The 267,404-nt window shown below is 43.6% G+C and overlaps 1 protein-coding gene across 1 annotated transcript; it reads right to left on the bottom strand.

The window, feature by feature from the left end:
• Positions 1-26,448: 26,448 nt before the first annotated feature.
• LOC137348069 (sodium channel protein type 4 subunit alpha-like) lies at positions 26,449-204,606 on the bottom strand. Its single transcript, XM_068013220.1, has 26 exons — positions 204,346-204,606; positions 192,846-192,964; positions 192,377-192,466; positions 184,689-184,817; positions 166,910-167,001; positions 165,154-165,423; positions 164,264-164,327; positions 156,054-156,195; positions 131,984-132,196; positions 128,999-129,274; positions 126,129-126,255; positions 118,143-118,381; positions 117,097-117,270; positions 114,963-115,319; positions 100,509-100,922; positions 98,788-98,829; positions 93,925-94,048; positions 84,218-84,372; positions 83,194-83,367; positions 79,090-79,212; positions 69,844-70,128; positions 53,773-53,826; positions 36,243-36,380; positions 35,150-35,254; positions 32,039-32,309; positions 26,449-27,839 (listed from the first exon to the last, which is right to left on the bottom strand). Exons 1-26 carry the CDS (start codon positions 204,604-204,606, stop codon positions 26,449-26,451), a joined length of 5,829 nt encoding a protein of 1,942 aa, XP_067869321.1.
• Positions 204,607-267,404: the final 62,798 nt, after the last annotated feature.

The raw sequence follows: 267,404 nt of genomic DNA, 5'->3' as shown, positions 1-267,404 counted from the left end.
GCGGGACTTCCACCGCCGGGGTCCTTGATCCGGCGGGCCTTACCCAGAGCAGGCGACGCGGGGCTCTTGCCAGCGCTTTTGCCAGTGGTCAAGACCCCCGCCACCCAGATAAAATCCCAGCCTAAGTGTGAGGTCGGAGGTGCAGGGCAACGTAAAATCGCAGTGGACCGGGTTTGGCCGGTAGTCTGACATCGTGGGCTGGATTTTATATAGGCTTTTATGTTGAGATCTGTGGCCGGGTTGCATGAAGATTGCCCTAGATGAGGCCCGCTATGAATCTCGACACTGGCAGGGCCCAGTCCAATTTCCATGGAGGTGGAGAGGCCTTGTGGTGGCCTCCCCGCCGCTTGGCGACGGCCCGTGCATTTAAATAAATCTACATACCTGATTTAATTGCAAGCCCACTTCTGCCTCCGATCCCGTTGCGATCTTTGTGCCTCTGGCCTATACTCCCACGTCTTCCAATCCCCATCCAGGGAATCGCGGCACCATATTGGTCGGGCGGGCGGGCGGGCAGCAGGTCAGTTTTTCTGTGTGGGGGAGATGGGGAGAGAGCAGCGGTAAAGTCTTCTCATTGATGGAGGGGATGGTGGAAAGGAAAGTGTTTTGGGCTGGAGAGGGCAAGTATTTAATATTGTGGTTATTCAGGGGTGCGGGGGCTGGGAGAGCTGCAAAAAACCGGTTTTAATTTTTTTTACTATATGTTTACTGCTTTCTTAAAAAATCCCGGAACCTTTACCAATGGCACAGGCACATACGCACAGGCAGCTGACGCCATTGCCAGTGACAGACAGGCCGCCCCCTCCATGTGGTCGGGGGGCAGCGCGGGGCGGCCCGCCCCGGCTATTTTAATGAGCCGCCGTGCTTGGAATCGCAGCGGCTCTTTGGCGAGCAACTTGAGTGTGTGGGCCACCATTTCTTTCGCCCGCCGCCAATTTCGGCAGCGGGCCTATAGAATTCAGCCCCATGAGTTTGCTTCTGGATTTTACCAATGGTGGGAACCATGGAGGGAAGACTGCTGAGGCAGCGTCAACACCAAAGGCCAATCAACTGCAATTTTACAGGGTGATTTCAATTTTATCAGTGGCACATGAGGCTAAATGGAGCCTCTTGGTGAAACAAGGTGGCAGTGAGGCAGGGAACGGCAAGGAATTCGGGGATAGGTGCTGGCTCTCCGGACAGCTAGTGTGCGGTGGCAGGAAGAGTGGTACACAAAGGACAGTAGCAGACATTGGCAGAAGCAGGAAGAAACTGCCAGAAGTGTGGCCAGGGTCACGTAGGACCTATTACTGAGATTCAGAAGTCTTTTGCTTTGTTCGGAGTCTGTGACTTACACAGAAAACACAAGGACAAATATATCAACAGAGTAGGATTTTATTGAGCCATATCCAATAAGTGAACTCAACTGCACTTATTCCAATATTAAGTTTGGCTACGACATACAATTACTCCTGGGATGGTTACGCCGAGATGGTTGCAGGTCACAGCGGTCTGATCTGACTGGATTGTTCCTCTTCTTAGTCACTCAGGGCTGGCCAGTAGGTTTATTCTTTTTTCTCTTCCTTGCTTCGTCACCACTGTGCTCTGGGAGAGTCCCTTCTTATATCCTTTCACCATGCATGCTTCTCTCATGCATGAACTGTTGTCACTCAGTGACTGACCAGTGGGTGTGGGATCAGTCCTTCATTGGTTAACTTTAACTTTTGCTATGCCAGCAGAGGTTTCTGTTTCCAACCGATACTACTTGCTGTCGAAACTGTCACACCAGGTTTCAGGTTCCTCTAGTAGACTATTAGTCACTCCAAACAATGAGGCAGTTCCTGTATTAATTACATTAGTCAAACCGTGGGGTTGGCATCCTTCCATCTACGAAAGAATATGGACATGCAGCAAACAATCCATTTAGGTGGGGTGTCTTCTGTTGGTGCAACTTTGTTGATGACTGTGAGGGCCAGTCCTTGAGAGCCAAGTTCTGCCGCAAATGCTGCACGTGAAGCTGCCATGTGACGCTATGAGTTGGTGTTTTTGATGTTGGCACTCATTGCCAAGCTGCTATAGCAACTGGTCATCATAGTAGTGCACACCAGTCCATAGGATGCATCCCCATTTCCTTCTTTCGCCAGCTAGTGACTCCTAAGTGTGATAATCAACATTTTGGACCTTCATGTCACGCTTGCAAGCATCCTTGAAGCAGAGCTTTGAGCGCCCCACTGGTCGTCTGGCCCTGGCTACCTCACCATACAGAAGGTCCTTGGGTATGCGACTGACTTCCATTCTGCGGACATATTTGATCCACTGAAGCCGCCTCTGTTTGATTAGTGCCAACACGCTTGGGAGCTCTGCCTTTGAGAGGACAGCCACATTTGTGATTTTTTTTCCCAGGATATACACATAATGCGCTGCAGGCAGTGAAGATGGAAATTATTGAGCTACTTTTTCCTGGTAGCTGTAAGTCACCCATGTTTCACAGCCATACAACAAGGTGCTGAGAACACAGGCCTTATAAACCATCAGCTTGGTCCTAAGGGTCAACTTGGTGTTATCCCATGCGCTTTTCACAAGTCTGCTAAAGGTGGTAACTGCTTTCCCTATGCATATATTGAGCTTTGCATCAAGGGACAGATTTCCCTTCACCGTTGACCCAAGAATTGGCTAACCACTTCCAGTGGGATGTTACTTAGTGTGATCAGAGGTGGAGACGCAACACGTTATCCCATGATCACAGTTTTCTTGATGCTTATAGTCAAGGAAATCAAGTTACAGGCACAGGAGATACAGTCCATGAGTCTTTGTAGCCGAGTTTCCGTGTGAGTGACTATACAGCATCATCAGCACAAAGGAGTTTTCTGATCAGGATGTGATTTGTTTTTGACAAACTGTGCAAGTCATTTGATTTACTCACAACCAATTTTATAAGATTCACGTACACACTTCTTGGAGCGATTTTACAAGTTTTACTACTTTATGGTCCTTACAGTCATATAGGAGCATTGGCACTTGCCCTGAAGAGAGGATTCAGGGGAACATTTGGGAGGGAGGGCGTGGGGTGAGGGGGTCAGCTTGTTGGTAGGCCTAGGATTGAGATGGAGGTCACCTGCCATAGGTCTCATTCAGCCAGGGCTCGTGACACTCATTGAGGAGCAGGGGCAGCTCAGAGAAAGGCAGGTGCAGGTTCTGGGGGTGAGGGTAGGGGCGGTGGGGATGGGGCACATAACCAACCTCACAACTATCAAGAGGGCTAGCCTCAGGGTGGGCCCAGTGCAGAAGGATGCAGCGGGGCACACCAGAAGCCATGTGTGTGCAGAAGAGCCTATCCCTGGGAAAGAGTATACTACCCAAAGCTGAGCTTTCTGCAGATGCCTGAGTGGCAGTGTCTCTGAAGACTGCGACTCTCCAGGGAGGCCATTACTGATCTCTGTGCCATGCTGCAGGATGAAATGAGACCTATGGGGATTGGTGGACACCCAATGTCAGTGGCCCTGAAGCTCACTGTGACTGTCAATTTCTACACCTCCATCTCCTTCCAGGGATCCACTCGGCACATGTGGGATGTCCCAGTCTGCAGCCCATCAGTGCATCAAAGAGGTGACTGAAGTCCTGTTCAAGAGGGCTGGTGATTATATGCGATACCACACCGATCTGGAGAGTCAGGCGAAAAGGACTATTGGATTCGGGTCCATCACTGGATTTTCCCAGGTGCAGGGTGTCATCAATTGCATGCATATGGCCATCAAGGCAGTCCCAGGACCAGCCAGCAGCCTTCATCAACAGAAAGGGTTTCCACTCACTCAATGTTCAACAAGTCTGTGACCACTGAAAGAGGATCCTGCATGTGTGTGCAAGGTTCCTGGGAAGCATACTTCACCAGTCCCAGGTGCCTCAGCCTTTCTGACCTCCACAAGACTTGAAGGAGGGATTCTGGGAGACAAGGGCTACCCACTACAGACATGGCTACTCAAGCCTTTGAGGAATCCAGGCATGGATGCAGAAGAGAGGTACAACACCTGCCACGGATTGACTCAAGTGACCATCGAGCAGACCATTGGATTTCTGAAGATGTGATTCAGGTGCTTTGATCAATCCGGTGGAGCCCTTCAGTATGCCCCAGCAGGAATCTCGTGTATCACGGTAGTCTGCTACACACTGCATAGCCTTGCACTACAGAGGGAGGACATGTTGAACAAGGAAGACATTGGTGATCACTATGCCTCCTCTGATGATGAGGATGTGGAGGAGTCAGCTGAACAGGCGATGCAAAATGAAGGGCCACAGGCATGGCCCAATGAAATCCGCACAAGAAAGGATCGGGACGCCCTCATACAGAGCCATTTCCTGTGACCTTAATGCCCTTTCAGAAAGATTGGAATAAAGTTTTACCTTGAATCAGCCCTGCTGTCACCTTCTTCATTTGACTGTCCATCGCCCAGATGCACATAGCATCATGTCAGGGCTGTGGATTTCAGTGGATGCGCTTAGTCCACTGCTTCCAGCTTCTTGAGGGAGAAAGGGTGTAGATGTGATCTTACAGGGCACATAGAGTTAAAGTGAGAAACAGGAAGATTGACTGAAAGATTTATTGAGGTGACACCAGAAAGGAAATGTAACATCTAGATATGTAAATCACCCATGACCCCAAGGTGCAGCTAAGTGCTCTTCTTAACTCTCTTACTCGTGCTTTTACATGGTGTTCCCCCTGCACTTTCAGCTGAGGTGGAGACAGGCTGCTGATCGTGCTGCACCAGGCTTGGGATGACCTTGGCTGTCGTCCTCTGGCTGCCTGAGGCCTGGAGAGCCCTGGCATGCTGAGGGGCTCCTACACAGGTGCAGAAGCCTCCTCCATAGTCATGGCTACTGGAGCTGGGGTCACTGGCAGAGGGGCTGAGGAGCCACTGTCCACTCCAGGACCACCCTGAGAGAAGCGACCAAAAGCAGAAAGCAGCCACTCCTCCTCCCTTGCAAGACACACTTGTACCTCCCTGATGACCTGAGAAGGATGAGGACCTGGTGGAGATTCCAGGCGCCTTGCTAGTTCTCCGTGGAGAGCCAACATGGATTTTTTAAATTCTTTCATGGGATGTGGGCATCTCTGGCAAGGCCAGCATTTGTTGCCCATTCCTAATTGCCCTTGAACTGAGTTCCTTGCTGGGCCATTTCAGAGGGCAGTTAAGAGTCAACCATATTGCTGTGGGTCTGATGTCACATGTAGGCCAGACCAGATAAGGATGGCAGATTTCCTTCCCTAAAAGACATTAATGAACCAGATGGGTTTTTACAATAATCAATGATAGTTTCATGGCACCATTACTGAGACTAGCTTTCAATTCCAGATGTTCTTTTTATGAATCAAGTGAATTGAAATTCAACCAGTTGCCATGGTGAGATTTTAACCTGTGTCCCCAGGGCATTAGCCTGGACCTCTGGATTGCTAGTCCAGTGACAATACTACTGCGCCACCATCTCCCTCTTGATGGGCCAAATGGACTCCTTCTGTGCCCTAATTGACTCTGATTCTATGCTGCATTGAGCTCTTGGCCAGAGTGACGCCACGCAGGTCTGCACTCATCTCCAGCATCCACTGACTGGTTTTGCTGGATTTGGCTCTCCATGAGGGTCATCAATCTCTCGATGGAGGAAGCCAAGCACGGCACCCATCACAGACACAGCAGCACTCATGGCCTGGACAGACTCCTCCATCGTCTGCTCATGGGTGCACATAGCCTCTGGAAGCTCCGCCAGATGTTCCATCACCTCTTGCTGCAGCTGCAGCAGTTGCCATGTTGCAGCCAACACCAAAAGTACGTCATCAGTCTGAGGGCTCAGCATGGGCCTGGCCTCCCACAGTACTTTGTCAGTGGCCTCAGCTATCTGAGCCTCCGTCAGCTGCTCAGGCACGTCTGTGCTGTGCTCACCAGTTTGTGACCCTAAATCAATGGCGAATGCATGACCCACTGACGTGAGAGTATCTGCTCTTGTGGAGGGTGCAGGGGAAGGATATGCCATTGCACACTCTGAGGAACCCTCCCTCTCCTCAAGGTGGCTGGCTGTGTCCCGGTCTCTCGACATCTTCTGGCCTCAGCTTGCCCCTGACCTGCAGAAGATAACATACACAGGGGTTAAGTGCCTTGCATTTCCTCATCCCATCCATTCTTGCTGTGGAGCTCCATGTGTCCAGCGTTGGTCAAATGGGGATTATGCCTCCTGTGTGCCAGATGCACCTTTGTGCAGCTACACTTGTTGACTCACCCTCTTGGGTTGGCACTCCTGTCTCGCCATCAGCAATAGCACAGCCACCCTGGTGGACTGCCAACTCCAAGGCCTCCTCCTCCATCGGGGTGAGGACCTAGAGTTATGGCATCCTCTGCCAGTCTTGGCCCTCTATTTAATGGCGTGTGCCATCTTTTCCTGGAGGCATAGAAAGGAAGACTGTTCATTTCCCAAGGAGACAAGCACAAGGCCTATTCTGCTAGAGGCTGAGCAGCACATGGTGGGTGCACACGGATGCCAACTGCATATGGCCACTCTCGAAGGACCTTGTGGAAGTCAGGGGACACAGAAGGGTGCCTCTCACTGAAAGGCAGCTATGCCTTAGACAGGATATGCTGCTGCTGGAACACCTTGCCACCAACTGGGTGGTCACTCCCTCGGCACCAAGCCAACTCACTTGTGATACCACCGGCAAGCCCCGAAGGGAAATGAGGTATGGAGTACTCACCCTGGCGGACTAAATTAGGTTATTGAAGCGCTTCCAACACTGGATCCAGGATCTTGGAGTGATCCCACAGCTGATGACCTCCTCTGCAATCTCCTCCAGCCTTGCTTCATCATGTGAGGCCCTCTCCTCCTCCCGTCCCTTGGGAAGAAGACCTCCTGGCTTGTCTTTGCTGCTGGAGGAGAGCCTGCAGGAAGGCATCGCTGAACCATAGGGCCACTGGGGGTCTTCCTTCTGCCATTGTGCGTGTGGCTCCTTGGTACCTTGGAGTCTTGAATGAGGGGAGCAGAAGCTGAAGTAGCAGGAGGATGATGATTGAAAGCAACAGCAGCCGAGTGTTGCCAGGGAGCAGTGGCAGTTCAAACCAGCAGCAGGAAGGAGTGCTTTGTTCATGCATGAATGAATACAGGGCTGGCTACCCTTTAAATATGGTGCTAGCGCCTACTGTGGCGTCAGCTGATGCCGACCTCGCCGCCTCCATTCCCAACTGGCGCTCATTAATTGGCTGGCCCTCGCACAGTGCCCTCCTTAATTGGCTGACTGCCATGAGTTCACGCACGGTTGGCCAGCTATCCCACCTCTGGTGCTATCGCTGTGACCCATGCCATCACCATAAAATTCAGCTCTTTGAGCATCGACTGCAAAGTCAAGATCAACCTTTCTGTAAATATCATAAACCTCATACGTTTAAGATGCAAATCATTTTAAAATTTGCAGTCATCTTTTTAATAGATACCTTTTTAACCATCAGTGATGGCATGCAATTGTACAAATCACCACTAGATTGCATCAATGTACCATCGAAGCTTACTGCAAGGCTAATTGTCTGAATTGCAGCATTCAATTGTTTGGATCTTGCTCGAAAAATAACGGTGTATTAACGATGCACGCTGTTATTAATGTATTAATCGACCAGCAAATTCAGGGGATTAAGAGATATACTGTGATTTGCAATTCTCGAAAACTTACTGATCAATTTATGATGCTCTACTTCACACAAACGGCATCTCACCTTTAGCCTCCCTGTTATTTTTAATAACTTACTGGACTTGCACAATTAATTATCTATGAAACTCACCACATGAAGTTATGTCTGGCAATTTCCTGGTAAGTTTCTTTTTATCGATGTGATAATTGATAATGCATTGCCAATCAGCCTCTCTGGCCCAGAAATTAAGCAATTATAAACTGTGGAGTTTCATCCCTGCAGGTGGTAAATTGTTGTTAGAGATTTAAAAATGTCAAATTTTACACTTAACATATTTTCATACATTTCCTTTATGCCTCTTTTCCTCTCTCTCTCTTAATGCCTCTCTTTAGTTCTCTTTCTGTACCTGATTTGACTCTAATTCAACATCCTTCTCCATCACTCTTCTGTTTCTTTCTCAATCCTTAAGTTTCAATGGTTTAAGAGATACATTGTTGGTCCTATTGTTTTAACTTCTGTTACCTAGTCCTTCCCAATTTATTAAACTGGAATAATTTATCAATATGATTAATTTATGTACTATTATGTTTATGCTGCTCTACAGTAAATAATGAAAGTCCTTGAGCTTATCTGAATAGTTAAGATTCTTTAAGCGAGGAATCATGTTTGTAGCTCTCCTCTGGACCTTTTTCAAAGCCACTATATCATCCAGCATGTGGTGGGAAGCAAAATTGGGCTCTAGATGTGGTCTGACCAGGGCCTGTATAGTGACAAAATGGCTCCCTTTGATTTGGATTGAATGGTTCTATTAATACAACTCAATACCCTGTTAGCTTTATCTACCACATGGGCGGCACAGTGGTGCAGTGGTTAGCACCACAGCCTCACAGCTCCAGCGACCCGGGTTCAATTCTGGGTACTGCCTGTGTGGAGTTTGCAAGTTCTCCCTGTGTCTGCGTGGGTTTCCTCCGGGTGCTCCGGTTTCCTCCCACATGCCAAAGACTTGCAGGTTGATAGGTTAATTGGCCATTATAAATTGCCCCTGGTATAGGTAGGTGGTAGGGAAATATAGGGACAGGTGGGGATGTGGTAGGAATATGGGATTAGTGTAGGATTAGTATAAATGGGTGGTTGATGGTCGGCACAGACTCGGTGGGCCGAAGAGCCTGTTTCAGTGCTGTATCTCTAAACTAAAAAACCATTGCTCTACATTAGTCATGGATCTTCAGTGCATAATAGCAACCAAGGGCAGAATTTTCCCTCTGACAGCATGTCACTCATTGCGACTTTCAAAGGGGCACCCTCCTAATTGGCGTGGGGACAGTCTTTCAGTCTAATTAAAGACAGCGGGCGGGCTCTCGAAGCTGGAGGGCCAATCATAGGCCTTGCAGCTTGAAAGAAGCAGCAGGCTGCGATGGTAGGTAAGTAAAAGAGAGAGCGCTTCAAGATGGAGGTGCCCTCTCTTGAACTTTCTCAAGTCTTAAATTAAAAAATGGCTTTTGCAGCCAATCCATCACTGTGGGAGGAGGGGAAAATCACTCAGTGGTGGCCTTTGTCTTCTCCTGCATCAAGGCAGACAGGGAATGCCTCTAGGCCTGCTTGGAGCGCTGCCCCCCGTCTGCCACAAGGAGGCCACCTCCAGGGACATAAACCGGCCCCCGCTACCTACGGAAACATGAAAGCCGACTGGAAAATCCAGTCAGGTAGACCTGTCGTGACCCCCCCCCCACCCCCCCACGATCCTGCCTCTGCAAAATTTGGCCCGGAGATTGGATGGAGCCAGAAAACCTGCACACCGGCTGGTGGGGCTACTTTCTAGCTCCTGCCCACCTCCACTCCTGGCTCCAGTGAAGGCTGAAAATCCAGCCCCAAGTCTTTTTCTCTCTCAACCTCTTTCGATTTTATTTTCTGCAGTGGCGTACTGGTATTGTCACTGGACTAGCAACCCAGAGCCCCAGGTATTGCTCTGGGGACATGGGTTCGAATCCCACCACAGCAGAAGGTGGAATTTGAATTCAATTAATAAAAAAATCTGGAATTTAAAGCTAGTCTAATGATGGCCATGAAACCATTGTCGATTGTTGTAAAAACTCATCTGGTTCACTAATGCCCTTTAGGGAAGGAAATCTGCTGTCCTTACCTGGTCTGGCCTACATGTGACTCCAGACCCACAGCAATGTGGTTAACTCTTACATGCCCTCGAAATGGCCCAGCAAGCCACTCAGTTCAAGGGCAATTAGGGATGGTCAATAAATGCTGGCCTGGCCTGCGACGCCCACATCCCATGAAAGAATAAAAAAAACAATGATACTTGTATTATATATTGACCTGACCAACATGCATGGTGCTACACTTATCTAAATTAAACATCATTTGCTAATCTGTGACCCACTCTCCTAGCATATCTAATCTTTTTGGATTTGCTTGCACTACTCTACTGTCTTAACACTTGCACAGATCTTGATGTCATCTGCAAACTTACTTACTATGCTCGAGACATTACTGTTCAGGTCATTAATAAAGATAGTGAAAAATAATGAGCCTAAGAGTGATCTCTGGGGGAAACGATTGTTTCCACTTTAACATGGCTCCAATCTCAACCACATCCATTAACTACAACTTTTTGATTGCGGAATTGAGAATCAATTTCCCAATCCAGGATTTCCAGAGCTAAATATTTGCCTGTACAATTAACTGAGTATGGGGGTTGCAATTTGTGACCTCGCTGCACCAGTTCCATTGGAGGTGACCAGCCCACTAATTTGATGCTGCCACCTAATTTTCTTGATTATTGTGTAGGGCCGAGCATCTGCTGCACTGTTGGCTGCCTCTGCACTCCACAGGGGGTCAAACAATATTGTGCTGATAGCATGTGGTGCCGTCAGCCTGCCATTCTTAAAGGCAGTCTGTCCTTCTTAAAGTGAAGCTGCACAGAAAGACTGGAGGCTGCTGCTGAGTACTATTGCTGCAATTCTACACAAGAAAAATGGAACAGCAGGGCAGGGAAGGGAATCCAGAGTCACAGATGTGGCGCTGGAGGCTTTAGTGGTGGAAGTGCACAGGAGGAGAGATGCTATGGTTCTGTGGGGGCCAAGAGGCCCCCAAGGATAACTCTCAGAAGGAATTGGGAGCAGGCAGCCTGGTGTGTCAACTCCCAGTTCCAAGGACCTGGCAGCAGTGCTACAAGAAGTCATATGACCTCTGGCGTGTGGCCAAGGTCAGTGAATGCATCTTCACATGATGTCTCCTACCCATCACATCAGCAACTTCTCATGCTGCGTAATGCACCATAACTCCATCACTCACCTATCACCAGCCCCTGGAACTCAGGACTCACGTCTAACATCCAAATACTCCACCTCACACCAACCTCTCACTGCCACCACATGCCTCCAGCTATTCAGCTCTGACAGACACATCACCCAAACACAATCCAACACAATCACTGAGATTCTTCCCTCTCTCTTAAGGGTGCAGTGGCATACAATAGAAGGGAGCAGTGCAGAGCCAGCAGGGGACAAGGATGCCTGTATCTCCTGAGCCCAACAGAGGAGATGGTTCTCAGCACCGTGGGGGTGGCTACAACAATGTTCGTGATATCTGGTGTCACTGAGAACATTCAGGATGTATGCCCCTTCGCAGCTCCTAGCTCACGCTCATCCTGACATCTGGCATGATGAGCAAGCTGCAGATGGTGTCACCATGGACCACTTGCTTTCCACCTCACCCGCCTTCCCCTTCCAATCAGCTGCTTTCTGACACCCAAGAGCTGCCATCTGCTCAGCCACAGAAGCACCAGAAGGACAAGAGAGAGAGCAACATCACACCAATAATGAAGAAGCACCATCACTTGATCTGATACCCGTGGCCACCAGCTCAGATATTGGCACTGCATGTATCTTAAAGGCTAATATAGAGTTCCAATCAGCACATGATAAGTCAACAGGCAGAAGTGGGCCGAACTAGACCAGGCTTAAAGGATTATTTGTGTGCCGGTTCATCGGAGCGTGAGAGGCAGACAAGTTCTGCTGCAAAGGACTCAAATGAAAACATGCAGGAATACGCTGATAGGCATGCACACCCAGACACTCGGTACATTAGCTGGTTACCCGACAGCCTCTTCTTCCTGTCAAGAAGCATGGAGGAGTTCGGCTCCAAGCTGGCAGAGGACATTGCTCATAGCTTGCCCTCTCTGCAGCCTCTGCTCCATCTCCCTATCATGCTGCAGATCCAGAGGCAATACAGTTGCAGCCCCCATAGCCTTTGCAGCCTTTATGTGAACAGGTCACCTATTCATCTGCCATTCCCATGAAGATGTAGAAAAATTCCCTGCCAAGTCCAGAAACTTACCACAAGACCTCCAGAAACACTCCACAGTACTTCCAGATGCTTTGCAAAACAGAAATTCTTCAAAATCACCTTATCTGCAAGTTGAGTGCCTGGCCCTTTAAATAGCACTGTTGCAGGGCCCATTTGCAGCTCAATGTTTGATCTTTGTAGAGTGACACATGAATTCATTCAATGGGCCTGCGTGGTCCAAAGTAGGAAGACTGGCATCACATCAGCAGTTAGAGCTGTGTGACATCAGGATAGCACTGCATCAGATGCTTCCAGAGCAAACAGCGGACGCCAGCTCAGGGTCTTTTTCAAGAGGGCGCACCACATGGGCCACAGCGCAGCACGCACCCCTGGAGGGCCCAAGACTTATGTAGCATTGCCTTCAGTGGCGCTATGGAAACCAAATTTTCACCCCCAATTCCTACTGATACCACAAAATTCTGTCTTGTGAAGTAACCTAGCATGACATACCTTATCAAAGGCTTTCTGAAAGTCCAGGTAGATAATGTCTATCAGAATTTCTTCATCCACTACCCTGGTAACTTCCATAAAGAACTCCATCAAATTTGTAAGCCACAATCTATTTTTGCAGGAACTGTGTTGTAAATTTCTAATCTGTGAAACAGCTTGGGATGTTTTGCTACCTTAAAGCTGTTGTTGTTTTTGTGAAGTGGTTTGCGAGTTCCTGAGGACATGATCAGATGTGATATAAAGGGAAGCTGAAGGATTGGTTCATTTAACAGGGGAATAACTATCCTCCAGACTGATAGTTCGATTTAAGCTTACAGCTTTACAGAAAGAGATAGGGAACAGCGTTAAATCTCAACTTTGGCAACATCCAACAGTAAGGTAATCATATCAAAGCCCAGAGACCCATGATGGACTAGTGGAGTAGTGGTAGTGTAAGTGACGACTATTGGTATAATCTCTCTAGTTCTCTGGGAAAGCTGTGCAGATACTCCATATCAACTATTGGAAAATCAGTCTCCAACAGCTGATAGGCCTTGGGAATCTATGCAACTCACATACATTGGAAAGAAAAAGCACAGCTCAACCTATTTGACAGCTAGAGAAATATGCCTTTCAATGTAGGCCTTTTATGAAAATGGTTTTCTTTGTATTGCAGTCCAACCAAGAGCTTCTTCCTCCCTTTGCTTCATTCAATCCTTCCATTCAGTTTGGAAAACAAAAACTGTTTTTTATTACCAAATATCCTGCAATGTATGCAATGTTACAGGTGAAACTTGTTATTACATGGAGTAGTTGAGGTGAGTAGCATTGGTGCATTTAAGGGAACATTACATAAGGGAGAAAGGAATAGAAGGTTATGCTTATAGGGTGAGATGAAGTAGGGTGGGTGGAGGCTTGTGTGGAGCATAAACACCAGCATAGAGCAGTTTGGCCGAATGGCCTGTTTCTGGGTTGTATGTTCTATGTAAATGTTTTATGCAAAAATAAAACAGAACACAACGTGCACCTGATTTACCTTAAAAATCTTAAAGTTTGCTGAACATGTTTTAAAAGGAAAATGACGCACAGCTCACTAGGAAAAGATGGAAAGATCTGTGATTACATTAACAGATGCCTCTGCATATCAAGTTATAGTCTCCATGTGAGGAACAAGACTAGTATATCAGTGACTTGGCAGAGAAATGGCCACAGAACAATATCAGACTTTAAAAATAGAAATGATGACTGCTGCTACACCACAAGATGACTGCTTAGCACTTGGAGAAAAATATCCAATGCAACGTTTAGAAATTTAAAATGTTGTTGTGATTTGTCATTTTCTACAGTTCCGAAACCACTATTTGTAAAATAGTGACTATATTGAACCAAGAGTGAAATGTAATTAAAGCAATTAACAGCCCTGCATAAATTAAAGCCTAGAAAGGAATATTTCCAATATTAGCAGGCAGCACATAATGGCCTAGAAATTAATTTGCGCAGCGCCTGCTTTTCAGGCACTCCTTGGACCACTAAGGCTCCAATATGGCAAGCAGGAAGCCTGCGAACTTCTCCACCATATTGGGTAAGGGCAAAAAATATGCACCCGTTACCCATGCCTGAAGCAGGCATTAGGTACATTGCATATTCAGATAGCGGGCCTAAAGCCTGCTTGAGATGCCCTTTCCAACACTGATTTGTCTTGAGCCACCAGCACAGGCTGAACTGATAGGAACCCAGGCCTAGGATTCTACTGCTAGGCCAAACAATGAATCAAAGCTACCTGAATATGGAGCTGTCAGGAATGGATTGGCCCTCAGGACTCCTAATTAAAGGAAGTGATTGTGATCACTCACCCCCTCCCCACACACAACTCAGCCACCACTCATCTAACCAACCTCCCCCCAGTCACCACACCACCCACCATCATCACTCACCTCCCCCATCGCCACCACTTACTCCCCATTGCCACACATTAGCCCCCGTTGCCGCTCACTGCCTCCATCACCACCACTCACTCCCCATCGCCATATACTTGCCCCCATTGCCACTCTCAGCACCCATTACCACCACTCTCTCCCCATCGCCATATACTAGCCCCCATTGCCACTCTCAGCACTCATCACCACCACTCACTCCCCATTGCCATCAGTCACCCCATCTCCATCCCCATCACTCACCCCATCTCCATCCCCATCACACACCCCATCTCCATCCCCACCACTCATCCCCAATTACCACACACTCCCATCGTCAAACATCCCTCCATCATTCCATGCCATTCATCTGATCCCCTGCACCCCTCCACCCCCCTTGCCACACTCCTGGCCCCGACCTCTGAATTCCCTCCCTAGATCTCACCCCACCAAGATTCCCAGACCCATGATTCCTGGACGTGACCCCAACCCAGGCTCCAGCCTTGATCTGGATATTGGATCCAACACCCAGCCCTGTCCCTGATTATGGAACCAACTCATGACCTCATCAGCAGGTCTGGCAGCATCTGTGGAAAGAGAAGCAAAGTTAACATTTTGGGTCAGTGACCCTTCTTCGGAACCCAACAATGGGCGCACCTGAATTTCTGAGGCAATGAATCCATAAGATATAGCACTGTCTGCTATGGGCCAACACCTCTGTAAAAATAGCCAACAAATTAATGTTGTATGATCATATTAAGTATTTGTTTGCTAATATCACAAACAGTAATTTCTAAGCTGAAGCTTATTAGCAAAGCTGTATCAGGACTTAAATATCTAGAAGCCGGGCAACTGTTACCGGAGATCGTTTTGTGGCTACAGTCTGTTTCTTTATTCAAGGGCTTAAATCATTGCAATATATAAAATATGAAATGTTTACTTCCTTTCCAGATCTGGAATTTGCAGAGGAACTCTTGGATTACCGACGTCTAAATTTGTATTCAAAATTGAACAAACCGGAAGGCAATTTGTACCAAAATAATCCTGTAATGTGAGTATCCTGTACATCAGGTTTCATTTACTGAGCAGATCAGTAAACAGAATACATGAATAAGTTCATCTGACTGCTTATAACATTCAAACAAAACATTTGATCCCTCTGTCATCCTGTGTCCGATACAAGCAAGGGAGTGCTCCACATACTCCACTTAATGGACAGCTGCAGCTAGAATTTCCTTCTTACTAAGCTGATATATCAAATGGGTGCTTTCCAAGTATTACAAGAATTGTACACCCACTGACAAAAGCAAATTGTCCTGAGGGACAACAGCCTTGGTTAATGTGTGTGAATAGAATGGCTAAGGTTTGGTTGCTCTTTTGTTGGTTAACCACTCAGGTAGTTAAGGCAGGGAGTGAAATCCAGAGTCTAGAATCTTGGATTCCAAAACCCGCAGAAATATTCAAGGTTCACTGCGCCTGGTGTCTCAGTTGGTACGCTCACTGTTCACTGTGGAACGGAGTCATTCAAAGCTAGTCTCAGCTGAGGTGGCAATAGGGGTGCTAGAACTGGACAAGGCAGCAGAAGGAAATCGGCCGGGTTTGCTATTTCTCTTTGCTGTCCTATGACACCCATTAGGAATTGCTAGGTGGGGACTGGCTCAGGCTCAGCTATGAGTTGCTTCCTGGTAAAACGCCTTGCCAGTTTTCAAATGTTAGGATCGCACATGGAAAGAAAATAACTTATATTTATATATGTGCCTTTCATGTCTTCAGGATTTCCCAAAGTGCTTTACAGCTAATGAAGTATTTTTGAAGTGTTACCACTGCTGTAATGCAGGAATGGCGAATGAACAGGTTATGGGAGGGACTGGAGATCGACTGACTGAGTATGATTGAGTGCCTTCAGGATGCAAAAGGAGAAAATTGGAGACCAAATTTTTCGATTGATGTTCAATCATGTCACCATTTTGGTGAAACTATGACTTTGTATTGGTTCATATGAATAAACACATGGTTTTCTTATGTAGAATTTTAACATAAAATCAATAGAAATTAATATTACTAAAACAATTTAAAAAGTTATATATCAAGTAGAACAATTAAGTACTCTATCAACATATTACACTGTTTACTGCAGGCAATGTAGAGGGTCAGAGCCTACATCAAATGACCTGCTCACATCTACTAATCCTGGTCTGAGTGTGTTAATGATCTGGATCATGCTCACCTCAATCTTCCTTTAACCAATTTCACCTCTGTCAGTTTCTCCTTAGAAGTTACAGCATGTAGTCACAATTGAAGCTCTTTCCTGAACGCTTCTATAAGAATTAGGATGCATCAATGTCTTTTGATACTCCAAATCTGGCCACACTAATGATGTATACAAGGTTAGAGTAACTACACTTATTGCTAAAAGCCCTTGAAAAAGTTCCTAATGCCACATAGAAAGAAGAAAGAATTGGCTTGCATTTGTATAACTACCTTTCATGTCCTCAGGATGTCCAAAAGTGCTTCACAGAAGTGCTTTGAAGTGTAGTTACTGTTGTAATGTTAGGAAACATGGTCCAAACAAATCTTAGGGATGATAAATTGTTAACCTTGTCTGATTTCTATAGGCAGTTCCCCAAAGGAAGGGAGGGAGAGAGGGATTAGCAGATGAGGTACCACTGTTTGCAATTATGTAGCTGGCCTGAGGGTGGGTTAACAGCCCACTTGAATTGTGAGCAATGATACGAAGGGAAAATTATTTAATTCACCAAGAATTACACCAGGAGTTACTGCAGGATAACTTGATGTCCATTTTCTTTTCTTCTTCTTTTCATTGAATTTAAGAGGAGATTTTTCACTTTGGTGTTCCTGGAAAGTGCTGGGAGCCCTGATGAGGGAAATCTGCCCTTTTGTCATTGTCTGAAATGTATTCCTTAATCAAGTTTTAGAATTTATCTTGATGAAAATAACAGAGGATTTGAGCAATAAGGTGGAGTTTGGTAAAGCCCAGCAGTCAAGCTCTGGATGAAGAAAATGAAAGATAAAATATTCTAATAGTTATAAGTCATGCTAAATACCAACATCAATCACTGATGAGTAAGTTTTATTCATTCATGGGATGTGGGCGTTGCTGGCTAGGCCAGCATTTATTGCCCCTTCCTAATTGCCCTTGAGAAGGTGGTGGTGAGCTGCCTTCTTGAACTACTGCAGTCCATGTGGGGTAGGTACACCCACAGTGCTGTTAGAAAGGGAGTTCCAGGATTTTGACCCAGCAACAGTGAAGGAACGGCGATATAGTTCCAAGACAGGATAGTGTGAGACTTGGAGGGGAACTTGCAGGTGGTGGGGTTTTAAATGAATTTGCTTCCCTTGTCCTTCTAGTTGGTAGAGGTTGCAGATTTGGAAGGTGCTGTCTAAGGAGCCTTGATGCGTTGCTGCAGTGCATCTTGTAGATGGTACACACTGCTGCCACTGTGCGGTGGTGGTGGCGGGAGTGAATGTTTGTGGATGGGGTGGCAATCAAGCGGGCTGCTTTGTCCTGGATGGTGTCGAGCTTCTTGAGTGTTGTTGGAGCTGCACCGATCCAGGCATATGGAGAGTATTCCATCACACTCCTGACTTGTGCCTTGTAGATGGTGGACAGTGTGTGAGTTATGAAAATTTTGAAGAGCTAAAGTTATAGTGAGGCAAATGAACATGTGTATTGTAATATACTGTTGGCATGGTGCATTTAGTAGCAATGTGTGTGGCTCTTTGTGGTGTCCAGCATATGCTACTAATAGTCACCTAGCAACAAACATGAAAAACAAGTTTAATTTATTTATGTATAGTTTATTACAATTTTACAGGAAAAATTTTCATTTTTCCCCTAAAATAAACTTTTCCTTCATTATTGATACATTTTACATCTCCAAATTTAGCAAAGTATATTACAGAGAAGCAGCCTTATTACAGAACTGTGTAGGCCATGGGGTTTAATCTGCAGGTGCAGTGTTCACAAATCCAGCTCCTGGGTTGAAATGTTGCAAAGCAATCAGGTAGCCAAGGATTAAAAGCATGGCAGAAAAAAATTGGGGAAGGACAGAGGAACAAACGTACTATTCATTTATCAATCCAGCTTTTTTGGTGGAAATGTAATATTTGTAACCCATAGCAGTAAAACAACTATTTTCATTGAGGGATTACAGATGATTGTGCAAGTCGAAGGCTTAATGTATTTATATATAATTCCATTCTCTCCTATTTTAACAGTGGTACTAATGTTTAAAATAAAACTAGTTAATAGCTGTGGTAATAGAAAGTAAGAAAGAAATTCTTCCATCCACATAGTGCCGATCACGTAGATAACATGTCGCAAAGCACTTTATATAGTAAATTATTTATTGGAGTGCAGTGTTGTTGCTGTAGAAACAAATGAAGAATTGCATACAAACATATTAACTGCAATTTTCTGTATTGTAACTCGCTCAATAAATGATCCCGAGTCAGAAGGTTGTGGGCTTAGGCTTCATTCCAGAAATCCCGTGCCGTACTAAAAGAGTGTTACACTGTCAGAGTTACCATTTTTTGGATGAAATGTTAAACTGATGCCACATCTGCCTTCTCGGGTAGATATGAAAGATCACGTGGCACAATTCAAAGACGTGCAGGAGAGTTCTCCCCAGTGTCCTGGACTATATTTATCCTTCAACTAACATCATTGAAGTAGATTATCAGATCACTCATATCATTGTTTCTTTTTAATGTATTCATCTATTGGAGGTGGGTGTTGCTGGCAAGACCAGCATTTATTGGCCATCTCTAGTTGCCCTTAAGAAGGAGGCTGTGAGCTTCCTTCTTGAACTGCTGCAGTCCATGTGGTGCAGGTGCTCCCCCAGTGCTATTAGGTAGGGAGTTCTGGGATTTTGACCCAGGGAATGGCGATATATGTCCAAGTTGGAACAGTGTGAGAATTGTGGAGGAAACCTGGAGGTGGTGGTATCCCCGTACACTTGTTTGTGGGACTTTGCTCTATGCAAATTGGCTGCTTTGTTTCCAAACATTACAACAGTAACTACATTTAAAAGTATTGGGCTTTAGTTCACAGTAAGGTGTAGTTGATAAAAGGGTACTGAGCCAAACATAGGAGAGGTCAATAATTTCAGAGCATGACAGCCCCCCATTTTACTTTTGTTTTTAGTTATTTTTTCTTCCTTTTTTTAACATTCTTTTTTTACATTTTTTACAATCTTTTTTTTGCATTTATTTCATTTCATCTTTGTTTGTTCAGTTTGCTTACCTACTGTTTTTTTTCAGGTTTGCACTTGCTGCTGTTCAATATTCAGTGTATTTACACCTAATCTGTACTAATGCTTTGTCTTTCAACACACCATTAACATATTGTTTGCCTTTGCTCCGTGACCTTTTGGTCAGCTATGTGGCCTGGTCCAATCTGCACCTTCTCCTTTGTTATCTCTTGCCCCACCCCCACCTCACTTGCTTATAACCTGTGACTTTTCTAATATTTGTCAGCTCCGATGAAGGGTCACTGACCCGAAACGTTAACTCTGCTTCTCTTTCCACAGATGCTGCCAGACCTGCTGAGTGATTCCAGCATTTCTTGTTTTTATTATAGGAGAGATTAAGGGTGTTCTCAAACAAGTGGGTTTTAAATTGGGTCTTAAAAGGATGAGGGGTAAAGATGTGGATATGTTTCGAGAGGGATTTATAGATCATGGGGCCTATGTAGCGAAAGACAAAACTGCTAGTGGTTAGGGCCAAGGAATGCAGGATCCATTTTTTGACCCTGAGCTGATTATCTTTGAGAATGAGGAGAAATGCTGTGGAAGGAAGAAGTAAATTTATCCTGTCCTACAGGCTTTACAGCAGGTTGGTACTGATGTGACAAGATCAGTGCATGACAATAATTAAACCGGTAACATTTTATTTGTCCCCATGGGTATCAATGTTAACTTTTGACGGGCTTCGGGGGGGCAGAGGGCAGAGGGATCGCATTGCCTGACCACCTGCCCACTGTCCTCAGCGAGAGGCCCGACCCAGTTTAATGGACGGACCTCATTAACATAGAATTGGTGAGCTGCGACCATTGAACGAGAATTCAGAGAGCACACGAAATCACCTATCGGGGGGAGGGGGCAGAGGGGGGAGGAGTTGGGGTCGGTAATGGGAAGGGGAAATCTAGCAGTCCCATTGAGGGCCCGAGCTGGAAGTTAGAGATTGGTGGAGTTAAGCCTTAAGGAATCACAGCCTGAAATAAGCTACCAATTGCCACGACCAGCTGAAAATGGTAGCAAGCATAACAGGAGCAAGAATGGGACAGCTAAGTTCAGCGTGGCATATTTGGAGTGCTACCACCCAGTTCCCACCTGGTGGGGATAGTGAAAATTGACCTCCATAAATCCAAGCACAGCCTTGTCTACAATTTATCCTGAGATGCTTGCTACAAATTTCTAAACATGATTCAACATTAAAGAAACATGTACTCCAACAAAAAATGTTTGCTGTTTTAAAAGAAATTGGGCTACCGGTATCCTTCATTTGACTGATGAGCAAGTTTAAGAAGTAACAATTTAAAACTACTGTTGGGTATTTTAAGTACACTTACAGATGGGTTAGCCTGAGTCAGACCTTCATAAAATCATAGAATCTTACAGCACAGAAGGAGGCCATTCAGCCCATCATGCCTATACTAGCTATTCAGTTATTCCCCACTCTCTTGCATTTTCCTCATTGTCCTGTCTTTTTTTCCTTTTCAAGTATTTATACAATTCTGCTTTGAAAGTTACTATTGAATCTGCTTCCACCATCCATGCAGGCAGTGCATTCCAGATGATACCAACCATCATGCCAACCTGCCTCCCTGTTTCTTTTGCCAATGATCTTAAATCTGTGTTGTTTTGCTACTGACCCACCCACCAGTGGAAACAGATTCTCCTTAATCTTCTTGATTATTTTCCAAGCCCCTGTTGAATTTCTTTATTCAGAAGAACTAACTCACCAGCATCCTCAATAAGTATAAAACATAACTGGTAAAATATTTGTGACAGAAAGATTTCATTCATTCTTTAATTTTAAACTGCACATTGAAATGGTGGGGTGGTGGTGTCAGGTTTCTGAGCATGACAGTGCATGGGATCTGAAAAAAAGTCATACTGAGCAGTAATGACATCTTTTGTGAAGCACCTCAGGTTAATGGCTGTTCCTTATAAAAATATAACCAAGCATGGAATTAGAAAAGGCCATTGAGCCTATGACTTCCACAGACAATGTACAGTCCATGAACACCACCCTATCTATTTAATCTCCTGAGAGAAAGTAAATTAGAAAGTATAGCACTGCAACTGCTTTAAAAAAGGTAAAGGGAAAAAGTTTAGTGTTTCTTAAAAGAAGGTAGGAAACTAATATGCAGTAGCATTGCATAGAATGACACAGAATTTACAGCACAAAAACAGGCCATTTGGCCCAACTGGTCTATGGTGATGTTTATGCGCCACGTGAGCCTATTAATGGTCCACACGAGCCTTTCTAAACTCTGAAGAGAGTGGCTTTGATGAACTGAATGAAGTGGCCTTGATGGACCAGATTGAATGGTCTTTCCTTATTTCAGGCTCCCTGAAATTTTGATAAGGTGGCCTCACTATATTCATTCTCAACCACCTCATCTCTGCCTGCCCAGCAGGCTGCACATTGTACAGTGATTGCAGACTTTATCTGACCACCGGTGAGTAATTTGGGACTTTGACCTTGCACACAAAAAAAATGTATTTTCTTTTTTCCTAAAGTTGATTCATGATTCACAACTTTCAGTGAACAAAACAATGAGGGATGATCAGAATACAGATCAATGCATTGTACTTAGGTGGTTGAAAGAAATCCTTCACATCCACTACCCTGCCATAGTATGCTTATGTACTGCTGTGCATCATTATTAGTGACCTGTTGCACTACCTGCCAACAAACTTACTCAGGTTTTTTGGGCTCAGTTATAAATGAAAAATAAAGCTGTGCCTATGCTGTCAATGAACAAGAATTCAACAATATTTACAAACTAAAGCTCGCCTGATACAATTATATATATATATAAAGAACATCATTTTGCTGTGTGCACAGGAATCATTTCCTAACTTTGAGAACATTTCAAGCAGTATCATTTTATCAGTAACTGGAATTATCAAGATGCAGGCTAAACTTCTGCAAATATAAGACTATGAGCTTCAGATACAATTCCTATCTTATATTGAGAAACTTAAATAACAGTAGAGCAATTAAGAAGAAAAATAAATAGAAACATGTTGAAAACCAAATGATTTTACATTTGCCTCATTGAACATATCACCTGAACAATTGCTCTTCCTTTTCATCATTTGGTACTTCTTCCTGTACAAGTCTAATCACTAGAACACATATATATGTAAGTGTTCTTTTATTATATTTATTCATATATGCACAACATAATTAGGGAAAGCAACAGTAATAAGACCATAACAAACAGGATTACTGTTATGTTATTCTGTCTCAATCTGAATGGGCTTTGTGTCAACTGAGGCAAGGGGCAGGCCCTCAATGTGGAAATACTGGATTACTTAGGGTTTCCTCCTTTTGCCAGATTCAGAACTAAATGGGATGGGGCAAGGGGGCAGAATCATGGTTTACAGTTCTGATGTATACTCTGCTACAGAAGAAAATTCATCGATAACTTTAATAAATCAATAAATATCATTTTAACTCTGTAAGATACTATAAAATGGGTGGTAGTGAGTCAGTTGCCCATTTTACATCTCTCCACATTTTTATTTTCACTGAAGTCAGGAAGGGATGTAAAATGGCCTGCTAACTCACTATCACCTGTTTCGTACTGTTGCACAAAGTCAAAATTACCCCTAATGAATCCTGCCTCCGCAATCACAAAACACTTTTGTAAAAATTGAACTTCTGTTGATTGTTTTCTCCCTTCAGAAATTTCTGGGTAGTCTGTTTGAAAGCAAACTTCAGATGGCAACCCCAGTCTTAGTCTTAACTTGGCGTTCATAATTGATGACGGAACCCTGTTGGTTTCACCTGATCTGAAAACTCTGCATTAAATCCAGCAAGTTGGTTTTCCTGGGCAAGTTCACATGAAACAGAACATTTTATCAGGTGTGATGTGAACCTTTCCTATACTTGCATTTTGTTCAAAGTTAATTTTAAAAATGTATTGCTTTAGATGTGACCAGTGAGGTGATGAAGTCATTGCTCCACAATCACACAGCTATGCTGATAATATTTATGCCCTGATAAAAGAGCCCAAGCAATAAACTAGTAAAAGATCAGAGGCTCTCAGGTGTAGCACAGATTTATCAGAATGATATTGAAGCTTAGAGAGTTAAATTGTGAGGACAGGTTGCATAAAATTAGCTTGTATTCCTTTGTGTATAGAGGGTTGAGAGGTGTTTTACAATGTTAAAAGGATTTGATAGGGTAGATATGGAGAAATAATTTACGCTAGTGGGGGAATCAAGAACAAACGGACATAATGCCAAAACTAAAGCTAGGCCATTTAGGAGTGAAATTAGCAACCACTTTGTCACACAAAAGGTAGTGGAAATCTGGAACACTCTCTCCAAACGGCTGTGGATGCTAGGACAATTGGAGCTTTCAAGTTTGAGATTGATAGATTTTTGCTAGGTACAGGTATCAAGAATATGGACCAAAGGTAGGACAAAAATGTATTGAGGTACAGATCAACTATGGTCTAATCGAATGATGGAGCAGCCTTGAAGGGCTGAATGGCCTATTCCTGTTCCTATATGTAAATCCAGATATTTATGCTTTTTCAGATTGTAGACATGATGCAAGGTGATGGGGTGAACTAGAACTAGGTGTTCCATGCAAACTGAGGAAGTAGGGCTTGAGGTTCAATGTTTATTTTTTCCCAGAAGTTGAGTAAATTGTGGAACAAGATTCCAGTGGCAGTAGTGTAGACTAGATTCCTTAGTCCTTCAAGAAAGATGGATTTCTGAAGAATGAGGTGATCATGGTATATGGAAGGTAAGAGTAAAATAATCTGGAAAACTGTGTAGATCTGGGAGTGCCTGGGCTTGCTTGATTACCCATGAGAGGACGGAGAGGAATTTTTAACAGAGGATTCCTGAATTAGCTACAGGTGTCTAGTTTATTACCTACCCAAGAAGATGGGGAAAGAGATGGTTGGAGCATGGGTCTGAAATCAGCCAAACGTGGGAGGGGAGTAAATAAGAGCCTGCGGGTCTTTTCCTATCCTTAGCAACATAAACATATAAACATTTTCTCTTGGGCTGGGAGTGCTACATGCCCCTCAGCTGTCCCAGTTTTGCTGGGATATCCTGACGTTTAAACAGCACTACCAAGAAAAGCAGGAAGACTCCCAAAACTGCTCGATTCACCAAATCTGTGTTCGAGCATTCTCCAGTGCCAACCTTCAAGCCAAAGTCTCAAAGCACTGCATGTTGAAAGTGCAAAGGTCTGCGATGCTGTCCAGGATCCACATCTAACACCGCTGTGCAAATCTGCTTTACTATGTTCACTTATAGAGTATTCAAGGTTGTTCTGAACGATCCAATGATTGAAAATGAAGTGTTAATGAATCAACATATGCAAATTCATCAATCACAATAATCAATCTGGTTATAAATCAATGTTTTATGACAGTTGAAGAGAAGGATTGCATTGTTATTGGTTCAGAGTAGATTTTAGATTAGAGATACAGCACTGAAACAGGCCCTTCGGCCCACCGAGTCTGTGCCGAACATCAACCACCCATTTATACTAATCCTACACTAATCCCATATTCCTACCAAACATCCCCACCTGTCCCTATATTTCCCTACCACCTACCTATACTAGTGACAATTTATAATGGCCAATTTACCTATCAACCTGCAAGTCTTTTGGCTTGTGGGAGGAAACCGGAGCACCCGGAGAAAACCCACGCAGACACATGGAGAACTTGCAAACTCCACACAGGCAGTACCCGGAATCGAACCCGGGTCCCTGGAGCTGTGAGGCTGCGGTGCTAACCACTGCGCCACTGTGCCGCCCTGCGCAGTAGCAACAGAATTTGTTACTTCACCTTGCGTGATCGATCCCACTATTGGGGCACTTTGGGGAGGGAAGGAAGGACTCAAGATTTTGCAAATATGCATGGTGATGCCAGAAATCACTACAGCCGTAACTATATCTACCCCGAAACACTCACTCACCATATTGGGCCACACAGACTATAAACAGCAATTGAAAGTCTCACTGTCTACTGCATTTACACCAGAGGAATAACAGTAATTGGGACACTCATTGAATGCCATTCTACTTTGGTGCCTTACAGCACATGAAAAGTATTATATTTAAAATAGTATCTGAACAGCTGGATTTCAAAAAGATTACAACACAATAATTAAGTAGGTGGCTTTTATTTTTAAATTGTATTGTACAAAATAAGTATTGTAATGAAAGTTCATCTCCAGCGATAATTTGAATGCTGCATACATTTTAGACAAGTGTCATTTATTAGATTAGTAAAAGCACAGTATTGAAAGAGCTAAAAGCATTTTTACGTTGTACAGATTTGAAGTGAAACTGAACTAACCTACCGTGTGATACTGTTTTTGTTTCTGTAACTATCAAAAGACAACCCTGGATGTCCTTCAGCATTAATTAAATGCAGCATATCTGATATAAATCCCTTCACTGTACAAGGATCAACCACATTTTCCTGAAGAAAAGTATATGGTTCAAAAACTTCTCTAACAGACAGCAACAGTCAATGTTACTCTCATATACACAAAACAAGTCGTGACACTGGAGAGATGCATATTTGAGTTGCAGCTAAGCACTTTTGTCATAGTGTCGATTACAGTCAAGAATTTTGGAGAGATTCTTTTTAAAAGATATTATTTTTCTCTGGCTCAAGGATTGTAACCGTACTGTGGGTCCTCCCAGCTTATACTGCAAAGATCAGTTGCACAATGCACTTCCCACTTGTAGACTGGAATCTCAGTGCTAAAAAACTAGACACAAAGTAACATTCTTGAAGGCACTAGTGCTGTACACTTTGGCACCTTGTGCTCTGTTTCATAAGCTTGGCTCCTGACAAGCATTTTCAACCCCAATTATACAATTGACTCTCTAATACCCTTTGTTTCAGAAATCCAGTCTACTGGTTCGGCTGCAGTTACTGCTGCTTCTAGAGGGGTTACTGCTGCTTCTAGAGGGGTTACTGCCGCTTCTAGAGGGGTTACTGCCGCTTCTAGAGGGGTTACTGCCGCTTCCAGATGAGTTGTTACTGCGTTTGTGGGACTTGCTGGTGCTTCTACGGGAGATGCTGCTTCTTCTATAGGAGTTGTTGCTTCTTCTATAGGAGTTGTTGCTTCTTCTAAAGGAGTTGTTGCTTCTTCAAGAGCTAAGGGTGGTGCACTTTCTTTGTCAGGTTGATATTTACCATAGTTTTGACTCATTCGAGTAGCAAGTAATCCTTCTTTCTCTGGAACCTCTTCGTCAGGTAGAATTGCATCTGTTACACTATGGCGGTACAAGTAGGATGCATGTTTGATGGAGCGTTTCAGCAGGTGACGCCGGAAAGCTCGTTGAATTTTGATTGCACAAACCTCCTCTTGCCTTCGTCGAAGAGTGGTGGTTATGGGTTCATGCGAGACCTTGGAAGGATTGGCAGCCATGAACTTCTCCTCCATTGACTCTTTGAGAGCATCCATCTCTCCAGATTCACCCAACACCTCCTTAGTCAATGCAAAGAGTATATCCAGACAGTGGATTTTGTCACCCGACACCATTGGTAGGTCCATGGTAATCAGCTTGATTTTATTTGGTTTAGCAATCCGCAATGGCTCTTGCAACGTATCGACAAAGTCAGACATTCTAGAGTACTCAACAAACTGTGTGGCTTCTGGATCGAACTTCTCCCAGACTTCATAGAACATTTCAAAGTCATCCTCGCAAAGTGGTTCAGCGCTTTCCTCAGTAGCCACATTGAAGTTCTCCAATATGATGGCGATGTACATGTTCACCACAATCAGAAAGGAAATGATGATGTAGCTGACAAAAAAGACTACTCCCACTAGTGGATTCCCACAATTCCCCTTTACATCGGTACCTGGATTAGCTATGTCGGGATCACAATCAGGAGGGCCGCTGTTCATAATTGGCAAGAGGAGACCATCCCAGCCAGCTGAGGTGGTGATCTGAAACAGGCAAATCATGCTGTTGCCAAACGTTTCAAAATTGAATATGTCATCAATACCTGCTTCTTTTTTCACATACGCAAAATTGGACATTCCAAATATGGAATAGATGAACATAACTAGAAAGAGTAAAAGGCCAATGTTGAATAAGGCAGGAAGTGACATCATCAAGGCAAACAAGAGAGTTCGAATCCCTTTAGCTCCTCTGATAAGTCGAAGGACACGGCCAATCCTGGCTAATCTAATAACTCTGAACAGGGTAGGTGATACAAAGTAATTCTCTATTATATCCGCCAACATAATACCTGAAAGAAATAAAAAGGAGTGAAATGAATACTTATTTGAGCTGCAAAGATTAATTGCAAATAGCAGCAACCTGAAATAAAAATGAAAAGTACAGTGGACTGGTCAACATGAAAGAGAAAGACGCATTAATTTGTCAGCTCTCACTGAAATATTAGGTCGCTCTCTTTCAGATGCTGACTGACTCTATGCATTTCCAATATTTTCAGTTTCTATTTACCATTTATTTTTTACATTGATCTGTCAAAATAAATGTTTAGGTAGATTTCAACTGTGCAATAAGGTAAATTGGGAGGTATAACGACTTGGCAGCCCAGTTTTAATTCCATTGAAGTCAGTATCGCACAAAGACGATAACTACCCGATTGCTTCTAGATGCACTGCACAATATAAAATGCAGAAAATGGTCGCACTGTGTTCTGACAATGGGTCTACACCTGAAACATTAACTTGTCTTCCTATTTCCCATTTCCTTTTGGTCTCACCTCTTCTCAGATGCAGACTGACCTGCTTTATATTCTCAGCATTTTATAGCCGGAATTTTTCATTGGGTGACAGGTCCCATCCACCGGCTGGAAAGTCGGTGGCAAGCCTGTTTGCGCTGGGCCTGAGGAGCCAGACCGGGATTATTCACTCCCCAGGCTTTTAATTGGTCTTAGGCGGGACTTCCACTTCCTTGAGGCAGGAAATTCCACCTAATGGAGCCGCTGGCCAATTAGCGGGCCGGTAGCTCTTAGTCCCAGCAGCATCCTGGGTTTCCTCCGGGTGCTCCGGTTTCCTCCCACATGCCAAAAGACTTACAGGTTGATAGGTTAATTGGCCATTATAAATTGCCCCTAGTATAGGTAGGTGGTAGGGAAATATAGGGACAGGTGGGGATGCGGTAGGAATATGGGATTAGTGTAGGATTAGTATAAATGGGTGGTTGATGGTCGGCACAGACTCGGTGGGCCGAAGGGCCTGTTTCAGTGCTGTATCTCTAAACTAAACTAAACTAAACTGAACATGACCGGGAGTGGTGGTCACTGCTGGGTCTACACCCAGTCATCGGAAGCAAGATGAAGGATGGCCCCGGAACTAAGGTAAGTTTTTAGGGCCTCGCCAAGGACAATTGGTCAGGACCCAGCAAGGCAAGGAGGATTTGTTAAGGGGGCAGGGGGAATTTTGTACATTGGGGGTGGTTGGGACTTCAAGGTCCCCCATCAACCCACAAGAATGCTGTCTGGTTTCACCAAGCAGGGTTTTTGAGGCCTCAACCGCCCACCAGCCAAGGGTAAAATACCTGCAGTGGGTGGAGGTCCTTAAGGCCACTTAAGGGCCTTGGTTGGCCTGGGGCAGGCGGGGCGTTTCCTGCCGCCGCCCAATGTAAAATTGCAGCGGAGGCGGGAGGGGATTGGAAATGGCCCCCCTGCCTCCCACTCAATTTTACAGCCCCCCCCACCCCACCCACCACCAGCCTGTTCATTTGGGGGGCGTAGAATTCCAGCCTCTGTCTTTTATATGTGTGATAATCCAAGCCACTCCTCCCCTGTTTAACAGTTGGTGAACTGGTACAGAATGAGATGGCAACAAGGACTGTGTTCCTCCTTTTCACTCCAGGGAACCTCCCTATAGGTTAGAACTGCAACATACCTCGAAGGAGGCAGTGAAAGAGAATGTGAGGCAGACCGTTGCAGCCATTGGAATTGCCATATCCATGTTGCATGTTTGCTACAGGTGGCCTTGCAGCAGATGGCACATCTCTATACTTGGCTGCCTGCTGACCTGGAGCCTTGGACAGCCAGTTCTGCATGGTCATTGCGAGGAAGGTTCACCTCTGAGGTGCATGAGAGGATATAATCAGTGGACAAAGTTGATCTCTGGTGCAGTCTGACCACTTGACATCCCTCAATTTCTCTTCATCTATGAAGAGGGGATTCCTATTGGGCTTTGATGGATATACCAAAGAAAACAGCAGGGCCAGAACATTTGCTACAAAGTCTCCTGATTAACTAAATGGAAGCAAAAAAAAAAAACAGGATAACGGCTCAGAAATAGCTCAAGGAGGTGGAAGTCCCACCCAAGACCAATTAAAAGCCTGGGGAGCGAATAATCCCAGTCTGGCTCCTCAGGCCCAGCGCAGACGGACTTGCCACCGACTTTCCGGCCGATGAATGGGGCTTCTCGCCTAACACATCTTACTATGGCACATACTCTAGCAGCCTGGGTGTCCATTTTATATGGACAAATACATGAAGGAGAAGTATTCTGATTTGCCAGGAAATTACATAAACATTAATGTAATTGGTTGGATTAAGCGTAAAATATGGCGGCCCGCATGTGCGGGTTTTACTCTGCAGAGCCGCCGCAATATTATACGTGGCAGCTCATTTACATGGCCATGGGACTGCACCCCCGATGACATGGAGGGGCAGGTGCTTCATCCCCGGAAATGGCGCTCACGCCACTGCACAGGTGCTGGCAACATTTGTAAAGGGCTTCAAGCCCTTCCATTGAATTAGAATTTTTAGAAACATAGAAAATAGAAGCAGGAGTAGACCATTCGGCCCTTCGAGCCTGCTCCGCCATTCATTATGATCATGGCTGATCATCCAACTCAGTAACCTGTTCCCGCTTTCACCCCATATCCTTTGATCCCTTTAGACCCAAGAGCTCTATCTAACTCCTTCTTGAAAACATAGTGTTTTGGCCTCAACTGCTTTCTGTGGTAGCGAATTCCACAGGTTCACCATTCTCTGGGTGAAGAAACTTCTCCTCATCTCCGTCCTGAAAGGTTTACCCCGTATCCTTAGACTATGACCCCTGGTTCAGGTCTCCCCCACCATCGGGAACATCCTTCCTGCATTTACCATAATTTTTTAAATTATGTACATTATAAATGTGAAGTAAAAAATGTAACAAAAGTTTCAAGCCCCTCTCCCACATGCCCCGCCCCCTTGACTGAACAATTTATTACTTTCCCTCTCCCCAAAAAGAACTTACCTTGCGATCCAGACTTTCCCCCCCCAAAGTTAATAAACTATGACCTTTACCTCATCCCACCACCTCCTAGCTCAATCAAAAAGGTTTCACCCCGCTCCCTCCCACCAGCCCTGGAAACCTACCTCGTCCCCCCTCCCCATCTGTGCTCCGCATCGTATCTCCAGATAGGAGCGCAGGCAACTGACTGGAACATCATAGCGGACGGCCAGTGGGTGCAGGTAAGTCATTAATTCAGTAATTCTAATTAACATAATTAAATCCTGCTCCTGCCACCGAGTGGTGGGGGGGCGGGGGGCATGAGGTCTTGCTGCCACCGGCAATATGGGGCCAGGCCTTTCCAGCATTGAGGCCCATGGTGGGCCTCTCCTGGAGGCATTTTCCTGGCCCCCCTGACGTCGGGGGACCAGGTAAAATTCGCCCCATAATTTGCTGCACACTGACAGGAACTTCTAGAGTAAAGACAAGTCTGCAAAATTGGAGGGACACTAAGTGGATGCAAGTCTCACAGCAGATGTCTCCATCCATCTTTTCTGATTAGTTACAGAATTCACACCCATTAATATAATAAGCTGCTACCCAGGCAGAATCAGTTGGAAAATCTATCCTACAACGTTGGGTTACAAGTAGTAAAATTAACCTTTCAAATCTAACATAAAGCTGATTTTTGACTATTACTAGCTGTGATACCTCAGTGTGGTGGGAATTATTGATGAACAGTCATATTCCACCACTCCAACTACCGTATGGAACTCCAGTGTGGCACTGGACCACCACATCATCACAAACACTGATGATATCACAAACATTAAGAACTAAAAACAGCCTCAGAATTGTGTATAGTCCTCATAAAGTATCTAGAAAGTCAAGTTATAAGAGGTATTGGAGGGTGCAGTGAGTTAGATTCTGACCTTTCATGTCTAGAATCTAAATGAAAGGCTTCTGTTGACTGTCTATGGATTTAGTTTGAACTGTTCCAATTTAGTTGCTGGCGCCATGCTGGAAACATGTCACACTGATACAGTTTGTGTTGCTCTTTGGAGGTTGGGGTTATTGGGGCAGAGTAAGGGAGCATCATTGTACCTGATCTAGGAGTGCTTGACGCAAACACTGGGGGCCTTAATTTAAAATCATTCCATTTCCACGTCATTTGATAGCAATTACTTGAGGGAAAAACTCATAAAAACAATTTTTTAAAAATGAATCTCAGCTTCTGACTTACCCACAACAGATAGAATCACCACAACAAAATCAAAAATGTTCCAGCCAATGGTGAAGTAATAGTATCTTAGAGCGATGATCTTGAGCACACATTCACCGGTAAATACAATAATAAACACCATGTTGATCCAGTAAAGAATGTTATTTTTTTCTTCACTTTGGTCGTCTGTTTCTACCATCATAGTCACCATGTTGAGGCAGATGAGAATCATGATGAAGATATCAAAGGCTTGCTTAGTGACAAAATCAAAGAACACTCCTTGGAATTTATTCTGGGGGAGGGTAGGAAAGAAAAGGAAATGAGTTGCCATGGTATAAATACTTGACATTGGTTATATTTTTCCTATTAGGTCTGACCAACATTTATGCATGGCAGGAGAAGAGATAGATTGTTTTGAACAATTCTATAGAATTCATTGGCTCAATACATGAAGAGCCTGACCAATCAAAGTTTAATGTCTAAACTATCAGAATAGAATATTTGACCCATCAAACATGCTCCATATCTCATTAGTATTGCCACTGATTCTCTGAACTGTCCTCTCTTCATTGCTCGTAAACTGCAAATACAGTCTCTGCTACATCCTTGCTTCCTCTTCAATATATTAAAATCAAACTCATTGCACACTCTCGTACTCTTACTCATTGAGTGGAATTTTAACATAGGTGAGCACATGGGTTTGGGTGTGGGTGGGTGGTTAAGTCCTGAAAAATGCAACTACTTCAGGACGCCGGTTTTGACTTGCCAACTTCCGCACATAATTCAGCACATTAGGCTCCATGCACGCAACCCACTCGGGAGAGGATGGCTGTCAATTTCAACATGTTAATCGTTCAATTACAGCAATATTACCATGACTTCTGCAAATTAACTGTGGGCCCATGTGTTTCCTGAGCATCCTGGAACTGGCCAGGGAAAGGAAGGTGAGAACAAAATGGCATTTGAAGGGATTGAAGACATGACAGGGAAAAATGGCAATAAGTACTGACACCTGCATGGACTCAATGGGCTGAATCACCCCCTTCTGTGCCACATCAACTCTATGACCTCACAGCTGCTTTCTTCCCTGCTTGTGTGAAAGGCTTTGTTCACAGTACTTTTGCTGAGAGGTTACATTGACAACTTAGGAGGTTATTTTTGCAATTTTGAAGATGTCATCTAAGCTTTGAAGGTTTGTACATCCAATCTACAGTTTGGAGTTCTGATCTATCAGATCAGCATTGGTATCGCTAACACTGTGTTCATTTCAACTTCAGATCAGGACCAAGGTGACTAGCAGCAGCAACAGCAACAGACCTGCAGCTCCACAGGAGACGCTGGGGACCTCAGGAGGAGACCAAGTTGGATCATCCACTCGACACTTCTGGCTGAAGATGGTTGAAAACACTACAGCATGTTTGTGGAGCCTCCTCCTCCCTTTAATTGTTTAATTGTGGCATTACCATTCACGACTGGATGTGGCAGGACTGCAGAGCTTAGATCTGAGCCGTTGGTTGCGGGATTGCATTGCTCTGCCTAAAGCATGCTGCTTCCACTGTTTAGCATGTATGTTGTCATGTGTTGTAACTTCACCAGGTTGGCACCTTCCACTGTTTAGCATGTATGTTGTTATGTGTTGTAACTTCACCAGGTTGGCACCTTATTTTTAGGTATGCCTGGTGCTGCTCCTGGCATGCTCTCCAGCACTTCTCATTGAACCAGGGCTGGTCCCTTGGCTTAATGGTAATGGTAGAGTGAGGGATATGCTGGGCCATGAGATTACAGATTGTGGTTGAATACAGTTCTGCTGCTAATGATGACCCACAGTGCCTCATGGATGCCCAGATTTGAACTACTAGATCTATTCTGAATCTATCCCATTTAGCACAGTGCTAGTGCCACACGCCATGATGGAGGGTATCCTTACTGTGACAATGGGACTTGGTGAGCATCTGTAACAGGTAGATTGGTAAGGGCAAGGCCAAGTAGGTTTCTCCCTCTTGTTGGTTCCTTCACCGCCTGCCACAGGCCCAGTCTGGCAGATATGTCCATGGGAAACCTCCAGCCACACTTTCTTTGCTTCACCGACATGCCTCTTCCACTCATCAGTCAGGAGAGTATCTCGCTGAGGGCCCCTACAGTCCCTAGCACCACATCACTAAAATAAGGCGCAGCCTTTGAATGCCTGGACTCCATTCTGCCAATTTCTTCTGCCACACTCCCAACCACAAACTCCATTAAATTGCATATTTACAGCATACTATTAAATACTTAAGTTGAAATTGTCTCATGTCGGTCATCATCACACCTGCTCACACTAATTGATCGGGAAACCTGGAAATTATATGGTAATACAGCGGCTGGGTTAAAAATCCACTGACAGACAGACTGCACTTACTTCTGGGTTTCTTGTCTACTAATGGAACCCCACCCTGGCTCCCAGTGCCTTGTGACATTAAAATCTAGCCTATTCTTTCTGAGGACCTCTAAACTGTCCAACTCTTTATCTCCTTCAGTCTTCTTGTTGTCTTAGAACAACCATGACAAACTGAGGGAATACTGCACTCTAATAGGTTCCACACATGGCTAAGACTAAGCGGACGTCCCATCTGTCTGCTCAGGTGATACTATTTGAAGAAGAGCAGAGTTCTCCTGGTGTCTTAGCCAATCCTTCAATCAATGCCACTAAAAACAAATTATATGGTCATTTATCTTGTTACTTTGTGTGGGATCTTGTGTGCAAATTGGCTGCCTTGCTTGCTGACATGACTACAGTGATTACACTTCAAAAATAATTCATTGGCTGTAAAGCACTTTGCAATGTCATGAGTTTATGAAAGAGGTTGCACATGTGCAAATCACTTTTTTGTTTTCTTGGTGGCATTTTCCCAGACTGGGCAGCAGAACGTACACACATCACTCCTCCTATCAATAACGTCACCAGAGCAGCACTGGAGGGAACATTACCCAAAATGGCAGGCAGGAGATTGAAAGTCTGTTTAAATTTGATCCACATATTTCCTTGGGTATTTTTTTCCCAAGCGATACTGGCACAGTACTGTGAACAGTTTACACTCCTCATAGACTCTCCATTCCCTTCCAAGGTGCATTGATATCTGACTTAACACTTACACTCGGTCTTGGGATGGGTTTTTGTGGCTTCTTTGAGCCAAGCTTCTTCATAGCATTGTAGTATTTCTTCTGTTCTTCTGTCATGAAGATATCTTTTCCTCCAAAGTAAAGATGAGAATTACAATTATTTCAGGAAGCTTCACCATTATTAAGTAAATTCAATGAAAGACAAAGGAATGTGCTGTTGAAATCATCAATATTTCTAGGGGGTTGCTTCCAAGCTATTCTAGATTATTTATTAGTCCCTACATTGCCTATCTACTTATTTATCTTTTTAAAAAAATATATTTGTTCTCAGGATGTGGGCACTGATGGCAAGGCCACATTTATTGCCCATCCTTAGTTGCCCTGGGGTGTTAAGAGTCAGCCATACTGTGTGGGCCTGGAGTTATATGTAAACCAGACTAGGTGAAGATGGCAGATTCCATTCACTGAAGAATATTAGTGAACCAGTTGGGTTTTTATGACAATCCAGCAGCTTTCATCTTATCTGGTGCCAACCCACAAATTTACTGAATTTAATTTCCCAACTCGCCATGGTGGGATTTATGACACAACATTAATGCTTTTTTTTTGCCGCAAATCTTTTGCTCCTGCTGGTCATGTATGCTAGTTTCCTTTAGTCATCAGGCAACCCCAGGTCAGGGACAGCACAGTTAAATGGCAAGTTAAGTTATGCTCTGCTCCAACAATGTACATCAACACCAACTCAGGACAGCACATCCTTATTTTTCCTATTCCCACGTCTGCAGCTTGTTGGCAATTTGAATTTGGTGCATAATTATAGCGGCATTTTTGTGCTGCACCTTGTACCCACCAGGGACTTGATTGAGCTGCATTTCACATAGGACTAATAGATGAGACTGTCATCCCATCATTTTGGGCCAGATTTGAATATAGGAACCATGGGTGAAAGGCATAACTGTATCATTAATCCTAAAATGTAACCACCCATCCCATTCATATGTGAACACAAAATGGTAAACTGACAGCTTATGAAATGTGTTTAAATGTTCTCTATATCTATGCGTATGCTTTGATATTCCACCCTGGTTACTGGAAAATGTACATGATGCAAAGAATAGATACTTATCTTTTTCTTCTGTTGGTTAAAATTGTCAATAATTACACCAATAAAGAGATTCAGGGTGAAGAATGCTCCAAAGATGATGAAGATGACAAAGTATATGTACATGTAAAGATTAATTTCATAGGATGGCTGTTGTTCCATCTATGGAGGAAAAGAATCATTTGTTAATGCTTCACAGAAACAAGGTCACTTCTGAACTTGTGGAATTAAAGACTTATTATCACAGAATTCCATTCAAAAAGACCATCTTTGACCTTGAAGGTGGAAAGGGGTGGGGGAAAGGGTAGGAAATATTCCTGAGAAACAGAGCCACTTCTGGTACTTGGCCTCCAATTCTGCCCAGGTTACAGGAAAATATTGACTTCTCTCTCTGAGTGCTCAGCATTCCCGTCCTCAAACACAACCAAAGAATTGATTAACTGGGCATAGTTCTCACAGCTGTTAGCAGGACCTTGCTGCATGAAAAATGGCCCCCGTGTTTGCTTACATAGTAGCAGTGACCACACTTTGCAGTAATTCATTGTATGGGAAGTGCTGAAAGGGGTAGATGTAATTTCAGCAATCCTAGTTAAAGATTACAGAAATATGCAGTACATGAAATCTCAGCGGCTACAACTTGGATTGAGAGAATGTTTAATCCTCAAATGAACAAGTGTGTGTCAAGAATATCATGATATTTCAACCAGATATCAAGCAACGTATTTCCTATCAGGTGGAATCTGGGTTTCTGTCTGTCTTATCACCCCACAAGAGCACTTCCTGTTACCTGAACTGTCTCAGGAGCCGAGAAATTCTAAAGACAAGATACCATGCCGTTCTGAGAGGGGCAGAGATGGTGGGGTCTAGTCACGTGGGAGTGGATTTTATCATGGGCGCCAGGGTCAAATGGGGGTCCCAAGCCCACACTTGCCGGCAGCGAAACCGGTTCAGCAATCTTCCTGGAGGCAGCCCCCTAATTGGTAGCCTCTGCACTCACCATCCTATTAAGGACCATGGGCAGGCTCCTGATGCTGCTGGCCAATCAGAGGGCCAGCAGTTCTGAAGCCTCGGCAGCCCCACCAGGAGAGGTGGGCGATACAAAGGCAGGTTGAGGGCCGCAAGTGTACGTCAACATGGAGGCATGGATCAAAAATTAAAATTATGAGAGGCAAAGCCATTAGGCCCCTCAGAGCGAAGGGGAAACCCCTCCAGGTGAATCATTTGGGCTGCGAGTGTGGCCTTTCCTGCCTGTGGCCTCCTCTTTGGGGCATGGAGCCTCTAGCTCAGATGGACCCCCCCCCCCCACTCTATTGTGTTGGTGGCCTCCACACATGGGGTTTGGTCCCCTAGTGGCAAAATGCCAGCGAGGCTGCAAAATCACCCCTAATTGGGCCCATTATCATATTAATTGGCTGCCCACCTCCATGGAGCAGGCAACTGATCCTACCCCTAGCTTGCCCGGGAAAGTTCCCTGATGGCGGGAATGCATTGGGCAGCTGTCCGGAAGTGGCTCCCCCTATTTTCCTAGCCCCTCCTGCCTCCAAGCCTGGAAGCATGGGACCAGGAAAATTCAGCACTTCTTCAGCCGGCAGGCAGACACCTCACTTGCAACTTTGGTCCCCAACATTCAGATCCAAGTTGAGGGACCTCCCTCTGATCCCGCACATTTCAGCGAGATCAATAGCTGAGTTCCCAAACAGGCCCATCCTGGGATAGGGCCAGTGTGGATTTTTGAGAGCAGTTTATTTTAGTAGTACAAGATTATTACAATAGTATGGCACAATTTTATTTTCATTGAGTTAAGGTCAATTTATCTGCGACTCCCTCACGTGTGTGGCTGGGAGGAAAGGTGTGCAGTTGAACAACCAGCCTCTTCAGATGATTGGTAACTGGCAGCAAGATCCAAGACAGAAACTGAAGCAATGGATTCTGACACCATCCTACACCATGAGAGTGAAGCTCAAGTGGTTTTCAATTCCCTGAATCCTAAGAATCATTGACTGACTTGTCTCTCTACTAATCACATCTAAGCACCACTGATATAAATTACATAGTATGATGAGCGAGGGAAAGGGAAAAAGGAAAGAACTTGCATTTATATAGCGCCTTTCATAACCTCAGGATGTCCCAAAGCATCTTACAGCCAATGAAATACTTTTGAAGTGAAGCCACTGTTATAATGTAGGAAACACAATTTTAAGGAAGCACAAGCCTGGAATTCCACAACAATAAGAACAGCACTCCAGCCATAACAGCTTTCAGTGCTTGGAACCGTGCTAAGGTCTGCTTTCTGCTGGCCTTTAGTTCAACTCAGGAACAAACTCCAGGAAGTCACCAGTGATTGCTTTCTTCTCTGTCTTTTAACATAAAATAGACAAGGTAGTGTTAAGCTCTAAACTAGCACTAACTAGCAGAAAGACTGGGTGCTACTGGAGACTGATGGGTCAACGTGCTCATTTTCACCAGAAGGAAGGCCCTGTATTGTTTGTAAACTGGATTACAGATCCATGGGATGGACCCAGGATGGTTATTTTCTTGTTAAATTTTAACTGTGGCAAACCCTCAAGGTATAGGTGGTATCTGAAGAAACAATTTAATGGGCACTTTATAAGGTAAAAGGCTTTTATGTTTTACTAGTATTTAAATATTTTATATTATAGATAAAATCTATTAGACATGATGAAGGGTTTAAGTGGCAGCGTAAAATATCAAAGAGTTTTATAACTACATTCATTGCATTCATGTTACTGTCTGACACATTCAAATTACTAACAGCAGGATTATTAATAGGCCACCATGTACTGGTGGCACTGGGCCAAAGTGAGATGGTAGCAGCTCTTGCATAGAGATATCTGTGGAAGCAGCCTAATGGTAGAACAAACACTGTGGATGGAAAGTAACAGGAAATTGAAACCCATCTCTGGCAATGCCTTTCAGCGCCTAGGCCATGTGACATTCATGTTGCCATACTGTTTTTATTAGTAATCATTTAAAATATTATCTTCTTCTGGCCTGAGTTTGTACCAGTATGGATTTCATAATTGAAGAAAGTAAATTGGCCTTCAGAATGCTGCTCCTTTGGATGTCAGCTGATTATTTCAATGGACCCTTGGGGTCAACTTAAGACTTTGAATTCCACTTCCTGATTTGATCTCATTGTTCCACTGATGCAACCAGGCCAAATTATAAGATCCACGAAACCTCAGCCATATCATTGAAAGCCTCAAGAAGGCCTTGGGAGCTGAATTTCGATTATCAATGGCAAATTGGAATTTATGTAGCTCCTGGCCAGATTTAAAATAGAGGTAGGAGAAGGCATAAACATAGATGATAAATTTACTTATGTGTAGAATAAGTAAAAACAAGTTAAGATAATGCATTCAGTAATTAATAGCATAAAATCAAAGTTAAAAAGAAGATTATTGAGGAAGACAGACAGAAGTAAAAACATTTTACAGATACATTTTTGTACCAAATTTTGAAAATAAATGCACCAAAAATCTGCGCCATGCTGGCACATTTCTGTTGTAACTCTAGCAGGAGTGTGTCGGGAGGTCCATAAATTACGTTGTCCCAGGTTACACCAGATCCTGGCCTCATGTTGGGGATTGCATTTGAATGGGCGAAGCCACTGCCTGCCATGAGGCCAGTGGCACAAGAAGGTGTGGGACTGGTGAGGGGCTTCCTAACACTGGGAGTTCCCATATTCGCTCACAACAGTCCTCGGCATCCTTGGTGGGCAGTAAGCCAGTGAAAGCAGGCTTATTAGCCATTTCCCTGGCGGCAGTGGGGCCCACCTGTCGGTCCAAGTTGCTAGATTTAAGTAACAACCTAATCCCCAAAGAATTTTCCTATTTTTATTATCTATCCCCTTACATAGGGCCCAAGGAGGCCCGAAAATCATCTTTCTGGGTTTGAGGGAGACCTGGCACCCCTTTTACCCTACACTCAGGAAGTAATTCCACAGTATGCAGCTTCCTCAATGAATGTTTCTGATATACCCTATCTGTAATCATAGGACCTTCTTCTTATCTGTGACCTTCAGGGGGTCAGCGCTGGAAATACTAGGTAGGCACTTACGCTTGGATGCAGCTATCGCAGATTTTTGTGGCAGGTGAATGTTAGTGGTATAAGATTATTACAGTAGTACAGTTCTTCCTGAATACAGAGTAGCATTTACTGGTGTAATCTTAACATTTTCAAACAGTCAATTAAAACCTTAAAAAAAGAAACATGGGTGACCTACAGCTACTAGAAAAGAAGATCAACAATTTCCATCTTCGCTGTCTGCAACGCATTATGAGTATTGGGCGGCACAGTGGCGCAGTGGTTAGCACTGCAGCCTCACAGCTCCAGGGACCCGGGTTCGATTCTGGGTACTGCCTGTGTGGAGTTTGCAAGTTCTCCCTGTGACTGCGTGGGTTTTCTCCGGGTGCTCCGGTTTCCTCCCACAAGCCAAAAGACTTGCAGGTTGGTAGGTAAATTGGCCATTATAAAAAAAAATTGTCACTAGTATAGGTAGGTGGTAGGGAAATATAGGGACAGCTGGGGATGTTTGGTAGGAATATGGGATTAGTGTAGGATTAGTATAAATGGGTGGTTGATGGTCGGCACAGACTCGATGGGCCGAAGGGCCTGTTTCAGTGCTGTATCTCTAATCTAATCTAATCTAATCTAATCTATATCCCGGCAGGACAAAATCACAAATGCGCAGTCCTCTCAAAGGCAGAGCTCCCTAGTGTGTTGGCACTAATCAAACAGAGGTGGCTTCAGTGGAGCAGACACGTCCGCAGGATGAAAGACAGTTGCATACCCAAGGACCTTCTGTATGGTGAGGGGTCAGACTACTAGTGGGGCGCCCAAAGCTCCGCTTCAAGGATCCTTGCAAGTGTGACTTGAAGGGCCTAAATGTTGACTATCGCACCTGGGGTCACTAGCTGGTGAAAGAGAGAAATGGCGACACATCCTGTGGACTGGTGTGCACTACCACGATGACCAGTTGCTCCAGCAACCTGGCAACAGGCACTAATGTCAAAAACAACAACTCACAGCGTCACTTGGCAGCTTCACGTGCAGCACTTGTGACAGAACCTGTCTCTCAAGAATTGGCCTTCACAGCCATCAACAAAGGTGCGCCAAGAGAAATGCCCCACCTAAATGGATTGTTTGCTGCATGTCCATCATCTTTCATAGATGGAAGGATGCAGACCAACCAGTGAGTGTGCTGATGCTAAACAAGGAGTCTCACTATGAATGCTCCCTCTAAAAATCAAACTTTTACCAAGAATTATTTTTTAATGTTAATGTTAAAGAGTGCTTTTATGATGACAACATCAGATGTCATAACAAGGAGGAACCAATGAGCACAGCTGTATATGGTAGCTGAGCTCAGATACTCAGTTAAAGTTCCAAGAACGATCCTGGTTGAGTTTATTAGGTGACATAGTGAGAGCCAAAAGCAACCGTAACTGAGTCAAATCTCTCACAATTTTAGTCCCAATAGTACAGGAAGAATTGAAGACATTCTTTTCGGGAAATCTTAGATATCTCATTGTTTAATGTACTTCTACATCCCTATATGACAACAGTGACTACACTTCAAAAATGCTTCATTGGTTCCAAAGCATTTTGGAATGTCCTGAGGTTGTGAAAGAGGTATAAATGCAAATACTTTCCCTACCCATAACACTTCCATCAGTTCAAGGACAGTTGACGATGAGACTGCCCTTAGTGAAGTCAGTGTCAGACCAGCTGCGTTCAGCAAAACCAGACCTACATGTGGGCTAACCATTAGGGACCACTGGAAACCACCACCAGAAATTTTGGAAAAATACTTGCCTGAATCAGAAGAACTGCTCCTCCAGGCTCCACTCCAGCACTGAAGACCATTGCTGGCCCCCACTTGGACTTCTCTGGATTACCCCATCCCTTTCTCAACCTTTGAACCTGTCCCTCTCGCAACTGCTTTCCTCCCCAGCCGGTTAACCCCTGCCCTACCAATTGGTTCCTCCTGGTTGCCAGCACCCCCACCCCCACCACCGACAATTCTTTCCCCCTCCGCTCCAAGGACCTACTGAGGGATGCAACGGCCAAAGATTGAAATTCTATTCACCACGAGCTGCCTGGGGACACCATGGGGGGAATTTTATCATGGCAGTGGGGGTCTTGATGCCTGGAGAAACCGACGCCAAGATCCCCGTGTCGCCTCTTCTCTGGAAGGCGTGCCAAATTAAGTGCCAATCAGGCACGTAAGTGTACAGCGGCGGGCCTTCCACAGGATCAAGGACCCTGTCGCTGAAAGTCCCACCCTTCCAGAGCTGCCGGCTGCAGCAGCAGCAGGTACATCTACTGGTGGCCAAAGAATGTCGCTGGTACCAGGCCTCAGGTAGGTCAGGGTGGGGGTCGCAGGGGGGAGGGGGTTCGTCAGGAAGGGCAGGGGATGGTCCTCAGTGGCCACACCCCTTCCCGATGCCAGGTCCCTTGTTCAGGCACTAAGTGCCTTTTAACGAGCTGGAAAGCAGCCTGCATGGTTTTTCATGCCATGCTTCCCGTGTGGTGACAGAGCTGCCCGCCCACGGCTAATTGCGGCGGCAGTAGGATGAGGCCCTTAATTGGGGATTAATTGCCCAGTTAAGGGCTTCAACTAGTGGCAGGGCAGGAAGGCTGTTCACAGGCCTTCCCGCCCCAGACTGAATTTTGGCAGAGGTGGGATGGTGACGGGAACTCTCCCTCCACCGCCCCACTCTCCTATCACCATTCCTTGCAATTTTATGCTCTCCCCCCCTCCAAACGCACTGTGGGGGAGATCATAAACTTTCCCTCATAGGGTCTTTCTTTCTTAATGGAATATATCTTTGTTGAGAGATATAAAATATCTCCTTAAATGTCTGCCACTGCTTCTCTACTGTCTTACCTTTTAACTTATTTTCCCAGTCCACTTTAGCCAACTCTGTCTTCATACCCTTGTAATTGCCTTTATTTAAGTTTAAGACACCAGTTTCTGACCCAAATTTATCACTTTCAAACTGAATGTGAAATTCTATCCTGTTATGATCACTGTTGTCGGGAAGATCTTTTACTCTGTCACTTATTAATCTTGTCTCATTATATATTACTGGGTCTAAAATAACCTGCTCCTGGGTTGGTTCCAGAATGTTTTGTTCTAAGAAATTGTCCCTAATACACTTTAGGAACTTATCCTCCAGGCTACCTTTGCCAATTTGATTAGTCCAATCTATATGAAGATTAAAATCACCCATGATTATTGTAGTACCTTTTATACAAGCCCCATTATTTCTTGATTTATACCCTGTCCTACAGTGTAGCTACTGTTAGGGGACCTATAAATTACTTTCACCAGTGATTTCTTTGCTTTACTATTTCTTATCTCCACCCAAACTGATTCTACACCTTGATCTTCTGAGCCAAGATTGTTTCTTACTACTGTACTGCTCTTCAGGACCTCATCCACATAGTCGTTTTTCACGTGTGAGACAGTGCAAAATGTTAGCAGGCTATTTGACTATGGAGGCTGCAACTCCTGAGTCCAATACCATTCTCACATCATGCCCACAGACATGCATGTTCCAATAAGTCTCACTGGAAAATGATCAGGAGTGGGAAGACTAGCTGATTTTTCCACTTCTTTAGTCAAAGACTTCTGAGCCCAAGTACTGCACCCCTGCATGAGATCGGCTAACAACGCATAGGTGGAATCAAACCTGGGTTCTGATGATCATTTCTACTTATCTACTTTACAGAGGTATCCCTTCCCTATACTATAGGCTGATGGTGTAGTTATATGGTTCAGTTCCTCATGCTTTAGCCTGACATTAGTTATACGTAAGTTGCTAGAAGGGATCATTAGAGATACACTGTATAACCACCTCAATAGACAACAGGTTAGTGGAGACTCGCAATATGATAACTGATTTTTTTTTAAAGAAAGTTATTGGATTAATAGGTGTAGGTTGTCCAGTTGACATTGTATACCTGGATTAGCAAAAAAGTGCCATAAAATACATTACTTAACAAGATAGAATCCTGTGAGATTGGTGAGCAGATATTGGGTAAGTAATTGCATTCTCATAGGTAGATGGATGTTATTAAGGGCCATGGTTCTGTCTGGTTTCTAGCGGAGTCCTGCAAGAACTAGTGCTAAGGCCGTCGCTCTACACTGGCTGCGAAATTGGGTTTGGCAGTGCTCATCATTTGGGCGCTATGGGTGCCATTCAGAGATCAAAATGGCATCTGCTGCGCGTGTGCACACTTCTGCCATGAATCAAGTCAGACGCCATTTTGGTGAAAGAGCTAGCGTACGTACAGCTAACATTCACCAGAAGTATGCAGAACTGGTAGATCATGAGGCCAATCAGCATGCAATGCTGATTTGATGCCATCATTGCCATCGCACAGCTGAACAAGTGGGTGAAGTACCTCCCCCAAGTGCTATTTAAAGGAATCATCAACTACTTGCAGAATAGTTGATGGTTGATTTCTTCTGTCTGTTGGTATAATTCTACAATTGTTTGGTGCTTTCTATAGTTGTTTCAAGTTGTAAAAGTTTACAGGGAGTGGTGTGACATGTTCTGAAGGAATTTTGCTGACTTCAAGGTTTCTGCACAAACTAGATGCTCCCAGACATGGGTGCAGTAGTAGACATTTCTCTTGGAATGGAACATGACTGGCAGAGGAGTAAAGGGCCCTCAGAGCAGAACAAGCTGCAATAAGAGGGAAGAGGAGAAGGAGGAAGGGGAAAAAGGCTTCCAGCAGGAGGCCATATCTGCCCAGGATGTTCCAGAAGCAATTCATCTCCCCAAACCTCAGCGAGGAACAATGAGCGAGATGTCAGTGCTTCAATAAGGGGGTCCTCACAGAAAACTGCCAACTGCTGCAGCCACAACTCCAACCTCAGAGCAAGGCACCAATTGCATTACCAGTGGCCACGAAGGTGACCATGGCAATGAACGTTTCTGTCTGGCTCCTTCCAGGCTGGATGTGAAGATATTAGCACCATCTCGCATCTTCCCATCCACTGTTGTCTAAGGGAGACCATTGAGATTCTCTAGAGAGCCAACCATACATTTCATTCTCTCTTTCAAGAGAGAAGGTGGAGCAAGCCTGAGCATTTGCCGAGATTGCAGGCTTCTGATTGTGTAGTGTGCCATTGACTGTACGCACATGGCTTTGCAGGTATCACGTCAACTCTGTCACTCTCTCAATGTCCAGCTAGTGTGTGATCATAGGTCATCATCATGCTGGTCAATGTCCAGTTTCCTGGCAGCAGTCATTGATGCCTTCATTCTGCAGCAGTCCATCATACCAGCTGCATTTACACCACCATGGCAAATGGAAGGTGGCTACAGGGCGACAAAGGCTATACACTGACAGCATGACTATGGTTCACAACACACACACACATGTACAGCATGTAAACAGTGAGAGCTGTATACAATGCTGCCACACGAAATGTGATAGAGCGGACGATTCCAGTGCTCAAAGAATGCTTTTGCTGTTTGGATGGCTCTGGATATTCAGATAAGAGGGTCTCAAGATTTGTGGTGGTCTGCTGCATGCTGCACAACATTGCCATCATGAAGGGCCAGCCCTTGCCAGCTATTAGGTAATCAGCTGAGGAGAATGAAGACAAGGAAGAGGAAGAGGCACCTACCTAGAAAGTCTCTTTCTGGCAGGGTTGTCCATGAAGAACTAATTTGTGTGTAATTCCAGTAAGCAAAACCCAATTCTCCATTCACCAACAGTCCCACACCCCTCACCTTCCCTCTTGACCACAATATAAAAATAAAAACCACCACAGAATAAAATGCAAACAAAATTTATAAATGAAATCATGTTATATTTCATACACAATTAAAACAATCACCCTTGTGCATTCCCTTATTGCCTGTCCTCCATGCACCTTTGTCCATCCTATTGCTCCTACGCAGTTCTACCCACTGGCTGCGGCATGACTGATGATTTTCAGTGGAGGAGCCTGTGGATGACCTGGGCAGGATGGCCCTGGAGCTGCTCTGGGCCCAAAAGGCCTGGCTTCAAACAGCAGGGGTGGCAATGGTCTGGGTTGCCTGGCTGACAGGCACCATACGAACATATGAATTAGGAGCAGGAGTAGGCCATTCGACCCCTCAGGCCTGGTCCACCATTCAAAAAGATCATGGCTGATCTGTTTGTGTCTCGAATTCTACACTCCCATCTATCCCGATAACCTTTTACTCCCTTGCCTAACAAGAATCTATCTACCTCTGCCTTAAAAATATTCATTGACCCCGCCTCCACCACCTTCGGAGGTAGAGAGTTCCAAAGTTGCATAACCCTCAGAGAAAATATTTCTCCTTATCGCTATCCTAAAAGGGTGACTCTTAATTTTAAAACAGTGCCCCCTAGTTCTGGACTTCCCCACAAGAGGAAACATCCTTTCCACATTCACCTTGTCAAGACTGTTCAGGATCTTACACACTTCAATTAAGTCTCCCCTCACCTTTCTAAACTCCAGTGAATACAAGCCCAGTCTGTCCAACCTTTCCTCATAAGACAACCCACTCATTCCAGGTATCAATCTAGTAAACCTCCTCTGAACCACCTCCAACTCATTCACATCCTTCCTTAAATAAGGAGACCAAAAACTGCACACAGGTGTGTGCCTGTCACCAGTGCCCAGTATAACTGAAGCATAACATCCTTAACTTTATTTTCAATTCCTCTCGTAATAAAGGATAGCATTCCTATAGCCTTCTTTATTACTTGCTGTACCAGTATACTAACTTTGTGTGACTCATGCACTAGAACACCTAAATCCTTCTGCACCTCGGAGTTCTGCAGTCGTTCTCCGTTTAAGTAATACTCTGCTTTTTTATTCTTCCTGCCAAAGTGAAGAATTTCACATTTTCCCACATTATACTCCATCTACTACGCAAGGACACTGGCAGAGTGACAGGGGTGGCAGCACGAAATCTGACATCCTGAGAGAGGACAGCAGGCTCGTGCTCCATGGAGCTATTGTCACTCCCTTGGTGTGGTGCCCGAGCTATCCTAGTAATCTTGTGGAGGACAGATTGCTGGACTGCTGTGAGCCTCTGCAAGCCCCTTTGAAAATTGGTATCCTCAGCCATGATGGCAGCAGTCTGAGCTTGCATGAGAGCAGTCTGAGCTAGCATAGTCACAAGCTGACCTTGTATGACTTCAGTCTGACCTTCCAATGCAGCATTCAGAAATTAAGTGGAAACTGTGTTGCAATGGAAGCTGAGGCATTCCTCATGAAATGCTGTATCATAGTTGGGTCCACAAGTGTGTTCCTGGAGTTGGCCACCACTTCCATGCAGGAAAGAATGGGCGCCAAGCTCTGCGCAAGTTAGTGTCAGATTTCTCCTTGCTCCCCGACATTGAAGGCAGACTTTCTGGCAGGTTTCCCGCTGCACCAATCTTTTTTTGTGTATGCCTACTGGCCTCCTTCTGTAGCATGCTTCATCAAAGTCCTCATCTGAGTCCTCTGTAGCAGAGCCCATGTGTGACCTCTGGAGAGCTGGCATGTACACCATCCTTGCCCCGTGCCTTGATTACAGTGCACTCATTCCCAGTGTCTCACCATGTGCAGATCTCATCTCGAATTTATCCTCTAAGATACGTGCAGTGTCTGTATCTGAACTGGAAGACATGAGGGTGAAATCAAGTGACGGTGTGCCTTCATTATCACTCTCTTCTTGGTATTCCTCCTCTATCTGACCAGGTTGCACTTTTTAGATATCTGAAAGGCAATATGTACAAGGGTACAAGGTTCTGATGAAGGGTCACTGACCTGAAACGTTAACTCTGCTTCTCTCTCCACAGATGCTGCCAGACCTGCTGAGTATTTCCAGTATTACTTGTTTTTATTTCAGATTTCCAGCATCTGCTGTATTTTGTTTTTATTATTATATACAAGGGTAGGGCTGTGGTAATGGAAAAGTGGGGGAAATAAGAGATGGACGCTTACACCATCTGCAGTTTGTAAATTAGAAGAGAGTGTGGGATATGGGGCTGGTGGGATGTGAGAAGGACTCATCTGATGATGAAGGATTAAGGATGAAGATACTGTCATCTTCGATGGTTTCACTCCCACTGCTGGACACGACCTCAGCAATGGGTATCCCAATAATGGTCAGTGCAAGTGTGTCTGTCTCCTTTCAATGTGCATCTCCTTTTCCCGCAAGCGAAAAGAGAAAGACTTGCATTTATATAGTGCTTTTCATGACCATGACGCCTGAAAGCACTTTATTACCAATGAAGTACTTTTCAAAGTGTAGTCACTGTTGTAATGCAATGTAAGAGAGAGGGAAATATATCAGTGAGTGTTGTACAATCCGTTTGGCTGATTGTTTGTCCTGGTTGAAACCCTAGCAGTGCGTGCAAGCTGTGAGATGTATGTGTGAAGCTTGCAACAGTGCTAACTGTGTGAGGGTGCAGTGGAGCATATGAATGTAAGGTATGAGTGCTGATTGGTAGAAGAATGATGGAGTGCGCTGAACTGAGCAGTCACTGAGAGTAATGGTGCAGTTGGTAGGATATGGCATTTGGAGATGCATTCACTGACCTAGACCACTCATATGAGGTCATTGAACTTCTTGCGGCACTGCATTCAGGTACTCGGGGCTTGACTCCTGGCATTGACCTCCACAGCTAATTGCTCCCACTGCTTTTTGACCACGTGTATGGCTGGTATCCTGGCCCTTTGCAACTACACATCATCTCTCCTCCCTTCCATGTCCTCCACCAAGACTTCCAGTGTAGTGTTGCAAAACCCTGGAGCCCACTCTCCCATGTTGTGTCATTTTCCTGTTTCCCAGGTCAGATTCACTTCCTGCAAGACTCCAAGACCTGCTCCTTCCACAATGCACCTCCTCTTTAAGAGGAACAGGCCAGCTTTAAGCAGTGGAGGCTAGCTTTAAGAACTGCTAGGAAATTACAGTTTTGGTCCCCTACTGATGCGTGTCTCTAATGAATAACAACGTTAGTGCTGGCTGCACGCAGAAATCACGCCAATGGACAGGTAGTAAGAAGATGGTCTGCGGCCTGCATTTCAAACAATGGATTAATCGCGCAGTGTGATCCCCACACCAGGTTTCGGGGGCTATCCATTTTAGTTCCCATTATCTTTATCAGTGCTTTGGATAAAGGCATTGGAAGAACGGTTCACTAGTTTATAGATGATATAAAGATTTGAGTATGTGTAAGGGCCTTAGATGAGAAAAATAGATTTCAAGATGTGATCCGGTTGACATTATATCCCTAGATTATGAGAAAGCTTTTGATAATCAGCATTCCGCAGCTCTGCAGTGGTACAGATACAACAATTTACAAATGGGCTCATGTCTACTGGATGTCACTTAATATAATTAAACATATACTACATGCCTGAGTAAGGTTAACACCAAGGGTGGAATTTTCAGAGTCCCCCAAAGTCAGGAACGGAGGCAGAAGGGTCCTGAAAATACAGGCACTGGGAGGCTTGCCAATTTCAAGGCCTGGCAATACTCTACAGGACATGGGGAGGGTGGGACAGGAATCCTACTCTCCTCCCAACTGAGTCCAATTAAACTTGTTAAAAAGCTCATTTAGAGCTTGTCAGCAGCTGAGGTTCTAGTTTTTAAAGGGGCGGACAGCTTACCCACGTCTACAGAGACTGACCATCTGAAGGCAGGTGGCTAAAGCTTGAGGAGCCAGTCCTGACTGCCCCAGGGCATCATCCCGGCCCCATAAAAGGGTCAGTGGGGCAAAGGGAGACTGAGAAGTTGGTAAGAGGATGCCCTTGGCACTGCACAGGTGGCTGGGAGAGTGGGCTTTGAATGGGATCAGCACTCCCCTGGCATCATGGGCCAGAAGAGCAGGGGGCAAGGCTGCCAAGCACAATTGGGCAGCCACCTGCCCAGAAGGAAGGCTCCAGCTGGAAATGGGGGCATGACTGTCCCGCAGATTTGGGGCAACCCTCACCACAGGAAGGGCAGAACCCTGAGCATCAGGGGGGCACAGGAGAGGAAAAAAGGGCAGGAAAGCAATGGAGGCCAAACTCTCAACATAGGATCAACCACCGAAGACAGAGTTACTTGGAGATGAATGAGACCCAGTGCCATGGAAGACTGTGACTCTCCAGGCAGATGGTCACAGACATCTGTGACCTTGTTGCGGAAGACTTCACACCTCGCAGCACTGGTCACTATGTCCTGCCAGTAGCCATCAAAGCTCCTGTGGCTTTGAATTTCTTTGCTTCTGGCTCCTTCCAGGGATCAGCTGCAGACCTTGGTGGCATCTACCTCTGGCAAAGAAGTTATCAGTGACCACTGCACCTCACTGATCACTGATGTCCTCTTTGCCACTGCTGGCTAGCGCATTCATTTAACGACAGACACAGCCTCGCGTGGACAGAGGACATTGGGTTTTGCCTCCATTGCTGGATTCCACTAGGTGCAGGGCATCATCAATTGTACCCATGTGGCCATCAAGGCATCCAGTGACCAGCCACTGAGATCCATCAACAGGAAGGGCTTCCACTCCCTCAGTGCGATCACAAGAAGAGCTTCCTCCATGTGCATGTTTGCTTTCCTGGCAGTTGGAAGGACTCCTTTATCCCTGCCTGTCCAGGCTGCCTCAGATCTTCACTCCAACCCCTAAAGTGCATGGATGGATCCTCGGGGCACAAGGGAAATCCCTTGAAGAGGCGAATACTGACACCTCTATGGGAGTCCCAGGATGAGGCACAGAGACGATACAACCAATGCCACTTGCTCAGCAGGCCAACCATTGAGCAGGCCATCATGCTTCTGAAGATGCGATTCCGGTGCCTGGATGGTTGGGTGGTGCCCTCCAATATCCTCCTGCAAGGGTCTCAGCCATTGTGGTAGTCTGCTGTGCTCTCCATAGCATGGCCCTCCAGAGAGGCATGAACCTTAAGGATGGTGAGGCCCTGGAAGGAGATAGCTATTTGGGGAGGCGCAGGAGGTAAGAGAGGAGGAGGAGGAATTGGAGGCAGTGGGAGATGACACTGAACAGAGAGGTGCCCCTGCTGCACAATGAACTGGCCTCCTCTTGCTAGTCTCCGGGAAGAGGATCTCCTTCATGGCCTCCAGTATTAGATCCAGGTCGGCATCGGTGAAGAGAGGGCCTGCCTTACCCCGGGTGCCAGGTTTCCAGCTCCACAGTGACATCTTGCTTCTCTCTGGTGCGGTGGAAGGCTTAAGCACAAACTGCAGATCTCTCTCTCTCTCTCTCTCAGGATAACCAGCAGCTGCAGTGATGACTGCTGTGGAGTGTATAAATGAGTCCGACGCTGCATTTGACCTGCCTGCATTCTCGCCTCCACGGGCTTCAAATGGACAGAAAACCCGTCTCTATGTCAATTAAAATCTCACCCCCATGAAAATCTGAACTTTAATCCGTTTCCCACTGGAAGTGGGTTTCTGACCCAAAAACAGCTCCTGTTTCCCGCCTCTACGGTGAAAATTCAGCCCCTAGTATGTATATACCAGACGGGGTTGCATATTTAAGGCTGGTTATAACCCACATTTCTGCAAAACAACCTTCAACAAAGTTCAATACATTTTGAAGATTACTGTTTATTTGAAGATCAATTAGTTGCCGTGCAAAGTTGTTCATTTTTATGCATTGACACTTCTGTTCTAAATCATTCTTGCATAAATCAATTTTGCAGTTTTAATATATTAACTGTCATAGATTTCTGGATTATTAGTGCATCTATATAGTGGTAAAATGTTTGTAATCTGTATCATTGCAGAATGCTGATTTTCAAGAACAATTGTGTTGAACTGTGGAACTTCATGAACATTACTGATTGGCCCACATGTCCACAGTTAGCATGACCAATCACATTCCAACAATCAATCCTAAAGCATACACAAGGCATCCTTTTACTTTTAAATCCTCTGTGCCCATACTTTCCATTATTTTTATTTTACTTCTTCACATTCAATGAATTACCTAATTCTTGATTTTATGTTTCCTACTTTAAAATTATTTTTAGCAATCTTTTCTTTAAAAACAATTGCCCTGCGCAATAAGCTCACAATCTACTCAAAATATCTGTTCCTCTGAACCTCAATCTCCCTCTTTGTGTGGTCCCAGCCCACTCACAATCTGTGTTTTCCCTCCTTTCTGAGCTCTGCTTAATGCAGAGGTCCATTCACTCAGCCTCTCTGACCTGTAGGACTCGACCGCCCCTCCTTTCCAAAAACAGGCATAGAGCTTGTTTGGGAAATTAAATAAGTAGAGTGAACTTGAAAAGCAAATGAGAAAAGGAATTAGAAGAAAATACAGAGTGAATCAATCAAAAAAAAAGGATAGAGAACAAGCAAATAAAATAAATTGGAGGGAGGAATGAGAAAGCATGTGACATGTTAATTGTATTTTGTGTTTAATTGCATGCAGGTGGTGGGCATTAACTGGGGATTTACTTGAGCCGCTATAAATAGACACAGACTAAAACTCTGGTTGTTGGGTTAGGAGGTGTATGCTTGTAATATAAAACAATGTAAAGATTGGTTCCAGTTCTATCCTTCACCAACTGGCTTTCTGGACTAGAACATGACTGGCCAACAGACTGGTAGCCATAGAGTCTGACAGCACAGAAGGAAGCCATTCAGTGCATCATGCCTGTGCCAACTCTTTGAAAGAACTATCCAATTAGTCCCACTCCCCTGCTTTTGTCCCATAGCTCTTCAAATTTTTCCCTTTCAAGTGTACGTTCAATGCTCTACAGAAAGAAAGGGACGGAGTAAAAAAAAAATACATATCAGGACAAGATAGCTACCATAACAGACATAGATAATGGCAGACATACAGAAGAGAGAGGAGACAGAAGGAAGCACAGATTTATGGAGAGACGGCTAGAAATCTACTCATTCAAATATCTAATCTGAAGGGACAGTTCTCAGTCTCCTCAAACTGCCATCAACCATAAACCTGAAAAATATAATAATCGTGAGCAATTACATCACTCTACAAATTGCTTGTCTGATAAACCAAGATAATCCAACACTGGTTATTGATTTTGTATTTGATAGAATCATTTATTGAGTAGATTCTATTTTAGACCTTGTGTGGAAAACATTTTAACGAGAAAGCTACAGACCAGTGGGAGTTTGACCAAAGAAGAAACTTCTAAAATTCTGTTCTTTATAAAAATCGGTCACAGAATTTAATGACACTTGGGAATTATACATGTAGAGTTGCTGATCACAATTGTCCTCAGCACGTTATTGTGAAAGTACCATAGAAATTTTACATTGGTGAGATGATGTTCCAGCATTTACAGGTGCAGGAATGAGATATATGGATTGCTGTAAGCAGACACACTTTTCAACTGGAAGCCAAGATACTTGTAGAGAGTGCGAGCAAGAGAGAAGGAGAAAAAGCCATGACATTTACACTCACTGCTGTTAATGGTGTGAGCTCTAAAAACACTGAAAGCATTCAATCACAATCAAAACCTAATTTGTACAGGCTTATGAATGTTTTAAATGAATGCTTTTAACTCAGAGAAACTACTCACCTCACGGGAGTCAACAGCCGCATACATTATATCCATCCAGCCTTTAAAGGTTGCCTATTGGGAACAAAATTAAGAAGGCAGTGTACTACATTTTCAGTCAGAAGCTATTTTCTTTCACATAGTTAATCAATATTAATGTTAATTCCAAACAGTCAGTTTAAAATATAATAGACCTCATGCTTCAATATATAAGAATGTCCTGAATGGTTAATATCAAATTCTGTGGCATAACTGATTTTATATATTGCTAAGCTTTACACAGTATTTCTAAATTATTTGCAACATGGATCAAGTAGAAATACTGTATTAGGAAACTAACAAAATCAATAGAATTTTGTAACAAGATGGAAGATCACAGATAAAAAGTATTGATTTCTGAGATTCGATGATGCAGCACTTACAGCTTGTGCTGCTTCCAGGCCTTCAGCTGGAGCTCTCTATTCTAATGCCATTTCCTTAACCTTTTGCAGTCTTCCTTTTCAAATACTTATCCAATTCCCTTTCACGTATACTGCTGGTCCTGAATCTACGCCTCCTTGTTAGCAGGCGTTAGTGGGCTGACTTTATAACATTTTATTTTACTATCCATTGGCTCGGTTTGGATTAGTTAATTTATTTCTAACTTAATTTGAAGCCAATAACTTTGTTCTTGTCATTGGAAAGTGTCAAGAACAGTGAAACAGTGTTATTAATAAATATTTTTTTAAAATTCTTTTTGCCTCTTTTATTATGGTGATATATAACTTGCTTTGATGTAGTTTTTGAACAATATTCTTTGCCAAAACTTTATTGAGAAATGAGAAGAGAACAGTCCTGCAGAAGAGTACACCCAAGACAACTAACCTGCATTTCTCTTTCGAAGCAAATCACTCTGCTGTGTGTTGTCAGCACTTTCTGGGCAGGATCTTGTTCCCTTTAAAATAATCGTGGGGCGGGACATTTCCTGCACCCAGCCCCGTACTTGCCCATTAAGGATGGCGGATGGGTTCCTGAGCCTGCAGGCCCAATTAGAGGGCCTGCAGCCTTGGAAGGATGGCAGCCCCACTGGCAGAGGTGCCACTGTAGCAGGCACCCTCTGAAGAGGTTTGAACTTTTATAAAATAAACGGTGGCCACAAGTGCCATGCCACCATTGATGGCATGTGGCCACAGATGTAGCCCTCTGATGCCTATGGCTTCATTGGGGGTGGGGGTGGGGGTGAGGTGGGAGGGGGGGATGGTGGAACCTAAAAAAAAAGGTCTCGCAGGCCCCTTGGCCAGCCGGCAGCAACCGCTCCGGACACCTGCTGGGCTTTGGCCTTAGCGGGAGGCCTGTCTACCATGGGGAAGATCCTCACGGCATCCCCAGTCTGTCCACAAATGGGCACTTAATTTTTCAAATTGGATATCCGCCAGTGCCGGGCAGGTAGCTTTTGGTGGTTTCATCCCACCTCCAGCAAGATTGGCCAGAGGCGGGAGTGTGTTGGTCACTGGCCCAATGCCATCCTTTCCAACTTTCCTCTTGGTCCTGCCTTCAAGCCTGCCTTGGCAGGATCAGGAAGATTCCGACCTTTGTTTCTATAATTGCAACATTCTGGCAGTTAACATCAGCCATGACACCTGATACTGGAAAAATGCTTTCTGCATAGCAACAATTCAGAACCAACATCGCTTGAATTAACAAATAGTGATATAATATCTATTATTTACAATGTATTACGAGTTTTGCATACAAATGCACTTCCTGCAAGTGTGACAATTGTTTTAACACTTTAGTGTCATGTCTTTTTGTACCAAGCCTGGCTCTCACACTTTTTTTGCCATAATTAAATTTATCTACTCATTTTACGTACTTTTGATTGTGTCCTCCCATCTAGACCTCCAAGGTGGGTGGCGCTTTTGCTTACTTACTATTGAGATTTCCCAGTGAATCTTCAAGATAGATGGCATTGTGTTCTTTGCAGTGCCACACACTTTGGAGATACAAAATTAAGACTGCAGCCCAATATTGCCTGCCCCCTCCCCACTGCCACTTGTGGCTGCCACTCCACTACGACCAAATGCTCTTCCTCTGCTGAGACCACCAACCCAAGCATAAATTCCCACCATTGTTGCCTCCCAATCCATGACAGGACTACTCTCTACTGTAACATGTAACCTGACCTCCTGCCCTTGTGTCATCAACACCCCCTCTGCAACTGGACCTCCACCTGCACTGCAAATCCATAACTAATCTTTAGCTTCAAATCCACCTCCCCCACAGCACCACATGCCAACTATACTTTAAAATACATTGATTTTTAAAACACTGGAAGCACTTTGTGCACTTGAAGAGATTCCAAGAATGATCGGTAATGCGGCTTTTAGCATTGTAGCGAGGGTGGCTTCAGTGAGACTTGGGGCGGAAGGGAGTTATTGAGTTTTACCCAGAATTGGGGATGCCTTTTATTTTAGAATAAATAGTCAGTTGCATACTTTAAATAGTACAGGTTCCCAGTCATCCCCTTTCTACAACCAGACTTTTCAGACCCTGCCCACCCCTGCTCTCTCTGCCTCCTAACAATTGGAACAGCTGCCTTATCATCTTCCACTACATCCAGGGCTTTTGGAGGATAAAGATCAGACCTTCAAAAAAATGAATTCAGCAGTGAACAGAAGTTCCAAAAGTACCCAGCAGGAAACAGGAATTCCAAAACTTTTCACACTGGTGCGCATGCCATTGGAGCATGAAATGGAGAAGGAGAAAGTCTGGAGTATTTACCATACCTGGTGAGAGCTGCTGGTGTACTTCAGCCTAATGACCCCTACAGAGTTGGGAGTCACAGTTGGGAGGACTAAAGCTTGAGGTGACCACATGCTCTACTTAGTCAATTATGGGAGAATATAATCAATGAAACAATGTTATTAACCATGGAGATTCAGGAGGCCTGGATCACAGCCTAGCAAATAAGTAAGAATGTTGAAGCAGAAACAGAGGGACAGGACAAGTGATATACTTACAGGAGATGCACAAGACTTGGACTATATGGCTAGTGGTGCTGCATACAGGGAGTCAATACCAAGTGTTGTCTTCTGGTAAAGTTGTTTATAGAGCAGGGGATAATTCATATGTCATATATGCTGTACTAACTCTTATGAAATTCATTTGTGTTACATTTTTTACAATTAACTATCAAAACCATGCAATTTGGTAAACAGAAATAGTTGCAATATTGGGGTGTCTCTGCAGGACAGGTTGAGAAAATGGAAGACACAAAATTGAGGTTCTACAATGCCAACTTTGGCAGAGGATATAATTACAGTCTTCTTCTTTGGCCTCCTTGTCTCGAGAGACAATGGGTAAGTGCCTAGAGGAGGTCAGTGGTTTGTGGAGCTGTGCCTGGAGTGGCTATAAAGGCCAATTCTAGAGTGACAGACTCTTCCACAGGCGCTGCAGATAAAATTGGTTGTCAGGGCTGTTACACAGTTGGCTCTCTCCTTGCGCTTCTGTCTTTTTTCCTGCCAACTGCTAAGTCTCTTCGACTCGCCACTCTTTAGCCCCGCTTTTATGGCTGTCCGCCAGCTCTGACGATCACTGGCAACTGACTCTCATGACTTGTGATCAATGTCAATATCACAGGACTTCATGTCGCGTTTGCAGATGTCTTTAAAGCGGAGACATGGACGGCCGGTGGGTCTGATACCAGTGACGAGCTTGTTGTACAATGCGTCCTTGGGGATCCTGCCATCTTCCATGCGGCTCACATGGCCAAGCCATCTCAGGCGCTGCTGGCTCAGTAGGGTGTATATGCTGGGGATGTTGGCCGCCTTGAGGACTTCTGCATTGGAGATACAGTCCTGCCACCTGATGCCAAGGATTCTCTGGAGGCAGCGAAGATGGAATGAATTGAGACGTCGCTCTTGGCTGACATACGTTGTCCAGGCCTCGCTGCCGTAGAGCAAGGTACTGAGGACACAGGCTTGATACACTCGGACTTTTGTGTTCCGTGTCAGTGTACCATTTTCCCACACCCTCTTGGTCAGTCTGGACATAGCAATTGTGCTTGTTGATTTCTGCATCGAGAGACAGGTTACTGGTGATAGTTGAGCCTAGGTAGGTGAACTCTTGAACCACTTCCAGAATGTGGTCACCGATATTGATGGATGGAGCATTTCTGATGTCCTGTCCCATGATGTTCGTTTTCCTGAGGCTGTTGGTTAGGCCAAATTCGTTGCAGGCAGCTGCAATCCTGTCGATGAGTCTCTGCAGACACTCTTCTGTGTGGGATGTTAATGCAGCATTGTCAGCAAAGAGGAATTCCCTGATGTGGACCTTCCGTACTTTGGTCTTCACTCTAAGATGGGCAAGGTTGAACAACCTGCCATCTGATCTTGTGTGGAGGAAAATTCCTTCTTCTGAAGACTTCAATAATAATTACAGTGTGACAAGTTTATGTTGGAAATTTCCATTATAAATGTGGACATAAGAGTTTATAACAGTCCGGTTGACAGGAAGTGCACAATGATGCCATATTTTTAATCCATTACAGACATTAAATGTTTATTCTTCTCAACAATAGCTTTGCAATTTTAGATTCACAATATCAGTGATATATGTATTCATAGCAGAAACCAAAATTCAAGGTCATTTTCCAAGGAAATGAATGATGCCATTGGAGCTTTAATTTAGAGTCTTGCTAATGCTTAATTTAACTCTATTACACAGCATTTGCTGGATAGTGGTATAAGAATATAGATAAGGTGGTGTGAGGTCTGCACTGAGTGCTGCTTGAATACACAAAGTGTGAAGAAGGGAGTTTGGTGAGTGATGGAGTTCAGTGAAGAGGGGAACTATAAATTAATGAAGAAAAAAATAATTTAATTAACACAATATAGATGGCAGGACAGGTGATGTGTCATGGCTGCAGCATGTGGGAGTTCCTGGATGCCATGGCAACCCATGGCAACTATGTCTGTGGTAAGTGTCTGCAACTTGAGGAGATTTGGCTCAGAGTAGATGAGCTAGAGGCCGAGCTGCAGACATTGCGATGCATCAAGGAAAGGGAAAATTATCTGGACACTTTGATCCAGAAGGCAGTCACACCCCTTAGGATAGGGTCGTCTGATTTGGTCAGTGATCAGGGACAGGAGGGTATGACTGCGAGTCAAGCAGTTAAGGGAATCGAGAAGATGGGAGTGGAGCAGCCCCAGCCCTTGCAATTGAGCAACAAGTTTGAAGTTCTTGCAGCTTGTATGGACAAGGGGGAGGGCTGTAGTGTGGATGAACAGACTGACCATGGCATCATGGTACAGTAAACCATTCAAATGGGGGGAGCAAAAAGGAAATTAGTGGTCGTAGGGGACAGTATAGTGAGGGGGATTGACACTGTTCTCCGCGGCCAAGAAGGAGAGACCAGAAGGTTATGTTGGCTGCTCGGTGCCAGTGTTCAGGACATCTGCTCAAGGCTGGAGAGAAATTTACAGTGAGAGGGTGAAGATCCAGTCGTTGTGATCCATGTAGGTGCCAATGAAATAGGCAGGACAAGGAAAAAGGTTCTGTATAGTCAGTATGAGGAGCTAAGCACCAAACTAAGAAGCAGAACCTCAAAGGTCATAATCTCTGGATTATTACCTGAGTTACGTGCAAACTGGCACAGGGAAATAAGATTAGAGAAATGAATGTGTGGCTCAAAGACTGCTGTGGTAGAACATACGAACATACGAATTAGGCGCAGGAGTAGGCCATTCAGCCCTTCGAGCCTGCTCCACCATTCAATAAGTTCATGGCTGAACTGATTACTCCACATTTCCACCTACCTCCATTAACCTACCACCTCCTTGCTTATCAAAAATCTATCTACCTCTGCCTTAAAAATATTCAAAGACTCTGCTTCCACTGCCTTTTGAGAAAGAGAATTCCAAAGACTCATGACCCTCTGAGAGAAATAATTTCTCCTCATCTCTGTCTTAAATGGGTGACCCCTTACTTTTAAACAGTGAACCCTAGTTCTAGATTCTCCCACAAGGGGAAATATCCTTTCCACATCCACTCTGTCAAGACCCCTCAGGATCTTATATGTTTCAATCAAGTCGCCTCTTATTCTTCTAAATTCCAGCGGATACAATACTAGCCTGTCCAATCTTTCCTCATAAGACAGCCCACCCATTCCAGGTATTAGTGTAGCAAACCTTCTCTGTACTGCCTTCAATGCATTTATATCCTTCCTTAAATATGGAGACCAGTACTGTACACAGTACTCCAGATGTATTCTCACCAATGCCCTGTCTCGCTGAAGGCATAATCTTCCTACTTTTGTATTCAATTCCCCTTGCGATAAACGATAATATTCTATTAGCTTTCCTAATTACGTGCTGTACCTGCATACTAACTTTTTGCGATTCATGCACTGGGACACCCAGATCCCTCTGCATCTCAGAGCTCTGCAATCTCTCACCATTTAGATAATATGCTTGTTTTTTATTCTTCCTGCCAAAGTGGACAATTTAACCCTTTCCCACATTATACTCCATTTGCCAGGTCTTTGCCCACTCACTTAACCTATCTATATCCCTTTGTGGCCTCCTTATGTCCTCTTCACAAGTTACTTCCCTACCTATCTTTGTGTCATCAGCAAAGTTAGCAACCATACCTTCGGTCCCTTCATCTAAGTCATTTGTATAAATTATAAAAAGTTGAGGCCCCAGCACAGATCCCTGTGGCACACTAATCATTACATCTTGCCAACCATTTATGCCTACTCTTTGTTTCCTGTTAGCTAACCATCTTCTATCCATGCCAATATGTTGCCCCCTACACAATGAGCTTTTATTTTCTGAAATAACCTTTGATGTGGCACCTTATCAAATGCCTTCTGGAAATCTAAGTACAATACATCCACTGGTTCCCCTTTATCCACAGCACGTTACTTCTTCAAAGAAATCCAATAAATTGGTTAAACAAGATTTCCCTTTCACAAAACTATGTTGACTCTACTGGGGAAAGTAGGGGTTGTACTGTTGGGACGGTCTACACCTGAACCGTGCTTGGACCAGTGTTCGAGTGAGCTGCATAACTAGGGAAGTAGAGAGAGTTTTACATTAAATAGTGGGTCAAGGGACCAAATTTGGGAAGATGTAAATCAAAGAGTAGACAAGGCAAGAGAGAAATGCATTAATATGGGAAAATGTAAACAGACCATGACAGAAAGGGACAGTGAGTACAAATCTAAGAATAAATCAGCAGATAAGGCAAGAGGTTACAAAAATAATAAAAGGACAAAACTAAAGGCTCTGTATCTGAATGCATGTAGCATTCAAAACAAAACAGGTGAACAGAAATAAATAAGTATTATCTGATAGCTATTAAAGAGACATGGCTGCAGGATGACATAGATTGGGACCTGAATATTGAAGGGTACATGAGATTTAGGAAGGACAGGAAGCTAAGAAAAGGTGGAGGGGTGGATCTGATAATTAATGATGGTATTAGCACAATGGAGAGAGATGATCTAAGTTCAGGAAACCAGGATGGTAGAAGTGGTTTGGGTTGAGATGAGAAATGATACAGGCAAGAAGTCACTAGTGGGAGTGGTACACAGGACCCTTAACAATAACCACATGGTTGGACAGGGTGTAAAGGAAGAAATAATGGGAGCTTGTCAGAAATGTATGACGATAATCACAGGGGATTTTAATCTGCGTAAAGACTGGAAAAATCATATGGGCATAAGACTAGATGAGAAATTCATAGAATGTTTTCAGGATAGTTTCTTAGAATGCACATTCTGGAGTCAAACAGACAGCAGGGTATACTAGACCTGGTATTGTGCAACAAGATAGGATTAATAAATGGCCTCATAGTGAAGGCACCCCTAGGCAGCAACAATCATAATATGATTGAATTTTACATTCAGTTTCAGGGAGAGAAGAGTGGGTCTAAGACGAGTATTGTAAACTTAAATAAGGGCAATTATGATGGCATGAAAGCAGAGCTAGCTAAAATGAAGTGACAAATTAGGCTAAGTGATAGGTCAATAGAGATGCAGTGGAAGACATTTAAGGGGATATTTCAGAATACACAGAATAGATACATTAAAATGAGAAAGAAAAATTCCAAGCAGAGGTCCCACCATCAGTGCTTAACTAAAAAAGTTAAAGACAGTATCAAACATAAAGAAAAAGTATACGATCGTGCAAAGATCGGTGCCAGGTCAGAAGATTGGGCAGAATATAAAAAAAAGCAAAGAATGACCAAAAAATTAATAAGGAGGAAACAAATTACTGTACGAGAGAAAGCTAGCTAGAAATATAAAAACAGATTGCAAGAGTTTCTATCGATACTTAAAAAGGAAAAGAGTTAACAAAGTGACCGTTGATCCTATAGAAAATGAGTCTGGGGAATTAATAAGGGAAAAGAAGGAGATGGCAGATGAATTGAATAGGTATTTTGCGTCAGTCTTCAATATAGAGGATACAAGTAACATCCCAGAAATAGCTGTAAATCAGGAAATGGAAGGGATGGAGGTACTCAAGAAAATTACAATCACCAGAGCAGTGAAACTGAGCAAATTGTTGGAGCTGTGGGCTGATAAGTCCCTGGGTGCTGATGAACTTTATCCTAGGGCCTAAAAAGAAGTGGCTAGTGAAATAGTTGATGCCTTGGTTTTAATTTTCTAAAATTTCCTAGACTCGGGGAAGCTTCCATTCGATTGGAAAATAGCCAATGTAAATCCTTTATTCAAAAAGGGAGGGAGACATAAATGCAGGAAACTACAGGCCAGTTAGCTTAACATCTGTCATAGGGAAAATGTTAGAAGCTATTATTAAAGACGTTATAGCAGGACACTTAGAAAAATTCAAGATAATAAAGCAGAGTCAACATGGTTTTGTGAAAGGGAAATCTTGTTTAACCAATTTATTGGAGTTCTTTGAAGAAGTAACGTGCTGTGAATAAAGGGGAACCGGTAGATGTACTATAATTAGATTTCCAGAAGCCATTTGATAAGGTGCTGCATCAAAGGTTATTGCAGAAAAAAAAAGTTCATGGCGTGGGGGTAACTTATTGGCATGGATAGAAGATGGTTAGCTAACAGGAAATGGAAAGTAGGCATTAATGGGTCATTTTCTGGCTGGCATGATTTTTTAAAATTCATTCATGGGATGTGGGCGTCACTGGCTATGCCAGCATTTATTGCCCATCCCTAATTGCCCTTGAGAAGGTAGTGGTGAGCTGCCTTCTTGAACTGCTGCAGTCCATGTGAGGTAGGTACATCCACAGTGCTGTCAGGAAGGGAGTTCCAGGATTTTGAACCAGCGACAGTGAAGGAACAGCGATATAGTTCCAAGTCAGGATGGTGTGTGACTTGGATGGGAACTTGCAGGTGTCGGTGTTCCCATGCATCTGCTGCTCTTGTCCTTTTAGTTGGTAGAGGTTGTGGGCTTGGAAGGTGCAGTCTGAAGAGCCTTGGTGCATTGCTGCAGTGCATCTTGTAGATGGTACACACTGCTGCCACTGTGGTTTGGTGGTAGAGGGAGTGAATGTTTGTGGATGGTGTGCCAATCAAGCGGGCTGCTTTGTTCTGGATGGTGTCGAGCTTCTTGAGTGTTGTTGGAGCTGCACCCATCCAGGCAAGTGGAGAGTATTCCATCACACTCCTGACTTGTGCCTTTTAGATGGTGGACAGGCTTTGGGGAGTCAGGAGGGAGAGTTACTCGCCACAGGATTCCTAGCCTCTGACCTGCTCTTGTAGCCACGGTATTTATATGACTACTCATTCAGTTTCTGGTCAATGGTAGCCCCTAGAATGTTGATAGTGGGGGATTCAGCGATGGTAATGCCATTGAATGTCAAGGGGAGATGGTTAGATTCTCTCTTGTTGGAGATGGTCATTGCCTGGCACTTGTGTGGCACAAATGTTACTTGCCACTTATCAGCCCAAGCCTGGATATTGTCCAGGTCTTGCTGCATTTCTACACGGACTGCTTCAGTATTTGAGGAGTTGCGAATGGTGCGGAACATTATGCAATCATCAGCGAACATCCCCACTTCTGACCTTATGATTGAAGGAAGATCATTGATGAAGCAGCTGAAGATGGTTGGGCCTAGGACACTACTCTGAGGAACTCCTGCAGTGATGTCCTGGAGCTTAGATGATTGACCTCCAACAACCACAGCCATCTTCCTTTGTGCTAGGTATGACTCCAACCAGCAGAGAGTTTTCCCCCTGATTCCCATTGGCTCCAGTTTTGCTAGGGCTCCTTGATGCCATACTCGGTCAAATGCTGCCTTGATGTCAAGGGCAGTCACTCTCACCTCACCTCTTGAGTTCAGCTCTTTTGTCCATGTTTGAACTAAGGCTGTAATGAGGTCAGGAGCTGAGTGGCCCTGGCGGAACCCAAACTGAGCATCACTGAGCAGGTTATTGCTAAGCAAGTGCTGCTTGATGGCACTGTTGATGACACCTTCCAGCAATTTACTGATGATTGAGAGTAGACTGATGGGGCGGTAATTGGCCGGGTTGGACTTGTCCTGATTTTTGTGTACAGGACATACCTGGGCAATTTTCCACATTGCCGGGTAGATGCCAGTGTTGTAGCTATATTGGAACAGCTTGGCTAGGGGTGCGGCAAGTTCTGGTGCACAGGTCTTCAGTACTATTGCCGGAATATTGTCAGGACCCATAGCCTTTGCAGTATCCAGTGCCTTCAGTCGTTTCTTGATATCACGCGGAGTGAATCGAATTGGCTGAAGTCTGGCATCTGTAATAAAAGCAAAATACTGCGGATGCTGGAAATCTGAAACAAAAACAAGAAATGCTGGATTCACTCAGCAGGTCTGGCAGCATCTGTGGAAAGAGAAGCAGAGTTAACGTTTCGGGTCAGTGACCCTTCTTCGGAACTGAAGGGTTCCGAAGAAGGGTCACTGACCCGAAACGTTAACTCTGCTTCTCTTTCCACAGATGCTGCCAGACCTGCTGAGTGAATCCAGCATTTCTTGTTTTTGTTTCTGGCATCTGTAATGCTGGGGACTTCAGGAGGGTGCTGAGATGAATCATCGACTTGGCACTTCTGGCTGAAGATTGTTGCAAATGATTCTGCCTTATCTTTCGCACTGATGTGCTGGGCTCCCCCATCATTGAGGATGGGGATATTTGTAGAGCCACCTCCTCTAGTTAGTTGTTTAATTGTCCACCACCATTCACAACTGGATGTGGCAGGACTGCAGAGCTTAGATTTGATCCGTTGGTTATGGGATCGCTTAGCTCTGTCTATTGCATGCTGCTTATGCAGTTTGGCATGCAAGTAGTCCTGTGTTGTCGCTTTACCAGGTTGACACCTCATTTTGAGTTATGCCGCGTGCTGCTCCTGGCATGCCCTCCTGCACTCTTCATTGAACCAGGGTTGGTCTCCTGGCTTGATGGTAATGGTAGAGTGGGGAATATGCCTGGCCATGAGGTTACAGATTGTGGTTGAGTACAATTTTGCTGCTGCTGATGGCCCACAGCGCCTCATGGATGCACAGTTTTGCATTGCTAGACCTGTTCAAAATCTATCCTATTTAGCACGGTGATAGTGCCACACAACAAGATGGACGGTATCCTCAATGTGAAGGCGGGACTTCGTCTCCACAAGGACTGTGTGGTGGTCACTCCTATCAATCTAGTCATGGACAGAAGCATCTGCGGCAGGCAGGGATGGTGTAGGAGGGAGGGTTTTGGTTTCCTGGATAATTGGGGCTCTTTCTGGGGTAGGTGGGACCTCTACAAACAGGATGGTCTTCACCTGAACCAGAGGGGTACCAATATCCTGGGGGGGAGATTTGTTAGTGCTCTTCGGGGGGGTTTAAACTAAATCAGCAGGGGAATGGGAACCTAAATTGTAGTTCCAGTGTACAGGCTGTTGAGAGTAGTGAGGTAGGGGATAAGGTTACAGGGACGCAAGAGGGCACTGGCAAGCAAGAACTTGGTTTAAAGTGTGTCTACTTCAACGCCAGGAGCATCCGGAATAAGGTGGGTGAGCTTGCAGCATGGGTTGGTACCTGGGATCCTGATGTTGTGGCCATTTCGGAGACATGGGTAGAGCAGGGGCAGGAATGGATGTTGCAGGTTCCGGGATTTAGATGTTTCAGAAAGAACAGAGAAGAGGGTAAAAGAGGGGGGGGTGTGGCATTGTTAATCAAGGAAAGTATTACAGCGGCAGAAAGGACGTTTGAGGACTCGTCTACTGAGGTAGTATGGGCCGAGGTTAGAAACAGGAGAGGAGAGGTCACCCTGTTGGGAGTTATCTATAGACCTCCGAATAGTTCCAGAGATGTAGAGGAAAGGATAGCGAAGATGATTCTCGACAGGAGCGAGAGTAACAGGGTAGTGGTTATGTGGGACTTTAACTTTCCAAATATTGACTGGAAATACTATAGTTCGAGTACTTTAGATGGGTCTGTTTTTGTCCAGTGTGTGCAGGAGGGTTTTCTGACACAGTATGTGGACAGGCCAACCAGGGGCGATGCCACATTGGATTTGGTACTGGGTAATGAACCCGGCCAGGTGTTCGATTTAGATGTAGGTGAGCACTTTGGCGATAGTGATCACAATTCGGTTAGGTTTACCTTAGCGATGGGCAGGGACAGGTATATACCGCAGGGCAAGAATTATAGCTGGGGGAAAGGAAATTATGACGCGATTAGGCAAGATTTAGGATGTGTAGGATGGGGAAGGAAACTGCAGGGGATGGGCACAAACGAAATGTGGAGCTTATTCAAGGAGCAGCTAATGCGTGTCCTTGATAAGTATGTACCTGTCAGGCAGGGAGGAAGTTGTCGAGCGAGGGAGCCGTGGTTTACTCAAGAAGTTGAAGCGCTTGTCAAGAGGAAGAGGGCGGCTTATGTTAGGATGAGACGTGAAGGCTCAGTTAGGGCGCTTGAGAGTTACAAGCTAGCCAGGAAGGATCTAAAGGGAGGGCTAAGAAGAGCAAGGAGAGGACACGAGAAGTCATTGGCGGATAGGATCAAAGAAAACCCTAAGGCTTTCTATAGGTATATCAGGAATAAAAGAATGATAAGAGTTAGAACAGGGCCAATCAAGGATAGTAGTGGGAAGTTGTGTGCGGAATCAGAGGAGATAGGGGAAGCGTTAAATGAATATTTTTCGTCAGTATTTACAGTAGAGAAAGAAAATGTTGCCGAGGAGATTACTGAGATACAGCCTACTAGGCTAGATGGGATTGAGATTCACAAGGAGGAGGTGTTAGCAATTTTGGAAAGAGTGAAAATAGATAAGTCCCCTGGGCCAGATGGGATTTATCCTAGGATTCTCTGGGAAGCTAGGGAGGAGATTGCAGAGCCGTTGTTGTTGATCTTTAAGTCGTCATTGTCGACAGGAGTAGTGCCGGAGGACTGGAGGATAGCAAATGTTGTCCCCTTGTTCAAGAAGGGGAGTAGAGACAGCCCTGGTAATTATAGACCTGTGAGCCTTACTTCGGTTGTGGGTAAAATGTTGGAAAAGGTTATAAGAGACAGGATTTATAATCATCTTGAAAAGAATAAGTTCATTTGCGATAGTCAGCACGGTTTTGTGAAAGGTAGGTCGTGCCTCACAAACCTTATTGAGTTTTTCGAGAAGGTGACCAAACAGGTGGATGAGGGTAAAGCCGTGGATGTGGTGTATATGGATTTCAGTAAGGCGTTTGATAAGGTTCCCCACGGTAGGCTATTGCAGAAAATACGGAAGTATGGGGTTGAAGGTGATTTAGAGCTTTGGATCAGAAATTGGCTAGCTGAAAGAAGACAGAGGGTGGTGGTTGATGGCAAATGTTCATCCTGGAGTTTAGTTACTAGTGGTGTACCGCAAGGTTCTGTTTTGGGGCCACTGCTGTTTGTCATTTTTATAAACGACCTGGATGAGGGTGTAGAAGGGTGGGTTAGTAAATTTGCGGATGACACGAAGGTCGGTGGAGTTGTGGATAGTGTCGAAGGGTGTTGTCGGGTACAGAGGGACATAGATAGGCTGCAGAGCTGGGCTGAGAGATGGCAAATGGAGTTTAATGCGGAGAAGTGTGAGGTGATTCACTTTGGAAGGAGTAACAGCAATGCAGAGTACTGGGCTAATGGGAAGATTCTTGGTAGTGTAGATGAGCAGAGAGATCTTGGTATCCAGGTACATAAATCCCTGAAAGTTGCTACCCAGGTTAATAGGGCTGTTAAGAAGGCATATGGTGTGTTAGCCTTTATTAGTAGGGGGATCGAGTTTCAGAGCCACGGGGTCATGATGCAGCTGTACAAAACTCTGGTGAGGCCGCACCTGGAGTATTGCGTGCAGTTCTGGTCACCGCATTATAGGAAGGATGTCGAAGCTTTGGAAAGGGTGCAGAGGAGATTTACTAGGATGTTGCCTGGTATGGAAGGAAGGTCTTACGAGGAAAGGCTGAGGGACTTGGGGTTGTTTTCGTTAGAGAGAAGGAGGAGGAGAGGTGACTTAATAGAGACATACAAGATAATCAGAGGGTTAGATAGGGTGGATAGTGAGAGTCTTTTTCCTCGGATGAGGATGGCAAACACGAGGGGACATAGCTTTAAGTTGAGGGGTGAAAGATATAGGACAGATGTCAGAGGTAGTTTCTTTACGCAGAGAGTAGTAGGGGCGTGGAACGCCCTGCCTGCAACAGTAGTAGACTCGCCAACTTTAAGGGCATTTAAGTGGTCATTGGATAGACATATGGATGTAAATGGAATAGTGTAGGTCAGATGATCGGCGCAACATCGAGGGCCGAAGGGCCTGTACTGCGCTGTAATATTCTAATATTCTAATTCTAATTCTAATTCTAAGTATGTTTTTCCCTCGTGTTGGTAACGAGTGGCATGCCACAGGGGTCAGTGCTGGGGCCTCAACTTTTTACAATTTATTTAAATGACTTGGATGAAAGTAACCATAGGTATGGTTGCTAAATTTGCTGATGATACAAAGATTGGTAGGAAAGTAAGTTGTGAAGAGGACAGAAGGAGGCTACAAAGGGATATAGATAAGTTAAGCGAGTGGGCAAAAATCTGGAAAGTGGAGTACAATGTGGGAAAATGTGAAATTGTCCATTTTGGCAGAAAGAATTAAAAAAAGCATATTAACTAAATGGCGAGAGATTGCATAGCTCTGAGATGCAGAGGGATCTAGGTGTCCTTGTGCATAAATCACAATAGAATATTGTTGTTAATTGCAAGGGGAATTGAACACAAAAGTAGGGAGGTTATGCTTCAGTTATGCAGGGCATTGGTGAGACCACATCTGGAATACTGTGCACAGTATGAGTCTCCTTATTTAAGGAAGGACATAAATGCGTTGGAAGCAGTTCAGAGAAGGTTTACTACACTAATACCTGAAATGGGCAGGTTGTCTTATGCGGAAAGGTTGGACACGCTGGAGTTTAGAAGACTAAGAGGTGACTTGATTGAAACATAACATCCTGAGGGGTCTTGACAGGGTGGATACGGAAAGGAAGTTTCTTCTTTTGGGAGAATCTAGAACTAGGGGTCACTGTCTAAAAATAAGGGGTCACCCATTTAAGACAGAGATGAGGAGAAATATTTTCTCTCAGAGGGTTGTGAGTCTTTGGAACTCTCTTCCTTAAAAGGCAGTGGAAGCAGAGTCTTTGAATATTTTTAAGGCAGAGGTAGATAGATTCTTGATAAGCAAGGCTGTGAAAGGTTATCGGGGATAGGCAGGAATGTGTAGCTGAGGTTACAATATGATCAGCCATAATCTTGTTGAATGGTGGAGTAGGCTCATGGGGCCAAATGGCCCATTCCTGCTCCTAATTCGTATGTTTATATGTAACCTCTGAGAGAGCTATGTGTCTAGAGAGTGAATGTCGGTAGGTTATCTGACAATGAAAGATTGGCATGGGGAAGTAAATCCTGTCCGCACTTAATTTTCATACAAGTACACTGTCCAACAGGAGTTACTGGCCAGTGATGAGAACTTAGAACCCTGTCTGATTTCAACCCCCTCCTTTCAGTCAGAGGCACCAAGAACAATTGGATTGCCCCAACTGCCACTTTGGCTGACAGTTATTGTCAGTGGAAACATTAAAATAAGTCAATCATCTGTTGCCACAAATATATATCACTTACCACCTGAAGTAAGGAAAGATATCCTTGACCAACATTGTCAAAATTGACCTTCAAGTTGACCCATCGTACTTCGTCAGGCATCGCTAAGGTGTAGTTCTTACAATCATTACGGTCATTTATTTCATCAATGGAAAATGCTTCAGAGGTTGTGGTATTTATGCACTTGGCAAACTTTCCAGCAAACAAGTTCACTCCCATTATACTGAAAATCAGCCAGAAGATTAGACAAACCAATAGCACATTCATGATGGATGGGATAGCACCAATCAGTGCATTGACAACCACCTATAAAGACACAATAAAAACAATTATTGCCATAGGATGCAAAGTACATCTGACCAATTTCCTTCAAATGTACAGCTAAGAAAATACTTGCTTGCTGTTTTGTTATTACATAGCATTTACAGCAGAAAAACAGGCAATTCAGCCTAACTGGTCTATGCCAGTGATTATGCTCTACATTGAGCCTCCTCCCACCCTAATTCATTTCACACTATCAATGTCTCCTTTTATTTTTCTACCTCATGGATTTATCTAGTTTCCCCTTAAATGCATCTCTGTTATTCGCCTCAATTGCTCCTCATGGTACCGAATTCGACATTCTAACCACTCTCTGAGTGAAGAAGTTTCTCCTGATATCCTTATCAGATTTATTAGTGGCTATGGTATATTTATGGTCCCTAGTTTTGAACATAAGAAATAGGAATAGGAGTAGACCATACAGCCCCTCGAGCCTGCTCTGCCATTCAATATGATTATGGCTAATCTTCTGCCTCAACTCCATTTTCCCGCCCGTTCCCCATATCTCTTGATTCTCTGAGAGATCAAAATCTGTCTCTCAGCCTAGACTATACTCAACGAAGGAACATCCACAACCCTCTGTGGTATTACAAAGATTCACAAACCCTTCAGTGAAGAAATTTCTCCTTATCTCAGTCCTAAAAGATCAGCCCCTTGCCCCGTGTTCTAGATTCCCCAGCCCTATCAGTGTCTACCCTGTCAAACCCCTTCAGAATCTTGTATGTTTCAATGAGATCACCGCTCTTTCTTCTAAACTCCAGATAGCATAGGCCCAATTTACACAGCCTCTCATCATAGGACAACCCTCTCATCCAGGAATCAATCCAGTGAACTGGTGCTATGCCACCTCGAAGGCAAGTATAACCTTCTTTGTATATAGAGACCAAAATTGTGCACAGTACTTGAGGTGTGGGATCACCAATGCCTTATAGAATTATATTAAGACTTCCATATTCTTGTGCTCCAATACCCTTGCAATAAAGGCCAACATGCAACTTGCCTTCCTAGTTGCTTGCTGTATCTGCATGCTAACTCTGTGTTCCTTGTATAAGTACACTCAAGTCTCTCCCAACATCAGCATTTAAAAATTTCACGCCTTTTAAAAAATATTCTGCTTTTCTGTTCTTCCTACCAAAATGAAAAACCTCACACTTCCCCACATTATATTCCATCTGCCACCTTGTTGCCCACTCACGTAACCTGCCTATATCTCTTTGCAGCTTCTTTGTGTCCTCCTCACAGCTTACATTCCCACCTAGCTTTGTACCATCAGCAAACTTGGATGCATTACTCTTGGTCTCTTCCTCTAATATTGATTGATTATGGACTCTCCACAAGTGGAAGCATCTTCTGTAGTCTGTCCGGTCAAAACCATTCATAACTTTAGGTCACCTCTCAACCTTCTGATTTCTGGAGAAAAGAGCCCCATCCTGATAGTTACAAATTCACAGTTCTGGAACCCTTGAAAATCATCTTCCCCAGTGCCTCCAGATCCTTCTTGTAAATAGGACACCAGGGGCTGAATTTTTTTTTTAAGATGGCAGAAGTCCTGTTCCTGGGGCCAAAAGTGGGAGGCGACCCTGCTTCTGCCAGCAGCTGGACCTAATTGGCCACCGCCTGCCAATTAAGAGGCCGCTGCCGGGGCCGCTGTCCAATTAAGGATGGCAGCCCGCCCCCAAGAACTACTGCCTCAATCAGAGGGCCAGCACTTCAGCAGTGCCACTATTAGCTGTGGCCATGGCTGAGGTTGGAAACCAGGGAGAGGATTCCTCAATGGCCGGGTGCCCTCGAAGAAAGGTAAGTGGGGTTGGTGGAGGGGGGAATCGCTGAGTGCCAGCATTGCCGTTGCCGCGAGGGCAGCCGTTGCCACTTGGGGGCCCCACCCAGAGCTATGGAGTGCCCATAAAGGAGGGTCCCTCTCCGTACCCGCTGGGAGTCTGCCAGGTTTTACCTGACAGTCTTCCCTCAGAGCGGCAGCCCCTCCCAATGCAGGTAAAATGCCCACATAAGTGGGAGGTGGCCCCTAGTTGGATACTTAAGGGCTCAGTTGGCCTCCTGGCGGACGTCTAAGCCACTAACATTCCCACCACTGGCAAAATGGTGGGAAGATGTCAGGCACCCTCCTGACGCCTTCCAACGCTATTTTGCCAGCCTTCCCCCTTCCCATCCCAACCCTAAAGGGCCTGGAAGACTCTGGTCCAGAACTCTGCACCATACTCGAACTGTGGTTGAACCAAGGTTCTATATAAGTTTAATATAATTTCTCTGCTTTTGAATTCTATTCCACTAGAAATTAATCCCAGTGCTTTATTTGTATTTTTCACATGTCTAAGAAAGATTGCACAACATTCCAATTTACTTCATAATTCTACTGGAGTAGATTTTCAACTTATTAGCCACCTATTACTTAAAATTCCTCACTTTAAATGAATGAAAATGAGAGTGGGCGGTTTCTATGATGAGCGGTCAATCTGCAATATTAGTTGTACACCAGGTGGAAAGTGGAAAATCTACCACATTGTGCCCTCAAAAACTACAGGAATCTTTGAACATTGTGTTTAACAGTTTAGATCTTAACCACCATTCACATTCTCTCTTGGACAGCAGACACTCGTGATGGGGGATTGAGGCACCAGAGCCATCGGGAGTGGAGGAGCAATGGGCTGGTGCTTGGGGTGGAGAACCTACATTGGTAGATAGTGAGCGGTGGGGTCTATCTACCTGTCCACCACATTCCATGCTTCCCTCTCTCTGCTATTCTGCTGTAATCATCTACATCTTCACTGATTCATCTTTTGTTTCTATACTGTCTCACTATGTATGTTGTTTTGTAGTAGCATAGTTAGGGCATTATTGATAAAGTCTCAAGAATCTGTATGTCAACTGAGAGCTCTATTATTTATACATCACTACTTACACTCTCCTCAAGCCTCTCTAGCTAGCATCCTTCATGCCGCTACTCTCTTCTTCCAAAGCCCATTACCATGTGACTTTTACATCATCACCACTACAGTGGGAAGGATTGCTCTCACTGTTTCCAACATTAACTCTTTCAGGTCCATATACTGCATGCCCCCAAGTCTTTATCCGTTCTTTAAACATAGATAGATTCTTGACTTTATCTACTCCCCTTTCTCCCCCCAAGACTCTGAATTCATAGATTTAGTCTGTTAGGAGGTTTCACAACTCTCCCTGATTGTGTTCTAGTTTGAGGAGGATGATCAGTCCTTGTAAATCTTGATTGCTGACTTGGTTGATTTCCACTAACGATTGTGGTATTCTGTTGGCTTTGGGTTTCTTCACTATCATCTGGGCCTTCCAAATGAATGATCCATTGTTGCTTCTGAGGAATAGGAATAATGTTTCTCCTATTTTTACGTATGTTCCCTTCTGTTGTGTGTACGACCTCTGGTAGTTTTCGTCTCTGTAGATTACAGTACCTTCCCTGTCTAGGTCACGTACCCATACTCTTTGGCCTTCATTTAGTTTTGGTAAGTCTCTGGCATGAAATCTTTTGTTGTAATTTTGAGTTTGTTGCCTTCTATAAGAGGCTTCCCGGTCTCTTACCTTCTTGTAGACCCACACATGCAATCCTGGAAGCAATTTTTTAGACAAAACAGGAAGTTGTGCTCTTATCTTCCTGCCCATCAGTAACTCTGCTGGTGATAGTCCACACAACAATGGTGTAGATAGATAAATGAGAAATGAGGTTGAAAGGTCATCCTTTACACCTCTTTCTGCTTCACCATTCAATTGTGGATAACATGGTGAACTTGTGAAATGTTGAAATCCCAGTCTTGTCACAAACTGTGTGAAATATTAATTCGCAAACTATGCTCCATCGTCTGACAGTACTATGTCAGGGATACCATGTGTCACAAAGATGTCTTGTAGAACTCTTATAACTACTTCTGTTGTTGTTGAATGTAAACTTCTCACTTCTATCCACCTTGAGAAATAATCAATGATGATTATGCAGGGCTTTCCATTGAACATGAATAAATTCATACCTAGATGTTGCAAAGGTCTGGTCAGAAATTGAGTAATTAACTATTCTGGTCTTTCCATTACACAGATCTGGCAGTTTTGGATCAGATTTTCGATGTCTTTGGATATTCCTGGCCACCAAACTGATGATTGTGCCCTTGACCTGCACTGCATTATTCCCATGTGACACTGATATAGACAGTCCAAGATAGCTGATCTAGGTGAACTGGGAATGACTAGTCTTTCATTATAAACTAGCAAATCATCAATGATTGTAAAGTAATTTCTATATTCAAAGAAAGTTTTTATCATCTTCCTACTAGGACGTTCTTGTGGCCACCCTTGTGTGCAATACAAATACATTCTTCATCGCTTTGTTGGATGTGACCAAATTTCTTGCAGTGTCTGTATGCTTGCTGGCCAGTGTTGTGCGGTATACTGGGAATATGACTATCTCATCTGCAAAACTTACATCTTGTGTCGGTTATTCTACTGTTGTTCTTGATAGCACATCAGTAGATGTTTGCATCTTTCCCTGGACATATATGGTCTCATATGTATATCTCAATAGTCTTAAACAAAATCTTTGGATTCTTGGAGGAATTTATGCGATCTCCTTTTCAGCCAACAAGGATACCAAGGGTTTATGGTCTGTCTTGATGACCACTCTCAATCCAACAATAAAATCAGAAAATTTCTCACCTGCCCATGTGACAGCAAGTGCTTCTTTTTCAATTACTGCATACTTTGTCTCTGCATCGACAAAGCTCTAGATGTGTAGTCTGCAAGAAGCATCATGTTGCTCCTGGAAAAGGACTGTCCGTAACCCCGTAGAGGATGTGTCTGCAGCTATTGTTGGTGGTGTAGGGTTATAGTGTGCCAAGATGTCTGGTGATATCAGCATATCTTTAATCTTCCAGAATGCTTGTTCTTGGCGTGAACTCCTTGATATTTTTTGAGATTGTCTTAGAGGTTCAAATGGTAACCGATTGAAACAAAACCTCCCAAATGGTGTTATAAACTTGAGGTCTCATTTAATGGTACCTGCCAAAACCTACCATTGGTGTTGAATTTGGTAAACATGATGCTCTGAGACAATTTCACCAAGCTGTCATCCACTGTGGACATTGGGTGAATTTTGCACACCACTGCTTTGTTAAGCTGTGTTAAATCCATGCAGATACGAAGAGTACCATTTTGTTTTGGGACTGGAACCATGGCCGAACTTCACTCCATTGGTGTCGTAACAGGAGAAATGACTCCCATCCCGGTCATCTCTTCCAACTGGTCTTGAACTTGGTTCATCAATAGATGAAGTATCTTTCTGAGTGTAAAGATACACACTGGCCTGGCATCTTCTTTAAGTGTGATTCTATACTCTATCTTGAGTCGAAGCTTGTGAGACCTGTGAAAAGTTTTGGATAGTCCACTTGAAAGTGACTGTTTACCTGTGGCTGTTTGACTTCATCAATCTTCTTGATCAGTTGCAGTTCTGCTCAGGAGGGAAAATTCTTGGTTTGGCAAGACTTATAGGGTTTCCATAATTTCTCTCTCTCTATATTGGAGAGTTGCTTGAAGTTTACCCTTCTCTTTTAGTTGGATCCCGCCTGGACCATTCAACGGTGTCTCTGCTGGTTGTAGGCAATATCTCATCAACCATGGCTCTTGGTCTGACAGAACTGTGAACACATCTGTGTTCAATTTAAAATTCATTAGGTGTCCATTTACATAAATGTCAGACGTCCAAAATTCTTGATTTGGGTCATTAATTTATCCTAGGAAATCTCCTGGTTCCTTTTCTGCTGGAAGTCGATGCGTTTCATTCACTGCTCTTTGTGTGAAGGTTTTTTGCTTTGTGACTTTGAGCAAAGAGGTACATTTTTCTGTAATGGCCAATCTTTTTACAGTTGAAACATTTTGCTTTACTAGCAAGACACGGCTCCCGTCTTCCCAGGGTCTTCCTGGCTCCACAGCGCTGGTACAGTTTCCTGGTGTCATGCACCTTCTCAGCTGTGTGTCTTCTCAATAGATTGCCTCTCCGTGTATGGCTTCAAGAACTGTACAGTCATTGGATTTTGTCTAATCCAAGGCTTCTCTTCAGCCTGCAAAATGGCTCTGCTTCATCTTCGGACTTCAGCCTGTCGTACGATCTGAATTGTCTTTTCACGTGTGAGGTCAGCGTTTGACTATAAGAGATCCGACTAAGACTTATCAGCTATCCCGACAACTATATGGTTCCTTATCAGTTCCGCTTTCAATGCCGCATAGTCACATCAATCTGCCAATCTGTACAGATCATTTACAAAAGAATGTACTGATTTACCTATCTTCTGAAGTCCCTTGTTAAATTTTGATCTTTCCAGAATTTTGTTACTGCATAAATTGAAATACTTGTTGAAGGCTTGTAGCACATCCTCAAGTTTATCAGATGCCTTGTTTATCCCTTACCTCACAATCACGTCATCTGCAATTGCACCCATAGCATATAAGAAGGTATTAACTTGTTCTGCTTCTGATTTAGTATGCATTTGGGAAGCAATCCTAAATCAGAGGAATCTTTTTCTCCATAAGAACCAATTTTGTACCTGATTGGGTCCTTCTTGATTGTGGAAGCTTTCAGGCATTCTGAATTTCAAATCCATTCTGTTTCCTTAGGCTTTGTTAGACTTTTTTTTAGGGTGTTTCCCTTTCTTTTTAAAATGTTTTGGCTTTAATGGAGGTGTTTGACTTTAATGCAGGTGTTCGCACACTTTCTGGGGATTTCTCGCACTTTCTGGGAGATCCCACACTTTCCGCGGTCTGGCTGAGTAGTGGCTGCTGACTCCACCAGATTCCTGACTCGCCTGTTCGCTTGAGATCGACTTTGCTCTTCACTTTTTTCAAGCCAGTGCGCCATTGTCCACAATGAAACCTTTAAAAATTCTCTCACCCAATCCTAGACCATTGTCCGGCACCATGATCCAGAACCCAATCACTGGATCTAGATGTTTTGCTGAAGACTACCACGCTGCTGTGGTGCAGTCTGAAAGCCTGTAAGGCTGACTCACCGACTGTCTGCGCCTTCTTTAGCTATGGAGTAGCTCTGGAGCTTGTTGCAGTTTCCCGACGAGATCTACTGTTCTCTTGGCGCTACTTCACGAGGTAAGGTGCTCTCAGTACTTTCTGGTCATTTTAACCGGTGCCACCATATTGTGTGTTCTTGTTGTAGCAGTAGTGTGGTTAAGGCATTAGTGATAAAGTCTCGGAGCCTGTATAAGGTCAACTAAGAACTCTATTATTTACACATCACTATTTACACTGTCCTCAAGCCTCTCCAGCTAGCATCCTTCGTATTGCTACTCTCTTCTTCCAAAGCCCATTACCATGTGAGTGTTACATCATTATCACTACAGTGGGAGGGGTTGCTCTTACTGTTTCTAACATTAACCCTTTCAGGTCTTTATCCTACAACTATCACTCCCTTTAGCCTTGCATCATCATCATCGCTTTTATCAGTTAATCACTCCTGCCCTCCATCCTATCACAGATCTTTCTCTTTGTTCTTTCCCTGCATCCTCCTCCACCCTTCATCCCCAACCTTTCCATTGGCATTGCACTTTCTGAAAAACTCTTCATCTCTAACATCTTCCAGTCCTGATGATGGATCATCGACTTGAAACGTTGGGCTGAATTTGCACTCGCCTTTGGGTCAAATTCGGGTGTGTGTGGGCCCAGAAAATTGTGCACTTAAAAGTCGTCACTGGTTCCCGACACCATCATTTTGATTCTTTCATGGGATGTGGGCGCTGCTGGCTAGACCATCATTTATTGCCTATCCCTATCTGTCCCCGACGGCGTGTTTAGATTTTCAAAGGGAGGGTGGGAGCGGGGAACCGGCAACTCACACACCTCCAATTAATTGCTTGATGAGCTCATTGTGGAGCTTGTTACGTGTACTGGGAGCAACAGTTAGTAATTTTCAAATGGCAAGCACAGGGAACACGGAGCTTCTGGGACACTTTTGAGTAGAGCTGTTGGGAACTCAGCGGGGAGCCATTAGTGCTCATCACTGCAGTGTGAAAAAGTTGGGTAAAATGGGAGATTTAAACATAGTTGCTCATGCAGTGGCACAGAGTTGCCATCACTAGAGCTGCGAGGCTTGATTTTGTGAGGAGCGAGTGTTTGCACTCTGAGAGGAAAATGAGGACCTTTATCCATGCCTGCATGGTCTGGCTTGCTGGAGCACTTCTTCCAAATGAAGGGAAGAGTACAGCTCTCCTGTTCACCACAGCTTCGATCAGGGCCTCATGAGCGGCATTGGAATAATGTGGGCCTGCCTGGGGACTTCTGCCCAAAGCACTGTTGGCCCTTTTCTCTCCCTGCTCATCCATTTCTAAAGGCAACGGCAAGCCCTGCCAGGGCTGCTTTTTAAATTATCCCTCCAAGCTTAGCTCCCGCCTCTTGCCTGTGCCCGTTGCCCCTAATTGAGCGCCAAACTCGGCTTCAGACCAATTAGTGACTGCCACTTTGAGAATTTTGTTGCGTCACTGACCCTGATGGGGTATAGGGTCGGGACCCAATGAAAAGTTCTGGGCTTCTGGGTTCCCGGCCTTGGAATGAAAATTCGACCGATTAACTCTGTTCCTCTCTCCAAAGATGCTGCTTGATTTGCTGCGTATCCAGCATTTTCTCTCTATAATTTTTGATTTAAACAGTCCAACTGTAATTTATATCACTGCTCTTCCCAAATCCACAGTGCATTGCATAGGAAAACCAATAAATAAGAAAGAGATAGGTTAAGTCTTTTGAAAGGAGTTATCTATTTAGTAGTTTTTAGAGCTCAAACATCACAAAAGAAACCACAGTCTGGTTCATTGAAGATTAACTGCGCCATTCTAAATAATGTGAAGCGATGCAGAGAACACTTTGCAGCAAGTCTGATTGAAAAATATGATTTGATTAAAAAAGAGATTAATTTACCCTCATTCCTTCAAACCGTGACAAAGCGCGTAGTGGTCTCAGGGCTCTCAGGGTCCGGAGAGATTTAATGGGTCCTAATTCATCATAGCCAAGGATTTTTGCTGTCAGGCTGATTAAAGACACCTTAAAAAAGACAGGAATTAGGAAAGTAGAAGTTTTCAGTCCATAACAAGAGTCTGTTACCTCTTCCAGGTACATACAGTAACAAGTAATTTCCAGCTTCATGCACTATAATGAAGAAAGAGTTATTCAGATATCAACTGAACACATTCTCTTGTACCTCTGATATGTTATTTATCAACATTAATAACATGTCACTAACTATGCAAAATATAATTCTTTTCCCTGGACAACTGAATATAGGTACAAATACCCCATAGAAAGAAAGTTCTGATGAAAAGTCATTGACCTGAAATATTAACTCTGTTTCTCTCTCCACAGATGCTGCTAGACCTGCTGAGTATTTCCAGCATTTTCTGTTTTTATATCATAGAGAGAAAAAGTGTTCCTATAAAATACTGAGAACGATACATAGAATAAAATTATTTTGAATGAAGGTTTGTTTTGTTCACGCCATTCCATAGTTGTGTGGTTATGGTAGTGCATTGAGTATTGTACTGGCCAAGCGACTTATAGGAACATTGGACCATAGGAACAGGTGTGGTTCATTTAGTCCCTCGAGCCTGTTACACTATTCAATGAGATCTGGCTGATCTGCAATCTAACTCGAGCAACTGCAGGCCAGCCAGTTTAACTTCGGTGGCGGGAAAGCTTTTAGAAATGATAATCTGGGACAAAATTAAGAGTCACTTGGACAAATGTGGATTCATTAAGGAAAGCCAGCACATATTTTTTAAGACCAAATCATGTTTAACTAATTTGATTTGAGTTTTTTCATAAGGTAGCAGAGAGGGTTGATGAGGGTAATGCAGTTGATATGGTATACATGGATTTCCAAAAGGTGTTTCATGACATGCCACATAACAAGCTTGTCACCTTGGAATAATAGGGACAGTGGCAGCATGGATACAAAGTTGGCTGAGTGACAGGAAACAGAGAGTCGTGGCGAACAGTTGTTTTTCAGACTGCAAGACAGTATATAGTGGTATTAGGACCACTGCTTTTCTTGATAAACTGTTCCCCTTGGCAGAAGGGTTGAGAACCAGAGGACACTGATTTCAAGTGATTGGCAAAAGAACCAGAGGCAACTTGAGAAAAACATTTTTATGCAGCAAGTGGAATGCACTGCCTGAGAGTGTGGTGGAGGGATTCAAAAGGGAATTGGATAATTATCTGACGAGAAAAGATTTGCAGGGCTACAGCAAAAAGGCAGGGGAGTCGGACTAGCTGAGTTGCTGTTGCAGAGAGCCAGCACAGACATGATGGGCCAAATGGCCTCATTCTGTGCTGTAACCATTCTATGATTCTATATAACTCAGAGTTCATGTTTCCAAATTCCAGCATGATAAAATGAAATTGAAATCAATAAATCAGGTAATTGATGGGTGAGCGCTAGGAATTAAAAGACGATGAAAGCTATTGTTTGGTGTTTAAAAAGCAACAAGTTCAATAATGTTTCTGGGGCAGGAGGCCTGCCGCCCCTGTTTGGTCCAGCCTACATGTGACTGTAGTCCCACACTATATGATTGACACTTCATGCCACACTTACCTGGTCTGACCTACATGTGACTCCAGTCCCAAATTATGTGGTTTGCTCTTATCATTGATTTATAATTACAATCATTGAATCATATGAAGGTACAGCACAGAAGTGGATGATCCATCTCAGCCTCCTCCTGAGGTCCTCACCATCATAGATGCCAGTCTTTAGCCAATTTGATTCACTTCATGTGATATCAAGAAACGGCTGAAGGCACTGGGTACAGCAAAGGCTCTGGGCCCTGACAACATCCCAGTTGTAGTACTGAAGAATTGTGCTTCAGAACAAGTCGTGCTCCTAGCTAAGATGTTCCAGTATAGCTACGACCCTGACATTTTTCCACCAATGTGGAAAATTGCCCAGGTATGTCCTGTCCACAAAAAGCAGGATAAATCCAATCCAACCAATTACCCGCCTCATCAATCTACTCTCAACCATCAGCAAAGTGATGGAAGGTGTCATCGACCGAGTGTGGCATCAAGGAGCCCTAGCAAAATTGAAGTCCATGGGAATCGGGGGAAACCTCTCTACTGGTTGGAGTCATACCCAGTATAAAGGAAAATGGTTGTGGTTGTTGGAGACTAATCATCTCACCCCAGGACATCGCTGCAGGATTCCTCAGGGTAGTAGGCCCAACAATCATTAGCTGCTTCATTAATGACTTTCTCTCTATCATAAATTCAGAAGTGGGTATATTCGTTGATGATTGCACAGTGCTCAGTTCTATTTGCAACTCCTCAAATAATGAAGCAGTCCATGCCTGCAGCAAGACCGGGACAACATTCAGTCTTGGGCTGATAAGTGGCAAGTAACATTCTCGCCACACAAATGCTAGGCAATGGCATCTCCAACAAGAGAGAATCTAATTATCTCCCCTTGATGTTCAACGGTATTACCATTGCTGAATCCCCCACCATCGACATACTGTGGGTTAGCACCGATCAGAAACATAACTGCACCAGTCATATAAATACTATGGGTACAAAAGCAGATCAGAGGCTGGGAATGCTATGGTGGGTAATTCACTTCCTGACATCCCAAGCCTGTCCACCATCAACAAGGCACAAGTCAGGAGCGTGATGGAATACTCTCCACTTGCCTGGATGAGTACAGCTCCAATAATGAGATAGCACAATAGTTGCTATATAAATGCAAGTATTTCATTTCCTTTTTAGAAAAGGCTGGCAAATGGACACATATTTAACAAATCACCACAGGATGTTTGTATTTGAACTGAGGTTTTTGACTGTTCCTTCAATCAAGCTGTCCTTGAGGAACTTTGGGCAGCACAGTGGCGCAGTGGTTAGCACCGCAGCCTCACAGCTCCAGTATGAAGAATGGCAGGCTTAGACTCATTTACAACCACTATGAACTCCAGGTTCGATTCTGGGTACTGCCTGTGCGGAGTTTGCAAGTTCTCCCTGTGACCGCGTGGGTTTTCGCCGGGTGCTCCGGTTTCCTCCGACAGCCAAAGACTTGCATGTTGATAGGTAAATTGGTCATTATAAATTGCCCCTAGTATAGGTGGTAGGGGAATTTAGGGAAGGTGGGGATTTGGTAGGAATATAGGATTAGTATAAATGGGTGGTTGATGGTCAGCACAGACTTGGTGGGCCAAAGGGCCTGTTTCAGTGCTGTATCTCTAAAATAAAAAAAATAAACTGAACAGTTATCAGAACAATGTATCTGGTTAATCTAGGGATAGATTTTAGTGAGTGGAACTGGTTTTAACCCCTAAAGTACTGTGACAGAATGAAAGAATTTAACTAATTTGCACATAACACAGATTCCTTTTTATCACTCGAAGGCAGTGAAAATCAGAGATAGAGTTACACCACTATAGCCCCAACTCTCTAACCGAAACTCCCTTTATGTGTGGCTCCTACCTGGAGTTAAGATCAGTGAATTTACCCTCCCATAATTAAATGCGTTTTTGATCAGTGCCACTCTTAAAAATATATATAACTCCATGGTACGAAGCCGATGTGAATTCTCAACCTGCACAACAGGCAGAATCTTTAGTGCGTGCCCAGATTTCAGGCATGTGCCTAATTTGTGGGCCCACAATTGGCAAACGGTCAATCTTGCTGATCATAAATGCCACTCCTAAATTCCTCGCACATTGACAGCCCTGTACCAACTAAACTAGGCCAGCTTGATCAAATTTGTACTTGGTTAAACTGGGCTGATATAATTTTGTAATTCTTGTTGACAGTTTTTGAGAGGGATGGTATGTGGAATGTTCTTGGTCTGCATGGATTAATACCAGCAGATGCTATTTTACACAGTGAACCAAGTTAAAATAATGTAATTTTATGATCAGTTATCTCAGACTGAATCACAGTAAAAGGTTAATTTAAATTAACCCAGTGCTTAATTTTCTCCCTCCCCTCCCCCCCTCACTCGGGGTAGGTTATTGTTTCTTAGATTCTATGAATACTTACGTCAACAATTAAGAAGTCTAGCCAGCACCATGCATTGGTGAAGTATGTCTTGAATCCATATGCAATCCATTTGAGCAGCATTTCCACAACAAATATATATGTAAACACTTGATCTGCATATTCGAGCATTATCTTAATCACCTTCCTGTTTTCAATGTATATGTCTTCAAATGCCTGCAAGCAAATAAACAGTTTAGGCCTCTGTGGCTGAGAAGCTAAATTAAGACATTGTAACATAATCATTTAATTTCTTGTTAAAACAATAACATGTTGTCTGACTGTGGGGAGTGTTAGCACTGTGCGTTGTCTGACTGTGGGGAGTGTTAACAGTGTGCATTATCTGAACTCTGAAGGGTTATGCCTGCAGTGTCACTATATGTTGGAAACTATCTCTGTTGTCAAGCAAAACTCGAAGATGGAACTGCTTGCCTCTAGTCTGACTGCCACTGACGAGATCAAATTATACATCCCCAGCAGAATGCTGGGTTTCTGGTGTCTAATTACATCTCTCACTTCCCTACCTTGTGTGTAGTCCTGTGCCCTAGAGGAGACAATGAATCCTACCGGTAAATGCGTCCCAACAATAACATAATTTAATCTTGGAGACTAAAACTGGCAGTTTGCTATATTATTCAAAGTGCACGTTGTTAATTCCTGTACACTGTTTCATAAACTGTGATGTCACAACAGCAATGCACACCAAAATATCAGAACAAATTGAATACATTTTTACACTTCTTTTGTGATCTCTCATGGAATGTAATTATCAATGTGAGATAAACTGCTGTGAGAGGAGCTAAAGTACCATTGTAGCCAGCAACACACTGGGTTCATAGTGGTTGAAAATGAGTCTAAGCCTGCCATTCTTCATACTAGACATAACCAATCACCACCTTTTACTTCATGCATGTTTCCAAAACTGCATGCGTACAAAATATCATAATACGAGCCTAAATCACAATTGCAGCTTACAAATTCTGCTCTTGAACAATGCATAACAACTTACAGGGAAGGTGAACCTTACCAGAGCACCGCTGCTAAGCAGAATCATAAAGATGATAAATGATTCAAACCAGTTGTGTTCCACTATGCTGAAGCAGGTTTTCCTCAGATTCCACCACATCTTGCCCCGATCACTCTTTATATCGATGTCCAGACAGGGACAGATTCTCAAACAGCCTGTACAAGCAACAATAGTTCAAATAGGTTGTTCTAAGCTCTTTGTTGCCTGTAGTGTGACATCTAATATTGCCTGCATGCAGGGCACTGTCAAAAATGTTACCCATGAGGTTAATGTAATAGAAATATATTGTTTCTCATTACATATCATAATGCCTTCCAGCACCAACTGCTGCTATGTGTATCGTGTAATTTTATAAAGTAAATAATAACAAGGCATCACCAAAGCTGAACTGCTGCTTCACAAACCAAGGAAGGAGGAGAGAACAGGGGTACTTAAAACAAATTGGCTGATAAAATTGGTTACATTCTGGTGGGAGGTTTTGGGAATTACCAGGTTTGGCAGATGTACCAGAGGTTTTGAAAAGAAGACAACTTAACACCTATCTTTAAAGAAAACTTCGGGAAGTACAGGCTGTCGAACCTGACATACATCATGGCTAAAATGTTAGAGGATACCTGAAAGAAAGAACTTGTATCTCTTTAGCAGCTTACATATCCTCAGGATGTTCCAAAGTGCTGCACAGCCAAGGAATTACTTTTGAATTGTAGTCACTGTTGTAAGGTAGGCAAACAGAGCAGCTTATCTGCATGTAGCAAGGTCCCACAAACAGCAAATGATATTAATGATCAGATAATCTCTTTCATTGGTGATGGGTGAGGGTTAAATGGCAGCCACAGCACTGGGTGAACCCTTCTTTTAAGAGTTTCATGGGAAATGTTATGTATACCTGAGATGGCTAATGGGGCCTTTGTTTAATGTCTCATCAATAGATGTCACCTCCATATTGCACTGAAGTGTCAGTCTTGATCAAGTGCTCAAGTCTCAGCTTTGTGTTTGAATCCGTAACCTTTTTTCTCAGGGCCAAGGCTGGGAAAGGGTACCGCAAAACACTTGAAGAAGAATGTTCCAAGTTCCAGAAGGTGGTCATCCCACAGGCAGTGAGAGTTCAGCCTAGTAGATGGATGACCATTTGGAAGAGTAGGAAGACGCAGTAGGTGCAGGAGCCTTTAGGGTATGTGCCACTTTCAATCCGGTACTAAAATTTGGAGACTGCTGGGATTGACGATGCCCTGAAGGAGTGCAGTCCACACCATGGCACCAATGGGCAAGGGACTGCACAGGAGGGAGCAGCAAAGTGTAGAAATGCAGTTGTTATAAAAGGTACTATAGTTAGGGGGGGCAGATAGGCATTTCTTCAACCATCATCATGAGTCCCGCATGGTGTGTTGCCTAGCTGGTGCCAGGGTAAAAGACATCACAGAGAGGCTGCAGACTATTCTACAGGGAGAAGGGAGTGAGCCAGAAGTTGTGGTACATGTCGGTACCAACAACATTGGGAGAGCGATATTGAGGTCTTGCAGTCAGATCTTCAGGAGCTAGGGAGGAAGTTAAAAAGTAGGACCTTGAAAATAGTAATCTCTAGATTAGTCCCAGTGTTGTGTGCGAACGAGAATAGAAATAGGAAGATAGGGAGGTTCATTGTGCAGGACGGAGGGTTTCAGATTCTTGGGACATTGGGACCAGTTCTGGGACAGGAGGCACCTCAACAGGACTGAGACCAAAATGCTCACAGGGAGTTTAACTGGTGTTGTTGGGGAAGATTTAAACTAAATTGGCAGGGGAATGAGCAGCAGCATATAGAAGTAGAAAAGAGGAATAAGGTGCATAAAGGAAAGAGAATGTTGGATAGTATTAGAGAAGGAAGTACCATATTAGAAAGCAGCAGACTGAGCAGGTCTATACGGAATACAAGAACAAGTTTACAATGCACAAAGTGTGGTGAATAAAGTTGGTGAACTACAAGAACAAATGGCCATGGGAGAATATGATAAAATGGCAATAATGGACAAGTACTTAAAAATGATGAGGACCGGGTGCTTAATATTCAAGGATACAAAGTGTTGAGAAAAAATAGGGAAGGGAAAAAGGAGGTGGGGTGGCAGTACTGATTAGGGAAGACATTGTAGTGTGGAAAGGGAGGATATTCTTGAGGGGGCAAAGACAGAATCCATTTAGGTAGAGTTGAGAAGCAAAAAGGGTATTCTCATGCTACTTGGTTATTCTATAGACCTCCAAATAGTGAAAGAGAGAGAAAGGAGCAAATCTGCAGGAAAATCAGAGAGGTATGCAAGTACTACAGAGTGGTGATACTGGGGGACTTTAATTACCCAAATATCGAATATAGTAAAGGGTAAGGAGTTGGATGAATTTCTGAAATGTATACAGGAGAACCTCCTTGACCAGTATATTCTTGGTCCAACTAGGAAGGCATTGCTGGATCTGGAGAATGAGGTGGGCCAAGTGGACCAAGTGTGTGTGGGGGAACACTTGGGTAAGAGTGATCATTGTTTCATAAGGTTTCGATTAATATTGGAGATGAGCAAGGAACAATCTAAAGGAGAACTTTGAAATTAGAAGAGGGCTAACTTCAATGGGATGAGAGGGGATCTAAACAGGATAAAATGGAACCAAAGACTGATAGGAAAAACTGTAAAAGAAGCAATGGGTGATCTTAAGGAAGAGATATTTCAGGTGCGGGCTAAATACATTCCAATAAGGGTGAAGCCGGGGCTTCTTGGATGATGAGGGAGATAGAGAATATATGAAACAAAAAGAGGGTGTATAATGCATGTCACATGAATTCTTCAAGTGAAGCACCATGCCCAATACAATAAGTTGAGAGGCAAAGTGAAGAGGAAAATAAGACTGGTAGTTAATATAAAAGGGAACCCAAAAATCTTTGACCAGCATGTAAATAGTAAGCAGTTAGTAAGAAGTAGTGTGGGGCTTATTAGCGGCAAAGAGGATAATATATCCTTGATGAGTACTTTGTATCGGTGTTTAATAAGGAAAAGAATGCTGACAATATATTGGTAAAAGCAGAGAAAATAGAGGCAATGGACAGGGTGAAAATTGATAGGAAGGATGTACTGGAAAGACTGGCTATGCTTATAGTGGATAAATTACCTAGTCCGGATGGCTTGCAACCCGAGTTACTAAAGGAAGTGGGAGTGGAGATAGCGGAAGGGCTTTCCATAATCTTCTAATCTTCCCAAGATATGGAGGAGGTGCCAGAGGATTGGAAAATGGCAAATGTGACACCCTTACTCAAACATTCCTAGTGATTACAGGCTGATCAGTAGTGGGTAAGGTTTTAGAAGCAATAATCAGGGGTTAAAAAAAACAACAGGCACCTGGAGAGGTTTGAGATAATTAATGACAGCTAGCATGGATTTGTAAAAGGCAGATTGTGCTTGAATAATGTAATTGAATTTTTTGATGAAGTAGCAGAGAAGGTTGATGAAGGGAAAACAATGGATGATGTCTATATGGATTTTAAGAAAGCATCTGACAAAGTACTACGTAAAAGGCTGGTTAACAAAATTGATGCTTGTGGAATAGGAGGGTCAGTGTCAGCTTGGATAAATAAAATTGGCTTAAGGACAGAAAACAGAGAGTCATGGTAAATTGTTGTTTTTCAGATTGGAGGATGGCAGATAGCACTGTTCCCCAAAGTTTAGTGCTCGGACCACTGTGTTTTTTTTATATATATAAATGACTTGAATATTGGAATACAGAGTAAAATTTCAAAATTTGCTGATAATATGAAACTTGGAGGTGTGGCAGACAGTTATAATGATATCAATCAACTGCAGCAAGACATAGATAGGCAAACAGAATGGGCAGACAAGTGGCAGATGGAATTCAATACAGAGAAGTGTGGGATGATGCATTTTGGCAGAAGGTATATGGAGAGGCAATATAGACTAAATGGCACAGTTCTAAAGATTGTGCAGGGACAGACGGACCTGGGAGTGCATGTGTATTGATCTTTGAAGGTGTCAGGACATATTGAGACAGCAATTAGCAAAGCATATGGGATCTTGGGCTTCATAAATAGAGGTATTGAGTACAAAAGCAGGGAAGTTATGCTGAATCTGTATAAAGCTCTTCTTAGGCCACAACAAGAGTATTGCGTCCAGTTCTGGTCACACACTTTAGGAAGGATGCGAGGGTCGTTGAGACGGTGCTCAGGACAGAATGGTTCCAGGGATGAGGGATTTTAGGTACGAAGTTAGTTTGGGGAAGCTGGGGTTGTTTTCCTTGGAGCAAAGGAGACTGAGGAGAGATTTAGTTTAGTTTAGTTTAGAGATACAGCACTGAAACAGGCCCTTTGGCCCACCGAGTCTGTGCCGACCATCAACCACCCATTTATCCTAATCCTACACTAATTCCATTTTTCCTACCACATTCCCACCTGTCCCTATCACCTACCTATACTAGGGGCAATTTATAATGGCCAATTAACCTATCAACCTGCAAGTCTTTGGCGTGTGGGAGGAAACCGGAGCACCCGGAGGAAACCCACGCAGACACAGGGAGAACTTGCAAACTCCACACAGGCAGTACCCAGAATTGAACCCGGGTCGCTGGAGCTGTGAGGCTGCGGTGCTAACCACTGCGCCACTGTGCCGCTAACATTTGTTAGAGGTGTGCAAGATTATGACAGGTTTAGCTAAGGTAGACAAAGAATAGCTGTTCCCATTAGTTGACAATACAAGGACTAGGGGACACAGATTTACCATTTTAGACAAGAGATGCGGCGGCATGTGAGGAAGAACTTTTTTATGTAGCGAGTGGTAATGGCCAGGAACTTGCTGCCTACAAGGGTGGTGGAAGCAGAGACTATGAATGATTTCAAAAGGAAATTGGATGGGCACTTGAGGGAAATAAACTTGCCGGGCTACAGGGATAGAGCGGGGGGAATAGGACTGATTGGATTGCTCACAGAGAGCTGGCAAGTACTCGATAGGCTGAACTGCCTCCTTCTCTGCCATAATGACTCTATGACTCTATCATCAGAGTACGTCAGCATGGATGTATGGTAGCAGAGGGAGAAGATTAAGCATGACAAATCTATTAGAATTCTTTGTGGTGATATGAGAGCTTTTATACATGGAATTTATCATGGACATTGTTTAGTTTAGTTTAGTTTAGTGATACAGCACTGAAACAGGCCCTTCAGCCCACCGAGTCTGTGCCGACCATCAACCACCCATTTTATATTAATCCTACACTAATCCCATATTCTTACCACATCCCCACCTGTCCCTATATTTCCCTACCACCTACCTACACTAGGGGCAATTTATAATGGCCAATTTGCCTGTCACCTGCAAGTCTTTTGGCGGTGGGAGGAAACCGGAGCACCCGGAGGAAACCCACGCAGACACAGGGAGAACTTGCAAACTCCACACAGGCAGTACCCAGAATTGAACCCGGGTCGCTGGAGCTGTGAGGCTGCAGTGCTAACCACTACGCCACTGTGCCGCCCGTTTATCTATATGTCAACAAGACTTTTCATGTCCAATGCACACCAGGCTAGTCAAGGAGGTTAAAAAAACACAAACAGAGTAGGTGGGCATCTATTGAAGTGGATTGGCATCAAAACCATATCTTGGTGGTTGCCAGCAGGATCGGCTGAAACTTTTACTATTGATGCTTTATGCCAATTATTTGGAAGTTAGGATAGAGACAAAACTGTTAAAAGGGAGATGGAGGGTTGTCCACACTAAAGAGCAGGCTGGTCAGGTGCAGCGAGTCTCATGCAGATTGACAAGATGGGCTGAGAATGATGAAATTCAATGTTGACAAGTACAAAGTGGTGATAATAGGAAAGAAGAATAAACACTGGAACGATAAATTAAATGAAGTTTGTCTACAAGATACAGGGAAAAGACTTGGGGGTTGTCGAGGAAAGAGTGTTGAAGGAATATGGAGTGGGATTTCCATTCCATTCCATTGCAGTCACTTCCAGGTCCCTACTCCACACCCATCGGCAATGCGAGTGCATTGCAAATTCAATATGAAAAGTAGGGTCTCGGTCGCTGTCCAATTAGTGACAGCAGATGCAGAAAGAGATGGGACTCAGGTAGCAGTGGGCCCAATTTAAAGGGCGGGCTGCAGCCATTGCTGAGGTTGTATTTCATCCAAAGAAGGAGCAGAGCAGAGGGAAGTGAGAAGGGAGGGAGGCGTTGACTGATTGCAGAAAGATCCTGTTCCCTGCCAGTGGCAACAGAAAGCCTGAAAGGCTTAACCAGAGGATATAGCTGGAGATGGCTCATGAGGTCAGCAGCAGAGTGGGGAGGAGGAACTGGATGCAGTGCAGGAAACACTTCAATGACCTTTTCATGTCTAGAAAGGTGAGTCAGAAGATAGACCCAGATGGCATGTCTCCTGGTCAGCAGTCACCAGAGTGCAAAAAGAGGGGGGATCCTGAGGGTGCAGAGAGTTCTCCTGACCAGCCTTGAAGACACATAAACATAGGTTAGAACCCTTGTAATATTGGACAGGAAGCTGGAGTGCAGACTGCAACATCTTAGGTGACTGAAAAGCTGCGAATGGTGAGTGAGAGAGGCAATGCCAGGACAGTGGATGCCACAGCTCACGTCATTGATGCAGTTTGAGGAGTTGGCTCTTGATTTGGTCAAAGTGTCAAGCTACAGGAATGCTGGGGATGGAGAAATGGTGGTCCACCGTAGACAGGGTGAAAACATCTCAATGTTTCCACATTCAGCAGATGCATGGCAATGCTGCCCGTGCAACAGACTGTCAAAGGATGAGCAGTCGTCTCATTATTTTAAGCAGCATGAGCACTTGTTGATTGTCCTGATCTCTCATCACCATCTTCTCTTATGGCTCAGAGTCGGCTGTGCCCAGTCCCCCTCAGAGAATGGAGGACAGGTGTAGCCTGCTTGGTAGGGTGGAGATGAAGAGCCTAGAGAGTCATGCAACAGGCAGCTGTACCTGGAGAATCAGTGTGAGATGTGTGCCCACATGTCAGAGTTAGCTGAGGCACTGGAGAGTCACGGGATGAGAATGGAGGAGTCCATTCACCTCATGTCTTCCACAATGTCTCAGTGCTTCGAGTGCATGAGCTCCTCCATTGAGAGAGTGGCCAACTTCATGGAGAGCCACACGTGGCATCACTCAGAGTGGATGCAGGAACAGCACATTGACATGCATGGAATGTATGCCCAAGTCTGTAGCATTGACCGGTCAGTGTCGCAAATGGCGCAAAGAAGCATGGAGTGGATTCCAGCTGCGTCCCAGCTAGTAATCAAGGGCAGCATGAAAGGGCCCAAGTGGCAGTAGATGGCAAAGAAGGGGCCACCCCCCAATGACCTCGGTCATCATCATCTTCCCCCATGGCCCTTCCGATAGACGAAGCATCTGTGCAGTTATACCTTGTGACAGAGGCTGACCCTACAATGATGCCGGTGCAGCGCCTTTGGAGATGCCCCCTCACCACCTGCACGAAATGGCCGAGCACCACGGGCATCCCAGGCCCAGGCAAACACTAGCAAGCAGTCTGCCTCCACCTCATCCTCAGCCACAGAGCACCTCGTAGGAGCGGCCATGAGCGCAGGACACCACATTGGTAATGTCACTTTGTGAGTCACTTAGGTGTGTCGGTTGTAAACAATATCACACTGTATTTCGATAAAGCATTGGCCATGTTGTTGCACTAAGGCAAACTTATCTGTCTTCATTTAATCATGGTGACAGCTGCCATGAACCCTTGGATGACTCTCAACGAGGGCACACAATCAGCTATCATCTGCCTGGTCAAGTGCAACCTTCTGTGGTACTGATGATCCAACACGTCCGGGCAGCTTCTCCATTGGTGTTAGACCCTCTGCGGTGGGTCTCACGTTCATTGCCTTCCTGCCCCTTGTTCCTGATCCTCTGGTCCTGGAGATGCAGCTCCTCATTGCTAGTCAACCCTATCTCAGAGTAGCTTAATCCCATTTCCTGGTATGTCCTTCTTTCCTTTCAATAGGAAAGTGCAGTCTCCCTGAGCACCCTCTCATGAACTCATGAGGCTCGTAATCAGAGGGACCCTTCAAACACCACCTGCCTCCAAAGCTGCCCCCACACCCGCACCCCCCTCGCCCGCCACCGCTAAAATACCCTTAAGAGTGAGGAAATATGACAGATAATTCTCCTGACTGGTTGCCTGTGATTGAGGGCCTTTTATGAGCCTACCCTGTTTGATGGAGCCTCTTGCTGCTGTCCAGCTGTTCTAGTGGCTTCTTACTTTGTTTGCACCTCCTGCTCCCTGTCATGTTTCAGACCCTGCGTGGTTCCTGTGCCTCTAACTGAAAATTCAAAACTGGCTCTTAACAAGCTGACAACAAGCTCATTAATTGGCGTAACTGGCCATTCAGTGATGTCAGGCGGGTTGACTGCTCTAGCTCTCAGCGGAGCCTTTTAAACGTGGAGCGTGCTGGTTTCGCATTTCTAACCTGAGGGGAAGATTTCATCAACTACCCACCCCCGATTCCATCCTCTCAATCAAATAAAAATCCCACGGAGGGAGGGGAGGTGGTGGTGGGGGCCCCATAAAATAGCGAAGGAAGGAGAGGGTGGAGTGCCCATCCCTTTTCCATGGCCATTGAATTTTGTCAGGGGTGGGAAAGGTGGTTAGTGGCATTTGGGACCCTTATGTGATCAATTAATAGCCACTTAAGGGCATCTTTCTTCTGCTGCTGACAACTAGTGGTAGGGGAGGCCACCCAGTAACAACAGGCAGGTCTCCTGCCTGACTGGTTCCAGCAAGCCCACCCCACTTAACTGCACTTTGAGGCTCCATGGTTGCTCCTGGTCCTGGTCCTGGGCCTACTGCAGTACCAGCAGTGGCCACCACTTCCAGTGGCTCTGCTGGTACTGCTGAGCTGCCAGCCCTCTGATTGGCTGGCAGCTCTTGGGGCATCATCTTGTCTCTTCAAGAGGATGACATCCTTGACGGCAGGCAGTTAATTACCCGCCCACTGTGGAATTCGGCCGGGGGTCCGATAATGGGCTGAGGCAGGGTTGCCACCTGCCTTCCCGCCTGTCATTAGGACCCCCATCACCGAAATAAAATGCAGCTCACAGAGTCTGGCAAATAGGATCTTGGATTATCTAGTGCTTGTAATTGAGTACTGAATCTTTGGAATTCTCTACCCCAGAGTGCTGTGGACGTTCAGCCATTGAGTATATTCAAGGCTGAATTCAATAGATTTTTGGACTCGAAGGAAATCAAGGGATATGGGGACCAGGCAGAAAAGTGGAATTGAGGTCAACGATCAGCCAAAATCTTATGGAATGGTGGAGCAGGCTGAGGGGTTTTATAGTCTACTCCTGTTTATATTTCTTACGTTTTTAATATTAATCACAGGATCTGGAACCAAGCTGAATCAGAGCATTGCCTCATCCACATCTGTAATGTATACAGTTCTGGTTGCCATATTACAGAAAAGACATTGAGTTACAATGAGAGACTGCAAGAGCTGAGTTTGTAAAGTAGGACCTGTTCTTTGTTTCTAAATTCATCTTGATGGTGGACTGAGAATAGGAACTCATCACATGGAAAATGGAGAGTGCAAGTGGCAAGCCTTCTAATCTACGGTATAGCATGTTTGAACTCCAGTATTGGTGGGCCAGGTTCCTTCTACATTTTCCCCTTTCCTTCCCTCTTCCCCACCTCCTTTCAGTGTTTTTACCTTCTGTCAAACATGCTTCTGGTCCATTAGTCTCGGGACTTTCTTCTTCAGCCTCATCTATCTCATCCACTTGAGCTTTCAGATCCACAGTACTGCACTGGGAAGAATCGATATTCACTTTACTCTATACAGGAATGAAATAACAGTGGATAATTAATATAGAAGCAGAGCTGTGCTGCAGTAAAATTCTTGAAGTACAATTGAGAGTGTTCATGTGACATGATAAACAGCATGGCGGCTACTTTAGGAGCTTATTGTCAACTGAACTTCAAGGTCTGTTGGCACTCCTGTAACATACTCCCAACTCTTATTTTCGGCAACTACATTCGTTTATTAATGTCATTAAGTTGCTGGCCCCTTGTGTGTGGATTCTATTGCTTTGGTCTTTGCTGCAAGTGATATAAATAATGAGAAGCAAACATTGCTATCACAGTACCGGTGTTCGAAATGAGAGCCGAGGGGATCTTGCAGGAAGCCCCAATGGCCTATAAGGTCATCAGATTAGTATCCATCTCGGGCAGAGATGCCAAGAGTTCTGTATGCTGTATTTTCCAGTATCTTCTGACTTAATAGCACATTATTTTTCTCACTGTATAATAATAGGGGGTGAAATTGGTCTTGACTTCAATTGAAAAGAAACTTGGGCGCAATGTCAAATGGCCTGTTTTACCCTATCATCGAAAGCCAATTTCACCCCCATAGCTTCTGCAAATATTGGCACTACTTTCCATTGGTCTTTCAAAAAGATGGACAGGCAGTGCCTGGGAATGTGTCAATATCTGTAGTGACTCTCTGGAAGGTGCTAATATCTGCAAGAAATCCCCCTACCCAAAACAGTCTGAAAAGCATTGTAAGTAAGGGCTGAATTTAATGAGCCCATTTGGAGCGGGAATGGAGGCGTGTGGGGGGGCCAGGAATAGCATCAGATGTGTCCACCTAGGAATCCAACGTCATGATGTCGGTTGCAGATTTAGTCAGCGGTGAAAAAGCACCAACGCGGCGTTGCTGCCCCAATGCAATGGGAATGCAATTTAAATTGTAGAACAGTTAGTTATAATACATTTGCATACAATTGATTGCAATTCAATAGGGGGTTTGGATTTAGTGGAGGACAGGTGGCCCTCACGTGCCTTCGGATTCCCAGCCATTGAAAGGTGGCGACACCAAGGTGAGGCCTCAGTACCACGAAGGGTAGGCAGCCATGACCAGCACTGGACAGAGGAAGGGGGGGTAGCGGAGGCCACTGTTGGCCTGCAGTATTCTGCGCTCTGCATGGGTGGGCTTGGTCTCAAGTGATCTGCAAGAGTGGGCTTGGTCCTGGGTGATTGGCACAGGTAGTCATACTATCAGGTTGTCGGCAAGGGGTGGCCATACTGCTGGGCCACCTACATGGGTGGCCAAACTATCAGGTCATCTACATGGGTGGCCATACTGTTGGGTGAGAGGGTCGGATGGCCATACTATCGGGTGAGACGGTTGGATGTCAGCAAAGGTGAGTACTGAGGGCTTGTAAACCGAGAAGAGTAGCAAAGGCAAAGATGCCAAGGCAACTTTGTCACTGCAAGGACAGTGATCTGGAGGCCTACTGATCACCTGGCATGGGTCTCATACACCCTATCTTTGTGGATCCCCATGGGGTGATGCAGCTCCTCTGACGGAGCGAAGGCCAGGAGGCAGCTGCACCTGCCTGTGAAGCTCCATGACAAGAGCAACAGCAGCCGGCCGTGCCAGAAGGGCCACCAGCACCAGACAGTGTACCAGACTCACCTCAGCTACCTCCAAATGTCCAAGGGGCATAGTCAACGAAGACTGCAGCTCTTAAGGAAGGTCAACACTGACTTATGCACCATTCTGCAGGACGAGTTGTGACCCATGAGATTCAGTGGTCACCATATGCCAGTGGCCCTGAAGATTACAGTAGCACTTAACTATTATGCGTCTGGATCTTTCCAGGCAGCAACCCACCACTGCATCAAGGAGGTGACCAAAGCCCTGTTCAAGAAGGCCAGCAACTATGTGCTCTGCCAGACTGACCCTGACAGTCAGGCCGAGTGGGCCATCGAATTGAGGGCCATCACTGGATTCCCCCAGCTGCAAGATGTGATAGATTGCATGCATTTGGCCATCAAGGATCCATTGGATCAGCCAGCCGCCTTCATCAACAGGAAGGGCTTCCATTCAATCAAGGTTCAACTGGTCTGTGACAATCAAAAGTGTTTCCTGCAGGTGTATGCCCACTTCCTGGTAAGCAGCCATGATGCCGACAAACTTCGACAGTCCCAGGTGCCACAGCTTTTCAGGCACCCCCCCTTGCTTTCAGGGATGGATTCTTGGGGACAAGGACTACTCCTTGAAGATTTGCCTACTCACACCTGTGAAGAATCCTTGCACTACAGCAGAGGAGACAAACAACACTTGCCACAGCTCCACCCGAGCGACCATTGAGCAGACCGTTGGACTGTTGAAGATGAGATTCCGTTGCCTGGATCGATTAGGTGGAGCCCTGCAGTATGCCCCAGTGAAGGTCTTGCATATCGTGGTGGTCTGCTGTGTTGTGCACAATCTAGCCCTGTAAAGAGGGGGAGGCCTTGCCTGAAGAGGACATGGTTGATCGCCAGTCCTCAACCAACGAGGAGGACATGGAGGAGGCTAATGAGCAGGCAGCACTGGATGTTAAAGTCCTTGCACCAGAGGCCAGGCACATTGAGTGACAGGCCAAGGAGGTGAGAGGCTGTCTCATACTTACCCGCTTCCAGCCACCTTGATGGCAGCTCAGAGTGAAAGCATTCAGTCTGTTGCCTTCTTGGGTTCTGTGCCTAGCACCCAGTGAACTCATGCTCTGGCCCATGTGAGATGCTTACCAAAGGAGGGCTGTGCCTACACTGGCAGCGCATGAGGGGAGAAGAGTGAAGTCAGCATCTCACAGTTAAGTCATGAAAGAATAAGTGTTTTCCACAAAGAACGTTAACTTCAGTCATGAAAAAACTTTATAACACAAAACAATGGCAAATATCAAACACCCATGAACCCCTAAGTGTCTCTAGGTGGTTTTCTTTATATGTTTTCGTGTGCTTCTACGAGGTGTGACCCCTGCGCTTGCAGCTGGGCTGGAGGCAGGCTACTGATCAGGCTGCCCCTTGGCCTGGGATGACTTTGGCAGCCGTCCTCTGGCTGCTCTGTGCTGGTGGAAGGTGCAGGACAGTCATGTGATGGTGCATCCTCTGACTACACCACCCGCTATTGAGTTGCTGCCCTGGATCCCCGCTAATTCAGTGCTTCATTCCCAGCTGCTGAGAGAGGCCGTCTGTTTGCAATTCATCCACCAGTCCGCGGTCTCCCTGTTGTTATGGGCCCACTTGTCCAGCAAGTAGAAAGCGGGAGATAGTAATACTTTGCTGAAAGAGCTACAGGACAGTTGTGCCAGTGGCAGCCCCTCATCCCCTGCTGGGGTTTCCTACATGGCTCGTCCCCACGTCAGTCCTCAGGGGAGGTGATGGGGGTGAACTTTGTTAGATAGCGGCCTGTGGCCAAGATGCAGCCATGCATTTGGCAGGATGTAATGATGCCTAACCCCCTTTGCCAGTGCCTTTATGGTGTCTACCTCTCCATGTCGCACTGCCTCCCATGTAGGCACATGCATCCCAAAAAGGAAAGTGGTATGGAGCACTCACCTTGGCAGACTGAAGGAGGTCATTGACTCTCTTCCTGCACTAGACCCATGTTCGGGGGTGGGGGATGGGAGGGGGTGGGGGGGGGGGGGGTGGGGGAGGCGGGGTTTGTGACCCCACAGCTACTTACCTCCTCTGTGATCACCATCTAGGTTTTCTTGGTCAGGTGGGAGGGCCTATTCTTGCCATCCCTAGGAAAGAGGATCTCCCACCTTTCCCTTGCAGCCTGGGAGGAGAATCTCCAGGGAGGCATCGCTAAACCATGAGGCCACTTGGTGTCTTACCATTGCCAATATGCAGCAATCTCGTTTGGTGGGGTAGGGGGTCCAGGAGTCACTCCAGCATTAGTTTCAGCAGTAAACAACAAATGACTCAAAGGCAGCAATGAAAGCAGGGATGGCAGTGCTTTAACTATGGCATTAGCACCATCATCCGATGCCGCACACGGTGTCTCACATTCCGCCCCTGTCCCGTAATTGGCTGGGCCCCATGCCTCCATTATTATAACACATGATGAGCGATGATGGCACCCACTGCCAGGTCTGCCACCGGAAGCCTCAATGGGAACATTATATATCCAGCCCTCGGTGTGCACAGAGTCAGCATCTGATGACTCATGAGTTGATTGTGGCAAACAAGAATTAATGTACCAGATGTTCGCTGGTCACAGTTGCTACCACTCTCACCTCAGAGTCAGAAGATTGTCCCTGCAAGCCCCACTCCAGCACATGAATATATAATGTACACTGTAGAACTAAAGGAGTACTGCAATGTTGGAGGTGCCATCCTTTGGTTGAACAATTAAACTGAAGTCCCATCACTCCTTCAAGTGGTTGTTAAATGCCCCACAATTAAAGAAAGATTCACGTCCTCAAGACAACACAAGGTTCACAGCCAATGACTTACTTTTGAAATGGAATTACTGTTATGTAGACAAATGAGTCGCAAGTTTTCTTGGGTAACATTCATCCCTGAAGAAACATCACAACATCGCTGTGTAGAAAATGTTTGCCATATTTTCCTACATAACAATAGTCACTACACATTAAAGTAACTTTATGTGTAGGAGGTGCTTTGCAAGGTAATAAGGATCTATATAAATGCAAATATATTTCTGGTCCAAAGTAGGAAAGTAATCCTACTAGCCAATAAATCATCGCAGAGAATACTGTACACCTATGAAAAAAAAACTTACAGGTTTGAGAACTTCATCCTTCTTTGGCAATAGATCCTGATCCTGAAGAAAAACATGAAAATAATTTTTCAGTCCAGTTACCAAACTGAAAGTTGACATATTTAGACATGGTCCTTCCTACCTCATATAGATCCTCAGACAGTGGTATTTCTAAAGGCAATTAATCCATCAGTTTGCAGTTATATCTGCTATTGCAGGTTGAGTTCTTTTAACAAGTTGTTCCTTACTTCCTGAGAGGATAGATTAGAGATGTAACTCTGGAACTCAACTGACACTGCTCTAAAATGGAGATCCACAAGACTGACCCAGTGTGGCTTGGCAATACGCTTTGCTCCACATCTGTTGTGAAGCACTTGAGTTTTGTTCCTTGTCCCTCCTCAGTGGCACAGCTGAGATTGAGAACCCACAATAGCAGAATGTTGGTTTGTTTTGCTTGAAGCAATAGTTTGCTAATATTAAACCAAAATGTTCCTGAACAACCAGTGTTCAGATCTGTAAACTACAAAATAGAAGGTTTTCCATTTCTACATCTTAACAGATCAAAGGAATAGGAGCAACTTCCCACACACTGTTACTACCCAATAATAAAATGTTAAAATTACATTGCATTATATTTCAATTACCTGTCACTGAAGTATCAAGGGCAATAATACAAAGTGTCATATTAACCTTTCTTCAAGAATACAGACAAAATTATTCAGACCAATTCGTTTTTTGCAAGGTCAGGTGTTATCAATGTTCGTCTATTGGCTTTTTACAAGGTGAAACATCACCCTATTAATTTTAGGCCATACAATCATTGATAATATTTAGGAGACCATTATTATGATAGGTGATTCCAATATATGATTCTGAAGATGCAAAAGATACTTCTTCAGAAAGCACAACCAGTGGCCTTGATTATAATCCTCCCCCTTTGCGTATCAAGAATGGTGTGTGACTGGGGTTAACATTAGGCTGAGTCTATTTGCCAGCCTGAGGTCCCTCCATTTCCATCCAATGCCATTTCAGCGTTGCTGGTACAGGGCAGGAGGCGACCTACTTTAGATTCAAATGTCCCAGCCCAATGATGTCAACGGAGCTGCAATGAGATTTTATTGTTAATTCAGGGTGTCAATCACAATGGACGAACCACGGTGGGATGTGCCAAAAGAGGCTGAAGTAAGTTTAAGAAAATTTTTGCCGTGATAGCCTTATGGGCCAGGAGGAACAGAAGTGCTCCCCGCCAAAGCCCTATAAAGAGATCTTGGGCCTCCCCAGTCCCAGCCTTTCCACAATGGCATTGGCTGCCAAAGACCTTGTCCAGCGCTGATTTTATGAGGATGATCATTCTTTGGGGTCCCTGGCATTACAAAGCTCCCAACCTGATTTCTGTTCCCATCAATCCAGCTGGTTTTGGGAGGGAGACTGTCCTATATTGTTTAACAAGGCCCAGGATTTAAATAGGGCGGGCAACATGGTGAGTTCCCCATTGGGGTTTCTATCCTGTGCATAACCCTACATGTTCTGAACGGACCTCCCCACTGCACACACCTCCCCCCCCACCCAGTTAAAATTGAGGCTTATATGTCAGCACACTTCAGAGAGAGAAAAACTATCTATACATAAATTTTGGTGAACTGCTAATTTAGTGCCATCTTGTGCACAATATTTAATTAATGAATTTATGAATATTTAATTAAAAGAGTATGAGATACACAAACTCTAACCATGCCTCTCACCATGTTGACATCCTCAACGTCTGCTTCAGAACTTTGCTCATTCTCTTCGGCATCAGATTCAGCTTCAGCAATTGGAACGCGAACGGTCAAGTGAGCGTTGGCCAAGAGGCTCGTGTGATCTGCTTTATCTGGGAGGTATTTCCCTTTCTTCATGGTAACCCCAGTCTCTGGGTCTGTATGGTTAAAATCCAGGGCTCCAATCTTTGAAGGAGATAAGTCATCTAATTGTTTCTCTTCCTGGTCATTTTTATTTCTTTGAACGATGCCGAGAACAAAGCCTTTCACAAAGTCGACTACCCTGGTGATCCTGTTGACTGCAATTTGCAGGTTGTTCATTTCGGTGTCGTCATCAGATGCTGAGAGGTTATCTGCGCTGAAGGAGCTTAACAGCAAGGCCAGGAAGAGGTTAAGCACCTGCAGATGAACGTTTAGCCATCAATGATCAAAGACTTATCAATGTATACAGCTCACAGGAAAGGGGAAAGGAATGGTTGCTATGTTGCTTTGAAAATCCTAGGGATTGAAAACATAATCACCATGTAACTTTTGTTTTCAAACTTCCTCTCTAAACCAAGAAACATTTCCCCATTCCTCTGACAGTAATGTACCAAGGATTGGACGAGGATGATGACTAACTTTAGGGAAATCTATTTATTTCTATGGCAGAGGGGTCCACCCAGTCACCTGGCCCTGAATCCTAACCATTTGGCCCTCAGAGCCCAGACAATTAAGTCCTTTTTGTGCTTATATTTTTTACATACTGGTTTGTCCTGTTTGAATTTGGTAGGCCCAGTGGTTTGGAAAGGGCTGTTGTTCACTCTGTTGCCTCTTGGTGAACAAATCTTAAACAAGAACATTGATCTGTTAGTTTCAGAAACTTTAGATATATTCAAATTATTGGGAATAAGGGTTTAAACTTTACATGAAGCCCCCAAAGCTCCATGGTACACGCACAACAGGCCCACAAAGACAAAAGATGGGGCACATGAGAAGTATTCATTTAATTGCAGTGCACCCCAATAATGTAAGGTACCATTATACCTATTGTCCTGCAGCAAATTAACCAGTCCACAGATACATAAGGGTCAATTTTACCATGGTTTCCCCCCATTAAACAGGACAGTAGCTAAATTAAAATAGCTGTGGCAAACTTATTGCCATATTAACTGGAGCCTTCTTTTGCGTGGCCCAGGCTTTCACCTGAATCGGTGGGATCCTCATTTCTCTAAGCAAGTTGGAGTCCTATGTCATACCTAGGTCGTAATGCAGTATCGAGGGACAACTAGTGTGTGTCCAGCTGCACCAGCTGCAGAAAAGGAAAAGGCACTGAGTATTTTTATGCAACTAGGAGTAGGAATTCTCCTCTGGGCTCTGTGCTGCTGTTCTGGCCCCATCCAAAAAATGTTCCCCTGACAGCCCCTCCAGTTGCATTGCCCTCCTCAGATAATGAAGTGGTCTGTACCTGCATGCAGCAAGACCTGGATAATATTCAGGCTTGGGCTCACAAGTGGCAAATAATATTCGTGTCATACCAGTGCCAGGCAATGACCATCTCTAACAAGAGAGAATCTAACCATCTCCCCTTGAAATTCAATTATATCACCATGGCTGATTCCTCCACCAACAACATCTTGGGGGTCACCATTAATAAGAAACTTAACTGGACCAGCCATATCAATACTGTGCAGAGCAGCTCAAAGGCTGGATATTGTGTGGTGAGTAATTTAACTCTCGACTCCCCAAAGTCTTTTCACCATCTGCACGGCACAAGTCAGGAGTGTGATGGAACACTGTCCACTTGCCTGGATGAATGCTGCTCCAACAAACTCAAGATGTTTTATACCATCTAGGACAAAGCAACCCACTTCACTGGCACTCCATCTATCACTTTACACATTCACTCCCTCCACCACTGGTGCACAGTGGCAGCAGTGTGTACCATCTACAAAATGCACTGCAGTAACTCACCAAGGCTCCTTTGATTGCACCTTCCAAACCCACACCCTCTACCACCTAGAGGAACAAGGGCTGTAGGCACATGGGAACACCATCACCTGTAAGTTCCCTTCCAAGTCACACATCATCCTGATCTGGAACTATATCGCCGTTCCTTCATCATCGCTTGCTCAGAATCCTGGAAATCCCTACCAAACAGCAATGTGGGTGTAGCAACAAAACAAGGACTGCAGCAGTTCAAGAAGGTGGCTCACCACCACCTTCTCAAGGACAATCAGAGATGGGCAATAAATGGTGGCCTAGCCACTGACGCCCACATCCCATGAAAGAATAGAAAAAACTTATGCTGGCTCTGCACGGAATGCCGCCGAACATGTGCAGCTTGGCTGCGGTATGGTAACGAGGCCTGGGGCTCTCAAGATAGACTAGACCTCCCACCAGCAGAATCGGGTGTCTGAGAATTAAAATCTATCTTACACTTCCTAAAAAAAAAGTACTTCCAAGTATATTAAAGCTAGTAACGTAAGGTTACACAGGTCAGTGATGAGCAATTTGTATTTTTATGTACAGTGTATGGATTTTGCTCAAATATTTGCTATGAATGGCACCATCTACACTCAGGTTTGATTTACTGTTGAAATGTTACTATTAATATTACAAGGAAGTTTTCTGGGATTCTCCAATCCACTGACACAATGAATAAGCATCCTAAGTTTTCAAACACAGTAAACATGCATAACGTCTTGCCAACTGAAAACAAATGTAGTATAGTGAAAACTAAATAGCACCAGCTATTTCTACTTATCCTGTACTGGTATGTTGAGTACTAACACATTGATTGATAGGGAAGACTATTCTCCAGAGAATACCCTCTCTCGAACCCTGCTGAGCAGATGACATTCCAAGGGCGTGATTAAATTCCTGCTGACTCTTATGGAATCCAACTGGAACCAGAGACGTAGGCTTGTGCATTTCCTTCACCCTTGGTAAGAATTGCCACGCATCAGTCACCCATTGCCCAAAACCTAAACTAACAACCCTACCTGATGAACCTCTTGCACACATTATTATATATTTGGGTGATTTGTTAGCAATTTATTTTACAGTCATTTTTTTATCTGAAGCTGAGGTGAATTGGAGAACAATATTAACAGTGACCCAACAGTATGCAGCTCTCTGGCACATATTATGTGAGTCAGATACAAGCCTTAAATAAATCATTTGCATCATATCCGTAAATATTTATGTTTAGCCACAGCGTCAGGCCAGTCACAAGTAGCTCTCACATTTAAGAAACCAGATTTTTCAATAAGAATCACAATATTACATTGGTATCAGCCATGTCCTTTACATCCCTTGTTTAGTGTGAAATGCATCATCAGAAATAAATTGGAACATTTAAGCTCCTCTATCTCCACTGCCAACAAGCTGCACACGAAGGACAAATTCCTAAGCCATGGCAAATATGGCACTGTACCATCTTTATTAGAGCTCAATTACCATGTCAAACCCTTCCATTCCCTTCCCTGAAAATGCCCGGTGTGTGGGAGACCAGAAAAAAACAAAGTATTCCTCGGTTCAAACTTGAAAAGGGAGTTTTAAATGTTTTCCCAATGAGAGTTTGGGGACTGTAAAAAAATAACAGAACCTGATACTGAGACACACTCTCATGCTGGCACTGAACTGGAAGAGTAATTAGCACTTTTAGTGGGCTAGGGAAAAGGTTTGAGTTTCACGGGACTTAGTTGCATTTTGACTAAATTGAACTCCTGGGCTGATTTTATTTTCAGCTATTAGTTCATTTATAAAAGTATATTTCTCACATTTACAATTCATCTCCTATTATCTTAAGGATGTATTTTGTGCTCATCAAGGCGAGACTACTTGTGCTGGGAACTCAAACATTTCCTACATTTTGCAATCAACTTTCCAATTTCATACTGCTGACACGGAGCCCATGACAGGACGGCCTATCAGAAACTCAGGCACGAGTCAGAAAATGATCCCTCTAGGATTACCACAGAGCGTGCTTAAGTCAGGTTTAGCATGGAAAGATGTTACACTCAATCTATTAAGCCTCATAAACATGTGTTGGCTCTAAAGAACACCCCCTACACCAATGTCATTAATTTTTCAGTTTCCAAACCCGTTTCCTTCATGTCTCTATGAAAGCGATTCTCAATTTAGTGACCAGATAAGAGGTAGCATCATGCAAGCAGACAGATGCCTACTAGGATCTGAGCTGAGGCTGCTTAGGACTCTTCTAGCTGATAATGGGATAAGAGTCTCCTCTCTCCACTGGGAGCCCTGAATGACATGAATTTGAGGGGTGAAATTCAAGTGCGCTGGGGGTGGAAAATGGGTGGTAGCAAATAGATCACCCGAAATACAGCCCACCTGATTGAAGTCAATTGCAAGAAACATCAGGCAGAGTGTATAAGAGGTGGCTGATTCTCTACTGCCTGCTTTGCACATTTGCAGGAGTTGAATTTCACCCCTGAGGAGTGGCACCCCAGTTCTTATTGAACACGAATTCATATCCACAAAAGTGCCCTTGACTAGGTTTGAACACAGGCTCCACAGTCATGAAGACCATGTTCTAACACAGTCTATCACCCAATTCCTCCATGCTATAACTTACCTTCCAAAGCATTTGTATGTTGTGATATTTTTATAGATCTTAACTAAAGAAATACATCATTAGGCCAAAATTACATAGTAGCAAACATGAAACTGAACCAATATATTAATCCAAGTAAATATTTTGATAATATGCTTTGTACACACAATCAGTAACAAATCTAATCACGTAATATTCCAGTTACTGCTTACGTTACTTCTCCTTTTCATTCGCCTATAATCCCAACTGGACAACAACTTCTTTGTGGGAGAAACTGAAGGAATTGATTCCCACATTACAATGTTAAAGCTGATTGCTATTTCTAAGGCACTGCTGGAAATAGCTTTTCTTTAGGAAAGCTTGCTTCCAATTTGTTTAAACTGAAGTACAGTAACGTGAAATTGCTGCAGTTACATACCAAAAAACAAATTCCATTTATCAACAACCTTTAACGTAGAAAAATATCCCAAGGCACTTCACAGAATGTATGTGAACCCAAAGAAGGAAATTGTCGGAAGGTTTGGTTAAAAAGATGAGTTTTATGGTGGATCGTAAAGGTGGAGAGGGAAGTGGAGAAGCAGAGGGGATTACAGAGGGAATTCTAAAACATGGCGTCTAAACTGATGTCACTAATAGGGAGGCTGGTAGTCAATCATAGAAGTCTATTAGGTATTATAGGTACAGGTCTGTTCACACCTATATGACTAATTGATAGTTCTAAAGGTATCCTGGTGACACTGACATGTTTGACTGACAATAATGCCCCCTCAGACTGTGTTGAAGTCCTTCAGTGGCTTGCCATAGATACCCAGACGTAATGCAGTGTCCTTTCCACCTTAGGTTTTCACTAATATCCTTACAGGTCCTTACACCCAATTAAAAGCCATACTTTGTCCATAATGTAATTACAGGTTATAATGTAACATCCCAAGATGGGCTTCATGCTTTCTCTGCTCAACCTCACTGAGGCGAATTCCCAGTACGTTATGTCAGTTCAGTGTGTAGAAGTTGAAAATTCAAAATATTTTCTTTAAACTCTTATTTAAAAGATATTTTTTACACATACTACTTATGCTACTGTTTCCAAATCATACTCATTCAGGTGCTTTCAATATAATGTGCTCCCCAATTAATCTCTGAGCCACATAATTTGTAAAAGCCCCCCAACCTGCAAGGAGAAATCATAATTATCAGTAATGTGCCACACTTCAGAGACAACCAACACTTCAGGTCAGCAGAGGCCCTGATTCACACTCAGCTCTTATCAGTCATGACATCATTCAGTTACTGCCTCTCATTCACTCAATGGCATTGGCATCCCTTTTCTTCCGAGTTGCAAATCTAAGCTTTCAAGCATTGAATGAATGCATTGGCTCAGCCCTGGTGCTAATGATTTCTCCAAACAAATTGGATATTTGTATACATTAAGGACCACTCGGCTGTGACCTAGGCATCGAATCCGGACATGGCAAAAGGCATGACCAGCCCATTTGACCCTTCAAAGACCTCCTTACTAACATTTCTGAACTGGTGCCAAAGTTAGGAGAGCTGTATCAGAGACCAATCAAGCAATAACCTCATATAGTCAGACTCACAGAATCGTACCTATCAACCAATATCCCAGAGTTCTCCATCACCAACCCTAGGTATGTTTTGTCCCACCAGCAGAACAGACCAACCAGAGGTAGAGCCACAGTGTTATATAGTTGAGATGGAATGTCTCTGGGAGGCAGCAACATTGACTCCAAACCCCATGAAGTCTAATGCCTTCAGCTCAAACATGCGCAAGTATACTTCTTGCTAATTACCATCTACTGCCCTCCCTCAGCTGAAGTACTCCTCCATGTTGAACACTACTGATCTCTGAGGGCTGCAAATGTACGGAATATAGTCTGGGTAAGGAACTTCAATGTCCATCACCAACAGCCGCTTGGTAGTACCACCACTGACTGAGCTGGCCGAGGTCTGAAGGTTATAGTTATCAGACTAGCTTCACGGCAGGTTGTGAGGGAACCAACACGAGAATAACCTACCTGACCTTGTCCTTACCAACTTACCTGTCCATGATGGCATTGACGGAAATGACAACTGCACATTGAAGTCAAGGGAAATGAAAATCAGGTACGGTGTAAAGTGAGCTGCTGATTTGCTATGAGCCCACATCACACAACTGGTGCAGACCAATTTTGCACCTGTAATCTTCTATCAGAAACAGCAATGGAAGCAGAATCCACAATAATTTTAAAAGGAAAGTGGATAATATTTTCAAAAGGAATATCTAAAAAAGTTTACAGGGAGCGTGCATGGCAATAGGACTAAGCAGGTACTGCCTCTTTCGAACAGCGAACATAGGTGCAAAATGCTGCCTTTTGTGCTATAAAATTCTTTGATTCTATGATGGAAGCATAAAAGGCTCTGCAACCCATCTGCCAAAAATTAATACCTCACATTCTCCTACTCCTTCAAATATCAATCCAATTTTACCTCACCAATTTCCTACAGTTTTTCCTTTGTTGTCTCGATCCATGGTAATCTAGTCCGCCAGTTCACCACCCTAACATGCAAGGTAGTTAAATCAAATTGTCTTTCCATTTTATTAGTCTCCTGGAGCACTGCCTTGCTCCTTTGTTCCATTATGCCTTCTGGATTAATCCAGATTAATCTAGGAGGTGTCTATGGGATAGCTCATTCACTCGCCCAGAATAATAAAATCAATCAATACATGCCCTGCATTTCTGTGCTTTTAAAATTTAGGAGGGGAGTGGATGTAATGACTGCCAATGGAAACTATGAGGGCTGATTGTTTCAGCAAATACAAGAGTGAGTTAGTTGACCAGGGCTCCAAGGATTAAATTACGAAGAGAGTTTACATAAACTATACTTGCATTCCCTGGAATATAGAAGACTAAGGGGTGGATTTGACTGAGGGTTTTAGGATTTTGAAAAAAATCGATAGGGTAGATTGAGAAACTATTTACACTGGTGGGGGAGTTGAGGACAAGGGAACATAACTTAAAAGTCAAAACTAGGCCACTCGGGAAAGAAGTTAGGATTACTTCTTCTTGCAAAAGGTGGCAGAAGTGTGGAACACTCTCCCACAAAAAACAATAGATGTTGGCTGAATTAATAATTTTAAATCTGAGTTTGATAAATTTTTGCCAGCTAAGGGTATTGAAAGAAAGACTTGCATTTATATAGCACCTTTCATGACCATTGGACATCCCAAAGCACCTTAAAACCAATGAAGTACTTTTTTTGCTTAAATGGAATCACTACTGTAATGTAGGAAATACGGCAGCCAATTTGCGCACAGCAAGCCCCACAAATAGCAATGTGGTAATGACCAGATAATCTTTTTGTGATGTTGATTGAGGGATAAGGCCATGTCCAGTGGGGAAACTCACCTGCTCTTCAAAATAGTACCATGGTATCTTTTACCTCCACCTGAGAAGGCAGATCAGGCCCTAGTTTAACATCACATCCGAAAAACAGCACCTCCAACATTGATTCAGCACTGGGGTGTCAGTCTAGACTTTTGTGCTCAAGTCCTGGCATAGGACTTGAACCCACAACCTTTTCACCAGGTAAAAGTGCTACCAACTGAGCCACAGCTGACACTATTAAGGGATATAGAACCAAGGCAGGTAGATGGAGTTTTTTTTATTTGTTCTAGGATGTGAGTGTAGCTGGCTATGCCAGCATTTATTGCCCATAGCTCATTGTCCTTGAGAAGGTGGTGGTGAGCCACCTTCTTGAACCGCTGCAGTCCATGTGGTGTAGGTAAACCCACAGTGCTGAAGGGATTTCCAGATTTTGTCCCACCAAAGGTAAAAGGAAGGTAATATAGTTCTAAGTCAGGTTGAGATGTGACTTGGAGGGGAAGCGATGGTGTTCCCATGCACCTGCTGCCTTTGTTCTTCTAGGTGGTGGAGGTCGCAGGTGTGGAAGGTGCTGTCAAAAGAGCCTTACAGTGCAACTTGTATTCAGTATACCCTCCTGCCACTGTGCGCCGGTGGTGGAGGGAGTGAATGTTAAGGTGGTGGATGGGGTGCCAATCAAGTGGGCTGCTTTGTCCTGAATGGTACTGAGCTTCTTGAGCGTTTCTGGAGCTGCACTAATACAGGCAAGTGGAGAGTATTCCATCACATGCCTGACTTGTGCCTTGGAGATGGTGGAAAGGCTTTGAGGAGTCAGGCGGTGGATTACTTGCCACAGAATTCCTGGCCTCTGACCTGCTTTTGTAGCCACAGTATTTATATGGCTGGTCCAGTTCAGTTTAGATCCATGGCAACCCCCATGCTGTTAATAGTGGGGGATTCAACGATGGTAATGCTGGTGTATGTCAAGGGGAGATGGTGAGATTCTCTCTTAATGGAGATGGTCATTGCCTGGCACTTAAGTGGCAAGTAACATTCATGCCACACATCAGACCAAGCCTGAATGTGGTCCAGGTCTTGCTGCATGCGGGCACGGATTGCTTCAGTGTCTGAGGAGTCGCGAATGGTGCTGAACATTGTGCAATCATCAGCGAATGTCCCCACTTCTGACCTTATGTTGGAGGAAAGGTCATTGATGAAGCAGCTGAAGATGTCCTGAAGTGATGTCCTGGGGCTGAGATGATTGGCCTCAACAACCACAACAATCTTCCTTTGTGTTAGGTATGACTCCAACCAGTGGAGAGTTTTACCCTGATTCTGATTGATTTCAATTTGGCTAGGGCTCCTTGATGCCACACTCTGTCAAATGCTGCCTTGATGTAAAAGGCAGTCACTCTGACCTCATCTCTTGAATTCAACTCTTTTGTCCATGTTTGGATCAAGGCTGTAATGAGGACTGGAGCTGAGTACCCCTGATGAAACACAAGGTGAGAATCGGACAGCAGATTATTATTGAGCAAGTGCCATTTGATAGCACTGTTGATGATACCTTCCATCACTTTGCTGATGATTCAGAGTAGACTGATGGGGCGGTAATTGGCCGGATTGGATTTGGTCTGCTCTTTGTGGACAGGACAGACCTGGGCAATTTTCCCCATTGTCAGGTAGATACCAGTGTTGTAGCTGTACTGGAACAGCTTGGCTAGGGGTGCGGCTAATTCTGAGGATGTTGTCAGGGCCTGTAGCCTTTACTGTATCCAGTGCATTCAGCCGTTTATTGATATCGCATGGAATAAATCGAATTGGCTGAAGACTGGCATCTATGATGGGGGCGACCTCAAGAGAAGGCCAAGATGGATCATCCACTCGGCACTTCTGGCTGAAGATGGTTGCAAATGCTTCAGCCTTGTCTTTTGTACTGATGTGCTGGGCTCCACCACCATTGAGGATGGGGATGTTTGTGGAGCCTCCTCCTCTGGTTAGTTGTCCACCACCGTCCATGACTGGATGTGGCAGGATTGCAGAGCTTTGATCTGATCTGTTGATTGTGGGATTGCATAACTCTATCTATTGTTTAGCATTCATGTAATCCAGTGTTGTAGCTGCAACAGGTTGGCACCTCATTTTTAGGTATGCCTGGTGCTATTCCTGGTGTGCTCTCCTACACTCGTCATTGAACCAGGGTTAGAGTCATAGAGTCACATAGAAACATAGATATAGAAACATAGAAAATAGGAGCACGAGTAGGCCATTCGGCCCTTCGAGACTGCTCCGCCATTCATTATGATCATGGCTGATCATCCAACTCAGTAACCGGCTTCCGCTTTCGCCCCATACCCTTTGATCCCTTTAGACCCAAGAGCTATATCTAACTCCTTCTTGAAAACATACAATGTTTTGGCCTCAACTGCTTTCTGTGGTAGCGAATTCTACAGGCTCACCATTCTCTGGGTGAAGAAATTTTTCCTCATCTCAGTCCTGAAAGGTTTACCCCGTATCCTTAGACTATGACCCCTGGTTCTGGGCTCCCCCACCATTGGGAACTTCCTTCCTGCATCTACCCTGTCAAGTCCTGTTAGAATTTTATAGGTTTCTATGAGATTCCCCCCTCACTCTTCTGAACTCCAGCGAATATAATCCTAACCGACTCAATCTCTCCTCATACAGCGGTCCTGCCATCCCAGGGATCAGTCTAGTAAACCTTCACTGCTCTCCATCAATAGCAAGAACATCCTTCCTCAGATAAGGAGACCAAAACTGCACACAATATTCCAGATGTGGCCTCACCAAGGCCCTGTATAATTGCAGCAAGACATCTCTGCTCCTGTACTCGAATCCTCTCGCTATGAAGGCCAACATACCATTTGCCTTTTTTACCGCCTGTTGGACCTGCATGCTTATCTTCAGCAACTGGTGTATGAGAACACCCAGGTCTCGCTGCATACTCCCCTCTCTCAGTTTATAGCAGTTCAGATAATCTGCCTTCCTGTTTTTGCTACCAAAGTGGATAATCTCACATTTATCCACATTATACTGCATCTGCCATGCATTAGCCCACTCACTCAACTTGCCCAAATCACCCTAAAACTTCTCTGTATCCTCCTCACAACTCACCCTCTCACCCAGTTTTGTGTCATCTGCAAATTTGGAGAATTATAGAATTCACAGAATTATACAGCACAGAAACAGGCCCTTTGGCCCATCATGTCTGTGCCGGCCATCAAGCACCTATCTATTCTAATTCCATTTTCCAGCACTTGGCCCATAGCCTTGTATGCTATGGCATTTCAAGTGCTCGTCTAAATACTTCTTAAATGTTGTGAGGGTTCCTGCCTCTACCACCCCTTCAGTTAGTGTGTTCGAGTTTCCAACCACCCTCTGGGTGAAAATATTTTTCCTCAAATCCCCTCTAAACCTCCTACCCCTTACCTTAAATCTATGCCCCCTGGTTATTGATCCCTCCGTTAAGGGAAAAAATGTCTTCCTATCTATCCTATCAATGCCCCTTATAATTTTGTATACCTCAATCAGGTCCCCCCTCAGCCTTCACTGCTCTAAGGAAAATAACCCTAGCTTATCCAGTCTCTCTTCATAGCTGAAATGCTCCAGCCCAGGCAACATCCTGGTGAATCTCCTCTGCATCCTCTCCAGTGCAATCTCATCCTTCCTACAGTGCGGTGACCCGAACTGTACACAGTACTCCAGCTGTGGCCTAACTAGCATTATATACAGCTCCATCATAACCTCCCTGCTCTTATATTCTAGGCCTTGGCTAATAAAGGCAAGTATCCCATATGCCTTCCTAACCACCTTATCTACCTGTGATGCTGCCTTCAGTGATCTATGGACAAGTACACCAAGGTCCCTCTGACCCTCTGTACTTCCTAGGGTCCTACCATCCATTGTATATTCCCTTGCCTTGTTAGTCTTCCCAAAATGCATCACCTCACACTTCTCAGGATTAAATTCCATTTGCCACTGCTCAACCCATCTTACCAGCCCATTTAAATCTTGCTGCTCTGGCTTGATGGTAATGGCAAAGTGAGGGATATGCCAGGCCATGAGGTTACAGATTGTGTGTGAATACAATTCTGCTGCTGCTGATGGCCCATAGCACCTCATGGATGCCCAATTTTGATCTGCTGGAGAGGGTCTGAATCTATCCCATTTAGCATGGTGGTAGTACCACACAATATGGTGGAGTGTGTTCTCAGTGTGAAAACTGGATTTTGTCTCCACAAGGACTGTGCGGTGGTCACTCCTACCAATACTGTCATGGACAGATGCATCTGTGACAGGTAGATTTGTGAGGACGAGGTCAAGTAGGATTTTCCCTCCCGGTTCCCTCCCCATCTGCCGCAGGCCCAGTCTGGCAGATATGTCCTTCAGGACTCAGCCAGCTTGGTTTGTACTGGTGTACTGAGCCACTCTTGTTGATGGACATTGAAGTCCCCCACCCAGAGTATATTCTGTGCCCTTCCTACTCTTCCTACTGTGCTTCTTCCATGTGGTGTTCAGCATGGAGGAGTACGATTCATCAGTTGAGGGAGGGCAGTAGGCGGTAATCAGTAGGAAATTTCCTTGTCCACATTTAACCTTAGACTCAAGGGTCAGAAGCTAATATTAAGTAGTCCCAGGGCCACTCCCTCCTGACTGTATGCCATTGTGCTGCCACCTCTGGTGGGTCTTTTCTGCTGGTGGGACAGGACATCCCCAGGGATGGTGATGGGGGATTCTGGAGCAATGGTTGTAAAGTATGAGTCGGTGAGTATGATAGGTCAGACCATTGCTTGACTAGTCTATGGGACCGCTCTCCCAGTTTTGGCAATAGTCCCCAGATGCTAGTGAGGAGGACTTTGCAGGGTCTGCCTTTGTCATTTCTGGTGGTCGATGTTGAGTGGTCCATCCGGCTTTATTCTTATTTGACTTTTCTGTAGATATTTAGTTGATACAACTAAATAGCTTACTAGGCCATTTGAGAGGTCAATTTAGAGTCAACCGCACTGATTTGGGTCTGGAGTCACCTGTAGGACAGACAGCCAAAGGACAGCTGGTTTTCTTCCCTAAAGGACATTGGAGAACGAGATGGGTTTTTACAACATTCCAGTATTTTCATGATCATCATTTCTGAGCCTAGCTTTTTATTCTGGATTCATTAATTAAAGTTCCCCCAGCTGCCATGGTTGGCTTTGAACTTATGTCTCCGGAGCATTAATCTGAACCTCTGGATTATTCATCCAGTAACATTACCACTATGCTACGATCCCCATTCGGGAGATCAGCCATGATCACGTTGAATGGTGAAGCAGACTCAAGGGGCTGAATGGCCTCCTTTTTTAAATTCATTCATGGGATGTGGGTGTCGCTGGCTAGGTGAGAATTTATTGCCCGTCCCTAATTGCCCTTGAGAAGGTGGTGGTGAGTTGCCTTCTTGAACTGCTGCAGTCCATGTGGGGTAGGTACACCCACAGTGCTGCTAGGAAGTGAGTTCCAGGATTTTGACCCAGTGACAGTGAAGGAATGGCGATATAGCTTCAAGTCAGGATGGTGTGCGACTTGGAAGGGAACTTGCAGGTGGTGGTATTCCCACATATCTGCTGCCCTTGTCCTTCTAGTTGGGAGAGGTCGCGGGTTTGGAAGGTGCAGTCTGAAGAGCCTTGGTGCATTGCTGCAGTGCATCTTGTAGATGGTACACACTGCTACCACTGTGCGGCGGTGGTGGTGGGAGTGAATGTTTGTGGATGGAGTGCCAATCAAGTGGGCTGCTTTCTCCTGGATGGTCTCGAGCTTCTTGAGTGTTGTTGGAGCTGCACCCATCCAGGCAAGTGGAGAGTATTCCATCACACTCCTGACTTGCGCCTTGTGGACAGGCTTTGGGGAGTCAGGAGGCAATTACTCGCCACAGGATTCCTAGCCTCTGACCTGTTACTATGTTAGGCACCTGGGGAAAAATTGAAAGAGCAGTATGAAAGCTATCATGGGATATGATATTTCCTTGATACTGGAACTGACCAGATGGACTGCGTGATAATTTCCAGTCCAGTACATTCCTATGTAACCCCTTTGATCTCCATTTTCAGCAGTAATTGACAAAGGAGATTGCTTGATTTTATCTTGCAATGCAGGCTATCCATCCTACCTAGGGAAAACCACAATTCCATTTAGCTTCTCGGAAGCTCTCTTGTTGCTAATTGAACCACACGCAGAACTATTGGTGTTGGCATTTTATATCTTCAAATTTAACCCATCAGACCAAAGAATAGTGGAAAGACAAATAAATAAGCCAAGATGACAGTATCTTTGGAAGACAGAGAAAACCTTTGATACATCAAGGGATATTTATTTTTTGGGTTTGTTAAATGTTTGGGTTAGAGGCTGCTATTCTGTACCCAAAGTCAACTACAAGGAATTCTTACTAAGTGAACATAGATCATCAAAAAGTATTTTGAATCCTCCAGCCAACTGAAGCAAAGGGAAGATCAGGAAGAGCAAAAGACTTACCACCAGGTTGCCAATCACCATGACCAGCATGAAAACTATGAGGCACATGGGCTGTCCCGCTACCTCCATGCAATCCCACATTGTCTCAATCCATTCTCCGCAAAGGATGCGAAACACAATCAGAAATGAGTGGAAGAAGTCATTCATGTGCCAGCGTGGGAGCTTGCAGTCATCGGAAATCTTACAAACGCATTGCTTGTACATCTTGCCAAAGAGCTGCATTCCGACGACAGCAAAGATGAAGACGATAATGGCTAAGACCAGCGTCAGATTCCCCAGTGCACCCACCGAGTTACCAATGATCTTAATCAGCATGCTCAGAGTTGGCCAGGATTTTGCAAGTTTGAAAACTCTCAGCTGGAAATAGGAGATAAAAGCAAATATAGTCCAATTTTGTACTCTTGTTACAGCAATAACAGATTTACTGAGAGCAAATAAGGGTGTATTTAAAACTAAGTGTAAGAACCAGAGTGCTGATTTTTTGCAAAATCTTTTGTGCAACTCTTACAATTCAATATGAAGCCAATTATTTCTTAATTTAGGTTTTTATTACTTGCTTTAGATTGTGAAAATTAAGTTCAGACCAGCTATTATACTTTCAGTCCTAAACAGCAGAGAAAGAGAAGCATCTCATCCTTGGACTCACAGCCGAATCCCAGAGTTGTGCATCAGTTTATTGGATGCGGAGGCCTGCATTTGTCTTTGTGCCTGATGTGTCTAGCACTGATAATGCAGATCAATGTGCATGCATGCTTGCCGCTTGAATACTAAATGCCCTCAGGGCTCATTACAGTCAACTTAATTAAAATTAGGGGGCTCCTCATAGTAACATAGCTGTATTTTTAGGCCCCGATGGGGGCGGGCACAGAGGCAGGTGGGCTGCTGGTCAATGTGCTAGTTCCCCAGCACCATCCCTCCCTCGGGACATTTTCCCGGATGCGGGAGTGGGGTGGGGGGGGGGGGGGTGGGGGGGAGGTGAGGAGCAATGTGGGTAGCCAGCTCAACTAATTGAAGGTCTAATAAGGCCCATAGACGAAGGCCAACTGGAGTTTTCCAGTCAGCCGCCAGGTTCTCAAAAGTGGCAGGGAAGAGCCCAGCTGCCTGGAGAAGGCCTCCCAGCGATCGCCTGCAGGGCCTGTGCTCTAGGCAGGCTTAGAGACCCTCCTCTACTGCCAGGCTTCAATGGCAGCCACAGGCTGCTCTGTGGAGGGGTTCCCCCTCCACAATGGTGGCCCGGCTGCTTGATCTATTCTTTTAGATTTCAAAGAGTTGGCAAGAGGGCACCTCCATCATTACTCCATCACTTACCTATAAGGACATCCTGCTGCTTCTTCTGTATGAGGATCCTATTGGCCTTCTAGCTTTGAAAGCCTACCCGCCACCCTTATTTGGACAGTGAGCCTGCCTACTGGCCATTAATTGGTCAATTCTGGGAAAATCACAGATGAGTGACTGTTGCCCACACAGTGCAGATTTCTGGCCCCCATTTGAGCCTGACAGCGGGCCTGAAGCCTGCAGGGAAAATCCTGCCTCAGTTTCAGGCAAGAAAACAACTTCAGCCTGTCTAGCCCACCGAGCCACAGTATTCACTTGCTGCATTACTATTAAGGTGCAGAAAAGGTCGGAGTAGTGCCTCAGAGGCTAAGGGTCAGTTTCAAGCATAGCCCTTGTACTCCCAATGCATTGTTGGAGGCCCATGCAACACCAGAAAATGATGAAAAGAGGCTGACCAGTGGCATTGTTCGTGGCATATTAATAACCTCATCAGGGTCAGAGTTTTCCTTCCTGGAAATAGTAATTGGAATACGAGGAGCAGGCGTGAGCACACCTGCTGTGCGGCTCACTCCATTGTCCACCAGCAGGATTAAGGTTCAAGATTCATTTATAAATGTACTGGCCTAATTCTTGATATGTGCTCCTACTATATGAAACCCTCGACAGAAGCGTTTGTGCTCATGCATTAATTTAAAGGTATTCTAACCGACAGAAAGATTAACAGATCTGAACTACATTTGTACAAACAATAACAAGTGGAGTTTTCTGGTGATTGATCAGGAATTGCATAAGGTTTATTGCACTCCATCTGCTGTTTTGGGCAGTTACATTTTGCAGGGGCAGAACTTCTGATACAAACCAATCTGAATGAACGGAGCACTGACAATCCTTGCACATTGGCCAGTCCTAGCTCTACCAAGCTGAGAGACACAATGATGCTGTCAAATATGTTCCAGCCCACTTGAAAGTAGTAATAGGGATCCAGAGCAATCAGTTTGAGCACCATTTCAGCTGTGAAAATCCCTGTGAATACCTGTCATGATAAAAAAATTACTTCAGTCTCCATCACCTAATTAAAGATACAAGCTACACAACCTAAGATCCCACATGACCCAATAATCCCAAAGAATGTCATAGAAATTTGTATGGATTGCACCCATTTATCAGGCCTATAATGCTGCAAAGCACACCAATTTAAACAGTGGGATAGCTAATGTCCAATCTGCACAGGTGTGGGTCCGAATGTTAAATTCATTAGGAACGTTTTCTGGTATCCCGGGTGGAAACCTAAAACAGGAGCTTGGCCGCTACCCCGCTTAGGATTCTTCAACAGCTCCGTTGACGGGTAAGTGAAAACCTTTTTTTTGGACGATTGCACCTCCTAGCTCCACATGAGAACCATGGGCTGCTGCCAGGAGTCATTTGTTCCTCTCTCCCGATTGCTTTCCCTCCTCCTGTGCCACCCCCCCTCCCCCCACGGGACTCTCCAGACGCTCTTGGCATCCGAGCGGCCCTTCTTGCTGTTCACCCCCAGCACCCAGTGGGCTGCCTCTTGGCCTGCAAATGATTCCCACATCTTGCTGTTGCTATACTAATGAACCAGTTGGAGCAACTTTCCCGAGCACATTAGACGTGATAGGGACGCAATCCAATTGCGAGGTGCCAATGCTAAATACAAGCTTACGTGAAAATGCTAGAAGGAAAGGACCTACTGGTCCATCTAGCCAAACCCACACAGTTGTCCACAACACAGAAAAAATTCAATTTTCCAGCACTCACACTCCTTCGTCTTAAGAGTTGGAAAAAAATGAACCAACAATGGGTATGGTCTTGATGAGTTGAATGGCCTTCTTCTGTGCTGTATGACCCAATGATTAATTGTTGGGGGGAAGTCTAAATACCTACCAGATTCCCGACAGCGAGCATATCTTCAAAAGTTTTAGTCATGGGATAGTGCTCCATTGCCATAAAGAGAGTGTTCAGCACAATGCAAATGGTGATTCCCAAATCCACAAATGGGTCCATCACAATAAACTTCATAATTCCTTTGAACTTCACCCACAGCAGACAGCAATCCCAGATTAGAAATCTGTTGGCAAATTTGTACCACCAGGGAGGGCAACGCTGCTGTGCCTCTTCCAACTCTGCAGAATATAAATAACAAGGAATTATTTTTGTTATTTGTACAACTTCCTGTGTCTTCTTGGAGTGAATGTGCAGCATTTGTATCTGCAGGCAGGTATGTAGATAGATCATTATTGCCTAACAATCTCCATTTAACGCAGGACTGTAGGCACCAGAAAAGATGTGAAGGAATTCTGGTCACAGAACTGAGACATCAGGTGAGCTCTCTCCACAACTGTGCATCAAGCAAAATGAATATAAGGTCGTAGGTCATTCCGCCAATTGTGCATGCTATGACAAGTCAGATTACAGCTGATCTGTACCAAAACTCTATTTACCCGCATTTGCTCAATATCTGATGATACCCTTCCCTAATAAAAATCTATCAATTGTTCTAGTATCCACAGCCTTTCAGACAAGAGAGTTCCAGATTGCCACTACCTTTAGTGTGAAATAATGCTTTTTGATTTCACTCTCAAATGGTACAGCTCTAATTATACACAACTTCTGACCTCATTACAAACATGGGCAAAAGAGCTGAATTCCAAAGATAAGGTAAGAGTGACTGCCCATGATATCAAGGCAGCATTTGAATGTGTGTGGTATCAAGGAGCCCTTGTAAAATTAATATCATGGGGAAAACGCTCCACTGGCTGGAGTCATATTTAGCACAAAGGAAGATGATTGTGGTTGGAAGCCGATTATCTCAGCCTCAGGAAACACTGCAGGAGTTCCTCAGACAGTATCCTAGCCAAACCAGCTTCAGCTGCTTCATTAATGACCTTCCCTCCAACGCAAGGTCAGAGGTGGGAATGTTCACTGATGATTGAAAAAAAAAAGACTTGTTTTTATATAGTGCTTTTCAATACCACAGGATATCTCAAAACACTTTACAATGAAGTACTTTTAAAAAATCACTGTTGTAATGTAGGAAATGTGCCAATTTGTGCACAGCAAGCTCCCACAAACTGCAATGTAATAATGACCAGATAATCTGTTTTTGTGATGTTGATTGAGCGATTCATATTTTCCTGACATCGGGTCAGGAAATAGTGCCGTGGGATCTTTTATGTCCACCTAAAAGGGTAGACGGGGCCTCAGTTTAACGTCTTATCTGAAAGACAGCACTCCTTCTATACTGCACTATAGTGTCAGCTTTGACTTTTGCACTCAAATCCTGGAGTGGGATTGCACAGTATTCAGCACCATTTGCAACTCCTCAGATAATAAAGCAGTCCATTACCCCATGCAGTAAGACCTGAACAACATTCAGGCTTGGGCCGATAAGTAGCAAGTAACTTCTGTGCCACACAAGTGCCAGGTAATGACCATCTCCAACATGAGAGAATCTAACCACCTCCCCTTGACATTCAATGGCATTACCATTGCTGAATCCTCCACCATTAACATCCTGCAGGTCATCACTGACCAAAAATGCAACTTGAGCAGCCACATAAATACTGTGGCCACAAAGGCAGGTCAGAGGCTGGGTCATCTGTGGCAAGTGATTCACCTCCTTACTCCCCAAAGCCTTTTTACCATCTACAAGGCACAAGTGATGGAATATTCTCCACTTGCCTGGATGAGTGCAGCTCCAACAACACTCAAGAAGCTCAACACCATCCAAGCCAAAGCAGGCTGCTTGATTAGCACCCCATCCACCATCTTAACATTCACTCCCTCCACCACCAGTGCACCATGGCAGCATTGTGTACCATCTACATGATGCACTGCAGCAACTTGCCACGGTTTCTTTGACAGCACCTTCCAAACCCGTGACCTCTACCACCTAGAAGGACAAGGGCAGCAGGCACATAGCAACACCACCACCTCCAAGTTCCCCTGCAAATCAGTGGGATACCCAAAAAGTGCAACCTGGCCAGGCAGTGGAGGACCAGTTCTGCAAATTTAGAAATTGTGTTTTTGATTCCAATGTCTAAATCGTTGATGTAAATTGTGAACAGCAGTGGTCCCAGGAACACCACTTCACACCTTCTGCCACTCAGAATAACTACCCTTTACTCCCACTCTCTGCTTTCTGTCTTGAAGCCAGCTAGCAATCCATTCTGCCACTTGTCCCCCAACTCCACATTCTCTGACCTTATTTATTAGTCTATTATGGGGAACATTATCGAAGGCCCTTTGAAAATCCAGAAAAATTACATCTACTTACTGCATTAGCATTGTCTACTCTTTCTGTTACTGCCTCAAAAAATGCAATAATTTTGGTTAAGCAAGATTTTCCTTTTTGAAATTCATGCTGACGATTCATTATATTTTTCTTTTCTGGATGTTCTTCCATTCTCTTCTTTAGTAGGGATTCCATTATTTTTCCCACCACTGATGTTACGTTGACTGGTCTATAATTCTCTGGGATAATATAAAAGCAAAATACTGCAGATGCTGGAAATCTGAAATAAAAACAAGAAATGCTGGAAATACTCAGCAGGTCTGGCAGCATTTGTGGAGAGAGAAGCAGAGTTAATGTTTCAGGTCAGTGACCCTTCATGAACTGGGTCTGATGAAGGGTCACTGACCCGAAATGTTATCTCTGCTTCTCTCCCCACAGGTGCTGCCAGACCTACAGAGTATTTCCAGCATTTCTTATTTATTATAATTCTCTGGGCATGTTTTGTTCCCCTTCTTAAATATTGGAAATACATTAGCTATCAGCCAGTCTTCTGTCACTCCACCTTTTTCTAACAAATTATTAAATATGTGTAGTAATGCCTCTGCTATCTCTTACCTAGCTTCTTTAAAAACACATGGATGCAATCCATCTGGACCAGGGGTTTTATCCTTTTTGATTTGGTAGGATATGGCATTTGAAGACACATTCACTGACCTTGACTGCTCATGTGAGATCATTATACTTCTTGCCACACTGCATCCAGGTCCTTGGAGCTAGACTCCTGGCATTGACCTCCACTGCCTTTTCAATGTGTGTCTGGAGGGCCTCCTGTCCACCTGCATATACGGGATGTCTCTCCTCCTTTCCATTTCCTCCACCAAGACCTCCAGTGCAATGTCAGAAAATCTGGAAGCTGGATCTCTTCACACTTTCCCTGGTCAGATTCAGTTCCCACAGGATTTCCAGCACCTGCTCCAACCAAAACATGCCTCCTCTTTAAGAGGAGCAGGCTAGCTTTAAGTAGTGCTAGCAAGTATCGATTTTGGGCCCTCTGCTGATGTGTGCAGTCTAAAGGCCTGCTATCCAACCCGAATCTGATGGGATCCAACAACATGGGTTGGGTTTGGGTCGGGTCGCACTTCCGGGTCCGGCATTCGGGCTTGGGTCGGACACGCTCTATCACAGGTAAGCGGCTCCAATGTTAATTTAATTTTTGGACTAGAAAGGTGGTTTTGGTATAGTTATTTTAAGCTTGTGCAGATCAGCAACAAAGTGAAAAACAGAAGCTAAGTTAACTGATGGTCGGATCAGGCGGGCGCGGGAAGAATGGAAGGACTCGGGCCGGATCAGGCTCGGGTCGGATATGGTTCTGTCGGGCTCAGGTCGGGTTTTTTTTTGCAGACCCGAGCAGGTCTTTAGCGCAGTCAGTCAACAGTGCATTAACCACTAGCTGCATGCAGAAATCATGTAAATGAACAGGCAGTATGAAGATGGCATGCCGCCTGCATTACATCCAATGGGTTTGGATTAATGGTGCATTGGGATCCCCGCCCCCATTTTCAGGGGACTATCAACGTTATTTAAAGGGACAGTCTATATGCTTTCCAATTGTGTCATCCTACTTTTTAAGTTTATTTTCTGGGACTTCTTTCCTATCTGCCTTATCAAAGGCTGTGAATATGTTGAAATGCCTTGAGCTTTTCTAAATGGTCTAAGAATTTTTCCCCCCCACTGTGTCCACATACCTTTAAGTGGCCACAACCCTTTAAATTTAACTAAAGCCTGACTTTCTGGTGCTTTCCACTTCCAAAATTACACTAGTTCCCTACAAAGGCCAGAAATACAGGGTGTCAGGGCTAAGAAAGAAAATGAGCTGAACACAGACAATTGCAGATGATTAACTTACTGCACTTCTGGCTAGCTTTGCACTAGTACCTAGCTATTCTGGACTGACGTTCCCCTTGATCCAAGAATGTAGTCTACTGATGCACTTCTCCTCACCCAGGAAGCTACAAGAAATGGTTAGATAGGATCATAGGAAATAGGAGCAGGCGTAGGCTATTCGGCCCATCGAGCCTGCTCCACCATTCAAACAGATCATGACTGATCATCTACCTCTACGCCACTATCTCCATATCACTTGATGTCGTTGGTATCCAGAAATCTATCGATTTCTGTCTTGAACATGCTCAATGATTGAGCTTCCACAGTCCTCTGGGGGAGAGAATTCCACAGATTCACCACCCTGAGTAAAGAAATTCCTCCTCATCTCAGTCTTAAATGGCCTACCCCTTATTCTGAGACTGTGTCCCCTTGTTCCAGACTCACCAGCCAGAGGAAACATACTCTCCACATCCACCCTGTCACACCCAGTAAGAATTTTGTAAGTTTCAATGAAATCACCTCTTCGAAACTCTAGAGAATACAGGCCCAGTTTCTGCAATCTCTCCTTAAAGACAACCCCGACATTCCAGGAATTAGTCTGGTTGCACTCCCTCTATGGCAATTATATCCTTCATTAGACAAGGAGACCAAAACTGTACGCAATACTCCAGCTGTGGTCTCATCAATGCTTTATACAATTGATGCAATACATCTTTACTCCTGTATTCAAATCCCCATGCAATGAAGGCCAACATACCATTTGCCTTCTTAATTGCTCACTGCACCTGCATACAAGCTTTTAGTGACTCATGAACAAGGACACCCAGGTCTCTTTGGACATCAACACTTCCCAACCTCTCACCATTTAAGAAATACTCTGCCTGTTTGTTTTTTCTACCAAAGAGGATCACTTCACACTTATTCACATTATATTCCATCTGCCATTTTCTTGCCCTTTGACTTAGCCTGTCCAAATCCCCTTGAAGCCTCTTTGCATCCTCCTCACAACTTACACTCCTTCCGAGTTTTGTGTCATCTGCAAATTTGGAAATATTACAATTGGTCCCCATATCCAAGTCATTTATATAGATTGTAAACAGCTGTGGCCCAAGCACTGATCCTTGTGGTACCCCACTAGTAACAGCATGCCATCCTGAAAATGATCCATTTATTCCTACTCTTTGCTTTCTGTCTGTTAACCAATTCTCAATCCATTGCAGTATATTACCCCAAATTTTGCTCTAATTTTGTTTACTAACCTCCTGTGTGGGACTTTATCAAAAGCCTTCTGAAAATTCAAATACACCACATCCACTGGTTCTTCTTTATCCATGCTACAAGTCACATCCTCAAAAGACTCCAACAGGTTTGTCCAACATGATTTCCCTTTCACAAATCCATGTTGACTCTGCCCAATTATACCATTATTTTCCAAGTGTCCAGTTATCTAATCCTTTATAATAGATTCCAACATTTTCCCTGCTACTGATGTCAAACTAACAGGTTTGTAGTTCTCAGTTTTCTCTCTCACTCCCTTCTTAAATAGTGTGGTTACATTTGCTACTTTCCCTGCAGGATACTTTCCAGAATCTATAGAATTTTGAAAGATAATCACCAACGCATCTACTATCTCTATAGCCACCTCCTTCAATATTCTGGGATGTAGCTCATCTGGTCCAGGGGATTTATCAACTTTTAATCCAATTAATGTTTTGAATACTACCTCTTTATTGATACTAATTACTCAGTTCCTCATTATTACAACACCCTTGGTTCCCTACTATTTCTGGGAGATTTTCTGTGTCTTCCTCCATGAAGACAGACACAAAGTAATTGTTTAGTCTCTTCGCCATTTCCTCATTCCCCACCACAAACTCTCCTGTCTCCGCCTGCAATGGACCCACATTTGTCCTTGCTAATCATTTCCTTTTCACATACCTAAAGAAGCTTTTGCAGTCTGCTTTTATATTTCTAGTTAGCTTAGATTCATAATCCCTTTTCCCTTTCTTTATCAGTTTCTTGATCCTCTTTTGTTGGACTCTAAATTGCTCCCAATCCTCAGGCTTACCATTTTTTCTAGCAACCTTATAAGCCGCTTCCTTTGACCTAATGCAACTCTTAACTTCTTTTGTTAGCTATGGTTGATTCATCTTTCCTGTTGGGTTTTTGTGTCTTAGAGGAATGTATATTTGCTGTAAACCATGTAATACTTCTTTAAATACTAGCCATTGCCTGTCTACCAACAAATCTTTTAATGTATTTTTCCAGTGCACCATAGCCAACTTGCCCCTCATGCCCTCATAGTTTCCTTTGTTCAGATTTAAGATCCTTACATGAGCTGAATCCTTAAAGGGACTTTGTATTGATGAAAAATGTTGCAGAAAGTTTTATCTTTTCTATCCATTCCTTAGATGTGGACAACATTGGCAAGGCAGCAGTTTTTGGCCACCACTAATTTCCCTGAGGTCATTAGACATCCACCATATAGTGTTTGACTAGAGTCATAAATAGGGTAGGGGTGCCTGGTCACTTCTCTGAAGGACATTAGTGAACCAGTTGGGTTTTTACAAAAATCTGGCAGCTTTCATGGTCGTTTATTTTTAAATTAAATTCAATTGCCAACTTGTAAGGGATGGCATGAATCATGTTACTGGAAGACAATGCTATCCTGTTGATAAGGGTTTGTGTCTCCTTTGGATTTTGACCCTGTCAGGCAAACCTCCACCTGCCAAGACTGAGGTACACATGATTTTGCCACATGAACATTAACATTTAAAATTGCAAGCCCCTGACTGGAAAGACATTTGCAAAGTAACAGAGAGCATTGGATCAAGGGACAAAGGACCATGCCCAGACACATTCAACCAACAATGGACTTTTGATTACCAGACATGGAAGGTGGGGGAGCTAGCATTCCGGGTTGACTGCTAAAATAACAGAATCCACAAACACAGAAGAAGTGGTCGGACCAGTTTTAATCACATGACTGATTGACTGTTAGAATTTTGAATTTGAACTTCCAACAAGGAATTTGAATGCAGAAAGCCCCTGGCTCCTGGTTTGAGAACATCTCTCTCCTGTCTTCTCTCATCTTGCTCACACTAGCTTTGGAACCCATTGAAGACATGAGAAACTCAAAGAGAGAAAAGTCTCCTACATTGAACAAGGTTTAAGAAGAATACTGGGTCCCAACATAAAGTAAGAGCTGTCTACAATCAAAGACTCTACAGCAAGCTGGAACCACAGAAACAGTAACAAGAAACCTCCTTCAGAGATTGCCTCAAACCTCTCCATTTTATTTTTCTTCTGCTCTTTTCTATCCCTATTTGTATGTACGTTTCACATATGCATGCTAGCGTGGGTACGTCATACATCCGTAGGCGCTAACTGTATTAGAGTTTAAATTTAAGGTTTCATAAATTTCCCTTTCTTTCTTTAAACCTAAGGAAGCCTGTTTATGCTCATTTCTTTGCCTTATAATTGGAAAGCTGTGAACAAGGATTCATAAAGGGGGAGCTCAAAACACAGTGTGTTTAAAAATTAAACCCTGTTACAATAAGACCAGGTGAAGACAGCAAAAGACCCTTTGACACCTTTCTCACCTGGTCACAACAACCCTCATCAAAAAAATACAGTTTTGTCAAACACTGGAAGAGCTAGTTGAACAGTGAAGGAAATCACACAGAAAGGTCCATTCAGAACGATCAACCTATTCCATCACAGCCATAGTCAAGAGTTCAGACAGAGCTTACCATCCAGCCTGACATTGCTGTACATACTGGCTACACTCCCAGCTCTCATTGGCTGTGCTGGCTCTTCCAGGAACATGGAGGTACGTTTAGATCCAGGCAACTCATCTTCAATGTCTGTACCAACTACCTACAAGGGTTCAGGTACAAACCAGGAAAAAAAATATTGGTTATTAATCAGAAAGCAAAGCCAGTTCCAACAAAAGTAATCTTCTTTTGACACTTTAAATTGTGCTATGCAAAAAGAATTTTTTTGAAAGAAATGAATTTTGTGAGTTTGAATCATTTGGGTAACTTTACTAATTCTGTGCTTTTTTCCACCACCAGCATTGGAAAATTACAGTCCCCCACCCCCGTCCACCCAACCAATTCTCCCTCCAGTGAAATCACTGTCTGCCATGTTGGTAGCAGAGCGTAGGCATGGACTCTGAATATCTACCGTTATATGTGGAAACACTTAGCATGTTGAATAATTTTGTAATGGCTCTGATACCAGAAAGTGTGATCAATGTGTGTGGCGTGTGAGGTCGTTAAAAGGCAAATTGTGTGCCAAAGGCCAAAAATACAGAAAAGCAGCTTTAACATTGTTCGTAGTGCTGCACAGCTTTCTGATGCTTCTGTCAACAGTAACATCTCAAATCATTTCTTCTGCAACAAACAGCGATTGTCAGAACGGATTGAACACTGAACTGAACTGCCCACAATTTGCAAAGAACTATGGTTTTGCAATGCTAGCTGTCACCAGCTATTCCATCACTCTGTTGTTGGCTGGTATCATTTCTGCTTAATGATAACGGTGTTTTATGGGTAAACTGTAGTATACAGAGTGGCCAGTGTAATATAAGGTGCATGGAGAAATACAACATAACAGAATATGTACTTCCTCTATGGCCCATACTCTACTATATAATATGTAAAGAAAAGTATTTAATATAGTGGAGTTTAATGCAATACAATTGTATAGATAATATATCAATAATACAGTATAGTATATCTAAAGTACAGCAAAGTATATGGAATAGCTATAGTGTGGTATATGTACTAGGACCTGTATGGATAGGAGAGTGATCTAGGTGCCCTGGGGCAGAGCCAAGGTTGAAGGATTGGGGAAGAGTGAAAATCCAAATTTGACCAACTTGGCACAGCATCGCACCAAGAACAGGCTTGTGCCAAGTTGGGAGATGCAAGATCTCATGATGCACCTTCCACTGTTAACCATACTCATGCAAAGAAATGCTCCCCAAATTCTTGCACACATAGTATACACATAGAGAATTCCTGCTATTTCACACAGAAGGAAGATTTACCAACACTGGATTTAAAGAATGGATGCTCATCTGAAATGTATCCTAACACGTTGGTGGGAGTCTGGGAGCAAGGTGTGTGCTGTGCTTTCCAGATGCAGAGAAGAGGGATCACAAACAAACAGTCAGTGACCTTCAAAAGCTGAACTCATTCTGTTAGGGTCATTAAACATGGTACTAAAGTGTAGTTTAATTTTTCTTTAAAAAGAAGCTTCACTCAGCCCTCATGTGGAATTTGCACCAAATAATTTGCTTCACTTTGTTTTAATGTTTTGGAACTTCTTCTCAAGTTTCTTTTGATTCAGAATGTAAATAGTTCAGAAGCAATATTATTTAAAGTGCTATAAATAAAGTTGTATGTCATTTAAACTTACTACAACCACTAAAACCGAACACAACTGAAATTTCCCAATGCAGTAAATGATCTTTAATCTCTTTCAAAATTGATTAAGACATGCCAACTCATCTCTCTGCTGTGTCAGGATGTCACAATTCCACTGCTTTATATTAAGGTGTATTTGATCATATAACATGCCTGTTTGACCCAGTCCTATGATTAATTATACTGCAAGTGCCAATCCCAGTCAGTACAATGTGGCATTCAGCTGGCAAAGTTCTACTGCCAGCTACCTGTCACAGAACTGCAAAGAAGGAGGAGATGGGATACACTAGTACTAAAAGGAAGAAAGATTAAAAGCTTTTAAACTTGGCCTTGTACTGTACTGAAGATATACTACGCCTGATGTGAAACCCAAGCAGTCATAGAATCGTACAGCACCAAAGGCCATTTGGTCCTTCACACCTCTGTCAGCTCTTCCAAAGAACTAGCAATTAGTTCCACTTCCCTGCTCATAGCCTGTACCCATGCAAACATTTTTCCTTTTCAAGTATATATCCAATTCCCTTTTGAAAGTTACTATGAAATCTGCTTCCACCACCCTTTCAGGTAGATTATTCCAGGTCATAATAACTCGCTGTGTAAAAAAAAAACTCCTCATCTTCCCTCCAGTTTTTTTGCAATTTACCTTGAATCTACATCCTCTGGTTACCAATCTTTCTATCAGGAGAAATAGTTTCTCCTTACCTACTCTATCAAAACATCCCATCCAAAAAACAGCATGAGGTTATATTTTTCATTAGTTCTTTTTTAACATTTGTTTGATAAAACAAAGTACTGGTGGATGTTTCTGCAGAACTACACTTATGCATTATAATAAAAACAAAATACTGCGGATGCTGGAAATCTGAAATAAAAACAAGAAATGCTGGAACCACTCAGCAGGTCTGGCAGCATCTGTGGAAAGAGAAGCAGAGTTAACGTTTCGGGTCAGTGACCCTTCATCGGAACTCATGCACTCATGCATACACTTATGCATTGATTGTTTCTTTAAAGGGACACAATCTGCGTGCTTACTCCACTTACAATATTACCTCAAATCCCTCCAAACACTTTCCCAGACACTATTTTACTCTCTGTGCAATTCTGCAATTGTCATATTCCTGAAACATCCTGAACCAGTTTATGAAACCACAAACTGTGTATGAAAATCAAATTTGTAAAAAACATACCTCTCCGTTCCTGTCTGCTCTGTTTATAATAACAGATGGTACAACTCTGCCGTTGGGCGCTGTTCCGTTTTCTCCATCTTGTGAAACAACTCCGTTATTTGTAATGGTGACTGGTAGTTTGGTGAGTGGAGTGGCCATTGATGCTCGCTGACTCTCGCCTTCCTCTCCTTTGCCATGCTCATCCTCAGTGTGATATTTGTCAGAACCGTCTTTCTTCTGCACTCTGTCACTTGCCAATGAGTAGTGGCTGCCAAGGTGATCTTTGGAAGAATGCAACTGGGTGGGAGGGAATATATATTTCAACATATTAACAATATAGAAGTTAAAATTATTTTTCTTTTTTGTGCTCCATAAAGTGAGGAATCTCAATGCTGAGAATATATTTCCACTTTTACTCCCATGTCGGGTTTGCTACGGACAGTAACTGAATAACCCTCTTCTTTTTCTGCCTCACAAGTTGTCTCCATCACAATCTTTGAAGACCCCTATTGCACCAGTGTTAATTTTACCATTTCTCACATCAGTCATCCTGCAAGTCTGTCTTGAGAATGAGAATTATTGCCAGTTTTGTGCTCTGGACTTGTCCTGACTAGGAACTGATTTTAGTTCTTATGAGGAACTGATTTTAGACTATCGAATCTTATTTCATGTAGGACCTTTAAACAGAGAGAGGAAACTTCAGTCCTTTCAATCTTGAAGATATTCAAACCCAGATTGCAGAAGTGAGTAGATAATGTTCTCATCGAAAATACCATCCACTCCCCTGATATAATTCCAACTACTGATGTCTATTTATAGTACAGTGTACAAGGGCTGACCTAGGAGTAAATTTAGAACAAACCTACAAAAATGAATTACAGAAATAAATGATTAATATTTTCTCACTTCTTCTCACTGCTGCTCTCACGTGCGTTCAAGTCTTCAGAAGAAGGAATTTTCCTCCACACAAGATCAGATGGCAGGCTGTTCAACCTTGCCCGTCTTAGAGCGAAGACCAAAGTACAGAAGGTCCTCATCAGGGAACTCCTCTTTGCTGACGATGCTGCATTAGCATCCCACACAGAAGGGTTTCTGCAGAGATTCATCTACGGGATTGCGGCTGCCTGCAACAAATTTGGCCTAACCATCAGCCTCAAGAAAACGAACATCATGGGACAGGACGTCAGAAATGCTCCATCCAACAATATCGGCAACCACACACTGGAAGTGGTTCATGAGTCCACCTACCTAGGCTCAACTATCACCAGTAACCTGTCTCTCGATGCAGAAATCAACAAGCGCACAGGAAAGGCGTCTGCTGCTATGTCCAGACTGACCAAGAGGGTGTGGAAAAATGGCGCACTGACACGGAACACAAAAGTCCGAGTGTATCAAGCCTGTGTCCTCAGTACCTTGCTCTACGGCAGCGAGGCCTGGACAACGTATGTCAGCCAAGAGCGACGTCTCAACTCATTCCATCTTCGCTGCCTCCGGAGAATCCTTGGCATCAGGTGGCAGGACCATATCTCCAACGCAGAAGTCCTCGAGGTGGCCAACATCCCCAGCATATACACCCTACTGAGCCAACAGCACTTGAGATGGCTTGGCCACGTGAGCTGCATGGAAGGTGGCAAGATCCCCAAGGACGCATTGTACAGCAAGCTCGTCACTGGTATCAGACCCACCGGCTCTCCATGTCTCCGCTTTAAAGATGTCTGCAAACGCGACATGAAGTCCTGTGACATTGACCACAAGTTGTGGGAGTCAGATGCCAGTGATCACCAGAGCTGGCGGACAGCCATAAAGGCGGGGCTAAAGAGTGGCGAGTCGAAGAGACTTAGCTGTTGGCAGGAAATAAAACAGAAGTGCAAGGAGAAAGCCAACTGGATAACAGCCACGATAACCAATTTTAACTGCAATGCCTGTGGAAGAGTCTGTCACTCTAGAATTGGCCTTTATAGCCACTCCAGGCGCTGCTTCACAAACCACTGACCACCTCCAGGCGCTTACCCATTGTCTCTCGAGACAAGGAGGCCAAAGATTTTGGATAAATCAACACTTACATAAAAAGATATTGTAAAAAAAAATCAAAACCATATAAAAAGGAAAGTTTGATCTGTTCATTATTTATTGTGAAATGACATAGCATAAAGAACAAGTTTTTGATTTTATAATAAGTAACTGGGGAACTCTTCCCTCCTAGATAATCCAGATATATGGTCCTGGCCTTCTTAGAGGATACCGACAAAGCAGGGAATTACACAAGGCATTGACCAGAGGTTTACAGGAAGTATTCATAATTTGAATGGCTTTCAGAATTTACTGGTAACCAACAGCAAATTACTGTAACTAACCCTTTAGTGAAAATGCCATCAACAAAGTGCAATTCACTGTCAGTCAGCACAAAAACACATCATTCGCTGAATAAAGCTTTGAAAACATGGTTCAGCTGGTTAAGGCAGTGAGTGGCCGGGCTGTACAAAATAGCGAATTTCTCACATTTGACCTTCAACTTGTTCTAAGTTAGTTGATACAAAAGCAAGATATTGCAGATGCTGGAAATCTGAAGTAAAAACAGATAATGCTGGAAGCACTCAACAAGTCAGAGGCCTGGGCTGATAATCCAGAGAATATGAGTTCAAATCCCACTTATGGCCGTTTGATCATTTAAATTCAGTAAACAAAATCCAGAAAATAAAAAGCTGGAATCAGTAAAAGTGACCGTGGATTTGTTGGATTGTTATAAAATACCAACTGGTTCATTAATGTCCTTTAGAGAAGGAAATCTGCCAACCTTACTGAGTCTGGCCTCTATGTAATGCCAGAGCCACCCCAACGTGGTTGACTCTGAAGTCACCAGTAAAGATCTGTTGAATCAAACTGCTATAAAATAGGCAGCCCAACACCACCTTTTCAGGCCAATTGGGATGGACAATAAAAGTCAGCAACACTCACATATCACACAAATAAATAAATAGAATAAATAAATGTAAATGGCTCCCATACCTGAGCTTCTTGTTCCTTCTGATGTTTCTTTATGCTTTCTAAAATTTCTTGGAACTCTTTTTCTTTTTCCTCTGCCTCCAGGCGTGTGGCCTCATTTTGTTCAGCATAAGCCATTGCCACCACTGCCAGAATTAAGTTGATCAGATAAAAGGACCCAATGAAAATGATGATCACAAAGAAGATCATGTAGGTTTTACCAGCGGCACGGAGAGTCTGTAGGAGAAACACAAGATGGTAATTTTCTTCTTAGCCAGTACTTATCACATTCCTTCTCTATGTTTTGTAACTATTACATGGAGATACATCTAGAACCTCACTGGAAACCTCCAATGAATTGCACAGCACTACATTTACAAATTAGGAAGTTTAAAAGGCTGAACACATGTGGAAAGCTATGGAAATAAGGAATTGATGTTGAGTTTTGGCATTGTACCTTTTATCACAGTTTTGATTTAAAGAGTATATATGTGACTTTTAATTTGTCCTTTTGGTGCAGAGATTGATTAACCTGGGACAAGAGGGCATCAGAACTGGAGGGTTTGTGAGGGTCCACCACGGCAATAATAGAAGGGAATGGTCACTGTTATGAAAAAAAGTATATGCCCTGAAAAGCCAGGCATCCCTCTACACAACACACAATGGTGTTTTTCTTATACAATGTCACTGTTTAATGCAAATTGCACAAATGCATTGTGTGCTTACAAAACATTAACATATATCAGGCCAGAATATACAGTAACCAGTGAATGAACAGCACTCGCCATTAGTTATACTCTCCCTGCCCACTTAATTTCCATTAGCTTTTGCAGGGCACATTGCTGCAAGTGAGAGGTCAAAGTTTCAGGGCATCTGAGGCCTTTGTGAGCAGAGTAGCCAACTATGTATCTCCTCAACCAATCAGATTTGTTGATGAACAGTGCAGAGTCTGAACCAGGAAGTGTAAGTTAGAATAGCGAATTCAATATTAAATCAGGTACAGACAGAGAAATAAAGGGAGGGAAAGAAAGACTGGATTAAGAGAGGGAGAAAAAGGACAGAAAGAAAAAGTACAAAAAACGTAATTTACATTTTTTTAAAATCTCCACAATGATTAAATGCTGAAGGAATGAGACTCCACACTTGTAATTAATTTTCAGTGCTAGAAAGGTTGTTTGGCAGTAATTAAGACTTATCATTGTTGTTATAATTGGTATTTAGAATGAAATAGACAAGACCTGACTTTCTATGGTGAACTCCTATCTGCTGTGCAAGTACAAGAACTTCACACTGTTCAAAGCATTTAAATGGTGAGTCTGACAGCGAGGCACCATTTTCGGGAAGTTAATGGTGGAGTGGCACATCTCAGTCAGGAACTTCCGGATTTCCACATTTAACTGCAGATCTGTGCTCGTCTGAAGTTGCTGTATGATTTGTGGGCAGATAACAGTGAACGCCTTTAGCCTCACGTTATTTTGACAGTAAATTCAGGCCCATAATATCTGTAATGATATGGTATCGACATTTTCAAGACAATTGCTTAATATTTAGAGCAGCAGAATGTCTGGCATCAGTGGATTAATTTTAGAAAAGAATAATTAGTATGCTATAATGTAAAGTTGTGAGCATTAAAAGAACCTCATTTTCAGAGCTAACGTAGGATGATAAAATAACAGAATGTATAATGGTACAACAAAGGTATTCAATGAAAAAAGCAGCATTTATAAAGAAAATGGATCTTTCCAACGACTACCAGCTAGAATTTACAAGGTCACATTTTATAAAAATAAATTTAGTACATATCATGACAAAGAACAAACCATGAAGGCAGCTCTAAAACCATTTCAAAAGATACAGGAGGTTGTATTTTTCTATAACTTGCCATTGGCTTGAGTAGGACAATCATTGCTGTATTTCTAAACACAATGAAACATTTATGACACATCTTGTATCCCCAAAAATATCAGGAAGGAACTATTACATAAATGGAAAGAAAATAATGTGGAGGGAGGATGAAAAAGATCTGAGGGTCCAGATTGACAATGATTTGAAGCTATTACAACAATGCTTGCTGGCAGTGAGTAAGGTAAGTCAAATGTTGGTCTGTATTGAAAGGCCAGTATGGAACTGAAAAAGGGAGGTAATCCCACCATGTTATAAGTCACTGCTATAATCACTCTTAGAATACTGTAGTCAGTTCCATTACAAAATGGGGTATTATAGCTATTGAAAGGATTTAAAAGAGAGCAGCTCGAATGACTGAGGGGGTTGAAGGATTGGACAATAAGGAACAAGTATGTTCTTACTGAAAAAGAAAAGGTTGGTAGATGATATGATTGCATCTTTTAGGACTCTAGATATGATAGGCCATGACGAGCAGTTTCACTTTGTTTAGAACAGTACAACCAGAAGACAAGGCTTGCACTTTGAGAAGACTAAATTCAAAACTAATTTGCAGAAAGATAACTTTGCTTTATGGAACAGGCTCCCTAAGGAGAAGGTGGAAGCAGATAATAATGATTAATTCAATGCAAATTAGATTTTATCAGGAAATAATATTTTGAGCTACAGTATACAAGAAATTTGAGACATGAGTCTGACATACTTGGGAGGAACAAGTGATTTTAGACTAAAAGCAAAATACTACAGATGCTGGAAATCTGAAATAAAAACAAGAAATGGAGTATTTCCAGCATTTCTTGTTTATAAGTGATTTTAGACCTATGGTTCACTAAGATTCCACTAGGGGTTTCCTCGCTTCATGGCTGGGTCTGTTGTTGACTAATTGATAGAGATTGATTGCTATGATTAGTCGGAGTGGCGCAGTGGTTAGCACCATAGCCTCACAGCTTCAGCGACCTGGGTTCAGTTCTGGGTACTGCCTGTGTGGACTTTGCAACTTTTCCCTGTGACTGCGTGGGTTTCCACCAGGTGCTCTGGTTTCCTCCCACAGCCAAAGACTTGCAGGTTAATAGGTAAATTGCCCCTAGTGTGGGGATGTGGTAGGGAATATGGGGTTAATATAGGATTAGTATAAATGGGTGGTTGTTGGTCAGCACAGACTCAGTGGGCTGAAGGGCCTGTTTCACTGCTGTATCTCTAAATAAAAAATCTCCATTATCAGTGTAGCCTGTGACTACCAAGATGGCAAAAGGTGAACTAGATGGAACTTGATCATTTTTTGTCTCACAATTCCTATGATTTTATATACCCTATCAGTGTACTGGGGCAGAACTAAGTTTAGGGTATCATAAAAGCAAAGCTGAAACAGTATTGAATATTACCAGAACCAGGGATGAATTGCTGCTTTGAATTCACTTGATACCTTTAAAAAATCCTTTAATTTCTGCGTTACAATCACGTTTTCATTTTTTTTTTCATGCATCAAGCTCAATAGTAATTATGGTGTAGCACCAGTCACAATAATGATTACATGATACCATGCACCATCTGCTCCTCCGATGCCGCATATCAGCTGTTGTGTGTTTTTTTTGGTCAATGAGTTAATGCAGAAAGAAATGCAATTTCTATTCGTTTGTAAGTTTCGAGTCAGGCACGCTCTACTCATATAAAAGTTGTGAAGATATCAAAGGAAGGATTGGACTTGCTTCTCTCGATTTTTGAAGATTAAACAGGATATGGAAAGCCAAATATATTTTCAGAGAAGCTAGATAAGAGTTTGTGACGTGATAGTTATCCCCATATTACTATATGGATCTGACTGCTGGAACATGAGAAAAGTTGATGAACCTAAGATACTAACAGCAGCGATGGGTTGGTTGAAGGGGATATCAACTTTTTATAATTTATATAAACAACTTAGATGAAGGGACCGAAGGTATGGTTGCTGATGTTGCTGATGTCACAAAGATAGGTAGAAAAGTAACTTGTGAAGAGGACGTAAGGAGGCTACAAAGGGAAAAAGATAGGTTAAGTGAGTGGGCAAAGACCTGGCAAATGGACTATAATGTGGGAAAGTGTGAAATTGTTCACTTTGGCAGGAAGAACAAAAAAGAAGCATATTATCTAAATGGTGAGAAACTGCAGAGCTCTGAGATGCAGAAGGATCTGGGTGTCCTAGTGCATGAATCGCAAAAGGTTAGTATGCAGGTACAGCATGTAATTAGGAAAGCTAATCGAATGTTATTGTTTATCGCAAGGGGAAATGAATACAAAAGTAGGGAGGTTATGCTTCAGCTATACAGGGCATTGGTGAGAATACATCTGGAGTACTGTATACAGTACAGGTCTCCTTATTTAAGGAAGGATTTAAATACGTTGGAGGCAGTACAGAGAAGGCTTACTAAACTAATGCCTGGAATGGGTGGGCTGTCTTACGAGGAAAGATTGAACAGGCTATGCTTGTATCTGTTGGAATTTAGAAGAGTAAGAGGCGACTTGATTGAAACATATAAGATCCTGAGGGGTCTTGACAGGGTGGATGTGAAAAGGAGATTTCCTCCTTGTGGGAGAATCTCGAACTAGGGGTCACTGTTTAAAAATAAGGGGTTGTCTATTTAAGACAGAGATGAGGAGAAATTTTTTCTCTGAGGGTTGTGAGTCTTTGGAATTCTCTTCCTCAAAAGGCAGTAGAAGCAGAATCTTTGAATATATTTAAGGCAGAGGTAGATAGATTCTTGATAAGCAAGGGGGTGGAAGGTTATCAGGGGTAGGTGGAAATGTGGAGTAATCAGTTCAGCCATGAACTTACTGAATGGCGGAGCAGGCTCAAGGGGTTGAGTGGCCTACTCCTGCTCCTAATTCGTATGTTTGTATGAATATCCAGGATGCAAAAAATCAGGAACAATATCATAGGAGCATTGCTTGGACTAGAAACAACACTTACACACAAGAAAGAAACCAGAATACCTTTTATGGCCTTGTACATAGAGGTATATAGTGGCGCAGTGGTTAGCACTGCAGCCTCACAGCTCCAGCGAACCGGGTTCAATTCTGGGTACTGCCTGTGTGGAGTTTGCAAGTTCTCCCTGTGACAGTATGGGTTTTCGCCGGGTGCTCTGGTTTCCTCCCACAGCCAAAGACTTGCAGGTTGATAGGTAAATTGGCCATTATAAATTGCCCCTAGTATAGGTAGGGGAATTGAGGGAAGGTGGGGATGTGAGAAGGTAATGGGATTAATGTAGGATTAGTATAAATGGGTGGTTGATGATCAGCACAGACTTGGTGGGCCAAAGGGCCTGTTTCAGTGCTGTATCTCTAAATAAAAATAAATAAGAAGCTGAAGAAGAATAAGGAAGCCCTAGATAGGCAATGTCAACAATGACTGGTCACAGAAAGTATTACAGATGGCTGAAACAGCCCAGCTAGTTCAGACCAGACACCAGTGGAATGAAATCATTTGGCCTCATTGTTACTGCTGACCCAACAGATAGGAATTTAGTCTCAATAGTGGTAGAGTTTGGACATCACATTCAGGCTAAAATACCAAAAAAAAATACACTGAATTGTCTTTAAACAAACAAAGAGAACCATTCTCTGCTATTTCCTGTTGTTATTTTTCTGGTCTTCTGATAACCTAGGGTGTGGTGCAAAGGAGGGCAGCCAGCAAATGAATATCAAAGAAAATTCCATCAACTATAATTAGCATCTAATTGATCAATTACTGCCTTTGTCAGCCCCCTTCCAATCATAAATGAAGTGATGGAAGGAGCCATCAACCGTGGCATTAATCGACATCTACTCACTCAACACGTTCACTGACATTCAACTTGGGTTTCACCAAAATCATTCAACTCTGGATCACAGACCTTGATCCTGGACCTGGACCTAAGAACTAAATGCCAGAGGAAAGGTGAGAGTAGCTGCCCTCAGCATCAAGGTAACATCTGAGTATTATACGAGCCCTCGCAAAACTGAGGTTAATGGGGGGTCAAAGGAAAAAGTCTCCAGTAGCTGGAGTTATACCTGACACAAAGGAAGATGGTCAGAGGTCAATTATGACAGCCACAGGGCATTGCTGCAGTCCATTCACAGTCGGTTGCTCCACCAAAGACCTTCCCTCTCTTATAAAGTCAGGAGTGCAGCTGTCTGCACAGTGTTCAGATCCATTCACAATTTCTCCAATAATGAAGCAGAAGCCAACAGAAGGATTTGGATAACATCCAGGCTTGAGCTGATGAGATGTAGGCAACATTTGCAACAAATATGTGCCAAGCTATGACCATCTCTGTCGTATTTTGAGATTTGCATTGTACATTTTGTACACTTGAGGCTATTGTACAACACATGAGCTAGTAAAGGGAAAGTGAAAGTAAAAAGAAAATAAAGAAGAATCCATTGCTGTTCAACAGCATGCTTTCTGAGTCTGTCTCATATCTCTTATTGAACTCAGCCAAACCTTACTCCAGTCCCGAGAACATCACAATCTTGATCAGGAGAAACCATGTTCATCTCCCCTCATTGTTGACAGCAGCATCATATCAACAGCAGGGAATGGGCACTCTGCAATGAGTGGGTCATCTCCTCACTCCTCAAAGCCTCTCTACCATCTATAAGGCTCAAGTCAGGAGTGTGATGAAATGCTAACAGATTCAGCCACAACAAGGCTTGAGAAACTCAATGACATACAAGACAGAGCAGTTTGCTCAACATTCACTTCCTTCATCACCTATGCACCTGGATGCAATATTACCATCCACACAATGCAGTGCAGCAGCTCATCAAAGGTCAGAACAAATCCCTCAACTATGCCCCTCATACTGAGGATAACAGCAGCCATGTCATGGGAACACCAAAATGGTTCCCCTCCAAGTCATACACCACCACTATCTAGCAACCATTAATATGAGATGTATGTGCGTTTGCGACTATCCTTAGTTTAGTGGTAGCACTCTCATTTCTATGTCAGTCATGGGTGCAAGCCCCAGTTGTCATGAGCTTCGTTGTGTTATCTTAAGCATTACACTGAGGTGTGTGGATTCCAGTTCGTTGAAGATCTCTAGAAGGTTTATTAACAGCTAAACTAGTATATACAATACAGAACAAACTACTGACAGAACCTTTGTCTAGGGTGTTATAGTTGCAGAGTAACCAGGACTTCTAGTCACATGACTACATCTGATACTTAGCTCATTAACATGCTGAGTTCTTAAAGGGACATCACTCTTAAGACATCATACAACATCACTTTTCTTTCCAAAGATAAGTCTTGTATGCTACAAGTAAAAACATGTAAAATTGAATATCAAAATTATTCATATGGGATACAGGTTATAAAATTTACAAATTAGAACATTACAGCGCAGTACAGGCCCTTCGGCCCTCGATGTACACTATTCCATTTTCATCCATATGTCTATCCAATGACCACTTAAATGCCCTTAAAGTTGGCGAGTCTACTACTGCTGCAGGCAGGGCGTTCCACGCCCCTACTACTCTCTGAGTAAAGAAACTACCTCTGACATCTGTCCTATATCTATCACCCCTCAACTTAAAGCTATGTCCCCTCGTGTTTGCCATCACCATCCGAAGAAAAAGACTCTCACTAGCCACCCTATCTAACCCTCTGATTATCTTATATGAGAGTTTCTGGCACCTGATTTACCATATCAGGGCAACCTGCTATGATGACTCTCCACAGTGCCTTCACTTGTGGGTCATTGGCTGTTTCTGATTGTGGTTGGTCACATTTGTGCTGACCAAAACATCCAAGACATCTCTGTAGATCTTCCTTGTCTTATGAGGTTGGCATATGCCTTACACCTTCATCTTTGCCTTGGTCAGGACGGATTCCGCAACCTGAATAGATGGAGCCAAAGAAATCGATCTGACTTACGTTCACCTGGCACTTCTTGCTGTTAAAAACAAGCCCTTCGTGACGAACTACTGCCATCAGTGAATGAAGATTTCGATCATAATTGGTTTTGCCCATTACTGCAATATCATTGGTAATACATACACATCCAGGCACATTTTGTATAATTCTAACCATATGCTGCTAAAACATATCTTCACTGACAGATATGCCAAAGATTAATCTCTGGAAACAATATCTTCCAAATAGTGTTCTGAAGATGGTGATTTCCTGAGATTCCTTAGCTAGGTGTACCTTCCAATATCCATGTTTAGCATCCAACCTGGAGAAGAATTTGGCTCCTGTGAACTTGGGATTCAATTCTAGTGTTGGAATTTGTGGGGGCACCTCTTTAGGGAGAGGTTTAGATGCCTCGGATCTAGACATACCCTGATTGCTCCCTCCTTCTTTAGTACATACGTAATTGAGCTGCACCAGTCTGTGTGCTCATGCACACAACAGGTGATACCATTGCATTCCATGTCATCCAACTCACACTTAAGCATTTTTTGTATGTGCACGCTGCACTTTCTGGGAGGGTCAATTGAAGGAATTGCATCCTCTCTGAGGTGCAGAACGCCATTGCCTTTGAAATTTCCTATGGCGTTGAACTTGTCTGGGTACATTTGTTGTAGGTCATGGACTGACTCAATGCAGGTACCCTTGGTCTCTTCTTCTGTAATGGGTACCTTGGTGACCTCGTGGATAGTCACAATGTTGAGGTCATTACACGCTGGTAGTCCTGCCACTGCTGGTCCGCTCGTGTCTACCAGGTAAAGTATTTGTGGTTTCCATGCCAACCTGCCATAGCTGCATTGCATTGTTAGTGTGCCACTGTAGTTAACTTTACAGTTGTCAGTTGCATCATTAATTTCCAATGGTTTCACTACATATCCTTCAGGATTTGGACTGGTAGGATATTTGCACTAGCTCCGATGTCAATCTTAATCCTGAGTGTGTGTTTGCCAACTTTCTTTGGGCACATGATGTTAATAGTAGCAAAAGCTTCCAGTTGTTTGACTTCAACACATTGTACAAGGAATGTGAAAAGCCTGCTCATCTTCTGGCCGAGAATTGCTGTACTCTGAGCCTAGTCTTGAGTCTATTTCGCTGTGGACATTGTGTATCGGCTTGCATTTACGCAAGTCTCTAGTGATCTCCTAGTCGGTGCTGCCTTGTTACTTTGCCTGTGTTCTGCTTGACTGTGTCCTGCTCTGACTCCTGGCTGTGTATTTGGAGCTAGAATTCTTGCATAGGCAGGTTCAGTGTCCTTTTGCACTGCATGCCTTGCACAGGTCTTGAAATGCAGGACATATTTGCAGTGAGTGGGACAAACCACACTTACCACACAGCTTGCTTGCTTTTCGCGACCTGGTTATCATGCCAATACTGTATGCTGCACCTAGTACTTGCAGATGCTGTTGTCCAGCTACAATGGTTTTGTATTTCCTGCCATCTTCTAGCAACGCATCAATGCTGCAACCTTTCTTTTTCCCCAAGAGGCCTTTTTGAAATGCTTCAATAGGTGTTGAGACAATCACCAGCTCCATTATTCGCTCCAACAGTTCAGTTTCTGAAAAATTGCATTCATTGCCCTTACTATGGCATCTACTGATGAATTGATCTATTGATTCCTGTGGCTGTTGCCTGTAGGACACCAATTCCAGGCAGTGAATTCTAAAATTCACTCTTATCTGGAGCTGATATTCTAGCACTTTCCATATTTTTGTGGGATCTTTCTGGTCCTCTTCAGATAAGCCAGAGGTATTGATTCTGTGTAACCTCTCATTTCCAACTGCTATCAGTATTTTCACAGCCTGCTTCTCTGGTTCTACAACCGCTTGGTCTGTGATGCAAAACTGCATTCTTTGGTTAAAAAGTTTGAAGTTGGATAGGTTATCAATGGCCTTCCAGTTCATGCTGGGAAATTTGATATTCATCTTTCTGCTGTTCTTTTGCTTTCTGCTCTATATTTAAATTTGTACAGCTTTGTGCGTGCCTTCAGCAGTGTTCTTATCATGACTTTTCTATTTGTAGTTTGAAACTGGTTTTAAAACTTGTTCTATTAACTCTGTGCTGTTCCGCCTTTAAGAAATTCTCTTTTATTTAGACGAGTTGATTTGATGGAGAGTAACAGGCACTTGACAGTGTTCACTGTTTATTTTGCTTTCAGCACTTCAGCTTGTATGATTACACAGCTGTTTGATAGGCAGTTCAAGGGTTTTCCCCTTTGCTTTTTTTTGTGAGAGTTTATTTATGTTCTTCACGCTTGACTGATTTAATGATTTTTTCCAGCTTTGGCTGGAGACTGTTGTGTTTCGGGTCTCCGCACTTTTTTTTGGGTGCCTCCTGTAATGGCACCGACCTTGATCAGCCTGAGAGAGGAATTGGGTTTTCCCCATTTTTTTTCTCACACCCACCAAGCTTTTTTAAAAAAAATCAATTTTTAAAGCACTGCAAAGCTTTTTTTTAAACCAGGTTTCCTTGACTATCAGCACAATGACTCACCCGATCACAGGAAATGATCTGCATCCTGTCATTCAGTGCTCTGTCTCCCACAGCTGGAGGTAAGTTTTTTCTTCTTTCCCCTGTTTGGGCCAGTTTAAACTTTCTTTCTTTTGATGTAGGAAGGGTCGCTTTCACAGCTGTTTTACTCATGGTCTTCAAGCTTAGATCTTGTCTTTTCACCACGCTGCTACCATATTGTGAGTTTCGTTGTGTTATCTTAAGCAACACAAAGAGGTGCATGGATTCTAGTTCGTTGAAGATCTCTAGAAGGTTTATTAACAGTTAAACTGGTATATACAATACAGAGCAAACTATTTACAGAACCTTTGGCTAGGGTGTTACAGTTGCAGAGTGACTATGGCTTCTAGTCACATGACTACATCCTGGTACTTAGCTCATTAACATACTGAGTTCTTAAAGAGGCATCACTCTTAAGATGACCATACAACACCAGTCCAGAGACTTGAACACATAATCTAAATTGACAATTCAATGTAGTACTGAGAGATCTTTTGCATGTAATTTTAAACTTCACTTTTAGGTTATGTAAATGAATCCATTACACAATGGCACTTTGAGAAGCAGGGGATTTAAATTTGCATGGTTTGGCTTTCTGAAAGTAATATTTGCTTCATTTGAGAGAAATTTATTCATTGTGAGCTAAGTTATTTGTTAAACATCCGAACAGAATGTGTTCAATATTGTTGGGGGTATGGAAGGAAAAGATTTAATGGCATCCCTCCAATCAAAGCACATATTGGAATAGTTGACTTACTTGCATGCTCAGCAGTGGGCTGTCTGTCTTTAACCAGTTTGATTGGCGCTCAACTGGCAAATCCACCATCAGAGAGAGCTGGGGGAAGGTCAGAGTCATGCTGTTGACTCCCTGTCCAGCTAAAATACGAACAAAAGGAGCATGTGGTCTGACAAAGCCTAATAGAAGCTGGCAGGAAAGCCAGTCCTAGAGAGTGAGGCTGATCTTTTTCAGGTGAGAGCCAACCAGTTTTGGAGAATCTGATGGTCAGGAGTGTGCATTTGGCCCAATTAAAGGGCAGTGAAGCTGAGATTTACTATAAATGTTCACTTACTGTTTAAAAGAAATTAACTAGTTTTATGTTTTATAATTGGCTTTATCTCACTAAAGTGTTAATCATCTCACCTTTCAAAAGATTGGAGTTGCAAAGGTGGCACATGTAAGATTTCAATAGCTAGTCCATATAAAAGAAAGACTTGCTTTTATGTGGTGTCTTTCATGACCTCAAGATTTCCCAAAGTGCTTTACAGCCAATTAAGTACTTTTGAAGTGTAGTCACTGTTGTAATGCAGAAAACTCAGCAGCCAATCTGCTCACAGCAAGGTCCCACAAACAGCAATGCGATAATAGCCAGATAGTAGTGAAACAATTCATTGTTATGGCCTCCTCCCAAGATATACTATCTTAGGGATCAATATTGGCTAGTAAAGGCAAACATCTGATTATGAAGAATGCAGGGCCCGCTTCCAGAAAGGACCGGTCGCATTGACTTGAGAAAATGTGTAACAAGTGCCTTTACCAAGAAAACCTAGATTACCAGGTGACAACATAACTTTTTGTAAGACATCGGACTCATCAACAAATGAGTAAAATTACGAGCTAGAAATCCTCAGTTCACGTAACTAAGTTTGTGACTCAGTCAGCCTTGGCGATCCAATGACCTACAAGTAGGCTTACATTATCAACTCAGGAAAATCTGAAAAAAATTCATTTTAAAACGCAAAATTTCCTCAAAAGAGCTTAAAAGTGATGACCTTGAAATTGCAATTGCCACAACGGGTGCCATTTCGGGTTCAAAAATTCCATCTGCGCTGGACATGACCACTTCTGGTGCTGGCTGCGTCAGACACCATTTTGGATAGGTCATTAGCACGGGTGCCAGGAGTGTGCGCGGATGTATGCAGAGTAGGCAGATTATGACGTCGGTCAGTGTGAGCTCAATGCTCCAGCTAACGCCCTCTCTTAACCCCCAACAGATGAACATGCATTCAGCAGCAGGAAGGCCCCCTCTGCTGTCACACCATCAGCTCTTTCTAAAGGATTATCAACCACTTTCTGGTTAGTTGCTGACTGACTTGTACTGGCTGTCAGAGTTGGTAGATAGAAATGCTTGGTGGTTCATACTGCCACTTAAAGTTGGTGAAGTCTACGGGAGTAGTGTGGCATGTGGAGAGGTCTTGGTTTGCACTTCAAGGGTTCTGCTCACTTGCTCCCAGTCACAGCTGCTGTCATTTCCATCCCCCTTGGAGTGATAAAGCAAAGCTTCCACTGCCTGGACTACTCTGAAGGAGTACTGCTGTACCCTCCAGATTTGGCATGGTCTGCTGCATCAGGTACAACCTAGTCATCATGATAGTCCTTACTATCAGGTATGCAATGAGCAGCTGAGGAGGAGGACGACGAGGAAGAGGAAGGGGAGGATGGGGAAGGAAGGAAGCAACCAACACATCCCCTCTCCAGCTGGGCTGTCGGTGATCAGGTTATCCGACTGCGGTACCAGTGAATGCAACCCCAATTCCCCATTCAGTAACAGTTACACACCTGACCTTGCCTCTGTTACTGACCCTCACAGCATCCTCTTGGCCACAATGCTGAAGTAAAAGCCACCACACAACAAACATTCCAAATCAACTTAATCAATCAAGCCATCCAACATTCAATACAAAAGTCAACTAATCATACTTGTGCATTCCCTTAGTGCCTGCCTTCTGTGTGTCTTTGCCTGTCCTAGTGCTCCGACAAAGTGCTAACCAAGTGGCTACAGCATTTTTGTTGGAAAGCTGCTGACTTTCAGTGGAGGAGAGGGCAGATGACCTTGCAGAATGACCTCAAGCAGCTCTGGGCCTAGAAGGTCCAGCTTTGGACTACAACATCTCACCATGGGTGGCAGCAGTCTGGGCTGGTTGGTTGACTGGCAAAATAAGGGCACTAGCAGTCTAGCAGGGGTGAGAGGGGAAATGCTGTCATCCTGAGAGAGGTCAGCTGGTTCATGCTCCATGATGCTACTGACATCCCAGGGCAGCGCCTTAGCAATCCTCGACATGTGTTGGCTAGACTACTGTGAGACCCTGCAAGCCCCTTTGAACACTAGTATCCACAGCCATGATGGCAACAAGCTGAGTTTGGATGACTTCAGTCTGAGCTTCCACGGCAGCACTCAAGCAGTGTGTGTCTTCTGCTTGTGCTACAATGGAAGATTAGACAGTGACCATCAGATGCTGCATCATGCTTGGGCCAGCAAGTGTTCTCATGGAGTTGGCCACCACTTCCACTCTGGAAAGCATGGGCTCCAAGCTCTTCGCAAAGCTGTGTGAAAGGTTGGTCCCAGACTCCTCCGTGCTTCTTGACAGTTGTGGCAGGCCTGCCAATGTACCATTCATTGTGCATACCCATCAGCCTTTTTCTGTATGCCGCCGCATCCAGGTCCTCAAGTGAGACCTCTGCAGCAGAACTTGTGTACGACCATGCTCTCCAGTGAGCTGGCACCTGCCCTTTTTTCCTGCTCTGGCTGCAGGCCACTCATGCCCAATGTCACACCATGTGCAGACGCAACCTCAAAGCACATGCAGTGTCAGTAAGTAAGCTGGTGACTGTGAGAGTGAGAGCAAGTGATGGTGTGTCTTCTTCATCAGTCTCTTCTTCCTCTTCCACTTCATGCTTCTGCACCACTGCTTGACCAGGTGGCAGTTCTTGGGTATCTGAAAGGAAAAAGACTCAAGGGTAGGGTTGCAGTGAGGGAAGTGGGGAAGCAAGAGGTGCATCCTTAAACCATCTGCAAAAGAGATCAGAAGAGATTGTGGGATGAGGGAAAAATTGGATGTGAGAAGGAAGATTGATATGAGCATAGCAGCATATTCAATGCTTTCAGCTCTGCCACTGGCTACGGCCTAAGTTATGGCTGCTTCAGTGACACGAGTACTGCATTCTCCTTTGAGGTAAGGACATAAAGTCATTAGAAAGAGAGAAAAGAGAGAGAGAGTGAAGTGTGTCAGTAAATGTAGTGCCATGTCTTTGGGTGATGTGGCTCTCATGGTTGAATAGCTGGTGGTATGTGCAAGCTGTGAGATGTGGGTGTGAGCCTTGCAGCATTGCAAAGCAGTGTGAGGGTAAGGTGAATGTATAAATCTGAGGTATCATGGTGGATAGAGATTGTTGGTAGGTGAGTGAAAGGGTAGTGGTGAATTGAGCATTGTCTGAGGCTAGTGGTTCAGTTGTAAGGGTAAGGATGCATTCACTGACCTTGACCATTTGTGTGAAGTCATTGATCTTCTTATGGCACTGCATCCAGGTCCTCTGTGCTACACTGCTCGCTTTGACCGCAATGGCTATCTGATCCAACTGCTTTCACTGAAGGCCCGCCATGTAGAGGACCTCTCTTTCTCATCTAAGGTCTCCAGGGCTGCCTCAGAGAACCTTGGAGCAGACTCTGCCTCATTGTGCCATTCTTCTTTCTTTTCCAGGTCAAACTCACTCTTAGAATGACTTCCAGAACATGCTCTAATCAAAATGCACCTCCCTTTAAGAGGTGTAGTTGGTTTTAAGTAGCGCTGGCTAGCCTGAACTTTTGCTTGCCTCTCACAATTTCATGTCCACTGCTCAGACTTGCAGCCACTCAATGGCACGCTTAATGCTGGCTGCACACTGCAATCATGTAGATGAGCCGTCAGCACCATGTTTGCGTGCGGCCTGCATCAAAAGCAATGGGCGTGGTCTATAATCACACATCGCAATCCCCGTGCCTGTTTTCAGGCCTTATCGAATTACACAGTCATAAATGCGCGGAATCTGTATGCAAACACATCTGTTTGTGCTATTTTAATGGTAGCATTAACCTATTGAAAACAAATGATTTAATACTATGTTTAAAAGGGCAGGCAGAGGAGTTTCACTGAATTGTTCATAGGTTAATGTCACACAGTATAATGTCAAGGTACATATCATAATTCAGCTACTTCACAAGAAAAGGAAGTTTTACTTTAAGATAAAACAACCAAAACCTACTGTGGTGAGTTCTTTATGTTGTCTGATGCAACATAAATGGGATGTGAGTCTAGTTATGATGAAAATCTCAAACAGGTTTATTACAGCTAAACTATTCTATACAGTACAGAACAAACTATTTACAGAACATTCCTCTGGGTGTTGCAGTTGCAGAGTGACTCCAGCTTGTGGTCACGGCTGCATCCTGGTGCTTAGCTCATTAGCATATTGAGTTCTTAAAGGGACATCACTCTTAAGGCGATCATACAACATCCCCTTTCTTTCCAAAGATAGGTCTCGAATGCTACAAGTAAAAACACATAAAATTAGATAACATCAAAATTATTTACACAGGGATAGATATTATAAACTTTACATGTGCAGAAGCTTAAAAGTTCATGTATCATTCTGGTAGTTTGACAACTCTTGCTCAGGGAATTTTCATCTTTTCTTTTACTGTTATTTCTGAAGTTTCCCCCTCTCTGTATTCAGTTTCTGTTGCTCTGCCTTCAGCCTGCTAATATATTCTGTTGCTCAAGATGACCACTTTTGAGGCCTTGTCATTCTTGGAAGGTTCCGACACCTCATCTCGATTAACCAACAGACAATACTTTAACTCATTCCTCCTCTGCCTCCTCAGAACATTGTGTGTCCATTGCCTCTCCTCATCCTCCGTGTCTGAAGGTCTTGGTCTCAAGGTTGAGGACTTGTTGGGGGAGGAGTGCTTGGCCTCATGGAGATACCTGTCTGTTCTGGCTTGTTGTGTTGTTGACAGTTCTGTGGAGAACAGAGGTGAAGGCATGGCATAGATTTCCAGACTGCACCATTTGATGCTGGCCAGAGTCTGCGATAGGGATCTGGTCCTTGGAGATTTCCCCTTGGCAATGCTCCCCACCGCTAGCCTTTGCTTCTCAGTAGTGACAACATCAATCTTGTCTTCTGAATCGCTGGAATGCGAGGAAACACTGCCTGTTCACAAAGAACTTTCACCATCTGAGTTTGGATCTTTATTCTCTTAGTGTGGCATCTCTGAGAAGGGGCTGATACTTTGCAAACCAGAACCATTGAGATCCTGGAGGAACTGTGACTCAATGAGGATACCCTTCTTCTCTTCTGCTGTAATTGACACCTTGGTGACCTCGTGGATAGTTATGATGTTGAGGTCCTTACATGCTGGTAGTCCTGGCACAACTGGTCTGCTCGTGTCTACAGCTAAAATATTCCTAGTTTCCATGTTGACTTGCCATAGCTGCATTGCATTGTCAGTGTGCCACTGCAAGGGATGTTGATTTCCAGTGACTCCGGTACATATCTTTCAGGATTTGGACTGGTAGGTTATTTGCACTGGGTCTGGTGTCAGTCTTAACCCTGAGTGTATGCTTACCAGCTTTCTTTGGGCACATGATGTTCATAATGGCGAAAGCCTCCAGTTGTTTGACTTTATCAGCATGATGGGCTGGATTTTACCAGCCCCCCCTGACATCAGGGGTCTTGGCGGGGGGGGGGGGGGGGGGGTGTCTGGAAAATATCTCCAGGAGATTCCCGCCTCAGGCCTAGACGGTGGGAAGACCCCTCCCCATGTTACCAGCGGCGGCGAGGCCTCGTGGCGGTCACCCCCATTACTCGGCGGTGAAACCATAATTTAAATATTTAAATAAATGGTAACGAATGAATAAATATTTACCTTATTGTGACGGCTGTCCCGCTCCGACATTCAGGCCGGTTGCTGGAACTCCCATGCCTTCGTATCTGCATTCGGAACACTGGTGGGGAGGGGGAAGAGTGAAGTTTTCAGGGTGGGAGGAAGGGGAGCCTTTGGTTGAGGGAATGGTGGGAAGGGGCTGAGGGTCAAAGTTAATCAAGTTCGGGGGGAAAGTTTGGGATCGGAAGAAAATTTTTTTGGGGGCGAGAGAGCAATTGATAAAGTGATTCGTCATTGGGGGAGGTGGGATTTAAACTGTGAATAAATTTTTATGTTTACTTTTCTCTCTCCTTTCACTTTAAATATTGAAATGATGCAGAAGGGCGTGAAGCCCTTTAAAAATGGTGCTGGTGCCTGCGCAGTGGCGCCGCAGGTCGTTGCCAGGGATGGAGCACCTGCCCCCTCTACATCATCGCGGCGGGTGTTCCGCCCCCTCCATGTCGCATGTGTGCCGCACCGTTTCTGAAGCTCACCGCTGGTTGGAAAAATTCAGTCCGATGTGTCACGTTCACAAAATGAAACGTCTGTTCATCTTTTGACTGAGTATTGCTTCTCTCCAAGTTTTGTCTCAGGTCTGCTTCACCGTGGACTTTGTGTATCGACTCACATTTGCACAGGTCTCTGGTGCACTCCTTGCTGCCGATGCCCTGTTGCTGCGCCTGCCTTCTGTTTGTTCTAATTATCTGTGTCTTCCTGTGACTTCTGGCCACATCTTTGGAACCAGATTTCTTGCATAGGCGACCCCAGTGTCCTTTTGCACTACTCGCCTTGCTCAAGTCTTGAAATGCGGGGCAACTTCGCGGTAAGTGGGACCAACCTGGTTGTCATGTAGATACTGTTGGCTGAACCTAGCGCTTGCAGGTGCTGTTGTCCAGCTACAGTGGCTTTATATTTCCTGCCATCTTCTAGCAGTGCATCAATGCTGTGACCTTTCTTTTTCCCCAAGAGGTCTTTCTGAAATGCTTCAATGGGTGTTGAGACAATCACCAGCTCCGTTAGTCGCTTTGACAGCTCAGTTTCTGAAAAATCATATTTGTTGCCCTTACTACGGCATCTACTGACAAACTGGTTGAATGATTCCCATGGCTGCTGCCTGTAGGACATCAATTCCAGGTGGTGAATTCGAAAATTCACTCTTACTCGGAGCTGTTCATCTAGCACTTTCCATATGTTTGTGAGATCTTCTGGTCCTCTTCAGATAGGCCAGAGGTATTGATTCTGCGTAATCCTTCATTTCCAACTGCTATCAATAATTTTACAGCCTGCTTCTCTGGTTCTGCAATTACTTGGTCTGTGCAGCATAACTGCATTTTCGGTTTGAAAAGTTGGAACACGGATAGGATAGTCATGGCCTTCCAATTCATGCTGGGAAATTTGGTATCCATCATCCTGCTGTTCTTTTGCTTAAAACTTGCTTTAAGATGTGTTCTATGACTCTGCACTGTTTCCCATTTAAGAAATTCTCTGTTATTTAGACTAGCTGCTTGGATTAAGAGGAGCAGGTGTTTGATAGTGTTCTGTGTTTATCTTCCTTGCAGCACTTAAGCTGGACTGTTTACACAGCTGTTCACTAGGCAGTTCAATTGCATTTTATTGCTAGAGTTTGTTTATGTTCTTCATGCCAGTTTGGTTTAATGGTATTTTATCGCTGTGGCTGTGTGACTGGAAGCTCTTCTTCATATTTGAGTGATTTAATGAGTTTTTTAAAACTATGGCTGTGTGCATGAGACTCTACAGTGATCGGGGTTTTCCACGCTTTTTGCACCAGGAGACTCCTCCTCTAAAGGCGCGACCTCTATCAGCCTGGGAGAGGAGTCGGGTCTTCCCCGTTTTTTGTTCTCGGAGTCTTTAGAGAAAAATCAATCTTTTGAGCACGTCAAAGCTTTTTTTTTAAACCAGTATCACTCAACCATTGGAACAATAACTCCCCCGATTTACTTGTAGCCTGTCATTCTGTGCTCTGTCTTCTACAGCTGGAGGTAGGTTCTTTTTTCTATCCACTATTTGGGCCAGTATTTCTCTTGAACTTTCTCTCTAGTGGTGGTAGGAATGGTCATTTTCAGAGCTGTTTTACCTATGGTCTTCAACTTAGACTTTGTCTTCTCACCACAGCTGCCACCATGTAATGAGTTTTTTATGTTGTCTGATGCAACATAAATGAGATTTGAGGAGTCCAGTTATGCTGAAGATCTCATATAGGTTTATTACAGCTAAACTATTATATACAGTACAGAACAAACTGTTTACAAAACCTTCATCTTGGTGTTACAGTTGCAGAGTGATTCCATATTGTGGTACTTAGCCTATTAACATACTAAGATCTTAAAGGGATATCACTCTTGAAGGCAATCATACAACACCTACTGCAATGGCAAAAATATATAGAGGCACTTTTACAAAATCATGTCCTGTGCCTCAACTACCAGGAGCACATAGTTAATACCTAAGGCATGATTTTCTCAATCTCAAGATGTCCCGAAGTGCTTTACAGCCACTGAAGTACTTTCTGAAGTCTTGGAATGTGGGGAAATGTGGCAGCCAATTTGTGCATAGCAAGGTCCCACAAGCAATGAGATAAGTGGCCAAATAATTTTTAAAAATATCTATTTTAAGTGATGTTGGTTGAGGGTTAAATATTGGGCTCCTCTTCTTCAAATAGTGCCATGCAACCTTCTACATCCATCTGAGATGGCATACAGAGCCCTCCTTTAAATTATTCCCAGGACAGCACCTCCAAAAATGCCACACTCCCTCAGTACTGCACTGAAGTGTCGGCCTACATTATTGCTCTAGCCCTGGAGCAGGATTTGAACCCATGCCTTGCAGATACAGAGGTGAGAGTACAATGTTGACCCAAGACAGGCACCTAATTGCACATAGAGTGATATTGCCCTATTAGATATTATAACTGGTGAAGAACACTCGAAGGTTTCCAATATTCATTTAACATCATTTTTGAAGATAAGAAAAAGCTTACTCTAAGTGTCATAGAAATACATCCAGGCATTGAATGCTAATATATATAGATCACTGTGCTGACTGTTAATTATGATAATGTAAACAGTGTTGTCAAAAAATAGATTTTGAGATATGGAGGGAATTTCTGTTTTTGTGATTCCCTCAGAATTTGGCATCGCTGTAAGTTTCTTAAGTTCATAAACACACTTCTGGAAGCTATCCTTTTGTCAAGCTCTCTCAGTAGCTGTCGAGATACTTCACCGAGTTCACTGGGATGGTACAGAAGCGGAGGAAGAGTGTGGTCTTGTCATTCTTCATGGCCAACTTTGTAAATAACGGCATAGAAATTGGATCTAGTTGCACCCATTTTATGGGCTGCCTCAGACAAATATTAGGGTCCTCACACACGTAATTGAGGGGTCTGATGCTTGCTTTCGGTCCCCTTGCCGAAATTAGATTGTGATGGCCAGAGCAGGAGCTGAGCCTGCTCAGGTCTGGATTTCTTCAGCATTCCTGTGGCCTTAGTAGCAGTCACCAACAAAAGGTAATTATAAAAAAAAAATGCCTAAAATCACTCTTGTGGTGTCAAGAGTAACAGACAACAGTATTCATGATTGTCCACATCCCCATTGTTGCTGCTTCACCCCTCCCTCCTCCTATGACATACATTCAGGCCTGTGAGGCAAGAGGCCCGTCAGTCATATTTTTGAAACAAGCCCAGAGGTGGCATTGCAAAACCTCCACTGATGTAATTATCATGGTGGCAAGTTAAATTGGCAGTTTTCATTATTCATGTGAGCATCGGAAAAAGTTGACTGGAATTACATGCAAATGTAAGATGGTTATTATATTATTTAGAAGCAGAAATATAAGCCGCAAAAGGTAAATTGTTCACAACTTAAAGTTTGACAAGGGATTTTTAAAAAAAATGTCATAACTGTTCCAGTGGAGTAGAAGTGCTTGCTTGAATTCACAATACTTGAGATGGGCTCACACCCCCTCCCCTCCATTACCATTTCACCCCTCCATGGGACTTATAATAATTTCCATAATTCTGTCCTAATTTTAAATGCTGTATTCCAAAAAGGTTTTGCACATGTACACAGAAGCAACCATTTAAATAACTTGTTACTTAAAACTTACAACTTAAAATTGACTATCTGGCATGTATAATTCCATTAAAATATTTCACAAACGTGATAGTTTACTATAAGTAAGGTAGGTTCCTGTATGCAACAATAACAGCTTGCATTTATATAGCACCTTTTATGTAGTAAAACATCCCAAGGCACTTAACAGGAGCGTTATCAAACAAAATTTGACACTGAGTCACCTAAGGAGATATTAGGGCAGATTACCAAAAGCTTGATCAAAGAGGTAGGTTTTAAGGAGCTTCTTAAAGGGGGAAAGAGAGAGATAGAGAGGCGGAGAGATTTAAGGATGAAATTCTAGAGTTTAGGGCCTCGGCAACTGAAGGCACGGCCGCCAATGGTGGAGCGGTTAAAATCAGGGATGCTCAAGAGGCCAGAATTGGAGGAGTACAGATATCTTGGAGTTTTGTGAAGCTGGATGAGATTACAGAGATAGGGAGGAGTGAGGCCATGGAGGGATTTGAAAATTGGGAATGAGAATTTTAAAATGAAGACGTTGCATAACCAGGAGCCACTTTACATCAATGAGCACAGGGTGGGATGATGGGTGAACAAGACACAAGCAGCAGAGTTTTGTATGAGCTCAAGTTTACAGAGGATAGTACATGGGTGGCTGGCCTGGAGTATATTCGAATAGTCAAGTCTAGAGGTTTCACAGTTTGATGCACCCAAGGAACAGCCTGACTATCCTCTTTATTTCTGTGTTTTGGTGGAACGTTTGGCGTAGATGAGTAAGACAAATTTGGCCTTAATTGCAAGAGGATTTGAGTTCAGGAGTAAAGAAATCTTGCTGCAATCATATAGAGCCTTGGTGAGACCGCACCTGGAGTAATGTGTACAGTTTTGGTCTCCTTACCTAAGGAAAGATATACTTGCCATAGAGGGAGAGCAAGGAAGGTTCTCCAGACTGATTCCTGGGATGGCGGGACTGTCCTATGAGGAGAGATTGAGGAGACTGGGCCTATATTCTCTAGAGTTTCGAAGAATGAGAGGTGATCTCATTGAAGCATACAGAATTCTTACAGGGCTTGACAGGGTTGATGCAGGAGGATCTTTCCCCTGGCTGGGTGTTCTAGAACCAGGAGACAGTATCAGCATAAAAGTATTTAGTACTGAGGTGAAGAGGAATTTCTTTACTCAAGGGCGGTGAATCTTTGGAATTCCCTGTTCTGAGGACTGTGGAGGCTCAGTCATTGAGTATATGCAAGACAGTGATCGATAGATTTCTAGATATTAAAGATATAAGGGGATATGGGGATAGTGCGGGAAAATGGCAGTGAGGCAGAAGATCAGCCATAATCTAGTTGAATGGTGGAGCGGGCTCAAAGGGCTGAATGGCCTACTCCTGCTCCTGTTTCCTATATTCCTATGTAAATTTCTTTTATTTTGATACAACAGGCTGCACTTTCATTAAGACAGGGCAGGTTTAAATCAAATAAAACAACTGAAATCAAATAGTAAGTTTTATTTATAGGAACATAGGAGCAGGAGTAGGCCATTCAGCCCATCGAACCTGCTCCGCCATTCAATACGATACGGCTGATCATCCACTTCAATGCCTTTTCCCCATGCTATCCCCATATCCCTTTATATCATTGGTATTTAAAAATCTGTTAATCTCTGCTTTAAACATACTAAATGACTGAGCTCCACAGCGTTCTGGGGTAACGAATTCCAAAGAGTTCACAACCCTCTGAGTGAAGAAATTTCTTCTCAACTCTGTCCGAAGTGACTACCCACTTATTTTCAAGTTGTGTCCCCTGGTTCTAGACTCAACAACCAGGGGAAACATCTTACCTGCATCTACCCTGTCTATCCCTTTAAGTATTTATAGTGGCATTTCAGCTAATACAACCAAATAAGTTACTTTTTTGAAGCCTCTTCAGATAAAGCAATTCATTTATTACAAAGAACCATGCAATCAAATCTGGTAATAATAATCTATAATAATATGCAGTTTTTGTCCGTTCGCACTTCTCTGTTTGATTGGTGGGTTGATTGGGTAGGCGGAGCCTGGCACACGCAAAGCAGGTGGGGTATGCGGAGGACTGGAGCATGTGATGCACATACGGCTGCCAATGGTTGGTGGCAGCAGCAATGGCGGTGGCGTGTTTATGGGGGGAAGGTGGAGAAAAAGAACAGCAGAAGATAAGGGGAATCCAATAACAAAGTTACTCTGGCTGGCGGGATTGGGGAGGAGGGGTGGATGGCATGGGAGGTAGGGGGTGGTGGCATGGGGGTGTTAGCATGTGATGGGAGAGGAACAGTGTGGCAGGTGGGATAGCATGGGAGGTGAACAGCATGGTGGGAGGGGATGGCATGGGAGGGAATAGCATGGTGGTGGAGGAAATGGCATGGGAGAGGATGGGGATGGCAGGGGGGAAAGCATGAGAAGGATGTATGGCATGGGAGGGAGGGGGTAACATGGGAGGAGGGGTGGCATGGGATTGGAATAATTTGGGAACAGGAGATGGTATGCAAGGGGTGGCATGAGAAGGATGGAATGGCATGGGAGTGGCGGTTGTGATGATGGAATTGGTTAAGTAGACTAATTTGACCGCAAATGTTTTGTGGGAATATGGTAGTACTACATATTCTCCTGCAGCCTATATACTTGGTGAAGGGGCGGAAGTTTTTTGGGGGGAGAGAGAAATAAATAAAAAGCGAGTGACGGGTAAAAAAGACAGAAATAGAGCGACAGATAGAATGAAGTAGTAAAAAGGAAGTAAACAAAAATTGTTATAAAGAAAATATTAAGATTCTAAAGGAATGTGAGAGAGGGGGAAGGGAGTGAGAGAAAGAGAGATTGCATCTGGAATTATACTCAGGTACTGCCATAAATGGTTGATCTATATCTACAAAGATAGCTCATGGTTATTTCTTTGTCTTAGCCCATTCCCTCTGAGAAAGCAAAATATATTCAGAACATAATGGTTGCCAACACCTACCAACTGGAAGAGATTTTCCCAGTAGTCTTGTGTCATGAGTCGAAAAAGTGACAGAAATGCCCAACTAAAGGTATCGTAACTGGTGTAGCCATAGTTTGGGTTTCTCCCAGCCTTGAAACACATATAACCCTCAGGACACCTCCTGGAAAAGTCAGCAAATAAACAATTAGAGGAGAATCAATACCATACAGTAATAACATGATAGCTATTATACAGCACTATCAACAAAGAAATAACACCCTTAAGACATCCCAAAGAATTTGACAATCACTGGTGATATGTTGGCAAATGCTGCACATAGCAAGCTCTTACAAACAATGAGAAAAATAAGCAGTTTCAGTGGAGACAGTTAAGGGACAAATTATGGTCAGGACACTGGGAAAACTCCTGCACTTCTTCAAATAGTACCATTGGATCTTTTCTATCCACTTGAACAGGCCAACAAGTTTGGCACTTCATCCAAAAAAACACCTCTTTACAAGGCCACAGCAGATGGAATTGAAGTTAGGAGTGGACTTCAAACTGGAACTTGTGAACTCAACCTGCCCCCTGGTTTGCCATACCCACAGGCCAACTGATCAATGTTTTGCTGTTTGATTTCTAGTTGGAACATGGAGATGTTTTAAAATTCAGCACATTTGCATCCAAGTTTAAAAATGTTACAAGAAGGAGGCAGATAACTATTGGAAACCACTCAATTATTGTTATGGTTCTATCATTATTCAGAGAGCTGTAGACCTGGCCCTCAATTGATTGCAGGTGGTAAAATGAAATTAAAACAATGCAGATATTTTATTTGATGTGTTAAGCCCCCAGAGTGAAGTAAGTACACTTCACAACTAGATCAACCATTCCCACTGCCTAACTAAAAAAGCTGGTGCCATACTCCTAAACAGGCAAGAGGAGATACAACAGTGATAAAATGAGTCTATCACAATAGTCCTGGACACAGCCCATTGATATTGAATACAGTAGGCCCCAACATTCCTGGAATGTGGGAGGGTACAAAATGGGCAGTTACCCACGTAGTCAGGATCAGGAATTTCAGGTGGAACTCAAATCCACCAGATTTCCATCCCAGTGGCCCAAATTCCAGCAGAGCCTACAACTGCTGAGAGCAGGAATAAATCCTGCACTGCACTTTAGGAAGGCCAAACAAGACTGCCAGAGATATATAAGAATCAATTAATTTGAGAGAGATTAATTATCCTTAAAAAAAACTGCCTCTTTTCTCCCTTAGGAACGTGCAAAAAAAATTAAGAGCTCTTATTTCTTCAGCCTGTTTATCTGGGTGTTGCCTCTGCAGGTATAAGCCACACAATTCGATTAATGAGGATGACCCTGTCTTACACTTTAGGACAAGGTCAATGTCAGGGAACTTTGGCAACTGGAAGTCCTGTCCTGTCACACATCCTGAGGCCCTGTCTTCCACTTCAGATGTGAAGGATCCATGACACAATTTGACAAAGTGCAGGGTGTTGTCCTGGCCAGCATTCATCCCTCAACCAAAACAGCTTAATTTTCTATTTATCTGGCTGCTGTGTTTGTCTACAAAAATAATAATAATTAATTGACTTATGAGTATGTACAAGACATTATATAAATCCAGTTTCTTTCTTTACTGTCCATACTGCTCAATACGGCTCAGTTATTTGCTGGTATATTTGGAAAAAAGTTAACTGGAAGCATTCTTGATGCTAACCACCACCTTGAAGCTAAACATGACCAAGACAATTACAACTTTTCTAAAATAATTTTAATTAGTGTGAGGTCACTCATACAAATAGGATGAAAAATATATTAAAAGCATGCCAAATCTCACAAATTAAAAGTACAATATTTATGCTGGCATATTCTCAGTTCTTATTGGTCAAATCTGAAAATATCATAGTCAGACCTCACTTGGCATCGAGGATCATCGCTCTTAGATTCAGTATCATATATGATCGAGCATCTATTGAATTCAACACCGAGTCATGTGTTGTCCCCAGATGCACCCAACAGCATGCCAAATATAATGTAGTATAGCTTCCCCCTACTCCAGTGAAGTCAAGATGGCCATCCCACTGAGTGTAAGGATTAGTGCTGCTCCCTTATGGTTGGAATTTTATTTATTAGGAAGTGAGAAAAAGCCACCAAGCCCATCAAGCCTGCTCCATTTATGATTATTCTATCATGGACTTCATTCCCACCTGTTTACCTTCTAAGGAACACTAAGAATTGATCTGCTCCACTCCTGGTGAAAACATAAATCCTCAATCCCTGTTTTCAACACCATCTATCTAACCAGTTAACTTTTAGGGTGCTGACTGATTCAGTCAAGTACCTTCATTGGGAGCCGGTCATCCCCAAAATGCACAGCTACCATTTCCACAATTTCATCAGCTGGATTTTACAGGCCGCCCAATGTTGGGGGTCATGGCGGGGGGCCTGAAAAATGGCTCCAGGAGAAGCCTGCCACAGGCCTCAATGCCGGGAAGGCCCGGCCCCATATTGCTGGTGGTGGCAAGGCCTCGTGGCAGCCCCCCTGCCACTCAGCGACGGGAGCAGTATTTACATAGTCAAAAAAATGCAAATTAATGAATTGACTACTTACTTGCTCCTGCCGTCTGTTCTGGTACCATATTGGTGGCGGCAGCCAGCACCTCTGTGCCTTTGGATGCGGGACACAGATTATGGGGTGTGGGAGGAGCAGGTATTTCAGTGCAGGAGTGGGGGAGCGGGCTCCAACTAATGTGTTTGGTGGAGGGGATGGTGGGAAGTGTTAAAGATAAATGTTTGTGAACTTTGTGGGGGGGGGGAGGTGGGGGGGGAAGGTCAGGTACACAAGGTAAGTATTTTGGGGGCGGCGAGGGCAAGGAATGAGTGTATGGTTATTGTGGGAGAGGGGTGGTGGGAGAGGGGCTGGAAACATGTATTTAACCTTTAAAAATAAATTTTAATGAACTATCTCTTTAAAACTTTCAATTGTAATGATGGGGCTTGAACCCATTGAACCCATTTAAAAATGGCGGCGGCGTCAGTGCCACATCATTGGGGAGAGGGCAGTCCACCCCGGCGATTTAAATGAGTCGCCGCGCTGAATAGCGCAGTGGCTCCATGACCGGTGGTTCGCACAGGTGGACCGCCATTTTGGAGCTCGCCTGTATCTTAACCTGCACAAGTCCCTCTCAATCATCACCCCTGTATTCACTGATCGCTCCTGGTTCCCCGTTTCCTCCAATTTAAAAATCGCACGGGTTTATCCTTTCCTATCTCTGTAACCTCCTCCAGCCTTCTAAGAACTCTGCGTGCCTCCAACTCTGAACTCTTGTGCACCCCACTTCCTTCATCCTACTATTGGCAGCTGTGCCTTCAGTTCTGGAATTCCATTGTAATATCTCTTCACTTCTCCATTTTCTCCTTTAAGATCCTCCTTAAAACCTACCTCTTTGACCAATATTTCAGTTACCACTCCTACTATTCCCTTCTTTGGCTCAGTGTCAATTTTTGTCCAATTACACTAATGGGCATACACACTATATATTGTTAAATCTAGAAAGGTAACTTCTTGCATCGTCCCTCTTGGCCTTTTGTAATTGCTCCTGTATGGGACAATCCCCCCTTATTCTCATAAAATTAGATGGGGGAGGGGTGCAGGAGAGGGGCAGTGAGGTCGATCAAGGACAGACCAGAGCAGTTTGTTGACAACTAATTTATGTAAAAATTGGAATTTTTCATAATCCAAACAACTTCAGGGTACATCTATCCTGATAAGTTCAATTTCATTTGATGTCTGTTAGTTGTCATTGTGTTCTGTCCTATTACTGTCAGGGTGACAGAATAACAATTGATTTTAATTGTAAGAGATGTTCAAAACCTACCCTGAAAGTTACTGTCACATTCTTTGGATCACTCATTAGAACGTTATACATTAATCTGGATAAAACACACTGGGATTGGATGGAGGTTCTGGGATTGGAACTGGATAATGAGAAAATATGCAAAGAAACTCACCACACGAGCACTGCCAAGAGAACATGGTAGTTACTAATTTTTGAGAGAAGCTGATCAGTCTGTTAAATATGTCTTGTTTCATTATCATCATCTTTACATTGACATGGTCACTGTGACTGCGACATTGAATATCTGACTCTAAAGCTTTAAGTCCCCATGATTGTTTTCTATATAATTCATGACGTTGTTAATGGGTCATTGGCAGAACCTTGAGCGTACTTTATAACCTGGAAACTACACTGAGATTATAAACAACAACAACTTGCATTTGTGTAACACCTTTAATGGAGTAAAATGTCCCAAGACACCTCACAGGTGCATTATCAAGCAAAATTTGACACTAAGCCACATAAGGAGATGTTAGAGCAGATGACCAGAGCTTCGTCAAAGAGGTAGATTTTAAGGAGCATCTTAAAGAGATGTAGAGAGGCAGAGAGGTTTAGGGAGGGAATTCTAGAGCTTGGGGCCCAAGCAGCTGAAGACACAACTGCCAATGTGGAGAGTTTAAAATTGGGGATATGAGAGGCCAGAATTGGAGAAGTGCAGATATCTTGAAGCGTTATAGGCTAGGGAGGTTCTAGAGATAGGGAGGAGTGAAACCATGGAGGGATTTGTAAACGAGGATGAGAATTTTAAAATCTTTAATTGGACAAAAGTTGACACCAAGCCAAAGAAGGAGATATTAGGAGTGGTAACAGAAGTCTCAATCAACAGACAAATGATTAATTTGTTCATACAAGAAAGAATTTGATTTTATGGGCACCTCATTACATCCTCAGCATCTCCAAAAGTACTTCACAGTCAACAAATTACTTCTGAAGTGCCGTCAACTAATTGGCACATGGTTAGATCCCACAAACAGTAGTTGAGATCAATGACAAAGTATTAAATTACACATAAGTTATTAGTCTGTATATTTTTCTTTCTTCAAATCATACAATGGGACCATTTACATCTAACTGAATGGAAGGACATGGCTGCATTTTAATGTCTCATCTGAAAGACAGCCTCTCTCATAATGCAGCATCCCTTAGCACGGCACTCAAATGTCAGACCAGATTATGTACTGAAATATACTGGAATATAATTTGAACAACAACCTTCAATTTGGAGGGCAAGAACACCAGCAGTTGAACCATGCCGACACAAAATAATATTACCCTGGCCACTATATAAGTCCTAACTTGTTTATTTGGAACAGGTTAAGGCCTCGGTTGAAATAGTGGATACTATATCATACGAACAGGTTAAGTAATTGACTGTGAATATAGCAATAGTAATTTCTAGGTTATTATCTCTCTGTTGTTGGGAACAGTGGATTGCCCACTGCCAGTTTGAATATTTTCTTTCTGAACAGTTGGGTGCACTTGATTAACCCTTCCCATGTATTCAGCAAATACAGTCTAACAAAGTAAAAGGTATTTTAAAAGTTTTTGCCTCAATTATCCCTTGAAATTCACTCTCTTATTAACATCCTACTGACAACTGGGTAGAGTAGAATAGCGGTTATGTTACTGGACTAGGAATTCAGAGGCCTGGAGTAATGACATGGAGACCTGAGTTTAAATGCCACCGGCTGGGAAATTTAAATTCAGATAATTAGATAAAATTGGAACAAAAAACTCGTATGAGTAATGGTGGCCATGAAACTACCAGATTGTTATAAAAACACATCAGGTTCACTAATGTCCTTTAGGGAAGGAATCTGCTACCAATATGTGACTCCAGGCCCACTGCAATGTGGTTGACTCTTAACTGCTCTCTGAAATGGCCCAGCAAGCCACTCAGTTGTACAAATCACTGTGAACTACTTAACAACACTGTGGGTGTACCTGCACCACCTTCTCAATGGTGAGTAGGGATGGGCAATAAATATGGCCTTGCCAGCGAGGCCCACATCTCATAAATGAATTAAAAATACATCACATTGGGCAGGGGTCCCTATCTTTGCTTTTTGGATGGAGTGGGCTGGCTGGACGCCCAATGCAAAGGTGAAGAAGTACCCACAAATTTGAGGCCAAAGCAGGTGAGCTGTGGCGAGCCAAACTGGTCAAAAGTCCCAAAGCAGCCCACCAGATTGAAGCCTCAAGAATGGGTTGGGACGGCCAGCAGCAAAATAAGTTATGGGGGTGGGTAGGTTGGCTGTGATTGCAGAGGGTGGGGATCCCAGATTATTTTTCTGTGGCCCTGCTCCTCCAGGCTCCACAAAAATAATTCAACATTTACCTTTACCAAGACGCTTTGTTTACATCGTGCCATAGAACTAGTCAGAGACTCCAACCAGTTCTGACCTAAAATGGCAAATGGGCTCTTATTTACATTATAGGACCCTGATTTCCATATTAAAAGAGGCCTACTCCCAGAAAGAGGCAAGCACTTCGAACACCTAGCACTAAGCCCCTTTCTACCTGGAGCCAGCTGCATCAGTGTTAACCAGGCAGTCAGGCTACTGATCACATTTTGAGTTCATTACTAGCCCACTAACACCAGACAAACACAGTGAAAATTGACCCCCGGGAGAGAAATGTTTAGGAACAAACTGAATAATTAGCAAGGGAAGTTTCATTTCCTCATTATAGTGTCTAGAATTAATGGGCAACTAGATTTGGTGGCTTGATTAAAAAACAAACTATACATAAAGTGTTAACATTGTTAACTTGTCCTTTATTGTTAACTATTTAAGTGTTTTAAATTTCTCTTCATGTTATACTATCACAGTCAAGAAAGAAAGGTTTGCATTTATATAGCGCCTTTCGAGATCTCAGGATGTCCTACAGTTAATCTTGTACCTTTGAAGTGTAGTCATTGTTGTAATGTAGGAAACGCTGTATCCAATTTGTGCACAGCAAGGTCCCACACACAGCAATGAGACAATGATTTGATAATTTGTTTTTAGTGATATTTGTTAAGGCAAAGATGTTGGGCAGGATGCCAGGGAAAACTCCCCTGCTCTCCTTCAAAATAGTGCCATGGGATCTTTTGCATCCTGATAAGAGGACAGACAGGAATGCTGAAAACGCTGTGCTCCCTCTGTACTAAACTGGAGTGTCAGCCCAGGGTCTGTGCTGAAGTCTCTGGAGTGGGACTATGAACCCACAGTCTTCTGATTCAGAGGCAAAAGAGATGGGCTGGTAAAATGGCAGCAGAAGGCGTCAGGAGGGGAGCTCGATGCCTTCCCGCTGCCATAGCATATTACCAGCAGCGGGCACCACAGCGGCATGGCGACCCACTAGGTAGCCAATTAGGCCAGTTAAGTGCCCAATTATGGGCTACCTCCCACCCTTACCGGCATTTAAGTGGTGTTGCGAGATACAGCTGCCACATGATAAATACTGGCAGCCTCTCACGGGTTCTCCTGTGGCTGTGGGGGGGGGGGGTGGGGGGAAGGGCTCACTCCTTTATGGCCGCTCTATGGCCATTGCAGGGGCCCCCCTGTGGCAATGACCACCCCGTGGCTATGGCGTCACTGATGATGGGTACACCCCACCCCACCCCACCCCCCCAGCACCATGCAGAAAAAAAACTGCCTTCTCTTCAAGGGTGCCTCAACATGCAGGTGCTCTCTTCTTTGTTCTGCAGTCTCAGTAGTGGCCACCTTTAATGGTAGCGCTGCTGATGCTCCGATGGGCCAGCAGTTCTGGGAAGGGGGCCACTGTCCTCAATTGGCTGCTGCCGGTAAAATGCTGCCCCAGAGTCCTACAGCCTGTCGGTGCAGAGTCGGGTCCCACTTTCGGTCCCAGCAGTGGGACCCGACCCGATGATAAAATTCAGCCCAAGGATGCTACCAACTGAGCCACGGCTGACAACAGACATTTAAAACAATTTGATGACTATGTTAAAATAGCACAGACAGGAATTTACCTCAAATGTGTTAATCAGCATGTTAAAAACAGCCCACAGAGGAAATTAAACTCCATTAATCCCCTTTATGTTATAAGGACATACTCCATAAACTTGCATACCAGATAGATTTATGGATAAAAGCAGGTGCTCGTGTCATATGTCAGTCATGTCATCCCCTGGCCTTTCTCTCCACAAAGATGGTGGGTCAAGCAGCAATTTATCAGTGCATTCCCGGCCATCAGCTGTTGTTTCACTCGTCCGGTGCTTAATATTTAAATAGTGACCCAGTGATAGACACAGCTTGAAGGTTTCTACAGACCAACAATGCAATTGTTATGGCTAGAATTGTAAAATAAGAGAAGGCAACGTACCCGGCATCTGTGCCATTCCCACACAGCAGAGCGTCAGCTGCACCTTCCAAAAAGTAATGGTTTGCTTGACATTGAAAAGAAACACACAAAACCTTTAGCGATTGTGACATTTAGGTCTGTACAGAATTCTCTCCCTGTTGTTAGAATCTCCCATTTAGCACATTTACTGCACCGAACTTTAACAGACAGAACTTACTGTTCAGAGTCTAATTTATCTTCATATTTAATTGGAGGTTATACTTACAGGTGTAGATTTGGGAATTGTGTGACCCAGCAGGTTACCTTTAAACCTTAGGACCAGGGTTTTACTCCTCTCTTAAGTGAAAAGAGACTGGATGACTGCAGTCTTGTTTCCACAATGCAAAACATGCCATTAACTTACAATAATTGGCAGAAAACCCACATGAATAGCCAATGTGGATAAGAGAGATGTTACCCAGTTATTGAAGTAAGGGGTGCTGAAACTGAGATTAACACACATTGTGGGGACAATTTAGCACCCACAATATTCTTGCCAGAGAATGATTGATGTTGACAGTGGTTGCCAAAAAGTCAGGGTGGGTGGGGAAGTCTATCCCCAATTCCTACGCACACACAAAAATCCCTTTAAAAAGAATTAAGGAAACAGGTTAGAAAAAGTATTCTATGGATTCAGTTTAATTATAATTGAGAATGACTTAAAGGGGGTCAATGCAAGACTTTAGATGAAATAAAATAATTGGGTTCAGCCTTTACAGTGGCAAGCCCCAGGTCGTGATTATGGCCCTGTAGTAGCAATATCATTTATGTTTATACATTTAATAGTCCAAACTTTCATGGAATTAAGTAAAGAGCAATTTTTGCTTGAACATATATTTAATCAGAATACAGGTAAATGGCATAGATTGTACCTTCATTGTCAATATAGGCCTTCAAGTCGAATTCTCCAGTATAGTTACTGACCACGGTGTCATTGTCCATCCCTGACCCGTTTTCGATGAAGGTGTTATTGTTTAGCAGTTCTGCTGGTGGCGGCCATATCACACATTTGTGTTTCAAATTTCCCATAAACAGCTGAAGACCAACAAGTGCAAATACACTTAAGCAGAAAACCGTCAGAATCATCACATCTGATAATTTCTTTACTGACTGGATCAGAGCTCCGACAATGGTTTTTAACCCTAGCGAACAGAAAAATAAGTTGTGCGTTAAAATGAATTCTGGGGCTATAATGCGAAATTTAAAGGATGTTGAATGTGCTGCTAATATATTGTTTCAATGGTTGCAGCTATAGCTACAGCATTGGAACTACTTGCCCACTTAAAATTCAACACAAATTGCTTTTACTTGTAGCAAGTTGTATTGAAAAGAAGCAGTTTAAATTATTTTCTTCACAATTTTGAAGAGGCCCTCTTCCTTTTTATTGTGATTATATTCTATTTTCTCCTCTTTTTTTTCCTGTCCTCCAGGCACTAACTCAGCTGGAGATGGTTACAACTCAACACTGTACTTAGAACCATCTACTGCTACCTTAGTAAATAGTTCATCCATGCATCTAATGACACAACCCCAGGTAATCAAGGAAACTGGATAGTGCAATCGTTATACCCTAGCCTTTCATCTCTGGGGCAGGATTTTATATGTCTGCTTGCTGTAAGCATCTGGTGTAAAATGAGTTTGATCTCAATCCACTTCTTGATGGGCTTAAAAGGAAAAATGCGTAATTATATTGCACCTTTCATTACCTCAGGATGTCCCAAAGCACTTTACAGCCAATGAAGTACTTTTGAAGTGTAGTCACTGTTGTGGGAAACGTGTGGCCTAAAATTGTTCCTAATTGGGGCATTAATTGGCAATCTCTTTTTCTTTCCAAAATATACTTTATTCATAAAATCTGTAAAAAAAATACATTACCAAACCGCTTCAAACAGCACCAAGTCAAAAAATACAAACAGTGCAAAGGCGGTCCGTTTCCTTCTATACAATCATGAGTTGCCTCACATCCCTTCCATTTCATTGTCGTGCCAGATGCATTTTTACATTTTACAGCAAACGAAAAATTGGCAATCTCATTGACAGAGATCACAGGATGGTTGGTGTGGAACACAGATTACTGTCATAAAATATTCTTCTGAGGTTAGGACTGATAACATACTGTTCGGTCAAAGTAGGCAAAGCTTTACTCTGCATCTGTCGGTGAGTTACTTTTAAGGGAGTACTGGATGCTGACAAGGGGCACTGAAACGGGAAGAATTCCTTTTCCCAGGAGTAACATCACTCATCTTGATCAGCTCAAAAAAACCCGTATATTGCATTTGATAGAATTATCATTCAGAATACTGCAGTGAAATTTGGAACTATTCTCAATTCTTGAAGAGCTTCAAAGAAAATTTCATGCCCTTTTACTGCTCTCTCTCATTTCTCTGAGGAGATAATGACAAGAAGAGATGTATTTTTCTTTGTGAGGTATCAAGGTATCTACATTCTTTATGATAAGCAGATTTAGGAGTTCAGTGAGCTCCAGTAATTATTTACTTTCAGATATGATCCAGCACCAACCTTCTGACAAATTGAACTTATTAATTAATAACCAAAGTGCCATCATATCTATATTTAAAAAAAACAAAAAGCACAATCTGAAGACATAGATAGTTCCACAGCACCTACCTGGAATAACTGTGATGGTTTTCAGTGCCCGGAGAACTCGAAATGTTCTTAAAGCAGAGACATTACCCAAATCCACAAATTCAGTGACGTATCTAATCGATGACAACAGCAGAGACAGCAGCAAGATTTACTCAGGCAGTGTTGATACAGAGAACTTAATATTTTTAAAAAGATATTAATATTACCAGTATTTGATAACTGTAGCAGCGTGGTGGACAAAACTTCCCCTGGTTCGCCATTAGAAAGCCAAACTTAATTGAAATATTGGAATAAAGCAATGCCTTCACTTAGAATGTGTGGAATCATGTCATGTGATATTCGGAATGGGTGTATAATTGGTTTGTCTATTGTTATTAACCCACATATGTGAATAGATCACTGTCTTATTAAGAAAGCGGACAGAGGAATTTCTCATGAACGACGGAAGACAGGCAGACAGATCGTGCATTTACATTGCTCCTTTCCCATCCTCAAGATATCCCAAATTGCTTTACAACCAATGGATTACTTTTGTAGTTATTATGCCAGCAAGCATAGCAACAAGATCCCACAAATGGCGAGTGAACCAGCAAAGTTTCTGATATTGGTGTTCTTGGTTGAGGGATAAATGTTGGCTGGGACTCTGGGAGAACTCCTTGCTTCTCTTTAAATGTGGCATGAGATTTTTAATGTGTACATGACCAGATAAACTGGGCCTCAGTTTAACATGTCATCTGAAGGATGGCACCTCCGACAATGCAGCTCCCCCTCAGTACTGCACCAAGTGCCAGCACAGATTATGTGACAGATAGTTTTACTGCCACTATAGCAAAGCATCATTTCACCCAATAGTGCTAGGAAAACATTTATGCTTCTGAACACAATTATTAATAAGAAAGACAATGAAAAAAATCAAAGTCAAATTTTACTTATTTTTTATTCATTCATCAGTTGTGGACATCGCTGGCTCGGCCAACATTTGTTGACCATCCCTAATTGTCTTTGAGAAGGTGGTGGTAAGCTGCCTTCTTGAATTGCTGGAGTCCATGTGGTGCAGTTACACCCACAGTGCTGTTTGAGAGGGAGTTCCAGGATTTGACGCAGTGACAATGAAGGAACAGTGATATAGTTCCAAGGCAGGGTGGTGTGTAACTTAGAAGAGAACTTGCAGGTGGTGGTGATCCCATGTGCCTGCTGCCCTTGTTCTTCTGGGTGGTAAACATCGCAGGTTTGGAAGGTGCTGTTGAAGGAGCCTTGGCAAGTTGCAGTAGTGCACACTGGTACACACTGCAGCTCCGGTTTGCTGGTGGTGGAGAGAGTGAATATTTGAGGTGGTGGATGGGCTGCCAATCAAGCAGGCTGCTTTATCCTGGATGGTGTTGAGCTTCTTGAATGTTGTTGAAGCTGTACTCATTCAGGCAAGTGGAGAGTATTCGATCACACCCCTAACGTGTGCCTTGTAAATGGTGGCGAGGCCTTGGGGAGTCAGGAGATAAGATACTTGTCGCAGAATTCCCAACCTCTGACCTGCTCTTGTAGTCACAATATTTATATGGCTGGTCCAATTAAGTTTCTGGTCAATGCTAACCCCCAGGATTTGATGGTGGGGGATTCAGCAATGGTAATGTTGCTGAACATTAAGGGGAGATGGTTAGATTCTCTCTTGTTGGAGATGGTCATTGTCCAGCACTTGTGTGGCGTGAATGTTACTTGCCACTTATCAGCTCAAGACAGAGTGTTGTCCAGGTCCTGCTGCATGCCTGTCGCCTCCCCATTGCAATTCAATTTCATCAGGGTTAGGTTAGGCCGACAACAGCCTTCCTGCCCAGAGGCCAATTGAGGCCCTTGGGAGGTGTATTAACAGCCACTTAAGGGTCTCTTTCTCCCAATGCTGGCATTAAGCCTGTGGCCCATGGAGGGCCCCCGCCAGCAAACAAAACACCTCCCTGTGGCATTGCCACTACTACTCAGCTGCCAGCCCTGTGATTGGCTGGCAGCTCTTAGAGGTGAGATGCTCGTCTTTAAAGGGACAGGGCTCCCAGCGCAGAGCTATCAATTGGCCTGGCGCCGTAGAATCACTCTGGCAGGATTCCCACTGTGGGCAGAAAATTCCACCTATTGGAACAGCTTGGCTAGGGATGCAGCTAGTTCTGGAGCACAACAGCTGGGGTGTTGTCGGAGCCCCTAGCCTTTGCTGTATTCAGTGCGCACCGCCGTTTCTTGGTATCACCTGGAGTGAATTAAATAGGCTGAAGACTGGCATATGTGATGATAGGGACCTCAGGAGATGGTCATCCACTCGGCACTTCTGGCTGAAGGTGGTTGCAAACGCTTCAGCCCTGTCTTTTGCACTGACATGCTGGAGTCAGAATCATTGAGGATTGGGATGTTTGTTGAGCCTCCTCCTCCCGTTAGTTCTTTAATTGCCCATCTCCATTCACGATGGGATGCGACAGGACAGCAGAGCTTTGATCTGATCCGTTGTTTATGGGATTGCTCAATCTTTCTAGAGCATGCTGCTTCCACTGTTTTGCATGCACGTATTCCTGTGAAATAGTTTCATCAGGTTGGCGCTCATTTTTAGGTATGCCTGGTGTTGCTCCTGCCATGCTCTCTTACACTCTTCATTGAACGAGGGTTGGTCCCCCGGCTTGATGGTGATAGTGGAGTGAGAGACATACTGGGCCATGAAGTTACACATTGTGGTTGAATACAATTCTGCTGCTGCTGTTGGCCCACAGCGCCTCATGGATGCCCAGTTTAGACCTGTTCTGAACCTATCCCATTTAGCATGGTGGTAGTGCCACACAATATGAGAGGGTGTCCTCACTGCGAAGATGGGACTTTGTCTCCCACAAGCACTGTGCAGTGGTCACACCTAACAATACTGTCATGGCCAGATGCATCTGTGACAGCCAAATTGGCGAGGACGAGGTCAAGCAGGTTTTTCCCTCTTGTTGGTTCTCTCATCACCTGGAGCAGGCCCAAAGTGGCAGATATGTCCTTCAGGTCTTGGCCAGCTTGGTCAGTAGTGATGCTACCGAGCCACTCGGTGATGGGCATTGAAGTACCCCCACCTAATGTACATTCTGTGCTTCTTCCAAGTGATATTCAACATGGATTCATCAGCTGAGGGAGGGCAGTAGGTGGTAATCAGCAGGGGATTTCCTTGCCCATTTTTGACCTGATGCCATGAGAGATCATGGGGTCCACAGTCAATGTTGAGGACTCCCAGAGCCATTCCTTTGTGGCTACATACCACGTGCCATCACCTCTGGTAGGTCTGTCCTGCCAGTGGGACAGGACATACCTAGGCATGGTGATAGATGATTCTGGGAGGTTGGCTGTAAGGTATGAATAAATGAATATGACTATGTCAGGCTCTTGCTTGATTAGTCTGCAGGGCAATTTTGGCACAAGTCCCCATATGTTAGTGAAGAGGACTTTGCTGGGCTGACTGGGCCGGGTGTACCCTTGTCATGTCTGGTGCCCAGTTCGATGCCAGGTGGTCCGTCTGGTTTTATTCTTATTAAGCTTTTCTCTAGCGGTTTGAAACATTACTAGGCCATTTCAGAGGGCAATTAACAGTCAACCATATTGCACTGTTGGTGTACCTACATCCAAAGGACTGCAGCAGTTCAAGAAAGCAGCTCACCACCACCTTCTCAAGGGCAATTAGGGATGGGCAATAAATGCTGGCCTTGCCAGCAATGCCCACATCCCCCATGTGAATAAAAAAAGTCTGAGGATGTGATAAATGCAAGATCTGTAGTTATAATTACGTGTGAGAGTGTTCTGATAAAGGGGGCTTTCAATGAAGTCCATGCCAATGTTAATGCTCCATATGGGCCTCCTCCCACACTACTTCATTTAACTGTATCAGTATAACTTTTTTTTCCCCTTTCTCCCGCACGTTATAACCTAGCTTCTCCTTAACTGCATCTATGCTATTCACCTCAACTACTCCAAGTGGCAGTGAATTCCAGATTCTAACCCCTCTCCGACTAAAGAAGTTTCTCCTGAATTCCTTATTGGATTCATTAATGGCGATCTTATATTTATGGCTGCTAGTTTTGGATTCCCCAACATGTGAAAGCATTTTCTCTCCATCTACCCCATTAAACATCTCTTTAATTTTAAAAACCTCTAAAAAGTCACTTCTCAGTCTTTTCTTTTCCAGAGAAAAGAACTCCGGTGTGTTCATGCTTTCCTGATAGTTCTAATCTCTCAGTTCTAGGATCTCCTTACAAATCTTTTTTGCACCTTCTCAAATGCCTCTATACCTTTACTGTAATATTGAGACTAGAATTCTGCTCGAATAATTGTGTGGTCTAAACAAGAATCCATAAAAGTTTAACATAAGCTCTCTGCTTTTGAATTCTATTTGTTTAGAAATTAAACCCAGAGCGTTGTTTGCAATTTTCACCTTATTAACCTGTATTGCTACTTTCAATGATTTGTGACTCTGTACCCCAGATCTTATTGCTCAGAATGAGTGAGGCCAGAAGTAGAGTGGTGTAAAGGGTGTGGCTGAGAGTGGAGCCATTTAAAGGGCGAGGCTGAGAACAATCTATCTAATTTCAGTGAGATCACAGTATGGAGAGGTACAGTGGGGGTATGTCTACAGGCAAATATTTAACTTAAATCTACCTGTAATTAGTTTAAATAAGTTAATTTGATTAAATACATAAATTTTAATTTATCATATTTTATATATCATCCTATAATTATGTTCAATGTTTAATTAATCAGATCTATGGGGATAAAAGTTAAAATTAACTAATGGTAGCAGGATAATGGAGTGGGCCAAGGGAAAGAGCACAGTGAGACAGGAGTGGGCCTGAGAGAGAGCACAGTCAGACAGCAGCAGGATAAAGGAGCAGGCCTGAGAGAGAGCACAGTGAGATGGTGACAGGATAAAGGAGTGGGTCTGAGAGTGATGAACAGTGAGTTGCTGACAGGATGAAGAGGCAGGCCTGAGAGAGAGCACAGCAAGATCGTGGCAGGATAAATGAGCAGGCCAAGGGGGAGAGCACAGAAAGACAATGGCAGGGTAAAGGAGTGTGCCAAGGGAGAGAGCACAGCGAGACAGTGGCTGGATAAAGGAGCAGGCTGATGGAGAGAGCAGTGCGAGACAATGGCCGGGTAAAGGAGTGTGCCGAGAGGGAGTTGTGTGGCTTCAGAGCCAACTGACTCCCTTCTAAAGTTAATCACTGTGTGATGTCACACGGAAGAAGGTAAATGATTGGTTGGTGAATATTTTTCTCTTTTCTCTCTCTAAATTAGGGTATTGGTTCAAATTAGGAGCTGGTAAATTAAAAATATTCAATCAGGATTAGTATAACAGTAACTGATTTAAAAACAGCATAAGCACAGTGTTGGTCTAGAGGTATTAACTAAAATTGATAGTTTAAACAGGATAATAAATAGATTGTTTAAAAGGGAATAGAGGATTTTTTTACATCACGACCTGTTGCTTGAATTTTCTGTGCCATGTGGGGACTTAAGGACACTTCACATGTCTTGGGTGATCACTTGTGCAAGAAGTGTCTCCAGTTGGCTCAGCTCCAGCTCAGGATTTCTGAGCTTGAGGGGCAGCTGGAATCACTGCTAAGTGTCAAGGAGCAGGAGAGTTTCCTGATTCGTATGTTCCAGGAGGTGGTCACCCACAGGCAGTGAGAGTTCAGGGTCATAGATGGATGGCCATCTGGACGAGTAGGGAGAGGCAGGAAGTGCAGGAGACTTCAGGTTATGTGCCGCTCTCAAACCGGTACTCAGCTTTGGAGATTGCTGGGAGTGATGACACCTTGAAGAAGTGCAGTCCAGTCCATGGCATCAATGGGCAAGGGAATGTGCAGGAGGGAACAGCAAAGGGCGGAAATGCAGTTGTTGAAGGAGATTCCATAGTCAGAGGGGCAGACAAGCATTTCTGTGGGTCCATTACAGGAGAATTTATAATGGGGAATAGAGTCAGGAGAATTTATAATGGGGAATAGAGAAATGGCAGAGAAGCTAAATGATTACTCTGTGTCTGTCTGAGGAAGATACAAGAAATGTCTCAGAATTAGAGATCCAAGGGATTGGGGGAATGAGGAATTGAAGGAAATTAGTATTAGTAAGAAGATTGTATTGGAGAAATTAATGGGGCTGAAGGTTGATAAGTCCCCAGGACCTGATATTCTACATCCCAGAGCATTGAAAGAGGTAGCTATGGAGATAGTGGATGCATTGGTGATCATCTTCCAAAATTCTATAGATTCTGGAGTGGTTCCTGCAGATTGGAAGGTCACAAATGTCATCCCACTATTTAAGAAGGGAGGGAGAGAGAAAATAGGGAAATACAGACCTGTTAGCCTTACATCAGTCATTGGGAAAATGCTAGAATCTATTCTAAAGGATGTGATAAATGGACATTTAGATAATAATTATCTGATTGGGCATAGTCAACATGAATTTATGATATTAGAGTTTTTTTGATGCTGTTACGAACAGAACTGATAAAGGGGAGTCGGTGGACATGGTATACTTGCATTTTCAGAAGGCTTCTGATAAAGTCCCCCACAGGAGGTTGGTTAGCAAAATTAAAGCACATGGAATAGGAAGTAATAAGGATTGGTTCATAGGCAGAAAGCAGAGAGTAGGAATAAATGGGTAATTCTCGTGTTGTCAGGCTGTGACGAGTGGGGTACCACAGGGATCAGTGCTTGGGCCCCAGCTGTTCACAATATATATCAATGATTTGGATGTGGGGACCAAATTTAGTATTTCCAAGTTCGCAGAGGACACAAAACTAGGTAGGAATGTGTGTTGTGAGGAAGATGCAAAGCGGCGTCAAGGGGATTTGGACAGACTTAGTGAGTGGGCAAGAATGTGACAGATGGAATATAATGTGGGAAAATGTGAGGTTATCCACTTTGGTAGGAGGAATAGATGTGCACAGTATTTCTTAAAATGGTAAGAGATTAGGAAGTGTAGATGTGCAAAGGAACCTGGGTGTCCTTGTCAATAAGTCACTGAAAGCTAAGATGCAGGTGCAGCAAGCAATTAGGAAGGCTAATGGTATGTTGACCTTATCGCAAGAGGATTTGAGTACAGGAGTAGTGAAGTCTTGCTTCAGTTGTATAGAACCTTGGTTAGACCGCACTTGGAATACTGTGTGCAGTTTTAGTCCCCTCACCTTAGGAAGGTGAGTATTCCAGTATTCCAGTATTGCCATAAAGGGAGTGCAACAAAGGTTCACCAGACTTGTTCCCGGGATGGCGGGACTGTCCTATGAAGAGAGATTGGGGAAACTAGGCCTGTATTGTCTAGAGTTTCAAAGAATGAGAGGTGATTTCATTGAAACCTACAAAATACTTAAAGGGATAGACAGGGTAGATACAGCTAAGATGTTTCCCCTCGTTGGGGAGTCTAGAACCAGGGGACACAATTTCAAAATAAGAGGGAAGCCAATTAGGGCAGAGATTAGGAGAAATTTCTTTACACAGAGGGTTGTGGGTCTTTGGAATTCTCTACCCCAGAGGGCAGTGGAAGCTCAGTCATTGAGTATGTTTAAAGCAGAGATTGACAGATTTCTAAATACAAATGACATAAGGAGATATGAGGATAGTGTGGGAAAAAGGGATTGAAATGGATGATCAGCCATGATCATATTGAATGGCGGAACAAGCTCGATGGGCTGAATGGCCTACTCCTGCTCCTGTGTTCCGATGTTCTTATGTAACCATTATCATGAGTTCCACATGGTGTGTTGCCTCCCTGGTGCCAGGGTAAAGGACATCACAGAGAGGCTGCAGAATATTCTGCAGGGGGGTGGGAGTGAGCCAGAAATTGTGGTACACATTGGTACCAACGACATAGCAAGGACAGGTATTGAGGTCCTATGGTCAGATTTTCAGGAGCTAGGGAGGAAGTTAAAGAGTAGGACCTTGAAGGTAGCAATCTCTGGATTTCTCCCAGTGCCACGCACGAACAAGAATACAAATGGGAAGATAGGGAGGATCAATGCGTGGCTTGAAGCATGGTGCAGGAGGGAGGGCTTCAGGTTCTTGAGGCATCGGGACCAGTTCTGGGGCAGAAGGAACCTATTCAAAAGGGATGGGTTGCACCTCAACAGGACTGGGACCAATGTCTACGCGAGGAGGTTCACTAGTGTGGTTGGAGAGGGTTTAAACTAAATTGGCAGGGGGCTGGGCACTAGCATACAGAAGTAAAAAAGAGGAATAAGGTGCATAATGTGAGAGTTTTGGAAAGTACTAGGGAAGGGAGTAGTTCTGTATTAGATGGGAAGGACTACAAGGAATGCAGAGATAGGATTACAATGCATGTGTGTAAACGCACAAAGTGTAGTGAATAATGTTGGTGAGGTACAAGCACAAATAGCAGTATGGGGGTATGATGTGGCAATAACAGAATCATGGCTTAAAAATGGCGAGAACTTAATATATGTATACTTAATATACAAGGATATAAAGTGTTCAGAAAAGATAGGGAAGGAAAAAGGGAGGTGGGGTGGCAGTACTGATTAGGGAAGACATTGTAGTGTTGGAAAGGGAGGATATCCTTGAGGGGGCTAGGATAGAATCCATTTGGTTACAGCTGAGAAGCAAAAAGGGTATGATCACACTACTAGGAGTATTCTATAGGCCTCCAAATAGTGAGAGAGATAGAGGAACAAATCTGCGGGGAAATCACAGAGATGTGCAAGAACTATAGAGTGGTGATATCTGGGGACTTTAAATACCCAAATATTGATTGGATAATGTTAGAGTAAAGGGTAACTGGTGAACCTGTGGAATTCTCTACTGAAGAAGGCAGTGGAGGCCAAGTCATTAAATATATTCAAGAAGGAGATAGATATATTTCTTAATGCCAAACGGATCAAGGGATATGGGGAGATAGTGGGAACAGGGTACTGAATTAGACGATCAGCCATGATCTTTTTTGAATGGTGGAGCAGGCCCGAAGGGCCAAATGGCCTACTCCTGCTCCTATTTTCTATGTTTCTATGTAAGGAGGGGAAGGAATTTCTGAAATGTGTTCAGGAGAACATTTTGATCAATATGTTCTCAGCCCAACTAGAAAGGAGGCATTTCTGGATCTGGTGCTGGGAAATAAGGTAGGCCAAGTGGACCAAATGTCTGTCGGTGAGCACTTGGGTAAGAGTGATCATTGTATCATAAGGTTTAGACTAGTAATGCAGAAACGCAAGGAACAAAATAAGGTAGAATGTCTAGATTGGAAGAGACTAATTTCTAGCCAGGGTAAAATGGAATCAAAGACTGACAGGATAAGCTGTAATGGAACAATGGGTTATGTTTAAGGGAGAGATGCTTCAGGTACAAGCTAGGTACATTCCAAAAAGGGTGAAAGGTAGGGGAACCAAAAACAGGGCTCCTTGGAAGACAAGGGAGATAGACATTATGATGAACAAAAAAAGAGGATGTATGATGCATGTCAGGTGAATTCTTCAAGTGAGAACCAGACCAAATACAGTAAGTTGAGAGGGGAGGTGAAGGGGAAAATAAGAGTGAATATGTGAATAGAATGGCAGTCAAAATAAAAGGGAACCCAAAAATCTTCCATCGACATGTAAATAGTAAGCGGGTAGTAAGAGGTGGAGTGGAGCCTATTATGGACAAAGAGCGTAATATATGCTTAGAGGTGTAGGGCAAGGCTACAATACTTAATGAGTATTTTGTATCAGTGTTTACTAAGAAAGAGGAATCTGACAAAATATCAGTTGAAGGGGAGAGAGTAGGGGCAATGGATAGGGTAAAAATTGAGAGTGGGGAGATACGGAAGAGGCTGGCTATGCTTAGGATAGATAAGGCACCTGGTCCCTTTGACTTGCATTCCAGGTTGTTAAGGACGTGGGGGTGGAGATAGCGGAAGGGGTTGCCATTATCTTCCCATCTTCCCTGGATACGGGGAGGTGCCAGAGGATTGGGGAGTGGCAAATGTGACATCTTATTCACGAAAAGGTGCAAGAACAGCCCTAGCAACTACAGGCCAGTTAGTTTAACATCAATGGTGGGTAAGGTTTTTGAAACAATAATCAGGGAAAAAATCAGCAGACACTTGTTGCTGGATTTTATGGGCCTTCCTGAGGTGGGGCCAGAGGCAGAGAGGCACGGAGAATCGTCACGGGTGGTGGAAGGGGGAGGGCCCATCACCTCCCTTTCACCAAGCGATCTTACTGGGGATGGGATAGGCCAATGACTGTATTTCTTCCCAGAGGCCAATTGAGGCCCTTAAGTGGCCTATTAACAACAAATTAAGGGCTTCTTCCTGCTGCTTCCACCTTGCTGGGAGGGCACGTCATAAAATGAGGTGCCTTCCCTGTGGACTTGGGCGGGGTTGGGTCCCTCCTCCATGGTTCATGGAGGACCCCTGCCAGGAACCACTTCACCCCTCCTGGAATCCCCCTCCCCCGGACTGCACAACCACCTCTTCCCACACCCCGCAACCCTCACCTGGGCCTTCCGGACTGACGCCGGTGACCCTGCCTCACCTACCTATGGTCCAGGGTTCCATCACTGAACCTGGGCCCAAGGCATCCGCTGTACCGGCAGTGGCCACTGCTCCTGTTGGCACTGCTGACACTGCTGAGCTGCCAGCCCTCTGATTGGCTGGCAGCTCATGAAGATGGGATATCCATCTTTAAAGGGTTGGGGACCCTGGCTTGTGAAACTTTGATGTAAAAAGACCAGAGGATTGCTTTGGGGGGTGGGGGGCTGTGGGGGTAGGAAAAGGGTGAGGCAGGGTACCGCCGCCTTTCCACCGGGCGCCGGGAGCCACGCCTCCGACACCAAATCCAGCCCTCGGAGAGGTTTGAGTAAATTAAGGAGAGCCAGCATGGATTTGTAAAAGGGAGATCATGCTTGACTAATCTAATTGAATTCTTTGATGAAGTATCAGAGAAGGTTGTTGAAGGGAATGCGGTAGATGTTGTCTATTTGGATTTTAAGAAAGTGTTTGATAAAGTACCACACAAAAGGCTGGTTCACAAAATTGAGGCTCATGGAATTGGAGGTCAGTGTCCAACTGGATAAAAGAAATTGGCTTAAGGACAGAAAACGGTTGTTTTTAAGACTGAAGGATGGTAGGCGGCAGTGTTCCTCAAGGCTCAGTGCTGGATCCACTGCCTTTTTTTGCTATATATATATGACTTGGTTCTTGGAATACAGAGTAAAATTTCAAAATTTGCTGACGACACCAAACTTGGAGGTGAGGCAAACAGAGGATGATATGAACCGCCTGCAACAGGACATAGATAGGCTAGCAGAATGGGCAGAGAGGTGGCAGATGCAATTTAATACTGACAAGTACGAGGCGATGCATTTTGGCAGAAGGAATAGGGAGAGGCAATATATACGTAATGGCACAGTTCTAAAGAGTGTGCAGGAACAGAGGGACCTGGGGGTGCATGTGCATCGATCTTTCAAGGAGGCAGGACATATTGAGAGACTGGTTAACAAAGCATATGGTATCTTGGCTTCATAAACAGAGGCATTGATTACATGAGCAGGGAAGTTATGCTGCACCTTTATAAAGCTTTGGTTAGACCCCAACTGGAGTATTGTATCCAGTTCTGGTCACCACACTTCAGGAAGGATGTGAGGGTCCTTGAAAAGGTGCAGAAGAGATTTAACAGAATGGTTCCAGGGATGAGGGATTTTAGTTACAAGGTTAGGTTCAAAAAGCTGGGGTTGTTCTCCTTGGAGCAAAGGAGATTGAGGGGAGATTTAATTGAGATGTACAAGTTTATGACAGGCTTAGATAAGCTAGACAAGGAAAAACTGTTCCCATTAATTAATGGAAGGTTTTGGGCGAGAGAAGCAGGGGGAATGTGAGGACAAACATTTTTATGCAGCGGGTGGTAATGACCTGGAACTCGCTGCCCACAAGGGTGGTGGAAGCGGAGACGATCAATGATTTCAAAAGGAAATTGGATGGCCACTCAAAGGAAATAAACATAGCTGGGCTATGTGGATTGAGTGGGGAAGTGGGACTGGCTGGATTGCTCCACGGAGAGCTGGCATGGACTCGTTGGCCAAATGGCCTCCTTCTGTGCTGTAAATGACTCTATGACTCTATGAATAAATGGGGATATTAATATTAAATGGTTCCAAATATTCATTGAATTAAAATCTGACATATGTGGATAATATGAGTTAAGCAAATAATAAAATAAAGCAGCTGATAAACAAAAACAAGCAGCAAAATAAAAGAGAAGGAACTGGAGCAGTTTAAAATGAGTCCCTAATTTTAGTTTAATCAGATAATTAAATAAATAAACTAAGATTGCACAGGGATAGCAGCGAAGGTGGTGTGCATCGAGAGTATCGAGAACATCATAATCCCGTATCTGCCGTAAGTAAGTGCCTGCATCTCGAGGGACCTCAGAGAGTTGTTGAGCTGGAATCTGAGGTGCAAATGTTGCAGGGCATTAGGGAGGGAGAGAGTTACCTAGACACTTTGATCCAAGAGGTAGTCACACCGCTTAGGTTAGGTAGTGATGCAGGTCTAGTTGGTGGTCAGGGACAGGAGGATGTGGCTGCGAGTCAGGCAGGTAAGGGGGCCCCAGGTGAAGTGTTGGAGGAGCCTCAGTATTTGCACTCATCTAACAGGTATGAGGTTCTTGCTGCCTGTGTAGATGATGGCAAAGTCTGCAGGATGGATGAGCAAACTGAGCATGGCACCATGGTACAGGAGGCTATTCAAGTAGGGGGAGTGAAAAGGAAAATGTTAGTTGTAGGAGACCATATAGTCAGGATAGGTAGCTATCTGCAGCTGCAACCAGGAGCTTTGAATGTTGTGTTGTCTGCACGGTGCCACAGTTCAGGATATCTCCTCTTGGCTGGCGAAGAACTTGGAGCGCGAGAGGGAGGATCCAGTTGTCATAGTCCATGTTGGAGCGTATAACATTGCAAAGGGTAAGCAAGAAGCCCTGTTTGGTGAGTACCAGGAACGAGCAGCTAAATTAAAGAGCAAAACCTCAAGGTTTATTACCTGAGCCATGTGCAAATTGGCGTAGGGATAATAAAATTCGGGAGGTGAACATGTGGCTGAAGGAGTGGTGTGGGAAACAGAGTTTTCATTGATGAGACACTTGCACTAGTATTGGGATATGAAGGAACTGTACCATTGAGACGGGATCTAACTGAACCAAGCTGGGATCAAGATCCTAGCGTTGAGGATAAACACGGCAGTCACAAGGACTTCAATCTAGTAAGATCTCTGCAAGAGCAACTCAGCTAGTCCCACTCACCCACCCTTTCCCATCAATCTGCACATTTTTTTCTTCAGGTGCTTATCTAATTCCCTTTTGAAAGTCACGAGTAAATCTGCCGCCACACACTCTCAGGCAGTGCATTCCAGATCCTAACCACTTGCTGTGTAAAAAAAGCTTTTCCTCATGTCGCTGTTGCTTCTTTTGCCAATCACCTTAAATCAGTGGTTCTTGACCCTTTCGCCAATAGGAACAGTTTCTCTATCTACTGTTTCTAGACCTCTCATGATTTTGATCTTCTTTATCAAATCTCCTCTCAATCTTCTCTTCTCTAAAGGGAACAACCCAGCTTCTACAATCTATCCATGTAACTGAAGTCTCCTGTCCCTGGAACCATTCTCATAAATCTTTTCAACGACCTCTCTAAAGTCTTCACATGCTTCCTAAAGTGCCATGCCCAGAACTGAACACAATACTCCAGTTAACAGTGAACCAGTGTTTTATAACTTCCTTACTTTTGTACTCTATGTCTCTATTTATAAAGCCCAGGACCCAGTACACCTTTTTGACCACTTTCTCAATCTGCCCTGCCAACTTCAAAGATTTCTGCACATATAACCCAAGTGTCTCTGTTCCTGCACCCCCTTTAGAATTGTATCCTTTATTTTATATTGCAAATTTTTATATTTTATATTGTATATTTCAAATACGACACCAAGGTATGAAACACCAGCCTATCAGAAATATAGGCGGCACTGTCTGAAATCTCATTAGTTGAGCGTCATTGGAGTTTTACTCTTTCATAGGTTTGTTACGAGTCATGACCTGCGAGTTTTGGATGCTGATGGTTAATTCAAGGATTAGCTCATCCACTTTTTGATGACATTTGCTCTATCAAGGATCCCACTCCCCTCTTTCAGTGGCCGACCCACCTGAAGTCATTAGCACTTTGTGGAGATGGCCGGGATATTTCCCACCTCCCAGCAATCTGTGTCAGGGTCAGGCTTCAGACAGACCATATTTGGCCACCAAATGAGAAAACAAGATGAAAATAAAGTGTGGGACAGAGGTGATTTGCACTTTATTTCAACTATATCCAGAGAGTTTTCTTCTAATGGTACAGAACAAAGCATCAACAGGTTAAAGCATTGATCTGAGCTAATGCAGAGAACAAAGTTGATGGAAGTGCTTTGGCTGCTATATTGTGTACATTTGGACAGGGTGTTAGTGTGGATCAGGTGCATGCGTGAAAGCCTCAACTATGAGACTCCTGCTATCTGCAAAAGTGTTTGACCAGGATCCCTTTAGGATAATTATCAGCGTCCTACTCTGGCCTTTACTGTGAAAAGTGAAGTGGAGAGTGGCTCTCGTATACTTTACAAAGTATGAAATACCACAGATCAATTAATTCTGGAGCAATAGTTCAAAGCATGCCAAGATACTAGAACAAGGAGGCACTAGTATAAAGAAGATTTAGAAGAGATAGCTGGAAAAAAATTTATGCAATCAGTGATCACCACTCAGAAAGCTCTTTCTCCCAAACCCTTTAGCATTTAAACTGGTGAGCAGAGAAACAGCCTTTCCTAAAGACCTACTAGTTTTGCTTCCAAATGAGCATGAATTGTGTGGATTGAGCATCATGTAGATTAATCCACCCTGCTATTTCATGGTAGCAGCTGTGGAGTTGGATCATAATCCCTTCCAGGCTCTCCAAGACAGATAAGCTGAGATCCAGAACTCATCATGTGGGAACTGGGCAGATGCAAGCACACCCTGGCACTGAGATGGCACCATGTGCAATGCCACTGGGTTGTTCATTTTCAAATACAGCTACTTAACCCAGAGGTATGTGTGTGTTTGACAGGGATGCAAATGTCAGCTTAGGAGGAAGTTGTAACATTCTTGACAAGATCCCAAAAACCACCTCATCAGGAATAAAGAACCATTCTGCTCATGACATAGATGGCAAGGAATGTTAAAGAGAAACTTTAAATTGACTCAATGCTTTAAGGAAAGATATTTGAATACATGTGAATTAATCATGCCTTATTTCTATGTTTTCTCCTTGAATGTTACTATTTAGGGGCAATTTGGGAGCAGGCATTTTCTGTACAATCCCAGGTATGCTGACAGGACAAAGTAGGGATAACTGTTCCACAATTATTACTTCACTTGAATGAAGGTTCAGATCGGGGCTTCTACCAAATGTCTGTTCTCAGGAATTTTGTTGGGGTATTGGGGGCGGGGGGGAGGGGCTGTGTGTTGTGCTGTGGTGGAGAGGAGGGCAAGATTGTAAACATGTTGATGGAACTCACCTATCCCCAGCTCACGGAGAAGACCTTCCCCCCTGTGCTTACTAAAGTGTAAAACAGAAACACGAACAAACTCACACAATTATATGACAATTCAGATCAGTACATTATAGTATCTAGGCACACAGCTGAACCCAAATCCTGTCATTCCTAAACAATCTCTAACACAGGGGACGTCAGTCATTTCCAACAACCATCCTCCCCTCAACCTCCCCACCTGAACCTGGGCACTGAGACCAACTATGGAATTCTTGTCATCACCACAACTGAGATGAATTAATTTGCACAAACCACAGAAAAAAACCTGGGAACTTTCTGGCCCATTTGGCTTAGATACTCAATGGGATAAATTCATTGTGGAGGAGTGTGAAAAACAACACAGAAGTAGGTAGCTATGGAAAGTATTTCCTCCGTTATATGATATGAAAGGAATGAAAGAAGAGTAGTGTCATTGCAACATCAAACCCATTCCTTCCAACAAGCTGTGGTAAATCTTCATCTGCAGCACTCCAAGGCAGAGCTTGACAAAGAACTTGCATAACACTGTTCATGACCTCAGGTGATCCCAAAGTATTTCACAGCCAATGAAGTACTTTTGAAATGTAGTCACTCTTGTAATGTAAGGAAATACTGCAGCCAAGATGTGCACAGCAAGCTCCAACAAACAACTATGAGATAATGATCAGATAATCTATTGTTTTAAGTGATGTTGGTTGAGGGATAAATATTAATCAGGATACCAGGAGAACTTCACTGCTGTTCTTTGAATAGTGGCATGGGATCTACGTCCACATTAGACATTGACCCCACCATGTATAACATACACTGACTCCGCACACTTATTAAATCTCCCAAGGCAGCAGTATAAAATTAATACAGTCCAATATGTTGGAAGGTTTCCCAATAGCGTAAATAACATAAAATTGTTTGCTCAGCTCCTGAGGTTTAGTGACGTGATGCAAACAGTTAAACTGTCAGGTGCTGCACAGGTCTTTTTGTGGCTTGCCCACATAAAACAGTCACTGCTTTGTAAAAGCCATCTATTGTGTGAATCACTTTGAGCCATTTTAATGTTGTAAGATGGCATTCAGAAACCTCATCCGCTGGCAATGGATATCAGGAAAGCACGGGGTGCCCTGCCCATGACCTTCTGTCCACATTGGAGAGACTCACGCACATTGGAGCCATTGCTGTTAATATGAAGAAACATGTTCCATTGCTGGTGCTTTGAAGCCCCCAGCTGCACAGTGTCGCCTGCAAATTGCAGTCTTCAACATTGAAGAGAGACACAAAATCATTTTATCTATTTACATCAGGGCTCCAAACGTGAGTAATCAGCCAGCCAGATGGGCATTATGAAGCATGGGGAGGCAGGGTATAGCTGGACTCTGGTGGCCTGGCTAGGTGTGTTGTGTTATACGTGAGTGTGTGGATGGAACCAAGTTTATTGGAAACTTTCTGATTTAAAAAAAAAATTATTTGCTTTTCATGTGCTAAATTTTATTTGCAGGATTTTATCGTGGGGTGGCTTAGGGCAAAATTTTATTTTGGTGAGCTGTGAGTGGGCAGAAGATTGAAACCGAAGAGAAAGGTTTCCTGCCGTAGCATTGATGAAGAACAAAATCAGAAAACAATCAAAATAACAAAGTGGAAAGGAGAAAAGTACAGAAATTCCATGAGCCTACCGTAGTGCTGGAAATTAGGCCCAGACCAGGGTACACTGTGTATTGGTCTAACTTTGAGATTTCTGCTGCGTCTTGTAGGAGCTGGAGCTCCTTGGACACCTCCCTCATATAGCCAATGCTGTGCTGCAATTTGTGGTCTTCTTGGAGGGGAGCAACCACATGGCGTAAGTACCCATCAATGGTAGGCAAATCAAGGAACATCCACCAAACCTCATGAATATTGGTGCGGCAGAGGTCGTTGCACCTGGGAATGTACGCTGGAATGTGTTCCCCCCACCAACCCACCCCATGAATTTTCAATCCCAGGGACTTAACCAATATGGGGGAAGATAATTGACAGATATGATGGTTGCACACCGGTGACAGTTCCGACAGACACAGGAGACAAAATTTGCAAGTCTCTGTTGGCAACAGGGAGTCTCGCTAGATGTGACGGTCAGGTGGGGGTAGGGCTACTAGCTCCAATTCTGTGCCCCAAATTTGCAGTGAACATGGCTCCAGAGTGGCAATGAAGTCTTGCAATTTCTACCTGAAGGAATTTTATTATAACAGAGATAATTATTACATACGCCATTGTGATGACACTAAAATCCAGCCAGTTCCATGGATCTCGGAGGAACGTGAAGTAATCAATGACAAATCCTCGGGCAAATACCTTTATCAGCGCTTCAAAGGTATAAATCCCAGTGAACGCATACCTGCAGATAAACAGTTGAGACAGATAGAAATTAAATGGAAACGACTATCATGCCATTTTGATGATTTAACATCCAATTAAGAATAAGTTAAACAATGGAACCTTAAAGCACTATGTTGTTTTTAGGGAAAATATACATTTGCTGTTATCAGGATTGCATAACCTACCATTGCAAAGTCTGAATGGACTACTGGATCAATAGCAGGATATTTAATGTAAAGATCATCTCAACCAAAGTTCTAATGTGCAGTCAATAAAAGATAAAATCAGAGGCCAATGGACCTACTGCCATCAGCACCCAGATACCTGAAAGTTGTAGGCTGTTTTTCATCCAAACCTCTCCCTATTATTGCCATGCCCCATTGCCAACGGAACACAAGAGAGGTTTTTTTGTGGTACAGAGCTTTACATTGCCAAGAGTGCAAATTGGGAATTTGGGTACAGAGTGCAGCTCATCCCAGGGGATTTTCCATCCATGAACAAGCCCAAGAACCTAGTTACTGCTGAAAAACAGTCAACAGGTGGTGCTGCCTAGTAAAAAATGATTGGCGAAGGAGGTTTCTGTTTCCACACAACGAATTATGGGAAAAACCTAGCTTTAATCACAGACTCACTGGGGTGAATTTTAAGAGCCTGCTGCCGATCTCAGCATTGAGCTCAAAAAATGCCTGCCCACATGCCAAAGAGCTGCCGTGATCTCCTGTGTGGTGGCTCATTAGCATGCCTGGGTCAGCCCACCTACCTCCCACCCCCAATCATGTGGAGGGGGCGGGCTGTGCGATGCCAGGAATGGCGTCAGCTGACAAGTCAGCAGGTGCTGGCACCATATTTAAATGGCAGCCAGCCCTACATGCAACCTCTTGCACATTTAAACCTTTGCTGCTGGAGCTGTCCAGCCAGCAGTGATGTCTGAGGAGCCCCATCTGCCGAGGAACTACCACTGCAAAGCACCAGAGATGTCAGAGGTGTGAGGAAGGGGGGCCCCACACTTCAGCGATGCCTCCCTGCTCACTCTCCTCCAGGCTGCAAGGGAAAGGCGGGAGGTCCTTTACCCCAGTGGTGAGTAAGAAGAGGTCCTCCTGCCTGACCAAGCAAGCCTGGATGGAGATTACAGAGGAGGTAAGGTCCTGTGGGGTCGTCTGCTGACACTGGGTGCAGTGCTGCAAGAGAATGAACGATCTCATCCGCTCAGCAAAGGTAAGTAGCACTTTGTTGTATGGTTCCGTTTGATCTGGGCGTCCCCACACAGAGTGGCACATGTCAAAGACAGGGAGGTCGGGCAGGGAAGATGATACCACATGAGTAGCTGCATGTGTGAAAGAACTCACCCTTGTTTGCTGCTCAGAGTATGGCACCTACACGACAGGCTGAGTCCGCATTACAGACCGAGTTTCCCCCACCTTTTGTTTTAGCGTCATATTGTTGTTTGCAATGTTCAATATCTGCATCCTTGCCCTTCCAGGTGAAGAGGGCCCACTATGTGCGGGAGGCCTCCAGGACCGTGGAGGGGTGCCAGAGATTAGACCGCGAACACAGGCTGAGGAGGAAGCCCTCGAGATAGGTGGCAGCCAGGGGGAATGTGCCATTTGGGACTTGGAGCTTGGGGTCCCGAGTGAACATACAGCTCTTTGACAAACAAACTGATTATTCATAACATTTTATTTTTGGAGACAGTGCTGTCAGAGTTGTGCATTTGCACCATATGAACTAAAACTGTGCTCTTCACTTTGTATCTTGCGGGGGACGCTACAAGTCGGCTTTGGAGGTTCTGGAGACTTCCAGCACCTCTGAGGAAGTCAGAACCTCAGAGAATGCAGCATCCTATGACACACCTGCACCCTCAACCAGAGCAGATACACTCACCTCAGTGGGAATCCATTCAGCATTACAGTTTGGGTCACAAACTCGTAAGAGCACTACACATGCGCTGGAACAGTTGGCTGAGGCTGAGAAAGGCAACACCTCTGACAATCAGAGGGCTGTGGATGGCCAGGCCCATGCTGAGCCCTAGGCTGATGATGAGCCTCTGGTGTTGACAGCACAGAGCATGCTAGAGTTGGAGGGAAGGTAAGGCAACTTCTGGCTGAGATGCCACAGGCCATGCGAAGCTTTGAGCGGACAATGGGAGGAGTCTATCCATGCCATGACAGCTGCCATGTCCCAGGCATGTGAGCGCATGGCTTCCTCCATCGAGACATTGACAACCCTCATGGAGAGCCAGATTCCAATGATCCATGCCGACCTACAAACCCTCAACTCGGCCATAAGCTGGACACAGCAGTGGCTAGGCGAAAGAGGGATCAGGGGCATGGTGAGTGCCTCTGCTGCTGGTCCTTCTTGGGAGAGCAGCGAGGTTCCTATGAGCCTTGAGAGGGAGGAAGCAAGCCTGCGCGCCATATCTGGGGTCCCCCTTCAGGGCGATTCCAATGTGGGCACCGGCTCCTCAGCTCCTCTGCCGGTGAGTCTAGCACCAGAAGCCACGATGTCTGAGGACAGTCCTGCACTGGTACAAGAGGCCCTAAGATAGTAGGGGCCCTCCAGTCCTCAAGCGTCCAGAGGACGACGGCCGAAGTCATCCAAAACCAAAGGGTATCCGGATCAGCAGCCTGCCTCCAGTGAGGCTGCTAGTGCGGAAGTGACACCATGAAGGAGCATCCGCAAACGTTTCAAAAAGATACCATGACACATATGGGTTTTCACGGATGACACGCCTATGTATTAATTTCTGCTCACTAAATATGCATTGCTAACATGTGTCTCCTTTTTACTGTGTGAATGACACATGCCAGCATGCACCGATCATGTTTCCTCTCATTACATCATTGGCTTGACAGAACTGTAAATATATGGAATAACATCATTGCCATGCCAGTATGCATGATGTGGCACTGCATGGATGCAGTCACATGGGCAATGACTCAATCATCTGCTACCAGTAATGGTGGAGACACAGATGCCACAGATGCAGAAGACTGCAGAGCAGATGAAGGACAGTGTTGTGTGACTTGGGGAGCATATGGTGCACTTCAGGAATTGTGGAAGAACTCAGCAATAAGGCGTTGTCGTGCATCTGTTGCTCGTTGTTTGCCATGTCTGTTCATCCTCCCATGCTCGCATGCTGCTGCAAGCCCTCTGTGTCCTCATCGTCCGAGGATATCACCTGCTCCTGTCTCTCATCATCCTGCAAGACCTCTCCCCACTCTGTAATGCAAAGTTGTGCAGAGTACAGCCTACAGCAACGAAACGCGCAACCCTTTCTGGTGCGTACTGTAGGGCCCCACCCGATCTATTCAGGCAGTGGAAGCACATCTTCAACATGCTGATGGCCTGCTTGATAGTAGCTCATATTGAGCCATGGCAGGCATTGTATCTCTCCTCTGCATCGCTGGTGGGGTTTATCACTGGCGTCAGGAGCCATGTCTGCAAGCGGTAGCTCTTGTCTCCAAGAAACCACCCCTGGATCTGAACCGGTGCAGTGAAAGATAGTGGCACCGGGGACTGGCGCAGGATGAATGAGTCATGGCAGCTTCCTGGAAAGCGGGCACACACTTGCATGAAATGCTTCCTGTGGTCACATACTAGCTGCACGCTAAACGAGTAGAAGCCCTTTATATTTAGGTATGCGGCTGGTTGCCCGACTGGAGACTTAATGGCCACGTGTGCAGTCTTTGACCCCTTGCGCCTTTGGGAATCACACAATGGCCCCAAATCCAAGGGCCCTCTGGGCCTGACTCTCAGGGTCTGTCCTGAAGCGAACATAGTCACTGGTCCTCTGGTACTAAGCATTGGTGACCTCCCTGATTCAGCGGTACTGCTGACTGCAAAACTCCACATAGGTTGCCAGTGAATCACTGGAATGATGTGGAGGCGTAGACGTTAAGAGTAGCTGTCACTTTGAGGGCCACATGCACAGGGTGTCCACCAAAGCCCATCGGCAGCAGGTCATCATTCAGCAATGCAGAGAGATGTGTCACCTCTCTGGACATCCGCAGTCATCTCTGACACTGATGCTGTGGCATCTGTAGGTATGACATGCAGGGCCTGTAGACCCATTGTCTTCTCTGGCCTCAAATGTGCCTTGGTGGCTGCTGCTGCTCACTTCCATAAGCTTCCACGTGGGACGTGCCTGCCTCTTGGTTTTGCCTCTGTCGAATATGGCCCCTCATGGTAGATGGATCAATAAAGACAGGGGGGACCATCCCCATCTCCATGTTGGAGGTCAACTCGGTTCCTTCAGTAGGTCAATGGTACTTATCAGGGTAGAGAATGATGTTAATTGGTGCTTCAGTTGCATTCCAGCATCACCTATATGGTATGGCGTGACATTGCCTGTCTTAGCTATAAATAAGAGCAGGGCAGCATGGCCACAGTCATATTATTGCAGTTGCCTGGATTGGCCCATCATCCACTTGACCTTAAACTGGCTACCATTTGTGGCCCCCGTCCCATATAAAGGAGTCATGGACTGCCATTGTTCCCCCCTCCCCCAAACATTCACAGGCACAGAGTGGCCCCTTTTACGGAACAAGGGTACGGGGTACCTCCCTTCAAAACTGCTGAGTTGAGACCCCCTTCGTAACACCCACCCACCCGCCTTCACAGTTACCAAGGACTAACACCTCTGTGCTGTTGGCTTTACACAGACGTGACAGCGAAGGCACGTGAGTGCCGCACGTCCAGCTGAAGATAATGAACTGATGGCTGCAACGCAGCGGCATGCATAGTAATGTATGGTAAGCAGCTCTTTACATATTCAAATCTGGGTCCCATCGCCAAGTACTGGGGGAGTCACCACGGAGCCTCGCCAGCGCCGGAAGGATCGGGCCAGGTCCTCCCAGCATTGAGCTCTGTGGCGGGTCTCTTCCACAACCATCTACCAGGAATTTCCCCCCCCCCCCAACCCCCATGCCACGGAGCCCTACGTCGTGGGCTTGGTAAATCCAGCCCACTGTCTTCTTTCTTACTGCAACCAGAATACAATCTAGTGTTTTGCAATCTCAAATTTTGGTGGCCTATAAATTGGAGACCAAATCCTTGAGCTTGGGTTGTCGGGAAAATTGACAACTTTAATCCTGGGTTTCTGTAGTGCATTAGTTTCTTGATTTGAACAGTCTTCTTTAATTATACATGAAGTGAAGCCTGAGAGATACAAAGACGTAATAATTATATGTTAGCTTCAATACAGATGAGGTTTATTCTCAATAAAGCTCGAGAATCCAATGTGTTTATCATTTATGCACCAGAGATAATAAGCAAAGAAAAATATACAAATTAATTTTTCGACATTTGTGTCTATACAAGCATATGAGGGAGAAGGGAATGGAGGGTTACGATTATAGATTTCGATGAGGAAAGATGGGAGGAGGCTCGAGTGCAGCATAAATGCCGGCATAGACTGGTTGGGCCAAATAGCCTGTTTCTACGCCATATGTCCTATGTAATGTAATATGTAATATAGGTTTGGCCAGACTGTCTAGATTTAGTGAGAATGACATGTATGGTTACAAAAACAATCTAAAAAAAGCAATCCTCTAGGTTTTGTTAAAATATAATAAGCACAGATTTGATACTTCTTCCACCACTCTGACTTTCTCCACTGTCTCCTTCCTTTGCATCTTTGTGGCATTGCCCTCCCTAATCTACCTATCCCATCACTTGCAATGGCATCTCTTCATGCACCTGTTCCCCAAGGGTCCATTTCCAGCCCTCTTTTCTTGCTCATCTACATGCTGCCCCTTGGCATCGTTATCGAAAGCACTGAGTCAGCTTCCACATGCATATTGATGACACACAGCTCTGCCTCTCCACTCTATAACCATCACTGTCTGACTGCTTATCCGACATCAAGTCATGGATGAGAAAGAATTTTCTCTCACTTAATATTGACACGCTGAAGCTATCGGTTTGGCTTCCACCATAAACTCTGCACTATTTTGTCCCAATCCCACCCTCCTCTCCGGCTCCTTGTTCGAGCTGAATCCGACGTTGTGCTGACACAATATTTTGACCCGGAGGTGAGTTTCCACTTCCATTTCCTATGCAACACCTGACTCCATACTTGCACCTCTGCCTTTAACTCACCTGAATGCTGTTGAAGTCCTCATCATAACTTATTACGTATAGGCTTGACTTCTGCAATGCACACCTTGCAAGCTTCTCAAGCTTCACCTTAGATCAACTCCAAATTTTCCAAGGTTCCACCATCTACATCTTTTTCTGCACTAAATCCTATTTGGCTATTCTCACTGAACTTGCTTGGGTTCCTCAAAGCATTGAATTCAAAATCTTAATCCTCATTTATATTTTTCTCCAAAACATCACCCAAGGTACCTTTGCAATTTCCTCCAACTGTAAATTACAACTGCTGACCCCTTCTCTGCTGACTCTGGCTTACCTTACATCACCTCTTACCTCCATTCCACCATCTTTAGCAGAGTATTTGATTGTTTTAACTCTACTCTCTCGAACACCTGAATGCCCCTGCCCTGCAATTTCTCTCCACATTTCCAAAACCTCTTTATCAGCAACCTCTTTGACCTTGCCTTCACTCTTCTATTCCTATTCAGTGCCTGATTTACCCTGAACCTACTTCCCTCCCTTGTGATATTTACTAAGTTAAGGGCACTATATGAACATGTGTTGGTACTACTGAGAAGCTCATCTCACCTGAGCTGGCTACAGGGACATGAGAGGTGGCCTAAACATCCATGGGCTAGTGAGGGAAAAAAAACCAAACAGAATTCCTGCTACTGATTCTTATCCAGTGAATGCTACTGAGAGGACATCAGGTAAGGACAAAATCTGTCTCAGCTCTGAGTCTCCTCATTATCCAGGCTCGCACAAGACTGGCATGTGGGTGAGGTACTGGGGGTTGATCGTGCCAATAGAACTATGCCTCAGCATTACATTTCAGAAAGGAGATGAGAAAATTGGAAGATAGTGGTGAGAGCAAACCACATATTTAACTAAAGAGAATACGGATCACGATTGGATGATTTCAAAACTGATTCTTGTCACAATGCAATTCTTAAAAAATAAGGAAAATAGTCTTGTTGGTCTTTGGACAGAGACTTAAAGGAACAATGTGCCATGAGCAGCATAATGCATTGGTGAATATTCAATTCTCGTGTCTATCTTTTTAATATGTGTGGAGCTTTTTTTAAAAAAAAAATTATTTGTTCTTCGGAAGTGGGTGCCTATGGCAAGGCCAGCATTTATTGTCAATCCCTAGTTGCCTTTCAGAAGTTGGTGGTGGGCCGCCTTCTTGAACCACTGCAGTGCATGTAGTAAAGGTTCTCCAACAATACTGTAGTGAAACACCACTGCAGCTACTCAGATTTAAACAAAACTATTATAGAATAAATAGTGGACTATAACAGCAAATAATAATAGCAAACTCTCTCTCTCTCTCTCTCTCTCTCTCTCTCATGCCCTGATAGAGCATCAGTACATTGCCATTCTATTGCACTTTGTCAATAATGATCAAACTATTTTTCAACCAACAGCAGTAAAAGTAATTGCAAAAGAGATTTAAAAAAGGAAATTAATTCATAAACTTACTCTACGTTTTTAGTCCAGGGTGCTGGGTCACGCATTGTCATGAACACGCAGTTTGCTAAAATGGTAAACATGATGAACAAGCTAAATAATTTACAAAAACGTTAAGGAAAAGAGCATCTCATATATGACTATTAAACATTACACAACAATTTCCATTACTCACACAACTGCTGCAATTATATCTGTATTGCTAACAAGCCATCTACATTCAGATATCTTTCCTTTTATTCCAAGAGCTATTCTGAGGCTGAAGTTATTCATAGGTTTTGATTGATATTGGGGCAGATTATCATATTCTTCAAATCTGTCTCTACAGTAGTTCAAACTATTCAAATGACAATTTATTTTCTAAGTTTAGCCCCAAATCTACTGCTAAAATCAGTAAAAACATATAAGGCCAGTAATATTTACAGGTTTCCAATAACAGATTTTTAAAAATCATCTTAGTAAAATTGAGTAAGAAGGATATGAATGAATTAGGATTTTAATGGCTGCTCTCCGGAGGGGGTGAAAGGGACTCAGCATATACATTGCAGGCGTTGTGGTGAACCTAAAGATGGCATTCCCCTTGTTTAGGACTATGAATGTCTGAAACAGAAAATAAAACACAGGTTAATGTAACAGTGGAGCTTGAGAGACCTGTAAAGCAGTTTGAGCCAACTTCTCTTCTACCTTTCTGCTGTAGAGCTGTAGGTTGGTGGTGTTGAAATATTATTTTTGCTGGATAACAATTATCTGGGCAGAGAAAGAAACATTGAGGGAGACTTTTGGTTCAGGCCCAAAACAGGGGCACTACACTGGCGATGGATGCATAGTCTGGCCATTGTCCAAGGATTCAATTGAAGCCCAAACCATTTTCAGCCTTCACCATTTAAATTTTACCAATGAGCTGCAGGTACCAAATGCAGGTATCAAGTTCCACCGTAACTCACTGCTTTGGTGCCATAGAAATAGGCTCTATGGAGCAGTGCGGCGCATAGGGCCTGGGCGGTGGGTGGTGGTAGCAAGAGAACAGGCTTGTAGTAGGCTGGAGGATTTCCCTGAGGCCTGAAGGGAAATGACTGCAAACCCTTTAAGGGCTTATGGTTAGACCTTTCAACACCTGGAAAAAGTGGGACCAGCATGTACTTTGCGTGCTTCCCACTTTTCCCCATGAAAATTGCAATATAGGTCCTACAACCAGCATTGGACAACAATTTGCATATTTAAGCAACCTCCCACTTGTTTGGGACAGGAGAGCTGGGCACCAATTTAAAGACCTATTTGAATATTATGTCAAGTTGGCAAATAACTGTCCAAAGTCCCCACCAGATTTTAGTTTGGCGGCTGCTCGTTGGTCAGATGAGCAACAGATGGCTGGCAGTTAAAAATGCCTCCCCCCAATTACTTCAGAATAACAGCACGAGCAGTCCATTTCCTCAATTTCACCTGTAGATCAAATCAAATATCAGGGCCTTAAAATTACAGCTGTAACTATTAGAGTACAAATGCTCAACTCATTTGTGTGAAATTCCCGGTCTGCTATTTTAATACAGCTGTTAACCTGTCTAAAATAAATGTGTTAGCACTTCTATAAGAAAATTTGATTATGAACACATTATGTGTTGACCTTCTAATATTCGCACAGTGTCATTTCAAAACAAACAAGATTACAAGGGCACAAAGCATAGCAGCTTAAATTTAATACAAGCATGATACTAATCAGATTGGAAGTCACACTGACCGTACTTTGTCAAAGTTTGACAGCTAACAAAACAATAATATTAATAATAACTCCCGGCAATGCGGCTGCATTTGACTGGATTCAACAGGTCCTTGTGAAAGGACTCAAATCCATTCTGCTACAGACATAACTACTGCACTATTGGTAATGGGAATCAGTTTGTCATTTATAAAGACTTTAAATTACATTTCCAAAGATCCTTAAGTATGCATACCTGTACCATTAACCTGCCTTCCACCAAAGACGATTGTAAACCTGCAAGCTGCAGAGAACCAACTGAAGTTATGCCATTCCTATCCTTTGTGGCCTCCAAATTGACAGCTCAAAATGACCCGTATCCAATATCAGCCTCCAAAGAGCACAAGTTCATATGGTCCCCGCTGTGTTACAAGCAAGCGTGTAGGCAGAAAATATAGAGTCGCACCTACGACATCCTAGCACCTCACACTCACTGGTGCCCACATTTTCTTTGTGGGGCTGTGGAGCGAGGGAAGAGCAGGGCATGACCACCCCTGCAAAAATTTAGAAATTTAAAAATCATTAAAAATGATTCATTGTAGTTAACTCTACAAGGAGAGGAGAATCGGAAGAGCCTTTGGCCACATCCTCTTGGCAGGCTAGCAAATCTTCTGTTGCAGCATCAGCTCACTGATACGCCATCCAAAAGTGTGAAAAGTGTAAGACCTAGCAGCACAGGGTACGATCCCTGCGCTGAATGGCAAGGCCTGAGGTGCCCAGATATTAGGCCTTGGGCCTTTCCGACAATGCAGGCTAAGCATTAGGCCACTGCAACTATTTGAGGCTTAGTTGGCTCTTTAGTGACCTAAAAATGGCCGTTGTGTGGCCAAATTTCCATTACAGGGTCGAGGGAATGGGGTAGAGTCTCTGCTAGGTTGTGCTTGCAATTCACCCGAAATCAGTCAAACCAGAGCAAAAGATCAAGGAATTTCAAGCACAAGTTACATTCAGTGCAAATCAAGTTTCCTCCATCTTTTACAATGGCTTAAAAAGTACTGTGCTAGAAGTAGAGGCTGCGCAGAAAAATGGTCCCACGTCCAGATCAAACTAATCACCATGATGAGTTTTTGCAAATTGAGCCCGTTTGCTGCCTTTCGAAGAGGTTGTTCAAATTAAACCTTTTTTGGTGCAAGGGCACTAATAGGCACATTTTGGTTCGTGAAAGGTTTTACATTTGTGATTATGCAAATTAAGTTGAATGGAAACTTGAACCATAACTTCACTTTGGAAAATCAGCACAATTTTGAGCACAATTTGCAACCAGATTGCCAATTGCACCTGAAGCGAAAACTCTACCCAACATCTTAAGTTGTGAGATAGAAGCTTCCGTGAATACAATTATTTTAAATACCAGATTGTTACTACTTCGAATATACTTCAGTGTGCATTTTTTATTATGTTAAATATACAGAAATAGGTTGATATTTAACTATTTTCTATCTTTGTATTTGTACCAGCAGAGACATCATAATGGACAGCAATCAACAAATAATTTCTCATGTTTGAATCAAGTGATCAGATACACAATGGTTTAGGTAAACAGATTGTTGAAAGTTGCTCAATAATAGAGGACAAGTGGAACACCTTTAAAAGAAAAATGATGAGCATGCTGAATTAAATACGGACCCAAATATAATCTTGAACATGGTTAACAAACAACTGATAAGCAAAATAAAAATGAAAAAATATCCCGTACAAACCCTGCAGGCAAAAAGGAGAGGGGTTCAGAGGGATGAACATAGACACATATAGAAACATGTTAAAAAGGTGCTCCCAGGAGCATAGAGAATCCTAAAAAAAAACTGCAGAAACAAAATTCATCCAGGTGCAGCAGGCAGTTAAAAGGGCAAATAGTATGAGGATTTGAATACAGGGCCTTGGTGAGGCCACACCTGGAATATTGTGTGCAGTTTTGGTCTCCTTATCTGAGGAAGGATGTTCTTGCTATGGAAGGAGTGCAGCGAAGGTTCACCAGACTGATTCCTGGGATGGCAGGACTGACGTATGACGAGAGATTGGGTCAATTAGGCTTGTATTAGCTAGAGTTTAGAAGAATGAAAGGGGATCTCACAGAAACCTACAAAATTCTAACAGGATTGGACAGACTAAATGCAGAAAGGATGTTCGCAATGGTGGGGGAGTCCAGGACCAGGGGTCACAGTCTAAGGATAAGGGGTAAGCCATTTGGGACTGAGATGAGGAGTGATTTCTTCATCCAGAGAGTGGTGAACCTGTGGAATTCTCTACCACGGAAAGCAGTCGAGGCCAAATCATTAAATATATTCAAGAAAGATTTAGATATAGTTCTTAGGGCTAATGGAATCAAGGGATATGGGGAGAAAGCGGGAACAGGTTACTGAGTTTGGATGATCAGCCATGATCATACTGAATGGCGGAGCAGGCTCGAAGGGCTGAATGGCCTACTCCTGCTCCTATTTTTCTATGTTTCTAAAATGTGACATAAAATATTTATTCCAGTAATACATTAATAAGAGAGCTGTCAGAGGTGAGGAGAGAGCCATAACAGATGCAAATGGACTGAAAACTGAGGTTGAGCACATAGAAACATGTAAGAAACAGCAAAATTGGAGCAGGAGTAGACCATTCGGCCCTTCGAGCCTGCTCCGCGATTCAATACGATCATGACTGATCATCCAAACTCAGTAACCTGTTCCCATTTTCTTATATGGTAGTAAATATTCTGAATATTTATTCCCTCCCAGTGTTCACAAGGGAACATATAAGCAACCCGTGCTCTCCAAACAAAGATAACCTGCGTTAAGTCAATGACTTTGATATCAATGAGATGGAAGCCCAGGCTAAAGAAGCTCAAAACAAATAAATCCCCAGCTGCTGGGGGAGAGCAGAAAGGGGATTTGTGAGGCATTGACAAGCATTATCAGAGAGCTATAGGATACTGGGAATGTACCATTAGATTGGAAAAGCGATGACAAAAAATGCAGACAACTACATAGTCATTGTTTTTACTTAAATTCCATGTAAAATAAAGGAACGTCTTATCAGGTGTAAATTTGAGGATTGGCAGTACAATAATAGCCGAGCAAATAGCAGTCAACATGAATTCAAAAGGGGTAGATCCTGCATGAATAACCTCTAACTTCTTTGATGAAGTGGCAAACCAAATGGACTGTTATTAAACCCAATGACATAGTGTAATTAGAGTTAAAAAGTATTTGACAAAGTTTCACATGAATGTCTATTAGGTAAGCTCAAAGCTGTGGGATTCAAAGCAAACCTTAGGAATGGATAAGAAATTGGAAGCTCCAAGGCTTGGTGTTGAGACCACTACTTTTAGAATTTATATCAATGACCTGGATTCAAAAACTCAACGCAAATTGGTCAAATTTGTAAATGATAACAAAATAGACATGGCAGTAGAATCAGAAGAGGCAGCTCAAAAATTACAGACTGCGTTGGGCAAAATATGTAGATAGGCAGAACAATGGCAGATGAAATTTAATGCAGACAGGTGACTAGTCCAGCACATAGGAAGGAAAAATGGGCTGCATGAGTACTCCATGGATTGTGCTGAAATTGCTAAGGATAATATTGAAAATGATCTAGGTGCCTTAGAAGACTCAGCATGTTATCCAATCCAGCACAGCAACAACAAAACCAACAGAATGTTGAACAGCATACCCAAAACAATAAAATAAATGTCAAAGGAACTCATGATCATCTCTAAAATAAAAGCAAAATACTGCGAATGCTGGAAATCTGAAACAAAAACAAGAAATGCTGGATTCACTCAGCAGGTCTGGCAGCATCTGTGGAAAGAGAAGCAGAGTTAACGTTTCGGGTCAGTGACCCTTCTTCGGAACTGACAAATATTAGAAAAGTCACAGATTATAAACAAGTGAGGTAGGGGTTGTGCAAGAGATAACAAAGGAGAAGGTGCAGATTGGACCAGGCCACATAGCTGACCAAAAGGTCACGGAGCAAAGGCAAACAATATGTTAATGGTGTGTTGAAAGACAAAGCATTAGTACAGAATAGGTGTGAATATACTGAATATTGAACATCAGCAAGTGCAAACCTGAAGAAAAACAACCTGAAAAAAACAGTGGGTAAGCAAACTGAACAAACTAAGATGAAATGAAATAAATGCAAAAAAAGATTGTAAAAAATGTAAAAAGGAATGCAAAAAAAAGGGAAGAAAAAATAACTAAAAATGACTAAAAATGAAAGTAAAGTGGGGGGCTGTCATGCTCTGAAATTATTGAACTCAATGTTCAGTCCGGCAGGCTGTAGTGTGCCTAATCGGTAGATGAGATGCTGTTCCTCGAGCTTGCGTTGATGTTCACTGGAACACTGCAGCAATCCCAGGACAGAGATGTGAGCATGAGAGCAGGGGGGAGTGTTGAAATGGCAAGCAACCGGAAGCTCAGGGTCCTGCTTGCGGACTGAGCGGTCCTGCGCCTGCCGGACTGAACATTGAGTTCAATAATTTCAGAGCATGACAGCCCCCCACTTTACTTTCATTTTTAGTCATTTTTAGTTATTTTTTCTTCCCTTTTTTTTGCATTCCTTTTTACATTTTTTACAATCTTTTTTTGCATTTATTTCATTTCATCTTAGTTTGTTCAGTTTGCTTACCCACTGTTTTTTTCAGGTTGTTTTTCTTCAGGTTTGCACTTGCTGATGTTCAATATTCAGTATATTCACACCTATTCTGTACTAATGCTTTGTCTTTCAACACACCATTAACATATTGTTTGCCTTTGCTCCGTGACCTTTTGGTCAGCTATGTGGCCTGGTCCAATCTGCACCTTCTCCTTTGTTATCTCTTGCACAACCCCCACCTCACTTGTTTATAATCTGTGACTTTTCTAATATTTGTCAGTTCCGAAGAAGGGTCACTGACCCGAAACGTTAACTCTGCTTCTCTTTCCACAGATGCTGCCAGACCTGCTGAGTGAATCCAGCATTTCTTGTTTTTGTTTCATGATCATCTCTGTCTGCACTGGTCAGACTGAATCTTGAGTACCGTGTTCAGTTGCTGAGACACAGGGAGACATTCAAGTGAGGGAGACAGTGCAGAAAACAGCTACAAATTTGATACCAAGGGGGTTATTTTCAGTGGTCGATAAACTGGTGGTAGCAAATTAACCGCATGATAAACACCCCTCTTGATTTTCATTTCTATTGAAGTCAAAGAACAAGCGGGTTGGGTGTATAACAGGCAGGAGATTCATTTTTGTTAATTTTATGCCCCTGCAGAAAGTGAAAACCAGCCCCTAGTCAAGGCAGGAAAGATTGGAGAAACTTGGAGTTTTCAACCTGGCAAGTAAGTGTCCGAGAGGTGAACATGTAGAGCTCCACAAGATAGTTAACAGGTGGAAAAGGTAAATCCAAAATATCGCTTTAAATTAAATTGGAAGAGTAGGTCAAGGAGTCACTGGTTCAAACCAGAAAAAGGCAAGTTTAGAATCAATAGCAGGAAATTCTTCTTCACATACATAGTAAATGTCCTCCACAGAGTGATGGAGGTGAAAACCATGGAACCATTTAAGGAGCCAGGGGATGCTACAGTAGGGGTGCTTTAGGGTCTTCCTGGTTGAAGGAATTAAAATAGCCTACTTCAACCATAATTATCTTGTGATCTGTGTTATCTGGTTTCACAGATAGTAATATTCCATTATATAACTACAGAATTGGTGATATTAGGACTTAGTCTATCGCTATATATATGGGAATATCTGGTGCAATTTTCAAGTTTTTCTGCTCCTGATGTGGAGTAGAGTACAACTGGAGCATAGAGTACAATATCATCATGGAGGATTATACACCACCATGTAGCCTTAGAGGAGGGACACATAGAGAGAGGGAGAGGGGGGACCGAGAGAGAGTCTGATTTTAGTTCAAATTACTTGTACCCAACATTCTGTTATGTACCTTCAGTATGCACAGTTGTGTACCACAGGCATGAGAGGGGAAAATTCTTCCCAAATATTCTCTTAAATCAGACAATTAATGAAACCCTGATATCACTGCTTGCATCGTGTTACATGATGCAATATTGCAGCTGATTTTCATCTTACCACCAATCGTATTAAAGCGGGCAGTTGTGTGGCTAAAATCAGGAAAAGAAAAACCTTCTACCTTAATGCTGGAAGCCCACTCGTAATGATTTTCATGCAGGCCCCAATTTAGGCAAGCTCTCCTGCCAGAAACAGGGAGGGGGCCCCACAATTATATGCTCAAAGGGGTCAACTGGCATTGTCAGGACCCGCAGCAGTATTTTCATGTCAATCAGTGCTGCCTCTACTGCGCACAAGCCACAGGCAATACAAATCAGGAGGCAGCCATTACTGTGCTATCTAAAGAGGCTCTCACTTCAAGGACTCTCATTTAAAATGCTGCCCTGGTTTGGAAGACATCATTCTGATAGTTGAAAGTGTTCTCCTTGGCTATTTAGACAAATTTGAAAGTGCTTGTAGTGGTTGTACAACCTTCTGAATTTTTAAGAGGCTTCTGGTAATGCATTTTGTTTTACATGGGGAATCCTGCAGGCAATTCCTTTCTGGCTAAGGAAAGGAGGAAGAAGAGGAGCAGCAACAGGAGGCAGGAGAAAACTGAACCACAGCCGCAGGGAGACCAGATAGAAGGAGATGACGCACAGGAACCCTTACCCTCCCAACAGTGTGTATCGGCTCAGGAAAACATAGCTGTAGTTGTTTGAGAATCACTGTATCACTGTACAAGGAAGTTGCATTTCTCTAAGGAGACTGTCACAGAGTTATGCCACCTCCTGCAACAAGATCTGTAACCCATTGTCACAGCTGAAACTGCATTGCCTGTCTCAGTCAAGGTCACTGCAGCCCTGAATTCCTCTGCCTTCACTTCTTTCAATGCTGTCAGTAACATCACTCAGTCTGCAGGTCATGCTTGAATTTAAAGTTGAGTGATTTCACGTTTGCTAAGGCAAACATTTTCATCATTTACCCATGGATATTGGGAGATAGCAGGATAGAGCACTGGGGTTCATGTAGCTCGCAGGCTTCTCCAAAGTCACATTGCCCAGTAGGCGCCATCAGATGAATCCACTACTTTGCTAAATCGTGAGGACAACAAGAACACCACCAACAACTTGCATTTATATAGCACTTTTAATGTAGCAAAATGTCCCAAGAAGCCTCAAAGGAGCAACTACCAAAAAAATGTAACACCAAGCCACATTAAGGAGATATCAGAGCAGGTGAGCAACAGCTTGGTCAAAGTAACAGTGTTTAAGAACAAGAAAGAGAGATTAGGAGGTGGAGAGGTTTATAGAGGGAATTCCAGAGTTTAGGGCCTTGGCAGCTGAAGGCACAGCCATCGGTGGTGGAGCAAAGAAAATTGGGGATGCGCAAGAGCCCAGAAATGGAGGAGCACAGCAATTTCAGAAGTTTGTAAGACTGGAGGAAATTACACAGATAAAGAGGTCAGGAGAAAAGGATGTGAATTTTAAAATCGAGGTATTGCTGGACTAGGAGCCAGTGTAGGTCAGCAAGCATAGAGGTTGATGGGTGAATGAAACCCGGTGCGAATTAAGGTGCGAGCAGCAAAGTTGTGGATGAGGTGAAGTTTACCGAGCATGCAAGGTGGCAGGCCGGCCAGGACTGCATTGGAATAGTCGAGTCTAGAGGTGACAAAAGCATGGATGAGTGTTTCCTTAGCAGATGAGCTGAGGCAGGGGTGGAGACGTGTGATATTACAGAGATGGGAGTATGCGGAAGCACAGCACCAACTAAACATGAAACACCCACCCAATTATTTCTATGGCTTTTAAATTGTTTACTGCATTAATGTCACCAGCACTTTAAACAGGTGAGCACCAATGTCCTGCTCAGCTGTATACTTCTCTTGAAAATGGGAAATTGAAAATCTTGGGGATGATTGCTGAAATAAATAATTTAAAGTACCTAGAAGATCTGAGGTACCAAGTAATTAATTTAAATATATTTTCAATGTAAACTACAGTTTTTGAAACTTGAATTGTGATTTTGTTTTAGTTTCTGATTTTAAATGCTGTGGTTGATTATAGACACGGTGGCAAATACTTTGACTCTAATGTTATTGATCTGCAAACTATTCTTTCAAAATTCAGAATAGGTCATGCCCAGAAATAGAGCTATACTAGTTCACTAATCTGCTTAATTTTGTATTGTTTCTCCCTCTCCAGAGCTGGGTTAATCTCACTAGCCATCATTTGATTGGTTAAGTGTTTGTTAAGACATTTGAGAGGTACAAAATAAATATTATTGGTGATTTCTGCTGTTATACTAATAAGGTTGGATCAAACAAGCTTACCTGGCAGAAAACAGAACTAATTGGCATTTTGATTCACATAAGAACATAAGAGCATAAGAAAAAGGAGCAGGAGTAGTCCATACATTCAATAAGATCATGGTTGCTCTTAGACCTCAACTCCACTTTTCCCACCCGATCCCCATATACCTTGATTCCCTTAGAGTGCAAAAATTTATCCATCTCAGCCTTAAATATACTCAATGACAGAGCATCCACAACCCTCTGGGGTAGACAATTCAAAGAGTCACGACTGTCTGAGTGACAAAAAATTCCTCCTCATTTCAGTCTTAAATGATTGACCCCTTATCCTGAGACTATGCTCCCTCATTCCAGATTCCCCATTCAGGAGAAACAACCCCTTGATGTCTACCCTGTCAGAGCACCCTCAGAATCTTATGTTTCAATTAGATCGCTTCTCATTCTTCTAAACTCCAGAGGGTAAAGGCCTATTCGACTCAATCTCTCAGTATAGGACAACCCTCTCATCCCAGGAAGCAATCTAATGAACCTCTGCTGCACTGCCACCAAGACCAGTATATCCTTCCTTAGATAAGGAGACCTAAACTATGCACAGTACTCCAGGTGTGGTTTCATCAAAACCCTGTACACTTGTAGCAAGACTTTCTTACTCATGTAATCCAAACCCCTTGCAATAAAGGCCAACATGCCATTTGCCTTCCTAATTGCTTGCTGTACCTGCATGCCAACATTCTGCCTTTCTTGTACGAGGGCACCCAAATCTCTCTAAACATTAACATTTAAAAGTTTCTCTCTATTTAAAAAAATTCTGATTTTCTATTCTTCCTACCAAGATTGAAGAACCTCACATATCCCACATTATATGCCACCTGCCACCTTGTCGGCCACTCACTTAATCGATCAATATTCCTTTTCAGCCTCTTTATGTGCTCCTTACAGCTTACTGTCTTACCTAGCTTTGTATTGCCAGCAAACTAGGATACATTGCTCCCGGTCCCTTCAGCTAAGTCATTAATAGCTGAGGCCTCAGCACTGATCGTTGCGGCACCTCACTAGTTACAGCCTGCCAACTTGAAAATGCCCCATTCATCCCTTCGCTTTGTTTTATGTCCATTAACCAATCTGCTAACCATGCTAATATATTATCCCTAACCCCATGAGTTCTTATCTTATGCAATAATCTTTTATGTGGCACCTTATTAAATGCCTTTTGGAAATCCAAATATACTACATCCACTACATCCCTTTATATATCCTCCTAGTTACATCCCCAAAAAACTCTAATAAATTTATCAGGCACAATTTCCCTTTCATAATACCATGTTGACTCTGCCTAATCATATTATAATTTTGTAAGTGCCTTGTTAGCACCCCCTTAATAATGGATTCCCGCATTTTCACAGCAACTGATGTCAGGCTAACTGGCCTGTAGTTTCCTGTTTTCCCTCTCCCTCCTTTCCTGAATAGCGGTCTCACATTTGTCAATCCACTGGAATCATTTTAAAATCTAGGAAATTTTAAAAGATCACAACCAAAGCATCCACTGTCTCTGCAGCCACCTCTTGTAGGACCCTCAGATGCAGCCCATCAGGTCATGGGGATTTGTTGCCATTTAGTCCCATTGGTTTATCTAGTACTTTTTCTCTACAGATATTAATTATTTTAAGTTCCTCACTTTCATTAGCCCTTTGGTTCCCTAGTATTTCTGGTGTGGTTTATGTGTCTTCTGATTCTGTTAAAATAACAAAATAAACAAGATTATCACACCCTGTTTCTAAAAGTAGAAAATACTGCCCCTTGTTACCTGGTTAATCCCAATTTGTCAGGTGGGATATAAATTATATCTGATTGTTCTTCAAAATAAACCATCTGCATAACCATTTTTCTTTCAAAAGTTAAGGTTATTGTAGAAGTAATGAATATTTCTAGGACTTACTCGCTTTGAGCTGTAGAAGCGGTCTAATTCCTCCAGAGGCTCTCCAACAAGTTCTGGAGGAACGTCTCCATAAATAAATGGCAGGGGTTTGCCAATCTCAAGGTCACTTTTGGGTTGGGGTTTCTCATCTTCATCTTCTATGACAGGTTTTGTTGCCTTTTCAGCTTTTTCCTTAGCAATTCTTTTCTCAATTTCAGCCAAAGACTCTCTGGTGAATCGGCGTAAACTGTCAGGCCCCGGATGTTTGAGGAAACACGCCATCTTCTCATTCTGTAGCCCTTCGATTTGTGTCTGTCAATCTCCTCAGCAAAACAGCTGTGTTTCATAATGAACAACAAATATGACAAAAGAAAATAAGAAATTTTGGTTACATAAATTGTACATATGGAAAACTGTCATTAATCAATAACATATAACGACTATAACATTCCTAGCAATCATCTCAATGAAACTGCAGCAGTTACAGCAAAGTCATTAATCCATCGTCATTAAGTTCAGCTACACAAAGAATGCAGGTCATTTGTGAAGAATATAACATCCACAACCAACACCAAACCAATCGGACCGAAATGGAATAAACTGCAATATCTATTACAAAATATAAAAATGGAGTGGATTTTAATCACCAAAAATGGCAGCCTGCATGCACAGGCCACACAGCAGTTCATTTAAATACCCAGGTCCACCCGACCACCCCAGTCTCGTGGAGGGGGTGGGCTCTCCGATGCTGGCAATGGTGTCAGCTGCCTGTGCGCAGGCGCCGGCACCATTTTTAAAGGGCAGCCAGCCCTGCCAGTTAATTTGAATTTTTAAAGTCATACCCCCGCCCCACTGTTCCAATAAAAATTCTGTTGCCCCTTTCCCACCCCTCAATACCAATAATATTGAGCATTTGCCCTTCCCTCACTTACCTTTGTAATATGACCTCCCCCCCCATACTGTACAAAGTTTAAAGTTCATCCCTTCCCACCATCCCCTACACTCATTACAATTATTTGACCCCGTTCCCCCATCCCTGCACGAAAAATCTTAACCCCCCTCCACCCCCACCACTGTCAGGCCTGCTTTCCCCAGACGGGGGAATGCCGGCCGCCGCACTGAAGATCATGGTGGGCCCATAAGATCCAAGGTAATTTTATTTAAATGTTTGCAGTTTGTTGATTTAAATATTTAAATTCAGGTCCCTTTGCTCAGCGGAAGGTGGGGTGGGGGGGGTGGGGGGGGAGGGAGGGGGGGGGTGGGGGAGCTGCCATGGAGCCTCGTTGCCACTGGGAAGATCGGGCCCGGCCTTCCTGGCATCAGGCTCCGTGGCAGGCCTCTGTCGGAGCCATCGACGTCGGAGGTCCAGTAAAATCTAGCCCGATGTGTGGGATTTCCATGACAAATAGTAAATTTTCATCTTTATTTTACATGTTTTATTAAATAGCTAAGTTCAAAAGACATGAGACATTCACGGATAGAAATTGTCATCTTATTCCCTGGGTGAAAAATGTGCAATAGCCAATTTTGGAGGACTATGCTCTGCACGCCAAGCATGCCTGAAAAATGACCGATGCCCTTTTCGCCTTGGGCTATTTTCAGGCATTCAGCATGGCCACCTAAAATAGGTGTTAGACCCCTTGCACATGTTATTGAGGGTCCCAACACTAAAAAAGGTGGGATCACGTTGAAGGTCTTTACTACTCATTAATATCTCCTGATCAGTCATTAACAACCTTCGATTTTATATGTATCACTAGAGAGTTTGCACTGTATTGCATTAGATATAATACTTGTCTTACAGCAAAATTAGCCAAGTGATGCATTCAAAAACATACTAGAATACTAGTTTATCTCTTGTGTCAGTACTGTATGTCAGGAGTTCCTGACACATTCTCTAGATTATAATTGCAAAATTTACTTTTAAAATGGTTAAACATTTAAAAACAATGAATGAATATCAGCAGTAAAAACTCAGCTTTAATGTGCTATATATTTTAAAAGACTATGGGGCGGCACAGTGGCGCAGTGGTTAGCACCACAGCCTCACAGCTCCAGCGACCTGGGTTCGGTTCTGGGTACTGCCTGTGCGGAGTTTGCAAGTTCTCCCTCTAACTGCGTGGGTTTCCGCCGGGTGCTCCGGTTTCCTCCCACAGCCAAAGACTTGCAGGTTGATAGGTAAATTGGCCATTGTAAATTGCCCCTAGTGTAGGTAGGAGAATGATGGGGATGTGGTAGGAAATATGGAATTAATGTAGGATTAGTATAAATGGGTGGTTGTTGGTCAGCACGGAGTCAGTGGGCTGAAGGGCCTGTTTCAGTGCTGTATCTCTCTATGACCATATTATGTCATTCATGACTCAGGGAGTAAAGGAGGAGGCAGTGGCATAGTGGTAATGTCACTGGACTAGTAATCCAGATACCTAGGCTAATGCTCTGGGGACATGGGTTCAAATCCCACCATGGCAAATGGTGAAATTTGAATTCAAATAATATCTGGAATTAAAATGGTGATCATGAAACCATTTCTGATTGTTATAAAAACCCATCTGGTTCACGAATGTCCTTTAGGGAAGGAGATTTGCTGGCCTAAGGGTGACTCCAGACCTACAAGTTGACTCTTAACTGCCCTCTGAAGTGGCCTAGCATGCATCCAGAGAGTTGAGTACAGAACCTAGGTTGACACTTCAGTCTGATGCTGCACTCTCAGAGGAGCTGTCTTTTGGATGAGATGTTAAATGTAGACCTTGTCTGCCCTTTCAGGTGGATGTAAAGTATCCCATGACACTATTGAAAGAAGAACATGATGTCCTGGCAAATATTTATCTCAATGAGTATTCACTAAAAAAGATTATTGGTCATAATAAAAGCAAGATACTGCAGTTGCTGGAAATCTGAAATAAAAACAGAAGTGCTGGAAATACACAGGAGGTCCGGCAGCATCTGTGGAGAGAGAAACAGAGTTAAGGTTTCAGGTCTGTGACCTTTCATCAGAACTTTTTTCAATTACTTTGTAATTTGAGTTTTGCTGAAAACAGAGATATTTTGTCAAAGCTTTTCATCTTCCACTTATCAGGACAATTTGCAAGAATACCAATATGGGGATATGGGGGATCTGTAGAATCTTGCTGGATGAACGAACTGAGATATGGTGAAAGACCTTCCAAAGCCCTTCTGGCTTGTGATGATGTCACAGCATTTACCTCTCTGACGATGTGACCAGAAATTGTCTATTTCTCATTCCTGCAGTTATTCCAGCACATGCAGTACATTTATCCTGAACGTGTGAAAACAGTAGGTTGATGGTCGGCGCGGACTCGATGGGCCGAAGGGCCTGTTTCAGTGCTGTATCTCGCTATGATTCTATGACTCTAGCCACTTCTATGCAACAATTAATGGTGAATTTAACAGATGTCAGCATGTTAAAGAAAGATTATCTTCATATGGAGCCAGAGATCTAAATATTGTTTCGACCAAGGTGGGGGTAATGCACTGTTAATTCAGTCCCACTACTCTACAGATTATAGCATATCAAATAAAGTTTCCCACCTACTGAAGACTAGCCAAATTAAACACTCTATTTTTCCCCCAGGTTAAAGCACACCAAACCAAGTTTCTTTAAACAATAACATTAACTATTTATTAGAAAATAAATAATAGGTCTTAACTACTAACGAGATAAATATATACATGAAAAACCCCTTATTCCGTGAACCCTCATGCACACACACACACAGACTCATACATTCAAAAATCCAGCACCTTCCTTTCTGGCCTGAGGAGGGGATCCTGAGGCATTCCCAGCTGTTCCTTCTTGTCCCCACCTACTTGCCTTCCTTTCACTCTCCCACTTTCTATCCTTCTTGGGTTTGTGAGGGTGACGGACAAAAGGTTTTGGCTTATTTACAAGCTCAAAATCATCAGCGATTTCCACTGCTTGTCTGGTTTTTAAAATTTTCTGGTTCTCTACATGAGTTCTCACTACTGGAGGTATTGAATTTTTAAACTCTTCCAAGATATTTAATTCTCAAAGGTTCTCATACATGGCTTCCATCTTTACTGCCTGGGTGGCACAGTGGCACAGTGGTTAGCACCGCAGCCTCACAGCTCCAGCGACCTGGGTTCGGTTCTGGGTACTGCCTGTGTGGAGTTTGCAAGTTCTCCCTATGACCGTGTGGGTTTCTGCCAGGTGCTCTGGTTTCCTCCCACAGCCAAAGACTTGCAAGTTGATAGGTAAATTGGCCATTGTAAATTGCCCCTAGTGTGGCAAGGTAGGGAATATGGGATTAATGTAGGATTAGTATAAATGGGTGCTTGTTGGTCAGCACCGACTCAGTGGGCTGAATGGCCTGTTTCAGTGCTGTATCTCTCTATGCATATCCGACAATCAAAATTAATTTGTTTTACCATCTCAAATTCTACATAAGTCTGCCCAGCCAATCTCCCGAGGTTCTGAAACTGCTGTCGATAAGCTTCAGGGACTAACTCATATGCAGTTAGAATAGCCTTTTTTGCCATCTCATAATCTGCAGAAGCCTCTTCAGGAAGCATGGCATAGACTTCATGAGCTCTACCCATCAACCTGCATTGCGTAAGCAGTGTCCAGCTTTCCTTTGGCCATTTCATTTGTTTGGCTATTTTTTCTATAGAATTGATAAATGCCTCTATGTCCCTGTCCTCATCTTAGGGACAACTTGAATTTAAACAGCTTTTCGTTGGGTCCTGGGCTGGATTCAGATCCTTCCTGACCAGAATTTTCCCCTTTGTCTTAGTTCCATCTCTTTTAATTTAAATACCCTCTCTTCTCTTTCACTTTCGCTCTGAAGTGCTCTCTCCTTCTCCCTTTCCTTTTTTTCAATTTCAAGCTTTCTTAGTTCTTTTTCAGCCTCAAGTTTTTTTTTAGTTCTTTTTCCCGAGTTTTTTCATTTCTAACTGAATCTTAGCCAATTCTACAGCATTACCCTCTGACTTGCTATCTTCTCCTTCCTCTTGTTCCAATTTTAGATGTTGGGCTACAATGTCAATTATCTCTGCTTTTTTAGCACCTGATTTCAATTCTAACCCCAATTGTGCTGCCAGTTCTTTTAGTTTAATCTTGGTTAAAGTTTTCATGTCACTGGGGGACACATTCTCCTTTCCCAAAGAATCTTCTGCAACTGCTAATGCCATTCCAACTGTTTGTGACAATATTCAAACTAATCCTGTGACTTTCTCCAGAGAACTGGAAGAATTATACAGCATTTTTGGTAATGTCATAGACAAGTGAGGTAATGATCAATGTGTTCCGCAGGATTTAAGGTATTACATTACATGTTTACAAACTTATGAAAAGAAGTTTGCCAAACACTTTATCACAAAGATAAACCCTTTAAGATTTTATCCATCTTTTGGAGACGTTCAAAATGGCAGCCGATCAACTTGGTAAGAAGGAAATACATAAATAAATAAATGCAAGTTATTTAACACCTGTCATAATCTCAGGATGTCCAAAGCACTTTTTATGAAGTGCAGTTACTGTTATAATGTTGCGAAATGCAACAGCCAATTTGTATACAGCAAAAAACAGCAATAAGAGAAGACAAAAGATAAGACAAAAGGTCAGACAATCTGTTTCAATGATGTTGGTTGAAGACTAAACAATGGCCAGGACAATTCTCCTGCTCTTTGTTGAGTCATGTTACGTGAACTTTTTCATTGACCGGAGACAGTTATTTGGCTTAACATCCATCTGACGTATAGCACTATATTCCTTCAGTATGACACTAAATACGTTGTTGCAGTCTGTGGGCTGGATTTTAACAGCCTATTGCCGCTCCCAGCGGTGAGCCCAAAAAATGGCGGCCCGCACACGCAGGCCGCATGCCAAAAACCCGCCACAATCTCCCGAAAGGCAGCTCACTTAAATAGCTGCGGGGGCGGCCCGCGCCCCCCCCCCCACCATCACATGCAGGGGGCGGGCTGTCCGTCACTGACAATGGCATCAGCTGCCTCTGCACAGGCGCTGGCGCCGTTTTTAATGGGCAGCCAGCCCTGCCGGCATATTTAAACTTTTAAAGATACACACCCCAAAATATATAAAATAAATTTTTAACGCCTCTTTTGTCATGAGTTCTTTATGTTATCTTGTGCAACATAAAGAGGTGTGTGGAGACCAGTTTGCTGAAGATCTTGAACAGGGTTATTAACAGCTAAACAGCAATATACAGTACAGAGCAAACTATTGGAGGGGGTGGGGGGGAGGAGGTTGGGGGGCAGTGGTTCTGGTTTGGAGAGCATCAGCCCCTGCTCAGAGATGTCACACAGAGAGAATTAATATTTAAATTCAGATGGTGAAAGTTTTTTGTCAACAGGCAGTAATTCTTTGCACTCCAGCGACTCAGAAGAAGAGATTAATGTTGTAGCCACTGAGATTTCCCAAGGGGACATCTACACACACTTGCAGACTCTGGCCAGCATCAAACAGGTGCAGTCAAGAAATCCAGCAACTGCACAACCATGTCGCACCCTCACCTCTGGAGGAACTGTGACTCAATCTCAGTCATCAGGGGGCTAGACACAGTGAGTGCATCCTCTCTGAGGTGCTGTACGATATTGCCTTTGGAGTCTCCCATTGCATCGAACCTGTCCAGGTACATTTGCTGGAAGCCCTGGACTGACTCAATGTGGGTACCCTTGGCCTCTTCTGCTGTAATGGGTACCTTGGTGACCCTGTGGATGGTTATGATGTTGAGGTCCTGACACGCTGGTAGTCCTGCCACCGCTGGTCCACTCGTGTCTACCAGGTAAAATATTTGGGGTTTCCATGGGAAACTCTCTGTTTCCCCTTTAAGAAATTCTCTGTTATTTAGACTAGCTGCTTGGATGGAGAGTAAAAGGTGTTCTCTGTTTATCTTGCTTGCGACACTTAAGCTTGTCTTTTTACACAGCTGTTCAATAGGCAATTCAATTGCTTTTTTTTTAAAGAGTTTATGTTCTTCACACTCAAGTGGTTTAATGTTTTTTAGCTGTGGTTGTGTGAATGGAGACTCTTCTTCATGCTTGAGTGGTTTAATGATTTTAAAAAAAAACTTTGGCTGCGTGAATGGCGACTCTGCAGTGTTCGAGGGTTACCCGCACTTTTTTGCTTTTGGACGCCTCCTGTAATGGTGCTGACCTTGATCAGTCTGAGAGGGGAATCGGGTCTGCCCCTTTTTTTTATAGGGCCTTTGAAAATAAATCAACTTTTTAAGCACTTTAAAGCTTTTTTTAAATGGGGATTCCTTAACCATTGGCACAATGACTCATTTGATTGCAGGAATTTACTTGCAGCCTGTCATTCTGAGCTCTGTCTTCTACAGCTGGAGGTAGGTTATTTCTTTTTTCCACTGTTTGGGCTAGTACGTCTTTCGAACTTTCTCTCTTTTGGCTGTGGGTAGGGTAGTTTTCACAGCTGTTTTACCTGTGGTCTTCAATATTAGATATTGGTTTTTCACCAGCACTGCCACCATATAATGAGTTCTTTAAGTTGTCTTGTGCAACAAGAAGAGATGCGTCGAGTCCAGTTTGCTGAAGATCTTTAACAGGTTTATTAACAGCTAAACAGGTATGTACAGTACAGAGCAAACTATTTATAGAACTTTCCTCTAAGTGTTACAGTTGCAGAGTGACTATGGCTTGTCGTCATATAACTACATCCTGGTACTTAGCTCATTAGCATCTGAGTTCTTAAAGGGACATCACACTTAAGGCGATCATACAACACCTTTCCCACCCCCTAATAACAATTACAGTAACAATTTGCCCATCCCCCCAAAACACTTACCTTTTAAATATGACCTTCCCCCCTGCCCAAGAGTGCACAAAGTTTAAAGTTCGCCCCTTCCCACCATCCCCTACACCCATTACATATATTTAACCTCATCCCCCCAGCACTGAAAATCTTAACTCCTTCCCCACTCCTCACCAGCGTCATGCTGGTTTTCCACAGACGGGAAACTGAAGGCATGAAGTGCCGGCCGCCACACTGAGGATTGCGATGGGCCTGGATGATTAAGGGTAAGTTTATTTAAATTTATTCATCTTGTTCATTTAAGTATTGTAATTCAGTTCTGGTCACCCAGCGGCGGCAGGGCCAGCATGGGCTGGGCCCTCCCAGCATTGGCCGCTGTGGCGGACCTCTGCTGGAACCATCTTCCACCACCCCCACGCCTCATCTCCTTGAGTCCTGCCTCTCTTGTCTCTAAGATAACGTGGGGGTGGTGCGGGGTGGGGGGTGAATTGCTTTCAGATCTCTGCCATTGCTCCTCGAGACACTCAGCTGAACATAAAAAGGCCCAGTGATGGCTCTACCTCCATTATCCCTCCTCCGTCCCTGTCAATAAATGCTTTGTTGCCAATAACATTTTCTCATAGTGATTTAGGTCAAAGGAGCAGTCTGCATTCAACTGTTCCAAACTACGGCATGCTGGATGCACCAAACCACTGTACCGTTGTATTCATTGCATGTGTATAAACAAGATTACATTTTGAACCTCACAATCAGAACTTTCACCTGCTGAAATATACATTTAAACATTGTTCCCAGAAATTAGAGTAACAGCACAACAGATCAAAAAGAGACACTTGCATTTATATCGCTCTTTCACAACCTCAGACATCCCAAAGCTCTTTAAAGTACTTTTTGAAGTGTACTCACTGTTGTAATGTAGGAAATGCAGCAGCTAATTTGCACACAGCAAGATCCCATAAACAGCAATGTGATAATGACCAGATAATCTGTTTTAGTGAAGTTGGTTGACAGATAAATACTGGCCAGGACACCAGGAAGAACTCTCCTTCTCATCTTCAAAATAGTGCCATAGGATCTTTTATGTCCATCCTTGAGGGCAGACAGGACCTCGATTTAGCATTTCTTATGAATGACGCTACCTCCAACAGCGCAGCACTCCCTCAGCACTGCACTGAAGCTTCAGTCCAGATTTTTGTTCTCAAGTCTCTGGAGTGGGACTAAAACGCACAATTTTCTGACACAGAGGCGAGAGTGCTACCAACATAGCTAAATCCAAGGCTGAGCAAATTTAATTCACAGCTGATCTATGAGCAGAACAGCTGCTGTAATTCTGAGAGAAGATGAACATCAATGGTTAATAGAACTGTAAATCCAGTTGTTCATTCAGCTTCTGCCAAAATGTTCATAATTGCTTGAAAATTTAAAGACAAATATTAAAACTTTAGACCAAAGTGTTTAACTTCATTCCCACTCTTGTTCTGATTGATCAAATCCAACACTTACAGACCTCAGGTGCTGCGAGGCCTTCTAAAATGTGTGTGGATTAGAAGTATTCAGAATAGCAGTCAAAATTTGCTTATTTTTCCACATGTTAATAGTTCTCTTGAAATTGGAAGCATTGAACCTGCTAGGGGTAGAAACATCCACAGTACTTTTGGTGGAAGAGCAGTGGAAGCCCAGAGAAACAGTCAAGGTTTTGGTGAGCAATCTGGAGAAACCCTGCTGAAATTGAAAGCGTTCATTTTTTCTTTGCTTAATGCTCTTTTGCCACCTTAATGCAAATAAGTCAATGTCTTGGCAATTGGGAAACCCAAGGTTTTATATATGGATTATATACATGAGAAAAATCAGTGACATGAAAAGGCCATTTAGTTCATTAAAACAAGTGCCTTCAGTACTGGCCAACTTGGCTCAGTTGATGGTACTCTTAGTCAGAAGATTCAAGCCACTCTCCTTGATGAGAGTTGTTGGGGTAAATTCACCAACTTGGTGCTCACAGTGGGGATTCATGTTCAAAGGGATGGAGCTGATTCACTGACAGCACTGGGAGCATTGCATTAGTGAATCTATCTCATAATTTAAGATGGCATTACTGAAGTTGAGACGCCTGCCTGTTCAAGTGGAAGTAAAAATTCCAATGGGATGATGATCAGAGATCTCGGTCATTATCCTGGCCAACGTTCCTCCCTTAACTGACATCACCTAAAAAATGGCCAGTTGACTATTCATTACATTTGTCGATTGTGGGACCTTACAGTGCACAAAATGGCTGCTGTGTTCATCTATACAGTCTGTACAAAGGCAAATACACAGACATACATAGGACAATCCCAATATATGTGCTTTTACTAACTTGCCTAGCAGATCATTCCAAACTTATCTGATTGAAATTTTTTTCCTTTATTTCAATATTAAATTTACTTTGTACAATGTTATTCTATTTGACTACTGTCTGCAGCAATTCCCATTCTGCCCATCAATAACTTTTAAATTGCACAGAGTCACGTAAAATCAGAGTCGTATTTTAAATATAGAATAATCGGTACTGAGGAATGAGTTACAAACTGGTAACCTAAGCAAGGGTTTCAGATAACATGAACTATAAGAGCAGAGTTCAAACAACTTAGAACAGCCAGCTGAACCTCACATTTATGTTACTGGAGCTCACTTCCTAGTATCCGTTAGATTTGATAACATAAACGGTTTTAATTTGTAGGCAGGGCTCTTATTCCATTTTGAGTCAATTTTGTGCTGGCAGCAGATGTCAGTGCATATGTTGGCTGAGTTTGTGATAGGCCCATAAATGTAGATTGATTGATGTTCACAAAAAGATGTTAATACCTTGTGGAGTCAACACTACAGGTTAATTGATGAATAACTGCATCTAATAGAAATTCTAAAAGCAATTTGCTCTTTTCTCTACCTGGGAATGCTCAGCTCTCAGGTGAAGTTGCGGAAAAGGGGCTGGAGAACCATTATGTCAAGTTTCCAGCCCCACTACAGTGTCTCAGGATTTCCTGGGTGATCCCAATTGGGGACCTAGTAGGGTGGCAGCGAGACTTGCCTTGGGGCCCTCCTTAGTCTTTACCTCTCCATGCATTGGTCCTTGGGTTCTTCTGACATGTACCTTCCAGCAATAGCTAGAAAGTGCTGAGGCCGGAAGGTAGGACTACTGCATCGGGCATCTGATGCCTGCAGCTATGCCACTGTTTTCTCCACTTGTTCCTAGTGAGAGGTCCTGCCAGGGTTGGACCTGTACTAGAGGGAGGAAATTTTCATAAGCTAAGCCTTTCACAGGCACAGTGCACTTCGGCATCACTGTGTGTGCAGTTCCTGGATCAAGAGGGGGGGAGGGGAAGCATGGGGCAAGGAGGAGAACGTGGAAAATCAACCATTCTATATCCAGTAAAAAAAGGACTTGCATTTATGTCGCACTTTTCATGATCTCAGAACATCCCAAAGCACTTTAAAGTCAATGAAGTACTTTTGAAGAGTAGGCAGTGTTGTTTTGTAGGAAATTCAGCAGCCAGTTTGTGCACAGCAAGCTCCCACAAACAAAATATTAAAATGACCAGATAATCTGTTTTTAGTGGTGTTGGTTGAGGGATAAACATCATTCTCGCAAGTGTTATGGTGACATAATTTTGTGGCATCTCCTGCAGCTGAGTGGGCTCTTTGCAAATATCAGTCATCATGCCAGAAGCATCTCAAATCACCTGACCTCTTGAACACATCATTTTAAAGTACACAACCATTAGTTTAACTGAGTTAGTTTATTTAAACTGTTAAAACTAAAAATCTGTGATATTTGTGCTCTTCTGGTAAGTGTTTTCTCGTATTATTCCAAGCTGTGATTCTCCAGAGACTTAGAACATGACTGATGCAAATATAATGATCCAGTTCATTTTACAGGACTGTTTTGAATTATATCCTCTAGCTCATCTTCAATTTCTCTTTTTCCATCACAATCTTTGCCTTTCTCTATTTTACATGTTTAATACTATATTGTTCCTCTAAACTTTCCACCATTGTTCCTCTTGAATATCGCAGGCACATTCTTCCTCCTCCAGCATTTTCAAATCAAATGTTGAAATCAAAACTCATCATGCCGTCTCTGACTCAAACTAATTTTTCTCCCTCAGGAATTTAAAACCCGCAACGTAGAGCGATCCCACATGGCGAGGATAGGAGAAAGAACAACGAAAGAGAAATTCACCATGGACTCATCTCCCTGAACGCTCACGCAAATTCCTCTCGCTCAACCACCACCCCCGCCAGACTCCTCCAGCTAACCCCTCTCTCCAGACACCTCTCACTACTCCTCCCCTCTCCATACTCCTCCCACTAACCACCCCCTTCTCCAGACTCCTCCCACTAACCCCCTCTCCAGACTCCTCCCACTAACCCCCCTCTCAGACTCCCCTCACTGACCCCCCCCAGACTCTCCTCACCGACCTCCCCCTCTCCAGACTCCCCTCACTGACCCCCCACTCTCCAGCCTCCTCTCACTGAACCCCCCCTCTCCAGCCTCCTTTCACTGACCGCCTCCCCCCCCACCCCACCTTCTCTGGTTCCTCTCGGGCTCTCCATCACTGTCACCCCAACCACCTTACATGCTCCTCTCACGCATTCCCTAGGCTTCTCTCCCATGTTCCTTGGACTGCTTTCTTACATCTCCTAGCAGATGGTTACACTGTGACATTGGCAGCATGCGAGTAACATTTTGATTTATGAAGATAAGACAGGAGAATAACAGCCATTCAGCCCATCAAGGAAACTGCTTCGATAGACAACATATAATCTACCCTATTATAGACTCTATCCCATACATGTGGAGTTTTTGATCACCCCTCTCCCTTTTGTTAATGGAATGCCAAATGCTTCAGGGAAGTCTAATGGACAGAAATAGACTAACTTTAATATCGGGTAAGAATACCTCAATATTTCTAATCTTGGAATTATTTTGTTCTTCCTCATAATGTCAAGGCTTCCCTGCAAAGATCGTTCAAAAGGGGTTTTTATACATTAAATACCATTGGATTGGCCACCATTAAACGTTATAGTTTAGCTTAAAGACATTTATTTAGTTTGGGTAACGAACATAAGAAAAGCAAAAAATAAGAAAGGGCCATTCAGACTATTGAAGTACCCTAACTCTCCCGTTATAACATTCAGCTACATTCTGAACCTCATTAACATTTTTGTCTCCACTGCCCTGTTTTACAAACTGTTCCAAACCATTATCACTCTTCCAGTTAGAGATTCTTCCTAGTGCCAGTTATAAATTTATTTTTCATTGATTTGTGTCCTCTGGTCTTGCTTCTCAGATTAGATTGAATATTTTGTTTCTACCTTATCTATCCCATTTTATGTTTTATTAAATGGTTTGGATTTGCATAGCTTATGGCAATCTGGTTGATATGTGGGCCGGATTTTATGGGCCTTCTTGAGTTGGGGCCAGAGGTAGGATGGCACGGAGAATCATGACAGGGGAGGGGGCAAAGGGCCTGTTGACCCCCCCACCCCCACCATTACCAAGTGATTTTACTGGGGGCAGGATAGGCTGATGATGGCCTTCCCACCCAGAGGCTAATTGAGGCCAACTGGCCTCTTCCCGCTGCTGCTGGGATCTTACCAGTGTCGGGGGTACCCCGGCCATGCAGGGAGGGCACCTTGTAAAATGAGGCGCCCTCTCTGTGGGCTTGGTGAGGGGTGGTCCCTTCTCTGTGGGAAATCTATGGCCCATGGAGAACCCTTGCTGGGAACCAATTCACCCCCTCGTCCAACCTTTCCAGGGCCTTCCAGACTGGTCCCGGCAACCTGGGCCTGGGACAACAGCCTCTGCAGTACTGACAGTGGCCACCACGCTGCTGATACTGCTGCACTGCCGGCCCTCTGATTAGTCAGCAGCTCATGGAGGCTTGTGAAACTTTGATGTAAAAAGACCAGAGGATCGCTCGGGCTGGGGGGGGTGGGTGGGGGGTGGATGTGGGGTGCAGGAAAAGGCCAAGGTTCCCTCCGCCTTTTCATCCTGGCACCGGGAGCCCCACGTCCTACACAAAATCCAGCCCACTATGTGTTATAAAGACAGTGGTGCTATACCATAGGAAATAGGAGCAGGAGTAGGCCATTTGGCCCCTCAAGCCTGCTTCACCATTCAACTAGATTATGGCTGATCTTCTACTTCAACACCATTTTGGTGCAGTGTCCCCATATCCCTTGATGCCTTTAACGTCGAGAAATCTATCGATCTCTGATGTCATGTGCAATGTATTATTCTGCTAAGGAAAAGCTGTGTCCTATTAAGGTGACAAAGTCTAAGTAATTGAAACTCCAGTCAGAGTTGAATTCTTGTTTGGTCAAGGAACTTTACAGTTTGTCACATTGTGCCGCAACTCCGAAGCACACAGCATTTTAAGACTGTTTTGCAAGTGTAAGAAACTGTGAGTCTGGAATGTGGCAACAGCATGTGCTGGAGGAAGCATTTTTAAAAATTAGTTGCAGATCTCTTGTGCTCCTGCTTATGATAAATAAGATGATGACAATTTTATAATGACAGGAGTATTAGACCATGTCATGCATAAAGTAATGTTCTGCTGTGAGGATAGGGTTGTGTTTGTACAGATCTGTTCCTTTCAGACCAGAAAGTCTAACTTTTAGAAGGCAACAGAGTATGACAACACCTAAGATTTTAATTTGTGCTTGGCCAAGGAATTTAGACAATGTATTTGTGATTTTCAGGTTCCAACTCAGAGGCATTGTTGTATCGACAACAAAGTATGATGCCTGGAGCAGACCTCTGTGTGGACTGGCATACTTTTTTTGATTTTACTAGTCAATCTTCCATGACATAGCACATTGTTTTACATCTGTAAGAAACTGTGACTCTGGAATGTGATAGCTGCCTGTGCTAGAGGTACCATTAGTCTTCAGACTAATGATCTTCCCTCCCCAATAGCACTGTGGGTGTAGCTATACTGCATGGACTGCAGCGGTTCAAGAAGTCGGCTCATCACCACCTTCAATTAGGGATGGGCAAAAAATGCTGGTCTAGCCAGTGATGCTCACATCCCATGAAAGAATGAAAAAAAGATGAAGCTGAGTTGCAGGACAGGGGATAATTGGACCGGAGTATGCAGATATAATTCAGTCCCCATTTTAGAGATGGGCTTTCTGCAGTTTTCTATAAAATAATTTGATAAATTATTTTTCCATAAATAACTTGAAAAAGCAGAAAAAGAGAATTAGAATTGGTTGGAATCATGAAATTCAACAACAATTCAAAATACCACGGAGATCCCAATGCATGATTAACCTGTGCCCATTGCTTCCGATGCAGGCAGCACTCAAACTTCATGCTGCCTGCTCATTTAAATGATTGGAACGTGCAGTCAGCACTAGGCATACTGTTGAGTGACTGCATGCCTGAGAAGGGGGCATAAAATCATGAGAGTTCAAGCTAGCTTCCACCTCTTAAAAGGGAGGTGCATTTTGACTGGAGCAGGTACTGGAAGTTATTGTAATAGTGAATTCGACCTGGGAAAGACACAAGAATGGTACAACATGGTAAACAGCGGGCTCCAAGATTCTCTGATGCTGCACTGGAGGCCTTGGTTGAGGAGGTACAGAAGAGGTGAGATATTATCGAACTACAAGGGATCAGGGGATCCTCCAAACAAACTCTCAAAAGCAGTGAGACCAGATATCATGGTCAATGCCAAGAGTCTAGCCCCAAGGACCTCTATGCAGTGCCGCAGAAGCTCTAAAATCCCACACAATTGGTCAAGGTCAGTGAATGCATCTTCAGATGTCACATCCAACCAACTGCACCACCAGCCTCACACACTGCTCAATTCACCACACCATCATCACTCACTTCACAACAATCTCTATCAATCACAACCCTTACACCGAACATACATAGCTTCACCTCACCCTCACATGCTTAGACCTGCTCAAGCCTCACACCTGCAGCTCACATCTTGGACACATTGCTAGCTATTCAACCATAACAGCTACATCAGTCAAAGACATTGTGCCAAAATAACTTACACACTTTCCTCTCGCTTGAAGGACAAGGTGGTACATAACCAGAGGCAGCAGGAAATAACTGGCAGACGACAGGCACGGCTGCATGTCCTTACCCCCATGCAGGATATGTTGCTCGCCATCACTGGAGCAGCCATGACTAAGGTTGTGATAAGCAGCGGGGCTGAACCCATAAAAGATGATGCTATCCTCTTAACTAATCCTCCTCCTCACATCCTACCTCCTACTCATCTCATGGTCTGTTCTGATACTCAGCTTCAGTTGGTCTAAGCAGGTACCTCTTGCTTTCTCCTATCCCCTCATTGCAACCCTGCTCTGTGCCTTTCTGCTTTCAGATACACAAGAACTGAAACATCATTAAATAATGGTGAAAGAGATAGAGGTGGAAGATCAGGAAGACAGTGATGATGAAGAAACTCCGTCACTCAATCTCACACTTACAACCACCAGCTCAGATACTGACACTGCGCATACTTTAGAGAATAGCTTAGAAATAGGATGTGCACGTGATGCAATAGCAGGTACAAGCTTCCTGCAGCCAGGTCAGGGGACAATGGTAGCACGGGTTCCCACTCACTGGAAGGCAAGGTCACACACGGAAGGCAGAGGACTCAGCTGAGGAATTAGATGGGACATCAAACAGAAGAAGGCTGATGGGTGGGTGCACACTGAAATCCTTGGTATATTGGCAGGCCTGCCAGGAAACCTGCATCCAATGTCAAGGAGCTTTGAGGAGTCCAGTTCCAACTTGGCTTTGTGCATAGCTTGGAGCCCATCCTCTTCAGTGTGGACATAGTGGCCAACTTCATGAGAACAGTTGCAGTCCCAACCATGATGCAGTATCTGTTGACCGATGTCTCAGTTTCCATTGCAGCACAAGTAGAAGGCACCCAATATTAGGGTGCTGAAGTGGAAGTTCAGAGTGAAGTGATGAAAGGTCAGCTTGCTGCTATGCAGGCTCTAACTGCTGCCAATATGATGGCAAGGTTGTGCAGCATGCAGCAGACCACAAAGAATCTTGACGAACGCTCTGCCGAGTACTGCAGGGCTCTTCTAGACTGTCACAACAGTCCAACAATATGTCCTCCAACATATTACTAGGATTGCTGAGGCACCGCCCCGACGGAGTGGCAGTGGTTCCATGAGGTATGATGCTGCTGCCCTCTCTTAGGATGAAAGCATTCCAACTCCCACCATTGCCACTCAACCAGTGCACTTGCTGTTGCCTGTCAGCCAGACAGCCCAGACTGCTACCACCCATGCCTAGGTGGTGCAATCCGAAACTGGGATTTCTAGGGCCAAAGCTGCTGGAAGTCATCCTGCAAGGCCATCTGCAGTCTCCCCCACTGAAAGTCAATAGTCTTCCAACAACCATGCTGCAGCCACTGGGATAGCACTGCGTTGGAGCACTAGGACAGGCAAAGGCGCATGGAAGACAGGCCCTAAGGGAAGACACAAGGATGATTAGTTGACTTTTGTATGCAATGTTGCAATGTCTGATTTATAAATTTGGATTGGAGTGTTTGTTTTGTGGTGGCTTTTATTTTAGCATTGTGGACAACAGGATGCTGTGATGATCTGTAACAGAGGGAAGGTAAGGTGTGGGACTGTTGGTAAAGGGGAATTGGGTTTGCATTCATTGGCACCATAGTCACTGAGTCAATCATGGACATTTCTCCAGAAAAGGGATGTGTTGGGTGCCTCCTCCCATCCTACTCCTCCTCCTCTTCCTCCACCACCTTTTCTTTCTCCTCCTCAGCTGGTCACTGTATAGTTAGTTGTAAAGACTTGTCCCCTCATGATGGCAAGGTTGTGCAGCATGCAGCAGACCACAAAGAATCTTGACGAACGCTCTGCTGAGTACTGCAGGGCTCTTCTAGAGTGGTCCAGGCAGTGCCAGTGTATTTTAAGCACCCAAATGGTCTTCTCAATCATATTGTGTGTGGCATCATGGCTTTCATTATATGCATGCAGCTCATATACGTGTGGGTTGCGCACTGGAGTCATGAATCACATGGTCAGCAGATTGCCCTAGTCACCCAGTTTTGTTCGTTCGTTGGTGTCATCTTCTTCCAAGAAGGTTGACTGCCATGCATCGCCACCTCTGTCTGTCCTGTGCTGTCCTTACACATTCTGCATTGGTCAACTGCATCCAGTCCATTATATCCGTCATCCATATTCTCCCTCTGCTTCCCTCTCCTATGTTTCCCGTCGATCTTTTCTTCCAATAATTGTCCTAGTCTACCGTGTGCTCTAATGATGTGATCAAAAATATTGTATCTTTTTCTATTTGATGTTATGCACTAAGTTCCTCTTTAGTCCAGCCAATTCCAGCATGTCCTCATTAGTCTTTCTCTGTGTTAGATATGCAGAATATCCTCCTATATGCCAACATCTCGAATGCATTCAGCTTATCAATAGTCTCTTCATTTATTGTCCATGTCTCCAAGGCATATAACATAGATAACAAAATGTAGCACCTCAGCATTCTTTTCCGAAGATTCAGGTTCAGTTTCTTTGATGTTAACATGTCCTCCATTCTGACAAAGCTGGTCTTGGCTATCTCAATTCTCCTTCGGATCTCACAATCACATCTCCCATCGTCTATGGTTATCTGCCCAAGGTATGTGAACCTTTTCACTTGTACCAGGACTTGTCCATTTACTTCAGTTTTCTTTTCTGGGGTTAGGTCTCTGTTTATCACTATTGTCTTGGTCTTTTTCACATTCATTCTTAATCCATATTCCTTGCTTTAACTTTGTTCACAAGTTCATGTAGTGCCTCTTCTGATCTACATATCCCAAGTTGTTGACATTCAACCCACCAATGCTGTACCTGGTAGATCTTCTATGTCTCTGAAGATGGCTTCAATGGACAGGTTGAACAGTTTTTTGGACATACCACATCCCTGGTGCACTCTTACTTTGATTGGTAAGCTGTCTGACGAGCAGCTATCAAGTCTCATCACCACTGATTGCTTCCAGTATAGATTCTGAATTATCCTTTTATCATTTCTGTAAATTTCTAGTTTGTTTAAGCACTCCATTATTTTCTGATGGTAGAATCAATCAAATGCCTTCTCATAGTCTATGAAGCATGCATACACAGGTTTTTGCACTTCAATGTATCTTTTAATGACTACTCTCAAATCACCCAGTAGCTACTATTTGGTTTGCCTGGTGGCTCAAATGCAGATCAACAGCAGACTGCTGCAGAATTAAGGCATTGTGATTGCTGCCAGGATACCAGGCACTAACCTGTATGACAAGCTGCGTATGGTCGCACACCAACTGGACATTGAGGAAGTGGAATCCCTTCCAGTTGCTGTACATTTCATAGCTGGCATGCGGTGCCTACAAAGTGATGTGCATGCAGTCAATGGCTCCCTGCACCATGGGGAAGACTACAATCCTGGCAAAGTTGTGTGCTTGCTCCACCTGCTTCTCTCTGGCAAGAGAGAATGTCAGATGTATTTGAATACAGAGCCTCAGTGCCCTCCCATTTGCAACATTTGATGATGAACTGGGAGATGTTGCAAATGTCGAATACTCCAGTTGGAAGGAGCTTGATGTATAAATATTCATGGCCACAGGCACCTTCACAGCCACTGGCTTTGCCCTGCTCTGAGACTGCAGTTGTGGCTGCATCAGGTGGCAGATTTCAGTGAGGACCTCCTTAGTGAAGAGGAGATGTGTGACAGTCTGTTCCTGACTGAGGTTCAGGTAAGAGAATTTCCCCCTGAACAACCTGGGTGAATATATTCTCCTTCTGGAGCCCACTCCCCTTATTCCTCTTCTTCCCTCTTCCAGCAGCTTGTCCTGCTTTGTGTTGCCTCTGCTCATTGTCCTTCTCATGCTGTAGGTAAGGGGGATGCAATTTACTGGGAGCAAGTGGATTGTGCAGAAATCCTAAAGTCAACATCAAGTCCTTCACAGCACATGCCATACCACTGCCTATAGCCTTCAGCCATTTTAAACTACTGAAACCACCAAATACTTCTACAATTGTACCAAAGGCCAGTAGAAATCAAACAACTAATAGTTTATGATCTCTTTATATAGTGCTGGTGTTGGGTCCTTCCTGCTGCTGAATTCAGCTGTGCAAGATTAAGAGAGCGCATTAACTGAAGCGTTGAGCTCCAATATGGCACCGCTGGCATCAATTCAGCACCCTCACCAAAATGGCATCCGGCATGGCCAGTGGCAGAAGTGTGCGCATATGCCACAGATGCCATTTTGAAGGCAAATTGACACCCATAAGCACTGAAAAAAAACAGGCACTACACATCCAAATTTTCTATGTAGTGTAGGCTGAAGTGTTGGGAGATGCATGACTGAGGTGTTACAGCACCACCACTGGTCATAGAGTGTAATAGCAGCATGACCTGATTTAACAGGCAGTTTCCACTTATGGGAAACGTTGACACAAAAATTTGACAAGCATGTCAACAGGAAGTTACTTCTTGTAGTCAAAAGTGTGCACAGGCACAAGATTTTTAATACTTTTTATAATTTTAATAATTTTTAATGCAACAACTATATTATAGACTTATAGTTAAATTGCAAAACCTATGGCAATTTTGAAGTAGAGAAGTAGATTTGCTCTGAGTATAGATTCGCTGTAAAGGCTTGAGGAGCTATGAGATACAAAACTGGAGAATTGCAATGTCGGAAGGGTAATTATAGTATAACATGTTTAGATAGGCAACGATCATTATAAGTGCAGATATAATGGAAATATTGATACAATAAGCTAAGAGTGTGACAACAGGAAGTCTGATTTTGTAGACAGGAAATGCAAGCATATGTAAGATTTTAACATATTACAGATTATCATTTCCACATCCTTGTGTTTGTTTCTGGATCATAAAATGTTACGAATGTTTCCTCATAGTTCATCTCATTTACACTTAGAATCATAGAGCACTGAAGGAGTGAATTTCACCTATTGTGTCTGTGCCAGCTCTCTGAAAGAGCTATTCAATTATTCCCATTCCGTATAGCCTTCCAGTTTTTCCTTTTCAACTATATATTTCTTTTGAAAGTTGCTACTGAATCTGTTTTCACCACCCTTTCCGGCAGTGAATTTCAGGTCATGATTCGCTGAGTAATAAAAAACACCCCTCTCTTTTTCTTTACTAATTACATTAAATCTGTGTCCTGTGGTTAGTGACCTTCCTCCCAGTAGGAACAGTTTCTCCTTATTTACTCCATTAAAACCCTTCAGAATTTTGAACATCTCTATTAAATCTTCCCTTATGCTTTCTGCTCCAAGGAGAACAATCCCAGCTTATCTAGTCTCTCCACAGAACTGAGCTCCCACTTAAGTGCTGTCTTGTTCTCCTCCACATCCACTTCAGCATATTCATATGTTTTGTGGCATAGTAGCCAGAATTTATGCTCCTTCTGTGCTCTATGATTCTAAGCGTAAAGGAGATCAACTATGAGGGAAGATTAGTTAAGTTTTAGAGTCCAAAAAAAAACACAAGCATTTGGAAATGATAGACATGTAAACCATAATATGTTTAAATCTTAGAAGTCTTTCATTTGGAACCTATGTCAAAAGGATTCTCAATCTTCAAATAATGTACATCATGGATAGTTTTACTGTTTACTTTATCTGTAATGGCCCCAATGAAATCATGTAGACCTATCAGGCAAGACCATGTCCATGCCCAAATCCACCCCTTTCAAGACCACATAACTGGGAATTAAAAGTGGGAAATGGATAAAAGGTACCTGATTTTCTGCACAGAAGCCTTCCTAGGGCAAAACTTTATGCCCAAAAAGAGATTCAATTATAATTGTGCTCATCCAAATAAAAAAAGGGCGATGAGACACTCGAACCTTAACAGGAAATGGCTGTTGCAGACAATGCCAATTGTAGCAGTTGTAAGATTGAGGTATGGATGTCAGAGCGAGTGCAGAATGCGTGTTCATGTTTCTCTTACTTTACCCTGAAAATAATGTTAAAAAATGAAATCTTGTTTTTTTGTGTGCCTGGGGGGGGGGGGGGGGGGGGGGGGGTTGGTGGTGAAATGCCCAGTAAAGATATATCATATTTCTACTTTTAAGATACAAACTTTATTCAATGTGGACTCTTTGAAATTGTCCACTTCTTTTTTAAAAGGAAAAGTCAATGTGCTGCAAGGTGGCTGCCAAAGGTCAGATGACCTGGCGTGCATATTCAAACACTACCTCACTGTCTCAAAAGGACAAAAGGATACATACCAGACCAAAAGGTGTCGACTACACCAATCCTGAAACTATCAAAAGACATTCTTGAATTTAACGGTTTTCTTCTGAGACAAAGAAGGTGTGAAGTAGCCACATCTTAACAGCATGATACTCATCCAGACATCAACAGATAACCATGGAGTCCACATCCTAGTCCATTGTGTGGCCACACTTGGGGAGAAGGCCATGTGTCAAATAACAGAAATGTTAATGTGATGAATTTTACCTTAAAGGCAACCCTCTGGAGAGAGAAGGAGAGATCACAGCAACATCACAGAAAGCAGTCCAGCTAGGGGCTTTGGAAAGATCCAGCCTAAACAAGAAGAAGCCCTGCTGCTAATTCTATACTTCAACTTGCTGCAGCAGAGCACTGAAAGTGACCACCACCGCTGGTCTGAAATCTACAACACCTCAATAAATTCAAGACTACAAACCATCCATGCCTGCACCTTTAAAAGAGACTATCCTACTTAGAAGATTCAACAGGTTTACTGTAAAGCACAAATACCTACCACACCTTGAACTCCGACCCGTTATCTTCATCTATCTTCTCGAGCGTGTATGTGAGTGAATGTGCACATGAGTAGTATTGCGAATATTTTGGGGAATGAATGTTGTTCAATAAATAGTTAATCTTCTGTTTTAAACCTACAAGAAAGCATGTCATTTTCTATTTATTTGACCCTAAAAACACCTAAGGGCTAACTCATCATTTTAAACAAAACACAATTGCGGTCAGTTGGGAGGTGAACAGTGGGAACCAACCATACCCCTTACCACCTGTCTGTAAACAACTATATATTTTATTCACAATACCTGTTCCTTATATTGTCCACTGAACAAAGCATTGAACAATCTTCACATCAGTAGGGCACGTATTTTAGTGCAGCACAACAGTCCAGCGATGATAAGTGCAATGAGCTCATAGATTTTGTGTAACAAAGATTAATACCATCCGATCAGCTGCCACCAGGCCCAATATCCTCTAAGGTGCCCCTCTGCCCTAACCCTGATTTCACATCTTTCTTTAGTTTCTCTCCTATCTCCCCTCATGTCCTCTGCTAGCTTATCTTGTCCATGAGACCCAGTTCCTGCTCTCTAGAGCATATTCCAACTAAATTGCTAACCATTCAACTCCCTTTCCTGGCTCCTATGTCAGCTGGCATTATTCATGGTTCTCCCTCCTCAGATACCATCTCCCTCCCTCAAATCTGCCATCACCATCCCTCTCCTCAAAAAGCCAACTCTTGACCACTCCGTCCTTATGAACTACCACCCCATCTCCAACTTCCCTTTCCTCTCCAAAGTCCTGGAATTTGCTGTCATCTCCCAAATCTGTGCCCACCTTTCTTGTAACTCCTGTTTGAATCCCTCCAAATCAGATTTCTGCGCCTGTCATGGTACCGAAACAGCTCTTACCACAGTCACAAATGACATCCTATTTGACTGTGACAAAGGTAAACTATTCCTCCTCGTCTTGTCTGCAGTCTTTGACACGGTTGCCTGCGAAATTCTGCTCCAACGCCGCTCCGCTATCGTCCGTCTAGGTGGAACTGCACTTGCCTGGTTTCATTTATATTTATCCTGTTGTAGCTAAAGAATCACCTGCAATGACTTCTCTTCTCACTCCTGCACTGCTACCTCTGGTGTCCCCCAAGGAGCTATCCTTGGCCACTTCCTTTTTCTCATCTACATGCTGTTCCTTGGCGACATCTTCCAAAATTATGGCTTCAGTTTCCATATGTATACTGACCAAACCCAGCTCTACTTCTCCTGCACCTCTCTTGACCCCTGCTGTCTCGAAATTGTCTAATTGCTTATCCAACATCCAGTATTGGATCAGCAGAAATGTCCTCCAATTAAATATTGGGAAGATAGAAGTCTTTACCTTTGGTCCCTATTACAAACTCCACTCCCCTCATCACCAACTCCATCACTCTCCCTGGCAACTGTCTGAGGTCAAACCAGACTGTTTGCAACCTTGTCGTTATATTTGACTCCGAGGTGAGCTTCTTACCACATCTACACCATCACTAACCCAGCTGATTTCCACCTTCGTAACATCACCCAAATTCGACCTTGCCTCAACTTATCTGCTGCTGGAACCTTCATCCGTGCCTTTGTTATCTATAGAGTTGATTATTCCCATAACAGTCTCCCACATTCTACCTCTGCAAACTTGAGCTCATGCAAAACTCTGCTTCCCATATCCTAACTCGCATCAAGTCCCACTCACCCATCTCCCTTGTGCTCGCTGAGTTATATTGGCTCTCAGTCAAGCAACACTTCGATTGGAAAATTCTCATCCTTGTTTCCAAATCACTCCACAGCCTCGCCCCTCCTGATCTTTGTAATCTCCTTCAGCCGAACAACCACCCCCAAGATCTCTATACTTTTAACCAATTCTGGCCTCTTGAACATTCCTAACTTTGATAACTTCATTGTTGGTGGCCTTGCCTTCAGCTGCCTGCTCTGGAATTTCCTCCCTATATCTCTCCACCTCTCTTTCTTTCTTTCCTCCTTTAAGTTGCCCCTTGAAACCTATCTCTTTGACCAAGCTTTTGGTCATCTGGCCTAACATCTTCTTATGTGGCTCAATGTTAAATTTTATTCCATAATGTTCCTGTAAAATGCCCTTGGAATGTTTTATTAAATTAAAGCTACTATGTTTTTATTGTAATACTGCTGCTTCTCTGTAGCCAAATCTGCATAATACTTCAAGGTCAGTCTGGAGAGCAAGACCTACTCCAAATTCCACTTCTCCACCACCAATAAAGTCTTCCATTTATTAGACTTTCCAACTTCTTCTCAGTCATAAATGTGAGCAACTGATAGACTTCTTTACATCTTTGCTGCCCTCTTTAATCATGTTTTTCCATCAAAACGTTTTGTCTTCTGCTCAGCATCCGCCTTCTGTAAAGTACTCTGAGGTGTTGTGCTGTACTTGAGGAACATTATATCATTTGTTATTGATGGTGGTAAATGACACTTGTGGCTCTGGATACCACTGGCTGCAGTCTTGCTTAACAGAGGGTTCGCTGAAAGATAACAAACCAGCATTGTGTATTTTACAGACATTGGGGAGCACTCCAATTACAAGTTCTTTAGAAGGCCATTATTGTTTTGCTCCCAGATCTGTGACATTTGACCCACAATGTAAATTAAATAGGTTCCAGAGTACTGACAACCATTTCCAATTGAAATGATTCCAGGGTGTAAAATGTGAAGTTACCCGTGTCCAATGTTATTCTCAATCCTGTCAAGTTAACCTCAAATTCAGTATTAAAGCATTGAAAGAACAGAAGCCAGTCCACTTACATTGTTCACAGACAGCATGAAATATTAAATGGAGCAAAATATGAAAACAGTGAATGAAACATTAAGTTACTACACAATTCTTTTACTTCTGAGAGTTGGGTACAAATCCAGCCCAGAGAATGGGATGAAACTCTCCTTTGTCTGCTGCTTGGAAGGATCCCATGTAAAATTTGGTAGGGGGGTGTGTGCTTTTCTCCTCCCCCAACTTTGTTCTGTTCTTTTATAGCTGTTATTCCCCCGGCGGATTTTTACAATTCTAATGCAGGGCTGTATACCTGAGATGCTTCAGACAATTTGATTCACTCCATGTGATATCAAGAAATGACTGATGGCACTGGATGCAGCAAAAGGTCCTGACAACATCCCAGCTGTAGTACTGAAGAGATGTGCTCCAGAACCAGCCGCCCTCTTAGCCAAGATGTTCTTGTACTGCTACAACACTGACATCTACCCAACAATGTGGAGAATTGCCCAGATATGTTCTGTCCACAAAAAGCACGACAAATCCAATATAGCCAGTTACTGCCCTATCAGTCTGCTCTTCATCATCAGCAAAGTGATAGAAGGTGTCGTTGACAGTGCTATCAAGCAGCACCTACACAGCAACAACCTGCTCACTGAAGTTCAGTGTGGGTTCAATCAGGGCCACTCAGCTCCAAATCTGATTACAGAATTAGTCCAAATGTGGACAAAACAGCTAAAACCCAAAGGTGAGGTCAGAGTGACTGTCCTGGACACATGGCAGCATCTGACAGAGTTTGGCACCAAGGAGCCCTAAAAAGATTGAAGTCAATGGCAATCAGGGGGAAACTCCCCAATGGTCGGTATCATACCTAGCACAAAGGAAGATGGTTGTGGCTGTTGGAGACCAATTATCTCAGCCCCAGAGCATTGTTGCAGGAGTTCTTCAGGGTAGTGTCCTAGGCCCAAACATCTTCAACTGTTTTATCAAGTGAGGATATTTGCTGATGATTGCACATTCTTCAGTACCATTTCTGACTCCTCAGATACTGAAGCAATGCATGCCCGTATGCAGCAAGACCTGGGCAATATTCAGGCTTGGGCTGAGAAGTGGCAAGTAACATGAGCGCCACACAAGTGTCAGGCAATGACCATCTCCAAAAAGAGAAAATCTAACCATCTCCACTTGGCATTCAATGGCATTACTATCTCTGAATTCCCGAGCACCAATATCTTGGAGGTTATCATTGACCAGAAACTGAAATGGACCAGCCATGTAAGTACTGTGGCTACAACAAAAGATCAAAGGCTGGAAATTCTATGGCAAGTAAGTCACTTCCTGATTCCTCAAATCCTATCCACCATCTATAAGGCACAAGTCAGGAGAGTGATGGAATACTCTCCACTTGCCTGGATGAGCGTGAGTCCAACAACACTCAAGAAGCTCAACACCATCCAAGACAAAGCAGCCCGCTTGTTCAGCATCCTATCCGCCACCATAACATTCACTCTCTCCACCACTGGCGCACAGTGGCAGCAGTGTGTACCATCCATAAGATGCTCTGAAGCAACTTGCTAAGGCTCCTTTGCCAACACCTTCCAAACGCGTGACCTCTACCACCGAGAATAACAAGCAGAGAAGTGTAAAGTGATTCATTTTGGTAGAAACAGTGAGGAGAGGCAATATGAAATAAAGGATACAATTCTAAAGGGGGGTGCAGGAGCAGAGGGACCTGGCAGTATATGTGCACAAATCATTGAAAGTGGCAGGGCTGGTGGAGAAAGTGGTTAATAAAGCATATGGGATTCTGGGCTTTATAAATAGGGGCGTGGATTGCAAAAGCAAGGAAGTATGATTAACCTGTATGAAGTACTGCTTCAGCCTCAACTGGAGTATTGTGTCCAGAATCAGATCACATTTTAGGAAGGATGTATTAGAGAGGGCGCAGAGAAGATCTACAAGAATGCTTCCAGGGCTGAGGGACTTCAGTTTCCATGGATAGATTGGAGAAGCTGGGGCTGTTCTCTTTGGAGAAGCAATGAATAAGAGGAGATTTGATAAAGGTGTTCAAAATCATGAGGGGTATGGAGGGAGGAGATAGGGCAGAACTGTTCCCATTGGCAGAACGATCAAGAACTGGAGATCACTGATTTAAGGTGATTGGCAAAAGAAGGAACAGTGACATGAGACAAATCTTTTTGCACAGCAAGTGGTTAGATTTCAAATGCACTGTCTGAGAGTGTGGTGGAGGCAGATTCAATTGTGGATTTCAAAAGGGAATTGGATTATTATCTGAAGATAAAAAAAATTGCAGGCCTACAGGGAAAAGGCGGGGCAGTGGGCCTAGCTGAGTTGCTCTTGCAGAGGGCCAGCATGGACACAAAGGGCCGAATGGCCTCCTTCTGTGCTGTAACCAGTCTATAATTCTGTGATTCTAAGAGCAGCAGGCACACAGGAACATCAGCAAGTTCTCCTTCAAGTCACACATCCTCCAGACTTGGAACTGTATCGCTATATAGACGTTACTTCACTGTCTTTGGGTCAAAATCCAGAAACTCCCTAACAGCAATGTGGGTGCATCTACACCACATAGATTGCAGCAGTTCAAGAAGGCGGCTCACCACCACCTTCTCAAGAGAAATTAGGGATGGACAAGAAATGCTGGTCTTGCCATTGACGCAGAATGAATTTAAAATAATGCTAACTTGTTTGTTCTCTCCACAGATGCTGGGTGCCTCCAGCATTTTCTGATTTTAAGTAATGTAAAATGAGTTTAGGTAGGGAGTTTTACATTGCTTCTGGCCACATGATAGATGACTTGGGATTGTGTGATGTTAACAATAGGTGAAAAAAAGTGAAAAGTGTTTTATTTCCCAATATTGATAATTAATACCTTGATAAAGGAGAAGAACATTAACCAAAAACAGTAAATTTTATTTTAAAGACTGAAAGGGGATAGGATCTTTGTTTTGGAAAGCTTGAGAAGCATTTATTAAGATGTAGATGGACATTATTTAAGTTAAACTATGAGAGCTAGAGAGTAGAACAAATCTAGCATGACTAAACAAAATCGAAACAATTATGCTCCCAAGAATGGTAGGTGTGGAATAAACTTCCAGCAAAAGCTGTGTATGCACTGTATGATTAACAGCTTTAAAAAGAGGCTGTATGAATATCTTGCTCAGAAATGAAAGATTTGCTGTAGGATATAAGTTTAGACAGTCAGGTACTAAATGGAACACTCTGGCAGTGGTACCATGGAACATCCTGGGATTGTCATCCCTACACTGTACCTAGCCTCGGTTGAATAATCGAGAAGAATTGGTATCAAGGAGCTTTTACTTAATTCATTTTGGTAACCAGGGTGAAATTTCCTGTGTGTTTTGTTCTAGTGGAGGCTTCAACCATGTGTGTTCACCTCTCTAATGAGGCAGCTATGCTTCTGCCATGCGCAGGTGGTAGATCTTGTTGTACTGTGTACTCCCATCAGACTGGGAGCCAAGGTGAAGCAACAATTAAGCTATAAGCATGTGTGCCTCAACACAAACAGGGCCCTGGTTTCTCGGGTTGCTAATATTTAACCTCAAGACAGCAGTGTCAGCATTCACATTCTCTTACATTAAAAATATCCCATACGATGTTTTTAAGGTACATGAGAGGTGATTGGATTACTTCGGCCTTTTTTAAAATGCAGCCTCACACCCCATAGAACTTGCACCCTGGCCTCAGTCAGACGGCGATCTGTGTTGTCCAACAAGGTCTACCAGCTGCGCATTGCAAAATTGACCTCCACCTCAACCTTGTTAGTGTGGTGAACACACATAATTACACAAAACTGCAACTGATGCAAACTTGAACAGCTGCGGACGAGTTCTTGCAGGAGGTTCACGTGCTCAGCATTAGTGTGCTAAGTGTTCATTTAGGATCACTTTTCACATCCATCTATGCCTGAAACCATTTTGCACTGATGTGGAATTGTCAGTGTAACCACCCCCTTGAAAACATTGGATAGTATATGAGAATGAAATCTGTTGCAGGGAACAGACTTGATCAGAAGATAATGACAATTGTGGAAGGTTATTCAGCCCATGTTAGTTCCATTATGAGTCTAAAGTCAATTCATTCTCATTCCTTAATTTTTGTTCTTGTGTACTTTGTGATACTATTATTCTGTTGTTTCCCAGACACTTTGATTTTAATGGGTAATTGGATAGAATTATAGCATGTCACAGCATTCAAACAGGCCTTTACGCCTGTGCTGCTGTTTTTCTCCACACGAGTCCCCTAGTACAATCCTATTTTCCTGATGACTCCCCAGACCTTTTAATATTTTTTCTTTCAAGAACCATTTAATTCGTTTTCAAAGTACTTGCGAACTCTGATTTACTGTGATATGGCAGATAATTCCACATTCTAACCACTCTGGGTGGCAAGGATATTTTTCGAACCTCCTTTAATTTTTTGTGAATGTCTTAAATCTGTGCTCTCTCAATACAGTCTTACTGATTAATGCAACAATCATAAATAAGAAAATAAGGTCTATTTCTGCAGAAGAAGTTCTCAACCAAAATGTATACACGGAGAAGTCAAAGGGCATATCCTTGCAACATAATTACTGCAAATTTATCAAGAAAGAATGTGAGACAGAGTTCTTTTATTGATCAACTTTTATCAGCTAAGTGTCCATTCTCACAGTGATTGGCAGCAAGCTTAGTCCAGAATGTATAAGAAAACTAACATTTGTAACGGATTCACCACTCAAGTAATGATCATAACAGACAAGAGTAATACAGTAGATGTAATATACACTGACTTTCAAAAAGCCTTTGATAAAGCAGACTTGTGCTAAAGGTCAGATCGTGTGCAGTTAGGGGACAAGTACCAGAATAGATAGCAAACTGACTACAAAACAAAAAGAAAAGAGATGGGGTTAAAAGTAGTTACTCAGTCTGGCGGAAGGTGGGAAGGGTGTTCCACAGGATTTGGTGCTGGAACCGCTGTTGTTTAGCATTTACGTTAATGATTTGGACGCGGGAATTGGAAGTACAATATCAAAATTTGTGGATGACACCAAATTGAGGGGTAAAGTTAATACTGAGACAGACTGCAACAAATTACAGAAAGACATTGGCCAGAATTTCACCTTGTGGTGGAGGCCCCGCCCACTGGCAAAAACATCACGGGTGAGCCAGTTGCTGCAGTGCCTGGAAGCCACACAGTGATTTTGCGTGGCCCAGGTCCTAAATTAGCCTGGGCGGGACCACCGCCTCTCTGAGGCAGGAGGTCCCACCTCCAAGAGCTGCCAGCCAATCAGTGGGCCAGCAGCTCTTCAGTCCCAGCAGCGCCAACAGGGACGTCACCCAGCCAGGACGGGCAAGATGGAAGAGGCCCTGGAATAGAAGTGAGTGTGTGGGACTTGCTGGAGACAATTAGCTGGGTCCCATCGAGGCTGGGGGGCAGGGGGGGGGGTTAACTCGAGAGGGTGGAAGAGGTTCTCCAGAGGGGGCAGCTTGTGCCACATGGGCGGCCCTCCGTGGAGCACAGGATGCCCAATCAGAAGGGTGCCCCCCCCCCCCGCCAAACCCGTAAAGAGGCTGCCAGATAAAACCTGGCAGACTCCTGAGCTGGCAAAGTGCCTGGCCACTACTGGTAAAAACAGCAGCAGGAGGAGGCCTTTAAGTTTAGTTTAGTTTAGAGATATAGCACTGAAACAGGCCCTTCGGCCCACCGAGTCTGTGCCGACCATCAACCACCCATTTTTTATACTAATCCTACACTAATCCCATATTCCTACCACATCCCCACCTGTCCCTATATATTTCCCTACCACCTACCTATACTAGGGGCAATTTATAATGGCCAATTAACCTATCAACCTGCAAGTCTTTTGGCATGTGGGAGGAAACCGGAGCACCCGGAGGAAATCCACGCAGACACAGGGAGAACTTGCAAACTGCACACAGGCAGTACCCAGAATTGAACCCGGGTCATTGGAGCTGTGAGGCTGCGGTGCTAACCACTTAAGGGTCTCAACTGGCCTGGGGTAGGTGGGCCATTTTCAACCTCCCCTGCTGCTGGTTAAATGGCAGTGGGGGTGGGTAGGCAATGAGAGTGGCACACCCTGCCTCCCATTCAAGTTTATGTCCACCCCCACCTCCTGCCAGTGCATAATTTCATGCCACTGGCTGGCATGCTGGTTTTCCGTCTCCTTCCAACCCCCAAGCCATTTTAGGGAAGGCCAGGTCAGGGGTGGAACAGCTACCCACCCACAGGCAGTGGGTAGTTAATTCATGTCATTGAAAGGCTAATTAAGGCCATGGATCAGAAGTCAACTGTAATTTTCTAGTCTGCCTGTGGGCTCCCTACGCATTGGCAGCATGACAGCTGCATGGAGGTGGCCTCCTGAATACCTTTGAGGTTCCCCACCCACCTGGCTACAGCTGGACCCACAGGCTGCCCTGTGGAGGGGTTTTAAAGACCTTTTTTAAAGTTGCTGAGAGGGCACCTCAAGATGGAGGCACCCTCTCTGTCCCTTACCTGCCATGGCAGACTGCAGCTACTTCCATGCTCTAGGGCCCTCTATTGCCCCTCCAGCTTTGAGAGCCCATCCACTGTCCTTAATTGGATGGCGAGCACATCCTCTGGTCACTAACTGGCCAATCAAGGCAAAATCAACATTGGGTGACAGTTCACAATACAGTGCAGGGTCATGACCTGCATTTGACCCCAATTTTGGGGCCCTAAACCAAATCACAAAATCCTGCCACTTGTCTCCATGTCACAAAATAATTATAGAAGCACTGGGTAAAGTGCAAGTAAGATTTACAGGGATGATACCGGAACTGAGAAGGTACAAATATCAGTAAAGAATGAACAGGCTGTGGCTCTTTTCTCCAGAAAAGGAATAACTGAGAGGTGACCTGATAGAAGCATTTAAAATTATGAAAGTGTTCGACAGGGTAGACATATAGACACTTGTGGTAGAGTCCAAAACTAGGGGCCATAAATATTGCATGACTACTAATAAATCTGATAAGGAATTCAGGAGAAACTTCTTTACTTACAGAATGGTGGGAATGTGGACCTTACTACCACATGGACCAATTAAGGCAAATAGCCTAGATGCATTTAAGAGGAAGCGACATGAGTAAATGAGAGAATGGAATAGAAGGATATTTTATAGTAAGTTGGGAAGAGGCACATGTGGAGCATGAACACCAGCACTGGCCTGTTAATCCAAATGGCCTGTTTCTGTGCTTTAGATTCTATGTAAGTAGTTAAGGTATAAATCCAACAAAGGCCAAATAGTTCATGCCTTTTGAGAACTGGTGAATAGTTGACTGTGGTTTCCACATTTTTTTAGGAACATAAGAACCGGCGTATGCATTCAGTCCCTTGAACCTGTTCCATCATTCAATTAGACTATGGCTGATCTGTACCTCAACCCCATTTACCCACCTTTGCTCCATACCCTTTGATACCCTTACCCAACAAAAATCTATCAATTGCAATCTTGAAATTTTTAATTGACCCAGCATCCACAGCCTTTTGGGGAGAGAGTTCTAGATTCCACTTCCTTTTGTGTCGAAAAAAATGCTGCCCAAGTTCACTCCTATATGCGCTAGTTAAGATTATTGTTCTGAATTCCCCACTAGCGGAAATAGTTCTTCTGTATCTATCCTATTGAATCCCTTTATCATTTTAAATGCCTTGATTAGATCACCCCTTAACCTTCTGAACTCAGGGGAATACAAACCAAGTTCATGGAACATGTCTTCACAATTTACCTATTTCAGCCCCAGCATAAATTTCCACTATGTCCTGATGAATTTCCACTATGTCCCTCTAATATATCTGTCCCGATGTTTCGTGCCCAAAACAAAACAGAACCAGGAAACTAAACATTCAGGGGGCTGGGAACCTGAGCATAGTTTCAGAAGATTGAGAAACAAAGCTGAAAAAGGAAGGTAGAAAATTAGTAAGCGAGTGGAATGCAGAGGAAACAAAAGATAGAAAAAGACAACAAAGGAGTTTGGCAGAGCTTAATGATATATTCTTAAATGCAAGATGTCTAGTGCAGAGGAGCTGAGGGCACAAATAGACATGTAAAAGTGTGATCTCCTAGATATTACTGAAACATGGCTTAAAGAAGGGCAGGAATGGCAGCCCAACATTCCTGGTTACAGGTTTTTCAGACAGGTGAGGGAGGCAGATAAAAAAGGAGGGGAGGTCGCATTATTGGTTAAAGAAGCTGTTATAGCTGTGAGGAAGGATGATATGCTGGAAGGATCATCAAGTGAGGCCATATGGATTGAACTGAAGAACAAAGATGGGACAATCACAATGTCAGGAGTGTACTATAGACCCCCAGTAAGACAGAGATAGAAGAGTAAATATGTAGGCAAATTTCTAAGTGCAAAAACAATAGGGCACTAATAGTAGGAGATTTCCACTACACTAATATTAACAGGAATAGAATCAGTGTAAAAGGCATAGAAGGAGCAGAATTAATAAAATGCTTTCAGGAAAACTTTTTTGCCAGTACAGAGCAAATCCAATAAGATAAGGGGCAGTTCTGAACTTAGTTTTAGGGAATGAAGCTGGGCAGGTGAAAGAGATATCAGTGGTGTTTTGGTGGTAGTGGTCTTAATTCAGTTAGATATAGTGTAGTTATGCAAAAGGACAAAGATTGACCAGGAGTAAAAGTTCTAATAGTGGACAGGCCAATTTTACTAAGCTGGGATGTGACTTAGCAAAAGCAGACTGGAAACAACTACTTGAATGTAAATCGGTGTCAGCAGTGGGAGGCATTCAAGGAGGAGATAATAAGAGTTCAGAGCAAATATGTTCCCAAACAGAAACAGGTCAGTACTGCCAAATCTAAAGCCCCTTGAATGTTAAGGAGCATACACAGTCGGATAAGTCACAAAAGGGAAGTGTATGTCAGATACTGAGACCTCAATACTACCAAAAGCCTACAGGAGTGTAGAAACAGCAGAGTTGAAATTAAAAATGAAATTAAGAAAGCAAAGAGAGGGTATGAAAAAATGTTGGCAAGTAAAATCAAGGACAACCCAAAGATGTTTTATAAACACATAAAGAGAAAGAGGATAATGAAGGAAAGAGTAGGGCTGATTAGAGACCAAAAAGATAACTTCTGCGTGGAGGCAGAAGATATGGGCATCATTCTTGATGAATACGTTGCACCTGTTTTCACAAAAGAGAGGGACGTGCAGACCCCTTAGTTAAGGAAAAGGTGAATGAATTAATGGATGGCATAAACATAGTAAAAGAGGAAATATTAAGGGGTTAAGCATCCTTGAAAGGGGATAAATCACCAGGCCTGGATGAAATGTATCCCAGTTGTAAACAGAAACAAGGGAGGAAATAGTGAGGGCCCTGTCCATCATTTTCCAATCCTCTCCAGTTACAGGCATGGTGCTGCAGGGCTGGAGGACTGCAAACTTTACCAATGTTTAAAAAGGATGAAAGGGAGTAATTCCAGGCCAGTCAACCTAACCTCATTGGTGGGAAAATTATAGGAAAAAATTCTGTGGAACAGTAATAATCATCATTTAGAAAGACACAGCTTAATCAAAGACAGTCAGGACAGAGTTGTTCAGGGAAGGTCATGTCTGACTAACTTGATTGAAATTTTTGAGGAGGCAACAAGGAGGGTTGATGAGGGCAACATATTTGATGTACTCTACATGGATTTTAGCAAGGCTTTTGACAAGGTCCCACATGGAAGGCTGATCACAAAAGTAAAAGCCCATGGGATCCAATGGAAAGTGGCAAGTTGGATCCAAAATTGGTTCAGTGGCAGGAAGCAAGAGGGTAAAGTTTGATGGGTATTTTTTTGACTGGAAGGCTGTTTTCAATGGGGTTCCGCAGGGTTCAGTACTGGGTCCCTTGCTTTTCATGGTATATAACCCTCATTGCATTTAAAAAGTACTTGGATACGTACTTGAAGCGCCATAACCTGCAAGGCTATGGACCAAGAGCTGAAAAGTGGGATAAGGTTGAATGGCTCTTTTTCAACCAGAACAGACATGATGGGATGAATGGCCTCCTTATGAGCTGTAAAATTCTATGATTCTATGAACACAGTACTCCAGATCCAGTTTGACCAAGGCTCTGTACAACTGAAGCATCGTTTCCTCACATTTGAATTCCAACCCCCTTGAGCTAAAGGCCAATAGTCACATAACCTTTTGATTACTTTTTGTATCTCTGCAATAGCATTTAGTGATCTGTGCGCATGGATACTTTAATCCCTTGACTCCTCCACAGCTCCTGGTCTCCAACCATTGAGAAAATATTCCAATTGGTCTTTCTTGGACCCGAAGTGGATATCCTCACACTTGCCCGCATTGAACACTATCTGACATAGTTTTTCCTACTCACTTACTGTATCTTTGTCTCTTTGTAACTTTCTGTTCCACCTATTCAATTTACTATTCAATTTTCAACCTCTACGCCAATTGAGCTGGACTTAAAACCCATAACTGCTGCCTTCCGTGTTGTTTTGGTCACTGTGAGGTGACTATGGAGTGATCTCTCCATGGCACATGCCTGGGTGGAATCTATGGAGGTTGTGAGTTGCCCAATCATCAAAAGCCCCCTCTTGACCTTCCTTGTGGGGTCCTAACGAGTGTAGAGCATGACGTTTGGCACCAGGTTGGCTGCAGGAACTTCTGGAAACATGCCAAAGGTGACACATGACCGCCTTAGAGGCTCCGCTCCGGATTTTTTGTTAAGGTTTACTCCCTTAGCCTTAGTCTCTCCTAAGACGCCCACAAGGCAGTGGGGTTGTTAGGGCCCCTGCCCAGGGATATGAGCTAACAAAACAGCATGACAAAAAAAAGGAAAGAAGCTACCAGCCCTTCCTTTTCCAAGCTGGATAGTCAAAACTATGTGTCCTGGCCTGTCGGAAGATCTTACACAAATCGACAACTCTCGAAAGACCAACATCATTAACAACGAGCTCAGTATACTCAACGTGGACATTGCAGCACTTCAGGAGACATGCCTCCCTGTGAGCGGATCACTAAGGGAGCAAGACTACACCTTCTACTGGCAGGGTAGGGATCCTGAAGATCCAAGACAGCATGGAGTGGGCTTTGCCATCAGAAACTCTTTGCTCAGCATGATAGAGCAGCCTACAAATGGCATACTGTCCATCCAACTGCTCACCACCTCTGGTCCAGTACACCTACTTAGCATCTATGCTCCAACACTCTGCTCCCCACCTGAAGTTAAAGACCAGTTCTACGAGGTACTCATTCATAGCATTCCTAATAACGAACATTTGTTCCTGCTGTGGGACTTTAACGCCAGGATTGGGGCCAACCATGACTCATGGCCCTCCTTCCTCGGGCGCTATGGCATTGGAAGGATGAGTGAGAATGGTCAGAGACTGCTGGAGTAGTGTACCTACCACAACCTCTGCATCACCAACTCATTCTTTCAAACTAAACCCTGTTACCTAGTTTCATGGAGACACCCAAGATCACGTCGTTGGCTCTAGCTGGACCTCATCGTCACAAGGCGCGCCTCCATAACAGTGTTCAAATTACACGCAGCTTCCACAGTGCGGAATGCAATACTGACCATTCCCTGGTGTGCAGCAAAGTTAGACTCAAACCAAAGAAGCTACATCACTCCAAGCAGAATGGCCGCCCGCGCATCAACAGCTTTCTTACCCACAGCTGTCACAAAAGTTTCTCAATTCGCTTGAAAAAGCCCTTCAAAACACTTTTGCAGGGGATGCAGAGACGCGATCTATGACTCAGCAATGACCACCTTTGGCAAACGTGAGAAGCAGAATGCAGATTGGTTTCAATCTCCACTTTGAAGAGATGCCGTCAAACGCACTGCACTGCTGAACTACAAGAAAGCTCCCAGCGAGTTAACATCCTTAGCAATTAAAGCCGCCAGAAGCACCACGCAAAGAACAGCCAGGCGCTGTGCAAACGACTACTGGCAACACCTGTGCAGCTGTATTCAGCTGACCTCCGACACTGGAAACATCAGAGGAACATATGACGGCATTGAGAGCTTTTGGGCCAACCATCAAGAAGATCGCCCCCCTCCCACTTGAGTCTAAATCAGGGGAAACGATCACTGACCCAACTAAGCAAATGGACCACTGGGTGGAGCACGACCTAGAACTGTACTTCAGGGAAAATGATGTCACTGATACCACCCTCAATGCAGCCCAGTCTCTGCCAGTCATGGATGAGCTGCATGAACAGCCAACAAAATTGGAGCTCAGTAATGCCATCAATTCTCTAGCCAGCAGAAAAGCCCTTGGAAAGGACAGCATTACTCCTGAAAATAATCAAGAGTGCCAAGCCTGCTATACTCTCAGCACTCCATGAACTGCTTTGCCTGTGCTGGGACGAGGGAGCAGTACCACTGGACATGCGCAATGCCAATATCATCGCCTTCTATAAGAAACAGGGTGACCGCGGTGACTGCAACAACTACTGTGGAATCTCCCTGCTCAGCATAGTGGGGAAAGCCTTCACTCAAGTTGTTTTAAACAGACTCCAGAAACTGGCTGAGCATGTCTACCCTAAGGCACAGTGCGGCTTTCGAGCAGAGAGATCCACTATTGATATGCTGTTCTCCCTTCGCCAGGAGAACTGCTGCGAACAATTGATGCCCCGCTACGTTGCCTTCATAGATCTCACCAAAGCCTTTGACCTCGTCAGCAGACGTGATTTCATCAGATTACTAGCAAAGATCAGATGTCCACCAAAGCTACTAAGCATCATCACCTCGTTCCATGACAATATGAAAGGCACAATTCAGCATAGCCGTGCCTCATCAGCCTCCTTTCCCATCCTGAGTGATATCTCGCACCCACACTGTTTAGGAGCTTCTTCTCACTGCTGTTCTCGCATGCGTTTAAGTCTTCAGACGAAAGAGTTTTCCTCCACACAAGAACAGATGGCAGGTTGTTCAACCTTGCCTGTCTTAAAGCGAAGACCAAAGTACAGAAAGTCCTCATCAGGGAACTCCTCTTTGCTGACGATGCTGCATTAACATCCCACACGGAAGAATGTCTGCAGAGATTCATCGACAGGATTGCGGCTGCCTGCAATGAATTTGGCCTAACCATCAGTTTCAAGAAAACGAACATCATGGGTCAGGATGTCAGAAATGCTCCATCCATCAATATCGGTGACCACACTCTGGAAGTTGTTCAAGAGTTTACCTGCCTAGGCTCAACTATCACCAGTAACCTGTCTCTCGATGCAGAAATCAACAAGCGCATGGGAAAGGCATCTGCTGCTATGTACAGACTGGCCAAGAGGATGTGGGAAAATGGCGCACTGACACGGAACACAAAAGTCTGAATATTTCAAGCCTGTGTCCTCAGTACCTTGCTCTACGGCAGCAAGGCCTGGACAACGTATGTCCGCCAAGAGCGACGTCTCAACGCATTCCATCTTCGCTGTCTCTGGAGAATACTTGGCATCAAGTGACAGGACTGTATCTCCAACGCAGCCAACATCTCCAGCATGTACGCTCTACTGAGCTAGCAGTGCTCGAGATGGCTTGGCCATGTGAGCCTCATGGAAGATGGCATGATCCCCAAGGATGCATTGTACAGCGAGTTCATCACTGGTATCAGACCCACCAGCCGTCCATGTCTCCGCTTTAAAGATGTTTGCAAACGTGACCTGAAGTCCTGTGACATTGACCACAAGTCGTGGGAGCCAGTTGCCAGCGATCGCCAGAGCTGGCGGACAGCTATAAAGGCGGGGCTAAAGAGAGGCGAGTCGAAGAGACTCAGAAGTTGGCAGGAAAAGAGACAGAAGTGCAAGGAGAGAGCCAACTGTGTAACAGCCTCGATAACCAACTTTACCTGCAGCGCCTGTGGAAGAGTCTGTCACTCTAGAATTGGCTTTTATAACCACTCCAGGCACTGCTCCACAAACTACTGACCACCTCTAGGCATTTACCCATTGTCTCTCGAGACAAGGAGGCTGAAAGGAAGGAAAAAGTAATTATTATAAATAGTATAAATCTGAAGCTACTCATTTTCCCTATACAATTTATATTTGCACTAAACTTACCCACACATAAATCTTTGTAGCATCTCGGGACAGTGCCAAGACTTTGTGAGTTGTTGGTGCAGTTTTTATGTTACAGTTGGAGGCTGGTAACATCCTAGAGGCAATGAGACAAGTGGAATCGCACAAAACTGAATAGGCAAACATATGACATGAAGTTAGAAGCAGCACATTCACGAAATGGACTCTGGCTAATGTGCAGTAGAATAGAATTTGCTGTTTTCTGCAAATTCTGACAATTTGACATTAAACTTTAGCTGAGGCAGGGGTGGTGTGGGGTGGGGGGAGTGGATATAGACATTAGTTTCGTCTACAGTTTACGATTCATGCTATCATTCAGTACCCTTGTAATATATACAGTCGATGGGCAGTAGTTTTAAACCACAGTACTAAAAGATGACATGCTCTATAATGCAATAAAACAAAGCATCAAGCCAACTAATATACCCAAGGACCTTCTGTATGGTTTGGTAAACAGGGACAGATGACCAGCGGGATGCCGAAAGCTCCACTTCAAGGATGCTTGCAAGCATGAGATGAAGGCCCTAAATGTCAACTATTGCCCCTAGGGGCCACTAGCTGGCAAAAGAGAGAAATTGCAACACATCCTGTGGACTGGTGTGCACTAACATGGTGACCAGTGGCTACAGCAGTTTGGCAACAGGCGCCATCGCAGCTTCACGAACGGCACTTGTGGCAGAACCTGCCTCTCAGGGACTGGCCTTCACAGCCATCAACAAAGGTGCACCAAGAGAAGACATCCACCTAAATAGAATGTTTTCTGCGTGTCCATCATCAATCGTAGATGGAAGGATGCCAATATAACACGAGCAAGCCAACAGAAGAGTATCTGTGCTTTTACCACCCACTCAAATTAATTCCCTTCACTTTGTATCACCATGTTGAACTGTTTCTATTCATTTATTTTCCCTTCAGTTGAGATAGTTAAATAGGATCTAACATTGTCAGAATTGTACAGTTTGGAAGCCTGATAAGAATACAACCCACTCCTGCTGACTGGATTCCTACAGATGAAGACAGAGGCAGCTATGCAACTCATCAACAGCAGCAATTATTTTGTTTCTTTTTTTCAACCCCCCACACTGCAGTCAACAGTTCTTTTCCCCAGAGTAATATCTGGGTTGAAGAAAAAGATGATGGGGTATCACAAGGGTTTAGTTTGTAATCATATGTGTTTCACTGTGTCTGTGGGAGCAAATGAGAGAAAACCTCTGTGTTAGAGAGTCCATGGTTACAGTAACTGTTAATGTGCTGTTATGACTGGGTGAGGAAAGGGTTTCAGGCTCCCCTCTTGCGCCTTTCCTGGTTTGGCCGTAACGGGGTTTACCTTTTCAAACACAGTGATTTTAGCTTACCTCCTCAGTGAGCCCTTTGCTCACTGCACTCTAATTGTAATTGCAAATGAACCAATCGGACAGGTTTTCTTCGGTTTAAACAAGAAAGATGTAAGCCTATTAGCCTTATCACTCTAACTCGGTAAAAGTTACTAAAATACGCGACGCAACCATGCCATCATGCATATGAGAGAAACACATACAAATAGATACAGAGGGGAGAAAAGAATTGGGGGTGGGGGGAGGTTGTTGAAGTAGAGTTCATAATAAAGGAAATTCAGTTACTGGGTGGAAATGTCCTTGATAAAAGCTGAAGGCTTGGAGTTCCTGCTGGGGCCCAGTGCACAATTTCCAACTTGCTTCTCTGGGTACCAGAAGGCTGAAGAAGTGTTCTGTCTTGAGGCTGAAGCTTCTACCATGGGTGCCTGGGACTTTGCTGGAGAGAGAGAGAGAAAGGGAGACAGAACTTCCTTCTCTTTGGTCTTCAAATTGCCGTCTATAAAACATTTCTGTGAGGCACAGTTCAAACCAGTCCTCAGTTTGGCCAGCAGATTCTTGGGGGCGGGGAGGGGGGGAGTGGGGTGGTGACGGGTTGCTGGACTTCAAAGCTTACTAGACACACTCGGTGGGGGGGGGGTGGAGTGCTGGCTCTTACACAGGCAAGATGTGGATCATCACTGTTGCCCAGACCAATCTTGTTAATTCAATCAGTGAGCACTTCCATTGTCTCTCTATTCAACAGTCTCTCAGAATGCAAATGTGCAGCCATGTTTTCAGCCACTCAGTTCTTTTTTTAAAAACAAGTTATGTGCAACGTCCAGTAAAATATAAAAGTTCAAGTAGTGTCCATATGACAAAATTAACATGTTTCCATTTGGCAGGTGTGATTTCCATCACATTGCTTATGACTATGACAATATGCATTAATGTGACAATGTATGTGTGAAAATGCACTTCTTTTTTTGTATATCAGAGGATACATGTAAATATTACTCAGTGTATGCTCACTGACTTATATTAGCTCCCAGCCCGACAATGTCTCAATTTTAAAATTCTCATCCTTTTTTATCAAATCCTTCCATGGCCTCGCCCCTCCCTATCTGTGTAACATTCTCCAGCCTACAACCTTCCAAGGTCTCTGCGCTCCTCTAATTCTGGCCTCCTGCATATCCCCAGTTTTCATTGCTATACAATTAGCGGCCATGCTTTCAGCTGCCTAGGCCCCAAGCTCTGGCATTCCCTCCTTAAAATCATCTTGCTCTCCTCCTTACCGCTTTGACCAAGCTTTTGGTCACCTGTCCGAATATCTCCTTACATGGCTTGGTCCAAATTTTTTGATAACACTCCTGTGAAGCACTTTGGGTCATTTTATGACATCAAAGGTGCTATATAAATACAAGTTGTTGTTTGTTTGTATGTATATATATATACATAAAATAATGAAGGCAATTGATAATAACAATGTAGAGTAAGTAAAAGTGACGATTACATATTCAAAAGAAATAAAAAAATAAACTTAAGAGAATAACTTAACGATTAGAGCCACTGGCAGCTTATCTAGTCATTATTGGCTTAATTAATGCATTCAGAATGAAACTGGTTCAGTTCTGCATCAGCAGGGAGCAGAGCAGTATGTGTTTGGGGTTGGAAAAGAGGTAAAAATTATCAGATCAAGTCCTGAAAGTACAACTTGGTAAGAGAGAGCACTGGATATCTCCTGCAGCCTTCAGGCTGTGTGTCAGAGAGGGGGTATGATAGTGTACGTGTAAAGAAAGTGTGGCCTGGAAACTGGATTGAGCATGAATCGATACGTGATGATGCACCAAATGAAGCTGATTGCAGGTTTACGCAAAATTGGCTCACTGGCGCTATTTGTTTATTACCAGCGAGTTATAGGGACCAGTTGCAGACAGAGGCAACTTGCCTGTCTCACGAAGAATGTTGTCCAGCTCGTACATTGGCTGAGATTCAGCTGCAAGCTCTGGACATCTATACAGGAACTCTACCAGTATAGAGGATGACACATTTGCAGCAAGGAATGTGTGTTTTTTTTATTTGTTCCTGGGATGTGGGCATCACTGGCAAGGCCAGCATTTATTGCCCATCCCTGATTGCCCTTGAGAAGGTGGTGGTGAGCTGCCTTCTTGAACCGCTGCAGTCCACATGGGGTAGGTATACCCACAGTGCTGTTAGGAAGGGAGTTCCAGGATTTTGACCCAGCAAACAGTGAAGGAATGGCGATACAGTTCCATGTCAGGATGGTGTGGGGCTTGGAGGGGAACTTGCAGGTGGTGGTGTTCCCATGCATCTGGTGCCCTTGTCCTTCTAGGGGTAGAGGCCACGGGTTTGGAAGGAGCCTTAGTGTGTTACTGCAGTGCATCTTGTAGATGGTACACACTGCTGCCACTGTGCGTCAGTGGTGGAGGGAGTGAATGTTTGTTGATGGGGTGCCAATCAAGAGGGTTGCTTTGTCCTGGATGGTGTTGAGCTTCTTGAGTGTTTTTGGAGCTGCACCCATCCAGGCAAGTGGAGAGTATTCCATCACACTCCTGACTTGTGCCATGTAGATGGTGGACAGGCTTTGGGGAGTCAGGAGGTGAGTTACTTGCCGCAGGATTCCTGGCCTCTGACCTGCTTTTGTAGCCATGGTATTTATATGGCTTCTCCAGTTCAGTTTCTGGTCAATGGTAACCCCCAGGATGTTGAGAGTGGGGATTCAGCAATCATAATGCCATTGAATGTCAAGCGGAGATGGTTAGATTCTCTCTTGTTGGAGATGGTCATTGCCTGGCACTTGCGTGGCACGAATGTTACTTGCCACTTATCAGCCCAAGCCTGGATATTGTCCAGGTCTTGCTGCATTTCTACACAGACTGCTTCAGTATCTGAGGAGTCACGAATCGTGCTGAACATTGTGCAATCATCAGAGAAGATCCCCACTTCCGACCTTATGATTGAAGGAAGGTCATTGATGAAGCAGCTGAAGATGGTTGGGCCTAGGACAGTACCCTGAGAAACTCCTGCAGTTATGTCCTGGAGCTGAGATGATTGACCTCCAACAACCACAACCATCTTCCTTTGCATTACGTACGACTCCAACCAGTGTAGAGTTCCCCCCCCCCCAGCCCCCGCAACCCCCAATTCCCATTGAATCCAGTTTTGCTAGGGCTACTTGATGCCATACTCGGTCAAATGCTGCCTTGATGTCAAGGGCAGTCACTCTCACTTCACCTCGAGTTCAGCTCTTTTGTCCATGTTTGAACCAAGACTGTAATGAGGTCGGGAGCTGAGTGGCCTTGGTGGAACCCAAACTGAGCATCACTGAGCAGGTTATTGCATGCCACTTGCCAAACTTAGCTTTCCATTTTGAGCCTATAAAATGGGCACAGTACCAATATATTACTATACCTGTATGTGAGAGAAAAAAGTATTGGTGTGAGGGAGAAAGTTTGTCAGCAAGAGAGAAAACCTGTGTGAGAGAAAGAGAGTATGTACGAGAAAGAAAGAGTGCTTGCTTGAGCACAAGATAACAGTTACCATTTTTAAATGTTTAAGCCTTTGAGAATACTGGACAAGTTTACTCCTCTGGATAATCTTGTTCACTGGGCCACTGACCAATTTACTTGTCTGTCAACAGTCCTTTCTTTGTCTGTTTTTACACACCAGAAACAGTTCTACTTATGTCAAAGGCACAGCTATATCCAAAAAGACATTCAATTGACCAAAAATGACATTGGGAGCATGCTTTTAGCAGGAGTCCAAAGTTTCTGCAAATTATTCACCCCTCAAAAATGTGCAATGGAGATTGGGAAGAAGAAAAAATGCAACAACGGCTTAGGCCACAGTTAAGAGTCCTTTGTGCTTTGAGCAACCAATTATAGAGAACATAGGTTCAGCAGGATGAAAAACTATAGTGATGAGGAGACTTGTGATATTGGGACTATTTCTACTGGAGCAAAGAAGGCTAGGATGAGATTAAATAGAGGTTTTCATAGAATAAATATGGAAGAATTATTTCCAATGATTGTGGAATCAGTGACAATGGGTAATCAGAAAATTAAGAAGGTGAGGAGAAAGGTTAGGAGTAATTTCTTACTAATGAGTGTTACTGTTGCATGGAATGCTTTGCACAGGGAGTGGTTGAAACAGAGACAATGGCATATTTAAAGAGGAAAGTGTTTAAATATTTTAAGTAAAAGGAAGATATGGGGCTACGGGGAATGAGGTCAGTGAGATTATTTTTGTATTGCTCTAAGAAAAAGCCCACACAGGTATGAAGGGTTAAATGTTCTCTTTCTATGCTATCAACGTCTATGGTTCTATTAGTGACCGTTTCAGCAGCTTGGAGCATGATCTGACAATTTAAACCAATGTGTCCAAGGTGACTTTTCCCCGGACCTACTAACAGTAAATGGATTACTTTTCCAGGAAGTTTTCCATTTCTTAATTATCTAAATTCACCGGAGAGGAAAACAGTGTTACAAAAAGCAAGGTAAAAGCTTTCATACCCATTCTCTTTGGCTCCTTTAACCGATAACATTTTTATATCCCCTCCCCTCACCGAAAGTTTTATTTCATAATGATTTTACAACTGAAATTTTTTAAGAAATACTAGAAAGGAGACAAAAAACAAAAACTCAATACAGCATAACTCCATATATAGCTGAAGGTCTGACAAAATACCTGAGACTTCTGGAAAGCTGACAATTCTGTCAATTGTCAGGTAAACATCAGTAAAACACATTCAGGCTAGGCTTTTGAGGGTTTACCCTAGCCTGAACTCTCATCCCAGAAGCATTCAGATATATCTTGGCCCGGCCCAGCCTACATGGGAATTCTTTACTGGATGTGCTCTTGGTACAAATGGTTTGGAATAATTTTCTGCCTCCTTTTAAATTACATTCTGTGCCACATCTTGACGTTACCAATACTGGCTGTCTTGTATGGCCAGTTGTTGTCAGCTTTCAGGGGTGTTTTATATGTTTGACCATCTTCATTGCTCTGGTATTGACGGCTTAAGCTTTATTTTGGCTTGCATTAAATTCTTTGAGTAAAAAAGGATTCAGAATAACTTTTTAAAATGGGAAGTGAAAACAAAGAACTTGAGTATAATATTCAGCCGGCGTAGGCCTGCCATGTGTCTGTATATTTGTATGTTTGTGTGTGCATGCAGGGTGTTTATAAAGTCCTTGTGCAACTTCATACTTTAATAACTTTGGATGTGCACATGACAGAAGCAAACTGTAAACATCATCTGAAAGCATAATTCAGAACTTTTTTAAATGTAATGGTGTCCATATTATTGTTAATGCTGTGGTAATGTTCTCCTGGTTGAAAATGAGGACAGTCGCAAAAAAGGGGGAACTGTGTGCTATGGACTTCAGTTCTGTCAGCCATCAGAGCTTGGAGAAGAAAATTCACTGCTCAATATAAGAAAAATGTACAACATAGGAAGTCAATGAACAATTGGATGAAAGTTTCAATTATGTGTACATCTAAAGTTATTGAAGTTGCACAAGGACTTTACAAACACCCTGCATGTGTTTGCGTGGGTATATATTTATATATGTTTGCGTGTAAGTGTGTGTATATGCGGATACGTGCGTGTCTCTGTATGTTGGTGCGAATATGAGTGTGTTTCGGAGGAGGGGTGACATGTCCATATTGATGCGCTTTGCGACAACACAAAACCTTAATCACCTGCTCGGGAGGATCAGTGGCGGCTTCGGATTTCAGGAGTGCGATGACTCCGCTCATTCCCCATGCTGGGAAGCCGTTACATCGCACATTGCAGGGAGGTAAACAGCCGAGTGCAGCCCCGGCTACTAACAGCTTTAGAGGGAGAGAGGAGCGGAGAGCGGGCAACAGCACTGGGAGGAGGGAGGAGTGTTACAAACAAGATCAGGATTCGTTTCAGCTCATCTAGAATTTGCTGCACTGCTCGGCGAGTCCATGATTGATGTATTTCAGTCTCCACCCCAGAGACGGGTAATCTGAGCAGTCTGAAGGCAGGGACAGAATCTTTGGGTCGTGTTTGGATGTGTGCAACAGTCCCCTAGAGTCTGAAAAGTTTTCTGATTTGTTCTGAATCGCCTTAGAAAGTCACTGAAGTTTCCGAATAGTTTATTATTTATTCCGCAAGGGTTGAACTTTACAACTAGTTACTTCTCTCCACATATACACACACATTCCTTCTTGGGTAAGTGGGTGTTTTTTGTTTGACTGTGGGAGGGAGGCTAGATAAGGAGAGTTGGGCCGTCAGAGAACTGTCCGAAGTGAGAGTGAAAGCGGCCTCAGCTAAATATAGACCGGCTCCCGAGAGTTTGGCTCGGATCAGGTGAGATTCCGCAATGACAGGTGCAGAACTACAGCCGGAGCTCGGAGCACAGGCAGTTCTTGTACCCCTGGATATCTGGGCAGCACGGACACACACAGCTATCTCTCTCTCTCTCTCTAGATCTCATCATCCATGACCGTTACACAACAACAACTTACATTTATATAGTGGTAAGGTACTTCATAGGAATATAATCAGACAAAGATTGACACCAAGCTGAGTAGACATTTGGACAGGGCTTGGTCAAAGAGGTTGGTTTTAAGGAGCATTTTAAGGGAAGAGAGTTAGAGTCGATGAGGTTCAGGGAGGGAAGTGCAGAATTCAGGTCCTAGACTGACTGAAGGCACAGTTGCCAATGGTGGGATGAAAGGAGTGGGGGATGGATAAGAGGCAGAAATCAATGTATAAACATTCACTCTGATTCACTTGATTTTTTGTGTCATTTTTTCTCTCTCACATGCACATAAATCCTACCCTGATGCCCAATCGGTGTCACAGATTTCAATTCCATGACCTCTCTCTCTCAAGCCCTCACAGAGCTGTTCAGAGACAGTTCCAACCTTCTCTCCAGAAACATTCTCTTTGGTAAAACTGTTTAACCATCTGAATTTCATCACTAATGAGGCACAATTCAATAACTGGCACAGTAAGGGCACACTAACAAAATTATTACAGATTGAAGAGGAGGCCATAAATATAAAGCTTGCCTTTATAGACAAGTAAGCATGAAATACGATTGGTGACACAGGTATAAAGATGTAATGGTTTCTACAGTATGACAATGATTATGTATCTGTAAATTAGTGAAAGTGCTCAGGACAGTCAGTGCCAGGTATTTACTGAGAAATGAAGCCCAAACACGAAAATGAAACATCAAACAATAACAACCTCTTTTTCAATCTCAGTTTTTCAATAATGAACTTCACCCTCCTCAACTACAGATCTAACAGTTGTTCCTGTGACATTCGGGTTGCCTGGTTTAATAAAAGCAAAATGCTGCGGATGATAGAAATCTGAAATAAAAACAAGAAATGCTGGAACCACTCAGCAGGTCTGGCAGCATCTGTGGAAAGAGAAGCAGAGTTAACGTTTCGGGTCAGTGACCCTTCTTCGGAACGGTTTACTGTTCACTGTTTACTGATCACGTTCACTGTTCGCATTATGCGGAGAGAAACAAATTCATGTCATATCAATGTTCAGCACCATTTGAGACTCCTCAGATACTGAAGCACTCCATGCCCGCATGCAGCAAGACCTGGACAACATTCAGGCTTGGGCTGATGAGTGACAAGTAACATTCATGCCACACAAGTGCCAGGCAATGACCATCTCCCCTTGACATTCAGTGGCATTACCATCACTGAATGCCCCACCATTAACATCCCGGGGTTCCCATTGACCAGAAACTGAACTGGATCAGCCATATAAATATTGTGAATACAAAAGCAGGTGAAAGGTTGGGAATTCCACAGCGAGTAACTCACCTTCTGACTCCCCAAAGCTTGTCCACCATCGACTAGGCACAAGTCAGAAGTTTGATGGAATACTCTCCACTTGCCTGGATGGGTGCAGCTCCAACAACACTCAAGAAGCTCAACACCATCCAGGACAAAGCAGCCCATTTGATTGACACCCCTCATCCACCACCTTCAACATTCACTCCCTTCACCACTGATGCATAGTGGAAACACTGCGTGTACCATCTACAAGATGCACTACAGCAACTCACCAAGGCTCCTTAGACAGCACCTTCCAAACCTGCAACCTCTACCACCTAGAAGGACAAGGGCAGCAGATGCATGGGAACACTACCACCTGCAGGTTCCCCTCCAAGCCACACACCATCCTGACTTGGAACCGTATCACTGTTCCTTCACTGTCGCTGGGTCAAAATCCTGGAACTCCCTTCCTAACTGCACTGTAGGTGTACCTACCCCACGTGGACTGCAGTGGTTCAAGAAGGCAGCTCACCACCACCTTCTCAAGGGCACTTAGGGATGGGCAATAAATGCTGGCTTAGCCAGTGATGCCCACATCCTGTGAAAAGAATTTTTTAAAAAGGACACCCATAACTTTATCTGCATAAGGCACTACAGCTGAAGTACTTACAACCACCTTCAGCCAGAACTGCTGAGTGGATGATCCATTGCTGCTTCTTCCTGTGGTCCCCATCATCACAGAAGCCTATCTTCAACTAATTCGGTTTAGTCTACGTGATATCAAGAGGACATCAACAGGCTACTGGAATGGGTGGGCAACTGGAAGATGAAACTGTATGCAGAAAAAAGTGTCAGTTGATTCATTTTGGTAGGAAGAATAGGAGAGGCAATATAAAATAAAGGGTACAATTCTAAAGGGGGTGAAGGAGCAGAGGGACCTGGGGGTATATGTGCACAGATCACTGAAGGTTGCAGGACAGCTTGAGAAAGTGGCTAATAAAGCATAAGGAATCCTGGGCTTTATAAATAGGGGCAGCGAGTACAGAAACAAGGAAGTTGTGATAAACCTGCATAAAACACTGGTTTGGCCTCAACTGGAATATTGTGTCCAGTTATGGGCACCAGACCTTAGGAAGGATGTTAAAGTATTAGTGAGGGTGCAGAATAGATTCACGAGAATGGATCCAGGGATGATGATTTTCTGTTATGTGGATAGGTTGGAGAAGCTGGGAGTTCTCCTTGGAGTAGAGAAGATTGAGGGGAGATTTGATAGAGGCGTTCAAAATCATGAAGGGTCTGGAGAGAGTAGATAGGGAGAAACTGTTCCCATTGGCAGGAGGATCCAGAACCAAAGGGCACTGATTTAAGGTGATTGGCAAAAGCAACAGCAACATGAGGAAATACTTTTTTTTTTACAGCATCCAGTGGTTAGATCTGGAATGCACTGCCTGAGAGTGGAGGCAGATTTAATCATGGCTTTTGAAACGAGAATTGAATAATTATCTGAAGAGAAAATATTTGCAGGACTATGGGAAAAAGGCGATGGAGTGGAGTGGGTCCAGGTAACTTGCTCTTGCGGAAAGGTAGCACAGCTATGACAGCCCGAATGGCCTCCTTCTGTGCTCTAACCATTCTCTGAACAGATGAGTGCACCGAATACAGTAAACGGCTACGGGCCCTGACAACATTTTGGCTATAGTGCAAAGACTTGTTCTCCAGACCTAGCTGTGCTCCTAGCCAAGCTGTTCCAGTACAGCTACAACACTGGCATCTACCCAATAAGGTAGAAACTGTCCAGGTAGGTCCTGTCCACAAAAAGTAGGACAAATCCAATTGGTCAAATACTGGCTCATCAGCCTACTCTCAATCACCAGCAAAGTGATGGAAGGCAGTCAACATTGCCATCAAAAAGCACTTACTCAACAATAACCTGCTCATTGATACTCAGTTTGGGTTCAGTCAGGATCACTCAGTTCCAGACCTCATTACAACCTTGATCCAAACATGGACAAAAAAGAGATGAATGCCAGAGGTGAGGTGAGTGTGATTGCCCTCAACATCAAGGCAGCATTTGACTGAGTGTGGCATCGAGGAGCCCCAGTAAAATTTGTCATTGTGAATTGATAGAAAACTCTCTACTGGTTGGAGTCATACATGGCACAAAGGAAATTAATTGTTTGAAGGTTCATTTTATTTTTTGGTATTCATTGCTCAGTAAGTACCTGATTCTGACTGACTTAAGGATTTTGAGTAATTTACAGATACATAATTGTTGTAATACTGCAAACATTAAATCTTTAATAGACTGGTGACTGTATTATATTTCATGTTTACTTGCCCGTAAAGGCAGGCTCATATATATTATAGTTAGAAGGTAGAAACTGTCCAGGTACGGGTAGTTTCTACCTTATAAATATAATATGTATAATATATCATTTCAGTTCCAGGACATCACTGCAAGAGTTCCTTAGCGTAGTGTGCTAGGCTCAACCATCTTCAGCTGCTTTATCAATGACCCTCCCTCCAACACAAGGTCAGAGTTGGGGAAGTTCGCTGATGATTGCACAGTGTTCAGTTCCATTTGCATCTCCTCAGATAATGAAGCAGTCCATGCATGCAGACCTGGACAACATTTAGGCTTAGGATGATAAGTGGCAAGTAATTTCTGTGCCATTTGAGTGCCAGGGACTGACCATTTCCAACAAGGGAGAGTTTAACCACCTCCCCTTGACATTCAGCGGCATTACCATTGTTGCATCCCTCACCACCAACATCCTGAGGGTCACCATTGACCAGAAACCTAACTGGCCCAGCTATATATAAATACTGCAGCTAGGAGAGCAGGTCAGAGGCTGGGAATTCTGTGGCAAGTGACTCACCTAATAACTCCCAAAGCCTGTCCACCATCTACAAGACACCAGACAGGAGTGTGATGAAATACTCTCTACTTGCCTGCATGACTGCAGCGCCAACACTCAAGTAACGCGACACCATCCAATACTAAGTAAGTTACTTGATTGGCACCCCATCCACCATTTTAAACATTTACTGCTTCCATCTCCATCACACCGTAGTTGCAGTGTGTACCATCTACAAGATATACTACAGCAACTCACCAAGGCTTCTTCGACAGCACCTCACAAACCTCTACCATCTAAAAGGACAAGGACAGCAGGTGAATGGGAACATCACCTGACAGTTCCCTTGCAAGTGATACATCACTCTGACTTGGAAATATCTTGTCATTCCTTTACTGTCGCTGGGTCAAAATCCTGGAACTCCCTCCCTAACAGTACTGTGGGTGCACCTACACCACGTGCACTGCAGCGGTTCAAGGCAGCGGCTCATCAGCACCTTATCAAGGACAATTAGTGATGGGCAGTAAACGCTGGCCTTGCCAGAAACACCCACATTCCATGAATGAATAACAGAAACTCCCCATAGCACTGGATGATAAATGTATTTGATCCCTTCTGCCCCACCGTATTATTTTCTCACTTAGTGTATTGTGACAGATCCCCTCCCAGTGGGCTCATACTTTTCCATCCAAGTTAAGGTTGCTGTTTCTTGCTACTCCCTAAAGGATCCATTACCTACTTTGTTGTCTGTGTATTGTAACAGACAGCCTTGTAAAATGTTCCATGGATTCAGATGATGAATGCAAGAAAAATCGAGGATTTGGAAAAAAAACCTGTTCAAGCCATCCAACCTCATTATTCTGGCATCAAGCTGCATTTTGAATGTCCCTAATGTTTGTGTCTCCACTACTCTGACTGGTAAATTAATCCCAACATTTATCACTCTTGGAGTAAAAGAACTTAAAATCACTTTTAACTTTCATTAATTTAAATTCATGTTCTTGTCTTCTCTTTTATATTCTGGGTTCAACTTATCTTTTGCATTTAATATTTTTATATTTCTTCTGCCTCCCCCTTAATCATCATCTTTCCAGATTGCAGACTCCCTACAAATACCCATCATAGCTTATCCTCTTTGCACTTAGTATCAGCATTGTTGCTCTTCTCTACCTCTCCAGCGAATGCTAATATTTTAATTTGCGTTGGTGACTAGATTTGGACTTAGCATGGGGCGTGGCAAAGCTTCATAAAGCTCTGCAGACATGTACTTCACTGTTCTGGCTAGTTATCCCTGCTATCCATTAAGTTATTGTAATTTATTTACTATATTGTCTAAACTTTGCAAGTAGTGAGTCAACTATCACTCGTTGTTCACTTTCTGCCAATTCAATCCTATTCGACCAAGCTTTTAGGCACCTGCCCTAATATTTCCTTCTTTGTCTCAGTGCCAGTTTTTGCCTAATTATGCTCCTGTGAGGCACTTTGCGATATTTTTACTGTGTTAAAGGCACTATATAAATACATGGAGTTGTTCTTTTCAGCAAGTTTGATAAGCTTACACTTGATTTCATTATCCAGGTCATTAATATATATTAGAAACATATAAATCAAGGTTAGGTGTTTATAAAATATGTTCACTTATACTTTGTATCACATTGGCAAGATTTACCTAAAGCATATAATAAATGCACCACCATTGTGGCAGAGAAAAGAATTATGCAGCCCAATCGATCTGTGAGTGTAAAAGCAATGCATAGGATGTGACGATTAACACATAGCTGAACATAATCGCATTGATACAGACTGCGTGTGATATTGTAATACGTATTTAACTTTTTCCTTATTTTCTCATTCCCCATAGATCTGCTATCATTGATGACCTGTTATTGGTGATTGCTGAGAGAGGAAGGCCTGTTCTTCTTTGAATCGTGCCATGAGATCTTTTATATTCATCTGAGCAGGCAGGTATTTCATTGGAATGCACCTTATGAGAAATCTGCAGGTGTAAATTCATATCTTACCATTCAGTGGCACAACACATCAGCACTTCAATTCATTGTACTACCATGTACTCCAGCACTTTTTTGTATTCAATCATGGGATGTGTACCTGACTGACAAGGTCAGCATTTATTGCCCATCCCCAATTGTCCTTGAGAAGGTGGCAGTGAGCTGCCCTCTTCAACCGCTGCAGTCCAATAACTATGAAGGAATGATCATCCACTCGACAGTTCTGGCTGAAGATGGTTGCAAAAGCTTTTTGCTGGGCTCCGCCATCATTATGGATGGGAATATTCAGGGAGCCTCCTCCTCCCTTTAATTGTTTAACTGTCCATCATCATTCACGACTGCATGTGGCAGGACTGCAGAACTTTGATCTAATCCGTTGGTTGTTGGATGGCTTAGCTGTCTGTAGCATGCTGCTACTGCTGTAAGAACATAAGAACTAGGAGCAGGAGTAGGTAATTCAGCCCCTCGAGCCTGCTCCGCCATTCAATACGACCATGGCTGATCTCATCTAGCCCTCAACTCCACTTTCCTGCCCGTTCTCCATAACCCTTCAACCCATTACTAATTAAAAATCTGTCTATCTCCTCCTTAAATTTACTCAATGTCCTGGCATCCACCGCACTCTGGGGTAGTGAATTCCACAGACTCATGACCCTTTGAGAGAAGTAATTTCTCCTCATCTCTGTTTTAAATCTGCTACCCCTTATCCTAAAACTACGACCTCTCGTTCTAGATTGCCCCACCAGAGGAAACATCCTCTCTATGTCTACTTTATCAATCCCCTTAATCATCTTATGTGCTTCAATTAGATCTCCTCTCAATCTTCTAAACTCTAGACAGTAAAGGCCTAAACTGCTCAATCTCTCTTCATAAGACAAACCCCTCATCTCTGGAATCAATCTAGTGAACCTCCTCTGAACTGCCTCCAATGCAACTACATCCCTCCTCAAGTAAGGGAACCAAAACTGTACGCAATACTCCAGGTGTGGTCTCACTAATGCCTTGTACAGTTGCAGCAACACTTCCCGACTTTAATACTCTATTACTTTAGCAATAAATGCCAAAATTCCATTTGCCTTCCTTATTACCTGCTGCACCTGCAAACTAGTTTTCTGCGATTCATGCAGGAGGACACCCAGATCCCTCTGCACCAAAGCTTTAGTCCTGTGTTGTAGCTTCACCAGATTGGCATCTCATTTTTGGGTATGCCTAGTGCTGCTCCTGGTATTCTACAATCTTCATTGAACCAGGATTGATCTCCTGGCTCGATAATAATGGTAGAGTGAGGGATATGCTGGGCCATGAGTTTACAGTTTGTGATGATATACAATTCTGTTGCTGATGATCCACAGTACCTCTTGGATGCTTACTTTTGAGCTTCCAGATCTGTTCTGAATCTATTTCATTTAGGACAATGGTAGTGCCACACAACACAATGCAGGGTGTCCACAGTGTGAAGATGGGACTGTCTCTCCACAAGGACTGTGTAGTGGTCACTCCTACCAATACTGTTTTGGACACATGCATCTACGACAGGTAGATTGGTGAGAATGAGGTCAAGCAGATTTTTCCCTGGCATTGGTTCTCTCACCACTTGCTGCAAGCGTAGTCTGGCAGGCATGTTCTTCAGCTTGGTTCATAGTGGTGCTATTGAGTCACCCTTTGGTGATAGGCTTTAAAGATTCCACCAGAGTGCATTCTGTGCCCTTGCTACCCTCAGTACTTCTTCCAGTGGTGTACAACATGGAGGAGTACTGATTCATCAGCTGAAGGAAGATGGTAGGTGGTAATCAGCAGGAGATGTCCTTGCCCATGTATGATCTGATGCCATGAGACTTCATGGGGTCCAGAGTCAATGTTGAGGACCCTAAAAGTCACTCCCTCCCAACTGTATACCACTCGGCCATCACCTCTGGTGGGTCTGACTTTCCAGTGGGCAGGCCATGCCCGGGGATGGTGGTGGAGGACTCTGGGACATTGGGTATGATTCTGCATATGACTATGTCACGCTGTTTCTTGACTAGTCAGTGGGACAGCTCACCCAATTTTAACACAAGTCCCCAGATGTTAGTGAGGAGGACTTTGCAAGGTTAGCTGGGCTGGATGAGCATTTGTCATATCCGATGCCTAGGTTGATGCTGGGTGACCCGCCCAGTTTTATTTTTATTACGGCGTAGTGGTTTAATACAACTGGGTGGATTGCTCGACCATTTCACAGAACAGTTAAAAATTAACCACATTGTTGTAGGCCTGGAATCAAATATAGGCCAGACTGGGTAAGGACAGCTGATATCCTTCCCTAAAAGACGTTAATGAGCCAGATAGATTTTTATGGTAATCTGGTAGCTTTAGGGTCACCATTACAGATATTAGCTTTTTATTCCAGATTTTGGTATTTAATTAACTGAATTTAAATTCCCCAGCTGCCAATGTGGGATATTAACTCATTAGTCCAGGCCTCTGGCTTATTAGTTCAGTAACATGACCACTCTACTACTGTACTGTAATTATATATTGATTATAAAGATACTGAAATTAATTATATATTGAGATAAAGGGAGAAAATCATGACTTTTGAGCTCATTAACGTAATGGATGTTATTATTGTGGAATTAATATTTTTAACCACATTTTGTAACCAGTAACGTCAAACCACCCTGGCCAAGTACAGAATAGGTTGACTGAAGAGGAACATTTGTTGTGTGCTCTGCCTTAATTCTAACTTCTGAACTGCAGCTATTATTGCAATAGTATGACATTTCCATTTAGCTTGCCACCCATGCTGAATAAAAACTGCCAATCAATGTCTAATTCAGAGTAGGTTTATGTTGTGGCTCACACACAATAGGATATGGTTAAAACTGCAATTTTTTTAAAAACTTGCTGCTTTTATACTTCAGGAAAAGGAAGTTTTTGCCCCATTAGTTCGGGCTGCATTTGAACCCTAGTTCCATGAATTGAAGGACGGTATCCTTATTCACTATGTCACCCTGTGTGTCGAGTGTTATATGTTTCAGATATATACAAAGTGGCTAGGTATAAAACTAGGAATGGAACAATACCTGTAAGACAATGTTACAATCCCTTTCATTACCCTTCAATTATCATACCACCTAATTGTGCCATGCATAGGAAAAGCAGAAAAACTTTTAGTAAAACAATATGGGTTGTACATAATATTAACAGCTAGCCAGCAGTGAGATCAGTGCTGTAATTCAATCTGTGTTCTGCTCATGTTCACCAACCACTTGAACTTCACTCTTACTTTTTATGAGATCAGAGTCCCTCAATTCTATATCTGTTTTGTAGTGCCTTTCCATATAACATCTTGTATTTGTTCTTCCAATTTATAGATTGAATTATTCAGCCTTGTATATAATGTTTTTCTCCTTCAATGTATGAGATCAATCCCCCTGTATTTCTATTTGATAAATACAGAACTTAAAGTAGATCGAGGCTACATTTACACTATAACAGTTTTACTTTGCTCTGATACTAAGAAGTGTGGTGTAAATCCAGTCACGGCCCTACCTCACTCCAGAACAAAGGAGTAAGACTCCCTTCCCCCAAGGGTTCTCACTGTGTTTGATTCTGGAGACAGGTTGAACCCTGACTCCAGATTCATAATTTTACCACCCACAGTAAATATATCTTTGCACCAGTGTTGGTTGTAGTATAAATGCAGACTACTGACTATCTGATTAAAAATGTTTTCAGGCTGTAAAGATCCAGTAACATTACATAAGAACATAACATTATTAGCAATTCTTCAAATGTTGAGTCTTTCAGATTCCTAATATTAAAACACGGTTAGAAAGTTCAGTGCCCTTGTCTTCTAATAAAATTCTGGTATCAATACATTTGCTGACAGTATAACCTGTCCCAAGATTTACTTTGACATATTGCAACATGACTAACTGCTCTGAAAGCTTTAAATTGAAATGCATACGGGAGCCTTCTCTATATTTCAAATTGCTCAAAGAGTCTGCATATTTGCACCTTGAACATACATGAAAAGCATTTACAAAAAAAGCTCCACACATATTTAAGGATACATTTCTTTTTGAATTAAAAAGTACTGAAGGCATCACATACAATTAAGTTATCAGCTTCCCCCTCTCCCCTCTACTGGAATACTAAGTCAGTCCTCAACTTTCTGTACAGTTGTAGATGCAAGACCAGTTGGCACTGACCAACTCAAGTTATTTATACAGAACAGATATTCACATGAGACGACCAGATACAAATCTGGCCAGGCCTCAAAGGGGAGGAGGGATTACGACAGCCAAAAGGTTAATTTACAGCTGGGTCCGTGATGATATCTTTATACATTTCAAAGACCAGAAAAAAGAGAGATAAAAAACTAAGCCTTTCACAACACTAATTAAAATAGAAAGATTGCACAACTTGTCAAAAGAAAATAAAACATCCAGGAGAGACATATATGACTAAAAGTGAATGGCTATAAGTGATGGTTGTTTACAACGTATACCATAATACCTCATAAATTGTTTGAGATTTGCACTGTTCTTGGCAGACTTGCAAAGAAAATCCTGAAACATGTGTTGGAACCATTTCTGCAAGAAATTTTGGTTTCAGATACAAAATAAAATTTCACAGGTATGAAATCTAATGGGATTGAAATCTCAGGAGTTTTGCTTTACTGATTTGAGAATCCCATTGTAGGCACAGTTATACTGCCACTTGTGTGTGGATGGGAAGTGGTTCAGGTTCACATCAATATGAAAGTGGCAGTGTAACTCAGAACCAAGCAAGCAATGTTGGACCACATCTGGTAGAAAGCCTTGCAACACGTGAAGTTAACAATGGATGTGATATTTGTCCAGCCCAATGAAAAGCTGTGTTTTAAAAATGCCTGAGTATTCCAATGGATCTTCTGTAAATTTCATAAACATGTTTCTCGTTTTTAATGATATTGGGGGGCTGCTACTTCCATCAGCTCTCTCTAATATTAAAAATTAGCAGCTGGGGAGCAGAGTGCTTACATGTGCACTATGCCATTGTTCCTGGGCTCAGTGTGAGTTGCAGCTGACAGAACAACTTAGGTCTGCCAACCAAATGGCACATTGTACAGATGCCAATCTGAGACCAGTATCTGCAGTGTGATTGCAGCATGTATGAAAATATGACAGAGGAGCTGCCATCATCTCAAAAAATAATTAACTTTTGACCCATTTGACTCTTGTGATTAAAGACTAGTGTGATTGCATTGCAAAATTGTAAATACACAGCCAATCATGTGTATTTGAGAGAGAAAGAAAACCTCCTTATATCCAGTGGATTAAATCTAGGCTACAGATTGGTTTGGACCTTCCATTTTAAGTGGATATGAGTTACAGTCAATCTGCGCCTTCCCCTCTTCACAGTTGGTACCATTATTCTAACAAACAGTGCACACCTTTGTCCGACTACTTGGCAATGAATTAAAAGCTGTGCATTTTTAGTGATCTCCAGGAACTAGGCCCCTTATAACAGGAGGAGAGATCTGAAGGCTAATGTTAGGTAAGGTCTTGGAATTCAGCGAAATGTTTTTGCAGTACTGAGAACATCCTACCCCATGTATATAAACATACTTACCAATGCTTTGTGTAAAATTGGCTGCATAATCTTGCAAATTCATCTTTAAGAGCTCACTTTTGAGTCATTAGATAGTTATGTACATTTGGATGAAACGGATTTTCTATCCCAATTCTTGACTGTCTCGTCACAATAACAGTTATGTCCAGTATTAAGACGTTTGGATGCAAAGATTTTATCCACCAATCAGCACCGTTGGTTAGGCATCCATGTAACCTCCCGTGGATCCAATTGATAAATACACGCTGGATAAACAAATCTTCCCAACCCTCAATTTCCCAATTTCAGAAGCCTCGACAGTATCTAAGCAGACCTGAGTGCACTGATCGCCATTCCTGCCTCCGCTGGGCACCAAAATTCTGAACTTCAAATGAGACAATTAGAATTCAAAATGCAATCCATATTTTTCATCGCACTAGTGAATCCCACCAAATAGTCAATCCCGTCAGTGTTCATTTTGAACAATGTTATAACCGACAACAATATGCAACGCTTGTTCCATGAGCGCGCTGTGTACTCACTCTCTGGCAACCTGTCGCACAGCCCCAGAAACTCGAAGAAGTTCGACACCCGTACAAAAATCTCATTAAAATGCATGTTTAGGTGTCTCTCCTATAACACAACAGCTAACGATAAAAAAATAATTCCACTTTCAGTTATTTAATACTGAAGTTGTAACGTGATAGCACTCAGACTGCTGAAGTGTCAGGAAGTACATTTGCTGATATAGACAGTATTGATACCCTCAATATTATCCCCAACACACACACACACTTATTTGAATCTTGAGACACAAATCTGTATCATCAGAAATAAACTCAGATCCAGACAGCACTCAGATCCCTGAATAAAATCCAAAAGTGCCGAAATTTGAACAAGTCCCCCAAACCACTCCAAAAGACTGCATTACAGTTCATAAAAATATCAAACCAGAGCAAATTATGCCAACGGGAGTGGTTGAAAGTTTGGGGGTGGGGGGGGGGGGGGGGGATTTAATAGCGAGAATCGACATTTTAATCTGAATTGGAACCTACGGTTTGCAGTACAGATCTTGTCGCCTTTAATTCACTTGGTAAACCTTTCAACTCCACTCGATTGTCTACAGATTTGGTCTCAGAAGCGCTCTCACTCCCAGAGAAAATTCAAACCGCTTCGAAGTAACAACAAAATACCGTTTTCTAGCTAAAATCGCAGATTAATTTAACTTGCCCCTGGTGAGCGTAAAGGGTAATGTTAGGAAAGTTCTCGGGAAGACTAGCTCTGTATGTCTGTTTTTAAAAAAATAATAATTCTTATTACTTTAGGTTAACCTCGTTGTACCTTTTTTTGGAGGGTCGAACGAAAGTAACTTCCAATAAATTCCAACAGCTTGAAGTTTAGCGAAGTGCCCAGTCTCTCTCCTTGGCTTGTGTAAGGAGCCGTTACACTGGAGAATCCCACATCCCCGGACCAGCTGCTGGTGACGTTCGAGCCTTCGGACTGAAATCCGATCAGTTTATTGCAGGTAAGATCATTACATTACATTTCATACCAGGCTCACAGACATGTCGAAAAAATTATTGGGGGTGGGGAGGAGAATACGGCTCCGAGACCGAGATCCAGTCCAGCTTCACTGCTCTGCACAGCCACGAGAAAAAAAACACACACACACACACTTGCTTCAAGAGTTTGCAACATTTAAAAAAAAAACCCAGCTGACAGCAGCTCAGCAGGCTGTGTAGGGCACAAACCTCAAGAGCTTTTTCCAGTAATTTCCTTCCAGCTGCCATTAGAAGGAGCGGAGGGTGGATGGAGAGGAGATTCTGCCTGCCCATTGGAAGGTAGATGTTGCCAATAATTGTGCAATGAGGGAAGTGTTTGGAAGTTGGTGCATTTTATTATCAACACTATCAGAAGCATTACATTTAACTCCCCATCCACTCATTGATAATACAGATTGTAAATGTATTGGATTTTCACACTCATTTATGCATGAATTGTACACTGGCCAACGTGTAAATTAACACTTATCTGTGATTAATGTTGCATTATTTTTATAGTTAATTACTACTAACCTACAGTCCTAGCTTTATAAGGATGACCAGTGATTCCCAACTTTTAATAATTCGCCTAATTCCATTTCGCACTTTACACTCGAGTTCCACCCAACTTTTACCATTCACCTACATTTAAACTTCCAGTACCATCAAATGCCGAGTATAGAAGTTACTACATTTGCACAGAGCCCTGATCAGCTTTTCTCTGGGTATCCTTTACATGTCAGCGATTAGATGTTGCTTTTTTCTGCCACAAGTCCCCAAAATAACGTTTCCTGTTACCCTCCTATTATTCAGGGTGCCAGACCGATCCGATAACGCTTTATATAACTTCCGATTTAATGGCGCAACGAGGTAACTGCAAACTATTTATGTCACCGAACAAGCGTTGTGTTTATCCTGACTTTTAGCAGCAGGGGTAGTCTTGGTCGCTCGGCTAAAACAACACTATCGAATCTTCAGAATCCTCCAGCAATATTTCGTGAAGATATTTTACCATAAATCTGATTTAGTTTAGATTAAGATTTCTGTTAATGTGCAAATTGAATCGTTCAGCTTTCTGCACCACAGCCTTGTGTTCACTTGTTAATCAATCGTGTTCAAATCAGTCATTCGAAGATACGTTTCTACCGAATTATTCGTGAAATGTGGATTTGTTAGAAGTCGCTGAGTGCAGTTATTGTGCGGGTCATTCAACAGTGGAACAACGGGAAATACTTGAATTCGGAATTTCCAAATTAGGCGGCGCCTTTCGATTTTGCGTTGGTGCTTTGGAATTCTGTTCACTGGGAGGACATGAGGGTATGATTCTTTCTTCTTTGGCCTCCTTATCCCGAGAGACAATGAGTAAGCGCCTGGAGGTGGTCAGTGGTGTGTGGAGCAGCGCCTGGAGTGGCTATCAAGGCCAATTCTAGAGTGACAGACTCTTCCACGGGTGCTGCAGATAAAATTGGTTGTCGGGGCTGTTACACAGTTGGCTCTCCCCTTGCGATTGGCATACTTAAATCTATACACAGGTGGTATATGGGGTATCACACATTTTATGTCCTATCCTTTAGCTAAAATTCAATCATATCCGCCAACAGTCCTATGTTGGCTTCTGATCATTCTTTCACTCACGATTGAAGATACCTTCATAAGACAGATTGGCCATTATGAAGAGTCAGAGATTCTGAAATTGTTGACATAATGAACTGAGGGTGGCATCGAGTCCAGGTGCTGTCTGGGGCTTCTGTCTGCTGTTTTAAAGTTTTACAAACTATCAACTTGGCAGTGGAGTGTTTTCGCAAGACTTTCAGGGTTGTTCATTCCAGTGCAACAGTGATGGTCAAAGTCACCTGCATTGAAGATATTGGAAGTTACTTGAACTCTGTCTCCTGGGGCTGGGGGGGGGGGGTGGGGGGGGAACGAATCCATATCATGGGTTTGGCTATTGCCTTGGAACTGTTAATGTAAATGGAATAGTGGAAGGCTTTGTAATATATTGAGATGGATGAATTTGGAGAGTTGGCTCAAGATCTTGCATATCCTAGTGCAGTAACCAGTAACATCTGACTATTACAGATTTTTGTGTGCATGGGGGAGACACTATATGGAAATGTCTTACTTTTCAAACACTTAGGATTGTCATGCATTAGGTCTGGCATTGGGATGCATCAGACTTGAACGCATGCAGTGTGTTCTGTGCCTCCCAAGGAAGCTCCCACTAGATCCTGAGATAGACAATTAAGTAATTGCATTATGCCACTTAATGATTGTACCCTGGCAGACTGGTGCCTGCAGTCCCTTTGCGATTCAGCTGGATCCATATGTAGTGGAATATAATGCAGCCTTCATGTTATGTATCCAACACATCTAAAGCAACAAATGTTCCTCTAAACCTGTTATCTTTCCTTGGAAAATTAAACATGCATTCTACTGGCTGGCTCCTGAGGCCAAACTGATATAGTGTGAGAATTGGAATAATGCCTTCTTTATTGCACAGATATCAGAACAATGTTAAGGCTTTCTCTTGCTATTATCGGCAGT

Source organism: Heterodontus francisci, chromosome 33 (assembly GCF_036365525.1).
Source record: "Heterodontus francisci isolate sHetFra1 chromosome 33, sHetFra1.hap1, whole genome shotgun sequence".
NCBI classification, from domain to species: domain Eukaryota; kingdom Metazoa; phylum Chordata; class Chondrichthyes; order Heterodontiformes; family Heterodontidae; genus Heterodontus; species Heterodontus francisci.
This window is presented reverse-complemented; position numbering and strand designations above follow the sequence as displayed.

Excerpts from the sequence above, each read along its gene's own strand:
- LOC137348069 (XM_068013220.1), bottom strand. The coding sequence starts at position 204,606 with ATGGCGTGTTTCCTCAAACATCCGGGGCCTGACAGTTTACGCCGATTC. Across the intron at positions 100,923-114,962 it reads TGGTGATTGGCAACCTGGTG|GTGCTTAACCTCTTCCTGGC; the intron begins GTAAGTCTTTTG and ends GTTCATCTGCAG. Across the intron at positions 35,255-36,242 it reads TTAACCAACAGAAGAAAAAG|TTTGGAGGAAAAGATATCTT; the intron begins ATAAGTATCTAT and ends TCTCATCTTTAC.